The sequence below is a fragment of the Scyliorhinus torazame genome, chromosome 7 (assembly GCF_047496885.1).
Source record: "Scyliorhinus torazame isolate Kashiwa2021f chromosome 7, sScyTor2.1, whole genome shotgun sequence".
NCBI classification, from domain to species: domain Eukaryota; kingdom Metazoa; phylum Chordata; class Chondrichthyes; order Carcharhiniformes; family Scyliorhinidae; genus Scyliorhinus; species Scyliorhinus torazame.
Window position 1 is genome coordinate 93,339,308 of NC_092713.1, and position 288,358 is coordinate 93,627,665.

General features: G+C 47.9%; 2 protein-coding genes and 1 long non-coding RNA gene across 8 annotated transcripts; 2 read left to right on the forward strand and 1 right to left on the reverse strand.

The window, feature by feature from the left end:
- Nucleotides 1–45,648: 45,648 nt before the first annotated feature.
- wls (Wnt ligand secretion mediator) lies at nt 45,649–132,610 on the forward strand. Of its 2 annotated transcripts, none has more exons than XM_072511069.1 (12): nt 45,649–45,924; nt 64,379–64,651; nt 81,880–82,004; nt 83,360–83,521; nt 88,371–88,507; nt 89,433–89,601; nt 93,787–93,884; nt 94,774–94,837; nt 99,595–99,738; nt 114,076–114,159; nt 124,190–124,346; nt 129,107–129,443. In XM_072511069.1, exons 1-12 carry the CDS (start codon nt 45,819–45,821, stop codon nt 129,139–129,141), a joined length of 1,554 nt encoding a protein of 517 aa, XP_072367170.1. In that variant the 5' UTR covers nt 45,649–45,818; the 3' UTR covers nt 129,142–129,443. The 2 variants fall into 2 exon arrangements, with proteins under 2 accessions (XP_072367170.1, XP_072367169.1); XM_072511068.1 differs by lacking the exon at nt 129,107–129,443 and adding an exon at nt 130,532–132,610 and having other exon boundaries at nt 45,650–45,924.
- A 4,601-nt stretch (nt 132,611–137,211) lies between these two features.
- On the reverse strand, nt 137,212–142,462 carry LOC140427306 (uncharacterized). The gene is made up of 3 exons (XR_011948456.1): nt 142,113–142,462; nt 138,340–138,416; nt 137,212–137,301 (listed from the first exon to the last, which is right to left on the reverse strand). It is a non-coding gene; the product is annotated as an uncharacterized lncRNA (long non-coding RNA).
- Nucleotides 142,463–235,227: 92,765 nt separating this feature from the next.
- Nucleotides 235,228–240,372, forward strand: LOC140426382 (GTP-binding protein Di-Ras2-like). 5 transcript variants are annotated; one of them, XM_072511070.1, is made up of 2 exons: nt 235,228–235,657; nt 239,347–240,372. In XM_072511070.1, the coding sequence occupies exon 2, from the start codon at nt 239,455–239,457 to the stop codon at nt 240,049–240,051; it is 597 nt and encodes a 198-aa protein (XP_072367171.1). In that variant the 5' UTR covers nt 235,228–235,657; nt 239,347–239,454; the 3' UTR covers nt 240,052–240,372. The 5 variants fall into 5 exon arrangements, with proteins under 5 accessions (XP_072367171.1, XP_072367174.1, XP_072367172.1 ...); XM_072511073.1 differs by lacking the exon at nt 235,228–235,657 and adding an exon at nt 235,753–235,869; XM_072511071.1 differs by lacking the exon at nt 235,228–235,657 and adding an exon at nt 236,484–236,626.
- Nucleotides 240,373–288,358: the final 47,986 nt, after the last annotated feature.

Genomic DNA, 288,358 nt, shown 5'->3' on the forward strand with positions numbered 1-288,358 from the left:
CCCTGAAGAATGGATCTGCTCCAATAATCGGAATCCGAGTAAGTTCTCGTGGACAGCTATCCAGAGAGAAGGAATGTGGCTGCTTCTCTTCTTCTTCATTAAAAAAACGGGCCGACAACATTTGGAAAAAGGAATTTGAGAATAAAAATGATGCGTATGATTTACTTTTCATCTGAAATATTTTTAATCTAAAAAAGAAAGACAAAGTGATATTTGAATTTTCAACAGACCATCACTCACAGAAAACTTATCTCAATGGTTACTGCTCTGCAGTCAAACCCCACCCGCAGTTCACAATACCATTTATAAAATGACACTCAGCACAGATCAAACATTAAATATAGAACTTTCCTGGTATGCATTGCCTAATACTGCCAATTAGAAGCATCACAGGAGTGTTATGCCAAACATATTGAAGTGCTGGCTCTTTCAGTTAATGACCACAACTCACAGTGCAAGGGACCCGGGCCTCTGTCTGTGTGGAGTTTGCACATTCTTCCCGTGTCAGCATGGGATTCCTCGGGTGCTCCCCTTTCCTTCACAGTCCAAAGATGTGCTGGTTATGATGCTAAATTGCCCCTTAGTGTCCAACGGTTAAGTGGGCCAGGGTAGGCTGCTCTTTCTGAGGGTTGGTGCAGACTCGATGGGCTGAATGGCCTCCTTCGGCACTGTAGAGATTCTATGATTCTTTGTAACTACTGCATAATTGGAGATTCAGTTAAAAGGGTCGCAACAAATACTTACTTTAATTAAAACAAACACTGGAAAGTACTCTGTTTCTTCATGGCGAGGACTGCCATATGATAACAGTGAACAGCACAATTATAAAATCAGCATATGTTTTTCATGATGTTAATTCAGTACTGAATTTAAATGAAAATTCTGATCCACAGCATCATTGGGTATATCTTGGTTTGGCAGCTTTCCCGGTGTAGTTAATTTAACTTGAGGCACAATATAGTTCTGAAATCAGATAAAACTGAATCTTTTGATGGAGCTGGACTTTGGCAGGTGCCAAACTGCCAACCACTCAGCCTAAGTACAAATCAAGCTGCCTCCAGTGAAATTTAAAAATTGATAATGTATTTAATTTTAGATGAGCCCACATCACAAACCTTTTTACACTGTATTTAAGATGGAGGAAGCTGTGGATTAAAGACTTTTGAAAGGCATGCCGTAATTAGAAAGATAATGAAGGCATTGAGAACATCTCTGAAGCTGTGAGATGGATTTTTTTTGCATTTTTTAAGAAGGCTATATATATTGCCAACCGGCCTGAACAGAATGGAGATAACAGGGTAATTTGACAGTAATCACTCCTGGAAGCCTCACTGCTGTAAATAACTTGAATTGATTTTACTCACATATTTTGTGGGTGGTTATTATTTTCGTACTGCATTTTGCTGGAGAAATAATCCTGTTGTACCCAGGAGACTCTGTTTGCTATAATTGTAGTCATGATAAAAGCCTACAAATCCCACCCCACCTTCAACTCATCAGACGATACAGCAGCAACAATATTCACTCATTTACAAAAAATTCCTATTTTCTCCTGTCTTGTATTGTTGCTCTGTTTGACTTGGCTCTGAATATGGCGGTCAATATGGTCGCCTTCCTTAATTCGATTTACGTTTGCTTTAAAGTTGGCAGGTATCTTTCGGTACCTCCACAAGGTTCAAACCCGAATACTGATCAAAGAGCCGATACACCAGTTAGTTAGTTCAAAGTCAATACTATTTATTTACACACACAGCAATATCTACTCATGCACGAAATACTACAGACTAAACTATCACTACTGCTAAAGCCTATACTTAGCTTTGGGTGCCCACTCAGTCAGAGGAACAATGGCCATTGTTCGGTTCTGAGGCTGCTGGGGTTGAAGTGGTGAAGGGGAAGAGCTAAGGTCGTCCGTCTGGTAGCGAGCGTTGACCTTGGACTTACTTGCTTCTGGTGTAGCTGGTGGAAGGGTTTCTCCGCTTTGAGAGCCGATTCCAAGAGAGCGGTTCTCTCTTGGGGCCTTCTTCTTATCCCCGAAGGGGCTTCGCGCGCTTTTGGGCGGGCCTTGAACTTGGCCCCAATCAATTGGGCCGTATCTTGATCACTCGTATTGATCTTGACCAATAAAGGGGTGGGTGCCCTGATGGCTGGGCGTGTCCTCGGTGGCCGTTGGCCTGTCTTTGTTTGTGCTTTCAGTTATCTCCCTTTGTTCCCAGAGATGGGCCATCAATATGCTAATGGTCCTACAGTTTCAGTCACATCAAGGAGCTGCGGTTCCAATACACGTACAGGCTCTGTGCCTGCCTGCTTTCTTAGCATTGGCCATAGCTCCCTGCAATCTTTGCAAACATCCATTTTGTATTCTGGAAGTGGCCATCCCAGATGGCTACGCTCCCTCCTTGTGATCCTCAATGCGAAGCGTGAAGGTGACATTACTGCGTCGTCTTCGTTCTCCTCCCAAGTCGGGCACCCATAAGCACTAACAGGCTCTACACTGCTCTGTCCTATGAATTGCAACTTTGACTTAAATTATTTTATGTGCATACATCATTATAAAATTCTACGGGGCGCTATGACATTCAGGCATGCATTACAAAATAAAAAAACTGGAACCTCTAACTGTCCTTAACTAAACTATCCTCAATCAATCAAAATAATTTACAACATTTTAAACTGTACTGCCACCATTGTGGCCAGAATTTTAGCAGATGAGATACTTCCCCGATGGGGAATGCCAGTACAAATTGATTCGGACCAAGGAACACATTTCACAGGTAAGGTCATGAAAACCATTTGCCAATTATTAGATATAAAACAGAAATTCCACATACCATACCACCCTCAAAGCTCAGGGATGGTAAAGCGAATGAATCGAACTTTAAAAGTTGCCCTAGCTAAAGCTATACAAACATCGGGAAGAGGGTGGACAGAGGTCCTGCCGGCAATTTTAATGAGACTTAGGGCAACCACAAACCGGACCACGGGTTTAACCCCGTACGAGTTAATGACCGGGCGAGCCATGCAACTGCCCGAAAATATCATCACAGGTGGGACCGATGTGGATCCAATAAAAGACAAAATTTGGCGATACATCCAGGATCTTAGCACCCAACTGAAAGGGGTGCGCCGATCCACAATTACTAATCAGACACAAGCCGACGCACAGAGGGACCTAGAAATATTCCCTGAGGTCCCAGAAGCTGGAGACCGCGTCTTTGTAAAAATGCTGCCCGCAAAACCGGGATTTGCCCTAAAGTGGTGTGGACCATATGAAATTATTATTAGTGGAGACACCTGTGCATGTGTAGATATCAGAGGACAAGGGATTTGGAAACACTGGACCCAATTGAAACCATGTACAGATAACCAAATCTAAATACTGATTTTTCTCTTTTTGGACTTCAGGACAAACTCAATTCATCAAAAGATCGACCAGCAAGACAACACCCTATTTAATATTGGTTATATTTCTGTACTGTATATAACTGTATTGAGGCCCACAACATGGGACTAGACAAATCCATTCTTAGAACTATATATATTTTCCAATATCTATGTCCTACCAATGTAAAAATGTCACTTATAGGGGAGAACTTGTTTTATAAAACCCACACTCAGATACATGGGAACAGGACTGCCTGCTATCCTAAAGCACGGTCAGTAGAATCCCTATTCATAGCCACACCAGGGTGGCTACCACACGAATTATATACCATAGACACCTATGGGAAACCCTATAACGAGCAAATTGGACATTTCAAACGGGGAATACAGGGGAGGTGTGTGGAGCTCACTGAGCTCGGGATATCGGGAGGATCAGAGCCCCAACGGGCAGAGGGATATGGGGATTATCCCCAATGCTTCAAAGGACAGGGCTGGGGATGCGTGTATGCCCTAGTCCCTAGAAGCAATTTGTGCGTCCAGACACAGTGTACCCAGCAGAAATGCCAGATTCGAGAGGGACACTTCACCTGTGTTTGCATGCAGCAGGAATGCGTCGCGATTACAAAGGGAAGGCAGCTTATGTGTGGTATGTGCAACAGTACACACGTAAGCTCAGCCTTATGGACATACCCATTTGATTTCTACCAGGGGGTAGAATCAACTGGGGAGTCGAGGGAAAGGGAGGGTTCCTCCACATGGAACCACAGGGTTAAGCGACCCAGGAGCACAGGGTGCTACCGGGCAAAGGAGGGATATGTGTTCTTGTTTAAAAATGTTTACGCAACAGTCACAGTGCGACCCCCGAGGTTCTTCACAGTAGGGACTATTAAACCCCTTACTGTTCCATGCCCAAGCGAAGGACACTTCAAAACGAATAGTTTCTCGATCTGCCAGTGCAGAATACTGCGCTGACTGGCAGACACCTACTACATTGGGGTCATCATTAGGATATGGGTTCCTAGGGACTGTATCCCTAGGGGGAGCGGCCGGGGTTGTTAGTGCAAAAAACAGGAATTTCATCATCTGTGGTTTAACCATTCTCGGGAATCACACTTTGCAGGCATTAGGGGCTATTAATCAGGAACTCGCGGAACTTAGGTTGTACACACAACAAACTCGCTATGCAGTAGACTATCAGCTGGCCCGACAAGGAGGCACTATTATTCAGGACAAATGCGTAACATATGTACACGATGAGACCCTCAATATCACAGCAGTAATGGCTGCAATACGCAAACAGCTGAATGGGTTCAGACAGGGGTCCCAGGGAAATGGTGATTGGCTTGGCTGGTTACTGGGTAAGGCTTGGGGAACATATTTGAAGAATGGGGTGATTCTGCTGCTATCCACACTGTTTGTACTCTGCCTAGGCCTGGGTTGTGTAAAAATGTGTTGCAAATTAATAGTGTCCAAAGCCATTCCAACCGCAAGTCTAATGACAGAAGAGCCCCGCGACTGCACTCCCCCAGAAGATCTTCAACTACCAACGAGATATCTATGAACAAATGTCGGCCTGAGGGAGGTCGGCCATGAATGGGACCCCCTGGCCGAGAGGGGGGAGTTGTAAGGGGAAAATTCGGGACAACGGATCAAGACCATAAATCATGGCTGACACTGTACCAGAAACAGGCAGGCAAAGGGTTAAATCAGATGGGTAGCACAGAAAGACCACACTGAAAAAGCACAGACACAGATCCTATCAGGACAATAAAGTATTCCTAATCAATACAAAGCCTGCATTTAACACCTCGTTATGAAACCCGGAACATATCTCAACCGCCACCCAAAAGCCATCACCATTTAATCTAGTTAAAGGGAGTTCTATTGTGAACCTAAATAAAACCTGTAAATATGCATGTACCCAAAAGCCTGCCAAAACTTGTAAGAAATCTGTACTATATAAGATAAAGTCTTTCTGTATGTATTTTGAGTTCAGTGTGGACCGTGCTGTCTTTTAAACGCCGGCCCGCTGTTCTTCCTGGAGCTTCAGACAATAAACCCTGTCTTGCGATTCAAACTTCTGACTCAGGCTGACTTTTTCCCTGCAACATATAGGAATAGCATAGCTTACTGCCCTACTACAAACTCGGTGGCGTGTACTGTTTTATCAAAGCAAACTTTGCCTTGCTTCTTTCGGGTTCCAAGCCTGACGCCTTCACATTTTCAATAACTGCTTTCTCATGCATGAGGGCGGTGACTGTGGGGCTGGCCAAATCCAGTCCTAATAAATATTCTGTCCCTTTCATGGGGAGTCCGGTCATGAGGGTGTGGGGGATGCATCCTGTGGATGTGGATACTGTGTTTCGAATGAACATTAATGCAAATGGGTGATCTGTGTCCCAGGTGCTGTTGTGTTGTTGCACCATTTTTCTGAGAGTTCTGTTCATTCTTTTACTACGCCGCTTGATTGGGGGTGGTATGCAATATGGAACTTTTGCTTTATTCCGAAAATTGTGAGGACGGTTTTCATCACTCGTCCTGTAAAATGGGAGCCTTGATCGGACTCTATACTGTGTGGGAGTCCCCATCTTGTAAAGATATGCTGTGTTAGGATTTTAGCTGTCGTTTTGGCAGTGTTTGTTCTTGGATGGAAATGCTTCCACCCATTTTGTGAAGGTGTCAATGACCACCAACACATACTTGAAACCATTCCTGCAGGGGGGGTAGGGGTCCTATATAATCTATTTGCAAATTTGTCCAGGGGCCATTAACGGGGCGGGTGTGACTTAGCTGAGCTTTTCTTGCATACCTGTCTGGATTGTTCTGGGCACAGATTAAGCAATTCTCAATGTAATGTGTAACATTGGCTTTTAAATCAGGCCACCAGAGAGAGGTCTGAGGTGGGTTAGGGTGGGTTCAATGCCCTGGTGTTCATGGTTGTCATGGAACTGACAAATAATTTGGTTCCTGTCCTGGCTGGCGACTACATAAATGCCGTCTTTTAAAATCACACCGTCATGTGTGGTTACCGCGTTTTTAAACTGATCATAAGGGGCTGGGAAGTTACCTTTTAATACTTCCCTGAGCTTCTCATCTTCCTTTTGAGCCTTTGCCAAATCTTGAATGTTGGTCTGTGAGAGCTGAACCGCGTGTACTGGGGCGCTTGCGGGGGGGTTCCAAAAGTGACCATGTCTGGAACCTGCTTTTGCTAGGGCATCTGCTTAACGTTCCGGGGGGCAAGAACAATGATGACTTTGAACTTTGATAATGCCATATTTACGGTCTTTAGCTGTTTTTAGGATATGCTGGAGTAATGGGGCTGAGGGTAGGGGCTTTCCGTCTGCAGAAACGAATGCTCTAGTTTCCCACAGAGGTAGGAATTTGGTTAAACTGTTGCAGACATATAAACTGTCCGAATATATGTCGGCTAGGGTCAGAAACGAGTCGGGGTGATCTACAAAATACCCTATGGCTGCCACTTCTGCTGCCTGCGAACCTAAATGTCCTGGCAATTTTAACAAAATCTCTTCTAGGGCGCGTCACTGTGCGTCCTCTATATAAATACCGCATCCGGTAATTCGTTTTCCGTTTAAAACTATGGAGGAGCCATCCACATAGATTCTCAGGGGTGCGCATGTGTCTGTGGGCTGGGGTCTCTGGGATGTAGTGACTGGTTTCGGGGTAGCTGACTTCGGTACAAAGGGTCCTGTATTGTGTCTGGTGGATATTATTTCACACTCGTGTGGGGTGCCTGCATATTGTAAATTATTGGCTAGGAAAGTGTGGGTCTTGGTTCTCTTAACTGTGATGTCCTGTCCCTGTAAGAGAAGGGTCCAATGGGCTGTGTGGATTTGGCTGACTGTGCCATCCTTAAGTCGACCAGTAGCTGTGTTGGGGTGTGTTCAGTGAGAATGGTGATGGGTTGAGTCCTGTAATGTAGGCAAAGTATTGTACTGCCCAAAAGACTGCGAGCAGGTGCCTTTTGCAGGCAGAAAATCCTTGCTCGACAGGATCTAATACGCATGAGGCGAATGCCACGGAGCCTAATCGGTCATGTCGTTCCTGGAGGAGCACGGCCGAAAGGGTTTGGTCGGTAGTTGCACCTCAATTGTGTACGGGGAAAGTGGGTCTGGGACCTGTAATGCGGGGGCTGTTCTGAGGGCTCGTTTTAAAGCATCCACGGCATCCGTGTGCTGTGGAAGCCATTCCCAAGGTGCTTGTTTCTTGAGAAGTTCGGATAGGGGCGCTGCTTTTGTGGCAAAACTGTCGATATGGTTTCGGCAGTAGCCAACCAGTCCTAGAAACGACCGGAGGGCTGAAACATTAGGGGCAGTGGTAATTTGACGATCGAGTCGATTCTTTTCTGATCGATCTCGCGTTTGCCATGCGTGATTACTGTACCTAGGTAAATCACTTTTTCTTTAAAATCTGAGCCTTCTTGGGGTTTACTTTACAGCCAATTTGTTGTAGGAGTCCTAGAAGTTAGCGAGAAGTGAAATGTGCTCTCCCTTTGTGTCCGTCCGTAGTAGCAGACCATCTACATTCTGGTCCAGACAATCAGGTCGGGAAAAGTTTGCTAATCAATTTGCCAGCTGTCGGTGGAAAATGGAGGGGGAGTTGTGGAAGCCTTGTGGAAGGCACGTCCATGTATATTGCTGCCCCTGGAATGTGAATGCAAATTTATATTGGCACGCTTTATCCAATGGAATGGACCAAAAGCCGTTGCTAATATCCAAAACCAAAAACAATTTTGACTGTAGTTCCTGTTTGAGCATTGTCTCGGGACTCGTGGCTATGGTGGGGGCTGCTACCGGGGTTACTTTGTTCAGTTCCCGGTAATCAATGGTCAGTCGCCATGATCCATCAGGTTTCCTGACGGGCCAAATTGGTGCATTATTTGTGGAGGCTACTGATCTGACTACGCCTTGATCAAGCAGACTCTGTATCACTTTTGAGATTTCTCCCTCTGCTTCTTGGGGAAAACCGTACTGCTTTTGAGGTCTGGGGTTGGGACATGTAATATTCACCAAGCCAGCAATCTTGCCACAGTTGTGCTTGTGCTGTCAAAATGCTGCTTTGTGTTGCTGCAGGACTTCCCTACCTTGTTTGCCCTGACTAATGGCTCGAGGGTCGAACCAGAAGTCTCCTACTGCGCTGATCCGAGTTTCATACTCTCCAACTGTGAGCGTGGCGGGGGCTCGTGCTGCCTTTGCCATTCTCCACACACAATTATTTACCGGGTCAAATGAGAGAATGTGGGAGCTCATGAAGTCAATTCCTAAGATGTGTTCGGCTGTCTGGGGTAGATCGACCAGAACTAAGGGGTGTTTAATTTTAATGTTCCCTATCTCGATTGCTACAGGGGCTGTGATGTGTCCCTGCTGTAAATGTCCAGTAAAACTGCTGGGTGTAATGGCGTCTGTCATGGGCCACATGTCTCGCTGAAACAGCGTGGTGGAATTGAGCGTGGTGCGGGACCCTCCTGTGTCCCAAAGGAATTCTACGGGGTGTCCCCGGACTGTGCCTGCCACTACCGGTCTACCAGACTTGGCCCAAAGGGTGTCGCAGACCCAAGTTGGGGAGCCCGAACACCATCAGTCGGTGCCGTTCATATCTCTGTTCTCAGAATAGGCGCTAACACTGTGGATTGGCTTTGCCCTATTCTTATTTAGGCGCCTGTCTGTTGGTTTCTCTGCTGCTTCTGGGGCGCATTGCACTCTTGTGCAAAGTGTCCTAATTGTCCACAATTATAACACTCCTGGGATTTGGGTTGCTGTGGGCTGTTCCTGCCCTCATTTACCCAAGTGGGGTTCTGGTGCGTCCTAACTGGATGCATGTCTGCCTGTTCTTCCTCTGTTTTAACAATTGCAGTTTTGCCTTGGATGGACTGTTTCCAAGTGTGGGACAATCTTTTCAAAACCCATTTCTCGTTGTGGGCCTCGTCTGAGGGGTCGTAATTTGCGCAAGCTCTCTGTCCTGCCTCTGTCGCATGAGAGACTAGGATGTAAGTCCATTTGGCCATATTATCTGGGGACAAATGGACGCGAGCTAACTCTCCGAATACTGCCGTGAAATCTATCCACAAGCGTCCAGCAAATGCTGTGGGATGCTCTGTCTTCTTTTGCCTACACTTGTTTAGGCCTTCTACGGGGTCTCCTTTGTTATAGCCGATCGCACCTAGGATCGCTGTGTGCATTTCTTGTAGGGTGCCTCCTCCTACATTCTGTGGGTCTGGAAGGGCTGCCACGACTGAAGGGTCGAGGCTTAAAACTGTGAGCTTCACTTGCTCCTTTTCATCCAGGCCGTACATGGTCGCCTGCTGTTTTACTCTAGCAAAGAACTGGTGGGGGTCCGATGTGGGTAGGAACGGTGCAATTTTATTACACGCATCCCGTAATTGAGTGACGGTTAACGGGGTAGTGTATAGGAAATCTGAGTCTCCTTCTGCTACGGCTCTGCGATGTGTGGTTACATGGTTCATAGGGGTGTGTTCTGCTTGTGCAGTCGAGGGTTGGGGTGCTTTCCGTTTCTGGGGTTTTTCCTGTGTACATGTCCCATGTACATATCTGTGGGCAGTCTCATTTAACTCCTGCCAATCAAGGCCATTTTCCTGGTCTAACTGGGGTTCAAACGTGCTCTGAAACCCATTCTGAACAGAAAGCAGAGATTGCAATTCCGCAATTTGCTTCCGGCACTTTGCGTGATCTACCGAACTCTGCCTTTGCTCCGTCATGGAAGTGTGGAGTGCTCGTAGGGCTGCTTTTAAATTGCTGCACTGTTTCTGTAACTGCTCAACTTGTTGTTCGGTTTCCTGTCTTCCCAACACCGCGCGTTGCGTGTCTTGGTAGGCTTTGTCATATTGGGACTGAAAGCTGCTCAAATGGACGAGACAAGACTGGTGTGCCCGCTTGGCATCAGCCACCTCCTTGTCCCTCGCCGCTAACTGCTCTCTCAGTTCCTTGTTCTCTCTCTCATATCCACTCACATCTCCTTGACTACTCTTGTCTCTCCTCAATCTCTCTACGGAGCGTCCTCACGACCTCCTCTGTGCCTCGCAATTGTGCCAAGCAGGACACGATTGCCATCGGCTTGCGAGCTTTCCCTAAGCTCTTCTTATGGATCTCTGTCAGGTTCTCCCACCAAGTATGCCCTATACTTCCGGGACCTGTTTCATCATTGACGCAGAATTCACTCAAAGGGGCCATCCTTTCCCTTTGAGATATTTCCTTATCTCCTCTTCCCATACGGGACACTGACCTACTCTTCTGGTCGCTGCGACCTCGTATTCTTGGGGGTTCATAAGGCATTCCATTGCCTTCATTGCCATTTTTCTCTATCTCTGTGGTCTCTACCGAATTTGGAACAGGGGGTGATAAAGTGGTGATGCAAACACGGATATGGCTTACGCTAATTTCCGGCCTACAAAACTCCCGACTGTTTTACGCAACAAAATCTCTCAGGTTTACCTTATATCCCTGTTAGTACGCATGCATTAACACTTCCGAATCTTGGAAGTTTGATCAGTATTGTTCTTACACTTGTGATTTTTTTGTTTCCAATTGGATTCCAATTCAAATTTGGGTTCTCTCGGAGTGACTAGGCTACTTCTAGGTCGAGTCCTGTCAGAGGTCGCCAGTAAATGTTGCTCTGCTTATTTGGTTCTAAATATGGCGGTCAATATGGTCGCCTTCCTTAATTCTATTTACGTTTGCTTTAGAGTCACCAGGTATCTTTCGCTACCGTCACAAGGTTCAAACCCGAATACTGATCAAAGAGCCGATACACCAGTTAGTTAGTTCAAAGTCAATACTATTTATTTACACACACAGCAACATCTACTCATGCACAAAATGCTACAGACTAAACTATCACTACTGTAAAGCCTATACTTAGCTTCGGGCACCCACTCAGTCAGAGGAACAATGGCCGTTGTTCGGATCTGAGGCTGCTGGGGTCGAAGTGGTGAAGGGGAAACAGCTAAGGTCATCCGTCTGGTAGCGAGCGTTGACCTTGGACTTACTTGCTTCTAGTGTAGCTGGTGGAAGGGTTTCTCCGCTTTGAGAGCCGATTCCATGAAAGCGATTCACTCTTGGGGCCTTCTTCTTATCCCCGAAGGGCCTTCGCGCGCTTTTGGGTGGGCCTTGAACTTGGCCCCAATCAATTGGGCCATTTCTTGATCATTCGCATTGATCCTGACCAATAAAGGGGTGGGTGCCCTGATGGCTGGGCGTGTCCTTGGTGGCCGTTGGCCTGGTTTTGTTTGTGCTTTCAGTTTGGGAAACTGGCGCCGTGAGGTCTGGAGCCAGATCAGTTACTTGAGTATCTCCCTTTGTTCCCGGAGATGGGCCATCAATATGCTAATGGACCTATAGTTTCAGTCTCGTCTGGGAGCTGCGGTTCCAATGCACGTACAGGCTCTGTGCCTGCCTGCTTTCTTAGCATTGGCCATAGCTCCCTGCAATCTTTGCAAACATCCATTTTGTATTCTGGAAGTGGCCATCCCAGATGGCTACAGTATCTCCTGATATTTGTTGCAATACAGACACATGGCCCTCCAATAATTTGTCATAACACTCATTGTTTGTGCTTGAAATAAGGAGGGCAACAGATTACTTGATTGTGTAGGGCAGGCTTGGGCAAGCAATGGCCTGCGGATCACATCCAGCCAGCAGAAGCTTTAAATCAGTCCTGTGGCTGCACTGGGAAGGCACACAAGGTGCATTGCTGGACAAAGTGTGAGCGAAGTGCGCATGTGTAACTGCTCCTGGTTGTGTAAAAAGTCAAGTCAACTCTTAAATGATTTTGTTTCCCTCACTGCAGGTGCTGATTCTTGCAGAGTTCTGGTTCCTTGGCTGCTGGCAGGATTTGAATGGGACCTTCAGGTCTGCATTGACAGGCAGCACGGTGGCGCAGTGGTTAGCACTGGAACTACGGCATTGAGGACCCGGGTTCGAATCCCTGGGTCACTGTCCGTGTGGAGTTTGCACATTCTCTCCGTATCTGCATGGGTTTCACCCCCACAACCCCAAAAAATGTGCTGGTTAGGTGAATTGGCCACACTAAATTGCCCCTTAATTGGAAAAAATAATAATTGGGTTCTCTAAATTTATTTTTAAAAAGGTCTGCATTGACATAGCAATACACTGATGAATGCCTTCCACCATCGGAATAGTCTATTAAAAAATCTTGCATATTTTGTATGTGAAAATCCCTTAGTCTCCACACTCCAGCGCCTGTTCTGGTACACTGAGGGAGAACTCAGAATGTCCAATTCACCTAATAGCACATTTTTCAGACTTGTGAGAGGAAACCGGAGAACTGAAGGAAACCCATGCAGACACGGGGAGAATGTGCAGACTCCACACAGCCAAGCCGGGAATCAAACCCGGGTCCCAGGCGCTGTGAAGCAACAGCGTTAACTGAATGTGGCTGAATTTTACTATTTCTTCCCAAGAATGCCACAGTAGCAATGAGGATGGTGAAAGATAGGAAACATTGCTTTCGGTGATATGAAACCTTTGGAAGATATTTGTCAACTTTCTGCAGAGAGCATCTTAAGTTGGACACAGTGTACACATACATACCCACTCATCCTGCCAAAATAACCACACAATCAAAAAATAATAATCATTACAGAGAAATTTTATTTGCAAGGTACGTGATCCTAGATCCTTGATTATTCACTATTACTGCACAGCTGATGAATATGGCATTGTCTCTGCCCAATCTACCACTTTTTGATGTATGTTCAGAGCCATCACCCACGTTCGCACATTGCCAAAAGTAGCTGCCAAAATTCAAAGGCACGATGGCAGGTTTTGCAATCACAGATGGCAAAACAATAAACTTACTTCTTCACTAAAGAGTTGATGCATTGGAAGATAGTTTTGAGACCTTATGCCTGAGCAAAATAACTACAGCATAAAATGCACTGACAGCATATATCATGATGTGGAGATGCCAGCGTTGGACTGGGGTGAGCACAGTAAAAAGTCTTACAACACCAGGTTAAAGTCCAACAGCTTTGTTTCGAATCACTAGCTTTCAGAGCACTGCTCCTTCCTCAGGTGAATGAAGAGGTTGGTTCCAGAAACATATATATCGACAAAGTCAAAGATGCAAGATGATACTTTGAATGCGAGTCTTTGCAGGTAATTAAGTCTTCACAGGTCCAGACGGAGCAACTCGAGAGAGAGGGATAATCACAGTTTAAAGAGGTGTGAATTGTCTCAAGCTGGGTCAGTTGGTAGGATTTCAAAAGCCCAGGGCAGATGGTGTGGTGTGACTGTAATGCGACATGAATCCCAGGTCCCAGTTGAGGCCATACTCATGTGTGTGGAACTTGGCTGTAAGCTTCTGCTCGGCGATTCTGCGTTGTCGCGCGTCCTGAAGGCTGCCTTGGAGAACGCTTACCCAAAGATCGGGGGCTGTTCACAGTGGCCCCCCCGGCGATTCTCCGGGTCCCGATCGGCCGAATGGCCAACAAGTTTGGCCGAGTCCCGGCGGCGTGGGTTAATCAGGTCCCACATGACAAGACCTGGAAGGTGAGTCTGCAGCGGCCGTCCTGGAGGGGGAGGCAGGGGGAGATCCGACCCCAGGGGGGCTCCCAGGGGGGCTCCCACGGTGGCCTGGCCCGCGATCAGGGCCTACCGATCGGCAGGCGGGCTGGTTCCTACAGGGGCCTATTTTACTCCGCCCGGGCCCCTGTAGGGCTCCGCCATGTTGCCCGGGGGCCGGCGCGGAGAAGGGAACCCCCGCACATGCGCGGAAATCGCCGGCCGTAGCGTGCATGCGTAGAAATACGCCGGCCGTTCTGCGCATGAGCGAACTCGTGCTGGCCGTTCTGCTCCGGCTGGAGCTGCGGGGACCACTAGGAAGGGGAGAATTCCTCACTTTCAGGAACCGTTGATGCTGGAGTGGTTGGCGCCGAATTTCATGTCGGCATGGGGACATAGTCCCATTATTAGAGAATCCCTCCCTATATGTCTATTATACAAACCAAAGAGTAAAGATTTGACTTCCTTGAGAAGATGATAATGAATGGGAGACCAGAAGTGTTACCGATTTATCGGTGGAAGGGGAGGACGAGAAAGATCATGAAGTGGGTGAGAGATGTCAAAACCTTCTTTATCCCGATTAAGGGGCAATTTAACATGACCAATTCGCTTACCCTGCACATCTTTGGGTTGTGGGGATGAAACCCATGCAGTCACGGGAAGAATGTGCAAACTCAACATGGACAATGACCTGGGGCCAAAGTCGAATCCGGGTCCTCAGCACCATGAAGCAGCAGTGCTAACCATTGGGCCACCATGCTTCCCTAGAAATGTCAAAACTAAGAGAGGAATTTTCCCTGAATTGCAGTGCGGGAGGAGCATGGAAATCGGTGCTGATCTGATTGGCTGCAATGGTGGGCATCGCACTGTTTCACCTAGGTTCCGCCTCATTATTTGTGCATTCCCGTGGAACCCGCTAGACCCTTGGTGGGTGGCCTCCGGTTCGCCGGTCCTGCCATGACCTTACCACTTCCTCAGTGTGGGTGGCATATCTAAAAGGGCACAGTGCGCACACCTCTTGGTGCTTGCAGTGCAGGAGTGCTCCAGTGAAGAGATGGCTCCAAAGGCAAAGAAGAGTGCTGCATCCAAATTTAGTGATGCCTCACATGAGCACCTTCTGGATGCCATGGAGGCCTGCTGCAATGCCCTTTACCCTCACTCTGGCTGCAGGAAGGGCAGCAATTTAAGGGTGGCATGGTGGCACAGTGGCTAGCACTGCTGCCTCACACTGCCAGGGACCTGAGTTCGATTCTGACCTTGGGTGATATTCGCCTCTTGTCTGCGGGGTCTTCCTCCGGGTGCTCCAGTTCCCTCCCACAGTCCAAAAATGTGCGGGTTAGGTGGATTGGTCATGCTAAACTATCTCTTAGTGTCCAAAGGTTAGGTGGGGTTGCGGGTGAGGGGGGCCTAGGTGGGATACTCTTTCAGAGAGTCGGTGTAGACTCGATGGGACAAATGGCCTCTTTCTGCACTGTAGGGACTCTATGGTTCTATGGTTCAACAACATTTTTCATATATCCCATTATTATTCATCACACTGCAGATGAATACACTCATTTCAGTGAGAGCCTAAGCTCTCATTGACATGTTCTGCACATTTCACCATGTGAGCACAGTGGCAGTAAATTCACATTTGACGGAATGATTCAATACTTGTAATCCAGATTGCAAGAAAACCTTTCAAGTTTGTTTTGTATTTCTTGACTACCTGGTCTGTATAGAAAAGAATGACCGCCTCTGTGCTGTAGCTCAGATTGATTCATTATTGGAGAATTGGAGAAGGGAAAGAGGGAGGGGCAGAGGCGAGGGGGGTTCCCATTCACTTGCTGCTGCCTAAACTCTCTCCTCCCTCTCCAGACACTGACACAGCACTGACTCACCTCAATCAAGATAACTCTGTGTCACCCGAAGCAAAGTCCCAGCTCCCTGGCTCATGCTGTGGATATGGATGACAGCTGGGTCCAGTCCAAGATTTACTTTCTTGTCTTATTCACAGAGTTATCTGTTGAGCTTAACAGATGATGGACAGACTTTGGGGAGTCAGGAGATGGGTTACTTGCGGCAGGATTTGTAGCCTTTGACCTGCTCTTGTAACCACAGTATTGATATGGCTAGTCAGTTCAGTTTCTGGTCAATTATTACCACCCCCCCCCCCCCCCCCCCCCCCCCGCCCCCAACCTCACTACTCTAGATTCAAAACCTCAAGGATGAGTCTCTCTGCTACTCCTGCATGGTGGCTTCAAACATCAGAAAACACCCTTGCTTTCTAATAGCCCACTGCCATTATTTCGAACTGCAACAAGCTAATTATTTCCAGAACTCCAGCTACAACAAAGTTATCTGCCTTTTTGTTGAGAGGATTACTGGAGATTTCTTCCTTCCAGCGAAACAAATCTCCCAGTTGTTTTTCTCTTTGTCAACTTTAGTCTTCCACTAAATATCAGCTCCCGATCACAGGTTCTGTCATAGACAATGGCTTTAGTTCTCAACTTGCAAGAACCTACAAGCTACATAAGGCCAAAGCTGACACAGCTTTGCCCTTTGCTACTTTTTCAAATATCTACCAGTCTTGCCTGCTCTCTATGCACTAACTGAACATGCAAAAATAACTCAAAACAAACAACTCATTAAGCTCCACCTCACCCCACAGCCATGGGACACAAGGCAGAAATAACCTGTTCACGGGTAGAAATGCAAATTGGCAACTTTTTAATTTTAAAACTTTCCTTAATTCTGGGAGACCACATGAATAACTTACATCTCTTCCTGAGCTAACCGCAGACATCATGGGCTGGATTCTCCGCTGTCGTGATTCTCAGTTGCGCTGGCAGCGCACCCACGCCCGGGGATTTCTTGACGGCGTGGGGCTGCCCACAATAGGAAACTCGCCCAGTGCCCCCAGTTCTCCAATCTCATCGACAGTACCTTGGGCAGTAGCTTGGCATAAACGTTCAAAAGGGAAATGGGCCTATATGATCAACATTCTGTTGGGTCTTTATCCTTTATCAAATTGAGGGAGATGACAGCCTGCAATTGTGTATCGTACACCAAATTCAACTGAACCTCATCCTTTCCTTTCCAGCTGCTTACTAAGATAGTTAATTTCAATGAAGGTGTGAAACATTGCTTTTAGCTGTATGCTAAAAATCCACTTGGTTATAACTTGAAAGGTTTACATTTATCACCTAGCTCAACTGAAACTCTCATCCATACTTTTCCAAATGCTTACTAAGAGTTGCTTTCAATGAAGGTGTGAACCATTGTTTTTAGCTTCATTCAAAAATCCTGTGTATTTGCTAAGCCTGCTTGGGAGAAAGAATCTGCATTTTATAATCCTGCTCTTTGCAGCTGCTAACCCTTTGTGGGATCTTGCCTGTATTCTCTCATGTTTCTCTCAGACCAGATATTGCCAGACTTCCATGTTTCAAATGACACATCTTTCCATATTATCAATTACAACGTCAACAAAAGCAATATGCTTGTGAAGGTGATGAACCTCTATGCAAGCTCACTGCAAAGGATGGTCAGTGGTTTTGGGGCACAGAACAAGAAACAGTTTTCACTCACATCAAACAACTAGTGACGACAATGCCAGTGCTGAGGCATTGTAATGTCAATGACCAAGTCAGCCTGCAATGTGGTGTCAGTGAAACAGAACTTGGAGCAACCCGCATGGAGCAAGGACAACCAGTTGCATTTGCGTCCAGAGCATTAATGCAAATGGAATGATGCTTCACACAGTTTGACACAGTTTGGCTATTATCTTTGCTTGTGAGCATTTTAACCAATACCTGTTCAGGAGAGACAAAGTGAAGATGTGAAGGTGGAATCTGACCACAAGTCACTTATTCTTGGAAGCATCTTTCTCAAAGCGCTTTTATCTGCTCCAAAACATCTGTGAAGGATGTTACTTCGGTTCCACGTACCATTTGGAAGTGAAGTATAAGCAAGGGAAGCAGATGTACATTACTGACATGCTGTCAAGAGTCCCTTTGAAGGGAATTGATGACACGAGTACAGAGTGTTAAATCTTCCAGATTCAATGAGAAGTAACAGTATGGCATGCTATAGAAGTCATCAACCCAGCAGAGACATTACCGGGGATATTCGGGCCCATCCTGCCAGTGGGATATTTCAGATCCACCAACATCAAAGGACGTTTGAATGATTGCTGCATCCGCAAGGGGAACCCATCACAGTGGGGCCATAAAATCCTGGTCATTGAATCTAACAGACAAGTGTCTTGCTCAGATCAAGCAAACTATGCAACCAGGTGCAACACTCCAAATGTTACCGGAACTGATGAAACCATTAAGGACACGCCTATTGTTATAAGAGAGTATTGTGCATACCAGAGTTAAAGTGATTGCCCAGGTTGGCAACTTACAGGAAAGAATTAGAGATGAGAAAATAAATGCTGCAATGCAGGCCGTGCAAGCCATCAAGGAATTGAGTCCAATCTGATGAAGACAAGAGTTCTAATGGCCAAAGGTGAGTAATGAGATTCAGGATCACATTGGCCAGTGCAGTACCTGAAATGAACATTAAGCTTATGTCATCTCAGACAGATCATGGATGCAGCTTGGAGTACACTTCTTCATTCTCTTTGGAAATGATTATCTCATCACTATCTACTACTATTCAGACTACTGGGAGTTAGACTAGCAAACATCAACAAGTGCCAGTGAGGTCATAGAATGCCTGAAAGCACACTTCAGTCATTATGGCATTCATGATGTTCTGCTTTGATGATGAGTGACACTGGCTCTCAGTTCATGAGTAAAGAATTCAGACACTTCATGGATGATTGGGAAATTCAGCATTACACATCAATTCCACACTATCCCTGGTCAAATAGAAGGGCTGAGGCAGTGATGAAAATTGCCAAAGAGATAATCAACAAATTAAGTAGATCCACAGTAAGTGTACTGTATTGCTCCAAAGTCACGATTGCAACTTTTATTTTCCAGTTATGTGTCAGCTGTCAGCTCCTATGTGTTAGGAAGATCAATGGCAGCCATGATAGTTGTACATATCCACCATTGCTGATGGTTACACCCATTCTCCATCAGTAATGATTGTACATATTCACCATCAGTAACGCTTAAAAAGAAAAAAAAAGAAACCATTTGTGTGGAGAATGTGAACAGCATCCGAAGTCAGATCGGCCTTCTTGAAAATGAACCCTCGGAAAGTGACGGTCCCGACGGGATCCTGGTGATGAATTCAGATCCTGCGTAGACCAACTGGCGGAAGTGTTCACAGACACCTTCAACCACTCCTTACTCCGTTTTGAGGTTTCCTCCTGCTTCAAAAAGACCACCATGTGCCAAAGAAGAACTAGGCAACGTGCCTCAATGACTACCAGGCAACGTGCCTTGACATCGATCATTATGAAATGCTTCGAGAGGTTGGTCATGAGACACATCGACTCCATACTCACAGAATAACTTGATCCACTGCAATTTGCACAACGCAACATCTGGTCTATAGTGGATGCCATCTCCCTGCCCCTACACTCACCTCGACAACAAGAACTCCAACGTCATTGACTAAAGCTCCGCCTTCAACACCATAATCCGAGCCAAGCTCTTATCAAAGCTCCAAAACCTATGACTTGGCTCCTCCCTCTGCAACTGGATCCTCGACTTCCTGACCCATGGACCACAATCAGTAAGGATAAACAACAACACCTCCTCCACAATAGTCCTCAATATTAGGGCCCCACACGGCTGCATACTTAGCCCCGTATTTTACTTCCTTTACACATATGAATGTGCGGCAAAGTTTGGCTCCAACTCCATCTACATGTCTGAGAACATGCACTAACAGGTTCAAAAACAGCTTCTTCCCCGCTGTTACCAGACTCCTGAATGTCTGTCTTATGGGCTGAACTGATCTCTTCACACATCTTCTCTACTGAGTAGTTGCACTCCACATGCTCACCAGTTACCTGTACCTATGTATTTACATTGTGTATTTATGTATATCCTATGGTTTTGTTTTCCAAGTATGGAACGATCCGTCTGGACTGTACGCAGAACAATACTTTTCACTGTACCTCGGTACACATGACAATAAAACAGAACCAAATTCAAGCAGCAATATTATGGTCACCTGACAGCAACCAGTTTGTGATTAAAAAAACATTTATAAACACACATCTTACGAGCAGTCTCTGGTCAGTTAGTCTGGCAGACAAGGAGGATGCAGGAAGAAGAACCTTGCCTCGAGTCCCCTAAGAGGCAGAGAGGTTGAACTAGCTTTTTACCTGCAAGTTTGCACAACCAAACCAGATTTTGGCTGCAGTGGCTTGACTTCGACTGCAGCAAAGCCAGAAATGCACTGTTGCCAGAAGGATGGTACTGTGAAACTTCCAAACTCCATTTTCTTCAGTGAACTCAAAGGAAATCATCAGGCCTGCAAACTTTCCAGATTCCATTTAAAAGACAAGGGCAATAATGACTTTTGGACTTTTTAAAAAACCTCAGTGCATGCTTCCTCTTTTGTGATAACATTTTCCTGTCTGTGTATATGTCTTGTGTGCGTGGGTGCATACTTTATTTTTATTACCCTTGCGAGAAATCGGGCTTGTGTTTGAAGTTGAGAACCACTTCTTTAAAACAAATCTTGTTGCTGTTAGCCAAGAAGTGGAAAGGGAGGAACCATGCTGGGAAACAATGTATCTGTGTCAGAAGTCTCTTTGTAGTCATAGTTATTTATTTATGATGTCATAGACTGAGTGTAGCCCAGTCACAGTAAGTGTCAAGGATCAGCCTGAACTTTGTTTCCCCAATTCCCTTACATCCACCCAAGGGTTTCTGAATAGAAATGAAGAAGGTATCCCCACTTGGATTGACTCCTTCTGAGCTCAAGTATACTGATGCGAATTGTACAATACTATTCTCTGCCTAAGATGAACCACCTCAACTACAGTAATGAGTGAATCTTGAATTATTTTGGTGTATATATGGCTCAGTACTTTACTCTTACAATTTACTCACTGAGCAGTGGTGAGAATTATAGGTCTGCATTTTCAAAATGGGTGTCATCACATAGTAAATAAAAATCTTTACAAAGTATTAAAAAAATTTTTTTTTTCCAATGAAGGGACAATTTAGCGTATCCAATCCACCTAAGCCTGCACATCTTTGGGTTGTGGGGGTGAAACCCACGCAAACACGGTGAGAATGTGCTAACTCCACACGGACAGTGACCCAGAGCCGTGATGGGACCCACTGCGCCACCGTGCTGCCCTTTACAAAGTAATTAAGGTATAAGCAGCTATCTGGGTTCAGTGGCAGGACTCTCACTTCAAAATCATAGGTTGAACCTCCATTGTCAGGATTTGAGCACAGTTTTGTTGCTAACTTTTGGTTGGTTCAATTGGCTCTGTTTTCTAACCTTTGCTCTAGAGTCGCCAGGTATCTTTATGATACCGCCACGAGGTTCAAGTTCAAGTAATGATCAATAACTCAATGCACCAATTAGTAAGATTCAAATCAAAGCACATTTATTATACACAGTAAATCGCTACTCATGCATAAACTCTACTTTCTAAGCGATTTCTATTACTAATAGGCCAATACTTAGCTTCGGACTGGCTCACCAGGTCAGGGGAGCAAATGGCCTTTCGTTCGGGTTCTGAGTCTGCGGGATTCAAAACTGGTATGGACTGGTAGCTAGGAGCGCCTATCTCGTAGCGAGCGTTGACTTGAAACTTACGTTCTTGGAGGCCGCCAGACAGGTCACTGTCAAGGGTTGCTTCACGTTGCTGAGTGACCCTGTTAAGAAGGACGATTTGAACTTGGGGGCTTTACTTTATAGTCCCCAGGGGCTTCCCGCCTTTCGGGGGGACCCCGTACCTGGTTTCAAGTGATTGGACTTCGTTCCAATCGCTTGGTTCGATTTCTCCAATACTGGAGCTGTTCCCTGATCGTTGGGCGGTCTTTAAGTGTCCGTTATCCTCTTTTGTGTTGGCTCCTGCTGGTGCCGAGGAGTCTGGCTTGGCTTTGTTTACCTCAAAATGTTTCGATTGTTCCCGGGGATCGCTTATTACTATGTCGATGGCTGCTACATTACTATGCAGATGGCTGCTTGTATCGATGCTGTCTGGGTTTTTGCAGAGTCTAATACACAGTAAACTTACACCTGCTAGTTTTTGCCTGTGTTGGCTGAATTTCCCTTCAGCCTTTGCTGTTCTCCATTTTAAGTCGGGAAGTGGCCATCTCAGGTGGCTACACACCCTCCTTGTGATCCTAACGCGAAACGTGAAGGATCACATAACTGCGTTGTCTTCATTCCCTGACCCGGTGAGCACTCTTCTATGGCCTCTACACTGACCATAACTATGCAAGAAAATTTTAACTGACAATTCTAAGTGGCGCCATGTCAAAACAGGGACATGCATTACAAAATAAAAAAACGGTATTTCTAACTGTCCTTAATAAACTATACTCACTCAAACATTCAATCATACTAACTTCTTAAACAATACACACAAAATCATGGCAGCATTATTCACATTTTTCCTGGCTTGGCAGTCAAGCTCAGGATTGTACAATCGCTCATGAAACACATTTCTTTATTCACAAAAAAACGCAAACGAATGTTCTTTATTATCGATCGCGGGGGTCGGGGGTCTGGTCATAACCGAAAATAGGGGATTTTATCCTATATACCGGGGTGTGAGTGCGGTAGACTCTCCTCCATTTTTTCAGACGAATAGTCTGCACGATGCAGCAGAGTATCTCCAATACTAGTAGGGATTCTATTATGTAGGACAGGGAGTACCAGGTTATAAACCTGTCACACCAAGATGGTGTGGTGTTGCTTGTGACTGGGCTCTGGGTACTATGGGGAAGTGAATCATTAACGGCTGGGGGGGGGGGGGGGGGGGGGGGGGTTGGGGTCAGGGGGTTCGTGTTCACGCGCAACCAAATGTTCATTAGGGTGATGAGCAACACGGAGGATGTCCTCATGGTTCTTCTTCTTTCTCTTCTCTTCTCTTCTCTTCTCTTCTGTTCCTGGAGCTTCTGTGGGATCAAGCATAGTGTCTGTCACTACCTTGTTTTAATATCTCGTATGATAGCATGTCTGTCCTTTAGTGCCAATTACTCCCTTTATAATTGGTCACTCTGTGTGACTCCCTCATTTTTTCCCCCAAAAACCGTATTTCAGGACAAGACACACTTACAAATACTGAACCAGTGCGAGCCATCTCGCAGGCTGTGCGATTTACCATCCAAATGTTTGAGGATGTAAATAGCATAGGGTTGGCAACCTAAGGGTCGCCTGAAACAAAACAGAACTTTTTGAATGAAAATTGCCGAAATGAGGTGCGTATGGGCCGCGACGGGAAAGATTTGGATGGAATCCCCGGATAGGACGGCGACCAATGCCGTGTGTTCTTTACCCGAGCATAGCTGACCAGAGGCGGGGTTCCCAGGCAGGGTGGGTCCCAATGCCGTTTCTCCACTGCCTGAGCAACCGACAAGAACGGGCAAGAAATGTAGTCATCGTGGGGGGTTGCCGTATTGGTTCATCCTTCGAACCAGAAGGGCAGTTACGAACGGGGGTCTGTGTTTCTGTCGACAGACGAGTTCCTCTGAACTGGCGTCTGGGACATTAACAAGTCTCTGTGGACAAACTAGTTTCTCTGACTGCCAGTGGGCGTCAGAAGGGTGGTGGCATGGGGCCGTGGAAAAAAAAATTCCGATCTTACAAACAACATTAAACAATACCACGACAAACAACATAAAACATGCTGCAGGTTCCATCAGAAAGGACACTGTTTTCTCCCAAGCCGTTCCTTTTTAAAACATCATCTGGACACCTCAGTTATCAGTCGCGAACAGGGTCGCAAAGGAGTTATCGCTTTGGGAGTCAGACTCAAAGTCGTCATCTTCTCCCGGATGCCAAACTCTCGAATGTATCAGGGCAGATAGGGCTGCATGGTGTGATTTGGGATCACTCTCGTCATTCCGGACGAGTCTGAATGAGTTATCTCGGTGCCAATAGGTGGTGTCTCGTTGTGTGGGGACGGAATCGGGGTCGTCATTGTGGGTCGGTGGTCGGTGATGGGGTTTGTTCAGGGAAGTGATCATGAAGGGATCACTCGAATCGTGGTCAGATTCGCTGGGTGTGGGTCCTGTTGCATGGGGATAGTAGGGAGGCGTGCTGTGGCTATCGTCCGAGTCACAGTCGCTGTCTCTGCTGCTGCAGTCTGTGGGCGTTCCGGGGCAGAGTGTATATTTCGAGGGTAGAGTCGAGGTTGAGCCCGTGGCTGGGCTGGACGTGCTGGGGGATGGTAGGGTTACGTTGGCTGTGGGCGGGGCATGGTCTGCTGCGTCGAGCATGATGTGGTGTGCGTGGTTAGACTGTGTTCCATATGCCTTAAGCTGGTTGACATGGAACCACGCAGTCTTTCCGTTGGGATACTTTATCTTGTAGACGGAAGGGCTTACTTTGCCCGCAATGGAGTACGGACCCGATGACTTTGGTGACAGGAATGTGCTGGGGTTGTATACGGAGAGCATGACTTGCTGTCTTACACTGTACTGAGTTGCATGCACTGTCTTGTCGAAACAAGCCTTACTCTGTTTCTTTCTTGTGCCCAATTTCACTGCGGCTGCTAGCTGAGCCGTTTTAACATTCTCCAATAATTGCTCTACTGCTTTCTCGTGTCTGAGGGCCGTCACTTCGGGGCTGGTCAAGTCTAAACCTAATAAAAATTCTGTGCCTTTCATGGGGCGTCCGGTCATGAGGGTGTGTGGGGTGTAACCTGTAGAAGTTGAAACTGTATTGCGCAAAAACATCAGCGCAAAAGGGAGGACTGAATCCCAAGTGGTGTTGTTTTGCTGGACCATTTTTCAGAGGGTAGCTTTTAGGGTCCGATTCATGCGCTCCACGATACCACTCAACTGGGGGTGGTACGCAATGTGGAATTTTTGGGTAATGCCAAATATCGTGAGGACGTTCTTCATGACACGTCCCGTAAAATGGGAGCCTTGGTCGGATTCAATGCTACGGGGGAGTCCCCATCTCGTAAAGATGTGGTAGGTTAAAATCTTTGCTGTGGTCTTTGCAGTGTTCGTTCTCGATGGGAATGCTTCCACCCATTTTGTAAACGTGTCTATCACCACGAGTACATACTTATAACCATTCCTGCAAGGGGGCAATGGTCCAATATAATCGATCTGGAGGTTAGTCCAGGGGCCGTTAACGGGTCGGGTGTGACTAAGCTGAGCCTTTTTGGCATATCTGTCCGGATTGTTCTGGTCACAGATAAGGCAATTCTCAACGTAGTGAGTTACATCTTCTTTCAAACTCGGCCACCAACAGAGCTGCCTGAGGTGGGCTGTAGTGGGATCAATTCCCTGATGTCCATGACTGTCATGGAATAAACAAATCAGTTGATTCCTGTCCTGTTCAGGAACCACATAAAGCGTGTCTTTTAACACCACACCGTCATGTGTGGTCAGTGTATTTCTAAACCTATCATAGGGTGCCGTAAATTTTCCTTTCAAAATCTCCCTGAGATTGCTATCCTGCCTCTGGGCCTGCACTAAATTCTCGATATTAGTCTGCGAGACCTGAACTGCATTCACTGGTGCGCTTTCGGGGGGTGTCCAAAAATATCCGTGCCTGGAACCTGCTTTTGCCAGTGCGCCGGCCTTTACATTTCCAGGGGGGGAGGAACGATGGTGACTACGAACTTTGATGATTCCAAAGGTCCTGTTCTGTGCTCTTTCTAAAATGTGACGGAGCAATGGGGCTGAGGCGAGGGGTTTTCCGTCTGCGGAAACAAATCCTCTTGCTTTCCACAGGGGTAGGAATTACGTAAGGCTGTTGCAGACATAGACGCTGTCCGAATAAATGTCTGCTGGGCTGGGGAAGGAATCTGGGTGTTCCACTATGTATGCGATGGCCGCAAGCTCTGCTGCTTGCGCGCCTAAATGTCCTGGAAGTTTTATTGCTATTTCTTCTAGGGCGCGTTCCTGCGCGTCCTCGACATAAATGCCGCATCCTGTTATGCGCTTCCCTTCTGATATTGTGGAAGATCCATCCACATATATTCTTATGGGTTCGCACGTGTCTGTATGCTTGGGGCTCTGGGTTGGATTACCTATCTTTCTTGGGGGGGGGGGGTTGCAATAAAGGGGCCTGTGTTGTGGTGTGCCTGGGTACTGTAGGTTATCTGCTAAGAAAGTGTGGGTCTTGATCCTTTTAACAGTGTTGTCCCGTCCCTGCAAAAGAAGGGTCCATCTAGCTGCTCTTATTTGACTGACGGTACCGTCCTTAAGTCGTCCGTCCAGTAAAATTTGTGTGTGTGTGTGTTCCGTCAGGATTGTGATGGGGTTTCGTCCGGTTATGTATGAATAATATTGTACTGCCCAGAAAACTGCGAGCAGGTGCTTTCCTCAGGCTGAAAATCCCTGCTCCACAGCATCTAAAACTCTGGAGGCGTGAGCCACGGGCCTTAACTGTTCGTGCCGTCCCTGGAGGAGCACGGCTGAAAGGGTGCGGTCTGTGCTTGCTACCTCTATCGCGTAAGGGGAAAGCGGGTCTGGAACCTGTAGTGCAGGGGCTGCTATGAGTGCTCTTTTCAACAGGTCCACAGCATCCGTATGCTGTGGAAGCCATTCCCAGGGGGCTCCTTTCTTTAGGAGGTCTGAGAGGGGTGCTGCCTTGCTGGCAAAACCGTCAATGTGGTTTCAGCAGTAGCCAACCAGTCCTAAATACGACCGGAGGGCTGAAACGTTATGGGGAAAGGGCAATTTGGCAATCGAGTCAATCCTTTTATGCTCGATCTCGCGTTTACCATGTGTGATAATATTACCCAAATATATCGCCTTGTTTTCCAAAATCTGGGCCTTTTTGGGGTTTACTTTACAACCAATTTTCTGTAGGAGTTCCAGGAGTTCGGACAGAAGCTTGATGTGCTCTTCCTTGGTGTCTGTCTGCAGTAATAGGTCGTCCACATACTGGACCAGACATTCGGGGTGAGAAAATTTTGATAATCCATTTGCCAGCTGTCGGTGGAAAATAGAAAATACAGCACAGAACAGGCCCTTCGGCCCACGATGGTGTGCCGAACTTTTGTCCTAGATTAAGAACAAATCAATCTACACCCCAGCATTCTACCGTAATCCATGTACCTGTCCAACAGCCGCTTGAAGGTCCCTAATGTTTCCGACTCAACTACTTCCACAGGCAGTGCATTCCATGCCCCCACCACTCTCTGGGTAAAGAACCTACCTCTGACATCCCCCCTAAATCTTCCACCATTCACCTTAAATTTATGCCCCCTTGTAATGGTTTGTTCCATCCGAGGAAAACATCTCTGACTGTCTACTCTATCTATTCCCCTGATCATCTTATAAGATGATAGAGAGAATGCCAGAACAAAATCCTAGCAGATAGAAAGATCTATTTGATCCAGGATGGCATGTGTGGGTTGCAGCCACTGGATCCAAGATTAGATATGATGCAGGTGTTCTTTTTGAAAGGTAGACATATGGAATTCATATTGCACTCAGGATAATATCAAAGATGGGCACTAGCCATATAATTCTAATTCAGACAAAGGACTCCTGGGGTCTCAATCAGGTAACCAGAACTTGCAGAAGATTCCAAGATTAAAAATGCAGCAGCTTTGTGTAGCCATACAAGCTCCTCATGAAAATGTATTTGATTACACTCAATTATTTCTCACCTGATGGCTAAAAATGAATAGAACTGAATACTGATAAGGTGAGGGGAGAGGAAAAAAGGAGGGGGAAAAATAAACTGGAATCTAGCACAAAGTGCTCAGTAGATACTATATAAAAAAGACATACAAGATCACAAAGCCAGAGTGAAAATTTCTAAAATGTTTGGAGGAACAAATATGTGGGGGTGAAAGATAAAAGTTGTTTTATTTATGAACTACTTTTCACAGCCTCAGAATGTTCCAAATTGCTTTACAGCCAGCTAAGTAAATTCCGACGTGCATTCACTGATGTCTCAAGCAATGACAAATATTATTGAAATATTAGATTTTAAAATGATTTTGATACATTGTAGATCATCCTTTTCCTGAATTGATCCTCTAGATCCCATGGACAGATTTTCACCAGACTTTTAAGCTAAAAAGAAACAATTAATCACTAATTTTACAGAGTTGGACCAGATAGTAATTAAGAAAATGCACTTCAGAACCAGGAGCAGGATTCTTCCGCTCCACCTGCCCAGCGACCGGAGGATGCCGCCAGAGGTCAATGGACTTTTCCATTGTCCGTATCTTGTCCGTGGCGAATTTGCAGCAGGTGGGCAGAAGAATCCAGCCCCAGGTGTCAGCAGGGAAGTTTCAAATAAAGTTGTTTTCATTTAACAGCTGTAACTCAATTGTCAATAGCATTCCTTAAGATTGTAATAGATATATTTCATATATATAGTATGAAATTGTAAAATCAATACCAAATCAACAAATTGAATCTAATTTTAGTTTCTGTAACTTGACAGCGGGGGCGGAGAATCCAACAGGAGTCTAAGGGCAGCACGGTAGCACAAGTGGATAGCACTATGGAGGGGGAGTTGTGGAATCCTTGTGGAAGGCATGTCCACTTGTACTGCTGATTTTTAAACGTGAAGGCAAATTTGTATTGGCACGCTTTTGCCAATGGAATGGACCAGAATCCGTTACTGACGTCGAAAACCGTAAAGTATCGTGAGTTGAGTCCCTGTTTGAGCATGGTCTCGGGACTTGTGGCTACCGTGGGGGCTGCTGCGGGGGTGACTTTGTTGAGTTCCCGGTAATCGATGGTCAGTCGCCATGATCCATCGGGCTTTCTCATTGGCCACATCGGGGCATTATTAGTGGAGGCTACGGATCTAAGTACCCCCTGCTCTAATAAGCTGTCGATAACTTTTGCGATTTCTCCCTCTGCCTCTTGGGGAAATCCATATTGCTTTTGGGGTCTAGGGTCAGGTCCTGTGATTTGTACTGAACCAGTCATCCGGCCACAGTCGTGTTTGTGGGTCGCGAATGCTGTCCTGTTCTTTTGTAAAACTGCCCTAACCTGCTTGTCCGTGCTAATCGTGGTCGAGTCAAACCAAAATTCGCCTACTGCGCTAATCTTGTTTGCATATTCTCCTTTGGTGAGCGTTGTGGGGGCATTTGCGGATTTTGCCGTTTTCCAGACACATTGATTGACTGGATCAAAGGATAGGTTGTGGGAATTCATAAAATCTATGCCTAAAATGTGTTCTGCTGTGTGGGGTAGATCGACTAAAACTATGGGGTGCTTGGTGGTGATGTTGCCGATTTGAATGGGTACAGGGGCTATGGTGTGTCCCTGCTGTGAGTGGCCTGTAAAGCCGCTGAGGGTGATGTAGTGGGCCACGTGTCTTTCTGGAATATGGTGGAGGAATTGATTGTGGTGCGGGACCCTCCTGTGTCCCAGAGAAACTCAATGGGCTGCCCCCATATCTTTGCTGCAACTACTGGTCGGCTGACCTATCCCAAAGGGTGTCGCAGACCCAACTGGGGGAGCCCGAACACCGTCAATCCGTGCCGTTCAGGTCCGTCTGATCTGAACGGGTGCTAACGCAATGTATGGGCTCTGTCCTATTTTTATTCAGAGTGCCTGCCTGCTGGGCTCTCTGTGGCTTTCATGGGGCATTGTATTCTCTTGCAAAGTGTCCTAAATGGCCACAGTTGTAACACTCCTGTGGTTTCTGTGGGGGGCTGTTCCTGCCTTCATTTACCCATGTGGAGTTCTGGTGTGTTTTCACTGCTTGTATGTCTGCTTCTGCCTGCTGTTCTTCGGGATTTTTATTCGGGGGTTTGTTTTGAACAGATTGCTCCCAGGTGCGGGACAATCTTTTTACAACCCATTTCTCATTATGAGCCTCCTCTGAGGGGTCATAATTCGCACAAGCTTTTTGTCCTGTTTCTGTGGCATGGGAGTTAAAGGTGCAGTTGCATTTGGCCATGTTGTCTGGGGACAAATGGGCGCGGTCTAAGTCTCCAAAAACTGCTGTGAAATGGATCCACTTGCGTCCAGCAAACGCTGTGGGGTGCTCGGTTTTCTTTTGCCTGCACCTATTGAGGCCATCTACGGGGTCACCCCTGTTATACCCAATCGCGTCCAGGATCGCGGTATGCATTTCTGCAAGGGTGCCTCCTCCTGCATTCTGTGGGTTGGGAAGGGCTGCTATGACCGAAGGGTCTAGACTCCAAATTGTGAGCTTTACTTGCTCTCGCTCATCCAGGCCGTACATGGTCGCCTGCTGCTTTACTCTGGCAAAGAAGTGGTGGGGGTTTGAGGTGGGGAGGAACGGTTTGATTTTATTGCACGCGTCCCGTAATTGAGTCACTGTTAAGGGGGTGGTGTACAGAAATTCTGTGTCGTCCGATGTGGCTGTGCGGTGGGTGGTGACTGGGTTCATTGGAGCCTGAACTATCTGCTCTGTGGGGGTTTGGGGTGCTTTTCTCTTCTGGGGCTTTCCCTGCGCAAATGTTCCCTGAACATATCTCTGCGCTGTCTCACTCAATTCTTCCCAATCAGGGCCGTCTTCCTCATCTAACTTTGATCCAAAGGTTTCCTGGAATCCTTTTTGAACTGAAAGCAGAGATTGCAGTTCTGCAATCTGCTCCCGGCACTTAGCGTGGTCTAATGAGCTTTGTCTTTGCTCCGTGGTGGCAGCATGGAGTGCTCTTAACGCTGCCTTCAGGTCACTACACTGCCTCTGCAATGCCTCTACCTGCTTCTCGGTTTCCTCTCGTACCAGGACTGCACGTTGCGTGTCCTGATAGGCCTTTTCGTACTGGGATTGGAAGCTGCTTAAGTGCGCCAGACAAGACTGGTGTGGCCGCTTGGCATCATCCACCTCTCCATCCTTTGCTGCTAACTTCCTCCTTAGCTCTACGTTCTCTTTCGCTACCTCACTGACATCGACCTTACTCATTCGATGTATGCCTTCTATCTCTTTTCAGAGTGTCCTAATGACCTCCTCTGTGCCTCGCAATTGTGCCAAACAGGACACGATTGCCATCGGCTTGCAAGCTTTTCCGAAGCTCTTCTTGTGAATCTCGCTCAGGTTCTCCCACCAAGTATGTCCTATGCTCCCGGGACCTGTTTCCTCATTTTCACAGAATTCGCTCCAAAGGGGCCATCCTTTCCCTTTGAGGTACTTTCTGATTTCCTCTTCCCAAACAGGGCACTGTCCTACTCTACTGCTGCTGGTCGCTGCGACCACAAATTCTTCTGGGTTCATGAGGCATTGCATTGCCTGCATTGCCATCTTTCCTATCTGAATGCTTTCTTAAATTTGGAACGAGCGGTACTAAGGCGGTGCTGTAATTACGGGTACGGCTTTCGCTATTTTCCGAAATACAAACTCCAGACAGATTTGTCGCAACAAAAAATGTATCAGTTTTACCTTATCGCCCTGTTAGTTACGCATGCATTAACACACTTCAGGATTATGAGGATTGATCAGAACTGCTTGAACACTTGTGGTTGTTCTGTTCCCATTTGGATTTCTAATTCAAATTTTGGGTTCTCCCGGAGTGGTTAAGCCACTTCTAGATCGGGTCCCTTCAGGATGTCGCCAGTAATATGTTGCTAACATTTGGTTGGTTCAATTGGCTCTGTTTTATAACCTTTGCTCTAGAGTCGCCAGGTATCTTTATGATACCGCCACGAGGTTCAAGTTCAAGTAAAGATCAATAACTCAATGCACCAATTAGTAAGATTCAAATCAAAGCACATTTATTATACACAGTAAATCGCTACTCATGCATAAACTCTACTTTCTAAGCTATTTCTATCACTAACAGGCCAATACTTAGCTTCGGACTGGCCCACCAGGTCAGGGGAACAAATGGCCTTTCGTTCGGGTTTTGAGTTTGCGGGAATCAAAACTGGTATGGACTGGTAGCTAGGAGCGCCTATCTCGTAGCGAGCGTTGACTTGAAACTTACGTTCTTGGAGGCCGCCGGACAGGTCACTCTCAAGGGTTGCTTCACGTTGCTGAGTGATCCTGTCAAGAAGGACGATTTGAACTTCGGGGCTTTACTTTTGTTGCTCTTATTAGGCTTAGTTTTATTAGCTCTAATTATGTCACCTTTGCTCACGAGTCGCCAGGTATCTTTCTGATACCACCACGTGGTTCAAGCTCGAGTTATGATTAATAAGTCAACACACCGCTTAGTAAGATTGAAATCAACGGTCATTTATTATGTACTTACACAATAATCCTACTATCTATATCAAAACCTACCACTACTGGCCAATACTTAACTTTAGGAGATGGCCCACCAGGTCAGGGAAACAAATGGTTTATCGAATTGGATCTGGCCTGCGGGATTCAAAAGGCTGATACGGGTCGATGGCTAGGAATCTCTATCGGGTAGCGATCGCTGGAGTCAGACTTACTGTTTCTGGTCGATGTTCTTGCAAAGGTTGCGAGCAGGTGAAGAAGGGAGAGAGAGAGAGAGATCTGAACTTGGCCCCTCACTTTATAGGGCCCAGGGGCTTCCCGCCTCTCGGGGCGGCCCTTGACCCTGAGTCCCAAGTGATTGGACTTGTTCCCACTCACTGGGTTCGATATGCTCCAATAATGGGGCGATTCCTCGATCGGGGGGTGGTCGTTCACCTGTCTTTGTTTCGGCCACTGCAGGCGCCGACAGGTCTGGCCCGGCATTCAATTGCTAATATGTTGCAATTGTTCCCGGGGATAGCCGATTAAACTGCAGATGTTTGGGTTGATGTGCTGCTAATAGTCTTGAGTATCGATCTGGGCAGACTTCCCCAGAGCCGAATACGCTATTCTGTCTGCAGCTGTCCGTTTGTGTCCTGTTAGCTGCTTTTCCCATCAGCCTTTTCGGTTAGCCGATTTAAATCGGGTTTTGGCCAAATTAATAGGGGAATCAGCCATTTTAGGCGGCTACAGTCCCTCCTTGTGATCCTAATGCGAAGCGTGAAGGATCACATAAATTTTGTCCTTTCCGTTCCCTGACCGGGGGGGGACACCTCCTACATGGCCACTACTCTGACCCTAGCTGTGCACAAAAATTTACCTAAACAATTCTTGAGGGCGCTATGTCAGGCAGGGGCATGCAATTAAAAAATAAAACTTGGAACCTCTAATATTACTTAAATACACTCATCAAGCATTGCATCATCCTATCTCTCTAAAATATACAACAACAATCATAATGTTCCATATATTCTTTCCTGGCTTGGCAGTCAAGCTCAGGATCATACATTTTTTGTTACTGGCAGTTTTGTACATCTTTTATTTACAGAAAAACGCAAGTGCTTGTTCTTTATTTTTTTGTTTTATAGGTCGCGGGGGTCTGGGGTCTGGTCATAACCGAATATAGGGGATCGGATCCGATATACCGGCGTTCGAGCGCGGTACGCTCTCCTTCTCCATTTGCGGAGGCGCATAGTCTGCACTGCACAGCAGAGTATTGCCAACGCTAATAGTGCTTCAATTACGTACGACAGGGAGTACCAGGTTATGAACTTGGCACACCAGGATAATGCAGCGTGGCTGGTGACTGGGCCCTCGGTACTGCGGGGCAGTGAAACATTAACGGCAGGGGGGTTTGGAGTAATGGGGTCCGCGTTCCCGCGCAACCAAATGTCCAAATAAAAGATGTTGAGCACGATGAAAGAAGTCCTCATGGCTGTCCTCCTTCTTTTTCTTTCTTTGTGTTCTGTTTTCTCCGGTCCTGGAGCTTCTGGAGTTCTGTAAAACAAGCATAGTATCTGTAACTACCTTGGTATAATATCCGGTATGTTAGTGTGTCTGTCCTTCGGGGCCAATTATTTCCTTATAATTGGTCACTCTATGTGACTCCCTCATTTTTTTTTTCAAAACAAATGTTAGGACACGGCACGGTTCCCAATGGTGGACCAGTGCTAAGTTTATCATCCAAATGTTCCTGGATGTAAATAGCATTTGGCAGCAACCCAAAGGTTGCCTAAATAAATAAAACTGTTTTTGAAAGGAAAAGGTCGAATGAGGTGCGTATGGGCCGCGACGGGTAAGATTTGGATGGAGTCCCCGGGTAGGACGGCTACCAATACCGTATCTCCCCTACCCGAGCGTTTTTGACCAACGGGGGGGTCCCCAGGCAGGGCGGGTCGCACGCCGTTTCTCCACTGCCTGAGCAACCGACAAGAACGGGCAAAAATGTAGTCATCATGGTAGGGTTGCTGCTGTGATTCTCCCGTCAAATCAGATCGGGCATCCGGTCTGCTGACCAGGTATCTGCAGATAAGCTAGTTCCGCTGAACAAGCGTCTGGCCGCGGTGGGGGTGTTGGAAAGAGCTAAAAAGTTTCAGGTGAATGGGTGTGTGATGGTGAGAAAAAATTCTCCTGTCGGACGAACAACACTCAAACAAACGTACAAACAACGTAAAACAACCTGCAGGTTCCATCAGGAAGGACAACACTTTTCACCAAGTGTTTCCTTTAAATCATCATGTGGACACCTCAGTTCTCTGTTGCGAACAGGGTCGCAAAGTGGTTGGCGGATTGGGGGTCTGACTCGAGGTCGTCCCCTTCTCCCGGGTGCCAGACTCTGGAGTGAAGTAGGGTGGAAAGGGCGGCTTGGTGTGAGTTGGGGTCGCTCTCGTCGTTGCGGACGAGTCTGTAGGAGTTGTCGCGGTGCCAATGGCGTTCGTCAAGTTGTGTGGGGACAAAGCCGGGGTCGTCCGTGTGGTTCGGTGGTCGGTGATGTGGTTTATTTAAGTAAGTGATGAGGAAGGGATCACTGGAGTCGAACTCGGAGTCACTGGGTGTGGGACCAGGATAGTCGGGAGGCGTGCTGTGGCTGTCGTCAGAGTCACAGTCGCTGTCTCTGCTGCTGCAGTCTGTGGGCGTTCTGGGGCGGAGTGTAAATCTTGAGGGTGGGGTCGGGGGTGAGTCCGTATCTGGGCTGGACGTGGTGGGGGTTGGTCTGGCTACGTGGGCTGTGGGTGGGGTGTGGTCTGCTGCGTCAAGCATGACGTGGTGGGCGTGGTTTGACTGAGCTCCATAAACCTTCAACTGGTTAATATGAAACCAGGCGGTCTTACCATTTGGGTATTTGATTTTATATACCGATGGGCTTACTTTATCCGGAATGGAGTACGGACCCGAGTATTTTGGAGACAGAAATGTGCTGGGGTTATACACAGACAACATCACTTGTTGTCCTATATTATATTCCGTAGGATGTACTGCTTTATCAAAACAGGCCTTGCTCTGTTTTCTTTTAGTGCCCAGTTTAACAGCGGCTGCTAACTGAGCCGTTTTTACATTCGCAAATAATTGCTCGACGGCTTTCTCATGGGTGAGGGCCGTAACTTCAGGGCTGGTCAGGTCTAAACCCAACAAGTACTCTGTCCCTTTCATGGGGCGTCCGGTCATGAGGGTGTGTGGGGTGTAACCTGTGGAGGTGGAAACAGTGTTACGCAAAACCATCAGCGCAAAGGGGAGGACAGAATCCCAAGTGGTGTTGTTCTGCTGGACCATTTTTCTAAGGGTGATTTTTAGGGTCCGATCCATGCGCTCCACTATACCACTCGATTGTGGGTGGTACGCAATGTGAAATTTTTGGGTTATGCCAAATATCGTGAGGACGTTCTGCATGACCCGTCCCGTAAAGTGAGAACCTTGGTCTGACTCAATACTGCGGGGGAGTCCCCATCTTGTAAAGATGTGGTGGTTAGGATTTTGGCTGTGGTTTTCGCGGTGTTGGTGCGGGCTGGAAATGCTTCCACCCACTTTGTAAAAGTGTCTATGACCACCAGAACATATTTATAGCCATTCCTGCAAGGGGGCAATGGACCTATAAAATCGATCTGGAGGTTAGTCCAGGGGCCGTTAACGGGTCGGGTGTGGCTGAGATGTGCCTTTTTGGCATACCTATCTGGGTTGTTCTGAGCGCAGATGAGGCAATTCTCAATGTAATGGAATACATCCTCTTTGAGATTTGGCCACCAACAAAGCTGTTTGAGGTTTGCTGCGGTGGGTTTGATTCCCTGGTGTCCATGGCCATCATGGAATAAACAGATTATTTGGTTCCTATCCTGCTTCGGAACTACATAAAGGGTGTCCTTTAGCACCACACCGTCATGTGTGGTTATTGCATTTCTGTACCTCTCGTATGAGGCTGGAAACTTCCCTTTCACGGTTCAGTGAGAGCGCTATCCTGCTTCTGGGCCTCTACTAGATCTTCAATCCTAGTCTGCACGACCTGAACTGCACTCACTGGCGCACTCACTGGGGCACTCACTGGGGCGCTCACTGGGGCGCTCACTGGGGCGCTCACTGGGGCGCTCACTGGGGCGCTTTCGGGGGGGGCTTCCAAAAGTACCCATGCCTGGATCCTGCCTTAGCCAGTGCATCGGCTTTTACATTTCCAGGGGGGCAGGAACGATGGTGGCTGCAGACTTTTATAATGGCAAAGGTCCGGTTCTTGGCTTTTTGCAAAATATGGCGGAGTAATGGGGCTGAGGGGAGGGGTTTCCCATCCGTGGAAACAAATCCTCTTGTTTCCCAGAGGGGCAGAAATTCGGTGAGGCTGTTGCAGACGTATAGACTGTCTGAATATATGTCTGCTGGGCTGGGGAAGGAATCTGGGTGCTCTACAATGTAAGCGATGGCCGCAAGCTCTGCTGCCTGCGCGCCTAAGTGTCCGGGTAATTTTAATGCGATTTCCTCGAGGGCGCGTCCCTGCGCGTTCTCCACATAAATCCCTCAACCTGTTATGCGTTGCCCATCCAGGACTGTGGAAGATCCATCCACATAGATCCTAATGGGATCACACATGTCCGGGTGAGGGGGGCTTTGAGATGGAGTGGCTAGTTTCCTGGGGGGTGTTTTCGCGATAAAGGGGCCTGTATTATGGTGGGGCGAGATGATTTCACACTCATGGGGGGTTCCGGGTTACTGTAGATTGTCCGCTAAGTATGTGTGTGTCTTGGTCCGTTTGACTGTGATGTCCCGTCCTTGTAAGAGAAGAGTCCATCTAGCAGCGCGGATTTGGCTGATGGTACCGTCTTTAAGTCGTCCGTCTAGTAAAAGTTGGGTGGGGGTGTGCTCGGTCAGAATGGTGATGGGGTTCAGTCCGGTAATGTATGAGAAGTACTGGACTGCCCAGAAAACTGCGAGCAGGTGCCTCTCACAGGCTGAGAATCCCTGCTCCACAGCATCTAATATTCGGGAGGCACAAGCCACGGGTCTTAGCTGGTCGTGCCGTTCCTGCAGGAGCACGGCTGAAAGGGTGCGGTCGGTGGTCGCTACCTCTACTGCGTAAGGGGAAAGCGGGTCGGGAACTTGTAGTGCGGGGGCGGCTATGAGCGCCTGTTTTAAAGAGTCCACAGCATCCGTATGCTGCGGACGCCATTCACAGGGGGCTCCTTTCTTTAGGAGGTCTGAGAGGGTTTCGCCTTGCTGGCGAAACCGTCAATGTGGTTTCGGCAGTAGCCAACCAGTCCTAAAAACGACCGGAGGGCTGAAACGTGTTGGGGCAGGGGCAATTTAGCGATCGAGGCAATTCTTTTGTGCTCGAACACGCGTTTGCCGTGTGTGATAATAGTACCTAAATATACCACTTTCTCTTCCAATATCTGGGCCTTTTTGGGGTTTACTTTACAGCCAATGGAATGTAGTAATTCCAGGAGTTCGGACAGAAGCTCAATGTGCTCTTCCTTTGTGTCTGTCTGCAGTAGTAGATCGTCTACATACTGTACCAGACATTCGGGACGAGAAAATTTCGCTAGTCCATTTGCCAGCTGTCGGTGCAAAATGGAGGGGGAGTTGTGGAAGCCTTGTGGCAGGCATGTCCACGTGTATTGCTGTGCTCGGAAAGTGAAGGCAAATTTATACTGGCACGCCTTTGCCAATGGAATGGACCAGAACCCATTACTGACGTCCAAAACCGTGAAATATCGGGCATGGAGTTCCTGTTTGAGCATGGTCTCGGGACATGTTGCAATGGTGGGGGCTGCTACGGGGGTGACTTTATTGAGTTCCCGATAATCTATGGTCAAGCGCCATGATCCGTCGGGCTTCCTTACTGGCCAAATCGGGGCATTATTAGTTGAGGCTACCGATCTTAGGACGCCCTGCTCTAATAAACTTTCTATAACCTTTAGGATTGCTCCCTCTGCTTCTAGGGTATCCGTACTGCTTTTGGGGTCTAGGGTCCGGTCCTGTTATTTGTACGGAGCCAGTCATCCATCCACAGTCGTGTTTGTGGGTCGCAAATGCTGCCCTGTTCTTTTGCAGGACTGCCCTAACCTGTCGGTCCGTGCTGAGTGTGGTGGGGTTGAACCAAAACTCGCCCACTGTGCTAATTTTGTTCATGTAGTCCCCTATGGTGAGCGTAGCGGGGGCTCTAGCGGACTTCGCCATCTTCCAGACACACTGGTTGACTGGGTCGAAAGATAGGTGGTGAGAATTCATGAAGTCGATCCCCAAAATGTGCTCTGCTGTTGGGGGCAGGTCAACTAACGCTACGGGGTGTTTTGTATTAATGGTTCCGATTTGGATGGGTACAGGGGTTGTGATGTGTCCCTGCTGTGAGTGGCCTGTGAAGCCGCTGAGGGTGATAGTGGTTGTAGTGGGCCACGTGTCCTTAGGTGGAGGTGGAGGAATTTAAGGTGATGCGGGACCCTCCTGTGTCCCAGAGAAGCTCGATCGGCTGTCCCCTAACTTTCGCTGCGACTATGGGTCGTCCTGACCTATCCCACAGGGTATCGCAGACCCAGCTGGGGGAGCCTGTACACAGTCAGTCCGTTCCGGTCAAGTCTGTCTGATCGGACTGGGCGCTAATGCTATGTATGGGCTCTGCCTTTTTCTTATTGAGAGTGCCTGTCTGTTGGGCTCTCTGTGGCTTTTTAGGGCCATTACATTCTTTGGCAAAATGTCCCAACTGTCCGCAATTGTAGCATTCTTGCGTTTTTTGCTGGGGGGGCTGCTCTTTCCCTCGTTTACCCAGGCGGGGTTGTGAAGAGTGGTTCTTACTGCCTGAAAGTCGGCGGAGGCTTGTTTTTCCTCGTGGGTTCTAGCGGCGGGTTTATTGTGAGCCGACTGTTCCCAAACGCGGGACAATCTTTTGACCACCCACTTCTCATTATGAGCCTCCTCCGAGGGGTCATAATTACTACAGGCATTCTGTCCTGCTTCCGTGGCATGGGAGATAAGGGTGAGGGTCCATTTGGCCATATTGTCTGCGGACAAATGGGCACGGTCTACGTTTCCGAAAACGGCTTCAAAGTGAATCCACAAGCGTCCTGCGAACGCTGTGGGGTGTTCAGACTTTTTCTGTCTGCACTTATTTAGGCCATCTACGGGGTTGCCCCAGTTATACCCGATCGCATCCAGGATCGCGGTATGCATTTCTGCAAGGGTGCCTCCTCCTACATTCTGTGGGTCGGGAAGGGCTGCTGCGACCGATGGGTCTAAGCTGAGGACCGTGAGCTTTACCTGCTCTTTCTCATCCAGGCCGTACAAGGTCGCCTGGTGTTTGACGGTGGCAAAGAAATGGTGGGGATCTGAAACGGGGAGGAACAGTGTGATTTTAGTACACGCGTCCCGTAATTGGGTCACTGTGAGGGGGGTGGAATATAGGACTTCCCCCTCGTCTGCTGTGGCTGTGCGGTGGGTTGTTACAGGGTTCATGGGAGCCTGTACTACCTGCTGTGTGGGGGGTGGGGGTGCTTTCCTCCTTTGGGGCTTTCCTTGCGCACATGTCCCCTGAACATATCTCTGCGCTGTCTCCTGCAATTCTACCCAATCAGGGCCGTCTTCCTGTTCTAAACTTTCCCCAAAGGTTTCTTGGGATCCCTTTTGGACAGAAAGCATTGATTGCAGGTCTGCAATTTGCTTTCGGCACTTCGCGTGGCCTAAGGTACTCTGCCTTTCTTCCGTGGTTGCAGCGTGGAGCGCTCTCATGGCTGCCTTGAGATCACTACATTGCTTTTGTAGCGTCTCCACCCGCTTCTCTGTCTCTTTCTTAACCAGGACCGCACGTTGCGTGTCCTGATAAGCCTTCTCATACTGGGATTGAAAACTGCTTAAATGCGCCAGACAAGACTGGTGACCCCGTTCGGCGTCAGCCACCTCTTCATCCTTGGCTTCTAACTGCCTTTTCAGTTCCAGGTTCTCTTTTTCCATCTCGCATACATCGATTTTACTCATACGATGTATGCCTTCTATTTCTTTTCGGAGCGTCCTGACGACCTCCTCTGTGCCTCGCAATTGTGCCATACAGGACACGATTGCCATCGGCTTGCGCGCTTTTGCTAAGCTTTTCTTATGAATTTCACTCATGTTCTCCCACCAAGTATGCCCTATACTTCCGGGACCTGAGTCGTCATTATTACAGAAACCGCTCCACACGGGCCATCCTTTGCCCTGTAGAAATTTCCGAATTTCCACTTCCCAAATGGGACACTGTCCCACTTTAATGCTGCTGATCGGTGCGACCGCAAATTCTTTTGAGTTCATGAGGCGTTGCATTGCCTGCATGGCCATCTCTCTTATCTGCTCACTACGTTCAAATTTGGAACAGGGGGCTAAGGTGGTGTCATAGATGCGGGTACGGCTTGCGCTAATTTCCGAAAATAAAGACTTCCGACAGTTTTGACGCAACAAAATCTATCAGTTTTACCTTATAACCCTGTTAGTTACGTATGCATACACACACTTCCGAATTGTGAATTATTAACCAGAACCACTTGAACACTTGTGGGTTTTTTTTTGTTTTTGCTTCCAATTGGATTCTATTCAAATTGTTGGGGTTCTCCCGGAGTGGTTTTCCACTTCTATGTCGGGTCCTGGCGGAGTCGCCAATTATGTTGCTCTTTTTAGCCTTAGTTTTATTAGCTCTAATTATGTCGCCTTTGCTCATGAGTCACCAGGTATCTTTCTGATACCGCCACGTGGTTCAAGCTCGAGTTATGATTAATAAGTCAACACACCGCTTAGTAAGATTGAAATCACCGGTCATTTATTATGTACAGCAATCAATACTTACACAATAATCCTACTATCTATATCAAAACCTACCACTACTGGCCAATACTTAACTTTAGGAGATGGCCCACCAGGTCAGGGAAACGAATGGTTTATCGAATTGGATCTGGCCTGCGGGATTCAAAAGGCTGATACGGGTCGATGGCTAGGAGTCTCTATCGGGTAGCGATCGCTGGAGTCAGACTTACTGTTTCTGGTCGATGTTCTTGCAAAGGTTGCGAGCAGGTGAAGAAGGGAGAGAGAGAGAGATCTGAACTTGGCCCCTCACTTTATAGGGCCCAGGGGCTTCCCGCCTCTCGGGGCGGCCCTTGACCCTGAGTCCCAAGTGATTGGACTTGTTCCCACTCACTGGGTTCGATATGCTCCAATAATGGGGCGATTCCTCGATCGGGGGGTGGTCGTTCACCTGTCTTTGTTTCGGCCACTGCAGGCGCCGACAGGTCTGGCCTGGCATTCAATTGCTAATATGTTGCAATTGTTCCCGGGGATAGCCGATTAAACTGCAGATGTCTGGGTTGATGTGCTGCTAATAGTCTTGAGTATCGATCTGGGCCGACTTCCCCAGAGCCGAATATGCCAATCTGTCTGCAGCTGTCCGTTTGTGTCCTGTTGGCTGCTTTTCCCATCAGCCTTTTCGGTTAGCCGTTTTAAATCGGGTTTTGGCCAAATTAATAGGGAATCAGCCATTTTAGGTGGCTACACTTTATAGTCCCCAGGGGCTTCCCGCCTTTCGGGGCGGACCCTGTACCTGGTTTCAAGTGATTGGACTTCGTTCCAATCGCTTCATTCAATTTCTCCAATACTGGAGCTGTTCCCTGATCGTTGGGCAGTCTTTAAGTTTCCATTAACCTCTTTTGTGTTGGCTCCTGCTGGCGCCGAGGAGTCTGGCTTGGCTTTGTTTACCTCAAAATGTTTTGATTGTTCCCGGGGATCGCTTATTACTATGTAGATGGCTGCTACATTACTATGCAGATGGCTGCTTGTATCGATGCTGTCTGGGTTTTTGCAGAGTCTAATACACAGTAAACTTACACCTGCTAGTTTTTCCCTGTGTTGACTGAATTTCCCTTCAGCCTTTGCTGTTCTCCATTTTAAGTCGGGAAGTGGCCAACTCAGGTGGCTACAGTTTGTAGACTGACATTTCAGTGAGGCAGTGCTGCCCGGCTAGAGGTGCTATCCATTGGTTGAGACATTGAGACACAAACCTTGTCTGCTGCTTGGCTAAGATCCCATGGCACTATTTTAACAAAGAGCAGTGGAGGTATGTCCGGTGTCCTTTTTAAAAAATAAATTTAGAGTACCCAATTCATTTTTTCTAATTAAGGGGCAATTTAGCGTGGCCAATCCACCTACCCTACACATCTTTGGTTTGTGGGGGTGAGATCCACGCAAACACGGGGAGAATGTGCAAACTCCACACGGACAGTGACCCGGAGCCGGAAGCGAACCTGGGACCTCGGCGCCGTGAAATAGCAGCACTAACCACTGCGCCGCCGTGCTGCCCTGTATCTCCGGTGTTCTGGCCAATATTCATCCCTCAATCAACCTCACAAAATACAGGGCAGCACGGTGGCACAGTGGTTAGCATTGCTGCCTCACGGCGCCAAGGTCCTTGGTTCGATCCCAGCTCTGGGTCACTGTCCGTGTGGAGTTTGCACATTCTCCCCGTGTTTGCATGAGTTTCGCCCCCACAACCAAAAAAATGGGCAAGGTAGGTGGATTGGCCACGCTAAATTGCCCCTCAATTGGAAAAAATGAATTGAGTACTCTAAAAAAAATTTTTAACTCCCAAGATAGGGATTAACTGGTCATTATCATATTGCTGTTTGTGCGGATATGCTGAGTGAAAATTGGCTGCTGCATTTCCTTCATTACAACAATGACTCCATTTCAAATAACTTCATGAGCTGTAACGGCTACTTCACTGTGCGGTGGTTGTGAAAAGCATTATATAAAATGCATTTTTTAAATGCAAGTCTTTTCTTTTTGATATCCTGCTCATAATTATTGTTCAACAAACGAAAGAAAATCTGGTCATTTTCCCGTTGCTGTTTGTAGGACCTTGCTGTGTGCATATTGCCAGCTGCATTTCCTACAAAGGTGACTATGGCCGCGATTTAACTAAAGCAGAACAGAGTCCGTTCTGCGCAGGAATTGAGGGGTCATTCCAGGCGCTTGTAGTGCCGGGGACAACCCTGCTATCTATTGGAACTCTGGTTTTCTTTTGGTCACCAGCGCGCCCAGCCGAGGCCGCACTTAGCCCCATATCCTGCACTGAGGAGCTCCTCAAATTGACGCCCTGATATCTCGACTCCCCAACTCGTCTGTTGGGGGAGGGTCCTCAAGTGTCTGCAACTTGCCACACACCGATAGGGCACCCCCGGGCCTGAGCTGTGGCATGGGCAAAATGCCAGCTTGGCACTGCCAGCCTGGCAGTGCTCCTGCCAGTGACACCTCGGTGGCACTGTCAGGGTGCCCAGGTGGCATTGCCAGGATGCCAGGCTGGCAGTATCAAGATGCCTGAGTGGCACCAGTAGTGCCAGGTTACCATGGCCAGAGGCCAACCACCTGGGGGTCTCCGATCGCCTGGGAGACCCCCTAAGTGCCGTTTCACCTAGTCCCTGTTTGTGGGGACCAATTCTAAATGGCGCCTGGCTTGGGTCTCCTTGGTGAGCTTGATAGATGTCGGGTGGCCGTTAGATCTAGCAGCAGCAACCTAAGTGAGCTTTTAAGCTCTTTTAGCTATACGGGTCTGGGTCCTGTTCATTGTGGGCGGGATCCATATCATGACATCTTGAGATTTTGCAAGGCGTAACGACCATTTGGAGTCTCGGGAGAGGCCTCGCTCAGGATCTACCGGCCGCTTCCCATTCCGATTCCGGTGGGACATGGGCAGCAAATCACGCCCAGAATTTCAAAAGTACTTTGGTTATAAGATGCTTTGGGATGTCTTAAGGTTGTGAAAGGTAAGTTTTGCCTTTCCTTTATCTGGCCAAAATATTCTGGTGGCAAGAATTGGACATGTTAAAATACCTTTTTTTCCCATCCACACATGGCTTGTGGCCATCTCTGGCTCAGTCAGCATTTGTTGCCCATCCCTCATTGCACCATGAGAAGATGGTGGTGAGCTATCTTCTTGAACTGCTGCAGTCCATGAGGGGTAGGTACACCCACAGTGTTATTAGGCAGGGAATTCTAGAATTTTGAGAAGCGCCAGTAAAGGAATGCAAGTCAGGATAATGTGTGCCCTGGAGGGGAACTTGGAGATGGTGGTGTGCCCGTGTTTGCTGCCACTGTCAGGTGTGAGAGGTTGTGGGTTTGGATGGTGCTGTTGACGGAGTCTTGGTGAGCTGCTGCAGTGCATCTTAAATATAGTACATAGTGCTGCCCGTGTGCATTGGTGATGGAGAGATTGAATGTTGAAGGTGGTGGATGGGGTGCCAATCTAGCAGGCTGCTTTGTTCAAGATAGCATCTAGCTTCATAAGAGTTGTTGAAGCTGTATTCAACCAAGCAAATAGAGAGTATTCTATCACAATGCTGACCTATGCCCTGTAGATGGTGGACAGGCTTTGGAGAGTCTAAAGGTGATTTACTCTCCTCATAATTCCCAGCCTCTGACCTTTTCTTGTAGCCACGGTATTTATATGTCTGGTCCAGTTTAGTTTCTGGTCAATACTAACCCCCCAGGATGTTGATAGTGGGGGATTCAATGATGATAATGACATTGAATGTCAACAGAAGTTGGCTAGGTTCTCGTTTGTTGGAGACAACATTGCCTGGCATTTGTATTGTGTGTCACTTGTCCAAGCCTTGCTTCATTTGGGCATGGACAGCTTCAGTATATGTAGAGCCATGGATAGTGTTGAACATTGTGCAAACATCCGTCAACTTTGTCATTTCTGAGCTTATGATGGAGGGAAGGTCCTTGATGAAGCAGCTGAAGATGGTTGGGCCAAGGACACTGCCCTGAGGAACTCCTACAGTAATGTCCCAGGTTTGAGATGTTTGACCTTCTACTAACAGTCACAGGTACTGCTAAAAAGCTGGGGAAACAATAAGTTAAAAAAAACTATGCTTTCACTATTAATTTCTCTCCTCGTCTGAAAGTACTGCCTTCATTCCAAATGTTTGCAGTTTTTCTCTGGGTAAGTGCCCTTTCCTCAAAGGACAATTTGGTGCATGATGGCAGGTTACTCAAATGTGAAGATTGGTGACCTGCTCCTCCACACTCAATCAGTGCCTTTAAATGTGCATTTGACAGCAGAAATATTAGGAGCAGGATGCACTCCAATTCAGAGCATAAGACATAGGAGCAGAATTAGGCTGCTCGGCCCATCGAGTCTGCTCCGCCATTCAATCATGGCTGATATTTTTCTCATCCCACTCTCCTGCCTTCTCCCCATAACCCCTGATTCAGAGCATTAGCAGTTAAAATGCCTGGCATGCAGCACCTTTCCCCAGTCTGTGTGGCACATTTGACGACATTCTTAACTTTGCAAGGTGGTGGCCCTTTAAATTGGCAATAAACTGCATGTTATCAATCGCCACATTAGTGTGTAGTTGTTAAGATACTGTAGATGTCGGCTCAACAGGATCTGGGAATCTGGCAAGTCATGTGATTGATTTTTTTGTATGTGTGTGTGTTGTCGGTTTCCCACAGCGCCCCTTTAAAAAAAAAGCTTGGGGAGAGAGAGAGAGAGAGAGAGTGAGTGAGTGAGGGAGCTCGTTTGCAGAATCACAGCTTCCGACACTAGAGCTGCGACAAGATCCTTGCTTTGATTAAATTGACTCTAATTCAATTAGTTACTGTTACGGGCCGAAGAGAGTGGAAACAAGATAATAAAAGATGGCAGGCGCAATTATAGAAAATATGAGCACGAAGAAGCTCTGCATTGTTGGAGGGATTTTGCTGGTATTCCAAGTAATTTCCTTTCTGGTGGGAGGTTTGATCGGTAAGTGGCTTGTTACTTGCGTTTTCTTTTGTTAGCTATTTATTACAGTATCGGTAGCAACGTAGTATGATCTAATTAGTCCTGCCATTGTACTTGGGGAGAGAAGAACTGCATGGGCTCTTTGTAGCGGTTCAGTCTAGTGCGTAAAGTGGAAGAAAACTTTTGGCCTACTTTCAGTAACAACTTATGTCTTTTTCAAAAAAAGGGAAAGTGAAGCATGGCGACAGGACCTCGGCAAAGGGAATTGTATTACTTTCATACACTTGTCTTTAGACGCGCATCTTTTAAAAAGAAAAACTGCAGAATAAAACAATAGGGTGTTTTTTTGTGTGTGGGCTGCTTGCTGTGTGGTGCCGCTCCAGATGAGGCTGTTTTTAAGGTTACGCCTGTACGGCGAAATGGGGCACCAGTGGTGGTGCTGATTTATTTAAAAAAATAAAAGATCTGTGCAAGTCTATAACACACATGGTCAGTGAATGGATTCAAACGACTCTCTGCGACCTTTTTTAAGTCTTGTGAAAAAGGTTTTACTTTCAAATATTATTTAACTTTTAAACGCCCCTATCGTTTTAAAACTTTTTTTTTCTTTTGTTCTCGCCCCTGTCGAGTTTCTGAACTTTCTGGCTCCACCTCTACGCTCTGAGCTGCGATCGAGGCGAGATTGTGAACTTTTTATGATCGAACAACAGAGACGAGGGTGTTTGTGTGGCGTTTTTTCTTTTTCTTTAAAAAAAAATAAGGGGGGATTTGAGGATGTGGGTGGGGGAGATTCTCGATAAACATGGGACAGACCTCGTCTCCCGTGGGATTGGCAGGAGGTGGTGTGGGGGGTTGTTTCCTAAACTCTCCACTTGTTCGGTTAACGGCGGCAGCCCCGGGGTTAATTCCTCAGTGACACTCTTCCCCCCCGGGACAGCAGCAGATTTCTGTCCCCCGAGATTTAATGTGGAGCATTCCTGCCGCAGGTGACTGCCTGACTGCACCATTCCTCCAGCACCAAGTGATGGGGATCAGGCTGAAGGGACTGAACAGCACAAAAGGGGCACCGGTTACAGGAGGATCCGCCTACCTTCGACATTGCACAACGGGCGGATTCACGGTGCAGGCAATACTTTTCCCGCACCCACACACATGGCCAACGATCCGATCATCAAATCCCTGAGGATTTTTACTTTAAATATTCCGGAAAGCCCCATGTTCAATAATATTCTTCTTTCTCCTTGTTTCCAGCCGAAAATGAGTGGCGCCTGTGAGAGAATCCTAGAGTAGTATTTTTACAGGGCAGAAGGAGGGTATTCGGGCCATCGAGTCTGCACCGACCCTCTGAAAGAGCATCCTACTTAGGCCTACGCCCTTACACTATCCCCGTAATCTCCACCTAACCTTTTGGACACTTTTTTTAAAGGGGCAATTTAGCATAGCCAATCCACCTAACCTGCACATCTTTGGACGATGGGAGGGAAACCCACACGAAAGGGGGAAAAGTGCAAACTCCACACAATCGGTACAGTGGTGCAGTGATTAGCACTGCTGCCTGATGGCGTCAAGATCCCGGGTTCGCTCCAAGCCCACGTCACTGTGTGGAGTTTGCACATTCTCCCTGTGTCGCCAACCCAAAGATATGCAGAGGAGGTGGATTGACCATGCTAAATTGCCCCTTAATGGAAAAAAAACTCCACACAGTCACCCAAGGCCAGAATCAAACCTGGGTCTCTGGTACTGTGAGGCAGCTGTGCACGGGGAAAATGTGTGTTAACCCATTTTGTCTTCACATTTTGACAATGGTACAGGGAAGTCTGGAAGGACTTCGCAAAATCACTTTTTTTTGACCTGGAGTGATGTCTTGAACTACAAATCTTAAAAAATTTTTTTTTTAGAGTATCCAATCCCCCCCCCCCCCCCCCAGTTAATGGCCAGTCCACCTACCCAGCACATCTTTTTGGGTTGTAGGGGTGGGACCCACACAGACACTGGGAGAATGTGCAAACTCCACACAGACAGTGATCTGGGGTCGGGATCGAACCCGGATCCTCAGCGTTGTGAGGCAGCAGTGCTTTTTTTAATTAAAATTTTTAGAGTACCCAATTATTTTTCCCAATTAAGGGGCAATAACCTGCACATCTTTGAGTTGTGGGGGTGAAACCTACGCAGACATGGGGAGAATGTGCAAACTCCACACGGACAGTGAGCCGGGGCTGGGATCTAACCCGGATCCTCAGCGCTGTAAGGCAGCAGTGCAAACCCCATGCTACCCTGCCGTCCTCTTGAAATACAAATCTAAAGGTGCTTGTGAACTCCTGTCTTCCCGTAAGTGATCATTATTCATTTATGGGCAGCACGGAGGCACTGTGTTTAGCACCTTCGCCTCACAGTGCCAGGGACCATGTTTAATTCCGGCCTTGGGTGACTGCGTGTGTTTCCTCCGGGTGCTCTGGTTTCCTCCCACAGTCCAAAGATGTGCAGGTTAGATGGATTGGCCATGCTAAATTGCCCCTTAGTGTTCAGGGATGTGTAGGTTCGGTAAAGGGATTATTGGGATAGGGTGAGGAAGTGGGCTTTGGTGGAGTGCTCTTTCAGAGGGTCGGTGCAGACTCGATGGGCCAAATGGCCTACAGTGATTCTGTGATTAACCTATTAACCACCCTGAGGGTCAAACAGATCTGAAACGTCGCTCAGATCCATCCCAAGTTGAGTATTTTTCTTCCAAAGAGTATGTTACAAAACCTTTTAACTTCACCAAAATTAACAATTTTCTTTACTACAGCATGTTCTTTGCCTCAATACATTGGATTTAATTTATTGTCAAGCGTACCGAGGTGTTCTGTGTACAGTCCAGACAGTTGTTCCATACATGAAAAACATAGGACATACACAATGTAAATACATAGGCATTGGGTGAAGCATATGGAGTGTATAACTATGCAGTAGAGAAGATGTGTAAAGATAGCAGTTCAGTCCATAAGAGGATCATTCAGGAGTCTGGTAACAATGGGGAAGAAGCTGTTTTTGAACCCAATAGTGCGTGTTTTCAGATTTGTATTTCCTGGCAGAAGAGGTTCGAATAGAGAATAACCCAGTTGGGAGAGTCTTTGATTACGCTGCCTACTTTCCCAAGTCAGTGGGAGGTGTCGAGTCAATGGATGGGAGGCGGTTTCATGTGATGGACTGGGCTGTGTTCATGACTCTCTGTAGTCTCTTTATGGTCTTGGGCCGAGCAGTTGCCATACCAGGCTATGATGCAGCCAGATAGGATGCTTTCTATGGTGCATCTGTTTCTTTGGTGCATCTCTAAAAACGTACGAGTCAACGTGGACATGCTGAAGTTCCTTGCTTTCCTGAGGACATATAGGCACTGTTGGCTTTTTTTGTCATAGCGTTGAAGTGGGTGGACCAGGACAGATTGTTGGTGATGTGCACATCTAGGAATTTGAAGCTGTCAACCATCTCCACCTCTGCATCATTGATGCAGACAGAGGTGTGTACGTATTTCGCTTCCTGAAGTCAGTGATCAGCTCCTTAGTTTTGCTGACGTTAAGGAGAGAGATTGTTGTTGTTACACCATGCCACTAGGTTCTCTATCTCCCTCCTGCAGTCTGACTCACCGTTGTTTGAGATCCGACGCACTATGGTCGTGTCATCAGCAAACCCGTAGTTGGAATTGGAGGCAAATTTTGCCACTCAGTCATGTGTGTGTAGGGAGTATAGTAGGGGGCTAACTACACAGCTTCGTGGGGCCCCGGTATTGAGGATTATCGTGGAGGAGGTGTTGTCGTTTATCCTTACTGATTGTGGTCTATGGGTCAGAAAGTCGAGGCTCCTCCCTCTGCAACTGGATCCAAGTCCTAGATTTGGAGTTTTGATATGAGCTTGGCTGGGATTATGGTATTGAAGACGGAGCTGTAGTCAATGAATAAGGAGTCTGACTTGGGAGTCCTTGTTGTCGATATGCTCCAGGGATGAATGTAGGGCCAGGGCGATGGCGTCTGCTGTGGACCAGTTGTGGCGGTATGCAAATTGCAGTGTATCAAGGCATTCTGTGAGTATGGAGTTGATGTGTTTCATGACCAACCTCTCAAAACACTTCATAATTATCAAGGTCAGCGGACGGTAGTTATTGAGACACGTTGCCTGGCAATTTGTTGGCATGATGGTGGTCTTCTTGAAGCAGGTGGGAAACTCTGGACGGAGTAGGGAGAGGTTGACGATGTCTGCGAACACACCCGTTGGTCTCGCAGGATCTGAGGGCACTACCACGGACTCGGTCAGGATCCGTTGCTTTCTGAGAGTTCACTTTCAAAAATTGTAAAGCTATTGATATTTTGATGGGGAGGCAATGGTTTTGTGCTATAGACCTAGGTGAATGCTCCGAGGACCGGGGTTCATATTTGAATTTGCTAACAATAAATCTGGAATTAAGTTTAATGATAACTATGAAATCATTGTCCTAAAAACTCCTAGTTCACTGAAGCCCTTTCGGGAAGGAAATCTGCCATCCTAACCTGGTCTGGCCTACATATGATCCCAGACCCAAGCAGTGTGGTTGACTCTTAAATGCCCTCGAGGACAATTAGGGATGGGTAATAATGCTGTCTCGCCCATGCCTTCCATGTCAGGCATACAGCTTGAGAGCAATATTTTAAATTAAAAATTACAGAAAGTGTAATAGAATTCAACTTTTTTTCTACACATTGTGTTCCACTCTGAGACACCTCAATACAAATTGATACTGGTGCTCTTCATTGAGGTTAATTGATTAATTGACACTGTTGCTCTTCATTTGAGGTTAATTATCATTGAAATGAATTATGAAGGGCAGGAAACAAATCAGGCCTCTGCTGAAATGCAGTATTTATTTTCTTAAGCCACTACAAACACTTCAAACTTTTTGTACCTTGACACTTTGTGATCTAGGAATTTCACACCTGCTGAAACTGCTTTGATACCATTCCTGTTTTCATTTGGTATCTGTGGGGCTGATCTCTTGGTTTTAATATTGCTAAATTAAGCAGACTTGTGGACCCCAAAGAAAACTGGGCAATTAAGCCTGCTAATGGAATAAGTGAGTGGATTTAGTATTGTAAACCGAGGGAGCTGACTCTGACACTGTGGTCATCTGAGCTCCAGTGTAAAAGCATCACAAGGCTGAAGAGATTGCTCTGCATGAAAATACTAAGCCCCAAAGAATTAGTTCCCAGTCTGGGGGCAATAATGCTGTTTGTGAGGAGAGAAATGTGTTTAAACTAGTCAATAGCTTTCCTTATGAGTTTTGCCCTATTGGGGTTAGCTCCTCTGGATAGGCAGCAGCTGCTGAAATTGTGTCCATTGATTGGGACCACTGTCCAATGGCTGGAGCCACTGTCTAGTGGAGCAGTGTTGTCCATGTTGTGGTTGGGAGAATGTTGGCAATCCAGGGAACTTTGCTGTTCGTGCACCATTTGAGAGGAGCTCCTGATACTTACTTTGTGTCCAGTGAGGATTAAACTTTATAGATTGTTTGTAATACCTGGTGAGCTGTCCCCCCTTGGAGGTGAGAAACAGGAAGTAAGTGGGGTTCATTTTGGTCTTCGGCCATTGTAAGGTCTCAGACTAAGTGATGGAAGTTCAAAAACAAGTTGACCTTTTGCAGTCCGTCTCAGAATTCGGCAGTTTGTAGTGCTTCAGGGTATTGCTGTAACTTGTCTTGGTGAATCAAAACACAGCAATGGACTGCTAAAGAAAACAGGAGTTTTTTTCCACTTGGCTCCAGATTATTCTGCTAATCAATGTTACAATAGTTCAGCTGGTCCTCTATGCATTAGTAATATGTTTACCAATGCCCTGTATTGGTAGACTTGAGATTCATGGAATGCCTACAGTGCGGAAGAAGGCCATTCGGCCCATCAAGTCTGCACCGACCCTCTAAAAGAGCACCTTACCAAGGCCACCCCCCTTCCCCCTAACCCCACCTAACCTGCACATCTTTGGATTGTGGGAGGAAACTCGAGCACCTGGAGGAAACCCAAGCAGACACTGGGAGAACGTGCAAACTCCAGACAGTCATGCAAGGCTGGAATCAAACCCCGGTCCCTGGTGCTCTGAGGACACAGTACTAACCTCAGTGCCAGCGTGTTGATCGTAGCTGGTAAAACTACAACTGAAACTCTTTGCATGCTTGTATTCCTCTGCTGCACCACACCGCCTCCTTTTTCTTTTACATTTCTTGGTTAAAAGGGGTGTATCTGTACTGTGGTATACATTTGTCAAATTGGTCACTTCCTTTAGAGTTTGGTTTGGACATTCTTAACATGAATATTTTCCACATATGTTGGACATCTGACTGACCAGAAGTTAAACCATTTCCAAGTTGAAGAATTGGACTCTTTTGTTCCTGTACTGCTACGGCTGACTACAACCACAACATCTTTTTATTATTATAAGACCACAAGTTGAGAAATCAATGTTTTTAAAGTATTCCAAAATATGTTCAGCATGTGCAAAATTATTTTAAATTGGGGCTTATTTCAATCTGATCCATTGAGAGGATTCCCTTGTGCCTTGTGTATACATTTCTTTTTGTCCTGGAGTTGCATTTGATTGATTGTAGCTTCAATTTTCAAATAGTTCATTATGTTGGAATAATTCTGAAGAAAAATACATGTTATATTTCAGGAGATAAGGTTCCAATTCTTCTCTCTCCAAACAATTGTGTGTCTTTCTCATTGATTGTAGCTGACAAGGCAGACAAAGAGGCTGCTCCCCTATTGTCAACTCCCCTAAAGTGTGGACATCTATAAATAAGCTTGTTCAGTACTTTAGTGCTTTTCTCATTTTTCTGTTTGGAGATTTAGAACTTTGTTCCATTGAGGAATGGAACAATGTTTCACTGCACTAGTGTCCGATTGGTGTATCATCCAATTTCCCATGTGTACGAATCAGCTTTGACTGTATTCTTTCCACCATGAATCTCTTAATTGCAGCACGGTAGCATTGTGGATAGCACAATTGCTTCACAGCTCCAGGGTCCCAGGTTCGATTCCGGCTTGGGTCACTGTCTGTGCGGAGTCTGCACATCCTCCCTGCGTGTGCGTGGGTTTCCTCCGGGTGCTCCGGTTTCCTCCCACAGCCCAAAGATGGCAGGTTAGGTGGATTGGCCATGATAAAATTGCCCTTAGTGTTGGGTGGGTTTACTGGGTTATGGGGATAGGGTGGAAGTGTTGACCTTGGGTAGGGTGCTCTTTCCAAGAGCCAGTGCAGACTCGATGGGCTGAATGGCCTCCTTCTGCACTGTAAATTCTATGAAAAATTAATCTTCATCATGTACAGTTTCCTGCAGGTGTCATTGGAGTGACTTTTTTGTTTTGCAACACTTCTGAGCTGAGGACCATTGCAGAGCCCTGCATAAGATCTGCAACTTGAACACTGGAGATTAAAGCTGGGAGCTTCATGGTCTGTGGTTCATTTTCAAGCTCAGCAATGCAATAAGCATTTCAACCATTGGGGAAATCAAAATTTCAAAACCCTAAACCAGTAATTGACTTATTACGGACAAATGATTAGAAGCTAAAGGCATACGTGTGAATGTCTATCACACTTGTTCTAGTTTTACATACTTTCTCATTCATCATTTGTGTCTGATATGGATAGGATTTTGATTTGGGTGTAATGCTCTCTTGAAATTCAGTAGTTCGATCATTTGAACAAGTGTCAAAAAATGGGGGCGTGCACTGGCACCCCCTGACTACATCAAGGCTTTAGTACAAAATAACTTGTGTTCCAGTGCGCTTCTAGCCAAGCTTTTCCAGTACAGCTACAGCATTGGCATCAACGCACCAACAATGTCCTAACCAACTTTTTTTTAAAAAAGGACAAATCAATCCACTCAATTACCACCCCACCAGCCAGTCAACTCTCAATCATCAACAAAGTCCTGGATATGTCATTAATATTGCCATTATGTCGCTCTCACCAATGCTCAGCCAGGGCTCCATCAGGAACATTTGGTTCCAGATCTCACTTACAATTTAAAAAATATAAATTTAGAGAACCCAATTCATTTTTTCTAATTAAGGGGCAATTTAGTGTGGCCAATCCACCTACCCTGCACATCTTTGAAGTTGTGGGGACAAAACCCACGCAAACACGGAGAACGTGCAAACTCCACACGGACAATGACCCAGAGCCAGGATCGAACCTGGGACCTGAGCGCCATGAGACAGTTGTGCTAACCTCTGCACCACCGTGCTACCTTCCTTACTTACAATTTTTGGTCTAAGTATGGGCAGAAAGCACTGAATTCTAGAGTGAAGTAAATGACTGCCTTTGACACCAAGGACGTATTTGACCACGTGTGGCATTAAAGCATCCAGGAAAATGATCAATAAGAATCAGCAGAAGGACCTGTATTGGTTGGAGTCATACCCAGCACAAAGGAAGATGGTTGTGGTTATTGGAATCAATCATCTTGGAGCTCAGGACATCACTGCAGGAGATCGTCAGGGTAGTAGCCCGGGTTCAATTATCTGCAGTTGCTTTATCAATGTCCTTCTCTCCGTTATTAAGGTCAAAATGTTCATGGAATCTTCACTAATGATTACAAAGTATTCTGTTTTATTCACAAACCCTCAGTTTGTGACGCTGTCCATGTTTGCATGCAACAAGACTTGAACACCTTTTTTAGGCATGGACTGAAAAGTGGCAAATGCCCAGCAATGACCATCACCAGGAATCTAACCAACTCCCCAGGACAGTCAACAGCAATACCATAACCAGTGATCAGAAACTTAACTGGACTAAGGGCGGCACGTGGTATAGTTGTTAGCACTGGGACTACGGTGCTGAGGACCCGGATTTGAATCCCGGCCCTGGGTCACTGTCCGTGTGGAATTTGCACATTCTCCCCGTGTCTGCGTGTGTTTCGCCCCCACAACCCAAAAATGTGCAGGTTAGGTGGATTGACCACGCTAAATTGCCCCTAATTTGAAAAAATGAATTGGGTACTCTGAATTTATTTTAAAAACAGAAACTTAACTGAACTAGCCGCAGCACGGTAGCACAGTGGGTAGCACTGTTTCTTCACGGCTCCAGGGTCCCAGGTTCGATTCCCGGCTTGGGTCATTGTCAGTGTGGAGTCTGCATGTTCTCCCTGTGTCTGCTTGAGTTTCTCCCAGGTGTTCCGGTTTCCTCCCACAAGTCCCAAAAGACATGCTGTTAGGTAATTTGGACATTCTGAATTCTCCCTCCGAGTACCCGAACAGGCGCCGGAATGTGGCGACTAGAGGTTTTTCACACAAACTTCATTGCAATGTTAATATAAGCCTACTTGTGACAATAATGATTATTATTGAGGCAGGAAATTCTGAGTGAGTAACTCGACCTCCTGAATCTGAAAAGTTTATTCACCATCTACAAGACACAAGATGATAGAATACTATCCACTTGACGAGATTGCAATCCAACAACACTAGAAGTTGACACCATCTAAGACAAAGCAACCTTCTTGATTGACAGTCGATCTACCACCTTAAACATTTGACTCGCTCCACCACTGCATAATAGCTTTTTCGACAGAACTATCCATACTCACGATGTATTGCCTAGAAGGACAAGGAGAGCAGGCACATGGGACCACCACCAACTTCAATTTCCCCTTTCAAGTTACATATCATCCTAACATGAATATATATTGTTATTCTAATTGCCGGGCCAAAATCTTGGTACTCCCTCACTAAGCACTGGGAGTACCAGTATTGTCAATGATGCCCATGAATGTTTAAGTTCAAATCTTCAGGGGAGAATAGCAGCTGGACCCCAGAGAAGCTAATAAACTTTTGCATTGTTCAGATCTTGAGTGCAGAGCTTTATAAAACCGATATTGTCAACGGACTCCTTTCTTGGCTGCTTGGTCATTTGCTGAGTTTATTTTACGTACGATCAGCTCAGCAAATGACAGTGTGGAATGTATTTTATGCACTGCGCATTCTTTCAGACCAATTTCCCAACTATATGGTGAAGCTCTCTCCGTCCTGTAACTAAATCCTTTGATCAGTTAAAAGTTACTTTTTGGTATGTGTTAGATACACTTTTTTAAAAAAAATATGTTTTATTGAAATTTTTTCCCCAAACAACAATTTTTTCCCTCTTACAAAGCAAACGCAACAATAACAATACAGACATTTTTAACAATACACAAGTAACAAAACGCCATGATCTTTGACCTAAACTAAACTAAACCCCCCCCCCTTCCCCCTGGGTTGCTGCTGCTGGTCATCTGTCTTCCCTCTAACGTTCCCCTTGGTAGTCGAGAAATGGCTGCCACCGCCTGGTGAACCCTTGAGCCGATCCTCTCAGGGCAAACTTTATCTGCTCCAGTTTAATGAACCCCGCCATATCATTTACCCAGGCCTCCAGTCCGGGGGGGTTTCGCCTCCTTCCACATGAGTAGGATCCTGCGCCGGGCTACTAGGGACGCAAAGGCCACAACGTCGGCCTCTTTCGCCTCCTGCACTCCCGGCTCTTCCGCAACTCCAAATAGAGCTAGCCCCCAGCCTGGTTTGACCCGGGCCATCACCACCTGCGAAATCACTCCCGTCACTCCCTTCCAATACCCTTCCAGTGCCGGGCACGCCCAAAATATATGTGCGTGGTTTGCCGGGCTCCCGCCACACCTCCCACATTTGTCCTCCACTCCAAAGAACCTGCTCAATCTTGCTCCCGTTATGTGTGCTCTATGTAGCACCTTAAATTGAATCAGGCTAAGCCTGGCGCATGAGGAAGAGGAATTTACCCTGCTTAGGGCATCAGCCCACATACCCTCCTCTATCTCCTCCCCTAGTTCTTCTTCCCACTTTCCTTTTTAGTTCGCCGACCGACTCCTCCCCCTCTTCCCTCCTCTCTCAGTAAATCTCTGACACCTTGCCCTCTCCGACCCACACCCCTGAAAGCAGCCTGTCCTGTATCCCCTGTGTCGGGAGCAACGGAAATTCCCTCACTGTGTTAGATACACTTGTGTGCATTGTTTAATGTCCTTCTCGTCTTTTGTCATGTTGATTTTTGTTAATGAAGTTTTTAATTCTTGCTCCTTTGTTAAAGATTATTGCCGTAGACCTCCCTCCCAATGGCTCAACATATTTACCCAGTGAACTGTACACATCAGGAATCCAGGGTTAATGTCTATTTTGTGCTCCATTAGCTGATCTCATGCTACAGTAGTTGAATTGCTTAGATTGGCTTTAGCACCATTGACTTAGATAGTGGAAAACTGCTTATGCCGCTGAATGTTATTTATGAATGCGTGCCAGAGGTGTGTGTGTGTGTAGACATAAAAAGGCCAAAATTGGTTTGGACTGTGATGACTGAATGGGCTGCTGGCTGGCATCCATCCATATTTTAAATAAAAGATCAGGCAAACAGTTTGGTGTGGCATAAACCACAGAATTTGTGGAGAATTCTTTCTGCAGTTCCAGTTAACTTTCAGAGTGGTTTGAAGTATTGTGTTCATCCTCCTACCAACCTACAATCCTACTTTGAAGCATTTTAACATTTGATACCTCTTGTAGCTCCTTATGCCAATCTGTGCCACCTCTCTCTGCATTTTCTCAATCTGAGTGGGTGCAATTTTCCCACCGTGTTGTGCCCGGTGCCAGTCTGGGCATGCCGGGTGCCAATCTGGGTGCATTGCGGGACAGGCTCAAATCAGGCTCCGTGCCAGGTGCAAAGTTATGCGCGTATCTCCCACCCAACGCCATTAAGCTCATTCAAATATCACGGCCTGTTTGAGGCCGCATTCGCCCAGCACCTGGGAGTCACTGGCCGCACCAGCGAGGCCTCAACTGGGCGACGATTAGTACGGTCTCCACAAGCCGAGACCAGGCTTGATGGCCACCCTAGGGGTCTTGGAGGCCATTGGAGCTCCCACAGTGGTTGGGGGCAGGGCCATGACACCCGGGAACTCTGGCAGGGTGCTAAGCTTACTGCCTGGGTGCCAGGTTGGCACTGCCAAGGGTCAGGGCCTGAGGGGGTGGGGGCCTGCCCATGAACGGGGGGGTTATAAAGGGGCTTTACAAAGGTTGGGGGCCTTCAACGTGGGCTGCCCTCAGCGACCCCACAGTGGGGCCTGCTCACTTGGGTCTGCTGTGTCTGCAGAGGTGGCATTGTCTGTGGGTGTGGGGGCCTGAAGCTTACTTCAGAGATCGGGGAGGGGGATGTTGGAGGTAAGCAATCTTGGTCGCCATTACCATCCAGGGTACCAGTCACAGAGGGGCAGGAAGAGGACACAGTGGGAGTGGCGGGGGGGGGGGTTCAGTGTCGGCATCTCAATGGGGTGGGGCCACTCACAGGCCTTAGTGTTACTGAGCTTCTTGGTGTAAGGGGTGTGGCGGCTTGTATGCAGGCAGCGCTTCCAGTGGCCTCCTTGCTGGGCTTGTGACGGTATGACTGCTGTAGGATTGCTCTTCCAGAGTTGCAGGTGGGTAGGAGCGGGTGAATCCATAGGGGCAGCACTTGGGGCAACTGTGAGGTTCTTGGGTGGGGTTCCCTGAGAGGCCAGGCTGCATGGACAGAGTGGGGACATGAGAAGGGGTGTTTTGAGGCCGGCGGTGGTGGGGTTGGGGAGGATGACTGCAGTGAGAATGAACCCACACACACAGCCAGCCATGTGATGAGGACATGAGATAGATGGAAGTTAAGGAAACTGGTATGGAGGCCAGGCTGTCGAGGATTAATGTATGGAGGGCTGGCTGCTCCAGTTGGAAAGCTTGTTTAATCCCTAGCCCATGTGAGCTGGGGAATGAGCCCTCTCAGGATGACGTTGACCTGTTAATTGCAGTATTCACATGAATCAGGTAAACCTTGCTTGTCACGAGGAAACCAGTTGCCCAATCAACTCCCTGCTCCCCCCTCCCCTTTGAGTTACTACTTTTAGGCTGCGCTGCTGGTGATGTGTCGCTCACCGGGAGGGGGTGTCGGATGAGCTGGATACCCAAAGAGTCTGCTGGGAAGAAGGATCCTCTTCATTTTTGCTGCTCCTGGGCTCCTCCATGGGATAGAGAGGCAGCTGGAGTGAGATTCAGAAGCTCCACTGTCCCCTGGTGCTGACACTCTGGATTCCCACAATTGCCTGCCCCATACAGTTGAAGTTGTGCACCATGGATCTCATGCCCTCAGTCATGAACTGAACCATGGAGTGAACATCTCCCACCATGGAGTGCATGTCCTGAACCAAGGTCTCCAATGTGGATGCCACTCACTGTTTGCCTTGTTGGAGTGACTGCACCATCTCCTTGGATAGAAGGCGATGGGACTCCTCCAGTTGGCCTTGCAGTCCGAGGAGGGATGCTGTCATCCCTTCCTGATGCTCAGGACTCTGCCTTTGTTGTTCCAGCAGCTCTGGGTCAACCAAACCCAGGAACACAGCTGTGCCTTGGCCTCTAGTATCCCTCTGAGTGCCGGTTCGTTGGGACGTTCCTTCCTCTGCCTGTTGTGGATCCTCAGCTTAGAGGTGTTCACCAGTCAGCATTCTAGCCTTCCTACTAGTTAATCTCTCTGAGGTGTAAATACTGGTGGGGGTGACAGGTGACAGCTTGGCACCTCCGCGATGACCATCTCCGAGATGTACCTTGGAGCTGCTCAGATCTGTGGTGTCCAGAGGGCACGAGGATCATCCTGGTTGGTTGACTAATTAACTTGCGAGATGGCATTAGTGCATCATGGGTGATAAATGATGGTAGAAAGTTGACTCCTGTGAGGCTTGCTCCATGGCTGCCAGTCTTTTCACTTGTCTGCTGCCTCCATGTCGCCGCCTGCACAGGTGCGGTCCTGCTCATTGTCTGCCAGCTCAAGGGCTTGCTCTCCTCGAAAGGGCATTAGGTCTCTCAGCTCGGGTATGACTCTGGCAGGTTTTGCTTGCTCACACCGTTTGTCCTGCAATAAGACAGGTGAGGTAGCCCTGCCAGATCAGATGGTGATGTCTGGCATGAATGGGATGAGGGCGGTATGGTGACGCAGTGGTTAGCATTTCTGCCTCACGGCGCCGAGGACACAGGCTCGAACCCGGTTTCTGGTCACTGTGTGGAGTTTTCACATTCTCCCTGTGCCTGCCTGGGTCTTGCCCCCCACAACCCAAAAATGTGCCGAGGAGATGGATTGGCCACGCTCAATTGCCCCCTAATAGAAAAATAATTCATGGGAATTGAGTGGGGGTTGGGGGTGGTGGGGTGCCCAGGATGGCGCCATGAGAAGTGTTGGGAATCTGTGGTGCTGGGAGAGATCACTGTAGAGGTGTGATGGGTTTGTGAAGGGGTGCAGTGGTGTACATTAGGAGGCAGACGTAGCCTGACTGCACAAAGAAGGTCATTCATCTTCGGGCACTGTTATGAGCTGGCACTCACTATACAGCCAATTTCTCCCAGGCGGGAGCACTCACTATACAGCCAATGTCTCCCAGGCGGGAGAGGTGACCTTGGTTGATGGATGTCAGCGGGAAGAGAATGTCACGCCTCTGCTCCACCCCGTCCAGGAGTTTGGTAAGGGCTCTCCAAGAATCCTGGTGCTGGCTTCCTGGCGCCTATCTTCTGACTGGACTTGGGGCAACTGCAGAGGAGGCGTTTGAAAGGAGTACCCCACTGATTGCAGAAATTTAAGTTTTTTTCAGGATCAGCGTAGTCCAAGCAAGCCACCATGAGCACAATATTCATTTGAGTCTTCCTGCCGTTGGTGTGATTCTCACTGTACAGACACTTTGAAATTCCACCAACTCTGTTTAAAACCTACTCTGTCTTTGGTGACTTGCCTTAATTAATATAACCTTTTATGCACCTTGAGTCAGTTAATGGCGCTACAGTTGTATTTTTAACAGATTGCGGACCCATAAACAAATTAGAATGAAAATACAAATGATTGTACGCCTGTTACGGTCGCACAAGTGGATAGCGCTGTGGCTTCACACCGCCAGGGTCCCAGGTTCGATTCCCTGCTGGGTCTCTGTCTGTGTGGAGTCTGCACGTTCTCCCCGTGTCTGCGTGGGTTCCCTCCGGATGCTCCGGTTTCCTCCCACAGTCCAAAGATGTGCATGTTAGGTGGATTGGCCATGCTAAATTGCCCTTACTGACCAAAAAATGGTTAGGAGGGGTTATTGGGTTACGGGGATAGGGTGGAGGTGAGGGCTTAAGTGGGTCGGTGCAGACTCAATGGGCCGAATGGCCTTCTGCACTGTATGTTTATGTTCTATGTTAATGGCGATGAGCAGTGACTATAAATTAGGAATCTTGCAAGAAGCTTATCTCACCGTACTAAAATTTATGGGATTGTATTTTTAAAATATTTTGTATTAAAAAAAGTAACAATTTTCCTTCCCTTTTTTTATATCTTTTTTTTTGCTGCTGAGCGGGAGGATGCACACAGCCTGTTTCTCATCTGCTGCAAATGCCCTCAACTCCCCATTACCAACTTGCAAGCGTCAATAAGTGCAAATCCTTGCTTCTTTCCTTTTTGACAGTTAACTCCTGGGAGACCGTCCGCCATTTGGGACATGCTGTTTTTAGTTCAGCTCAGACTGGGAGCTGAACAGGGCAGGGATCTCGCCTATCTTCATCCGCACTTGCAAGGTGTGGCATTACACATCTCCTCTAATGGTCATTTTTGCTGCCCCTTCCTTTCCTGAAGTTGCTGATATGATTTCATGTCCGAAAAGAAGAACTTATACTTCTCTCATCTTCAGTATGTCCTAATGCACTTTGGAGCTAATGAATTTCTTTTTTCAAAAGTGCAGTCATAAAACGGCTGCATGAATACTGTTCCGAGTTGCCGCTCTTATCTAGTGCTGATGACCAGAAGCTTTGTCAGAGAGAGGTTTTTAAGGAGAAAAAGGGGTGGAAAGGTTTAGGGTGGGAATTCCAGAGTTCAGGCTCTCAGCAGAGGATGGTACTCCTTCCTTTTTTGCCATTTAAAAAGGTGCTACATAAATGGTGATATTTCTTGCTTACCCAGTAATCCTCTTTGTCTGCTTCTGCCTGCAGTGCAGTTAGTCATAGTATATGTTTCCATATCACTATTGCTAAGTGTGTGAAAGGCTGAGGATGTTTCTAGCCTTGCTATTAAACCTATTTGCACATGAGCTGATTGCCTCAGGGCAACCTTTGTCTATTCAGGAAATGTCCTCTTCATTCATTGCAAGAGGAAATGAAGAGTATCAATCCTGTGTGAGACTATATTCAATAGCCTGTACAGGGCAGACGGCTATATTCACATGTTAATTCAGTAAAGTTTGCATCAGGTTGAATACCTCCTCGGCCAGTTTCAGAGATATTTCTCCTGTTTCTTTTTGGATGATATAAACTATGAAATTATTTCCCGGTGTAAGCTTTTGTATTTCATCATTGATTTTACCCCCATCTGATAAGAACAGTATAAAGGCAGCTTAACATAGAAATTGCAGCACAGATGGATGCCATATGGTCCATTGTCTGTGTCCGTGCTAGCTCTTAACTGGAACCATCTTCTTTAATCCCATTTCCTTGCTATTTCCTTGTCTCTTTGTGTTCCTTTCCTTTCAAATATTTAAGAGGGTAATTGCAAATACAAGAACTCTGAATTACAAATGGGGCACGTTCAAAATACCCTGCAGACAGCTTCTGAGTTTGCAGAGGGACATTTGGAGGATTTTATTCCTGGTTATTGACACCCTGCATGTGGTTATGGAGGCAAGGTTCAATAATTTGAAGGGTGGGAAAGAATGAAAGGGAGTATGTTCAACACTGCAATTGCTGACGTACAGTGGCAGCTAGTCAGGTAAAACCCTGATGTTAAAATTCTCATCTTTGTTTTCAGAACCCTCTATGGTTTTATGCCTCCTTTTCTCTGTAATCTCCTCCAGCCTGGTAACCTTTTGAGATTTTTGTGCTCCTCTTAACTCTGGACTCTTGAGCCAGACAAAACAACTTTTTGTTTTCGATCGCTCTGCCCGTGGTGGCCATGTCTAATCTCTCCTCTCGTTTTTTCCTTTATTAAAATACACCTTTTATAGTAGATTAAAATACTCCTTTAAAATCAAGATGTTGGTCACCTTTTAATATCTCCTTTTGTGGCTTGATGCCAAATGTTGCTTTCAAATGCTTTTGAAGCACCTCCAGGGCATTTTTTTGTTATTGCTAAGATGTGGCACCTTTCATCAGCTTTTTGTTTAATCTATCTCCACAATCACTTGCAGTGATGATTTCCATATTCCAATAACCTTTTTGTATGTGAGGGAGGGAGGGGGGGGGGCAGGAGAGAAATATCACAGTCCATTCTCCTTGTGCTTCATCCTTTTGGCACTGATCCATCAACTAGTGCAAATTCGGTGGTGTGTTATGGGTTTGTTTGATGTTACAATTGTGATATTTTGAGACGTGTATGCTTAAACTTGAACTGTTTATTGTTAATCTTTTAACTATGTACATCGGGTGTTGAGCTGCTTCTCGTATGTAGGCTGCTTCTAGCATGTTCTAGATATCAATTACCGTGTGAATCTTGGGCGGTGCTAGTCTCCAGTCCCACATTAACCCTTCCTTTGCCTGCTTTTTCCATTGCAGGCACATACCACAACAGGTGGTTTCAGGAATTGTCCCTGTTCCTATGATGAAATAATTTTATGTAATACATACAATATTACCGTAAAATTTTGATATTGATATTTATTGTCACCTGCACCGAAGTACAGTGAAAAGTATTTTTCTACGGCCAAGGGAATGTACACAGTACATACATAGCAGACAAAAGAATTTTACAGGAGTGTGTTAAAAAGGTTTTGCATTTAAGCCCTATATTTCAAGTTAGGACAGAATATGGACAATATTTTTTTTCTTTAAACTACCCAATTTTTTTTTTCCCAATTAAGGGGTAATTTAGCATGGCCAATCCATCTACCTGCACATCTTTGGGTTGTGGGGGGTGAGACCCACGCAGAGACTCGGAGAATATGCAAATTCCACACGGTCAGTGTCCCGGGGCCGAGATCAAACCCGGATCCTCGACGCCGTGAGGCAGCAGTTAACCACTGTGCCGCCCAGAATATGGCCAATATAAATACTGTCTTTTTTAAAAAGTTGCCTGCTTGTGGTTATAGATCAGGCAATTTTGATCTGTACCCAGTTAGCTGTTATTTGGAGTAAGTATTATTAAGATGCTATTATTGGTCTCAGCAACCTCTTGTTTTGTTGGGAGAGGTGAGTGATGTGGCTAAACTAAGCAAGGGTACCCTTTGTTGCTACCCAGTGATTTTCATTTCAATTTGGCTGAGAATTGCATAATTCATGGTAGCCATCTCAAACAGCCAACAGCTAAGTTTCTACGTGAAGAGTGGCTACATGGCTGAGGCAGCAGAGGTTACCTGAGTTTGTGCCGTCATCTGCTAGGAAGAATCCATCTGTTAAGGATAATTTGACAAGGAAGGGAATAAGCCGATCAAAAATTGAAACGTTTCTTCCTGTTCCATATTTTTCAGCTCCAAGTCCAACTACTGGAGTTCCATACCTTGCAACGAAATGTGTGGATATAAGAAAACATCAGAAATCAAAGTGGTTCATGCCATGGGGTCCCAACCAGTGCGAAAAGAAGATCCAGGAATTTTCTGAAGCTATGCAGCAGCAGATTGAAGCCAATGACATTGTTTTTGCAGTCCATGTTCCCCACCAAAGCTGGGAGATGAGTTCCTGGTTTCAGTTTCTATTGGTTGTTCTGCAGTTTGAGATTGAATTTCAGATTGACAATGAGATAAGTAAGTGATGGTATGAGGAAGAAGCAACACCTATTGTTTGCACATTAGAAAAATTAGTTCATTTCATACCTTATTTTACGTACTTTCTATCGCAGGTTTAGGTTTGAAAGACGTCCTGAGGTGCTTCACCGAAGGATTGTAAAAGAAAATTGCACCAAGTCACATGGGAAACTAGAGCAGAATCAATCAGAAATATAATTTTAAGATACAAGTGTCTTGAAAAAGAAAAGCATGGCCACTATTGGCAGAGCAATTAAAATCTGGGATACTCAAGTGGCCAGAATTAGATGAGCATAGAGATCTCACTGGTTTGTAGAGCCAGAGGAGATTTCAGAAATAGGAGGGAAACCACGGAGGGATTTGATTGAGGATCAGAATTTTAAATCGAGGCATTGTTTAAGAGTGGAAGCCAGCCCAGCTCAGAAATCACAGGGGTGATGAGTGAGCAGCATTTAGTGCAAGTTGGGACACTGGCAGCAGAGCATTCGATGACCTCCGGTTTATGGATGATAGAATATAGAAGGCTATTAGCATAGTCAAATCTGTAAGGATCAAAGGCATTCATGAGGGTTTCAGCAGCTAGAAAACCTGAAGTAGCAAAGGGTCTGGGTGAAGTTCCAGATGTAGTTACAGTGCGGTTACAAGTTTGTGTTGGGGTCAAAGCATGACACTTGGGTTGCAAAGTCTTGTTCAGTCTCCTGTAACCGTAACAGCCTCCCCGAACAGGCGCCGGAATGTGGCGACTAGGGACTTTTCACAGTAACTTCATTTGAAGGCTACTTGTGACAATAAGCGATTTTCATTTCATTTCATCTGTGGTTTGACCCAGGGTGAGATTCCCTGTAAATTTGGGAGGTCAATTAAGCAGAGAAAACACCAGACAAGCCCTGTATGCTTTTGACTGAAGACTTGCATTACTTGTCTGAAGGTAAAGAATAAAATCTTTGCAAGAAAGTCAAAATATGAATCCGAACAGAAAATGCTGGGAATACTCCATAGAATCCCTGTACAGTTTAAAAAAAATTAAAAAAATTTTTTTTTTTTTTAAAAGAGTACCCAATTATTATTTTTTCCCAATTAAGGGGCAATTTAAGATGTTATTTGCGGGATCTTCCAGTGACCAGGTGGCGGAGGGGAGCACGCATCTGCACCACCACCTCCTGCTGGCCCGGAACCCCGGGAGGAGCCCGAGGAAATCCCACCTATCGATGATCCCGGTGGCGGGATCAAGGCAGGCCTTGGGTTGATTGGTGGGCCCGTGTCGTCCACCACACAAGTGTGGTGGAGGCTTCAGGCCCAGAGTGCAACTGTCCGAAGGTTGCCAGCTGCCCAGTGTCAGGAGCAGAGAGTGCTCATGAGGCTCTCTGCAATGGGGTGCAGGGCTCGCTCATGCCTGACACTGTGCCGTTCCTCACCCGCTCTGGGGGATTCCCGGAATCTGGCACATCTTAATTGAAGGTTCTTTTGTTTTTCTGCCTCTATAGATGTTTCAGGCAGTGTCCTATTGCACCCCTCCCTTCCTCCATCAACACCCCAGCTCCCTCCCTCCCCACAACCCTCCTTTCCCCCTCTCTCCCCACCAACACCACTTCCTTTCCCTTCTGTTGGTATCTGGTCTCTCCGGTGCAAAGTTTAGTGCGTGTACCATTTGTTTTTTAGTACAACTGTGTTGTGAACTGTTTTAATAATCAAGAGTATCCTACCCCCCCTCCCCCTACGTTGGTACTGAGGGGAGGGTACCCTGTTTCTCCAACACAAAATTAGTGTTTGTACCATTTGGCCTTGTATATATTTTTTACTGTTTTAATAAAAAGATATGGCCAATCCACCTAACCTGCACATCTTTGGGTTGTGGGGTGAAACCCATGCAGACATGGGGAGAATGTGCAAACTCCACACGGACAGTGACCCAGGGCCGGGATTCGAACCCGGGTCCTTAGCGCCACAGTCCCAGTGCTAAACACTGCACCACATGCCACCCTGAATCCCTGTACAGTTAATATAAAAACAGCTCAAGACTAGGTTTCAAACCTAGGATCTTGCCGGACTGCATCGCTCACCATTTGGAAAAAGGGAAATAGAGATTCATTCTTGTATTTATTTGTGCACAAACTTAAAGCTCTTTCCTGTCCCAATAATTATTTTCCTCTAACCAGGGATAACCCAGAATAATCTCAAATCTTAATGCTTTTCATTTGAATTTTAAAAAATCTGGTCCTGGTGATTTTTATGTACTGCCCAATTAAGGTAATAAGTCATAGCTGTTTTAACCTGACTTCCCTCTGCCTATTTTCTCTTTCATGTTGACTCTAAATTTCACAGTGTCCTAGTATTAGGTCCTGGAGCTCTCTTTTGTGGGACCTCAAAGTCTTCAATTAATAAGAGCAATCTCCAAGTGTCATAACTGAGAACTGTATATAGTGACTGTATAGGTCCCAATCTGTTGGTTTATTTATTGTGTTCACTGCAACTGTCCAGTATGAAATGGAGCCAAGCAGACCAGGAAACCGATTTTGTGGGGGCGGGGGGGGGGAACAAGGTTCCTGTTCTATTTTCTATCCAATGACTCAGGCTGGAGTGCTGTGCAGTTAAGACATCACCTGAGAAAATTATGAATACTTTACAATCAAATAGCCAGCCAACACCAGCTCTGAAAGCCCTGCCTAAATAATGGTCATTTGCAATTTGCAGGGGAGTTAGGTATAACGGTGTGAGGAAGAGTAAGTAAATCTTGTATTTGACTTAAGTTATACTGAAAGGCTTTGTGAAATATCTGGGAGAAGGCAGATTAATCTAGAGTCTAGTCTTGTGTGCCGTGATTGAGCTGGAAGGTAATTGATAAGAGTTAGTAAAAACTACCAATAGTAATCATATCTACTGTGGGTGAAATGAAGCTTATTCTCACAATCGGGATGAAATAAATACTCTACTTCAACAACATTTGGCAGCTTTCCAGCAATAACACAGCTGTTGAAGTGGATTAGTCGTCAGGGGTGATAGACATGGTGGAGTGACAGAATGTTAGATTGGCACGCACTCCAGGCCTTGAGGAGAACTCTCACTAATCTGGCGCTTGACGACAAAAAGTTTTCTGTTCTCTTCTTGTATGAAGAAAAAGTTCACAAAAAAGACTTTATGTTTCTAGCGCTGGAGTGTTTCTGAACTATTATGGAATTTCTGTTGTGCATTGGACTTTCTAAGCTGCTTCATTTTTTTGAGTAGGGTGGAGGAGACCGCAGGAAATAAACTGGGCTGAAAATCCACATAGTGCAACTTTTTGGGGGGAGGGGGAGAGGGGTGGTTGGGGAAGGAGAGGGTGTAGGCAAATATGTTTTTTATGTTCTGGGATCAAGAAATATTAGTCAACGGTTTCTGTGACCTGCCGCCCATGATGCACATTCCAACAGATGTAACTCGGTAGCAATCTAGAGAACAAGTCCTGATTGTGTTTTATTACACTTGAATCTCATTTAATTTATTTGCTCCCTTCCATGACTAAGTGAATTTGGCTAAATCGGCACAAGCTGAGAATTAAATCTGGGTAGATCCAGGTCTGTGTGGGCTGCTGCAAAAGTAGGCACTGCTTTTATCCTGTAAACTATTTGAGGAATCAATTGGCGGCGTTTTAAAAAATTTGTTCATGGGACATGGGCGTCACTGGCTGGGTCAGCATTTATTGCCCATAGTCCAGTGTCAATACCAGTATACCATCGCCTCCCTATACACAGCTGCATCACAGCATCAGGAAACCAGGTTCAATTCCAGCCTTGGATGACTGTGCAAACTCCACACAGACATTCTCCCCGTGCCTGCGTGGGTTTCCTCCCACAGTCCAAATATGTGCAGGTTAGGTGGATTGGCCATGCTAAGTTGCCCCTTAGTGTCCAGGGATGTGTAAATTAGGTGGGGATAGGGTCTGGGAGTGGGCCTAAGTAGGGTGCTCTTTCAGTGGGTCAGTGCAACCTAGATGGGCTGAATGGCCTCCTGCAGTGTAGGAATTCTTTGGTATTGTATACTGCCCCCCCCCCCCCCCTTCTCTCCTCCCTCCACTGCCACAAAATGTCCATTGTTCCCTCTTTGCTAAAGTCCCAGCTGCTTATGGCTATATAGCCAATATCAACATAATGTTATACTGGGCGGGATTTTCCGGTCACACCCGCTCTGAGACTGGAAATTCCTGCCTGCGGTCAATGGACCTCTAAATGGTCTGTCAAATTGCTATCCTGCCCGCCACAATTCCTACAGCAGGCGAGAGGGAAAATTCACCCCACTGATTTAATTTAAAAAAAAAAAAAAAAAAAAATTTTTTTTAAAATCTTGTTTCATATTTATATTGCACTCTAAGAATTTAAATGTTAAAGGCATGTATTTTGGCTTAGTAGATGTCTGTGGTGTTGCAGAAATTGGACAGTGGGTCCAGGTAATCCCCTCCACAGTCTGTGGCTGTTCACTGGCCCCTCTAATTGCATGTGAAAGTTATGAGAGAAGGTCAGGAGAGGAACAAAAGATGTTTTTAAAAACACAATACCATTGTTTGAAAATAGTGTATGCTACTGATAAAGGTCTATAAATGGATAGCAAAGATTAAACAATCTAAAAGCGGATCATGACTGGTGTGGTTCACTGGTAGATCGTTGTAATGCGATCTGTATCGTTGTAGTATGTGGACAACATTAACTGACCTTGTGTCACTGACTTCCCTCTTGCATATCTCCTCTGATATTCTTGTGCAGAACAGTTTATTTGCCCGCCTATCATGATATATCATATAATTTCAGTAAGATCGAGTTTTCTTTTTGATTTTCAAATGATTCTGACTTTGGGATTAATTATGTGTGCACTTGCGAAGAGCCAGTACAGACTTATTGGACCAAAGAATGTCTACCTGTGTTGTACGTTGCTGTGACTTTTGCAGTCATCGAATGGTTGCAGAACACAATGAAATCATTCCGCCCTCTGTGACTGTGCCATTTCTCTAGTTGCACTCCTAGACTTTTCCCCCAAAGCCTTGCAATTTAAAAAAAATCTTTGGATAATTATCCAATTCTGTTTTGAAAGCAATGATCCTTTCAAGCCACTGACAGTCTTTAATATGGCTTCACAGGTGGTGGCAGCATCCCAGGAATTCCTTCAGTTGAGTGTTTCAAGTGTGAGTTTAGACATTCAGTGTTGGCAGACTGACTGACTGTCTTCACACATATCCAGGAAGGTTGCTTGATGACAGTGGAGAGCTGGAACTGAAGAAAGTAAATCATTTCATAGTTTGGCTTTCCTTTACTGGGACCACAAAATATTCCAGTTTGGACACGTCTCTGGATGTTGTCAGTGCCTTTATGGGCAATATACTTGATTCGTTCTTCAACATTTTACAATGTTATTTCCTCTTTTAGCAATCTCTCATTTGTTTTGAAAGTGTGGTGCAAGGAAAATAAATGAATACAATATTTATTTGAATTGTTCCTTCCAAAGTGACCTTTTGTAAAAAATATACTTTCCCTTTTTTGAAGTTAGTGAAACAAAGGGCATGATGCACTGAAGAGGGTGCCTGTAATACCAGTAACTCTTTTTTTGATGTATAGACTTTGAAATGGAAATAGCTAATGCTTCTATGCCAACAACACTTTCCCTGTTTAAAAAAAATTTAACAGGTCAGCAGGAATTAAATTGTGAAATTCTGCTGCTTTGACATTGTGCTCCAATAAGAGCCATTTATGATTATAGCAGTTCCATATTTTTGCTGAATTTTTGTTGTTTAAATGACTGGGCACGTTTGGAATGAATGACGTGCAGGATTTGTACATGCACATTTCAAAATATTCTGTTTAGGACTTTATCATTCTGGTAAGGGACCTTCCCAGTAACAGAGGAAGAACCACTCTGGTCAGATACAGCTGGTAATGGTGGGCCTGTTTTAAAATTAATTCCTGTCTAAGTATAATTGATATTATCATAGAGTCATAGAATTTACAGTGCAGAAGGGAGGCCATTCGGTCCATTGAGTCTGCATGGGCCCTTGGAAAGAGCACTACACTTAAGCCCACGCCTCCACTCTATCCCAGCAACCCCACCTAACCTTTTGGACACCAAGGGGCAATTTGGCATGGCCAATCCACCTAACCTGCACATCTTTGGACTGTGGGAGGAAACCGGAGCACCCGGAGAAAACCCACACAGACACTGGGAGGAAGCGCAAACTCCGCACAGACAGTCACCCCAAGCTGGAATTGAACCCTGGAGCTGTGCTAACTACTGGCACCATGCTGCCCCATGACCATATGGGTGCATATGGTCAAAAGGATGCTGGACACATTTAAAAAAATCTGGACTGCCCTGCATTTTCTCGTTGATGCCTACCGTCGATCCCTCGGAATCTTTTTCCAACCAGTAATGTAATCTCAATATTTAGCATGATTGTTGCAAGCGTGGTTAAAATAATCTCTCATGGGCATCTTTTATTCTCTATTAATTACTGTGCCCAACGCTCAAAAGCTTTTGACTTATGGGTCAAGATTATTGTAATAGCAGCTCAAAATATATTAGAATACGCTGAGCAATACAAAGGTCCCAACATTTGTGAACTTGCAACAAACATCTGACCATTTTCTCATTTTGATGTCAGGTTTTCAGCATTGGCAGTCCATCCTCAAATCCCCTCTAAACCTCCCACCCCTCACCTTGAACTTGTGTGTCCCCTTGTAACCGACCCTTCAACTAAGGGGAAGAGCTGTTCCCCATCCACCCTGTCCATGCCCCTCATAGTCTAGTACACTTCGATCACGTCACCCCTCAGTCTTCTCTGCTCCAGCGAAAACAACCCAAGCCAATGTAACCTTTTTTCATAACTTAAATGTTTCATCCCAGGCAACATCCTGGTGAAATGCCTCTGCATTCACTCCAGTGTAATCACATCCTTCATATAATGTGGCGACCAGAACTGCACACAGTACTCCAGCTGTGATCTCACCATATGACTTCCTAGCTTTTGTAATCTATGCCACGATTGATAAAGGCAAGTGTACCATATGCCTTTCTCACCACCCTATTAACCTGCCCTTTTGCCTTCAGAGATCTATTTACACATATGCCAAGGTCTCTTTGTTCCTCAGGACTTCCCATTGTGTTGCTATTCATTGAATATTTCCGTGTCAAATTGCTCCTTCCAAAGTGTAACACCTCACACGTTTTTCAGGATTAAATTCGATCTACCACTTTTCTGCCCATTTGACCATCCCGTCTATATCTTCCTGTAACCCAAGACACTCAGCCTCACTGTTTTTAAAAATAATTTTAGAGTACCCAATTCATTTTTTCTAATTGAGGGCCAATTTAGCGTGGCCAATCCACCTACCAATCTTTGTGTTGTGGGGGTGAACCCCATGCAAACACTGGGAGAATGTGCAAACTCCACACAGTGACCCAGGGCTGGGATTGAACCTGGGACCTCTGCGCCATGAGGCAGCAGTGCTAACCAGTACACCACTGTGCTGCCCAGCCTCACTGTTAACTACCCGGCCTATCTTTTTTTTTCTTTTTAAAATAAATTTAGAGTACCCAATTCATTTTTTTCCAATTAAGGGGCAATTTAGCGTGTTCAATCCACCTATCCTGCACATCTTTGGGTTGTGGGGGCGAAACCCAGACAAACGCGGGGAGAATGTACAAACTCCAAACGAACAGTGACCCAGAGCCGGTATCGAACCTGGGACCTCGGCGCCGTGAGGCAGCACGGCTAACCCACTGCGCCACCGTGCTGCCCTATACCTGGCCTATCTTTGTGTCATCCGCAAAGTTACTGATCCCACCCCTCAGATAGTCGTCTTTGTCATTTATATAAATAACGAATAACAGGGGACCCAGCACAGATCCCTGTGGTAAGCCAGTGGACACTGGCTTCAAGTCACGAAAGCAGCTGTCTGTCATCACCCTCTGTTTCCTACAGCTCAGCCAGCTTTGAATCCATCTTATCAAGACTCCCTGTATCCCATATGCATTTACCTTCTTTCTAAGGCTCCCATATGGGATCTTGTCAAATGCTTTGCTGAAATCGGTGTGAAATGCATCAACTGCACTATCCACAACACACTTGGTCAAGTGCTCAAAAAATTCAATCAAATTTGTAACCCTAACCCTAACCCCTCAGACAAAGCCATACTGACTATTCCTGATCAAAACTTGCCTCTCCAAGTGGAGATCGATTCTCTCCTTCAGAATTTTCTCCATTAGTTTCCCCACCACTGATGTGAGACTCATTGGCCTGTAGTTCCCTGGCTTATCCCCACAGCCTTTCTTAAATAGTGGGGCCACATTCACGGTTCTCTAGTCCTCTGGCACTTCTCCCATGACTAGAGAAGAATTAAAAATTTGCAGTCTCCTCCCTCTCCTCCCACAGCAGCCTGGGACACAATTAATCCAGACCAGGAGATTTGTCCACTTTTAAGCATGCCAACACCTCCAATACCTTGCCCTATCGATGACAACTAGCTCAATAACCTCACAGTCTCTCTCTCTCCGAGTTCCATATCTGTCTCCTCATTCTCTTGAGTGAAGACGGATGTGAAATATTCATTTAACACCCTACCAATGTCCTGGCTCGAGCCACAGATTCCCCCCCTTGGTCCTTAATGGGCCCTACGGTTTCCCTAGTTAACCTCTTCCCATTGCTATACTTATAGAATATCTTGGGATTTTCCCTACTTCTACCAGCTAGAGATTTCTCATATCACCGCTTTACATTCCTAATTGCTTTCTTAAGCTCCATCCTGCACTTTCTGTACCCCACTAATGTCTCTGTTGATTTGTTTCCTTTGTAGTTGTGAAAAGCCTCTCACTTTCTTCTCATTGTATCCTGAATATATCTGGTCAACCATGTTTCTGTGGGCTTGTTACTCCTTCCTATTACCCTAGAGGGAACATGTTGGACCTTTACCCTTCCCATTTCTTTTTTGGACATTTCTCTTCCCCACCCCCCCCCTACACACACACATACTGCTCTTCTGTAGATCTCCCCACCAGTAACTTGTTCCAATCTACCTTGGCCAGATCCTGCCTTATTTTACTAAAGTCTGCTCTCCCCCAATCCGAGATCCTTTTTCTGCACTTTGTCTTTTTCCTTGTCCATAAGAAACGTAAATTGCACCAGTTGTGGTCGCTATCACTAACCTGCTCCCCTGCCATCACATGAACCATCTGTCTGGCTTCATTCCCCAGAATTAGGATGTGCACTGCTCCATCCCTTGTTGGATCCTTCACATGTTGAGCTAAATAGTTCTCTTGCGTACATTTACAAACTCTGCTCCAGCTAAGCCCTTAACACAATGACTATCCCAGTTAATGTTGGGGAAAGTTGAACGCACCCACTATAATTACCCTATTATTATTTTTCCACACTTCTGCAAATTGCGCACACATTTGCTCCTCAATTTCCCGTTGACTATCTCAGGGTCTGTAATAAACACCTAGCTCCTGTAGGGTTATGGCATCTTCCATTTAAAAAGATTTAAACCGAGACTTCCGGTGGCAGCCATGGAGTGAGTGGTTGCACACAGGATGGCTCATGCCTGGAGGCGTTGGTTTTGGTCCCTTTTACCGGACATTTGGCGGATAAGGTTGTATGGAGAGTGGAGGGGATCAGTTCATCACTGGATGGGCATGTCAATGGGGTATTAAACTCGACCGAAGACAGTGCGACCCTGGCTAAAACGTTGGAGGAGACACGTTGTGCAGCATCAATTGGAAAAAAGGCGAGGGGCAGGATCGTCATTGACTGGAAAGCTGCTAATGGAGCAGTTGATGAGCTTCATTTAAGGATGAATTTTGGCAGCAGCGGAAAGAAATGCAGGGTGACTGTTGGAAAGCGATTTGAGGGGGGCAGTGGCACCTCGCCGTGGGACCTTGGGTGGAGAAGTGTCTAGTGGTCCAGGGACGATGATCCAAGAGGTGGAGAATATGAGGCGGGATTCTCCAATCCCACGGCAGAGTGTCCGCGCCGTCGTAAACGCCTTCGCGTTTTACGACGGCATGAACAGGCCGCTCGCAGGACTAATTCTGGCCCCAAAAGGGAGCCAGCACGGCGCTGGAGCAGTTCACGCCGATCCCGGTGTGAACTGTGCGCCGCGGGATCCGTGCATGCGCAGTTGCGCAGGCGCCAACGCACGCGTGCGCAGTGGCCTCCTTCAACGTACCGGCCCCGACGCAACATGATGCAGGACTACAGGGGCTGGCGCATAGGAAAGTAGGCCCCCAGCCACCGAGGCCGGCCCGCCGATCAGTGGGCCCCGTTTGCGGGCCAGGCCACATCGGAGGCCCCCCGGGGTCGGACCCCCCTCTCCTCCCACAGGCTGCCACCCGACCCTTCAACGCCGAGGTCCTGCCGGCTCAGAGCAGGTTAGAATGGCGCCGGCGGGACTCAGTTCTTTTCTTACGGCCGCTCGGCCCATCCGGGCTGGAGAATCGGCGGGCCGGCCATGTAGAGCGGCCCACGATAGGTGCCGCGCCAACCACGCCGGCGCCAATGGCGCCGATTCTCCGCTCTGCGGAGAATCGTGTGCGGGCGGCGTGGCCCGTTCACGGGGATTTCCCGGCCCAGGGCTGGGAGAATCTCGCCCAGGGTGTCTGACCAAAGTGACCGGATTGTGTTTCTGGGTGCGGAAATGGCGATCCGAGGGGACATGTGTGAGATGCTGTCAGCAAAGGTGGAGGACCAGGCGAACAGGTCCAGGCAGCAAAATCTTCGGATTATAGGCCTGGAGGGAATGAGTACCATGGGCTATGTCGTGAGGTTGGTGGACTGGAAGGTGCTGCACGACGCCCCGGAGGTAGATCAGTCCCATAGGTCCATGAGGCAGAAGCCAAGAGCAGGGGAGCCGCCACGGATGGCGGGTATCTATGCATGCACAATTTCCAGGACAAGGAAAAGATCCTGAGATGAGCCAGAGTGCAGCAGGATTGAGATTGGAAGGAAACTGAATCTGGATTGGTGCCGAGTTGGCTAAGAGACGGGCAGGGTTCAACAAGGCCAAGGCAGTGTTGTACCAGTGCCAGATTCGATTTGGGGTGTTGTACCCGGCCAAACTTTGGGTCACTTTCCAGGGCCAGGAATATTACTTTGGGACACTGGCGGAAGTGAATGACTTTTATTAAGGAACATAAGCTAGGAGAGGACTGAAAGAGGAATGTGGGTGGAAGTTCTGCGTCTGTTTGTTGTCACATGTTTTTGTTTCCGATGGGGACTGGTTCTTTTTATTATATTTTTGTATTGAAGTTAAATTGTTGCTATTTTGGAGGGTGGCCCTTCGGCATGTTTAATTGTGCGGTTTGTTATGCTCGGTACAGCACATGAGGGGTTGTGGAGTGGTGGGGCGGGTTAAGAATGTTCTGTATGGGGGCCTTTTTGGGATGATGCTGCTTGCATTGGGTCAGGGGATGGGCTGGGGAGGAGGGCTGGAGAGAAGTAACAGTGGGGTGCTGCTTGGAGGGGGAAGTGAAGGTAGGAGTTGCCACACTAGCAAGAAATGCAAGTGACCGGAAGTGAAATTGGGGGTGGGGAGGTGTGCGGTGCTGCAGTGCTTAGCCTGGCTGGGGGGAGGCAATGCAGCGTTTGGGCGTGGATGGGGCGCGGGACCATCTTGGGTGGGTCCGATTCAGAAAGGGAATGGGGGACTCGAGGCATAAGCCCCCGGTGAGAGTCATGACCTGTACTGTTTGCGGGCCAAATGGGCAGGTTAAGCAGCCCTGGGCGTTCGGGCACTTGAAAGCAGAGGTGATGTTCTTGCAGGAGACGCATCTCCGGGTGAGAGATCAGATGAGGCCGAGGAAGGGGTAGGTGGGGCAAGTGTCCCACTCTGGGTATCACTTGAAGTCGAGGGGGGGGGGGGGTTGTCATTCTGCTGAATAAGAAAACGGGGTTTACGGGGGCTTGGGAGGTGTGGGACCCCGGGGGGGAAGAGAGAGTGGTTTGTGATAGTGAGTGGGGTGCTGGTGGGAACTTCCAGTGTATAGGTGAATGTATTTGCGCCAAATTGGGATGATGCCGGGTCTGTGAAGAAGCTGTTGGTAGCGATTCTGGACCTGGACTTCCGCAGCTTATTGGAATGGTAGTGGGTCAGCTGGGCGGGGATGGGGGTTGCAGTGTGAGTATGGAGAGATGCTGGATGGGTTGGTTGGATTTCCTGGAGTTGGAGAATAGGAAAAGATGGGTGCTGGAGCAACCATTAGGGCTGAAGGAAGTGATGGGAGTGCATTGGCATGATGCCGGGGCCAGACCGCTGTCTGACGGAAATTTATAAGCAGTTCACGATGCAGTTGGCCTCCCGAAACAACGGAGAACTGCTGGGTATGCTGGTGCAAGTGTCAATTTTGCTGATTCCAAAAAAGGAAAGAACCCCCTGATGTGTGGGTCCTAAAGGCCCATCTCGCTGTTGAACAGTGACGTGAAAGTCCTGGTAATGGGGGTGTGGGGTGTGTGTATAGATTGGGTCAGGCTAGAGGAGGACTTGTGCGAGAGGACGAGCCTGAGGGTCCTTGTGACGGACCTGCTGCTGTTTGTCCCAAGCAAGTACATAAGTAGCCCTGTGGTGGAGTCATCCATAAAAGTTTGTAACCGCTGATGAGGCACTTTAAACTAGGTCACATGTCGGTGATAGGTTTGCGCCAGGGGAGGATGGATGGGATGTACAGGAGATGGCGGGAGGAAGGGCTAGTGCGGGCCAGGGACAGGGACATGTTTATGGAGGGAAGGTTTGCTGGGCTAGGGGAGCTGCAGGAGAAGTTTGAGCTTCCACAGGGGAGTGATGTCACATACTGGCAGGTGAGGGACTGCAAGGAGCTGCCCTCATTCCCTCAGGTACCGGAATATACTTTATTGGAGAAAATGTTGCTCATGGATGAAGGGAGGAATGGTAGGATTGGGGACATATATGGATGTTGGGAGAGCAGGGCACCACCTTAATGAAAGGGGGAGTTGGGGAGGGAGATAGGGTTGGGACTTTGGTGTGAAGTGATGCGCTGAGTGAACTCTACCTTCTCCTGTGTCTTATATACAGTTTAAGGTGGTGTATAGGGTCCACATGACTCGCAGCCCAGATGAGTGTGTTTTTCCCGGAAGTAGTGGACGGATGTGAGAGGGGTTGATGAGCCATGCCCATATGTTCTGGGGGTGCGTGGAGTTTTGCCAATTTTTGGGAGATGGTGTTGAGGAACCTCCTTGAGGATTGTAGGGTTTGAGATGAAGCCAGACCCTATGGTGACGATCTTTGTGGTGTCGGAAGTGCCAGAGCTGCTGGAGGGGAAGGGGGCCGATATCGTAGCCTTCGCTCCCTGATTGCCCAATGAATTGGAGGTTGGCCATGCCACCAGGGGTCATGGCATGGTTGGGACACTCGGGTTGTAAAAACATGAAGGAGGGCTTTGAGGTACGGTGGAGGCCATTCATGGCTATATTTGAGCTGTTTGTTGCCGGGGTTGGGGGAGGGGAGGGAAGGAAATGTACAAACTGCATACTCTGGATGTTAAAGTTATTTTGTTGAACATGTTTGAAATAAAATACCTATTTAAAAGAAAAAGATTTAAACAGCAGTTTGTAAATTTGTAGAATGTTTGCCATTGAATATCCTGGAGACTGAAAGCTGCATTAATCATTCTGTATTGGTTTGCCTTCATGAAAAAAATATTATCCCCTGGTTCCGCCAGCCTCAGTTGATATCTCGGAATTCCTTTCCAACCAGTAAACTAATCTCGACGTTTAGAATAACTGTTGCAAACCCTATTAGCTCAGTTGGCAGAGCAGGCCAGCAGCGTGGGTTCAATCCCCGTACCGGCTGAGGTTATTTATGAAGATCCCGCTGTCTCAACCGTGCCCCATCTCTCTCGCCTGAGGTGTAGTCATCCTCTGGTTAAATCACCACCAGTCACCTGGGACTGTGGTGACTACTACTTTTACCAGGCACCTGGAACCATCCAATACTCTGATTTAAATTGGCAACTTCAGATGGTTGCGACTCTCTCTAAGCAGGATAGTTGCTCAGGAAACATTTGCAGAATTCAAACTACTTCCAACTCCTGGGTATATATTACTGACCCCACCCTCCCTACCCCTTCACCCACTTACCTAACATGCTTCTCAAAGTGTCTGGAACCTTTAAACTTACCTTTTTAAAAAAAAAAAAAATCTTTATTGTCACAAGTAGGCTTACATTAACACTGCAATTAAGTTACTGTGAAAAGCCCCTAGGCGCCACATTGGGTACACAGAAGGAGAATTCAGAATGTCCAAATGATCTAATAGCACGTCTTTCGGGACTTGTGGGAGGAAACCGGAGCACCCGGAGGAAACCCACGCAGACACGGGAGAACGTACAGACTCCGCACACCCAAGCCGGGAATCGAACCTGGGATCCTGGCGCTGTGAAGCCATGGTGTTAACCACTATGCTACCATGCTGCCCTGGTAGATGACAGTTAATGCCATTAAAAGGGGATAGATGTAATTTCATTGTCCCACCCAACGCTGCTGGCCTGCACTTATCGGAACTGATGCGCTACACATTTCCCACCAGGTCTGGGATGGAAGTCCAGGCAAGAAATGTTCAGTTCCAATCTATTGTTGATTGGCATACCATTCCAAGGAAGTTCTGGCCCAGGAGAAGTACAGTTTAGTCATGGAAAACGATCAGTGAAATTTCATTGTTAGCCTCTGGCTGAACAAAAGAACTGCTGCTCTCTGCCATTTAGGAACAGTATGCTCAAAGCTGAGGTGAAGATACCCCTGGCAAAACATTCAGATATGTCTCTAAAGTCTCAGGCAAGCGACCACTCGGAAGCGATGTCTATCGAAAAGTTTGATTTTATTCTGGCTACTACAATCCTCCTATGCCCGAAGGGCCTCCCGTTCCCGGCTCACACCCGGGCCGGGGTATTTTTATCCCAGCAGTTCTAGGAAAAGGAGGGTTAACCCCGCCCCTTATCTGGGTAAATCGTATTCAGGTGAGGCCACAGGATGTTGCAGATCCCTGGGCCTCCTGTAGGGTATAACACCCCCCCCCCACCCGCCCTCCAAAAGTCCAATAACGTCATCCGTTTTGATGGAACGGGGAAATCAGCCAAGGGCTGATTATCCGGCGCCCGCTGCACTGTGCCCGGAGAGGTGTAACGGACCGGGGAGTCTCGCTTCCTAGTTGAACATCTGGGTGGTTCCACCGCCTTTTGTTCAGCGGTCACCACTGGATCTGCGTCGGTTTCTATGGGCAAAAACTCTCCGACTCCTGGTCGGACTGGTCGATCTTCTGCATATTGGAGTCGGAAGGTCCGGTTGCCTTGCTGGATACCACTGGCACTGGAATCTCTGGAGGGAGGGGCACCACCGAGCTCAGGATCAGAGGTCGGTCCTTTGGTAACTGTTCCACCCTGCTCCGGTGATGGTCCACGTGCCTATTGGAGTCCTTCCCTTGCACCCGCACCGTGTACGAGACCAGCCCGGACTCCATAATGCCCTGTAAGTAAAAGTCCGGACGTAAACTGAGTCACAGACCGAGCTCATTTCGCTCTGGTCTGTTCCTGCTGGTCACGGATCCTATCCGCGATGTCTGGTGAACGAGGCTCAATCACGTGCGCCACCCTGGTGGTAGCGTGTGGCCCTGGTCCTATAGTAGAACAGGAAATGAGCATGGCAAGTTTCTGGTGAGCCTGAGGTCTGTTTTCTCATCCCAAGTTTCAATGTCTGTGCAGCATGTATTGCCAACCCATTTGAGGATGGATGACGAGGCTGGGCACGGACATGATGGAGCCCTTTTTCATAAAATTCGCAAACTCCAAACTAGTAATTGCGGTGCCATTGTCCGACCCGAGTACCTCCGGGAGGCCGTGAACACTAAAAGGCTGCCTGAGCCGCTCGGTGGCATGCAATGTAATCGTTGTCATCCGGTGTACATTCCATCCTCGTTGCCAGTGTAAAGTCTCAGGCAAGCGACCACTCGGACCCGACGTCTGTCGAAAAGTTTGGTTTTATTCCAGTTACTATACATTCCTACTCCCCGATGGGCCTCCCGCGCCCAGCCCACACCCGGGCCGGGGTATTTGTATCCCAGCAGTCCTAGGAAAAAGGGGGCTCGCCCTGCCCCCTCATCTGAGCAGATCGTATTCAGGTGAGGCCACCGTGATTCTGATGTTGCAAATCCCTGGGTCTCCTGTAGGCTTTTAACAGTCTTCAGGTGAGTCTTGCAACCTCTTCAGTCAGTGATGTTGCTTATTTGTTTCACACTGACCCTCCAGCATTTCCACCATTCAATATGATCCGGACTGATCTACCACCACTCCATTCAAGCATGCACCTGAAAATCATCAAAATTGTGATCAATCCACAGTGCTGTGGAATGGAGAATTCCAAAACTTCACAACAACCCCCATAAGTGCAGGATTTTCTGCTCATTTCAGTTAAAAAAAAAAAATTTAGAGTACCCAATTAATTTTTTTCCAATTAAGGGGCAATTTAGTGTGGCCAATCCACCTACCCTGCACATCTTTGGGTTGTGGGGGTGAAACCCTCGCAAACACAGGGAGAATGTGCAAACTCCACACGGACAGTGACCCAGGATCGAACTTGGGACCTTGGCGCCGTGAGGCAGCAATGCTAACCACTGCACCACCGTGCTGCCCCACATTTCAGTTTTAAACATTTATCCTGAGACTAACTCCCTTTAGTTCTAGACTATACAACCATGAGAAACAGCCCCTCCACATCTGCAATATAAATCCATTCCACTCACAGCTGTTGACAGCAGTGATGTAAAGGAAAAGGAGGAATCGTTGTCAGATTTTATCCCAAGGTTTTATGGTAAAATGTTCTTAAAGTGTGTGTTTTTGCAGCAGTTGTAGCATCAAATGGAAGATGATTACACCACAGAACGGTGCTAGTCCCGTTTTTCCCTTTGGTTAAGTCTGGAACGCAACTAGAGGTTCCTTCTCTTGCTCCCCTCCAGAAAGGTGCAAGTGACCTTCAACCAAACTAGCGGCCTTGAGACCAGAAAAGCTAATTCGAGATTCTGTGCAAGGCATCTCGGATGGCATTATACACTGTGCTATTTAATTGGGAAGCACTTGGACAAAATCTCTTGTGAGATTCATTCATTGTCAGAGTTGTCTCATTGTACATAAGAGAAGAATTTGTTTCCAAAAATAATTGGCTAAGATTGAATTTTGATTTTGATTTTTGTTTTCTTCCCCCCCCCCCCCCTTCAGGTGAGGGAGCTGTGGTGACATTGGATGTCTCACTCGGTTATCGTGATGACCGCTTTAGTGAATGGACAGAAATGGCCCATTCAATTGAGAACCGGAAGCTAAATTGCAACTTTTCATCACCAAAAGTAAGTCCTAGCTTATTTCTACAGCATCTCATTACAAGTGTGAATAGAAGATCCAGTTTAAAAGTTCTGAGCAATACGATGCAGATTAAATAATGAACAAACTTGCATGCCAAGTATATATTGTATTCCATGAACGCCACTGATGAATCATTTCAGAAATGCCCCATTGGAGTTTTTACACCTCAGATTAGTGGGTTCCAGGTTTATTTCCTGGTCTGTGTTAAGTTAGCTGGTTTTGGTCAGAATGGTAGGCAGCACAACTAGTCACAATGCAGAGTGCTAAATATAGGCAAAAGCCAGCCAAAGTTACTATTCCTGCTCTTATCCAGTTACAAACCCTGCAACATACACTTGTATAGATATTGACTTGAGGACAGGGCTGTGATACCTCTTATGGTTAAACGGTCTACCGATGCTTCTTCTAAATCCTTCGACTTGCTGCGTCCAACTTCACAAATACTATTCCCTCACTTTGTCAAGTACCCATTCATCATATTTGATCCTAAAAGGTAGCCCCCCCCCCCCCCCCCCCCCCCCCCCCCCGGGGCAAAATCAGACACCACTGCACTTGGGTGATATCAGTTAACTCCACATGGACCTGCGACTGAACTTTAGAGCATCTCAATATGGTCCAGTACCACACTGGGTAGTGCATTTGGCAATGAAACTTTTTTTTAAATGCTTGTCACATTTTAAAAGAAATTTGGAAGCAAGAACCATGGCTAATTTCTACTAACTGCTGTACTTGTGTGGATTTGGATTGGGTCAGCATTATTCTTGACTGTGGTGCCCTCCAGTTACAAAAAGGCTGCTGATGGTTGGGTTGGGGTTCACATATAAAGAATCATAGAATTTACAATGCATAAGGAGGCCATTCGGCCCATCGCGTCTGCACCGGCTCTTGGAAAGAGCACCCTACTCAAGCCCACACCTCCACCCTATCCCCATAACCCAGTAACCCCACTCAATACTAAGGGCAATTTTGGACACTAAGGGCAATTTAGCATGGCCAATCCACCTCACCTGCACATCTTTGGACTGTGGGAGGAAACCGGAGCACCCGGAGGAAACCCGCGCACACACAGGGAGAACATGCAGACTCCGCACAGACAGTGACCCAAGCCAGGAATCGAACCTGGGACCCTGGAGCTGTGAAGCAATTGTGCTAATCACTATGGTACCGTGCTGCCCATTAGTGTCCATGAAATTACATTACAGCATGAATACCTTGGAGAGAGGAGGGGAAAAATTCTACTTGTGTAATAAACTGTCCAGTTCCTTCATTGTGTGGAAGGTAATTAATTCTAATTTTGTTGTGGAGGGTAATTAATTCTAATTTTGTATATTTTTTTCAGCATTATGATAGTCAGGGCCAACTGTACAATTGTGATCTACTTCCCTTCATGGAATTGGGGAGTGTGGCACACAAGTATTACTTAATTAACATTCGACTTCCTGTCAATGAGAAGAAGAATATTAACATGAAGATTGGAAAACTCAAGGATCTCCGGATGGCGGTAATGTCATCGATATAATTGCTGCTCTGTTCTGATGTTAAATCATCATGTTTGACTTTTCACACTAGTCATTGATCAAATATTAATGAATTTGCTTGTGTTCCTTCCACTGCAGAAGACACTAATTAAGGAAAGATTCTGGCAGTCCCAGCAATCCTGCACTGCCTTGCCAGACCTAAAGATTGACTGTCTTATCTATTATTGACCATAGAGGAATTCTAGCCAAATATCATCCTGTCTTCCACAGATGACTGCGCACAAACGCAGTTACTAAGGGAGCTCCAGAGAGTCCTGGTGGGAACACTGGGGGCGGGTTTCTCCACTCCCACGCCGAAGTGGCCGTGCCGTCGTGAACGCCGTCGAGGTTCACGACGGCGCGGAACGGCCCCGGTCATGACCAATTCAGGCCCTGACAATGGGCCAGTATCGGGGCCGCGTCATCTACACGCGCCAGGCCTTGTCGCCCGCGTGAAAGCGGCGCCGCATAGATGACGCGGCCGGCGCCACATAACGGACGTCATCCGCGCATGCGCGGGTTGGCCGTCCTCTCTAAGTCTGCCCCGCAAGAAGATGGGGGACGGATCTTGCGGGGCCACGGAAGGAAGGAGGTCCTCCTTCAGAGAGGACGGCCCGACGATCGGTGGGCACCGATCGCGGGCCACCTCACATTCCAGGTGAAGCCTGGATCCCCCCCTCACACCCCCAAGGCTGGTGCAGGATCCCCCCCTCACACCCCCAAGGCCGCCCCCCCCAGCGTTCACGCACCGCCCACGACTGCAGGGACAGGGGGCGAAATTCTCCTACCCGCCCCGCCACATTTCTGCGTCGACTGGCCGGCGGGAGTCTCTGTAACACCGGCCGGTCAATGGGGTTTCCCATTGTGGGGCAGCCCCACGCCATCGGGAAACCCCCCGGTGCCGGCAGAACGGAGACTCCCGCCGGCGGAGAATGACGCCCCAGGTGTGGACGGCGCCGGGGGGAACCCGCCGTTTTGGCCTGGCCGCTCGGCCCATCCGGGCCTCAGAATAGCGGGGGTGCCGGAGAATCACCATTTTGGGTGTCTCCGGCGATTCTCCGGCCTGCGGCCCGCGAAACTCGACCGGGCCGTTCCCGCCGCTTGGGAGAATCGCGGGAGGGCGTCGGACCGGCGTCCCCGGAAATTTTGGCGGCCCAGGCGATTCTCCCAACCGGCGTCGGAGTGGAGAATCGCGCCCAGGCTGTTCAGAACTCTCTCAATATGTTGAGACACACATTAACCTGGCTGGGTCATATGCTGGGTAGAGACCAGGGAGAAAGTTCATTCCTTTCATCAAGTTTTATTGAACTTGTTCTCCTTTTTAGGAGTGTTAATAGCATTTATTGACATTTAAGAATATTATGAAAACTGAGCGAGCCTTCTGCCAAATAGGTAAATGGAAGGAAATGACTTGTCTAGAACAGAATAGACTCCAAATACCAATATTGACTAATTAGTGCCAATAATTCCTGGAATGATACCTCACAAGCCATTTGGCCAATATTGCCTATGCCAGCTCTTTGAAAATTATCCAATTAGTATCCTGCAAATCGTTCCACTTCAAGTATTCATCCAACTCCCTGTTGAAAGTTTTATTATTAAATCTGCTTCTACCACTCGGGCAGTGCAGTGCATTTCAGATCATTGTAAGTAGTTGTATTATTTTAAAAAAATACATTATCTCATGTCACCTCTTGGTTCTTTTGCCAATTGCCTTAAATTAAAATTCTCTACCACAGTATCTCCTTATTTATTCTTTCAAAACCCTTCATGATTTTGATACCTAAAAATTTTCCCCATTTTACTTTAAAGATAACAATTCAAGTTTCTGCAATCTTTCTGCGTAATTAATAGTTTTCATCCTTGATATCATTCCAGTAAATCTCTGCACCCCTTCCATGAACTTGACATCCTTCCTAAAGTGTGGTGTCTAGATTTTGGCACAATCCTCCAGATGGGGCCTAACCAGTGAGTTATAAAGAGTTTGCATAATGTCCTTGCTTTTGTACTGGATTTTCACCCTTGAAATAGGTAGCAGGACTCTGGAAAACTCCTAGCAGTACGGCTGCAGTTGGGTTACTGAAGGGGAAACATTCGGAGACCGCCACGGGGGTTGCCAAATGCAAAAGCGGGCTTTTTATTTATTTTAAATTTTTTTAAATTTTAAATTTAGAGTACCCAATTAATTTTTCCAATTAAGGGGCAATGGCCAATCCACCTAGCCTGCACATCTTTGGGTTGTGGGGGCGAAACTCATGCAAACACGGGGAGAACGTGCAAACTCCACACGGACAGCGACCCAGAGCAGGGATCGAACCTGGAACCTCGGCACCGTGAGGCAACAGGGCTAACCCACTGTGTTGGTGGGCTCTTTCTAACAAGCCCCCCTTGAAGCTGTAGGACTTTGTTCAGTTGAAGCCAATGACACCTTACTACAGATCTATTTGCCCTGGATCACAGTAGTGTCCAGGGGCTCCCACAGTTTGCAGTCACAACACACCACCTGCCCTGCCAAACCCTGTTACTCCCAATGAACACCACTATTGCTAGTAAACAATACTAATAAAAACTTACAATTACTCATAAATTAATCAAGTTTTGAAACATAATGAGCAATATATTTGCTAACCATATCACTTCCTGCTTCCCTCACTGCATTGAATTCCCTATTCACCAAATTTCCCACGTTCACAATTTGTGCCTATCTGTACTGAAATGATGTGTGGCTATCTTTGCATTTGCTTACTTCCTAATCATTCATACATCTTGATTTTCTAAGCCAACATTAATTTACTGATCTCATCCTTTTAATAAGAAAGCTATACCATCTCCTTTTCTTTCTGAAATGTCAAATACCCTTGACATTTATTTGCAAGCCTCAGTCACTTTGCAAACTTATATGTGCATTGGCAGTCATTTCATATTCCTTAATTTCTATTTGTGTTATTAATTTGCCCATCTTGTAAGGAAATCTACGTGCATTCAAATAAAGAGCCAATAATTCTGTCATGTTACTATTTTTATCTACTCTGACCTTGGCCGGACTTCTCCGGCCATTCATGTGCAGTGAGATTCCCTGATCCCGCTGGCATCGCACCCTCGCCCACAGGTTTTCTGGTGGTGTGGGGTGGCTTCGATCGGAATTCACATTGACAGAGGCAGGAACAGAATCCCGCCACCAGCAAACAGTGTGCTGCTGAGAAACACGCAGCTGGGAGGGCTGGAGAATCCCACCCCTTCATGTGTTGGTCTATGCTTATGTTTTTATGCTGGGTCCCTACCTGTCACACTCTGGGTATCATTAGCCTGCAGTGTTGCCATTTCTTTTCTTTAGTAACTAATTATTAAAGTCCTCCCTACAGCTCTAGTTATGAGTAGTCTAGTTATAGATTTGTGTAGTTTAAATGAAGACCATCCCATTGGTACAGCTCTCTCTCTTTCACTAGTATCCATAAAATTCCCACAGTGCAGAAGGAGACCACTTGGCCCATTGAGTCTACACCGACCCTCCAAAAAGGCACTCTACCTAGGCCCACTTACATGTCCCATCCCTGTAACCCAGCTAACCTGCACATCCCTGGAAACCAAGGGGTAATTTTCCATGGCCAATCCACCTAACCAGCACTTCTTTGGACTGTGGGAGGAAACTGGAGCACCCAAAGGAACCCCACGCAGACACTGGGAGAACGTGCAAGTTTCACACAGATAGTCCCCCAAGTCTAGAATCGAACCCGGGTTCCAGGTGCTGTGAGGCAGCAGTGCTAACTACTGTGCCACAATGCAGGTACCAGTGTCCCATAAATCAAAGAATGTTTCTCCAACACCAATCGATGAGCCATGCATTCAACTCTCTGACCTTTATTTCCATTACCGGCAGCAGGCGTTATTGACCTTCAAGCTAAATTTACCAGGAAAGGAAGAAGATTGAGAGAAGGAAAATAACCTCTTATGCCCTCACTGTTTAAAGTGTGTTAATCAGGACCTTGTTTGCCTTTAGAAGGGTTAGAGGTCAGGACTCTTAGCTACATAGGCTGAAGCATTTGGATCAATATGAATAATGTTTTAAAATTTAGAGTACCCAATTCTTTTTTTCCCAATTAAGGGGCAATTTAGCATGGCCAATCCATCTGCCCTGCACCTTTGGGTTGTAGGGGCGAGACCCATGCAAACACCGGGAGAATCTGCAAACGCCACATGGACAGTGACCTGAATCGAACCTGGATCCTGAGCGCTGAGAGGCAGCAGTGCTAACCACCATGCAGCCATAATATGCGTGGTCTTCACTCTAGCTCAAGTACGCACCATTGAAATTTCGCTAGGAATCACCTCATTGAAAAAGGCTTTGGCTGGTGGCGCAATGGTTAGCACTGCTGCCTTTGGCACAGTGGACCCAGGTTCGATCCCGTCTCTGGGTCACTGTTCGTCTGGAGTTTGCACATTCTCCCCATGTCTGCGTGTGGCTCACCCCCACAACCCAAAGATGTGCAGGGTAGGTGGATTGGCCAAGCTAAATTGCCCCTTAATTGGAAAAGATGAATTGGATACTCGAAATTTTTTTTAAAAAGAGGACGCTTGTGTGGAGCATAAAAACTGGCAATGTACCAGGTGGGTGGAAGGACCTGTTTCTATGCAGTACATTTAATTTAACATTGTCCAGCTATTGGAACTAGGATGTTGTTAGCCTGAGTGGTAGCACACTAACCTTGCTGTCGTATGTGGTGCTAGGGAAGTTGTTGTCTGAAAGGCTTCATTAAAATGTCACGTTCTATATCACTTTTAATTTTAAAAAGGTTTTAGTTACACTACTAAGTAACTATTTGATTCTCTTCACAGGCAATCCATCAGAATGGAGGATTCACAAGGGTCTGGTTTGCGATGAAAACCTTCCTGACTCCCAGTATTCTTATCATTATGATCTGGTATTGGAGGCGTATTACTATGATGACTCGCCCCCCTGTCCTCTTGGAGAAGTAAGCCCAAAACCAAGGGGGTCTGATGGTTGGCTAATCTGTAGTCTTTGATTTTCTGCTGTTCATGCTTACTCCTGGTTCTATATAGGTATTGATTTGCTATTATTGCCCATCGTGGCTCACCTCCCCTTCACCTATGACCCTTAATAGACCTGCTATGTATCTTGTCGGGTTGTGTCAGAGCCGGGATTTGTTCACATAACAACTGAAAATGGTTCTTGCTCAAATGGCAATTAAAAAAATGAAAAGGTGTTTGAAAATAGTTAATCCAGTAGCTCAGGTGGATGGCATGTGGCGCAGTGGTTAGCACTGTTGCCTCACGGCACCGAGGTCCCAGGTTCGATCCTGGCCCCGGGTCAGTGTAGAGTTTGCACATTCTCCCCGTGTTTGCGTGGGTTTCGCCCCCACAACCTGAAGATGTGCAGGCTACGTGGATTGGCCACACTAAATTGCCCCTTAATTGGAAAAAAAATAATTGGACGCTCTAAATTTATAAAATAAATCTAGTAGCTCAGGTAATGTGTGTGTGTTTCTGAGAACATTTGATGTGAGTCAAATAGTATGCTAATATATGAAAAATAACCAGTTGAGTAAGGTGTCTATAGAATACTATCGCAGCATAACAGCAAGGTGTGTGGGGGGGTTAAACCAAGAGTTAAATCTGAAGATAAACTGTTTACTGTAAAGTTGCGATAAATAATTGAAGGAAAATTTTCTAGAAATTAGTTGTATCCTATAAGCATCAAGATTTTGAGTGAAATTCTGTAGATTTGAAAGTGCCTGGGATTGAAGCAGTTCTTGGGTTCGTTGTGCATGCAGGCACTCATTCCTGCTCTATGATCAGCTATGCAAGCTTTGCTATAAACTTAATAAACTGCTTCTGCTGTCTGTAGAATTTCAAAAGTTATTAATATTTTATTTGCAGAGTAATTTTTGCACTTGGAATCTCTATGACCTTTATAAATACCCCAGTGGAATGGTTTTCCATTGGATTTGACTGGACGTGGATGCTGCTGTTTGGAGACATTCGACAGGGGATCTTCTATGCCATGTTGCTGTCATTTTGGATTATCTTCTGTGGGGAGCATCTCATGGTTAGTTTATTATGAAGCATGCTTAACTCTCTGAAGACTGTCTTGTTTAGAGACTTTGACTATTTAATTTCCAAGGGATAGAATGTTCTATGTTCTTTTAAAAATTACCTTTTTACATATTCATTTCACTGTCAAAGGAATTGCCAAAGCATGAGAGATTTTATGGGATATTATTACTTAACATATCCAGGATGAGTAATTTGTCTCGAGACAGGTGTCATGACAAGGTCAGTCACCTATTCATTTGGGGGAAAATCAAGAGGTGATTCTGGAGACACCTCTGGGGCATGGGGTGGGGGTCTGCTTTGGGAGTTGTTCTAATTGGCAGCTGTACTAGCCAATCCCTGGCTGAGGAAGTGAATCTGAGATCAGCAGTTAATTCCCAGTCTTTAGTGGAAGTAGAATAACACCAGACTGGCATTTCGTAGTCTATTGCTGAAAAGGGCAAGTTATTTTAAAGCAATGACAACCAAGCCTGTTTAAGTCTCTTGGTGTGCTTCAATGCTAAGACAAACGATAAGAAAGTGTGGGTAAACCACTATCCCCCAGAATGGGAAGCATGATTTGTTGTTTTTCTTGATCGCTGGGTGTTTGAAGTTAAGTGAAGCTAATGCATTCTAACTGTTGCTCTATGTTTACGTGCTGCCTCTAAAGTAACAATGATTTTACTACAAGCATTTTGCAATCTAGTGAAAGGTTGGAGAAGTGCGTATGAGATTGTGTGAATGAGTTACACTGTATTGTAGGATTAGATATTGGGTAGCACGTGTGCTCTTTATACTCAATGTAAGACACGGGGACCATTTGCAGGAGTGACCAATGCATCTGAACCTAAAATTAAATTGAAGTCAGACCCATAATTTGTAGTCAAGCCCATGACTTCCTTTCAGTTCTCTACATTGGTCCCTGTAGGATTGCTTGGGTGTTACTTACTTTCTTCTCCGTTCTTAGATTTGGCTCTTGCTGCTGGATTTGTAAAGTGTAATTTTCAGACCCTTCCCCGCCCCCTCTCCTGAGAATTTGGTAAAGTAGATGTCTTGTAATATTAACTCAAAGCAATGGCAGGAGCCTTTGAAGGTAGCAAGTGTACGTTTAAGTGGAATGGAACCTGTGTAGGTTTTGCTAATTGGTTGTATTACTTACTATCTGTTCAATGGATTCTTTTTTTTTCTTTCCATAAATTTAAAGTACCCAATTCATTTTTTTCCCCAGTTAAGGGGCAATTTAGTGTGGCCAATCCACCCACCCTGCACATCTTTTGGGTTGTGGGGGTGAGACTCACGCAGACAATGTGCAAACTCCACACAGACAGTGACTCAGGGCCGGGATCGAACCCGGATCCTCAGCGCCAGGAGGCAGCAATGTTAACCACTGTGCCACCGTGCTGCCCCTGTTCAACGGATTATTAAATACAATTTGTCTTTTTGGTGAATCAATGTGTCTATACAATATATTACTACTATTAGTGTGGAAGGAGAATGAAAAATTGTCAAATACACAGCTTCCTCCTTCTCCACTCAATGTTCTTTTCTGTTTTTTCTTTTTGTCCCTTTTCTCAGAATTGGCTCAGAATTGGCTAAGTGAATGTCACTGCTGGGCAGGATTCAAAGACTCAAGTTGTGTTGCTGCATCAGGATGTTTTAGATTTATATTTCACAGTTTTACTCTGCAAAACCGTCCTCAATTTGGCACTTAAATTGGCAATATTGAAGAGCACAGATACTTGAATTGGGACTAATGAGGTTGAGCCTGAAGTACATTGTTGCTCCAGAGAGAGAACTTCATTTAACTATGCTACTTCTGATCTTGAACTGATTGTTGCACATGCAGCATGACAGCGTATCTGTAATGTTCCATTCCCAGCATTAACAAACAGCCCTTGAGTAGGTGGATTGCCTCTTAATTGAAAAAATTAAAACAAAAGCTTTTTAAAAAAAAAAAAACATTTGGGGCAGCACGGTAGCATAGTGGTTAGCACAGTTGCTTTGCAGCTCCAGGGTCCCAGGTTCGATTCCCGGCTTGGGTGACTGTCTGTGTGGAATCTGCACTTTCTCCCCGTGTCTGCGTGGGGTTCCTCCGGGTGCTCCAGTTTCCTCCCACAGTCCAAAGATGTGCAGGTTAGGTGGATTGGCCATGATCAATTGCCCCTTTGTGTCCAACGGTTAGGTGGGGTTACTGGGTTATGGGGAGAGGGTGGAGGCATGGACTTAAGTGGGGTACTCTTTCGAAAAGCCAGTGCAGACTCGATGGGCTGAATGGCCTCCTTCTGCACTGTAAATTCTATGATTCTATGATCCTTCTCTTGAGCATAAATTAGAGAGTTTTAAATAGCCCAAGGTAAAGCAAATAAATTGTGTATCAAACTGTGTCACTGCTGCAAGATTCATACTTCAATAGGGCGGCACAATAGCACAGTACTTAGCACTGTTGCTTCACAGAGCCAGGGACCCAGGTTCAATTCCTGGTTTGGGTCACAAGTCTGCACGTTCTCCCCATGTTTGCATAGGTTCCTCTGGGTGCTCCGGTTTCCTTACAAAAGATGTGCTTGTTAAGTGAATTGGACATTCTGAATTCTCCCTTTCTGTGTACCCGAACAGGCGCCGGTGTGTGGCGACTAGGGGATTTTCACAGTAACTTAATGTGAGCCTACTTGTGACACTAATAAAGACTATTATAATAGATCTTGCTGACATAGTGAGCCAGAATCAAATGGTTTAGCCTTGCATTTCAAAGGATGATTATTTGTTCCAGTGCAAATTTTGTATTGTAACAAAACTCTTGAGAATATTCTATTCTGTTCTGATTTTTACAAGTTGTTGTATTTATAGGAGCAATTCCTTAGTTTTCATCTTATGCCTAATATCCAGTGACCCAGGATGGAACTAGACAAAATAAGGCAAAGTAATTTATGTTGTGTTAGCTAAATCCAGATGTGATGACAACAGGGAATGCTTAAGGGTCTACAAAGGAGTCCTTTGTAGACTGCAATTTCCACATGATATTACTGTGAATTATTGAAGGTGTTGCTCTGAAAACTTGAGACAAGAAATAGACAAATGAAGAATCCTTTTGAATCAGGGTGCATGTTGGATGTGGAACTACACTTTCTTTGGAGATGCTGCCTGACCTGTTGTGTAGTTCCAGAATTTTCATCTTGTTTCAGATTACAAAGGAGTAGTGAATTTTCTACCCCTTTTAAAGGACTCTTGTTACCATTCTGACGATTCCGCAGGCATCAACCTTCTGATACTTCACCCAAGTGGTTATCTTCACGGCTGAGACTTAACCGCAAACATTAGCAACTATTTGTCAATGGAAACACTATGCAAATATGTTGCAAGCAGGATCTTGGGAATGGAGTGATCAGAATTTCTGACTAACTTTCTCAACCTCTCTAACCCTAAACTTCCTGAGATTAATTTAAACAACAGTTGTTGTTGTCCCAGTAGAGTTTTGTAAGGTGGCGCAAAATGGTAATTAAACCCGGGCCTGGATATTGTGTACGTTGGTGCAAGCACGATCGACAGGCCTGGAAATGGTCACATTCACAATTGAATGCAATTCCATCAGCCAACGAAGGGCGTGAAATGTAGTCTGGCGCTGTAGAGTGCATTCGCCAGAAATCCTCCCAGGAGAGTCAGGAAAAAAAGAGCCCTCAAAAAAAAAAAGCTTCCAATGCAAACATTTTCGCAGAAACCACAGGAAAAGGGAGGAATTATCAACAATAAAGCAGCAGGAAACTCGGGGGGGGGGGGGGGGGGGGGGGTGATCACCTGAAATCCTAACAACTCACACTGCCAATGCTGCAGTCCCCTTTTATCTCACCCTTGAATGAGTAAAGTGGAAAAAATGGAATGGCGACTGAAGCCTTACTTGCCTCAAGTGGCTGATGGCGGGCGAGCTTTGGACTCCCGCATGCACCAGCTGACCATAATATTGCACGAGTGCATGATGGTATTGTGACGCGCACCCGACGTCTTATTGTGAGATTTTACGTTATTTCAGGTTGGGTGAGTGCCTGCTACTACCACGTAAGATTCTGGCTCTGGGATCCGTTAGTCTATGTGACTGTGCTACACTGGGCCATAGCTTTATTGTTCGAAAGCCTCCGGGTTTCTCTTTATCACTAGTTATATTAATCTCGTGTTCCTGAGTAATATAATTGCAGCATGTTCCTCTCTCTAGGACCAGAATGAGCGGAATCGACTGTCCGTTTACCTGAAGCAGATCGTGCCGATTGGTTTTGGTTCCTTTTGCCTCTTCATTTTTGACCTTTGTGAGAGGTAAATGCTTGCTATATATATTTCAGAGCGGTTCAGGTTAACCCAGCCACCAATTCTGTAACCTCTCTCCTGCAGAAGGTTCACTTGGAACTTGTACTTGTTTTGCTTCAACAGAATTGATAGAATGAATTGTTTTGTGCTGATCTTGTGTAGTCCATTACTCCATAATGTGAAAGCTTTCCTAAATTAGATTATATAAGCAGTTGTTAATGAGTTGGTTCTTCTTGCACTCCACATTACAAGAGACTGTGTGACCTGTTTCACATTCCAGTACATTTAGAACACATTAGCAACTGGGGAACTGTTGGAAATGCACAAGATTACATGTAGCACTTATTTGAAAAGTCACAATTGTTTTCTGTACATCAACCGTCCCCAGTTTGGGGGAAAGTCTGTACAGCCCAGCAGTGTGAAAATAGCCCAAAAACCTGATGGAAAAGAACATTCGAATAGCATGGAAATCTACCTCAGCTGTTGGTTTCCTTATACTGAGAGCAGTGTGTGCACTGCTTGCAGCACGGGGAAATCTACAGCTGAGCTGCGTTGCTGTGTAAATGGAGACTTAGCCTTTCTTTATACCTTGCCACCAGAATCTGGGTTGTCTGCTGTGTTTTTACTGCGGTGTAAATACAATGACTGTGATTTCCTGAAGAGCAACACTAGCATAGGCTGGGATTTAAATTTCTCTCCCGCCAGGGAATGGTGGAGCAAAAACATCTAAAAGGAGAAATAATATTTCATCCAAACTGCATATTAAAACCATATACTGTGAAGGATACCTATAGAGTGGTATCTTTTTTCAAGAATTAGTGTTTGTGTCATGTTTTAAGTGTAATATTTTATTTTCTTCCTTACAAACTTGTCCTGAATATTTTAAATCCTCTTACAGGGGTGTACAACTGACCAACCCTTTCTACAGTATTTGGGCCACTGATGTGGGCACGGAATTGGCTGTATCCTTTGTTTTGGATTTTCTAAACCATTTATCTCCTCCAACAATGGCAAAAAATAATTGAAGTAATGGTGTGCATTGAAGAATAGGCCAGACTACTGCCTCAGCAGATGAGCACATTTCCCAGAAAGGTACCAAGTTTAACTCTCCTGTCGGCATTAAATAGCTGAGTTCACACGGGGTAATAGTTGTGCTGGTGCAAATTATTGGGAATAAAATAGTCCATTGCTGAAGATTGGATCTGTGATCAATTTGGAAGGTTTGTACAGGCCAGTAATGGAACCTTTTGCATTTCTGGCCTGTGAAGTGTGGTCGGTCATTGCATCTAAAACTAGTGATGGTCTCTGCCAGCAATGGCATTGTTTATGATCCAGCTTCCCCTGGAGGTGAAGTGCAAAACACTTCAGGTCGATCTCAAAATAGTCTCAGAAAATAGCAGGGACACTTGTTTATTTCACAATGCTGAGTTAAGTGCACAATTAGAGTTCACCTCCTCGCTTCTAAAGCTGAGCTGGAGTGTGAGATGTGCGCATTTGCTATTAAAACATTTGGAAGCGAATGCTTTTTCTGCCTCTTGTGTGCAGCAGAGATAAGCTGCTGTGATTAATTTCAGTTCCTTTGAACAGAGGTAATATTCTCAGTGAATCATGCTGAGAGATTTTGAAAGAAAGAGTCTACTTCAGCTCAGCCCCCAAAGCAATTAATTGCAATATTCCATTTCCTGGGCACTTTCACCAGTGCACTTGAATGTTAGAAGAAAATTGAGCTTTTCTCCCTTCTGATTTTCTCTCCTTCTCTGCAGAAGCAGCTGACTTAACACTGGATTATGGTTCCACAGTTGTCCACTACCTTAACCCCCCCCAGGGTCAGCTGTGGCTAAATCGGTAGCTTTCCCGCCTCCTGAGTCAAAAGGTTGCAAATTCAAGTCCCACTCTAGGACGTGAGCACAAAAGTAAAGGTGGACACTCCCACACAGTATTGGGGGAGTGCTGCACTGTTGGAGGTGCTGACTCTCAGATGAACTGCGAAAGCAAGGGCTGGTCTAGCCCTCAGGTGGGCATAAAGATCCCATAACACTATTTTGAAGAAGAGTGTGAAAGTTAGCCTTGGTGTCCTGTCTAGTATTTATCCCTCAATAAACATTACTAAGTGCATTATCTGGTTATTATCACCAATTGGTTGCCACTTTTTCTACCTTACAGTGACTGTGCTTCGAAAAAAAGAACTTCATTGGTTATGATGCCTTTTAGGATGTCCTGGTCCTTAAAGGCACTATATAAATGCAAGTCTTTGTTTTCTCCTTCTATCATGGGTGTATTGGAGTTGAGCTGATAGCGCCATGTGCAAGTGCATTTTCCACCAGGAATCCTGGGGGAGACTGATCAGGAGCAGAGCCTGATCAATTTTCTCCTCCTCACCAATGGGATACCGTTTATAAAAAATAATATACATTTCTGCCAAGTTAGATCTTTGCATATAGATTTATTTTGTACAATGTTTTTTTTTCTATTAAATTCAGAGTACCCAATTATTTTTTTTCCCCCAATTAAGGGGCTAAACCACCTACCCTGCAGATCTTTGGGTTGTGGGGGTGAAACCCACGCAAACACTGGGAGAAAGTGCAAACTCCACACGGACAGTGACCCAGAGCTGCGATTCGAACCCGGGTCCTCAGCTCCGCAGTCCAAGTGCTAACCACTGCGCCACATACCGCCCCCTTGTACAATGTTTTTAATGCAATTATAGGGATGTTTTTTAAAAAAAAGTAGAATTCAACATGGAACCAGATTAGATGATAAGAGGGCAGGTGACCTAAAAGCTTTGGTGAAGATGTAGGTTTTAAGCAGCATTTAAAGGAGGAAGGGATGAAGTCGGGGAGTAACTTGAGAAATTAGGAAGGAGAGTTTTAAAGTAAGATGTCACTTGACCACAGGAGTCAGTGTATGTCGGTGAGCACAGGGGCGATGAGTGAACAGGACCTGGCACAAGAACGTGGACAGCAGAGTTTTTGGATGACTTTGTATGGAGAGTGGATTGTTGGAGGCTGGCCAGGAATGTGTTGAAATAATGAAGTATAGAAATTTTAAGAAGGCATGGATGGGGGTTTTGACAGTAGATGGATTTAATAGAGGGGTAAATTTGGAAGATGTGATGGAGATGGAAATAGGTGGTCTTTTAGTGATGGTCTGGATATGTGCCGGAAATTTCTTTTGGGGACAAATATGACCATCAAGGTTGTGAACAGCCTGATTCCTCCTTGGAAAATTCCCAGGGCAAGTGTCAGTAACTAGCGAATGGAGCTTGTAGCACGTTTGTGCTAAATCAGCTGCAGCTTATCACAAATTCAACTTAAATGGGAAAGATCAGGTGGATTCCAGCAACTACGACTCCTGTTGGGACATGTGGACGTATGTGTGTTTCAGTTAGGACAGCCTTAGGCTTACCAATAACACTCCCATTTCACAAAAATCACATTTCTCAGACACTCATGAGGAATAGTTGCTGATGGTTCTAGAGGCACTCCTTCTGAAACTAAACCTCGGCAGCCGGCAACTTCACAAGAGAAAGCATTGGGGGAGGGCAGGTCAAGGCATGTAGCACACTGCAAAATGTTTAACAATGTTTTAACACAGTGAAGAAAAATAATCAGCGGTACACCCTATGGGGTTAACGTGTCTCAACTACTGAAATCTAATTCCAAATGCTTAGTAAATATTTCTATTGGGCGTTACACTGTAATTTGTCTTTGGCCTGTGCAAACTCCAGTGCCGTCACTTCCTTATTGATTAATCTGCAGTGACTAGTGTACAAAAAAGTGATTTTTTAGATCAAATTGCTTTCTAAATTTTTTTATTTTTTACTGCACTCTGGAAAACTACACTCATAATTTCTGCACTAGAATCAGACAATATCATCCTTTGGTAAATCTCTGACAAATTTTGTTCCTAATTTTGTGAAGAGCCTGCTGGTTTGGACAAGTGCCAGTATTAGGAGCTGCCTCTATACATTCCTCCTCCTCCTCCCTCTTGCAAGTCTGACCCTACATCCTTTACAGCACAGAGTAGGAACAAAAACAATGGGCTTGTTAACATTATTTAAAAAAAAATTTAGAGTACCCAATTATTTTTTCCAATTAAGGAGCAATTTAGCATGGCCGATCCACCTATCCTGCACATCTTTGGATTGTGGGGGTGAAGCCCATGCAGACACGGGGAGAATGTGCAAACTCCACACAGACAGTGACCCAGGGCCGGGATTCGGCTTGTTAGCGTAACTGTCACTGTATAAAATAGAGGGTCCACTGAACCGATCCAATAAAATAGAACATTAAAGGTGGATGGGTAGATTTCTGGCCTTCAACTCCCTGATGACCTTACTTGGTCAAAGCAGTATGTAGCTGAACTGTCTGGATCAGAAGATTTTGGGTTTGATCCCTGGTCTGTACGGTATTTGCAAACCTAAGCTAGCAGAGTGAACCCTATGCTCCTGGGCTAGGAATGACAAAATCCAGCTATAGTTCCTGCTCTTAATTGGTAATGTAACCTCATTTCAAAAAGTAGGCCATTCTAGACATCAGATGAAAATTGGACCATTCTTTTTTATGGTGATCTTCACAGTTGAACCATCTATTTCTGATTGATAAGCACTTGAGTAAAATGCTAGAGGGGACCATGGCGCCATACCTCACGAAGGGAGCAGAAAGATTAGCAGAAAATGTTTTTCCACACGTTATTAATTGAAAACAAAGGTTTTCTGTATTTTAAAACTTAATTTTCCAATATTCTGCACAATGGGTTTTGTTTAATTTTCTTTTCTAATCCTATCATTCGAGTAGTTTATGGTTTAATTACTTTTAAGTGTAGTACATGACCTGGAATAGACCATGCAGAACAGGAAGTTAGTCCTTGGCCTGTGTTCAATAACTAAATCTGAACCAGGACAGAATTTGAAGTTAGGAATCATACAATTTGCCTCTGTACCCTCAGGCTAGGAAGGAAGCACTTGTCCCTCATCCACACACACTGACTAGAATTTGAATCCAACACAAATGCAGTGGACTTCAGTGCAAAGGAGCAAGTCCGTTGCCTTATTTCTGTGACCCATGTCTAATGAGCGTGCTCGTTTATTCTTTATGGAGCTGCTGTGTATTTGTAGCATTTATTATGCATTTGGAATCCAGCATTTGCAGTTTTGCATATCCATTAATGCATTACTAATAGATGCTGTGTAACACTGGCAATTATTTTATTGAAGTACAATGTAAAATATTCTTGCAAAGTTGGCACAAATGGCACTAGGTGCTCAACAGGTTTAGTTACTAAGTCACTGCCTAGTGTGGCCTGACCGCTACGGACAAGAAGATAAAACAATACTATGTTAATTGATCTCTGTTAAGGTGGGAAGGGTAGGATGGGGTGGGTCTAGGAGTAATGCACTTGTTCTCAGCTCCAGGGTAAATTGATTAGTCATGGTTCCCATTTTGAATCATTATTCCGTGAAGAGATGGCATGGCTGAAGACTATAAGCGGTGCTAATGCTGACACATCTGGAGAGCTGCCAGTACTTGAGATTATATCCCAGTGTAAATCACTTTTTTGGCAGGTTTTTATATCCTTTCTAATGTTTAATATGTGCCCACGATATTCCTTTATTTGCAGACCATCTGCCAAATGTTGTTTTCTGTTGGCGAAAACAATCTCTTCAAGAACAATTTAAACCACTCAATTCAATCAGTATTTGCCTTGACAGCACATCTAGATGGCCTTCATCATTGTCGCAGGTATCTGTGCCTGTCTGTATTTCTTTTTTTTGTGCTTCATGGTGTTCCAGGTCTTCCGAAATATAAGCGGCAAACGATGTTCACTTCCGGCCATGTCCAAAGCAAGGAGACTACACTATGAGGTACAAATGTGAGGGCAGCTAAATGCAATGTTGTATTTTACAGCAGAGAGAGAATGAGATTGGTTCATTATATTTGCAAGAACTCTCTGAAAAAGCTATCCATTCATCTCACTCCCTTTTTAAATGTTTCTTTTCCAAATATTTATCCTTGCCTTTAAAAATCTGCTGCAAATCCAGTATCTACTCGTGCATTGTATATCTTAACAGTTCTGTGGGTTTTTAATGAAAAACAGAAACATTCTTAATTGCTCTCTGTTTATGATCTTAACCTTGTGTCCTCCAGTAACTGACTGACTAATGAAAATAGTTTTTCAAAGAATTTATTTATCAAAGCCTTTCATACTCCTGAACATTTGCCTCAGACTCCTCTATTTAAGTGAAAATGAGTCATTTTCTATTCACTGCTCATAAGTGTCTCACCATTGGTACCTTAATTAATCTGTTTTGCATCCCAACGCTAGACCTAATATATTTCCTAAAGTAGAATGTGCAAAACCAGGGAGCATATTCTAACTATAGGCAAACTAATGATTTTGTTTTGCTTGGTTTTACTACTTGTTTTATTCTAGCCTCACCTCCAATCCAATATGCATTGTTAATCCGCCTAATATATTGTTTTCTTTTGATTCCAAAGCTTAAAGCGTCTTCACTGTTGTACTCCTTTCAGTTTTAGCATGTAATGTTTATTCCTTTTTCTTCCTCCTAAAATGTATGGGGTCAGTTTACATTAAATTTTGTTTGCCATCCACCCACCCACTTTACAAATCTCTCTAGATCCTCCTGAAATCATGTATAGTTTTCTTTACAATTAGCTGCAAACGTTGATATTGTACCCATATACTTCTGTCCAGTTCTTTTAGCAGTGGTTCTAACACTGGTCGCTAGGATTATCACTGGTTTCTAGTCTGAAAATATGCTTTTTTTTTGTCACTTTAGCCATCATCCCATCTATGTCCTTTTTAATTATTCATGAGGTGTGAGTTTTACAGCTAAGGCCATCTCGAATTGCTCTTGAGAAAGGCACCTTCCCTTGTAACGCCTGACTATTAATTTTATTAAGTTCATACGTGCCAACTTTACCAAACATTTTTTGTTGTAAATCCTGATTCACTGCATTTCTTTTCTCCATACTCTCCTCAAAGAGCACTGCATTAAATTTGTCAGACCTTTTTATAAATCTATAAAGATTTCCTTTTTAGATATTTTTAATTTAATCCTTTAGTATGGTCTCTGGAAACTAGCCCATGATTGATGTTAGGCTGACCAGTCCACAGCTATGTATTTACTACTTTATCCCCGCTCCAACAAATGTGTCATATTGCCAGCCCTCTTATCCTTGTCAATATTTATTTGCAGTGCATTTTGTATCTTTTTCTCCAAGCTCCTGGATTAAATCCAACGTAAATAAATTGAGTAGGAATCGTTTGGACCCTTTTAGCCTCATCGTTTCTTTTTGAAAAACTTTTATTCGTTGTTTAACATTTTTTACATAAAACAAAGCAAAAGGAATAAAAGAAGAACCTCCCCACTCTACCAACCAAAACAAACATGACTCTAAGAATAACAGTACGAAGTCTTACAACACCAGGTTAAAGTCCAACAGGTTTGTTTCGATGTCACTAGCTTTCGGAGCGCTGCTCCTTCCTCAGGTGAATGAAGAGGCCTCTTCATTCACCTGAGGAAGGAGCAGCGCTCCGAAAGCTAGTTGTTGTAAGACTTCGTACTGTGCTCACCCCAGTCCAATGCCGGCATCTCCACATCTAAGAATAACACCTGTGGCCCCGCCCCTTAGTAGCTGATGGTGACCAACTCTTTAAAGTGAAGGATAAACAGACCCCATCTCTTATGGAACACCTCAACCACCCCCTTAACCGCCTGAAGATACAGAAACTCTCCGGACCCCCAGCCACATTGAGGTACTGGGCGGAGAGGCTGACCTCCACCCCAACAGGACCCACCTGCGAACAATCAGTGAGGTGAAGGCTAAAACATCCAATCCCTTCTGCAGCTACAGCAGATCCAACATCCCAAATATGGCCCCCAGGGAACTGGGGTCCCAAGTGCAAATGGCCAACATGGTGCTGAAAAAAGAAGCCCAAAATTTCTCCAACTTCGGACAGGACCAAAATATATGGACATGGTTGGCCAGATCTCTTGTCGGGTGCACCCTATGCATCACCTTTAATTGTATTCATCCCAGTCTCGCGCACACAGTTGAGGCATTTACCCTCCGCAACACCTCTCACCACAACCCCTCCTCCAGTGCCTCACCCAGCTCCTCCTCCCACTTAACCCCCTCCAACGATGCTGTATCCTCCTCCAGAGTCCTCCCATAAATCACCGATAGGACCCCCCCAATCCCATCACCGGCAACACCTCCTCCAGCAACGAGGCCCCACACCACAAACTTGGGCCCAATCCCAAACCGCTCCAACATTGCAAACCGATCACTCCACTCTACTCGATCAAATGCCCTCTCCGCAGCCAGCGCCACCACCACCACCTCCTGCTCCCCCCCCCCGCCCGATGGGGAGAGCACCATCTTTAGCAAGTGCCACACATTCGAGAGACAACTGCCTACCCTTTGCAAACTCCGTCTGACACTCCCCTAACCACCTGCTCAAGCCACTCCTCCAGCCTAAGCAACAACACTTTAGCAAGAATCTCGGCATCAACGTTTAACAGGGACATTGGCCGATACGTCCCACACTCCACTGGGTCCTATTCCTTTTACAACAAAAGCAAAATAAATGCCTGTCCCATTGTCTGCGGAAGCGCCCCCTAGCTACTGCACCCTCCAACATCTCTACCAACAGCAGCACCAGCCTGTCCAAAAAAGTTCCACTGGGAACCCACCCGGACCCGCTGCTCTACCGTTTACGTTTTCCCTATCGCTGTCCGAACTTCCTCAATCCCCACTGGCTCCTCCACCCTGCCCTAGCTTCCTTCTTCCACTGTGGGACACTGCAGCCCTCCAAATGCTTCCTCATGTCCGACTCGTCCCTTGGGGGCTCCAACCGATACAACTTCTTAGAAAACTCCTCAAATACCCTATTCACTTGTTCCGGCGCAGTCACCCGCCGTCTCTCCCCATTCGGACCTGAACAATCTACCAGGAGGCTGCCTTCCCTGTGGACAAAAGGTCAAACTCGCCTGCAGTGCCTTTCTACTGACCAAAAGTTCCGAGTGGGATCTTCCGCAAACTTCCCATCAACTTCCAAAATTTAATCTACCAGCCGCTCCTCTCTTGCCTCCCTAGCCACCTGTGCCTTATACTAGATGATCTCGCCCCTGACCACCGCCTTCAGTACCTCCCTAACCAGTTAGTGAGACCTCCCCATTTTTATTAAACCCCACATAATCATCAATCACCTTTGCCATGCTCACACAAAAATACGGATGCTCAAACAGCCTCCCGTCTACCCTCCACGCCAGCCTCTGTGCAGACCCCTTCTCCGAGATCACATCCACCAAGTGTGGAGCTTGATCTGAAATGACGGGAAACGGCCGAGTATTCCACTTTCCTCACCTCTGCCAACTACTACCTCCCCATAATAAAGAAATCAATCATCGAATATACATTATGCACTAGCATAAAAAATGGAATACTCTCTACCCCCTGGATGTCAGGATGACCAGGGTTTCAGCCCCCCCCCCCCCCCCCGCCCCCCCATCTCCTTCAGAAAACACTGACAACACCCTTGTTTCCACCCCCGAAGGGGTCAACGAGCGACTTAGATCGATCCATCTTCGCACGCATGCAACACTGTGCAAATCTGCACCTAAAATTAACTGATGCGTGTCCAGGCTCAGGATGGCTACCAACATCCTCTTCATAAAATCCTACATCATCCTAATTCAGGACATACACTCCCACCAACACCACCAACCTCCCCTACAACGCACCCATTACTATAACGTATCTGCCTCCACCATCTCCATCTGAAACCTAACTCTCATACCACTAGTACCGCTACTCCCGGACCCTGCTATCAAACCCCGAATGAAACGCTTGGCTCAGCCAACCCTTCTGAAGCCTAACCTGGTCCTTCACCGTCTGACGGGTCTCCAGCACCACAGCAGCCCTCAAGCTCTTTAAATGTGAAAAGACTCTCACCCGCTTCACCAGTCCACCCAACCCCCACATATTCAATGTTACCAATCAAACTGCCCTCCTATCAGCCATGACCACCCACGGGACATACCTGTCCCCCGCCAACATCATAGGTCTAATGTCCACCCAAAATGGCCCTCGGTGCCGCCTCACGAATGGTATCAAGCCCTGCCCTAGACACCGTCAACCAACTACCCCTCCCCCAAACACTTCCTCTCTGCACTTATCCCCCCACCCACCCACCCACCCACCTACCCACCACCACCACCATTCGCATCACCTAAGCCAGATGAAATCTGTCCTCTGGTTTAGCTGACCAGAGCCCCCCCCCCCACCCCCCATCCCCACTCCCATTCATCAGTCAACTTATGTTTAGTAGCGAGGTGGCCCCTGCCAGAGCCCAATGTTGCTGCTAACTTTAGCCTTAGTTTAATTGCTCCGTTCTATCACCTTTGCTCTTGAGTCACCAGGTATCTTTCTGATACCGCCACGTGGTTCAAGTCTGAGTAATGATCAATAATCCAACACACCGCTTAGTAAGAGTTAAATCAACGCACATTTATTATATACAGTAATCAATACTCATGCATAAATTCTACGTCTAAGCAACTTCCTACAACTAACAGGCCAATACTTAACTTGGAAATGGCCCACCAGGTCAGGGAAACGAATGGCCTTTCGTTTGGCTTCTGGTTCGATATTCTCCAATGCTGGAGCGATTCCTTGATCGATGGGCGGTCTTGGGGTGATCGTTCACCTCCCTTTGTGTAGGCTCCTGTTGGCGCCGAAAAGTCTGGGTTGGCTTTGTTTGTCTAAATTGTTGCACATTGTTCCCGGGGATTGCTCATTAGTATTCAGATGGCTGGTGTTTTGTTGTGCTGATGGCTGCAGGTATTGATCTTGTCTGGCCTTCCCAGCGGTGAATACACAGTTTACCTGCAGCTGTTTGTTTTAGTCCTGTTGGCTGATTTTTCCCATCAGCTTTTTCCGTTCGCCATTTTAAATCGGGGTTAGCCATTCTAAATCTTGAGTTAGCCATTTTAACTGGCTACATATACTTCCCCATATACCTTACACAAAAGCCAACAGCGAACACCTCCCACCCATCCTTTCATAGAATTTACAGTGCAGAAGGAGGCCATTCGGCCCATCGAGTCTGCACCGGTCTTGGAAAGAGCATCCTACCCAAGGTCAACACCTCCACCCTATCCCCATAAGCCAGTAACCCCACCCAACACTAAGGGCAATTTTGGACACTAAGGGCAATTTATCATGGCCAATCCACCTAACCTGCACTTCTTTGGACTGTGGGAGGAAACCGGAGCACCCGGAGGAAACCCACGCACACATGGGGAGGATGTGCAGACTCCGCACAGACAGTGACCCAAGCCGGAATCGAACCTGAGACCCTGGAGCTGTGAAGCAATTGTGCTATCCACAATGCTACCGTGCTGCCCCTAATGCCTCCTTCTATGCAACTAAAAATGTTAAACATCAAACAAAGAGGAAAACCCCCAATACATTATTCCATTGTCCCCAAACTATCCTTTCCCAACCACAACATAAGAAATCAAAGTCCAAACTCAGTTCAGATCCAGTCCTTCAGCCCTCACTAACACCTCCGCCGTCTCAAAGAAACGGTCCGTGGAGTTATATGTAACTCTCAGCTTCACCGGGTAGAACACCCCTAACTTCACATCTTGCCTTTGCCCTGTTAAAGGCTGCCCGCATTCGAGCCAGCTCCACCGTGATGTCCTGGTGTCTACGAATACCATTGCCTTCCCACCTCGCCTCCCGATTCTGCTTGGCCCATCTCAAGACCTTCTCCTTCATCTGATAGCTGAAAACAGACTATCACAGCTCTTGGTGGATCATTCGCCTTTTGGCTTCAGCTGAAGCGGCCGATAAGCACGATTCAAGTTCAAAGAGGGAGGTGTTCTCCTCCCCTAACAATTTGGCAAGCATCCGTAAAACATATTCCATCGGCTTTGGACCCTCGAGCCCCACAATCTGAAGATTCTGCCGCAATGTCCTCTTCTCCAGATCCTTCACTTTGACTCTCAAATTCAGTACTCGCCTCCACCTTCCACAGCTCCTCTCCTCCTATCGAGGTGAGCTGGTCGCTGCGCTGTGACAATGCCTCCTCCACCCCTTCAAAACCTCCCCATACTCCCGCACCACCTCCCAACGTCTTTCCAAGAGCCTCTTTTATCGGGACCAGCGTATTCTCCACCAACTGTTTGAGCGTCCCCATCATCACCTTCCCATCCTGCTCAAACTCCACCGCTATCACCCCAGTCAGCGTGTCCGCCGTAATGGGTGCAGCCCCACCCAGCGAGCTTGTTCCCGCCATCTTTCTTCCCACAAACCTCCTCACCGAACTCGGGTCCCATAGGCGGGCGAGCCCTCGTTCCTTTTCATGCTGTATTCTTTCGCTGGGATTTCAACATCCTATAATTCCTACTACTTTATTGAAGACAGCTCACATAAACGTTCCCCCCCAAACTGGGTGAAAACAGCCAAAATACAAGAACTTTGGTTGGAGGCACCCAACATGCGACCTCCACCTACATGTCCCCACCGGAGGTCCTTTTAGCCGCACCTTCAGGAAAGAATTTGAATGATTACCATTGAACTGTGGATACTTGGTTGGGTCACTGTACTAGAACTGCATCCGATATTGATTTTAATAAAGTTACTCTGGATTGTGAGAGAATGTGTAGCCGCCATCAACTGCTTACATCAGCAACAGTAGGTAGAGACATGGGGAGCCTGGTTGAGAAGGATGGCAGCTCAAAATGAAGTGCGTCAGCAAAGACCATGGGCCAGGGTGACACAAATACCAGATTTGAGTGGTCTGGACAGAGTAGATGGGAGTAAATCCTTCTGTAGATGGAGGAATTAAAAACCTGAGGACACTGATTAAAAATGATTGGTACAAACAGCATTGGTGACAGGAGGAAATGCTTTTATGCAGTGGGTGGTTAGGATCTGGAATGCACCGTCTGTCTGAGAGGGCGATGGAGCCCTTCAAATGTGAATTGGATATTTATTTGGAGAGGATATTTGTAGGGCTACAGGCAACCAGCCTGGCATTGAGACAAGGTGAGTTGCTCTTGTCAGAGAGCTGGCAGGAACATGATGGGCCGAATGTCTTACTTCCATGTTTAACCATTCTTTGGTTGGAGTTTAATGGTGGCGATGGCATCTCACCCGCCAACTAAGAAACCTGTGGGAGCCTCCGTTGGGGAAGGCACACTGGAATTAAGTGATATCAGGCACTTGACTGTCCAGCTGGCCTTTTCCAAATTTTCTGACCCCAGGGGGGGAAAATCCTGGGCGGGATTCTCTAGTCACGCAGCAGAATGTCCATGCGGTTGTAAACGCTGTCGTGTTTTAAGACGGCGTGAACAGGCTGACCCGTCGACTAATTCTGGCCCGCAAAAGAGGCCAGCACAGCACTGGAGCGGTTCACGCCGCTCCAGCTGCTGACCCCATGCGCGGTGGCACTGGCACCAACGCGCACATGCTCAGTACCTTCCTTCAACGCGCCGGCCCTGACGCAACATGCCGCAGGACTACAGGGGCCGGTGCGTAAGAAACGAGGCCCCCAGCCAGAGAGGCCGGCCCGCCGATCGGTGGGCCCCGATTGCAGGCCAGGCCACAGCGGAGGCCCCCCCTCCCCACCCAACAGGCCGCCCCCCCCAACCCTTCCACGCCGAGTTCCCGCCAGCTGAAAACATGTGGACGGCGCCGGCGGGACTCGGCGTTTTCACGATGGCTGCTCAGCCCATCCCGGGCTGGGAATCGGCGGGCCGGCCGCGTAGAGCGGCCCCCGACCGGCGCTGCGCCAACCACGCCGGCGCCAATGGCACCGATTCTCTGCTCTGCAGAGAATCGTGCCAGCGTCGGGGCGGCGTGGCGCGATTCGCACCGATCACGGGGATTCTCCGGCCCGGCTCCAGGCTGAGAGAATCCTGCCCCCTGTCCCCCAAGAGCCGGTATTAATTCTGAGGCGAGCAACTCTCGGCCTATCGGTGCCACCGTGAATGGTAGCTGCTGCTCATAATGCATCCACCAGAGGTCTAGCATTAATGAACAGCCCAGATCACAGCCGAATGAGGGTGAGATGAATATTGTGGGGAAGGGGTTCGGAAGAATGGGCAGGGGGGTTGCTGTCACTAGGGTCTTTCCCAATGATGGGTTCCTCAAGCAGGCACTGTGTCTTTGAGTGAGAGAGGATCTCTCTCTCTTTCCTTCCCCCCCCCCCCCCCCCCCAACCACCACCACCACCACCACCACGCCCGAAGTTAACTCAATCGGGTTTTGTTTTTCGAGCTCCTGCATGGTGATTTTCTCTAGCCTGCTGGCAGCAGGATGATGGCCTTAATCGGGCATTAAATGCCTCTTAAGTATTCAGGTGGGAAGGCCATCCATAAGCTTGCCCGCGGGCAGTAGTGAGAAGGCGGTGGGGTTCCACACCTCGAACCCTCCCACACTTTCTGTCGTGTGGACCATTTTATTCCGTCCTAAGGTACCTTGATTGAACTGGGGAATTGAAAAGAGAAGAGCTTGGAAGGCGATCGGATGAAGAACGCTGGGGGATTCTGTGAATTGGGAGGGGGAGGAGGAGGAGGAAATGTATATTAACTCAAAATCTAGAAATTGTAAATTCTAAAACAGAAATAGCAGAAAGCAACATTTTGAACTAAAGTGGGAAATTTTCCAGCAGATAAGAACTTTAAACGCATCACTGTTGGTAGATTAATGGTGAATGAGGGCACCATTCATCAATTTATGTGTACAGTTATAAGTTTGCCAGTTTTATCCCGAAACACAATCAGCGCTCCTGAACGAGGTCACTTTACATTTATAAGCAAAGCAAAAACATTCTGAAAATCTTGATGGCCTGAACTGACCCCGTCAACTGTTGAGAGCAGAATTAAATGGGAGGGAGATGATAATTTGGGGGGGGGAGGGGGGGGGGGGGAGAAGAAGTGCAGCAAGAGCAATCAATGGGTGAAGCTGGGCCAGAGGTCGTGTTGCTATGAGTGAGTTTTTTTTTACATGGCCCATGGGTGGCACTATGGAAGACAGCGCCACCTAGCTTGCAGATGAGGACGGATTTCAGCAGCATCACATTGGCTGCCCTTTACACCCTGTCTAAACAGGTACACAATCCAAGGGTTGGCGTGGCAGACCCACGCGCGGTTGGCGACCCCCATGGCGGCCCGCCCCAATACAGAGGCAGTAAGCTCAGTGCCCCTGGGCTCTTTGCCTGTGAGTAAAGATGGCTACTCGCCTCCTTGGGTCCCAGCAGCAGCCCTTCCACCAGGTTTAAGTTTTTAAAAAGGACTAATCGATGCCCACGTGACAACTTGCTGGGGAGGCGGTTGGATCATGGGAGGCTGTTGGATATGGGTCGCTCCCGTTAATTGTATGATAATCGGGCCTAAGTGCGATTATTGGTTTGGCGTCTATGGAAGCCGGTTGCATCACGAACGGTTTGGCGCCTGGCATGGTTCTTGTTTTTGGCTTCCCCCGTTATTTACAGGCTTTCTCTTGCTCAAGCGCAATGAGGCCACTGAATCGTGCCCACCATGTAGACCAGGCAAAAGTGGCAGATTTCCTTCCCTAAAGGACATTAGTGATCCAGGTGGATTTTTACGATGATCCACAATGGTTTCACAGGCACTATTACCAAGGGCAGCTTTTAATTCCAGATATTTTTGTTAATTTTATTCAATTTCCACCAGTTGCCATGGTGGGATTTGAACTGATGGGTGTAATTCTCCACCTCTAAGTTCGGGAATCCTGATCGGGTGGAGAAGCCAGTGTTGGCTCGAAAATGTGATTGCCGCTGAGGAGTAGACTCATCTCCGGTCCTGCCCCACCAACCGCAGTGAGCTTCTCGCCCACACCAACGCAAACATGCAAACAGCTCATATGCATTCATTTGAATGTGATTAGTCCGTTGGAAAGGCCAAATCCCCAACCTTTCTTCTTCCCCCCCCCCAACCCCCCCACCCCCCCCACCCCCGCAAGCTGGTACTCCACCGACAGCTTTGAAGCAAGAATTGACAAGCGCAGTCTTGGCGCGGTGGACTCCGAGGGCCAGCCCATTGCTCATGTGAACCTCCGTTGCTGCCAGGCTGCAGAGGGAGGATACCCCAAGTGTCCTGGGGATTGGGTGGGCTCTGGCTGTGGGTAAGGGGTTGACCCCGGGGCCCTCCCCGGGATTGAGGGTCCTGTGTCTGGACTGTCCTTCCAGCCCTGAGCAGTATGAAAATCAGTCTTGGCATGGTGATCTCAGGTAGCCCTCTGTTCAAGATCTTCACCCTGGTCTGACCTGTTTAAACTATGAAGTGGCCGTCTTACTCTGAACTGCTCTGCCTGACTGCTAATGATCAGACCAGACAGTTCAGTGAAGAATCAAGCCAGCAACACTTGGCCCTTCCTCACATCTGCACCCTAAGCCCTATGCATTTAAAACTGCTGCTTTTTGAAGTGTCTGAGCCTTCTTAGAAACAACACTTGAAAAGCCTTAAAATCCCCTCTGATCCTTTGAAATGCTTAGCGTTCATTAAGTTTCGCGGCAGTACCTTTAACTAGCCTTTGATTGACAGCTTACAAACAGCAGAATGGAGGTTTGTTTATTTATCTTTCCTTCACATTTGAATGTATCTGAAGTACTCTCCATTAAACCTAACCTCAATGTTTATAAACAAGCTTGTTCTGATTGGCAGCTGCTGGCCACTTCAAAAACTCTTACGTGCTTTTACTTCCTCTTTTCTCTGCAAAATGCACTTGGACAATGTGTGTGTGTGTGTGGGGGGGGGGGGGTTTGAGATGGATATCCCACCTTGATGAGGGGTTGGGGGTTTCCCCCTTGTCTGTGGACAGACAATAATTGCGTTTGGGGGGTAGTAGGAGGGACCTGTCTCTGACGGTTGATATCGGTGCGCTCGTTGAAAACGGCAGTGCAACACCAGTAAGTGCGTGTTTACGTTGTAAAGGTATGAGAATGCCACCTCAGTGAAGCACCTAGTGCCAGTGGGATACAGTCCCGATTCTCCACTAGTGAGAGCACTTAGTTTGGGGCAGGATTCTCCAGTCCCCCGGCTGCGAAATTCCCGGCAGCGTGCCATTGAAGCCTCCCCACACCCCAGGAAGCCTATGGGTGGGATTCACTGCCAGCAGAAACAGAGAATCCCAACAGCTGGAGAATTCCAGCCTGTGATTGCAGAGCTTTAGCCTGGATGTCTGGATTATTAAGGAGTTAATTCCAGACCATGGACCCTCAGCAGCTGAAGGATACCAATGGTGGTATGAAAGAGGGGGGTAATGACTAGAATCTGATAACTGGGAGATGGGTGTTTCACAGCTGCAGGAGGGTAAATGTAGGCAAAGCTGTGAATTGGCCACAAGTGTGATGGGAAAGCTGCTTTGGGGCTGGATAGAATACAGACAGGAGAGTGTCATAAGAGATGACATTTGAGAAGTTTAGAGGATGGGATAAAGGCTTCAGTTGAATCTTGAGGTGACAAAAGCATGGATAAGGCTTTAGTGACTGATGAACTGAGGTGGGCATCACAGAATGTAAGTTGTCTTTGAGGAGGATGTGGGTTTGTCAGTCAGGTGACTGTTTCAATGACTAATTGACCAGGAAAAGGGGAATGAACTGATGGTTGGAGTATGGGCTTTGTGATGGGGATGAAAACTATAGCTATGGTTTTCCCATTGTTTAATAGGAAGAATGGAATTGAATAAGTAGTGAAAGAGTTGAGAGGGGTGGTAGAGAAATAGACGTATCAAGAGAATGCTTATGGAGTTGCTTCCATGTGTGTGGATGTTGCTAAGACAAAGGTGGATCCAGGATGGATCCTTGCATGATTGGAGATAACTGTGTAGTGGTGGGACAAGAATCTATTTCTGGAGATGCTTTGGATTTCCTGCTGTGAGGCTCATATCAGGCTCTGATTGGAGCTCTCAGATCCCCCCCCCCCCCCACCCACAAATGCATTGGTCAGTGCCCCGTGCTTAGGTACGGTGTGTTTCATTGCCTCTGATGAGAGCCACACTGAGCTGGATAAAGGAGGAGAGGCATTGGGGGAGGGTGGTTAACTGAAGGTTGAAGAAAGGACGAGGAAGAAAATGCACAATGGTCACAGTCACAATTAACTCATCTGTAACTTTGGGTGCGATTCTCTGACCTTGTTGCGCCCTCGCTCGAGCAAAACGAGGCTGGAGAATAGCAGGACAGGCAGAAAATGAGAACTGTGCCAGGCGCCAAACAGTTTGCGATGCAACCAGCCCGCTCCTGTAGGCGAAATCAGGATCTTGCCGTAGCAAGGCGGGAAACCAATTATCACCACTTGAGCCCGATTTCCATACAGTTAACGGGAGCCACCCCATATTCAGCGGCCTCCCCAGCAAGTGGTCGCGCTGGCGCCAATTAGTACTCCCCTTTTGAACAATGCAAACCTGGTAGAAGGGCTTCTACGGGGAGCCAAGGAGGTGAATAGCCATGTTTGCTCACAGGCAAAGAGCATGGGAGCACTGTGCTTGCCACCCCAGTGCTCAGCGGGTGGTGGTGGCACTTCGGCTGGGGGACCCTCCCCTGGGGTGTGCTATCGTGGGTGGGAGGAGTTGGGGAGGGGGGGGGGGTGGTGTTGTGAATCACGTGTGGTGCCACCCCCTGGATCGTGTACCCATTCTGGGGGCAACTCCTGTCCCTGCCCATCTGGCCCATTGAATACTGAGACCTCTGGCTATGTGGCTGAAGGCTACTGCTAATAGGGAATTGGCAATCGTGGTTAAAAGAGCACGTCACACAACCCAATTGGATTCCCATGGTTGGGCGGGCCATATGGGAGTCATGCCTAGCATCCCAAACACACCATGATGCATGAACACTAAAGGAGGCAACACAACATAAGCAGTAGCCAACATCCGAACACCCAGGGAATGGGACATAGCTGAGGGGACATGTCCACGGCTGGAGGGTGGATGAATGCCACCGGGAGAGGGGGATGCCTGGAGAGATGGACCAAGGATTCGGAGGACGGCGCACATTGCAGAAGAAAATGACAGCAGCATCATACTAGTTGTGCACAAGGGTGTTTATTGTGTTTTACGATTCCCCACCTTCTCGATGGTGCCGCCCACTACCCCGGTGTCCTCCGTTATCCTCGATGTGCTTGGCCCTCCAATTCTACGCTACGTCTAGGTGTGTCCCTAGGATGCACATCTGAGGTGGAGGCCAGTCCTCCTGGTCGCACTCACAGCTGCCACCACCTCGTCCCAGACAGCACAAGCTGCCTGGCAGACCTCCCGGGACCTTATAGGGAACAGGACATCTCTCCTGGCCTCCACAGCATCTAGGAACCTTCCCAGGTCTGCATCCCCGAATCTTGGGGCTAATCTCCTGGGCGCCATTGTTGCGAGCTGGCTGGGGTTGGCTGAGCAAGTGCAGCTGAAGTGCTGCTCAAGCTGGCGAGAACGGTGCTGGTGAATCAGCTGGCGAGCTTTCATTTGCAGCGAGAAGCCCGTGGGGCCTCGTTAAGTGGATCAATTATCATTGAAGAGTGGTGACGGCTGCAGTAGGTCGACTGCCGGATGCTCGCGACCGTTCCCGCTCGCTATCACACCTCCGGAGAATCACGCCCTTTGATAGGATGGTTTTCGTGCTGTGAGAGGGGAAAGTGGGAACATGATTGGAGAGTTCAAACAGGAAGTTGCAAAAGTAATTGGCATGGATTTGAGAAATAATATACAAACCGGAGGATTTCCTCCCCCACCCCAACATTGTGCCCGGCGCACTTCCCGCTATTCCCAGAGAATAGTGGGAGAGCCCCTAAACGGGGTTTATGGCAGGCGCCAAACAGACCGCAATATTCGTGGCACCAGACGCAACCTGGTTCATGGGCGTGAGCCAGATATGCATATTCAAAGTCTGTAAACTCATTTCAATATGTGCCCGGGATTCTCCGCCCCTGCCGGTACATCCGGACGGAGGCTGGCAGGAGTCACTGCTGGTCTACATTAAAGGTTGGAAGCCGGCTGTGGATGGGTTTTCTAGTGGGTAAGGGGTGGTAACTGCAGCTTTGAAACCGATGAAGAAAACTACTGAAGAAGAGAGAACGCGCTACAATATCAGCTGGCATATTATCAGTTCATGATGACTGGAGATTTTGCTGATTGTAATCACTTTTTTTTTTCAGGGGCTGATCTTTCGGTTCAAGTTCCTGATGCTTGTCACACTGACCTGTGCTGCCATGACTATTGTATTCTTCATTATAAGTCAGGTAAACAATAACCCATTTAATGGGTCTTTCAGATACTGTGGAATTCTAACAATGTTCTAATGTTGAGCACGAGGGTATTTCGACCAACTGGAAGAAAGCAGATGGGGCAATTTTTAGAGGAATGGGAGACTCCCTCCTTGCATGCCATATCTGATTGACTACAATGCTAAATCTCGGACAGCCATGGCGACCCACCCCAAGTGATGTGGTCCTTGTATGGCCAAGACCCCCCCCCCCCATCCTTTAAGATGCAGACTGGGCTCTGATTATCTTAGCAGGGCCTGATCTTCAATTTTAACCCGAGGCCCAATTGGCTTTCCCACCAGGCCAAAGCTGCCTGAAGCCAGATCGATGGTCAGAAGGGGCCCAGGCAGGCGAGCTTAAAATATGGGTGGGGTTTTCCGCACCCCTCACAATTTGTTTTGCGACAAGGATTCTCCATTGGCTGACAGCAGGGTCTTCTAGTCCCACTGCTGTCGAAGGGGTTTCCAGTTGTTAGCACCCTCTACTTCTGGGGAACCTGTGATGTTGGGGAGGGAAAGGGCCGCCGTTGGCACGACTGGATGACCCCTCTGGTGGGAACGACGGAAAATCCCATTTCGTTTTGTTTTTTAAGTGAAATTCTACATGGAGCAGCAGTGTCCCACGTGAGCCCATCAGTAAACCTTGGGCCTCCTTTTGCCATTTTCCCACTTCCCCCGATTTGTACCTGGAGGCCTTGAGTTTTTACCTTTTTGGGGGCCTGTTCATCAATCAGCTTTTCCAAGTTTCAAGGTTAGTCCGTGTATGATGACCACAGTGTAGGCTATATTGGATGAATTATGTTTGGAAACTGGAAACAATACTGTAACTTGGTCTCTCGGCTCCACAGGGTTTTACCAGGGATTGAGAATTGTAATTACAGCAAGAAATCTGATAATATTTGGAATTATTTCCAGTGGAGTAGCAAAGTTTTAAGAGTAGATTAATAAGAGATTTTTAAAAATTTGAAGAGGGATTAAAAAACTTTTGAGCAGGGCAAAACTATTTCCTCTAGTCAGGGATTTGGTGATAAAAGCTCACCAATTAAATGTTGTCATGGAGAGTGAAGAATTATGGAGAAATATCTTTATCTGTGTTGGAACGTAGAATTTTCTTGCTGCTGAGACCAGTGCATCTGTTGAGGAATTAAGGGAAATATAAACATTCCAAGTGGAGGATCTTGCAGGCAGGATAGTGCGATTAGTTTTTTACTGATGGGGTTAAAAAGCTGGCATAAACAGGTTGGGCCTAATGACCTCCTTCTGTGGTTTAAGCTCCCATGTTGTTATCAATTTTAGCCAAACTACCAGATGCTGTGCTCTGATAATTATATTCATTAACTCTTTTTTGGTGTTTTCTGTAGCAGTCACTCGTTACTATACAGCTTGAGATACTTTCTCACAAAAGATGTTTACAACACCTGCCTGCCACAGATGCATCTGTCTATGACCGTATCGGTAGAAGTGACCACAGCATGGTCCTTGTGGAGACAGAGCCCTGTCTTCACATTGAGGAAACCTTCCATCATGTGGTGTGGCACTACCACTGCTGAATGAGTTTAGATCTGATTTCTTACAGATTGAGCTGCTCAAGACTGGGCATTCATGAGGCACTGTGGACATCAGCAGAATTTTACTCCACTGTAATCTGTAACCTCCTGGCCCAGCATAACCCCACTCTACCATTACCACCAAGCCAGGGGATGAACCCTGGCTCAATGACGCGTGCAGAAGGGCATGCCAGGTGCTGCACAGACAGGCATAAAAATGAGGTGTCGACCTGGTGAAGCTACAACACGGGGCTATTGCGTGCCAAACAGCATAAGCAGCAAGAAATAGACCGAGCCAAGTGATTCCACAGCTAACTGATCAGATCTAAACTCTGTAGTCCTGTCACTTCCATTCGTAAATGGTGGTGGACAATTAAACAACTAACTGGAAGCGGAGGCTCCACAAATATCCCCATCCTCTATGATGGAGGAGCCCGGCACATCAGTGCAAAAGATAAAGCATTTGCAACAATCTTCAGCAGAAGTGCTGAGTGGATGATCCATCTTGGTATCCTCTGGAAGTCCCCAACATCACTGATGGCCACTTGTCAAGGGATAATAGTGGTGTAATGGTAATATCACTGGACTAGTAATCCAGAGGCCCAGAATGCTCTGGGACCATGGGTTCAAAGCCCACAATGCCGGCTGTGGAATTTGAAATCCGTTAGTAAATCTGGAATTAAAAGCTAGTTTTAGTATTGATGACCATGAAACTATCATAACCTGTCTCTTCATTGATGTCGTTTTGGGAAGGAAAGTAGCTGCCCTTATTTGTCTGGCCAACATTTGACTCCAGACCCACAGCAATGTGGTTGACTCTTAAAATGTCCTCTGAAATGACCTAGCAAGATGGGTCAACATCCCCAAACTCCCTTCCTAACAGCATTGTGGGTGTACCTACGCCACATGGACTGCAGCGGTTCAAGAAGGCAGCTCACCACCACCATCTCTTGGGCAATTCAGGATGGACAATAAATGCTGACCTAGCCAGGGATGCCACATCCCTTAAATTAATTTAAAAACCATGGCCGGGATTCTCCGAACCCCGCCGGGTTGAGAATCCCTAGGGGGAGGCGCGAACCAGCCCCGACGCCGGCTGCCCTATTCTCCTGTGCCGTTTTTCTGGCGGTGGTGGGATTCCCGCCACACCGGTCGGGGGCCGCTGACTGCGGCCCCCCCAGCTATTCTCCGGGCCCCGATGGGCCGAACGGCTGTCCAATGTTGGCCAGTCCCGCCGGCATGAATTACTCCCCATCTCACACGGCGGAACCTGGCAGGTGAGTGTGCGGGGGCGGTCCTCCCGGGGAGGAGGGCGCGCGGGGGGGATCCGACCTGGGGTGGGGGGTGCGGGGGATCCAACCCGGGGTGGGGTGGGGCCACGGTGGCCTGGCCCCACCGATCTGCGGGCGGCTTGTTCCGTGGGGGGGGGGGACCTCTTTCCTCCACGCCGGACCCCTGTAGGGCTCCGCCATATTGCCCGGGGGCAGGCGCGGAGAAGAGAACCCCCCCCCGCATGCATGGAAAAAAGCAAACCGGTCCGTGCATGCACGAACTCACGCCGGCCCTTTGGCACCAGCTGGAGCGGCGCCAACCCCTCCGCCGTCCACCTAGCCCCCGAAAGTTTGGAGAATTCCTCACTTTCGGGGGGCTGTTGACGCCGGTTTTTCCCGCCAGCATCGGAACTTAGTCCCCAGAAGGGAGAATCCTGCCCAATGTTACACCGAGGTACTAGATTGTTACTGTCTCTATCTGAACAGTTTATGTAAACTGGCATAATATGAATGACAGGCAGATAAATAACATCACATTTGACATGTTTAAGCCACATGATTATTAATGTACTAGTACTCTTTAAAGACCCAAGTGACAACTACTGTATATTGTGTGAAAACCAAATAATCAAACATAATTTAGGACAATCTTAGGGCGCGATTCTCGCAGCCCAGCGCCGGGCCAGAGAATCGCCGCAACCGTGCCACGCCACCCCAACGCCGGTGCGCGATTCTCCGAGGTGCGGAGAATCGGCGCCATTTGCGCCGGCGCGTTTGGCGCGGCGCTGGTCGCGGGCCGCTGTCCACGGCTGGGCCACCGATTCTCCGGCCCGGATGGGCCAAGCGGCCGCGCGGAAACTGCAGAGTCCTGCCGGCGCCATTCACCCCTGGTCGCTGCCGGCGGGAACTCCGCGCGAAGGATCGGGGGGCGGCCTGTGGGGTGGAGAAAAGCTCTCCTTCTTCACCGGGGGGAGTCCATCGATGGGGTCTGGCCCGTGATCGGGGCCCACCAATCGGCGGTCCGGCCTCTTTCCCCCCCCCCCTACTTTGGTCTACTTTGGGCCTACATTGTTGCGCGTCCGGCCCCAGAACCCCGCGCCATGTTGCGTCGGGGCCGGAGCGTTCCTTGAGTCTACCGCGCATGCGTCGGTTGGCGCTTCGCCACTGCGCATGTGCGGGTTGGCGCCGCCCCCAGTCCACGCCAGGACGTAAGGCTGGAGTGGCGTGAACCCTGTGGGGGCCAGAATCCCTACTGCCTGCGCCAGTTTTGCGCCATTGTGAAACGCGACGGCGTTCACGACGGCGCGGCCACTTAGTCCCGCGATCGGTGAATCGCGCCCTTAATTCTCCAGTTCTAAAAGAAATTAGGTACCATCTAAATAAAACCATAACCAATTACTATTTTTTGTTTAGTAAATTGCAACCTGGCAAGTTGCAGCTTCTTATTGCACAAAGAGACTGGTACAGACCAAAGATTGAATTTCAACCCATAGTTTGTGTGTCTTGGTTCCACACTAAGCTTTCTGTTTATCAAGTGGCCCATTAAGGTGAACTGACAGTCACTGACTACTCAGCTGCACTTTGCATTCACTTATGTTTGACCCCAAGCTCCAAAATCGGCTTGTCTGCCTTGTTTAAATAGGTAATAAACATTCAATTAGGCATATTACCAACCTAATTCACCATAATAATACACTTCCACACCATAAAACATTTGGCATGGGCAATTGGGCAACACTTTTTTTTAATAAATTCAATATAGGGCACAAAACGCGTTTTGTGGCATGTTTTTCAGGGAGTTTTCAATGACACTATTGGGGGCTGGATTCTTCCGCCCCACCCGCCGCAAGGTCGGCACAGGCGAGGCACGTACAATGAAAAAGTCCATTGAACTTGGGCAGGATTCTTCGGTTGCTGGCCAGGCACAGCAGGAGAATCCCACCCTTAGTCAATTTTTTGACCCTGGGGAGTTTCTCACCGGTTTAGCCCACACTTATAACTTTATTTAGAACTGGGGAGCTGAACCCCCAAGATGGAGCCGCCATTTTGAAAGCATGCCCAATCTCTTCCCCCACCCATGGCCAATGTCAACTGCACGTATGGGCAGTACCCCACATCCCCCAAGTGAGGACACCCTGCGATGGGGTACCTGGACCCTACCTGTCACAACGCCTCAACCTCCTGGAGGCCCCTACTCACCTGCCCTGCACACCCCACCCTTCAACTCTACCCTCCTTTCATGGTCATGGCCCCCCCTTGGATCCTGACCCTTGGTAGTGGTACCCTGGCATCCAGGCAGTGCTCCAGCCACCTAAACAGTGCCAAGGTGCCAGCTGGGCAGTGCCACAGTGCCAGTGATCCAGGGGGCCACCTTGCACTGACCCTGACCAACCAGGGGTCTCCGATTGCCCAGGAGACCCCCTTGTGGACCAGCACTGATCGGCGTCTGGTTGCAGCCTCCCTGGGGAGACCAAAGAATCAAGAGAGACCGGTGTATCCTGAGCGAGTAGGTCTCAAGTAGGTTTACGACCTACTCTTCCGGGACCACCATTTGGTCCCGTCCCTTTTGGGCAGAGGTCCGACTCTGACACCTCGTGGGACTTGGGTGAATCTTGTGAGCACGGAGGCTGCTGGGAGGTCCGCAAGAGGTCTCTCCCAGGATTGTCCGGCCGCGTTGTGCTCTCGCTCGAGCACAATGCGTCCAAAGAATCGCACCATACTCTTTTTGTGAGGGACAGGGCGTTTGGGGTTTTTGTTCGGAACTGCCCATTGCAAATTGAGAATGACCCCCTCTAAGATAGAGCCCCCGCTGTCTTTCCAGCCGTCCATAGCCTTAAACTCCCCACCCCCAGACTTGCCTGTCTCTGGGATCCATGGGCTGTCTTCATCCTCCTCTTGCTTTCCTGGCAGCGGCCACTAATGTGCTCTTGGCACTGCTGACCAATTAAAATGAGGTGAGGGTGGAAAACAAGTTGTTCCAAAAATAAGCTGTCCCACTTACCCATCGAAAGGGAATCACACCTTTTGTGGTTTTAAAAAAAAAGGAAATTCAGGGCAGCACGGTGGCGCAGTGGTTAGCTCTGCTGCCTCACGGCGCCGAGGTCCCAGGTTCGATCCCGGCTCTGGGTCACTGTCCGTGTAGAGTTTGTACATTCTCTCATGGATTGCGTGGGTTTCGCCCCCACAACCCAAAGATGTGCAGGGTAGGTGGATTGGCCATGCTAAATTGTCCCTTAATTGGAAAAAATGAATTGGGTACTCTAAATTTTTTTTAAAAAGGAAATTCTAAAGGTTCAAACTTTGAATACTTGTGGATAATCTCAAGTCCAGAAAGAAGAACTTCAATCGTATCACCGTGTGATTCGAAAACTCGGAAATTACATTACTTCTCTCAGTGGGGAGGGCAGCTGAAGGAACAAGCAAGCGGATACAACTTCTACTGGGAAAAAATGGTTGATAAGTGATCCTTGTGTCTGTGGAGTTGATTTTGCCACTTGGAATAGGATTTTTTTCCCCATGAATTTAGAATACCCTGCACATCTTTGGGTTGTGGGGGTGAGACCCACGCAGACACTGGGAGAATGTGCAAACTCCGCGCAGACCCGTGTCCTCAGCACTGTGAGGCAGCAGTGCTAAACACTGCGCCACCGTGCCGCCCCTTGGAATCGGATCTTTGCACCGCTAGAACTCTCCAATTGTATAAATGAAAGGCTCCTGCCACTTCACCAACAGCTCAGCCCCGATCAATATGTCACAATCATCAGTGTTTATCCCCCGACCCTTGACTCCCCATCAATCTTCTAGGGATCTTTAAAGCCAGAATAGGAAATGACTCCGATGTTGTTTGGAGTGGAACAAAAACAAAGTGGGGAAAAGCCAATACAAATGGCATCCGCTGTTGGCAGGAACTCCGCATAGCCTGATTATAACAAACACCTGCCAGAAGGACAAACCCACAACCACATTGTGACATCCTACAACAAAGCGTTGACATGAATTTGAAGTAGACCATAAGGCCCATCATGCTTGCTCTGCAATTCCGTATGATCATAGCTAATCTTGGGCTTCTATTACACTTTCCTCCTGGAAAATGTTACTGTTTGGGATGCCTCAGTCCTGAGACATTCTGGCTGAAGTGAAGAGAGGCTCCCAAATACAGCTCCTGAAAACCCATCCAAATCCATTCCAGAACAACGGCATCAAATCAAATCATCTATACTAAAGTCATGTGCCCAGACCATTGGGATGGAACATCATCATCAGGACTGTTTTGATGAAAACAATGCTGAAATCTGTGAACCCCCGGAACAAAAATGAGCAGCCTTCATTGCCTCACAGAACAACGAAAGATTGCAAGTTAAGAAAACCACATTCCAACAGCTCAAAGCTGATGTACACAGACAATTCCAGAGGGAAAGGACATCTAGTAGGAAGCGAGCGACAGTATCCAATAATATGCTGATCATGATGGACAAAGTTTTTGTGAAGCAACGGGTCAAAGATAGACCAATGTCAAATGGACAACATCTCCTTCATTTGCAGGATGGTGTTTCGTTACTTAAAGATGACGATGCCATTCATCACCGCTGGACGATTTTTAGTGAATCCACAACTGCAATCTATATTCTCCAGGCTATCCTCCAGTGACCTGTGGTAGAATCCATGGGGGAGCTGCAACAAGCAATCGAATGGATGGAAAACAACAATGCCTGCACCCCTGATGATATGCAAAGGTCTTCAGAGCTGGTGGACGTTTTGCTTACGTGTAGCTATCCTGTGGGATTGAGAGGAATAGGGAATCTACTTTTCCCTCGGCTTCAGGAATAAAAAAATAATAATCGCTTATTGTCACAAGTAGGCTTCAATGAAGTTACTGTGAAAAGCCCCTAGTCGCCACATTTCGGCGCCTGTTTGGGGAGGCCGGTACGGGAATTGAACTCGCGCTGCTGACATTGTTCTGCATTGCAAGCCAGCTGTTTAGCCCACTGTGCCAAACCAGCCCCAGACTCTGAAAAGCCCCTAGTCGCCATATTCCGGTGCCTGTTCGGGGAGGCCAGTACGGGAATTTAATCTGCGCTGCTGGCCTTGTTCTGCATTACAAGCCAGCTGTTTAGCCTACTGCGCTAAACCAGCCATGACGATTGTATAACTATCAAGGTATTCCCTCTCTTCCATGGCAGTGAAAATTGACACTCGCCTATATCCTGTGGCTGCGGAAATTTTCCCAGAGGTAGTGTGGCTGAAGAACTCCTGACATGGTCTTTGTCACCAGACTAATTCCAGAAAAATGTCAAGAGCAAGAACTATTTGTGCTCCGTTTTAGACAGCTCAGAAAAACACCAGCTCCGTTGGTTCTGCATCGAAGTTGATGGTCGGTTTAGTTCAGTTGACTGGACAGCTGGTTTGTGATGCAGAACGAGGCCAACATCGCGGGTTTAGTTCCCGTACTGGTTGAGGTTATTCATGAAGGCCCTGCCTTCTCAACTTGTCCCTCACCTGAGGTGTGGTGATCCTTTGGTTAAATCACCACCAGTCAGCTCTCCCCCTCCAGTGGAAAGCAGTCTATGGTCATCTTGGACTATGGCGACTTTAAATCTACGTTGGCTGGCTAGATAAAGCTAAGTAGGAGCTGTTGGGAGGATACAAAGAGGCTGTGAAAGGACATATGCTGGTTAGGTGATTGGCAACAATATTTGGTGACACGTGAAATTATTCACTTTAGAGAATGATTAGAAAGCAAAATATTTTAACCAGGTTAGCAAATGTTGGTACTCAGCAGGAATTGGGAGTTGAGGGCCCTTGTGTAGAATCACAAAGTTAACATGCAGGCACATCAGGCAATTGAGAAGGTAACTGGTATATTAGACTTTTTATTATAAAGGTGTTTGAGTATAAGAAGTATTGGTGGGACCAGCACCTGGAGTACTATGTACACTTTGGTCGTCTCAGAATATACTTGCCTTTCAAAAGGTGCAACAAAGGTTCATTAATTTGATTCCTGGAATGAGATGGCTGTCCAAAGAGGGGAGATTGAGAAAGAGGAGAGTAGAATTTTAGGAGAATGAGAAGTGATCTCATTGAAACATTTAGGATACTTGACTGGCTAGATGCTGAGAGATTGTCTGGCTGTAGAGTCTAAAATTGGGGGTCATTGTGTCAGGATAAGGTGTTGACAATTTTCGGATTGCAGAGAAGAAGCCTCTTCACTCAATGGATAGTGAATGTTTGGAATTCTCTACCCCAGAAGATTGTGGATGCTCAGTTAATGAGAGATTTCTGGGCATTAACAATATCAAGAACTGGGAATTCCTTGATACAATATCAGGGGTGGGAAGCTAATGTTCAAGGTAAGCCATGATTTTTATCAAAAAGCGGACAAAGTGCAATGGACCTATTCCTGCTGCTATTTCTTCTGTATTACATACTTATTTAAGAACTGTCATCAAGTTAGAATTGCTTTAGACAACTGTACGGTCATATAAAGAGTGCATAATGCTAATGTTCTTTTTAGCTCCTGAATTATTCTATACGTCAGGGGAAAGTTTTTTAATTGGGTGGGTGAAAACAACTAGCTGCATGTGTCTCCGCCATTCTGTGAGTTTCTCTCCTGCATTGGTTGCTGTCTAAGGGCTACGTGACAAAGGTGTTGATACACAAGGTCATGTAGATTTGAGAAGCCGTTAGATATCTCCAGGTAGGAGTTAAATTATTCTTTGTAATGCTTAACTTCAACCCTGGAGACATCTAACTGATTTTCAAATCTACATGACTTTGCGTCGCACAAGTCTGTATTTCTGCTCCTGTTACCAGTGCATGAACAACAGCAAAAGCATCACATTGCATGGAAATTAAAACTGGGAAGGAGGAGACTTCAGCCCAACTTAGTCCTGATGCTTTCATCCTCCTTTTAGCTTATCTAACTTCTCCAATATGTTCCCGTGATTTACAGCAATACTATTCTAGTACAAATATGTACCGTCAGGAAAAATGGGTAACTACTGTGTGATTTTATTAGTTTTTAAAAATCTGAAATAAAATCTAAAATGCTGGAAATACAACATCTGGACAGAAAGAAAGAGGTTTCAGATGCATTTGACCGTTCAATTCTGGTTTTAACATTTCTAGCATTTATGCCCATTTTTTTCAAGCTCTTACAAATATCATATCAAATTCCAATGTTTCCGCTCAGGTAAATGAGGGACCATGGAAGTGGGGAGAATACATTGTGCAGGTGAACAGTGCATTCTTCACTGGCATCTACGGCATGTGGAACCTTTACGTCTTCGCTATCATGTTTCTGTATGCTCCATCCCACAAGTGTTACAGTGAAGCTGATCAGTCAAACGGTGGGTAATCCCTTTCTACTAAATCAATAGCCGAATGTCTGAGAGCTTTGTTTCTCTCCAGCATCATTGCTGAAAGGGAATCTTTAGTTTGTCCTTTTGTTTTTGCAACCGTATGCTTCCCAAATGGCTGGCTTGTATGTTTATTATGATCTCGTACAGGCTTGACAGGAAAATATCACCTTTCTGTGCCCAGTTAAAGCAAAGATTTTAGGGATTGCCTTGCATCACAGCACTTTTGTTTTAATTCAACGGATCAAAAGAAATATTAGACCTGTAAGGAACACTGGCCAGTTAACACCCATCCTCAGCTAGGAACACTGGCCAGTTAACACCCGTCCTCAGCTAGGAACACTGGCCAGTTAGCACCCGTCCTCAGCTAGGAACACTGACCAGTTAACACCCGTCCTCAGCTAGGAACACTGGCCAGTTAACACCTGTTCTCAGCTAGGAACACTGGCCAGTTAGCACCCGTCCTCAGCTAGGAACACTGACCAGTCAACACCCGTCCTCAGCTAGGAACACTGGCCAGTTAACACCCGTCCTCTGGGAACACTGGCCAGTTAACACACATCCTCAGCTAGGAACACTGGCCAGTCAACTCCCGTCCTCAGCTAGGAACACTGGCCAGTTAACACCTGTTCTCAGCAAGGAACACTGGCCAGTTAACACCCATCCTCAGCTAGGAACACTGGCCAGTTAACACCTGTCCTCAGCTAGGAACACTGGCCAGTTAACACCCATCCTCAGCTAGGAACACTGGCCAGTTAACACTGTCCTCAGCTAGGAACACTGACCAGTTAACACCCGTCCTCAGCTAGGAACACTGGCCAGTTAACACTGTCCTCAGCTAGGAACACTGGCCAGTTAACACCCATCCTCAGCTAGGAACACTGGCCAGTTAACACCCGTCCTCAGCTAGGAACACTGGCCAGTTAACACCCATCCTCAGCTAGGAACACTGGCCAGTTAACACTGTCCTCAGCTAGGAACACTGACCAGTTAACACCCGTCCTCAGCTAGGAACACTGGCCAGTTAACACCCGTCCTCTGGGAACACTGGCCAGTTAACACACATCCTCAGCTAGGAACACTGGCCAGTCAACTCCCGTCCTCAGCTAGGAACACTGGCCAGTTAACACCTGTTCTCAGCAAGGAACACTGGCCAGTTAACACCCATCCTCAGCTAGGAACACTGGCCAGTTAACACCTGTCCTCAGCTAGGAACACTGGCCAGTTAACACCCATCCTCAGCTAGGAACACTGACCAGTTAACACCCGTCCTCAGCTAGGAACACTGGCCAGTTAACACCCGTCCTCAGCTAGGAACACTGGCCAGTTAACACCCATCCTCTGGGAACACTGGCCAGTTAACACACATCCTCAGCTAGGAACACTGGCCAGTCAACACCCGTCCTCAGCTAGGAACACTGGCCAGTTAACACCTGTTCTCAGCAAGGAACACTGGCCAGTTAACACCCGTCCTCAGCTAGGAACACTGGCCAGTTAACACCTGTCCTCAGCTAGGAACACTGGCCAGTTAACACCCATCCTCAGCTAGGAACACTGGCCAGTTAACACCTGTCCTCAGCTAGGAACACTGGCCAGTTAACACCCATCCTCTGGGAACACTGGCCAGTTAACCCACATCCTCAGCCAGGAACACTGGCCAGTTAACACCCGTCCTCAGCTAGGAACACTGGCCAGTTAACACCCGTCCTCTGGGAACACTGGCCAGTTAACACACATCCTCAGCTAGGAACACTGGCCAGTCAACTCCCGTCCTCAGCTAGGAACACTGGCCAGTTAACACCCGTCCTCAGCTAGGAACACTGGCCAGTTAACACCTGTCCTCAGCTAGGAACACTGGCCAGTTAACACCCGTCCTCAGCTAGGAACACTGGCCAGTTAACACCCGTCCTCTGGGAACACTGGCCAGTTAACACACATCCTCAGCTAGGAACACTGGCCAGTCAACTCCCGTCCTCAGCTAGGAACACTGGCCAGTTAACACCTGTTCTCAGCAAGGAACACTGGCCAGTTAACACCCATCCTCAGCTAGGAACACTGGCCAGTTAACACCTGTCCTCAGCTAGGAACACTGGCCAGTTAACACCCATCCTCAGCTAGGAACACTGACCAGTTAACACCCGTCCTCAGCTAGGAACACTGGCCAGTTAACACCCGTCCTCAGCTAGGAACACTGGCCAGTTAACACCCATTCTCTGGGAACACTGGCCAGTTAACACACATCCTCAGCTAGGAACACTGGCCAGTTAACACCCGTCCTCAGCTAGGAACACAGGCCAGTTAACACCCGTCCTCAGCTAGGAACACAGGCCAGTTAACACCTGTTCTCAGCAAGGAACACTGGCCAGTTAACACCCGTCCTCAGCTAGGAACACTGGCCAGTTAACACCTGTCCTCAGCTAGGAACACTGGCCAGTTAACACACATCCTCAGCCAGGACCACTGGCCAGTTAACACCCGTCCACAGCTAGTAGCACTGGCCAGTTAACACCCATCCTCAGCTAGGAACACTGGCCAGTCAACACCCGTCCTCAGCGAGGAACACTGGCCAGTTAACACCCATCCTCAGCTAGGAACACTGACCAGTCAACATCCGTCCTCAGCGAGGAACACTGGCCAGTTAACACCCGTCCTCAGCTAGGAACACTGACCAGTTAACACCCGTCCTCAGCTAGGAACACTGGCCAGTTAACACCCATCCTCTGGGAACACTGGCCAGTTAACACCCGTCCTCAGCTAGGAACACTGGCCAGTTAACACCCGTCCTCAGCTAGGAACACTGGCCAGTCAACACCCGTCCTCAGCTAGGAACACTGGCCAGTTAACACCCATCCTCTGGGAACACTGGCCAGTTAACACCCGTCCTCAGCTAGGAACACTGGCCAGTTAACACCCGTCCTCAGCTAGGAACACTGGCCAGTTAACACCCGTCCTCAGCGAGGAACACTGGCCAGTTAACACCCGTCCTCAGCTAGGAACACTGACCAGTTAACACCCGTCCTCAGCGAGGAACACTGGCCAGTCAACACCCGTCCTCAGCTAGGAACACTGGCCAGTTAACACCCGTCCTCAGCTAGGAACACTGGCCAGTTAACACCCGTCCTCAGCTAGAAACACTGGCCAGTCAACACCCGTCCTCAGCTAGGAACACTGGCCAGTTAACACCCGTCCTCAGCTAGGAACACTGGCCAGTTAACACCCGTCCTCAGCGAGGAACACTGGCCAGTTAACACCCGTCCTCAGCTAGGAACACTGGCTAGTTAACACCCGTCCTCAGCTAGGAACACTGGCCAGTTAACACCCGTCCTCAGCTAGGAACACTGGCCAGTCAACACCCGTCCTCAGCTAGGAACACTGGCCAGTTAACATCCATCCTCAGCTAGGAACACTGGCCAGTTAACACCCGACCTCAGCTAGGAACACTGGCCAGTTAACACCCATCCTCTGGGAACACTGGCCAGTTAACACCCGTCCTCAGCTAGGAACACTGGCCAGTTAACACCCGTCCTCAGCTAGGAACACTGGCCAGTCAACACCCGTCCTCTAGGAACACTGGCCAGTTAATGCCCATCCTCAGCTAGGAAAACTGGCCAGTCAACACCCGTCCTCAGCTAGGAACACTGGCCAGTCAACACCCGTCCTCTAGGAACACTGGCCAGTTAACACCCATCCTCAGCTAGGAACACTGGCCAGTCAACACCCGTCCTCTAGGAACACTGGCCAGTCAACACCCGTCCTCTAGGAACACTGGCCAGTTAACACCCGTCCTCAGCTAGGAACACTGGCCAGTTAACACCCGTCCTCAGCTAGGAACACTGGCCAGTTAACACCCGTCCTCAGCAAGGAACACTGACCAGTTAACACCTGTCCTCAGCTAGGAACACTGGCCAGTTAACACCCGTCCTCAGCTAGGAACACTGGCCAGTTAACACCCATCCTCTAGGAACACTGGCCAGTTGACACCCGTCCTCAGCTGGGAACACTGGCCAGTTAACACCTGTCCTCAGCTAGGAACACTGGCCAGTTGACACCCGTCCTCAGCTAGGAACACTGGCCAGTTAACACCCGTCCTCAGCTAGGAACACTGGCCAGTTAACACCCGTCCTCAGCTAGGAACACTGGCCAGTTAACACCCATCCTCAGCTAGGTACACTGGCCAGTCAATACCCGTCCTCAGCTAGGAACACTGGCCAGTTAACACCTGTCCTCAGCTAGGAACACTGGCCAGTTAACACCCGTCCTCAGCTCGGAACACTGGCCAGTTAACACCCATCCTCAGCTAGGTACACTGGCCAGTTAACACCTGTCCTCAGCTAGGAACACTGGCCAGTTAACACCCGTCCTCAGCAAGGAACATTGGCCAGTTAACACCTGTCCTCAGCTAGGAACACTGGCCAGTTAACACCTGTCCTCATTTTAAATGTACCATATGTATTTGCCTTAGGCAGCTCCAGTTGGATGATTATTGAATGTATCATTCTTTTTGAATAAAGAAGATACTTCCTAATATATTAGTCAGGCATCTAGCATATGACTGTCAAATGTGAAAGTATAAATTTGTCACAGATGCAAACTACCATGTTTGAAACCTGCTCAAATGTCTTCATAAAATTGATTAAAGACCCAATTGGTTCATTTTTAATGAAGTAATCCGACCCACTCTAAATTTGCTGACACTGGCACTGAAGTGGTCTAATATGCCACTAATTTTATCTCATTGCTATATACCACAGCAGTTAAAGAGGAATGCATGCCGCCATCTTCTTGACGAAGCTATCAGAAAACTAAGGATGGACAATAAAAAGCTGGCCTTTCCAGAAATGCCCACATCCCAAGGATAATTTTGTGACTTTCTGCTTTTAAAAAAAAGTAATTACCGGGAATCTACCAATGCCCAAGTACCAAAGAGGTACAGAAACTAGCATTCAAGAATCATCGACAAACTTCAACCATCATCTGGTAACCCTCAGCACCTCACGCAAAACCCAAGATTTAAAAATGAGGATCACGTCATAAAACATATAATTACATCTGCTCATTAATCCATTAAACATTTCAATACAGCTGTCATTTCTTTGTTTGCAATTTTCGAACAATATATTTTACTGCAGCCCTGCCCCTCGTCCAAACTCTTGGGGATTCTCAACATCATCACCATTTAGCTATCAAATATATTGAATGAAGGTGCTCACAAGTACATTTTTGGAATATTATTAAGGGCACATCCCTTCCTTATGAGTCAAATGAACACCACAATTCTACAGTATGAGATACCATAAAGTTCACCTCAACCTGGCAGCAGTGAAAATTTGTGCACAGATCACACTGTCTCACGGGAAAAGTGAAAATAAAGGAGGTAAACAGAGGGCATGATCCACTGTGCTCTCGCTTGAGCGGGATGCAGCCGGTGAATGTCGGAGAGGCCTCTCGCGGGCTTCCCGGCAGCCTTCACGCCTTGCGTGATTCACCCAAGACCTGCAAGGCGTCCAAGTCAGAAACACGCCCACAAGGGGTGTGACCAAACGGCGAGTGTGAAGCCAGTTTAAAACATACCTCCGTGAACTTACGCAGGATCCACCGGTTTCGCGGGATCCGTCAGCCTCCCCTGTGAGGCCGCAACAGGCCACACAAATGTGGACCAGGTGGAACGGCATCCAGGGGGTCACCCTGGCCATTGGAGACCTCTGGGTGGTCAGGGTCAGTGCAGGGTGGCTACCTGACCTCTCCCTGGAACGTGGGCACCTTGGCACTGCCAAAGTGCATGGGTGGCACAGCCAAGCTGACTGGAGCACTGTCAGGGTGGCAGTCAAGAGTGCCCAGGTGCCAGGATGGCACTGCCAAAGGTCCAGACTTGAGGTTGAGGGGAGGTGGCATGCCCATGAAAGAAGGGGGGGGTGATGGGTGGTGGTCCTGGAAGATATGGTGCCTGTACGTTGACATGGGAGGGCCTGAATAGGGGGGCCTCTCGGTGAGAAACTCCCCAATGCCTAAAAAAGTGACTAAGTGTCATGGAATAGCAGTGGGGAACTCGCCAGCAGAGCCGGCAGGTGCTCCCTGAAAACCCGTCACAAATGAACTTTAGAAATTGTTTGAGAGAATCGTGCCCAGAAATCTTTCTGTGGTGACCTAATAATGTTCTGGTTTCGTTCATTGCCTAGGTGATCTTGGAATAAACGGCGGTGAGGAACTGCAGTTGACCACCACAATCACCCATGCTGACGGACCAACTGAAATTTACAGGTTGGCTGGCAAGGAAGCACAAGAGTAAAGTTGGAAAGGAATTGGGAGAAACCATACCAGCAGCACAAGTCAAATGAGAATTTCCCTGTGTAATTGGGAAAACTATAAATCTGCTCAATTGTATATGGACTGACATGTGATGGGGACTTGTGCCTGTTGGAATTTCTGTTGCTGGTGAGATGGGACTCCTGCTTCCAATAATTTTACCACAACTTGTAATGCCTGTGGAAGATTCCAGAACTGCCTTTTGTGAAATGGGATTATTTCCATTTTCGAAAGAATTCAAGTGCACATTTATTTGTCAAAACAAATTACCATCACCGTAGTTTATATCTCACTGAACATTACTTTCTGTAAGTATATGAAGTATTGTAGCGTTGCAACTTTTTGTAGACAGCCACCTCCAGTGCTCAAGGGATTGGTCGTAAGTGAATGCGCAAGAGGGAAAAGAAAGAACTTGCATTTAACGGCACCTTGTGAAGTCCGCTGCCCCAAAGTGCTTTATATCCAGTAAATTACATGGAGGTAATGGATTTAGACTCAAATATTGTAAAGAAAGACATTAGTGCAGATGGAATTCCTGATGGACATGAGCATTACTGTCAGTACACTTTTAAAAAAAAATCTGCATACACATTTGTTTTGAGTGGTTCTATATATACTCTTTTTTTTTTTTTTTGAAAGAGGAAGCAAAACCTAAAGGAGGTTGTATGTGTTGCTTAATGTTTTTAGATTCTTGGCAACAATATATGCAGATGATGGGTCATGCTGTACACAGACAGACTGCTGACTTTTATGTAAACCAGTAATGCTCATATTGCAGCCTGAACCTCTATGTGGTACTCTTCACCTATAGGCCAACTGGTGCTGGTGTTGTGCCTGACTTCCATTCACAGCTATGAGATGTAATCAGAGTGTTGACATTCTGTGCAATTCTCTTGACGTTCTGTGCAATTCTCCTGCTGTCTGGTGAGGGGAATTAAAGGAATGCAAGTAAAAAGGCTCTGTTAAACCATTTAATGATCAGTCCAGAAATTACTTTCCTGTTTTAATTTTGAGAATACCGGGTCTTCATTCCAGTCAAGAGCACAGGCTGTAAGGATTTGGAGGTGCAGCTCGAGTGACCCTTCAGCAAGGCACTTGCTGGGGATATGATCCTTTTTATCAAAAAGGGTGCCTTGTTCTTTTTCTCTCCTGAAGATGTCCATTACCTCTCGGGGTCAGCAATCTCCAGAATTTCACTTGCGTAACTATTCTGGATCTGAGTGTTGGTTGACAATTTAGCATAGAACAAAGACATAACAACTGGACCTGATCATATCGATAAACATCTGCCTTCCCGCAAAAGTCACTGGATACTGATCAGGGACACATCGGTGATCATGGCTGATTTTTTTTCTTTTAAGTTTTCCTCCTTCTTGGACCAGGCCACCCTTCGTGTGTGACATGGAAGCTGCTGCTATAGCTGAGATAGACTTGTGGGGAAATAAAACCGAGATCAAACTGGTCTGTATGGCTCAGAACCACACCATATAGTTATTCATCTAAGGGATCAGGAGAATTGTGCCTAGTGTTTTGAAGGCGTCTCTCATTTAGTTGATCAAAAAAAAATCAATGAATAGATGTGAAGTAGGACTTGACATCAGCAAATATGAGTGAAGGCATTAGTCAAATACTCAAAACATAAACCTGTTACTTAATGTAAACATCTATATCTTGCCATAGGGATGTACTGCACAACCCACTTTCTCGTGATAAAAGTTGAAAAAAATTATTACAATGGCCACTTTTTATTTAAAACAAAAGGGATATGGCTTGTCCTTTCTTTGACTCGAACATTTGAGGTAAGAACTATACTCCTTTTGGAGGTGTAGATATTTAATGATATAACAATGTAGAATTAATATTTCAGGTGTCAAAGGTGGTTAGGTTTTTTTTTAAACTTGGAAGTAGGTTTGCTTGTATGCTAATTTTAAATAAAGTTTGTATTACTGTGATTTGTGTACAGCCTCCGTGATTGATCAGACTGTGTTTTAAACGACTAGGATATTGGTCTCTACTCTTCCACTTGCCACAATCGGAACACCATGACTCCTGAAAGTATTGTGGTAGATATTCAACTTGGATTCTGGAAGGATGTTTCCCCTTGTGGGAGCGACTAGGGGATCCATCTACCTGGTGAGCGTCTTGGAAGGGGGGATCTGAAGCAATCTCGTAAGACGTTGCGATGTAAATCCTGCCCATTGTGGGCGGGGGGGCAGGGGCCCTCCCATAGTGCTTTGGGTGGGGCATAGCGTTGGGGACCTCCGAGATTGGGACACCATTTAAAAATGGCAACCCGATCTTTTGCTACACTGAGTAGGTCCGGCAAGCAGAGCTCTTCGATGTAGAAAACAGGGCCATGTATGGCCTCGGCTGCGCGTTCCCCGCTGAAGCCCCTTAATTAGAGTGGTGTTGTATAGCCATGTGTTTCTCAGTGCTGCAAGCACCAGGAAATGCAGTTAAATGCGCTCGCAATGGGACTTGGGGCGCGATTCAACGAAATGGGAAGTAAGTGTCGTTAGATAGAGGTGGGAAACTCCCAGCAAAACTCGCCATAAATGACACTTAGAAACTTTTCCGTTAAACGCGCCCTACAGCGAGAGGGCACAGTTAACAAATATGTGGGCCGGGATTCTCCGAGCCCGCGCTAGGTCGGAGAGTCGCTGGTGACGCCAGAAATTCCCGTCACGGCCGCTCCGATGCTGGGACGCGATTCTCCAATGACCGCAGAATCGGCACCAGTCGACGTGGTGCCGGTCGGGGGCTGTTGAAAACGGCCCCCGAGGCGATTCACCACGATCAACTAGCCGAGTTCCGCTGGTTGGGGGGGGGGGCGCCTCCATGACAGCCAAGCCCGCGATCAGGGGCTACTGATCGGCGGGTGCGCGCGATCCAGGGGGGGCCTATCTTCTTCTGCGCCGGGCCGCTGTGTCGCTACGCCATGTTGCGCAATGCCGGCGTGGAAACTGCCACCATGCGCACGTGCCGGCATGGAAACGGCCGCCACACGCATGCGCCGGCACAGAAACGGCCGCCATGCACATGCGCGGACCTGCGCCAGCAGTGCAGGGCCGGGTACCGGCGCCGGAGATGGGTGCAGCACTTCAGCGCCATGCTGGCCCCCTGTGGGCCACTGAATCGCTGGGCCAAGGGGTCTGTTGACGCCAGCGTGAAACACTCCGGTGTTTACGCCGGCGTCAACACTTTGTAGGGATTTTAGAGAATCCCGGCCGTGGTTTCCCATATTTAAATCTGAGCTGAGATGACTCTGGAGCCTGAATATTTTTAAGGCTCAATTAGATAGATTATTTATTGACAAGGGAGTCAAAATGGGTATCTCACCAACTCTTGCAGGCACATTTTCAGGAATGCTGACCAACAAGTGATTCTCCAGTGCTTCATTTTTCATATTTAGTCCTAGGCTTTTAAAGATTCAATTTTAAATGAATGCATGGGATTCAGGTGGGCGGGGAAAAGTTGGGAACCAAACCCCCCTCAAAATTAAAGAAATGTGTGTTTGGAGCTCTTGTCCTGGATTCTGTTCTCATTGCTTGAGCCAGATAGGAAAGCTACAAGGATTTCTCTACTCCGACCAGTTGGTACCTGATGACATAATTGCATCCTGATCTGCATACTTAAAGATGGACCCTGACAGCTTTACATAACTATCCTTTTCAAATGAGCAGCTTGCAACGTGACTTTTTAAACGACAATCCACTGTTTCTGCTGGTTGAGTAAATTTACAAATCACCCCTTGGGCATTGACAGATTATTGTTGTATGTGTCATCATTAGCCAGTCATCCGTGAGCATTTACCAACAGGAGTCACTGGAAAATTGATTGGGGAACACTAAGTGGTGATTATTTCCTTTTCCTCCCCAGACCTTCCCACCCCACCTCTAGCCCAAGCAAGCTGGATGCTGAATCCAAGTGCGCTCGTCTTTTCGGACCTCGCACCTCCCTATCTTTGTAATTTCCTGTAACCCCTTCACCTTCAGATAGCTGTCGTTCTACCTCAGAAAGTCAGGTGGGAAAGGATAGAAATGGAACTGAACCGTTGCACACTTTTTTTCCTCCATTAAGGGGCAATTTAGCATAGCCAATCCACCTAGCCTGCACATCTTTGGGTTGTGGGGTGAGACCCATGCACACACTGGGAGATTGGCCAAACTCCAATGGACAGAGTTTTGCACACTTTCTAAGCTTTTATTTATTGAGATGCATGTTACAAAAATACATCTTACAAACTGTGCCTCCATACCCAACAACAGTTTCAGTCTATGCACAGCATGTATAAATATATATTTATATAAAAGCTGCAAAAATGAATCCCTAGTTAATGTAAATTACATAATAATAATTAAACTTTTAGTTAATATGCAATTAACATGTGTTTTTCTCATTCTGACTACATGCATCTCCTTTAATTGCTCTACTATTGGTGGCAATGTCTTCAACTGCCAAGGCCCTAAACTTTGGAAGTACCTTCCTCAATCTCTCCACCTCTATTTCCCTTTTTAAGGTGCTCCTTAAAATCTTCCTCTTTGATCAAGCTTTGGCCACTTGCCTTGATATCTTGTCACTGGTTTGGTGTCAAATTTTGCTCAGTGCTTTTGTGAAGTGCCTTAGGATATTTTATTAAAGGTGCCAGTTGTTGCCCAAAGGCAGGGCAGCTAGCACTGGGTGCCGGCATAAGCATTAATGTTGTTGCCTTGGCTCTGCTATTACTGGTGTAGTTACAGTGGTGAATACATTTATTTACAATTCTGATGGTTTTGGTGCACCTCATTCATTGATTGGGACGTTTATTCTGTGTCTCTGTAAAGTAAATGCAATGTTAAAGGAGCATTAGCAGCAGCATTGATTATTAAACTCTGGAGTGATTGAGTGGTGACTCCCAGGCTTGATTCGCCTAATCTCGGCCATTTTGCTGTGAAGCGCCCAACACTCCCACCATACTAAAGGAGGAAAAATACTGACTGTTGTTCTGGAAGCGCCACACAATAGCTCCAGGCAGGCAGATAAACAGGTAGAGGTCTGGGATTTGCTGGTTTGACTATTTGCTTATGACATGTTTCTGCTTTAAGATGATGTTTTATTGGGGTTATCAGTCAGCAACTGCTGAGCAGGATGTAGATTTTTGAACTTTACTATTTCAACTTGTTAGGGCGACACGGTGCCGAGGACCTGGGTTCGATCCTGACCTGGGTCATTGTCCGTGTGGAGTTTGTACATTCTCCCCGTGTTTGTGTGGGTCTCACCCCCACAACCCAAAGATGTGCAGGGTAGGTGAATTGCCCACATTAAATTGCCCCTTAATTGGAAAAGAAAAGAATTGTGTACTCTAAATTAACATTAAATGAAAAAAACTATTTCAACTTGTTATTGTTTAAATTCTCAGTGGGACAGGAGTTTGGGTGGGAGGATATAATTTCCTTCCCTGTGGATGAGTGGGCAGCAGTTATGGTGTGCCAGGAGTGGGGCACTGCTGGTATAAGATATAACCTTGGACAGACAATAAACTAGACTCATTGAAACTCAACTGAGACATATCAGCACTTTCATTATCTGAGGCACTTCTTCAAGGAACAAATAGTGCTGGAACAGCTCAGACTGCTTTTACACAATAATTTTTATTCCCACTAATTTAATCCTGTGCCTGCTGTTTCCTGGCATAATCTCAGCTTCACTCCAGTGACAAAGGGTCACAAACTTGAAAACATCTGGCATACAATTGGGCTAAACTTCCACTGAAAACTTTGTCTCAACAATGTCTAGCATTACCCCACTATATCTTCCACTCCTTAGCCAAATTTGTTTCTAGTTCAGGAATACATGGGAGGACTTGAACAACAAAACTTTCTTTTCCTAAGTTTAATTGCTACTTTATATCCATCCTTACTCTTTCTCCCTCAAGTAAGAGGAGTTCATGGATGTATTTATCTACAAGTAAGCAGGAATCCAGTTCCTGGGTTGATTTCTAGCAGGATACTTGAGTCCAAAGTGGCGTTCTCAACACCATTTGGTAATGGTCAAGCACACCGTCCTTCTTCATCACCTCTTTGTTCTTGTATTCTATGGGACTGTCTGTGTGCCACCTTCACTTCTATCTATCCTAATGCATCTCCAACAACAGCTTCTATAATATTTTGTACACAGCCATGTTCAAGGATTCAGCCATGACCCCCTTCTCCTCATCAAACATGCTCAACTTAATGACATCACCTTCAAGGAACGGATCAGATTCAACCTCTGCTGATCACACCTAGCTCCACTTCTCTGCGAATCCTCAACTCCACAACTGCCTCTGCTATTACACTACCTGATCAACATTAAGTCTTCGGTGAATCAAAATTTCCACCAAATGAAAATCGGGAAGACTATTGCTTTCAACCGTTGCTCCCTCATCACTGATTCTATCTCTTCCCTGACCATATATTTAGGCTGAACCAGACCATGTGAATCCTTGCTTTCCTGTTGAAACCAGAGCTCGACTTCAATCCTATCATCTTATCCAACAATTCCACCCTCCTGCTTTACCTTTTTAAATGTTTACCTCAGTCCCACCTTAGATGATCTTCTCCAAATTTGTGTCATCTTGGGATTCAATTTTTCCAATTCTGAGCAACAGATGACATCTGTTACGCTGCGGAAAAGTAGCATTTTTACTATTGAAAACAGGAAAACAGAAGTGAAGCTTGATAGAATGGAGGACTTAGAAGACTAGACAACCAGTGAAATCCGTGTGAACTTGATTGTAATTGTTGACAAAATAAATGGCAAATTTTGAATATGCTTAGACCTCATGGAAATATACAGGGGCAATTATTTATTTTAAAGGTTGAAAGTTATGAGTTATTAACTTGGGTATGAACATTTTGAAAAGTTCACTTAACATGGTAAATTTTGTGTGCGGCATGTGGTGCAGTGGTTAGCACTGGGACTACGGCACTGAGGACCCGGGTTCAATTCCTGTCCCCTGTTACTGTCCGTGTTGCATTTGCACATTTTCCCTGTGTCTGTGTGGGTTTCACCCCCACAACCCAAAGATGTGCAGGTTAGGTGGATTGGCCACACTAAATTGCTCCTTAATTGGAAAAAAAAAATAATTGGGTACTCTAAATTTATTTTTTTTAAAACATGATAAATTTTGTTTCCATGTTATTGCATTTAAACCATTAGTTGGTTTTAAACTGGAATGAGTTAGATCACTAACCGGAACCACTAAGCTGGTGTACATTTTGTTTTGTAAAACCAACAATTAGTTCCATGTTATCAATCACAAAGTGGGTCTTGTGGCGCAGTGGGTAGTGCCCTGTCTATGAGCTGGAAGCTCCAGTTTTGATTCCCGCTCCAGGTTTGATTCCCACTCCGGACTTGCAGGCCAAGTATGGTGCATTCATAATGGAGCCAAAACAGGTTGAGAATCAACCTACAAAACTCTTCCAACACGTTAATGGCAGACGGTAAGAGTGGGAGAGACTCCTGGTCAGTGCCCCTCAAGTTAGAAGCCTCTGGCAACCTGCTCCAGGAATAGTTAACTATGGAAAAAGATGAAAGCCTGCCTTAATGCTGGAGGAGAATTGGGAATCAGTCACACAAAGAAACTGACTCTAAATTAAAGCAATATCAAATAATTCATAGAGCGATTGTCAAAACTAAATTAATAAGGCAGTTAACTTACCATTTGCTCTGCATATTAATTTTCTCTCAACTATAAGAAATCTTTGTTTTTCCCTTTTTCATTCAATGTCTGGAGTACTGGGGATATTAATAATATAAGGTTAATGTAGGATCAGTCTGCTTAGAGACAACATTTTGCATGAGTGATATAGAACCTGTCAGAAATCCAGCAGTCAGCACTGAGCTATGTGTCAAACTTGTGCAATCTGGGACTTTGTTTTTGGCAAAGTAAATAGCCTATTATATTTGACAACCTTTTTGGAGGCTGAAAAATATTCCACTGAACCCAAATTTATTTTATTTTTTTTCCAAATACTCCCACTGCTCCATCTGTTTTGCTCATGCTGTAAAGACAGTATTGAATCAGTATTTAACCTGATTTCTAAACTTAACACTTTCAAGTTTGCAAGCGGATACATTGTTCCAACTCTCATTTTCCCCTGGGTGACTCCAACATTGGTACAATTCCACTGGCACCCACATTCCTTCCAGTACCTCACTCAGTGGTCATTTTGCACATATAATACCAGAAATTGAGTCTCAACAAAGTACTCATAGATCATAGCATTTACAGTGCAGAAGGAGGCCATTCTGCACCGGCCCTTACAAAGAGCACCCTACTCCAGCCCGCGTCTCTACCCTATCCCCGTAACCCAGTAACCCCCACTTAACCTTTTTGGACAAAATGGGCAATTTAACATGACCAATCCACCGAACCCGCACATCTTTGGACTGTGGGAGGAAACCGGAGCACCCGGAGGAAAGCCACGCAGACGCAGGCTTGTTTGGGGGCATATCTTGGCATAGGGGACATGAGCTATAGGGGATGGGTGGGAAGCATGCTTTGGCATGGAGAGTATGAGGGGAGACAGGGGATGGGTGGAAGTCATTCCTTGGAATAATGGATATGAAGTAAACTGTTCTGACCCCCTACATGGATGAAAGCCAGGGAGAACGTGCCGACTCCCCACAGACAGTGATCCAAGCCGGGAATTGAACCTGGGACCCTGGAGCTGTGAAGCAACTGTGCTAACCACTATGCTCCCATGCTTCAACCAAGGGAAGCATCACAGCAGTTGACCGATATCTAATTTATCTACATTTCAGCAGAGGCCTATTGAGGAATGTAATCCCTTCCAACTCCCTGCCTCCTTTTGCATAACCCTGAAATTCAGTAACCATTTTATTTATTCTTTCACAGGATGTGGGCATTGTTGGCAAGGCAAGTATTTATTACCAATCCCTAATTGCCCTTGAGAAAGTGGAGGTGAGATGTGTTCTTGAACTGTTGCAAACCAGGTGGTGTAGTGTTATGGGTCAGGGTTTAGAGAACATCTATGTATATCATGGAGTTCACCTGACCTACAGCTTTTAATAGATTTTGGTTATGAGGAGCACAAGGGCCCACTTTCCAGGTGTTATGCAACAGAGATCCTAAGTATTTTCAAACAAAAAATGTTTAATCTATGAATCCAGTTAACATTTCATTAACACACAATAAACATCTTATCAACTGCCAACACAAATACAGTACTCTATAGGTAACCCTTAATAACTTACCTAACAACATCCAAAAGCTAAACACCCTTTTTTCCTACAGAACAGTAGGTTTGTATTCCTTACAGAAAACAGGTATTACTTTGAAGTTATCAAGTGGTCTGGAGACATTCTTTAGCATGCAGAGAGAGAGACCAAAAATACACCTTCTTTGTTTGAATGCAGCTCTCAACTGAAAAGGAAACCAAAAAACTCAGAGCCACGCTAAAAAAGCCGAGTCCCACCGGCACCGTCCATACCACCTCTTCCCGGCGGGACCTCGGCATGGATGCATCTGGGGGCAGCCTGGTGGGGGGGGGGAAGGGGGTCCGACCCCAGGGGGGGCCTCCGTTGTGGCCTGGCCCGCGATCGGGGCCTACCGATCGGCGGGCCGGCCTCTCGGGCTGGGGGCCTCTTCTGTTCCGCGCCAGCCCTTGTAGCCCTACACCATGTTGCGTCGGGGCCGGCACGGGGAAGGGAGCCACTGCACATGTGCGCATTGGCGCTGGTCCCACTGCACAAGCGCGCATTGGTGAGGGTCCCACTGTGCATGTGCAGACCTGCGGCACCCATCTGATGCCGGGGACCGGCAGCTGGAGCGGCGTGGGTCGCTCCAGTGCCGTGCTGGCCCCCTGAAGGGGTCAGAATTGCTGCTCCTGAGGCCATGTTGAAATGCAACGCCATTTATGACGGCGTCAACACTTAGCCTCAGCATCAGAGAATACCGCCCAAGGTCCCTCGTCAGGATGGTGTGTGGCTTGGAGGGTAACTTGCAGGTGGTGGTGTTACCATATATCTACTCCAATGGGAGAATGAGGTGCACAGGGCTTGTTTGGGGGCATATCTTGGCATAGGGGACATGAGCTTTTGGGGATGGGTGGGAAGCATGCTTTGGCATGGAGAGTATGAGGGGAGACGGGGGATGGGTGGAAGTCATTCCTTGGAATAATGGACAGGAAGTAAACTGTTCTGACCCCCTACATAGATGGAACTTGAATAGCATCCGATTCCTCTCCTGCACCTCAGAGTATCGGCTACTCAGGTGACTAGGGGCGGAACTTCCTCCCAATTGGAGGAGTTCCCACAGAATATAAACCCCGCCCTGGAAGCAATTCGTGGAAAGAAACCCTGTGGGGAGTGGAGAGGAGTGATTATTGTGACTAAAATGAGTTGTACCCTGTCAGCCTGTCCTCTCGTGGAGTCTTTGCCTAGGTCTACAACATTGGCGATGAGGATCAAGTGGAGCTGCTGTAAGTGGCAAGTGCTGCAAACTCAGACCATTTTTTACCTACCTCGGGGGGCCACTCTCCAACCGGCAAGCATGGTATACATAGTTAAACTCGAGCCAGGGCAGCACGTGCAGTGGTTAGCACTGCTGCCTCATGGCGCCGAGGACCCGGGTTCGATTCCGGCCCCGAGTCGCTGTCCATGTGGAGCTTGCACATTTTCCCCCTGTCTGTGGGTCTCACCCCCACAACCCAAAAAGATGTGCAGGGTAGGTGGATTGGCCACGCTAAATTGCCGCTTAATTGGAAAAAAAATAATTGGGTACTCTAAATTTAAAAAAAAGTAATCTCGAGTCTTTTGATGTGCATAGGGGACATAAGCTATAGGGAATGGGTGGGAAGCATGCATTGGCATGGGGAGTATATGGGGAGATAGGGGATGGGTGGGAAGCATGCTTTGGCATGGGGAGTATGAGGGGAGATAGGGGATGGGTGGGAAGCATGCTTTGGCATGGGGAGTATGAGGGGAGATAGGGGATGGGTGGAGGTCATTCCTTGGAATAAAGGACATGAAGTAAACTGTTACTTCCTGCTACACGGTCAGAGCTTGAATCGCATAGCATTGGGCCCAATATGTTGAAAGACTTCAACTTTCTTTCTGCACAAACAGCATCACCAGTGACTAGCGACAGACCATCACCTTACTGCCCGCCGTTGGCGGACCGACTTATGCACTAACCAGGAACTTCACTTAGCCTGACAGGCCGGACGGGTTGGCATTCGCTACGCTGATCCACCGGGTGGGTCGTCACCTAAATCCACAGCCCCCGTTTATGGTCCGATGGTACGATTTCCATACCGCTTCACAGACGCCGGCGGGGTCCACTGGGGAATATTTGGTGCGCTTACAGGGATTTGTTCCCCCCTGCACGTTCACAGCTGCCCTGGTTGAATCGCAACGGGACCGGGAGACACAGCGGAAGCTACTAATGGAGACCCCCCTGACCCTTACCTGGCTGTAGTCATAGCGCTCGCCCAGGAAAGCGACGATCGCATGCTCCAGGAACTCCAGGGCCTGGCGGTCCTGAACATTGGGCGTCGCCAAGACTGTCGACCGACAACTACCGAAAGATGCTGCTAAACGGACACCCCACCGAGACGGAACTGGACAGGGGAGCGGCAGTTTCAGTCATCAGTCTTTGCACGTTTATCGCCATCCGGACAGGTCTTCAGCCACTATAGCTTCACGGCACAGGGGCCCCATTGGCCACATATACCAGAGAGCCCTTAGAAATCGAGGGCACTGCCCACGTGGCATTCAGAGACCAGTCCGCATACCTCCCATTAGTGGTAGTCCACAGCAACGGGCCAAGCCTATTGGGGTGTGATTGGCTGCGTCAACTACATTTGGATTGGCAATGTGTGTGCCAGATGTACCCTCGTGGACTGGTTGGAGTGTTGTCCAAGTTCCCTTCAGTTTTCACCGAAGGCCTCGGGACCATTAAAGGAGCAATGGCCACGATCAATGTGGAAGAAAACGCACAGCCCCGATATTTCCACGCCCACCCTCTGCCGTACACACTTTGCGCCAAGGTATACCGGGAATTGGACCCTTTGGTGCACCTGGGCATTATTCGCCCTCTCCACTATGCCAATTGGGCTGCACCTGTTGAAGCTGGATGGGTGGGTGCGGTTCTATGGGGAGTATAAAATGACTGTAAACTGGGTATCTCACCTTGACCGTTACCGGTCCCTCGGATCGAGGATCTCTATGCCTGGCTCAGTGGAGGAAAAGTGTTCACTAAGCTGGACATGAGCCATGTGTACTTGCAGCTGGTGCTTGAGCCAAGTTCCTGGAAATATGTGACGATCAATACCCATTGGAGATTGTACAAGTATACGCGATTGCCGTTCGGAGTCCCCTCGGCTTATTTGATATTCCAGAGGGTTATAGAGAATATCTTGCGAGGGTTGCCAAGGGTGACCGTCTACCTGGACAATGTTCTCATCACTGTGACCTTGCATCAGGAACACGTGGAGAACCTAACCGAGGTCCTCGAGCGGTTTGATCAAGTCGGGGTCCACCTCCGCAGGGTGAAGTGCGTTTTCCATGCACTTGAGGTCATGTATCTCGGCTACCGGGTAGACAGCTGACCCTCCATCCAGTGGAGGAAAAGGTGCGGGTGATTCACCAGGCCCCATCCCTCCTGACCAAATAGAGCTCTGCTCTTTCCTTGGCCTAGTGAACTACCCAGGATGGCCATGCTGCTCAGTCCACTCCGAAGGGGGGACAGGAATGGGACTGAGGCACCAGAAGGCATTTCACAAGATAAAGCAGCGCCTCTCGTCAGAGGAATTGCTGACCACTTTGACCTGGACAAGCTCCTGCTCCTCACGTGCGACGCCTTGCCATATGGTGTCAGGGCGGTTCTGGCACACCACATGGGCAGCACGGTGGCACAGTGGTTAGCACTGCTGCCTCACACCTCCAGGGTCCCAGGTTCAATTCCAGCTTTGGGTGACTGTGTTAGAATTGCTGCTCCTGAGGCCATGTTGAAATGCGACCCCCCCCCCAACAAGGTGCTCCCTCCCTGCTGGGAGGTGCGCTGCAGCCCCCCTTGCTATCATACTTCCTGCGCTAGCTATCCCCGCTACTGTGGTGGCCCCCCTTCCCGGGCTGGTCTTATCCTGTCTGCTCCCTCTGCCTACGCCTCACCCTTACCTGCGGGCCGCTGCCCTCACCCTTCCCTGTGATCAGGTCTTTCTGATCAAAGTGAGTACAGTCCCACTCAAACATAGTGTGTGCCCATCATTGTTCTTTCTTTCTCTCTTTCCTCCTCTGCTTTGACTTCAGCGTTGTCTTGCCTGCCCCTTGTCCAGACTATTCGTCCAAACAAACTCGTCCGCCTCCGCTGGGGTGTTGAAGTAGTGTTCCTAATTTAGGAATGTGACCCAGAGCCTGGCTGGGAACAGCATTCCAAATTTTACTCCGTTCCTGTACAGGACCGATTTGCCTGGTTAAATTCGGCCCTGCGTTTTGTCAAGTCAGCCCCAATGTCTTGATAGACCATGATTCTGTGTCCTCCCCAGTTACTCGTCTTCGTCTGTCTCGCCCACCTCAGGATCCTCGCACGATCCTGATGCCGATATAGTTTCGCGATTATCGCCCTTGGTTGTTCCCCCGCCTTCGGCTTTGGCCGGAGCGACCCCTGTGCTCTGTCGATCTCCGGGGGGGTTGGTGAAGCTGTTCCTCCCGACTAGGTTGCCCAACATTTGGGCCACATTGCTCGTCGGGTCCCTGTCATTCGATCCCCTCTGGCAAGCCCACAATCCGAATGTTTTGGCATGAGGACCTATTCTCCTTGTCCTGAACTTTCCCCTTCAAGCTCCTCTGGGTCAGCACCAATCTTTTGATTTCGGCCTCCAGAGCAACAATCCTGACGCATTCTACAGCTCGAGGAACGTTTTTTCCTGCGCCTCCACCTTCTTCCCCAGTCCATCGATTGCCGTTTGCATGGCGACCAACGCCTCTGTTACTGCCACGTAAACCGCCACCTGGATTTCCACCTTTATTGCCTCTCTCATCGTGGCCACCTCCTTCATAAGGAATGTCTTCCATCCATCTCCAGGCGGGGGTTGGGGGGGAGGGGCGCGGGGCTGCTGGGAGGCTGATGCTCGAGTCATCAGTCTCCCTCTCTCTCTGGGGTAGTCGGGACCCCCTCTCCTCCTGGGTCCACCGGCACACCCGCCTGTTGTTCGTGTCCTTTTCCTCCGCTCCTGTCATCTCTATGGCCTCTCGAGCTCCCCTATGCTGGCATGCTGGCTCTCTTCCTTCCCATTCTTAATTAAGGGTGTGATGTTATCAAATTTCCAGGCTAATTTCGCCCAAAAGTGCCTATTTGGCTATGTTCTGGAGAAGAGCCACCTGATGTGCATCTGCTCAGCACATTGATGCACTATCAATTACGACGAGACGAGATTAGAGAGTAATCGAGGCTTTATTAAGCAGAGATGTGTTGCCTCCTACAGCTGCTGCCGAAATGGCTGCAGCTTGGTGAGCATACACATTTATACTCCGCCTACTGGGCGGAGCCAGCAGGCAGGGATCTACCCCCGTACCTGTAGTACAGGAACCTTACCATATTACTTCTCATCTACGTCATATATACAAACAGTGTTGACTACCACATTCACCCCCTGTTAAAAAAGAGTCCAGCGGGGGTGGTGGAAAAACTATTTACATGTATGTGAGCATTTTTAAAGTGTACAGTTTGGAGAAAGTTCACAAATTTAACCGGTCGGGTGCCTTGATCCTCCGTTGTGAGCGCCGCAGTCCCGGTGGTGATGCAGGCGCCGGCTTGGTCGCCGGTGACTCTGGGAGCATGTAGTCCTCATCTTCATCCCTGGGTGGAACCAATGGGAGGACGGATCGTCCTGGAGCGGGGGCTGTGGTGAGGTGTGCTGGGGGGAGGATGGGTGGCGCCGGGGCAGTTGAGGGGGGGGGGGGGACCCAGCTGGTGCCAGGTCCCTGAGGGAGACTGTGTCTTGGCGGCTGTTGGGGTACGCCACGTAGGCGTACTGCGGGTTTGCATGGAGTAGCTGTACCGTCTCGACCAACACGTCCGCCTTGTGGAGCCGCACGTGCTTGCGGAGGAGAACAGGTCCTGGAGCTGCCAGCCACGTTGGGAGCGAAAACCCGGACTTCCTAGGGAAGGCAAGGAGGCGTTCATGGGGGGTTGCATTAGTCACAGTGCAAAGTAGCGATCGGATGGAATGGAGGGCGTCGGGGAGGACCTCCTGCCAGTGGGAGATCGAGAGATTTTTAGACCGTAGGGCCAGCTGGACAGCCTTCCAGACCGTCCCATTCTCCCTCTCCACCTGCCCGTTTCCCCGGGGGTTGTAGCTGGTCGTCCTGCTTGAGGCAATGCCCTTGCTGAGCAGGAATTGACGCAGCTCATCACTCATAAAGGAGGATCCCCGGCCGCTGTGGACGTAAGCGGGGAAACCGAACAGAGTCAAGATGCTATTGAGGGCTTTGATGACAGTGGCAGACGTCATATCGGGGCATGGAATGGCGAAGGGGATCTGGAGTATTCGTCGACCACGTTAAGGATGTACGTGTTTCGGTCGGAGGAGGGGAGGGGCCCTTTGAAATCCATGCTGAGGCGTTCAAAGGGACGGGAGGCCTTCACCAGGTGCGCTCGGTCTGGCTGGTAGAAGTGCGGTTTGCACTCCGCGCAGACCTGGCAGTCTTTGGTGATCGCCCTGACTTCCGCAATGGAGTAGGGTAGGTTGCGGGCCTTTATGAAGTGAAAGAACCGGGTGACCCCCTGGGTGACAGAGACCATCGTGTAGGGCCCTTGAGTCGGTCCACTTGTGCGCTGGCACATGTACCTCGGGATAGGGCATTGGGGGGCTCGTTGAGCTTACCGGGGCGATAAAATATCTCGTAATTGTAGGTGGAGAGCTCGATCCTCCATCTCAAGATTTTTTATCATTCTTGATCTTGCCCTGCTGTGTATTATTGAACATGAAGGCAACCGACCATTGGTCAGTGAGGAGAGTGAATCTCCTACTGGCCAGGTAATGCCTCCAATGCCGCACAGCTTCAACGATGGCATCCTCCTTTTCGATGGAGGATGTCCGAATTTCGGAGGCATGGAGGGTGCGGGAAAAGAATGCGGGTCTGCCTGCCTGGTTGAGGGTGGCGTCCAGAGCGACGTCTGATGCATCGCTCTCAACTTGAAAGGGGAGGGTCTCGTCGACCGCATGCATCGCGGCCTTGGCAATGTCGGCCTTGATACGGTTGAAGACCTGGTGAGCTTCGGCCGTCAGGGGGAAAACTGTGGAGTGAATGAGTGGGCGGGCCTCGTCCGCATAGTTAGGGACCCACTGGGCATAGTATGAGAAGAACCCCAGGCATCGTTTGAGGGCCTTGGGGCAGAGGGGGAGGGGGAGTTCCATGAGGGGGCGCATTCGGTCGGGGTCGGGCCCTAGAACTCCGTTTTGCACCACATAGCCAAGGATGGCTAAGCAGCTGGTGCTGATCACGCACTTCTCCTTGTTATACGTTAGGTTCAGGAGTTTGGCGGTGTGGAAAAATTTGAAAAGGTTAGCATTGTGGTGCTGCTGGTTGTGGCCGCAGATGGTGACGTTATCAAGGTACGGGAAGGTGGCCCGCAGTCCGTACCGGTCAACCATTCGGTCCATCTCCCGTTGGAAGACCGAGACCCCATTAGTGACGCTGAAGGGAACCCTAAGGAAGTGGTAAAGGCGGCCGTCTGCTTCGAACACAGTGTATTGGCGATCCGCCTTGCAGATGGGGAGCTGGTGGTAGGCAGATTTCAGGTCCACTGTAGAGAAGACCCGGTACTGTGCAATCTGATTGACCATATCAGATATGCGTGGGAGGGGGTAGGCGTCGAGCTGCGTGTACCAATTGATGGTCTGACTGTAGTCAATGACCATCCTGTCTTTCTCCCCAGTCTTTACAACTACCATTTGGGCTCTCCAGGGGCTGTTGCTGGCCTCGACGATGCCTTCCTGCAGTAGCTGCTGGACCTCCGACCTGATGAAGGTCCTGTCCTGGGCACTGTACCGTCTGCTGCTGGTGGCGACGGGTTTGCAATCCGGGGTGTGGTTTGCAAACAGGGAAGGTGGGTCGACCTTAAGGGTCGTGAGGCCGCATACAGTAAGGGGTGGTAGGGGCCCGTCGAATTTCAGAGTTAGACTTTGGAGGTTGCACTGGAAGTCCAGGTGGAGTAGCAAGGCAGCGCAGAGGTTGGGGAGGACGTAGAGCCGGAAGTTGCTGAACTCTGCGCCCTGGACAGTGAGGGTGGCGGTGCAGTACACCCGGATCTCCACGGAGTGGGATCCAGAGGCCAGGGAGATTCATTGGGTGATGGGGTGTACTGCGAGGGAGCAGCGCCTTACCGTATCGGGGTGGATGAAGCTCTCCGTACTCCCGGAGTCGAGAAGGCAAGGTGTCTTGTGGCCATCGACTTTCACCATCGTTGTCGTTGTTGCGAGATTGTGTGGCCGGGACTGGTCGAGCGTGATGGAGGCGAGCTGCGGCTGGCGTTGGTGGGCCCCAGGCTGGTCGGCGGCGGTTGCAGGCGATGAGCGGCCCGATGAGGTGCCCAACGGGTAGGAGTCCTGAGGTGCCGTCCAAAATGGTGCCGAAGATAGTGGCGCCCATGGGGCGCATGTGGCGGGCGGCGTTAAAGGTGGTGGCGCCCACAGGCCGCACGTGGGTTGCGGGGAAGAAAATGGCGGCGCCAACGGGTCGCACGTGGGGGGTGCAGGAACAATGGGCCTGGTTACAGCGGTGATCGACCGGGCCTGGCATACCGCAGCGAAATGTCCTTTCTTCCCGCAGGCCTTGCAGATTGCGCTCTGAGCCGGGCAGCGCTGCCGGGGGTGCTTTGTCTGCCCGCAGAAATAGCACTTGGGGCCCCCCGGGGTTGGCTGGCTGCCGCACGGCGCAGGCTTGGCTGGGGGTGGTCGTTGGTGGGGTCCACGATGTCCAGGAGGGGGGTGCCGTGCGGTTGGGGGCGTACGCTTGTACATTACGGGAGGCTACTGTTAGTGAGGTCGCGAGTTTCTTGATCGCCGCGAGGTCGAGTGTACCCCTTCTAAGAGGCGCTGTCGGATGTACGCCGACCGTATGCCCATAACGAAAGCGTCCCTGATTAGGAGTTCGGAATGTTCAACGGCCGAAACTGCCTGGCAATCGCAGTTCCTCGCCAAGGCGTGCAGGGCACGCCCAAAATCTTGCAAGGACTCACCGGCGAGTTGTTGCCGCGTGGACAGGAGGTGCCTGGCGTAAAGTTTGTTGATCGGCCGGATGTAGGTCTCTTTCAGAAGCGCCATGGCCTCAGTGTAGATGGGCGCATCCTGGATAAGGGGAAAAATATCAGAGCTCAACCGTGTGTACAGGATCTGGAGTTTCTATGCTTCTGAGGGTTGTTCTGTCATTGATCCAATGTAGGCCTCAAAGCAAGCTAGCCAGTGGTCGCAGGCCGACGTGGCGTTGTCTGTTTGAGGGTGCAGCTGCAGGCGATCTGGCTTGATGCGTAGATCCATCGCTGTAAGATCTCTGCTTAATAAATTGATGCACTATCAATTACGACGAGACAAGAGTAGAGAGTAATCGAGGCTTTATTAGACAGAGATGTGTTGCCTCCTACAGCTGCTGCCGAAATGGCTGCAGCTTGGTGAGCACACACATTTATACTCCGCCTACTGGGCGGAGCCAGCAGGCAGGGATCTACCCCCGTACCTGTAGTACAGGAGCCTTACCGTATTACTTCTCATATACATCATATATACAAACAGTGGTGACTACCGCACACATCACCGTCACCGGAAGTCATAACAACATTTCTTAAAACTATCAAGGCTATAGTTAATTTAACTTCTATTATGCTGAGCTAGCCTTTTCTCCCCCAATAGGATTCCATTGCATTTTCTCACTAACAGTAAGCTAAAGGGAACGGATTGAATCCCAGCTCTTTTGACATCGATACCCAGGGGCTTGTTAATGCTCACCCGAGGGGGGCAGGAGGCAAAACAGAACATTTGCTGAGAGCCACAGTGAAGTGGGAGTAGACCTCAAATCCCTGAAGTGGACTGTGTTTGGTAAACTCATGTAGAGTAACCCCTTGGGCTAAATACCAAAGGGGATCAAGTGCCCCCAGAAACATGATTAAATGGTGGAATTATAAACAGCAAAGATTGGTACTGAAAGACTGGTGTAGCTCCACTCTCTGAAACCCAGCTTAAGGATATAAGGATTAAGAGCAGGGGCTGGTTTAGCATAGTGGGCTAAACAGCTGGCTTGTAGTGTAGAACAAGGCAGCAGCGTGGGTTCAATTCCCGTACCGGCCTCCCAGAACAGGTTTAGCGCAGTGGGCTAAACAGCTGGCTTGTAATGCAGAACAAGTCCAGTAGCACCGGTTCAATTCCCGTACTGGCCTCCCCGAACAGGCGCTGGAATGTGGCGACTAGAGACTTTTCACAGTAACTTCATTGAAGCCTACTTGTGACAATAAGCGATTATTATTATTATTATTATTAACAGCTTTTTATGGGTTATTCTTCAGTACACTTCTTTCTTTTAGTGGAATCTTTTGAATTCCTGCAAATTCACCGTACTGGACTGCACAAATGCCTAGGCCTGCAGATAATTATGAAAAGACTGATATTTCTCAGATTACAGTATAGTTTCAGTATATGCTCGTGATTGGGATTGTGTAACCAGCGATATCACTGTGCAGGATTCTCCGATGCTGAGTTATAAAACCACGTTTTGGTTTCGGCGATTAAAAGCGAATTATAAAAATGCCATGAGTTTTGCACCTGGACTGTCTCAGAGTGCAGGTTATAATTTTACAGGATTTGCATAAAGGAATCTTTCTCCTTGCTGTGTTGTGTAAATAAAGCAATGTCTTCAGAACACTAACCCCTTTGTGCTTTTGTTGCACCTTTGCACCAAAGTTTTATTAGGAAAGGAGCAAATTACATGGTTATTGATTGAATCGTCCCAAAAGGTAGCTGACCATTTGCCAAAATACACTTCCATGGGTGCCAGCAGCCTCCAGTACAAGCCTTGAATTGTCAGTGTCTCTTATTTAACCAAAGGTTATTTGAGGAGGAGGGAAACATCACAGCTAATCCCAGTCCGGTCTTCATCAATGACTCCTTTCCAGCTGGATACCAGTCAGAAAGATGATGCGGCCCTCACTAATTGTAGTCTGGGAGAAAGCATGACACACATAGCAACCACTGAACAAGCCAGCAGTAAAGGTCATGTCTGTCATGAATTATCTGCCCTATTCTTACTTTTACGAAAAGCTGATGAAGTTTATCGAGCAGAACTCCTGCCAGTAACAGAGAAAACATGTTTTCAAAAACTATTTGGCTGACGAAAGCAACAGACCTCGTTATCAGGTCTGTGTTAAGCTGGGTGACCTTTTTTTTTGCTAATGTTGCTATGGCATTGTTGTTATGCAATATATACATTTATCAAATGTCTAATTTTACACTCTGAAGAAAGAAACAGCCGTATTGTTGGAAATAGTCAACTGAGTAAAGTGTTCTGTCAGTAAGAGGAACTCAGATACTAAATCTTGCAGTAGAATGCAGTTACTCGTAAATCAAAATCCCAGCTGGTATCAAAGCAGCTCCCCTATACCAAACTGTTATTTTCCAAGATCATTTAACCAATTCAGACTGAAAAATAGAGACCTGGAAAGTCCCAGGTTCAATGCAAGGGCTGTGCTGAACTATACGTTCTTAGCTGGGACAAGATGCTCGGCCAGCTTTAGTGAACTAGGAAGGAGAAAAATCGGTCAGGGTTTTAACTCAGTCCTCAACTGGAAACTTTATGCAAATAACCAGTCAACAATCATTGCCTGAGGCCACATATGGCGAACAATCTCTTGTGCCAGGTGCCAGAAGGCTCCCTGTATCCCTGAAACTAAATCTGAGAATGAGCTAACAGCTTCAAGAGATTAAGGGGAAAACAATTGTAATTTCCTCCTACTTTTTCCACATAAAAACAGGAAAATGTATGAGATCTGAAATGGCTGGGAAGGGTTCTGGTGGGCAAAACACCGAACCTTAACTGGAAACACTAAAAAAATCAAATGTGATCTTATTTCAAAGTCTGTCATTTTTGTCTTTTAAAAGGGATTTGGGGCTGAATAATTGGAGGGATAAAAGTGTTTCAAGCTCTGGAAGCGATTCAGAATTTGTTTAGAACACTGATCTGGTCCCACTTGGAAAACTGTATACATTTCTGCTCACTGTGCTTTAAGAAAAATATCCAAGCATTGGAGAGAGTATGGAACATGATAGTTACATTGCTAAACAGGATTATGGCACCAAGTTATGAGGAGAGGCTATTGAAGCAAGGAGTGTTTACAACAGGGAAGAAAAGGCTTGAATGATCTTATTAAAGAATTCAAGATCCCAAAGTGCATATAAATCAATATGATTAACAAAGTCACAGATTCTACAAGAAGATATAGCCTAAAATTCACTATCCCGTAAAATAGGGATTTAAGTTTATAGTAGTGAATATATGTAATGGACAGCTCGGTCAGGCAATGGGGACTGCTGATATCAGTACATTTAAAAGATAAATACTGCAATAAAAAATGAATAGAAGGGTGTGAGGGATAATGTAGGATAAGATATTTCCTAGAAATTTGGGGTCAGATATGTGAATTGCAACGGTCTTTTCCATACCTCTATTCCTATGTGATGTAAGAAGTTTGATATTTCAAATTGTTTCCTCTGTGATGAAGATGCTGACTCAAGCTGGAGTACCTTTCCACAGTCTTCAATTCCTCTCCGTTATTGTAGAAGTGACTGTCATGTGTAAGTCACAACAGTCAATATTATGGGCCCTGAGAAACATCTCAGCCTCACTTAATTCTCTCCACATATATCAGGGGCCACTGGAAGACAGGGACCCATCATGGATTTGCACCACACATTAGCCATTTTATGTGCACAGATGGCATATGAAAGGGAGGCCATACAGCACTGTCAGTAAAACTGGTAATAATACCAAGCAGGTTACAAGTGTGCAGCAACCATTCATAACCTGTGTCAGAATCCTCCTCATTTCACAGTTTAAAAAAATAAATTTATTCAGGCATTTTCATAAAAACCGAAGCAGAAGCAGAATTATACACCATTATAAATAACCAATACCCACTACACCCCGCCCCGCTCCCCATCCTCGCCCCCCTTCTCCCATCCTTCCCCATTTTAACCCTCTTACCTCCCCTACCCTCCCCTTTTGCTGACCCCTCAATCCTCCTTAAAGAAGTCAATGAAGGGCTTCCACCTCCGAGCGAACCCATCAACCGACCCCCTCAGGACAAACCTGACCTTCTCCAGCCTCAGGAATTCTTCCAGGTCACACACCCATACCCCCATGTTCGGCAACTCCGAGTCCCTCCATCCAAGTAAGATCCATTTCCCGGCCATCAGGGAGTCAAAGGCCAAGACATTGGCATTCCTTGCCCCTGGACTCCCAGGTGTTCCGAAAACCCGAATATCACTACCTCCGGACTCGTGGCCACCTTCACCCCCAGTACCGCGGACATTACATCAGTAAACCCCTGCTCGAACCCCTTTAGCTTCGGACATGCCCAAATCATGTGGATGTGATTCGCAGGCCTCCCCGTACATCGCCCACATCCAATCATCTACCCCCACAAAAAATCTACTCATCCACGCTACCATCATATGTGCCCTGGGAAGTACTTTAAACTCGCACACGACAAGGATGCATTCACCCTCTGCAGGGCCTCAGCCCACGTCCCGGACTCCACCTCCCCATCTAGCTCCTCCTCACGCTTCTGCTTTATATCCCCCACTGGGGCCCCCACCAAATCCATCAGCTCCTTATAGACCTTGGACACCTTCCCCTCTCCTATCTCCTCCTTTGACAGTTCCGAATCCTGCAACCCCAAGGGCAGTAACCCAGGAAAAGACGGCATCTTTCTCCTCACAAAATCCCGAAACTGCAAGTACCTGAAACCGTTCTCCCTGGACAGCTCATACTCTTCCTCCAGGTCCTCCAATTTCACGAAACTGTCCCCTATGAACAGGTTGCCGAATCGTTCAATCCCTGCCTGCCTCCACCCCTGAAACTCGCACCCAGCACCCCCCGGTGTAAACCTATGATTGCCACAGATTGGTTCCCACACCAAAGCATCCGCCAGTCCCAAATGCTGCCTCCACTGCCCCCCTCATACTCAAGGCCGACACCACCACTGGGTGCATGGTGTGCCTGGCCAGCGAGAACAGCAGAGGCGCCGTTAACAATGCCCTTAAGCTTGTTCCCCTGCAAGAAACCATCATCATCGGCCCCCATGCTGACCCCTCCCCCACTACCCATTTCCTAACCATGGTGATGTTTGCCGCCCAGTAGTCGTTTATATTCGGCAATGCCACCCACCCTCCCCCACCCCAGCTCCAAAAAAGTCCTCTTGATCCGTGGGGCCCTCCCCGCCCACACAAACCCAGATATCAGTGTGTTAAACTTTTTAAAGAACGACTTTGGGACAGAGATTGGGAGGTTTTGAAATACAAACAGGAACCTTGGCAGCATTGTCATCTTTACTATCTGCACCCATCCCGCCAGTGACAGCGGCAGCACATCCCACCTCTTGAAGTCCCCCTTCATCTGCTCCACCAGCCGAATCAAATTCAACTTGTGTAGCTGCGCCCAACCCCGTGTCACCGGAATGCCCAGTTATCTAAAACGAGCCCCAATACTTTAAACAGCAGCTCAACTAACCTCCTCTCCTGCCCTCTAGTCTCAATCGGGAATACCTCACTCTTTCCCATGTTCAACTTGTACCGGGATAACCGGCCAAAATTCTCCAAAATCCCCATGATTCCCCCAATGACACCCAATGGGTCTGAAATGTATAACAACAGGTCACCGCATACAACAAAACCATGTGCTTGACGACCCCCCGCACTATCCGCACAATCCCTCAACGGTCTAAGCGCCATTGCCAGTGGCTCTATTGCCAAGGAAAAAAGCAACGGGGCTGGCGGGCACCCCTGCCTCATCCCCCGATGCAGCCCTTAATATCCCGAACTCACCCGGTTTGTCCACACAGTTGCAACCGGTGCCTTGTATAGCAGCCGACCCAGTCCACAAACCCCTGCCCGAACCCAAACCGCCCAGCACCTCCCACAGATATCACCAGGCCACTGCCACCTCCACCCCCTGCACCTCTGGAGGCATCATAATTACATTGAGCAGCCTTCTCACATTCGCCAACAGCTGTCTCCCTTTCGTGAACCTTTTATGGTCCTTGCCTATCACCCCCTGTGACACAGTCCTTAATTCGCGAAGCCAACACCTTGGCAGCAGCTTGGCGTCTACATTCAATAGCGATGTTGGGCGATACGATACACACTGCTCCGGATCCTTGTCCTTTTTCAACATCAAAGGGATGGATGCCTGCGATAGAGTGTACGGGAGAGTTTCCCCCTCTCCCTTTCCTCATTATATGCTCTCACAACAGTGGCCCCAGTTCCCCCCAAACGCTTTATTAAACTCCACCAGGAACCCATCCGGGCCCGGGGCCTTCCTTGCAACCACCCTTCCCATCTCATCCTTTGTTCTGCCAATCTACCTCGCTGCCTCTTGCTTTCTCAGCTGGTGGGCCAGCCCTTCTCACCATATTCATATACTGCCCCTCTGGCCCTCCGTAGCTGCCCACCGCCTTCCCATGGACACTAATCCAAACTCCATCAGGAGCCTCTACCCCTCCCTCCTTCAACAGACCCGCCTCCGGCAGCTCCGAATACCTCCTGTCTACCCTCAGGATCTCCTCCACCAGTCTTGCCAACTCTGCCCGTTCCACCTTCTCCCTATGTGCCGGAACCGAAATGATCTCCCCCCCGAACCACTGCCATGAGTGCCTCCCACAGGGGCAGCACGGTGGCACAGTGGAAAGCACTGCAGCCTCACGGCACCAAGGTCCCAGGTTCGATCCCAGCTCTGGTTCACTGTCCGTGTGGAGTCTGCACATTCTCCCTGTGTCTGCGTGGGTTTCGCCCCCACAGCCCAAAGATGTGCAGGGTAGGTGGATTGGACATGCTAAATTGCCCCTTAATTGGAAAGAATTAATTGGCTACTCTAAATTTAATAAATAAATAAATCCCTGCAATGATAGAATTATTAAACTGGTCATGAATGGTATGATCTCCACTGAAAGGGAGATTTTCCAAAACTGTTTGAAAGAGAAATGTTTATCTTTGAAAATTCTCACAACGGCCCAGCAGGTAAATGCAGATGAGAAGATCACAGATTGATTCCCAGTATTAATCGGGTGATTTCAGCCAGATCAGTCGTTGGAATGCGACCACTGGCCTCACTACGTCTGGGCCAAGGGAGAGAAAATAATCACTTTGGGTTTCCACTCCTATTATTTGAAGAAGGTTGCATGTGTGTGAATGTATGTGTCAGATGAGGACTGTCAGAAACTCCTGCGATGGTCCCATGATCAAGTTGGCCTTTTATACTCGCTGGCTAGAAGTGTAAATAATGTCCAATTTGGAAAAGTACAAGAGCACTGTTGGTGTCTGGCCGTCTGTATTCCAGCAACAATGGGCACATTTTGACCAGGGTGGCATTAAAGTGTAAAAAACCCAAAACATAGATTTTGACTAGGAAATCAAGAAGTATTTCCTAGCATTTGATCCTGAAATCAGATAGTTTTGAGAAAATAGCACTCTTAAAGGAGTCCATGGTGGAATTTCATGTTCACCCATATTTCTGCTGTAGCAGGGGATCAAATTATTGTTGAACAAACATGTATAGTGTACGATTATAAAAAATGTAGCATTGGATAGAAAAATGTGACTTTGGGTCTGTGGTTCCCAATGTTTTTTTTTCCCATGTTATTTCTGGGTCTATTATGCACTAATTGATAGAGATTGATTGCAACAACAATTGTATCAACTACCAGGATTCTGGAAAGCGAACTAGATGGACCTTGGTCCATTTTCATTTAGAAATTCCTGATTCTGTGATTATTCAGAATGCTTGAACCCTAATCGTTGCTGTCAAATTGTGCCATCCTCTGGTGAAAAGATGTATTACTGACACAAATGGACACACTGAAATTATGGGAATCTTAGGGGAATTTGGCCGGTTTTTGGGGTACAAGCTTAATATGGGGAAGAGCAAGTTGTTTGTGGTTCAGGCGAGAGGTCAGGAGAGGAGACTGGGAGAACTGCCATTTAGAGTGGTAGGGGACAGTTTTAGGTACTTGGGTATTCAGGTGGCAAGGGATTGGGACAGGCTACACAAATTGAACCTGGCCCGGTTGGTGGACCAGATGAAGGAGGATTCCCGGAGATGGGATGCGCTCCCGTTGTCTCTGGCGGGTAGGGTGCAATCGGTAAAAATGATGGTCCTCCCGAGGTTCCTTTTCATTTTCCAGTGCCTCCCCATCTTCATCCTTTTTTAAGCGGATCAGTAAGATTATCGTGGGCTTTGTGTGTGGGGGGTAAGCCCCCGCGGGTGAAGAGGGCAATGCTCGAGCGGAGTCGGGGAGATGGTGGTCTGGCGTTGCCGAATTTCAGTAATTACTACTGGGCGGCTAACATAGCCATGATTGCTGGCTGGTGGCTTTTGGGGGGGGGGGGGGGGGAGGGGTGCCGGCATGGGTGCACATGGAGGCGGCTTTGTGTAAGGGCACAAGTTTAGGGGCACTGGTGATGGCGCCCCTGCCGTTCCCGCCGGCGCAGTACTCCACCAGTCCAGTGGTGGTGGCGGCCCTGAGAGTCTGGGGGCAGTGGAGGAGACATGTGGGAGCAGAGGGGGCATTGTTGTGGTCCCCAATCTGCGATAACCATCGGTTTGCCCCGGGGAGGATGGACAGGGGGTTCCGAATTTGGCGGAGAGCAGGGATTGAAAGGATGGGGGACTTGTTCTTGGAAGGTAGCTTCCCGAGTATGAAGGCGCTGGAAGAGAAGTTTGCATTGGCTGGGGGAAATGAATTCCGATATTTACAAGTACGGGACTTTTTGCGGAAGCAGGTATCAACCTTCCCACTCCTGCCGTTAAGGGGGATTCAGGACAGGGTGGTCTCTAGAGGATGGATAGGGGAGGGGAGCGTCTCGGACATATATAGAGAGCTTATGGGTTTGGGGGAGACGCAAACCGAGGAGCTGAAGCGAAAGTGGGAGGAGGAGCTGGGGGGAAGGAGATAGAGGAGGGCCTTTGGGCAGACATGTTAGGAAGGGTCAATGCTACCGCAACATGTGCCAGGCTCAGCCTGATCCAATTTAAGGTTGTTCACCGGGCTCACATGACAGTGGCCCGTATGAGCAGGTTCTTTGGGGTGGAGGATAGGTGTGCAAAGTGTGCGGGGGGGGGGGGGGGGGGGGGGAGCGAACCATGTCCACATGTTCTGGGCTTGTCCAAAACTGAGGGGATTTTGGCAGGGGTTTGCTGACACCATGTCCATGGTATTGAATATGAGGGTGGTAATGAGTCCGGAGATGGCGATTCTTGGGGTATCGCAGGACCAGGGAATCCAGGGGGAAAGAGAGATGGACGTTCTGGCCTTTGCTTCCCTGGTAGCCCGGAGGCGTATATTGCTGGCATGGAGGGACTCAAAGCCCCCGAAATCGGAGTCCTGGCTTTCAGACATGGCAGGCTTCCTCTGCCTGGAGAAAATTAAGTTCGCCATGAGAGGGTCTCTGCTGGGGTTCACCCAGAGATGGCAACCATTCGTTGACTTCCTCGCAGAGAACTAATCGTCAGCAGAAAGGGGGGAGGAGGGGGGGAGGGGATTAGGTTAGCGTAGATTAGGGGGGTAAGTAATGGCAAGACCTGCGGGAGAGGGTGGTGGAATTTGCACTATGTATATATTTCTCTTGTTATTTATATTGTTGATTTTGTTGCTGTTAAAATGCCAAAGAAATACCTCAATAAAACGTTTATTTTTTTAAAAAATGGACACACTGGATACCAAATTCTCCATGTGTTTTTTTACTTTAAAACTATTTTGCAATACATCACCAGAGTGGTAAAACTCTCTCATTTGTATTATATCCAATAGTTTGTTATATAGGTTTAACTACTGTCAGACACTGCATTTATTACCAACATCTTCAGTGTCAATCATTGTACACTCTCCCATGTTAGAGGAAACTCCCAAGCTTGGTTGTGAAGAAGACACTGAGAATAGGATGCATTGGTAAAGACTTCATTGCTCACCATGGAGTTTACTTCTCTGCTCTAATATAGGGCGTCATCTAACCAAAAAAAAAAGTCCGTTCTGGAAGGGATGAGAGGGGTCAGTCCTGGCACTTGTAGCACTGGGAACGACCCCACTATCTAACAGCACTCTTTTTGTTTTGGGCCTCGATGCGGAATGCCACACCGAGGCCTCACGTAGCCGCATTTCCCTCACTGTGGAGCTCTGACGAGCGGAGCTCCTTAGTGCAGGAAGAGAAATGGCGCCCCAACCCCGCAACTCCCCCTACGTGACCCAGGATCCCCCCCCCCCCCCCCCCCCCTCCCTCAGCAAGGCTGGTAGATCCCAGGAGCCGGTTCAATTTGCTGAGGGCAGAGTTAAGTAAATTTTCAAAAGCTGAGGACCCGAGTTCGATCCTGGCCCCGGGTCACTGTCTGTGTAGAGTTTGCACATTCTCCCCGTGTCTACGTGGGTCTCACCCCCACAACCCAAAGATGTGCAGGGTAGGTGGATTGGCCACACTAAATTGCCCCTTAATTGTAAAAAATAATTATTGGGTACTTTAAATTTATTTTTAAATACTCTGTGAGTCTGGGTCCCACCCATTGTGGGTGAGATCTCGCGAGGCGTAGCGACTGACAGGAATCCCAAGAGAGGCCTCTCCCAGGATCTCCAGCCATGTCCAATTCTGATTCCAGCTGGATCCGGCCCATAATCTCCCCACTGCTGGCTAACTCTTCTTTACTTTTTTTATAAATGTTTTTTCTGGGTTTTTGAACAAAGTATATTTACCGTTATGTACACAGAATGAGATATATATATATATATAGAGAGAGAGAGAGAGAGAAGAGAAGAGCACACACAGACATACCACAAAAAGAACAAACATAAAATAAAATAACTGGTAAGGTATTATTCACCAGCTCAAAAGCAGCAACTCTGTACAATTGGCAATATTATTTATAACACATAAGTAGGCATCTGTTTGTGGGGGTGGGGGTGGGGGGCGGGGACTGGGAGGTAGATATACATTTGGGTGCCAGAGAAACAATACAGAGGGCAATACGCGAGTGGGTCTGGTGCTGGTGTCATCACTTGCTTCTCCCGGATGGATTTCGCTGCCGTTGCCGTCTCGCGTTCGCCTCCGCTTCAGCCATTCATCCCGTCTTTCGCCCGGGTTTTCCTTGTTCTCTGTCCCGTAGGTGCCAAGTTTTTTTAAAAAATGTATTTATTCAAAGTTTTTCAATAATTTTACAAAACACTCCAAAAAGGAAAATAATACAAAGAAAGAAGGGCAACATGCCAAAAAAACAAAACAACTTAACCCTCTAAACGATGAACAGTTTAACAAACTAACACCCAACTCAAAACGAACTGGGGCATGCGCCCCTTACAAAAAGGAAAATAAATCCTTACAAAAAGGAAAATAAATAGACCTTGGACATAGCCTTTGCAAAGCCCTTCCAAAACTCCGCAAGCGCCAGGCACGCCCAGAACATATGGGTGTGGTTTGCTGGGCTCCTAGAACACCTCACACACTTGTCCTCCACCCCAAAAAACATACTCATCCTCGCCCATGTCATATGCGCCCTGTGTACCACTTTCCACTGGATCAGGCTGAGCCTGGCGCAAGATGAGGAGGAATTGACCCTGCCCAGGGCGTCAGCCCACAGGCCCTCATCCAGCTCCTCACCCAGCTCCTTCTCCCACTTGCCCTCCAGCTCCTCCACCGAGGCCTCCTCTGCCTCCTGCAGCTCCTGGTATATCTCCAAGGCCTTACCCTCTCCGACCCACACGCCCGAAATCACCCTGTCCTGTAACTTCCGGGCAGGCAGCAGTGGGAATTCCCCTACCTGCCTCCTCACGAACACCCGAACCTGCATATACCTAAAGGCATTTCCCGGGGGTAACCCAAATTTCTCCTCCAGCGCCCTCAGACTGGCAAAAGTCCCATCGATGAATAAATCCCCCATCCTTCTAATTTCCGCCCGGTGCCAGCTTAGGAACCCACCATCTATCCTGCCCGGAGCAAACCTATGGTTGTTCCGTATCGGGGACCAGACTGAGGCCCCCATCTCTCCCCTGTGCCGTCTCCACTGCCCCCAAATCCTCAGTGTCGCCACCACCACCGGGCTCGTGGTGTACCGCATCGGCGGAAGCGGCAACGGTGTCGTCACCAGTGCCCCCAGGCTAGTACCTACACAGGACGCCACCTCTAGTCTTTTCCACACCGCCCCCTCTCCCTCCATTACCCATTTCCGAATCATCGACACGTTTGCTGCCCAGTAGTAGCTTGATACACAATCAATACTCTCGAGACCACGAGGAGTCATATCGATTCAGCTTTAATCAGATAGAACTGTACCCAGCAGCGATGTTACAGAAGTGAAGACTGCTGGGACGGCATCGGTTCTTATACCCAGCCTCGCAGGGCGGGGCTATATACATTACCCAATGGTAGACCCCGCGGTCTAGCCAATGGTCATTTACCTCTCAGGTACTGCAATACCTGGTATTACCACATAGCTGCACAGGTTCGGCAGCGACAGCCGCCCCCCCCCCCCCCCCCCCCCCGCCCCACGACTGCGCTCCAAGAACAGTCTCTTAACCCTCGGGGTCTTATTTGCCCACTGTAGCGCACAAAGACTCCGAGAGACGAATAGAGTGAAGTCGATGAGGCTTTATTAAGCGTGTCTGTTCCCCCGCAGCTCAGTAGTAGACTGGCCTGCGGGGGAGGACTCCGGCTTCTTATACTCGCCTTCAGGGCGGAGCTACAGGTCAACGGCCAACCAGGACCCGGGATCTGTCAGCCAATGACATTAGGGCTTCCAGTCCCACATGACCCCTAATACATACTACCACATTCACCCCTTGTCAAAAATGAACCCGGCGGGGTGATGCTTCGCACGGTGGTAAGGGTTTACAGGGCTGGTCCTGGGAGGAAAACATTCATATGGCAATACAGTATGTACAATTTTGTCCTGTTTCAACTATTTACAGAAGGTATCGGGAGAAAAAGCTAAATGTTCTTGTGAAAAGTCCATATATTGATTTAGATCGACGCCACGAGTCGGTCGGGCGGTCTGGTCGTCCGTGTCGATCGCCTCGGCCCCGGTGGTGGTGGTGGTGTTTGTTCCGGTGTTGCCGTCTCCGGGAGCCTTACGGTTTCAGCTTGGACTTTATTCTTGGTCGGGCCTGGGGGGCGGGGGACCGATCCTCCTGGGAAGGGGGCGGTCGCGGGGTGCGGCGGTGGCAGGAAGGGGGGGGGTTGGGTGAATGGTGTCGGGGGGTGTGTGTGTTGCCGGCGGGCGCCAGATCTCGCAGAGAGACCGTGTCCTGTCGGCCGTCGGGGTACTCCACGTAAGCGTACTGCGGGTTCGCGTGGAGGAGGTGAACCCTTTCGACCAACGGGTCCGCCTTGTGTGCCCGCACATGCTTTCGGAGCAAGATGGGTCCTGGGGCCGCCAGCCAGGTCGGCAGCGACGTTCCAGAGGAGGACTTCCTAGGGAAGACAAGGAGACGCTCATGAGGCGTTTGATTAGTGCTCGTACACAATAGCGACCGGATGGAGTGGAGAGCGTCCGGGAGGACCTCCTGCCACCGTGAAACTGGGAGGTCCCTGGACCGTAGGGCCAGTAGGACGGTCTTCCAGACCGTGCCGTTCTCCCTCTCTACTTGCCCGTTCCCCCGGGGGTTGTAGCTGGTCGTCCTGCTTGAGGCTAAGCCCTTGCTGAGCAGGAACTGGCGCAGCTCGTCACTCATGAAAGAGGACCCCCTGTCGCTGTGGACGTATGCGGGGCAACCGAACAGTGTGAAGATGGTGTTCAGGGCTTTAATGACTGTGGCCGCGGTCATGTCCGAGCAGGGGATGGCGAATGGGAAGCGAGAGTACTCGTCCACCACATTAAGGAAGTATGTGTTGCGGTCGGTGGAGGGGAGGGGCCCTTTGAAATCCAGACTAAGGCGTTCAAGGGGCGGGAAGCCTTAATCAGGTGCGCACCATCCGGCCTGAAAAAATGCGGTTTGCATTCTGCGCAGATGTGGCAGTCCTTGTGACTGTACGGACCTCCTCTAAAGAGTATGGGAGGTTGCGGGACTTGATGAAATGGTAAAACCGAGTGACCCCGGGGTGGCAGAGGTCCTCGTGGAGGGTTTGGAGGCGGTTAATTTGTGCGTTGGCACATGTGCCGCGGGATAGGGCATCGGACAGCTCGTTCAGCTTTCCGGGACGATACAAGATCTCGTAGTTGAAGGTGGAGAGTTCGATCCTCCACCTTAGGATCTTGTCGTTCTTGATTTTGCCCCGCTGTGCATTATCGAACATGAAAGCTACCGACCGTTGGTTGGTGAGGAGAGTGAATCTCCTGCCGGCCAGGTAATGCCTCCAATGTCGCACAGCTTCCACTATGGCTTGGGCCTCCTTTTCCACTGAGGAGTGGCGGATTTCTGAAGCGTGGAGGGTTCGGGAGAAAAAGGCCACAGGTCTGCCCGCTTGGTTAAGGGTGGCCGCTAGAGCTACGTCGGAGGCGTCGCTCTCGACCTGGAAGGGGAGGGACTCGTCGATGGCGCGCATCGTGGCCTTTGCGATATCCGCTTTGATGCGGCTGAAGGCCTGGCAAGCCTCTGTCGACAGAGGGAAGGTCGTGGTCTGTATTAGGGGGCGGCCTTGTCTGCGTACTGGGGGACCCACTGGGCGTAGTATGAAAAGAACCCCAGGCAGCGTTTTAGGGCTTTTGAGCAGTGCGGGAGGGGAAATTCCATGAGGGCGCGCATACGTTCGGGGTCGGAGCCTATTATCCCATTGCGCACTACGTAGCCCAGGATGGCTAGCTGGTTGATGCTAAAAACACACATGTCCTCGTTGTACGTGAGGTTCAAGCTCTAGCGGTCTGAGGAATTTTTGGAGGTTGGCGTCGTGGTCCTGCTGATCGTGGCCGCAGATGGTTACATTGTCGAGATACTGGACGTGGCCCGCAACCCGTGTTGATCAACCATTCGGTCCATCTCTCTTTGGAAGACCGAGACCCCGTTTGTGACGCCAAATGGGACCCTTAGGAAATGGTATAATCGCCCATCTACCTCGAAGCCTGTGTACTTGCGGTCACTTGGGCGGATGGGGAGCTGATGGTAGGCGGACTTGAGGTCCACGGTGGAGAAGACCTTATACTGGGCAATCCGATTGACCATGTCGGATATGCGGGGGAGAGGGTACGCATCTAGTTGTGTGTACCTGTTGATGGTCTGGCTATAGTCTATGACCATCCTTTGCTTCTCCCCTGTCTTTACTACCACCACCTGCGCTCTCCAGGGACTATTGCTGGCCTGGATTATGCCTTCCTTTAGCAACCGCTGGACTTCGGACCGAATGAAGGTCCGGTCCTGGGCGCTGTACCGTCTGCTCTAGTGGCGACGGGTTTGCAATCCGGGGTGAGGTTTGCAAACAAGGACGGGGGTTGCACCTTGAGGGTTGCGAGGCCGCATATAGTGAGTGGGGGTATTGGGCCGCCGAATTTGAAGGTTAGGCTCTGTAGGTTGCATTGGAAATCTAATCCCAGTAATGTGGGGGCGCAGAGTTGGGGAAGGACGTAGAGCCTATAGTTTTGGAACTCCCTACCTTGCACCGTTAGGGTAACTATGCAGAATCCCTTGATCTGTACGGAGTGGGATCCTGCAGCTAGGGAAATCTTTTGTGCGCTGGGACGGATGGTCAAAGAACAGCGTCTTACCGTGTCGGGGTGGATAAAACTCTCCGTGCTCTCGGAGTCGACTAGGCATGGTGTTTCGTGGCCGTTTATTAGCACAGTTGTCGTCGTCGTCTGGAGTGTCCGGGGCCGAGCTTGGTCCAGCGTCATAGAGGTGACACGTGGTTGTAGTAGTTGATCGTCTGCCTCGAACCCCGTGGAGCCGTCGATACTGGGGTCCGTTGTTGCCGTCCAAGATGGCGTCGGGGGTGAACAGGATGGCCGCCCCCGTGCATCGCACATGGCTGGGGGGTCACAATATGGCGGCGGGAGTGGACAAAATGGCCGCCCCCATGCGTCATACAGGTCTGGGGCGGTCCAAGATGGCGGCGCCCCTCCTCCCCTCGTGGTGGCCGGGCCCCAAAATGGCGGCGTCTGCGGATCGCACATGGGGCGCTGGGGTTGGGGAGCGTCAGGAACGCGTGGGGTTCCCTCTTCTTTGGGGACAGCGGTGGTCGGGACCCAGAGTGGCTGCACCTGCGGGTCGTACATGGGGCGCTGGGGGGGTTGGGGAGCGTAAACGGCGTGCAGGGCTCCCTGTTCTGCCGGGACAGCGGCGACCTCCCGGGACCGGCACACAACCGCGAAATGGCCCTTTTCCCCGCAGCTCTTACAGGCCGCTGCGCGGGGCCGGGCAGCGCTGCCGGGGGTGTTTCGCCTGGCCGCAGAAATAGCAGCGGGCCCCCCCGGTGCGACTCGGCGTTTGGACCGCACAAGCCTGTGGGGTGTCCGGGGGGGGGGGGGGGGGGGGGGGGGGGGGGGGAGGGGGTTTGTCGCGACAGGTGCGTACGGAGCCCAATGGGCTGCCGCGCGGTCGGGGCGTAGGCACGGGCGTTTTCACGCGGCCACGTCCAGGGAGGCTGCTAGGCCCGTGCCTCTGAGAGTCCTAGCGACTCTTTTTCTAGAAGTCTTTGGCGAATTTGGGAGGAGTGCATACCTGCCACAAAAGCATCGCGCATTCACATGTCCGTGTGTTCGTTTGCGTTCACCGACGGGCAGCTGCAGGCTCATCTCAAAATCAGCAGCGCGGCGTAGAATTCGTCAATCGATTCTCCGGACTTTGCCGTCTCGTCGCGAGCTGGGAGCGAGCGTAGATTTGGTTAACTGGGCGGACATAGAGACTTTTCAGTGCTGCGAACGCCGTCTGGAAATCCTCCGCGTCTTCGATGAGGGAGAAAATCTCCGTGCTTAACCTCGAGTGCAGGACCTGTAGTTTCTGGTCGTCTGTGACCCGGCCGGTGGCCGTTCTGAGGTAGGCCTCGAAACAAGTCTGCCAGTGCTTGAAGGCTGCTGCCGCGTTCACTGCGTGGGGGCTGATCCTCAGGCATTCCGGGATGATCCTGAGCTGCATAGTCCTTTTTAGGCACTACCACACCCACACAAATCCCATAATACTCTTGCTCACCCGCTTGAAAAAGGCCTTAGGGATGAGAATAGGCAGGCACTGAAACATGAACAAGAACCTAGGAGGACTGTCATCTTAATGGACTGCACCCTGCCCGCCAGGGAGACTGGCAGCATGTCCCACCTCCTGATGTCCTCCTCCATCTGGTCCACCAGCTGTGCCAGATTGAGCTTATGCAAAACCCCAACTCTTGGCCACCTGGATACCTAAATACCGAAAACTCCTCTCCACCATCCTAAGCGGCAGCTCCTCCAACCTCTTTTCCTGGTCTCTCGCATGCACCACAAAGAGCTCGCTCGTCCCAACATTGAGCTTGTATCACAAGAAGTCTCCAAACTCCCTAAGGGTCTGCATGACCTCCCCCATCCCCTCCACCAGATCCGCGATGTCACGTATAGTGAGACCCGGTGGTCCTCCCCCCCGCCCCCGAACCAACCCCCTCCAGTTTCTGGACTCCCTCAGCACCATGGCCAGCGGCTCAATTGCCAGGGCAAACAGCAGGGGGGACAGGGGGCACCCCTGCCTCGTTCCACGGTACAGTCTAAAGTACTCTGATCTCAGCCGGTTCGTCGATACACTCGCCACCGGAGCCTGGTACAACAATTTAACCCACCCTAAAACCCCTCCCCGAACCCAAACCTGCCCAGCACCTCCCACAGGTACTCCCACTCCACCCGATCAAAGGCCTTCTCCACATCCATTGCCGCCACCACTTCCGCTCATCCACCCCCCCACTCCCCCCGCCCCCCACCCCCCCCCCTCCCCCTCCGAGGGCATCATAATCACATTCAGGAGCCTCCGCACATTTGCATTCAGCTGCCTGCCCTTCACAAACCCTGTCTGATCCTCATGTATCACTCCCGGGACACAATCCTCAATCCTAGTGGCCAGGACCTTCGCCAACAACTTGGCATCCACATTGAGGAGCGAAATCAGCCGACATGAGCCACACTGCAGCGGGTCCTTGTCCCGCTTGAGGATAAGCGAGATCAGAGCCTGCGACATCGTCGGGGAAGAATTCCTTTCTCTTTCGCATCGTTAAAGGTTCTCAATGGCAACGGGCCCAACTGTTCTGAGAAACTCTTGTAGAACTCAACTGGGAACCCATCTGGTCCCGGGGCCTTGCCCGCCTGCATGCTCCCCAACCCCTTAACCAGCTCCTCCATCCCGACCGGGGCCCCCAAAACCTCTACCTGGCCCTCGTCCACCCTCGGAAACCTCAATTGGTCCAGGAACTGCCGCATCCCCTCCCTCCTCTCCGGGGGTTCTGACTTGTACAAGTTCCCATAGAAGTCCCTAAAGACTTCATTTATTTTGGCTGGACTCCGCACCGTGTTCCCCCCCCTGTCCCTGATTCCCCCAATTTCCCTAGCCGCCTCCTTCCTTCGCAGCAGATGCGCCAGCATCCGACTCACCTTCTCCCCAAACTCATACGCTGCACCCTGTACCTTCCTCAACAGGGCCTCAGCTTTCCCGTAGTCAGCAAGTCAAACTCCGTTTGGAGGCTCCGGCACTCCTACAGCAGCCCCTCCTCAGGGGATTCCACGTATCTCCTACCCACCCTCCGTATCTCCCCCACCAATCTCTCCCTCTCCGTCCTCTCCCTTTTTTCTCTGTGAGCCCTGATTGAAATTAGCTCCCCTTTGACCACCGCCTTCAGCGCCTCCCAGACCACATTCACCGGCACCTCCCCGTTCTCATTGGCCTCCATATACCTTCGAATGCACCCCCGGACCCACCCACAGAACTCCTCATCCGCCAACAAACCCACGTCCATGCGCCACAGAGGCCGCTGGCCCCTCTCGTCCCTCAACTCCAGCTCCACCCAGTGCGGGGTGTGATCTGAAATCTCAATGGCCGAATACGCCGTCCCCTCCACTCTTGGGATCAGCGCCCTGCTCCCCACGAAAAAGTCTATCCGTGAGTAGGCCTTGTGCACGTGGGAGAAGAAGAACTCCCTCGCTCTTGGCCTAGCAAAACCTCCACGGATCCACTCCCCCCATCTGATCCATAAACCCCCTCAGGACCTTGGCCACAGCCGGCCTCTTACCCGACCTCGACCTAGACCGATCCAGTGCCGGGTTAGGGTTAGTCCCCTAACCCATTATCAGATTCCCTGCCTCCAGATCCAGGATCCGGATTAACATTCGCTTCATGAACCCTGCATCGTCCCAATTTGGGGCATATACATTCACCAACACCACCCGGGCCCCCTGCAGCCTACCACTCACCATCACAAATCGGCCCCCCTTATCCGCCACAATACCCGCCGCCTCAAAAGTCACCCGTTTGCTCACCAAGATTGCGACCCCTCTGTTCTTCACATCCAGCCCAGAATGAAAGACCTGCCCCACCCATCCCTTCCTCAGCCTGGTCTGATCCGCAACCTTCAGGTGCATCTCCTGTAACATGGCTACGTCTGCCTTTAGTCCCTTTAAGTGCGCAAACACCCGGGCCCTCTTGACCGGCCCATTCAAGCCTCTCACATCCCATGTGATCAGCCGGATCGGGGGACTACCCACCCCCCCTGCCAACTAGCCATCTCCTCTTTTAGGCCAGACACGTGCCCACGCCTCCCGCACTCTCCCGCCCCCCCAGGCGGAGGCTCCCCGCCCCGACTCTCCCTCTTACCTCCAGCTCCCCCTCAGTCAGTACAGTAGCAACCCAGTCCCCCCCCCCAACCCCCCCTCCCCCAGCCAAGCAATTGCTTAAGCCCCCTGCATTCCCGTAACTCAGCTGACTCCTGCTGACCCCAGCCACTCCCGCCTCTACCACCGATCCTCCTGTTGTATTCCCCCTCAAAGTCCCCCACCCTCCCCCCACCATAGTGGGATGGCCCAAGTCCCCCCCTCCACTCCCCCTACAAACCAATGTGTACTCCAATCCAGTACCGCACCCCCCCCCCCTTTCCGTGGGAAAAAGCCCGCGTTCCCTGCCTGGGCCGGCCCCGCCCCATATGGCGCAGCTCCTTTCTCCTGCAATCTCGCCCCATTCCCCAAAGGCCTGGGGCCTCCGGCCCAGACTCACCCCATCGAACGCGGGGAACAACCCCTTCCAAACCAGCACCTACAGAGAAAACACAAATATCGCCCCCTCCCACTCCCCAACATCCCCCATAGCATGCTACAAACCTCTAATTTGAGTCCAGCTTCTCGTTTTTGATAAAGGTCCACGCCTCGTCCAGCGTATCAAAGTGGTGGTGTCGGTCCTGATACGTGACCCACAGCCACGCTGGCTGCAACAGCCCGAACCTCACCCTCTTTCCGTGGAGAACCGCCTTGGCCCGGTTGAATCCCACCCTCTTCTTGGCCAGCTCTGCACTCCAGTCCTGGTAAATGCGGATTTCAGCATTCTCCCACCTGCTGCTCCGCTCGTTCTTCGCCCATCTCAAGACACACTCCCTGTCAGTGAAACGGTGAAACCTCACCACCACAGCCCTCGGCGGCTCACTCACCCTCGGCCTCCTCACCAGGACTCTGCGCCCCATCCAGCTCCAGAGGCCTCGGGAAGGCTCCCGCGCCCATCAGCGTACCCAGCATCGTGGCCACATACGCCCCAGCATCCGACCCCTCCACACCTTCAGGGAGACACAGAATCCGCAGATTCTTCCTCCTCGACCTGTTCTCCAGATCCTCGAATTTCTCCTGCCATTTTTTATGCAGCGCCTCGTGCGCCTCCACCTTCACCGCCAGGCCCAGGATCTCGTCCTCGTTATCAGAGGCCTTCTGCTGCACCTCCTTGATCGCTGTCCCCTGTATCCTCTGGGTCTCCACCAGCCTTTCAATTGACACCTTCATAGGGGCCAACATCTCCGCCTTCAATTCCGCAAAGCAGCTTCTCAAAAACTCCTGCTGCTCCCGCGACCACTGAGCCCACGCTGCCTGGTCTCCGCACGCCGCCATCTTGCTTTTTCACGCCCTTTCTCCTCTCTTCTCTCATGCCACTTTTTTGACCGCTCCGCTCCTGGTCCACTCCATACAGTGCTGGGGGAACCTCACTGCTGCCTTCCCACACCGGGAATCGTCGTCCAAGTGCCACTGGGGCTCCTTAGAAGGGCCCAAAAGTCCGTTCATGGCAGGAGCTGCCGAATGTGCGACCTACCCAGGCATAGCCGCACCACCGTAGATGCCAAGTTTATTATTGTTACCCGTGCCCTCTTTCCGGCTATCATTCCCCTGCCTCCCCCCCCACCTCTCTGGTTCCCCTCTATTGTTCCCTGTCACCTCACTCTTTCCCCCCCTCCCCCCTTCCCCCTCCCCCCCTCCACTCTCTACCCCCTCCCCCTACCCCACTCTCCCTCTCCCTCCCTCACCTCCCCTCCCCTCCCCCACCTCCCCTCCCCTCCCTCACCTCCCCTCCCCTCCCACCCCCCCTTCACGTTTCGCGTTAGGATCACAAGGAGGGTGTGTAGCCACCGAAATTGGCCAGCTCCCGATTTAAAATGGCGAACGGCAAAGGCTGATGGGAAAGTCAGCCAACACAGACAGAAACCAGCAGGTGCAGGTTTGCTGTGTATTTAACTCTGCAAAAGGCCAGACAACATCGATACCAGCGACCATCAGCATAACAATGCAGCAGCCATCTACATACTGATGAGCAATCCCCGGGAACAATAAGTAACATTTGGGACACACAAAGCAAAGCCAGACTCCTCGTCGTCAGCAGGAGCCAACACAAAGGTGGTCAACGAGCACCTCAAGACCGCCCATTGATCAGGGAACCGCTCCAGTATTGGAGAAATCGAACCAAGCGATTGGGACAAAGTCCAATCATTTGGGACCAGGTACAGGGTCCGCCCCGAAAGGCGGGAAGCCCCTGGGGACTATAAGAGTTAAGCCCCAAGTTCAAATCGCGCTCTTCAGCTCTCTCTTCATCCTGCCCGGGTCACCCAGCAACACAAACCAACATTGACCGTGACCAGTGTAGTGACCGCCGACGGAAGTAAGTCTTAATTCAACGCTCGCTACGAGATAGGCGCTCCTAGCTACCAATCCGTACCAACTTCGAATCCCGCAGACTCAGAACCCGAAACAAAGGCCATTTGTTCCCCTGACCTGGTGGGCCAGTCCGAAGTTAAGTATAGGCCTGTTAGTTGTAGAAGTAGCTTAGACGTAGAATTTGTGCATGAGTAGCGATTACTGTGTATAATAAATGTGCTTTGATTTGAATCTTACTAATCGGTGTATTGAGTTATTGATCATTACTTGGACTTGAACCTCGTGGCGGTATCATAAAGATACCTGGCGACTCGAGAGCAAAGGTAATAAAACAGAGCAACTGAACCAACCAGAAAGTTAGCAACATTATTTGGCGACTCTGGTGGGACCCGATCTAGAAGTGGCATAACCACTCCGGGGGAACCCAAGAATTTGAATTAGAAATCCAATTGGGAACAGAAAACCACAAGCGTTCAAGCAGTTCTGATCAATACTCATAATTCGGATGTGTGTGTATGCATGCGTAACTAACAGGGCGATAAGGTAAAACTGATAGATTTTTTGTTGCGATAAAACTGTCGGGAGTTTGTATATCAGAAAGTAGTGAAAGCCGTACCCGTATTTACAGCACTGCCTTAATACCCCTGTCCCAAATTTGAAGAGCAGCATTCGGATAGGAAAGATGGCAATGCAGGCAATGCAACGCCTCATGAACCCTGAGGAATTTGCGGTCGCAGCGACCAGCAGCAGTAGAGTGGGATAATGTCCCATTTGGGAGGAAGAAATCAGGAAATATCTCAAAGGGAAAGGATGGCCCCTTTGGAGTGAATTCTGTGACAACGAGGAATCAGGCCCCGGGGGTATAGGACATACTTGGTGGGAGAACCTGAGCGAGATCCATAAAAAGAGCTTAGGGAAAGCTCGCAAGCCGATGGCAATCGTGTCCTGCTTGGCACAATTGCGAGGCACAGAGGAGGTCGTTAGGACGCTCCGGAAAGAAGTAGAAGGCATACATCGAATGAGTAAGGTCGATGGAAGTGAGGTAGAAAGAGAGAACTTAGAATTGAGAAGGAAGTTGGCAGCAAAAGACGGAGAGGTGGAGGATGCCAAAAGGGTACACCAGTCTTGTCTGGCGCACTTAAGCAGCTTCCAGTCCCAATATGAAAGGCCTATCAGGACACGCAACGTGCAGTCCTGGTGCGTGAAGAAACAGAGAAGCAGGTAGAAGCATTGCAGAGACAGTGTGGTGACCTGAAGGCAGCGTTAAGAGCACTCCATGCTGCCACCACAGAGCAAAGACAAAGCTCACTAGACCACGCAAAGTGCCGGAAGCAGATTGCAGAGCTGCAATCTCTGCTTTCAGTTCAAAAAGGATTCCAGGAAACCTTTGGAGCAAAATTAGACGAGGAAGATGGCCCTGATTGGGAAGAGTTGAATGAGACAGCGCAGAGATATGTTCAGGGAATTAATAGAAAGCAAAGAGTGGGGATTAATGGGTGTTTCTCTGGTTGGCAATCAGTAGCTAGTGGTGTCCCTCAGGGATCAGTGTTGGGCCCACAACTGTTCACAATTTACATAGATGATTTGGAGTTGGGGACCAAGGGCAATGTGTCCAAGTTTGCAGACGACACTAAGATAAGTGGTAAAGCAAAAAGTGCAGAGGATACTGGAAGCCTGCAGAGGGCTTTGGATAGGCTAAGTGAACGGGCTAGGGTCTGGCAGATGGAATACAATGTTGACAAATGTGAGGTTATCCATTTTGGTAGGAATAACAGCAAAAGGGATTATTATTTAAATGATAAAATATTAAAACATGCTGCTGTGCAGAGAGACCTGGGTGTGCTGGTGCATGAGTCGCAAAAAGTTGGTTTACAGGTGCAACAGGTGATTAAGAAGGCAAATGGAATTTTGTCCTTCATTGCTAGAGGAATGGAGTTTAAGGCTAGGGAGGTTCTGCTGCAATTGTATAAGGTGTTAGCGAGGCCACACCTGGAGTATTGTGTTCAGTTTTGGTCTCCTTACTTGAGGAAGGACGTACTGGCACTGGAGGGTGTGCAGAGGAGATTAACTAGGTTAATCCCAGAGCTGAAGGGGTTGGATTACGAGGAGAGGTTGAGTAGACTGGGACTGTACTCGTTGGAATTTAGAAGGATGAGGGGGGATCTTATAGAAACATATAAGATTATGAAGGGAATAGATAGGATAGATGCGGGCAGGTTGTTTCCACTGGTGGGTGAAAGCAGAACTAGTGGGCATAGCCTCAAAATAAGGGGAAGTAGATTTAGGACTGAGTTTAGGAGGAACTTCTTCACCCAAAGGGTTGTGAATCTATGGAATTCCTTGCCCAGTGAAACAGTAGAGGCTCCTTCATTAAATGTTTTTAAGATAAAGATAGATAGTTTTTTGAAGAATAAAGGGATTAAGGGTTATGGTGTTCGGGCCAGAAAGTGGAGCTGAGTCTACAAAAGATCAGCCATGATCTCATTGAATGGTGGAGCAGGCTCGAGGGGCCAGATGGCCTACTCCTGCTCCTAGTTCTTATGTTCTTCTGTTCTTATGTGCGCAGGGAAAGCCACAGTAGAGGAAAGTGCCCCAACCCCCCACAGAGCAGATAGTTCAGGCTCCAATGAACCCAGTCACCACCCACCGCACAGCCACATCGGACGATGCGGAATTTCTATACTCCACCCCCTTAACAGTGACCCAATTACGGGACGCGTGCAATAAGATCACACTGTTCCTCCCCACCTCAGACCCCCACCATTTCTTTGCCAGAGTAAAGCAGCAGGTGACCATGTACGGCCTGGATGAGCGAGAGCATGGAAAGCTCACAGTTTTAAGTTTAGATCCTTCAGTAGCAGCAGCCCTTCCCGACCCACAGAATGTAGGAGGAGGCACCCTTGCAGAAATGCAAACCACGATCCTAGACGCGATCGGGTATAACCGGGGTGACCCCGTAGACGGCCTCAACAAATGCAGGCAAAAGAAAGCCGAGCACCCCACAACATTTGCTGGACGCCTGTGGATCCACTTTGCAGCAGTCTTTGGAAACATAGACCGTGCCCATTTGTCCCCAGACAACATGGCCAAATGGACCCACACCCTTATCTCCCATGCCACGGAAACAGGACAGAAAGCGTGTGCAAATTATGATCCCTCAGAGGAGGCTCATTACGAGAAGCGGGTAGTAAAAAGATTGTCCCGCGCCTGGGAGCAATCTGTACAAAGCAAACCCGCAGATAAAATTCCCGAGGAAAAGCAGGCCGACGCAGATATACAGGCAGTTACAACACACCAGAACCCCGCATGGGTGAATGAAGGAAAGAACAGCCCCCCACCCAGGTCACAGGAGTGTTACAACTGTGGACAGTTGGGACACTTCGCAAGAGAGAGCAATGCCCCTAGAAAGCCACAGAGAGCCCTGCAGATGGGCACTCTGAGTAAGAAAAAGACAGAACCCATTCATAGTGTTAGCGCCCGTTCAGATCAGACAGACCTGACCGGAACGGACTGACGATGTACGGGCTTCCCCAGTTGGGTCTGCGACACCCTTTGCGATAGATCTGGACGACCGGTAGTTGCAGCGAAAATTCGGGGACAGCCCATCGAATTTCTATGGGACACAGGAGGGTCCCGCACCACAATAAATTCCTCCACCCTGTTTCAAAAAGACACGTGGCCCACTACAGCCACCATCACCCTCAGCGGCTTTACAGGCCACTCACAGCAGGGACACATCACAGCCCCTGTACCCATTCAAATCGGCAACATCACCATCAAGCACCCCGTAGTCTTAGTCGATCTGCCCTACACAGCAGAACACATATGGGAATAGACATCATGAATTCCCACAATCTTTCATTTGGTCCAGTCAACCAGTGTGTCTGGAAAATGGCAAAGTCTGCGAGAGCCCCGCAACGCTCAACATAGGAGAATACGCCAACAAAATTAGCGCAGTAGGCGAATTTTGGTTCAACCCGACCACGCTTTGTATGGACAAGCAAGTTAGGGCAGTTCTGCAAAAGAACAGGGCAGCATTCACGACCCACAAACACGACTGTGGCCGGATGACTGGCTCCGTACAGATCACAGGACCTGACCCTAGACCCCAAAAACAATATGGATTTCCCCAAGAGGCAGAGGGCGAAATCGCAAAAGTAATAGAAAGCTTATTAGATCAGTAGCCTCCACTAATAATGCCCCGATTTGGCCAGTGCGAAAGCCCGATGGATCATGGCGACTGACCATCGATTACCGGGAACTCAACAAAATTACCCCCGCAGCAGCCCCCACGGTAGCCACAAGTCCCGAGAGCAAAGGCGTGCCAGTACAAATTTGCCTTCACTTTTAAAAATCAGCAGTACACGTGGACATGCCTGCCACAAGGATTCCACAACTCCCCCTCCATTTTCCACCGACAGCTGGCAAATGGTTTAGCCAAATTTTCTCGCCCCGAATGTCTGGTCCAGTACGTAGACAACCTACTACTGCAGACAGACACCAAGGAAGAGCACATTGAGCTTCTGTCCGAACTCCTGGAACTCTTTCACTCAATTGGTTGTAAAGTTAACACCAAAAAGGCCCAGATTTTGGAAGATAAGGTGATATATTTGGGAACAATTATCACACATGGTAAACGCGAGATCGAGCATAAAAGGATTGACTCGATTGTGAAATTGCCCCTTCCCCAGAACGTTCCAGCCCTCCGGTCGTTTTTAGGACTGGTTGGCTACTGCCGAAACCACATTGACGGTTTCGCCAGCAAGGCAGCACCCCTCTCAGTCCTCCTAAAGAAAGGAGCCCCCTGGGAATGGCTTCCGCAGCATACGGATGCTGTAGACTCTTTAAAACAGGCACTCATAGCAGCCCCCGCACTACAAGTTCCAGACCCGCTTTCCCCTTATGCTATAGAGGTAGCAACCACAGACCGCACCCTTTCGGCCGTGCTCCTCCAGGAACGGCACGAACAGTTAAGGCCCATAGCTTACGCCTCCAGAATTTTAGATGCTGTGGAGCAGGGATTTTCAGCCTGTGAGAGGCACCTGCTCGCAGTATTTTGGGCAGTTCAGTATTTTTCGTACATTACCAGACTGAACCCCATCACAATCCTCACAGAACACACCCCAACCCAACTTTTACTAGACGGACGACTCAAGGACGGTACAGTCAGTCAAATAAGAGCAGCCACATGGACCCTTCTCTTGCAGGGACGGGACATCACTGTGAAACGAACAAAGACCCACACTTTTTTAGCCGACAACCTACAGTACCCCGGAACCCCCCATGAATGTGAAATTATCTCTCCACACCACAACACAGGCCCCTTTATTGCTAAAACACCCCCCAGAAAGATAGGTAGTTCAATCCAGAGCCCCAAGCACACAGACACGTGCGAGTCCATAAAGATATATGTGGATGGATCTTCCACAATATTGGATGGGAAGCGCATAACAGGTTGCGGTATTTATGTCGAGGACGCGCAGGGACGCGCCCTAGAAGAAATAGCAATAAAACTTCCAGGTCACTTAGGCGCGCAAGCAGCAGAACTTGCGGCCATCGCATATATAGTGGAACACCCAGATTCCTTCCCCAGCCCAACCGACATATACTCGGACAGCCTCTATGTCTGCAACAGCCTTACGGAATTCCTACCCCTGTGGAAAGCAAGAGGATTTGTTTCCGCAGACGGAAAACCCCTCCCCTCAAACCCATTGCTCCGTCACATTTTAGAGAGAGCACAGAACAGGACTTTTGGGATAGTCAAAGTTCGAAGTCACCATCGTTCCTCCCCCCCTGGAAATGTAAAAGCCGACGCACTGGCAAAAGCAGGTTCCAGGCATGGATATTTTTGGACACCCCCCGAAAGCGCACCAGTGAATGCAGTTCAGGTCTCACAGTCTAGGATCGAGGATCTAGTGGAGGCCCAGAAGCAGGACAGCAATCTCAGGGGGATCTTAAAAGGAAACTATCCAGCACCCTACGAGAGATTTAAAAATGCTCTGACCACACATGACGGTGTGGTGTTAAAAGACACCCTTTATGTGGTTCCTGAACAGGACAGGAATCAACTGATTTGTTTGTTCCATGACGGTCATGGACACCAGGGAATCGATCCCACTACAGCCCACCTCAAGCAGCTTTGTTGGTGGCCGAGTTTAAAGGACAATGTTAATCACTACATCGAGAATTGTCTTATCTGCGCCCAGAATAATCCAGACAGATATGCCAAAAAGGCTGAGCTTAGTCACACCAGACCCGTTAATGGCCCCTGGACTAACCTCCAGATCGATTATATTGGACCATTGCCCCCTTGCAGGAATGGTTATAAATATGTACTCGTGGTGATAGACACGTTTCGTTTACAAAATGGAAAATGGGTGGAAGCATTCCCATCCAGAACAAACACGGCAAAGACCACAGCCAAGATTTTGACACACCATATCTTTACAAGACGGGAAGTCCCCCGCAGCATTGAATCCGACCAAGGTTCCCATTTTACGGGACGTGTCATGAAGAACGTCCTCACGATATTTGGCATCAACCAAAAATTCCACATTGCATACCACCCACAGTCGAGTGGTATCGTGGAGCGCATGAATCGGACCCTAAAATCCAACCTCAGAAAAATGGTCCAGCAAAACAACACCACTTGGGACTCCGTCCTCCCTTTTGCGCTGATGTTTTTGTGCAATACAGTTTCAACTTCTCCAGGTTACACCCCACACACCCTCATGACCGGACGACCCATGAAAGGCACAGAATTTTTATTAGGTTTAGACTTGACCAGCCCCGAGGTGACGGCCCTCACACACGAGAAAGCAGTAGAGCAGTTATTGGATAATGTTAATACGGCTCAGCTAGCAGCCGCAGTGAAATTGGGCACAAGAAAGAAACAGAGCAAGGCTTGTTTCGACAAGACAGTGCATGCGACTGAGTACAGTGTAGGACAGCAAGTCATGCTCTCCGTACACAACCCCAGCACATTCCTGTCACCAAAGTACTCGGGTCCGTACTCCATTGCGGACAAAGTAAGCCCTTCCGTCTACAAGATAAAGTATCCCAACGGAAAGATTGCGTGGTTCCATATCAACCAGCTTAAGGCATATGGAACACAGTCTAACCACGCACACCACGTCATGCTCGACGCAGCAGACCACGCCCCGCACACAGCCAACGTAACCCTACCATCCCCCACCACGTCCAGCCCAGCCACGGACTCAACCTCGACTCCACCCCCGAAATATGCACTCCACCCCGGAACGCCCACAGACTGCAGCAGCAGAGACAGCGACTGTGACTCGGACGATAGCCACAGCACGCCTCCCTACTATCCCCATGCAACAGGACCCACACCCAGTGAATCTGACCACGATTCGAGTGATCCCTTCATGATCACTTTCCTGAACAAACCCCACCACCGACCACCGACCCACAATGACGACCCCGATTCCGTCCCCACACAACTAGACACCACCTAGTGGCACAGAGATAATTCGTACAGACTCATCCGGAATGACGAGAGCGATCCAAAATCATACCAAGCAGCCCTATCAGCCCTGATACATTCAAGAGTTTGGCATCCGGGAGAAGATGACGACTTTGAGTCTGACTCCCAAAACTAAAACCCCTTTGCGACCCTGTTCGCAACCGATAACTGAGGTGTCCAGATGATGTTTTAAAAGGAACCGCTTGGGAGAAAACAATGTCCTTTCTGATGGAACCTGCAGCATGTTTTATGTTGTGTGTAATTTTGTTAAATGTTGTATGTCAGACCGGAATTTTTTTTTTCCACCGCCCCACGCCCTTTCGGCCGAAACCTCTGAGGACTTGCCCACAGAGACTTGTTAAGGTCCCAGACGCCAGTTCAGCGGAACTCGTCTGTCGGCAGACGCCCGTTCATAACTGCCCTTCTGGTTAGAAGGAAGAACCACTACGGCAACCCCCCACGATGACCACATTTCTTGCCCGTTCTTGTCGGTTGCTCAGGCAGTAGAGAAACGGCTTGGGACCCGCCCTGCCTGGGAACTCCCCCTCTGGTCAACTACGCTCGGGTAGGGGAGACACGGCATTGGTCGCCGTCCTACCCGGGGACTCCATCCAACTCTTGGAGAAGAGAAGAGAAGAGAAGAGAAATGAAAGAAGAAGAACCATGAGGACATCCTCCGGATTGTTCATCGTGATAATGGACATTTGGTTGCGCGCGAACGCGAATCCCATGACCTCAAGCCCCCCAGCCGTTAATGATTCACTTCCCCACAGTACCCAGAGCCCAGTCACCAGCAACACCACACCATCTTGGTGTGACAGGTTTATAACCTGATATTACCTGTCCTACGTGATGGAATCCTTATTGGTATTGGCGATACTCTGCTGCATCGTGCAGACAATGCGTCTGAGAAAATGGAGAAGGAGAGCCTACCGCGCTCGCACCCCGGTATATAGGATCAGATCCCCTATTTTCGGATACGACCAGACCCCCGACCCCCGCGATCTATAATAAAGAGCATTCGTTTGCGTTTTTGTTGTAAATAAAGAAATGTTCATGAGCAATTGTTCGATCCTGAGCTTGACTGCCAAGCCAGGAAAAATGTGTATAAACTGCTATGATTTTGTTTGTATGGTTGAGGAAGTTAGAGTGATGAAATGTTTAAGTGAGAGTAGTGTATTAAGGATAGTTAGAGGTTCCCATTTTCTTGTTTTGTGATGCATGTCCCTGTTTGACATAGCTCCCCTTAGAATTGTCAGGTAAACATTTTTTTGCATAGTTTTCTACATGGTCAGTGTGGAGGCCATGAAAGAACTGCTCACCGGGTCAGGGAATGAAAGCAACGTAGTTATGTGATCCTTCACGTTTCGCGTTAGGATCACAAGGAGGGTGTGTAGCCACCGAAATTGGCCAGCTCCCGATTTAAAATGGCGAACGGCAAAGGCTGATAGGAAAGTCAGCCAACACAGACAGAAACCAGCAGGTGCAGGTTTGCTGTGTATTTAACTCTGCAAAAGGCCAGACAACATCGATACCAGCGACCATCAGCATAACAATGCAGCAGCCATCTACATACTGATGAGCAATCCCCGGGAACAATAAGTAACATTTGGGACACACAAAGCAAAGCCAGACTCCTCGTCGTCAGCAGGAGCCAACACAAAGGAGGTGAACGAGCACCTCAAGACCGCCCATCGATCAGGGAACCGCTCCAGTATTGGAGAAATCGAACCAAGCGATTGGGACAAAGTCCAATCACTTGGGACCAGGTACAGGGTCCGCCCCGAAAGGCGGGAAGCCCCTGGGGACTATAAGAGTTAAGCCCCAAGTTCAAATCGCGCTCTTCAGCTCTCTCTTCGTCCTGCCCGGGTCACCCAGCAACACAAACCCACATTGACCGTGACCAGTGCAGTGACCGCCGACAGAAGTAAGTCTTAATTCAACGCTCGCTACGAGATAGGCGCTCCTAGCTACCAATCCGTACCAACTTCGAATCCCGCAGACTCAGAATCCGAACGAAAGGCCATTTGTTCCCCTGACCTGGTGGGCCAGTCCGAAGTTAAGTATAGGCCTGTTAGTTGTAGAAGTAGCTTAGACGCAGAATTTGTGCATGAGTAGCGATTACTGTGTATAATAAATGTGCTTTGATTTGAATCTTACTAATCGGTGTATTGAGTTATTGATCATTACTTGGACTTGAACCTCGTGGCGGTATCATAAAGATACCTGGCGACTCAAGAGCAAAGGTAATAAAACAGAGCAATGGAACCAACCGAAAAGTTAGCAACACTATACCCCGAACCCTACCGTACTTCCACAGCAAAGTATAAGTACTGCTGTTCTTTTTAATGAAAATGTTTCACCATTATGAAATGCAAAATAATGTTCTTGGACATACTTCCAGTGTTGGTGGTGATGGAGGAGTAGACCAGGGTGTCCCGGAGGGAACAGTCCTTGCAAAATGCTGGTGGGGGAGTGAGGGGAAGATGTGTTTGGTGGTGGAATCGTGTTGGAGTTAGTGGAACTACTGGAGGATGGTTCTTTGATTACGGAGGCTGGTGGGGTGAAAATGAGGACAAGGGGGATCCTATCCTGGTTATGGGAGGGAGTGGAGGGGGTGAGAGCAGAGATGCGGGATGAACTCGGTTGAGAGCCCTGTTGATCACAGTAGGTTGGAAACCATGAATAAGGAAGAATGAAGACATGTCAGCAGCAGAGTTTTGGGAAGTGGCATCGTCAGAATAGATGCGACGGAGTCAAAGGAACTGGGAGAATGGGCTGGAATCGTTACAGGATGTGGGGTGTGAAGAGCTGTAGTCAAAGTAGCTGTGGGAGTCAGTGGGTTTATAATAGATATTCATGGACAGTCTATCCCCAGGAATTGAAATAGAAAGGTCAAGAAAGGGAAGGGAGGTGTGGGAGATGGACCATTTGAAGGTGATAAAGGGGTGGAAATTGGAAGTGAAATTAATACATTTTCCAGGTCCAGGCGGGAACACGAAGAGGCACCGAAACAGTCGTCAATGTACCGATAAAAGAGTTGAGGGATGGGACAAGGAATGTTCCACATACCCCATAAAGAGACAGGCAAAACTGGGAGTCATGTGGGTCCCATAGCCACATCTTTGGTTTGGAGCAATGAGACATGTTAAAGGAGAAATTGTTCAGTGAGAGAGGCAAGTTCAGTCAGGTGGAGGAGAGTAGTGGTGGATGGGGATTGTTCAGGCCTCTCACTTCCATTCACTTGTCGGGAGCTGCCGTGTACCCAATTACAATGTAAGTTGTGAGTGTGTGTGGCAGGCATGTGTCCCAAATGAAATCACGTGGTGGGCGCAGGCAGTCAGTGTCTGCCTCCACCATCAGCTGCAAGATTATCAGACCACTAACCAGAAAAGCAATTTCTAAAATCAATTTTGACAAAGAATCATCCAGACTCGAGACGTTAGCTCCCTTCTCTCTGCTTGTCAGACCTGCTGAGATTGTCCAATAGTTTCTGTTTTTGTTTCAGACTCCAGCATCCGCAGTAATTTGCTTTTATATTAAAATCTAACTTTATTATTAGACACTAACATCTAACTTTATTAGGAGCTTGTTCTGGTGGTAAAGTAGAGTTGGAAAACTTAGAAATAGGTTACAGTATAGCAATCATACAAAGTTAATGCGACCATGGAAAAGTTATGAGAAATTTTAAACAGCTTAATACATCAAAAGCTGAGGCCTTGAAGGCTGTGTGATAGACTGATTACGTAAGAATGGAATATAGAAGTCGCTTACTCTGTAATAAGAGAGCAGAGGATGTAAAAGCTTGAAATACAGTGATAAATACAAAGGACGTTATGTAAATATATATGGTTAGCAACAGCCTTATGAACTATTTTTGGATGGTCCAAGAAAGCATGGTCATGAGGCTGAAGATGATTGGAGAGACAGGTTAATTGAATAAGAGCCAGGATAAAAGAAACCCTGACTGTGGGCGCGATTTACCGGCCGCATCCCACTGGAATCAGGACAGGATATGGCCGGTAGATCCCGCGAGAGGTCTCTTCCGGGATTCCTGAGGGTCGTTAGCGCCATGAGATCTAATGAGATCTCATGAGGCGCTGCGATCTGGATCCCGCCCACCTTAGACGGGATTCAGACTGCTCACTTAACTCTGCCAACGCACCCGAGATCTACCAGCCTCGCCAAGGAGACACCAGCTAGGCACTGCTGATGCCACCTGGGCATTGTCGCACTGCCAGCCTGGCTCCTGACAGTGTCACCTGGGCACCATGGCAGTACCACCGGTGTGCCAGCCTGGCACTACCAAGCTGGCAGGGGCACTATCAGGGAGCCAGCTTGGCAGTGCCTAGGTGCCCGGGTGGCATTTTGCCCATGTTGGGTATCGGGCCACGGGTGCCCTGCCTGCATGAGTGGGGTGCGGAGGGAGGTCTCAAGGACCCTCCAACAGATGAGTTGGGGTGTTGGAAGAGTCTGGGGGTTCAGAAATTGGGTGGGAAATGACGCCCTGATCTCTTCCCGCACTGGCGAGCGGAGCTCTTCAATACAGGAAATGCGACTGAGACCCAGAGCACCAGGAACGATCCTGTTAAACCTGCCCAAAACAGGACTTTTTTGGTGTTGTTAAATCGTGCCCTTTGTCGCTGTTTAGTGGCGAAACCTGGAAAGCAAAACAAGAGACAAGGGAGAGAGGGAGAGAAACCGAAAGAGCCCAAAGACTAAAAGCTGCAAGAAGAGATATCATTGTTCACTCCCCATCCAGTCCTAATACAGGAAGCATAGACTTTGTGTTAGACTACTGTAGCAATAAAACTCGGGCAGTGATTCATAGTTTACCTGAAAACCTAATAAACCTGTTCTGACTCAATCTCATTAAATTCGTTTCATGACTGAAACTTTTGCCATTATATTCCCATAACAATGAGGAACCCCCAGAAAGTAACATCAGCACTACAGAATGGGACTGACTAGACCATGAATACATTCTGGGGGAAGGTCAAAGTCTTGAGCAAATGCATATGGCCAGCATACACCTCGGGAGGGGAAACATTTGAGAAATGTGGAGACCTTGCAGATTCACCAATGGTCAAATGCTCTTACACAAGAATGGATCATTTTATGTCGTCCACAGATGTTAAACAGGTCTTTGAGCAGAAACTAGAGTTCATCCAACATAGACTAAGCGCAGGGCGGCATGGAGGCACAGTGGTTAGCGCTGCTGCTTCACAGCGCCAGGGACCCAAGTTCAATTCCGGCACTGGTTCACTGTGAGGATTTTGTACATTTTCCGCATGTCTGTGTGGGTCTCCTCTGGGTGCTCCAGTTTCCCCCCACAGTCTAGCAGTCTAGATGTGCAGGTTAGGTAGATTGGCCATGCTAAATTGTCCCTTAGTGTCCAGGGCTGTGCAGCTTAGGTTATGAGGTGACAGGAATAGGGCTGGGTGAATGGGTGAGTGGACATGGGTAGAGTGCTCTTTTGAAGAGTCGGTGCAGACTCGATGGGCTGAATGACCTCCTGAACTGTAGAGATTTTATGAATTCCAGCCTTGGGTAACTGTCATTGTGGAGTGTGCACTTTCTCTCTGTGTCTGTGTGGGTTTCCTCCTGGTGCTCCAGTTTCCTCTCACAGCCCAAAGATGTGCAGGTTAGGTGGGAGGTTAGTCCTCCGTTATTTCCGCTGTCTTTTATTTTTGTCGTTACATTTTTGATCCATGGATGATTATTGGACATGTTTTTTTAAGGCAAGGTGCCTGTATTTTTAATTCAAGCAGGAAGGATCCAGAAGGCTGTGCTGGTTGAAATTAGAAGCTGCAGACTAGCCGGCATCAGTGACGGAGAGATGGGTTGGGACTTGGTTTGATTGATTTGGCTGGTGGCCAATGGATTGGCCCAAAAGGTTGTGCTCTGCCCAATAACAGGTGGTGATTGGGTCTGATCTCACTGATATGCTTTTCAGAGTCTCAGGTTTTGAATTTGGTTTCAGTTTTGGTTCTGGCAGTTCAGTGAAGGGATTCAGCTAACTTTCTCCAAAGAAAGATCCAGCTAACTCTCTCCAGAAGGCTACTGTGAGGCTGACTTGCACTTCAGAAAGCCTGTCGGGGCTGAGTTCCTGAGACTACAGAGGCCTGAAGACAAATCACAAACTGAAAGCAAAGTTTGATGTGAAGCAATGGGCCTCTCCAGAAATAGCTGTGAGTAATGTATGATTAAACTACAGAGTACCTGAATGAATCAATCAAAAAGAAGTTAATTACAGCTGCAAACCAAAGATCTTTAATCTGCAAGCTTGCTGTGAAGAAATGTGTGCTAGGACCATCAGCTGAAACAAAGACTCTTTCTTCCCTTTACTGATTATTTTTTCACCCCTTTCCCCCTCTATGTTTGTCTGTCTTGTGTGGGTGGGGTGGGGGGGGGGGGCACAGTAAGAAGTCTTACAACACCAGGTTAAAGTCCAACAGGTTTGTTTCAAATCACTAGCTTTCGGAGCACTGCTCCTTCCTCAGGTGAATGAAGAGGTAGGTTCCAGAAACATATATATAGACAAAGTCAAAGATGCAAGATGATACTTTGAATGTGAGCATTTGCAGGTAACTATGTTTTTCCGGATCCAGAGAGAGGGGTAATCCCTGGTTAAAGAGAGGTGAATTGTCTCAAGCCAGGACAGTTGGCAGGATTTCGCAAGCCCAGGCCAGATGGTGGGGGGTGAATGCAATGCAACGTGAATCCAAGGTCTCGGTTGAGGCCGTACTCATGTGTGCGGAACTTGACTATATGTTTCTGCTCGGCAATTCTGCGTTGTCGCGCGTCCTGAAGGCTGCCTTGGAGAACGCTTACCCGAAGATTAGAGGCTGAATGCCCTTGTCTGTTGTCCCTGACTGGGAGGGAACATTCCTGCCTGGTGATTGTCGCGTGATGTCCGTTCATCCATTGTTGCAGCGTCTGCATGGCCTCACCAATGTACCACGCTTCGGGACATCCTTTCATGCAGCATATGAGGTAGACAACGTTGGCCGAGTCGCACGAGTATGTACCGCGTACCTGGTGGGTGGTGTTCTCACGTCTAATGGTGGTACCCATGTCGATGATCTGGCCCGTCTTGCAGAGATTGCCATGGCAGGGTTGTGTGGTGTCATGGTCGTTGTTCTGAAGGCTGGGTAGTTTGCTGCAAACAATGGTTTGTTTGAAGTTGCGCGGTTGTTTGAACGCAAGTAGTGGGGGTGTGAGGATGACCTTGGCAAGATGTTCATCTTCATCGATGATGTGTTGAAGGCTGCGAAGAAGATGTCGTAGTTTCTTCGCTCCGGGGAAGTACTGGACTTCTTACTGTGCTCACCCCAGTCCAAAGCCGGCATCTCCACAATCAGCGCAGCACGGTAGCATAGTGGTTAGCCCAATTGCTTCACAGCTCCAGGGTCCCAGGTTCGATTCCCGGCTTGGGTCACTGTCTGTGCGGAGTCTGCACGGTCTCCCCGTGTGTGCGTGGTTTTCCTCCGGGTGCTCCGGTTTCCTCCCACAGTCCAAAGATGTGAAGGTTAGGTGGATGGCCATGCTAAATTGCCCTTAGTGTCCAAAATTGCCCTTAGTGTTGGATGGGGTTGCTGGGTTGTAGGGATGGGGTGGGGGGGTGGTCTTTGGTAGGGTGCTCTTTCAAAGAGCCGGTGCAGACTCGACGGGTCGAGTGGCCTCCTTCTGCACTGTAAATTCTATGAATATGGGTGGGGGGGGAGCAGTTAAAGTGGGAGTCAGCAGTTAAGTGATAGTTAACCAGTTGTATTTACTGCATATCTTACAGTTCTTGTTATAAATAAACAGTAATTAAGCAAGATATTCCCGGTGAATGAGCTGGGACAGCGGGCTAATTTAGGGGGATGTCATTTCCGGCAGCGAGGGATAGGTTTAGGTATTTGGGGATTCAGGTAGCGAGGGAATGGACGGGGCTCCATAAGTGGAACTTAATGAAGCTGGGGGAGGAGGCCAGGGAGGATCGTAAGAGGTGGGGTACACTGCACGTAACGTTGGTGGGGAAGGTCGAAGTGGTGAAAATGAATATTCTGCCGAGGTTCTTGTTTATTTTTCAGGCTCTCCAGATCTTTATACCAAAGGCCTTTTTTTCGGAAGGTGGACATGATCATTTCAGACTTTGTATGGGCGGGGAAGGTGCCGAGGGTGGGGAGGACCCTGATACAGAGGCAGAGGCAGCAGGGGGGGTTGGCGTTGCCGAACTTGCTACATTATTATTGGGCGGCGAATGTGGACAAGGTGCGGCGGTGGTGGGAAGGAGAAAGGGTAGAGTGGGTTAGGATGGAGGAGGAAACTTGTCTAGTTTGAGGGCTATAGTGACGGAAGCATTGCCAATGGCTCCGAGTAGGTATTCAGGGAGCCCGGTGGTACAGTCCACGGTGAGGATATGGAATCAGTTGAGGACGCATTTTAGGGTGGAAGGGATGTCGGTGTTAACGCTGCTGTGCGCGAATCATGGGTTGGGGGGGGGATGGATAGTGTATACAGGAGGTGGAGGGAGGTGGGGCTGGTCAAGGTGAGGGATCTGTATTTGGAGGAAGGGTTCGCCAGTCTGGAGGAGCTAAGGGAGAGGGTAGAGCTGCCAAGGGGGAGTGAGTTCAGGTATCTGAAGGTTAGGGACTTTGCACAAAAGGTCTGGAGGGGGTTCCCTAGGTTGCCGGGATAGACCCTGTTGGAGTGACTGCTGCTTCCGGATGTGGAAGGGGAGGGAAGAATTGGGGATATGTACATGTGGCTGAGGGAGTAGGGAGGTGAGCGGGTGATGAAGATCAAGGAAATATAGGAAGGGGAGTTGGGAGAGGAGATCAATTGGGGAGCATGGAGTGAGCACTAAACAGGGTAAACGGGACCTCCTCTTGTGCAAGGCTGAGCCTGATACAGTTTACGGTGGCGCACAGGGTGCATATATTCAGGCGAGAATGAGTGAGTTCTTTCAGGGGGTAGCAGATGAGTGTAAGAGGTGTGGGCGGGGGCCAGCGAATCACACGCTCATGTTTTGGGCTTGCGAAAAATTGGGAAGATTCTGGGTGGGAGTGTTCGCAGTCTTAGCCAGGATAGTGGAGGACCCTTTGGTGGTGATATTTGGGGTTTCAGAGAAGCCGGAACTCATGAAAAGGAGGAAGACCGATGTCATGGCCTTCGCCTCTCTGATTGCATGGCGGCGCATTTTACTGGAGTGGCGGTCGGCAACGCCACCGGGAGTAGCTACTTGCTTGGCTGACCTGTACGACTTCCTGCGGTTGGAGAAGATAAAGTAAGAGTTAAGGGCTCAGCAGGGGAGTTTGAGAAAAGGTGGTGGATGTTTGTGGCCGTTTTGAGGGGGGGGTGGTGGTGAAGAAGGGAAAAAATCTGTACAGGCTGTATAGTTGATTGCTGGGAAGTATGTTTCCTGGGGTGTTTATTTGCTGTAACCTGTTTTGATACATGTTTGTAATAAAATATATATATTTTTAAATAAACAGTAATTGTGTTTAAACTTACAAACCTGGTGGCTGCAATTATTGGACAGCCAAGGGCCAAAGATGTCTGGTATTTTTATGAGAATTACTGGTTAATTCACTTGTGTTGCGACTCTGGGGCATGTGGGGCTGGAATTGACCGCTTACTAGCCCAGGGTATTGGAACAATTGGCATGATATAATTGCCCCTTAGTGTCCAGGGATGTACAGGTTGGGTGAGGTTAGGGGATGGGACAAGGGAATGAGCCTAGCTAGGGTAATCTCTCAGTGCAGGCCCGATGGTCCAAATGGTCTCTTTCTGCACTGTAGAGATTCTATGGCTCTAAGCCAGAAGTTAAAAAGTGGGAGTGTGCTTACAGTGCACACTTAAGCACTCAAAGAGATTATGAAATTGTTAACTGGAAAGATCAGGAAATTGAGCAACTGAATCTGTCAGTTTGAGATTTGGAGCTGTACAAAAAATGTACGGCCGTTTTGTTATTGCAGCAACATGTCTTTAACCTGAACATTGGTGCAAACCCGAATCAGGCCAAATAAGCTAGAAACTAGTTGAAACATCAGAAGGAGGAAAATGAATATTTAAAAAAAAAATGATTTAGTGATTCAAAACAAGCTGTTGAGAGGACAGGTCAAAAGGCTTTTCAAAACACACTTAGCGAGTTGAAATTATCACTTCGGCTGATAGCAAATGCGGCCAGCTTCTGTGCAAAGCAAAATTTATGACTGTGCAGGAGGCAAAATGGTTAGGAGGAAAAGAAATATGTTAAAAAGTCCACAACGTTAGTTAAAACTGCTGTGAGAAAGGAATAAGTGTAATTTCTGTTTTAAGGAAATGATGACTGGATGTTGGTTTCATTGTTTGTGTGTATGTGAATATCGGAAGCTTCCAGTATTGGCCTTCTTAAAATCTTTACAGCCAACATCCATTGCATTCCCTTCATCAACCTTCCCTATTCCTTCATCTGTAGGTTAGTCAAGCATGAACTGCCTTTTGAAAATCTGTGCTAGCTTTCTTTAATGAGCTAAAACCTCTCCAAGTACCTGTTAATTTTTTCCCTGATTATTTTTTCTAAAATCTTGTACACTATCGATATTGAACTGACCAGCTTGTGGTGACTATGAATTTCATTGCTCCCTTTCTTGAATAAGGATGTCACATTTTCCAGTCTCCAATCTTCTGGCATTGCCCCCATTTGGAGGGAAAATTGGAAGAATCCGTTATCTTCATTTTCACTTCTTTTAGCAACCTGGGATACAAGCCATCTGCTCAGTTGACTTAAGCACTCTAAGCATAATCTTTGCAGTGCATTGTAATAACCTATTTCTCTTCCTCAAGTAATTGCTTGCTAACTGCATAGCAAAATACTCACTTAACTTCCACTGTCGAAAGGGACATGTGAACCCCAACATTCAGCAACATATTCTAGCTTCTCTTCATTTTTTTCTGACTCTAGTTATGGCCAAAATAAAAGCAAAGAAAGCATGAGAGGGACAGGGCCATCTACCAGAAAGGCCAATGATGGAAATATCCAGGAAATATCTAAAATTTCAGAGAGCTTCATAGAATCATAGAATCCCTACAGTGCAGAAGGAGGTCATTCGGCCCATTTGAGTCTGCACTGACCCTTGGAAAGAGCACCCTGCCTAGGCCCTTCCCGTAACCCTGTAACCCCACCCAACCTTTTGGACAATAAGGGGCAATTTAGCATGGCCAATCCACCTAACGTGCACATGTTTGACTGTGGGAGAAAACCAGAGCAGCCGGAGGAAACCCACACAGACAGGGGAAGAACATCAGCCAGTCACCTGAGGCCAGAATTGAACCCTGGTCCCTGGCGCTGTGAGGCAGCAGTGCTAACCACTGTGCCACTGTGCTACCATGCCGCCTTCAGTAATAAGGGAGAACCCTGGGGGTGAGGAAACACGGAGTGGTTGCCTTCTCAGAGGGATATTATGGATCATTTTGATTATGTTCTCTTTTTAAAAGTCTGAGATGCTGAGCTTTACTGACTGTAACTGAGTTGAGAGTCATGACAGTAACAAATCCATTTACCTAATTCAGAGTGTAAATAACATAATTACATTATGCACCATGATATTTAACTCATTTTCCACTTCAGTACTGATTCACAAATGTCATTTTGAGGTTGAGTCAATGTCTGAAGGAGCCACAGAACAGTTGGAATATTGATGTTTCATCTGACAGCTAGATACAAATTATGATCATAGAGCACTCTATGGGCTATTTCTTACAGCCCACGATTATAGATATAGAGCAGCTGGCAGCATTCCAGCTGTTTTAATAAATTGGTGTCTGGTTCTCTTCTGAGATCTTTCACTGCATTGTGATATGGTTGGATGGACATTTAAAGGAAACGCTTAAACTGAGCTTCCTTTGATGGCTTGATGGTTAAGTGAAATATGGGTTTTATTTGGTTACTGTTCCAGTTGGTGATTCAACTGCACAGGCAGATCCCAGAACGGAACCCTTGGCTCAAAAAACTGTAACTTTTACTTTTTAAAAAATAAAATCTGAGCGAACAGAGCCACAGGACCGCTAATTAGTTTCTGCACCAGGAGAAGAAACATTTGCTAAACATGAAAAAATTGGATTATGATACAATTCGCCTTTACTCCCCCTTAGTTTAACAATTACACAAAGATTTTAAGCTTAGCGTGGATTACAAGGTATATCTTAAACTACAATGGTCTCATTAACACGCAAAGCCCTTTTTAAGCACACAAGGTGACTTTGGTAAGGGACACTCCTCTCTGAACCCAAGTGAATGTCTGTGGAATTCTCCTCAAAATCCCCCCCCCCCCCCAGACCATTCTTGTACCGCGAGCCACCTTGTCTCACTGAACTCCGGCTTCCATCTGAGTGATTTCAAATTCCACTCTCAAATGTCATACTTTCAAATCTTCTTTTAAATTATCCTTTCCCTCCATTGCTTCCATCAAGGTTTCGCTTTCAGGTTTTACACCTCTCCCTTCAGGTTTCCTTTGTCTTAAAGGCTTTTACACCAATTTCCACAATTTTTTCAAACACTGACTCCTAGACTGTAGTAATTTCTCACAAATCTTAACACTGCTGCAGATATTATTCTGGCTTCTCACGATGGAATGTCTTTTTAGCTTTCTGTGACTTTACTGAAGAGTAACCTGTTCTGGTTCCCACTTTCCTCTGTTCTGTTACACACAGACTTCTTGGAAACTTCTCTTAAGGTCTCTAATTTACTTAACTAGCTGGACTTTAGATCTAATGCATCTGTTTTCTAACCATTACTCCATAGTGCGGCTTTCTTCTAGCAAGGCTGAGAAAAGTATTCTATCTAAAGCCTTCTGAAACCAACTGTTTCTAGTACAGCTGTGAGAGTTGCCTTGTCTCTTACTACCGATCTCCAACTACCAACAAATTCAGCTAAAGCTAAAACTAAAAGCTTTTTAAAAATCCTTACAAGGGCCTTCAGTTGCTAAGCATCCCCTGCTAGTTCTATTTATTCTTCATGCCCTAACCCTCTCTAAAGCACAATATAATCACAGTGGGGATTGAAACCAACCCCCTCACACATAAACACCTTTGTCAAGCATGAATCTAGCTATAAGTTAAAAACCCTTTCAGGCACAGAAACATTAAATTAAACCCATTTAAAATGATGCCTTTTTTCTGATGTTTACCAATACAAATATAAATCTCGTAAAACTACTTTTGCTTTCCTAACAATTAGGGCTACAGAACAAAAGCAGGTAGAGGAGGTAAGATATTGATCAGCCATGATTTAATTAAATGTTTCTAGGATGTGTTACGAAATCACCAGCCCAGAAACATTTGCTTTGATTCTTGCTCTGTGCTCAGTTAGTTGATCTCAGATAATTGCCAGCAATTAGATACAACAGCCAGTTTCATCATCCATGAGGGAAAATTATTATTTAGGACTCCTGCAGATACCTGTGCAGTAGCTGTGAGAGTGGACAGGATTGGACTCAGATCATATCCATTGCACAAAATCTCCCCACAGCCAATCTCTGGGCGCACAGGTGAACTGGCCACTTGGAGAAGCTATTGAAAAATGACCAGAGTTTGAAGAATTGTACCCCAGGTGTTCTTCATTTTAATGTTGTTCAGGTATCCTGGGAAATGCACAGGTGTCATTAGCCAGGTGTAGTTTACTTTTTCTGATGCACCAAGAGATTTAACATTCTGGGTGAAAATTTCAATTCACGAGGACTGCCTTAAATTGAAGAAACTGTTTTCAGGAAAGCAAGCATGGATGGTGGAAATCTCCAACTTTGGGGAATCCTGGCATTGTATAAACTGCTTAAAATACGGCCACCATGGAGAAATTAATGAAATGGTTTGCTCTTGCAAATAATTTATCTGAAACTAGTCTTGTGCAGCTGTGCACAGCCGAGAGGCCCATGTTACTGATGTTGCCAGTGGAACAACTTTGATTCTTACAGCTACAATTCCATAGGTTCAAGATTAGTTTGCAACTTGTAGTGTGATGCATTGATGATTTGCTTTCTGAAGCACAATCTCTTAAAAATGTGCTTCTCTGTAGGCTAGAGATATAAGAGCCTTGATCTGTATCTTCTGCAATGAGGGTGTCAACAGTTTCATGCCTTCCCGTACCAGCCTCCCCGAACAGGCACCGGAATGTGGCGACTAGGGGCTTTTCACAGTAACTTCATTGAAGCCTACTTGTGACAATAAGCGATTATTATTATTATACTCCTGATTATCCTGGTCTCCCTCACTACTTAATAATTTTCCTAAAACAAACACATGTGCAGGGATATTGCCAATTAGAAACCCACTGTAGATATTTTTAATGTTAGTTGGGCAAAAATGGAAACATCATAGCAGAAAAATCCAAAGGGGATGATGAAATAGTTTTCAACTCCACAAAAAGCAAGAGAAACAAGCTTTTATGAATTATTTCATGAAGGCAGCTTGGCCTCTTTAAATGCACTCTGCCTTTACATTGTTGCCTAGCAACATTTTATATTGTCGCGTAGCCTTTTTTATGAGTATGATTGATATCTAGCTTGAATGAGGCAGCGTTGATCAAAAATAGGACATGTGGCGTCATCCTCTCACATTGTATCGTGGACTGAAGTTGTTGTGTTATGCTACTTCGGATAACACAGGCTGCTACTTGATGCAATCTTAAATAAAGAATGCTCCAGACTCTGAAATGAGTTCAATGTGTTTGTTGAACTATTAACACAGTTCTCAGATGAGTTCAACTCTCTGCTAATCTAACTGTAGTAACTCAGTCTAACTGTACCAGCTTGCTCTAAGCCACGTACTGGGGTGTGATGCTGCTGATCAACCCTGTCTAACTCTCTAGATGTCTGTCTGTGGAAAGAGGCAGGGTGTGAGTGCCTCATCCCTTTTATAGTGTTTATGTCATGCCCCCTTGTGGTGATGCCACCTCTGAGTGTCCTGACTGCCCATTGGTTGTGTCCTATTCTGAGTGTTCATTGGTTGCATGTTTGCATATCATGACATCTCCCCTTTTTTTTCAGATGTATATACATGTGAATGTGTCTGTCTAATGTGACTGACTGAGGAATACAGAACAGAACAAACAAAACAAATGCTCATAAGTCCAGTCTCTGAGGCTTGCGCCTGATCCTCGCCGACCGCCGGAGAGGTGGTGGAGGGGATGACGGTGTCTTGACAGGCAAGTGGAAGACACGACTGGTGGCCTCGTGGTTCGAGGTGTCTGGAGGTGGCAATTCGACATGTGGAAGTGGCGGGGAAAGTGGTTGTGGGCAAGCAACCTTTTGCAGTGCCCTTCGATTCCTTCGCACAATGGAGCCATCAGCCATACGTATGACATAGGATCTGGGCGCGGCCTGTCGAACAATGAAAGCCGGAGCTTACCACCCACCATCCGGTATCTTGATCCTGACCGTGTCTGCCGGGGATAGCATGTCCAGATCGGTGGCATGTGTGTCATAGCCCTGCTTCTGGCTGTTGCGAAGCTGCTGCATCTTCTACAGCAGCGGGAGGTGATCAAGATTGGGCAGGTGTATGGCTGGAAGGTCCGCAGGTCCCTGTTCATCAGCAGTTGAGCTGGCGACATGCCAGTGGACAAGGGAGTCGCCCCGTACGCAAGCAGCGCGAGGTGTATGTCGAAAGCGGAGTCCGAGGCCTTGCGGATGAGCTGCTTAACGATGTGCACCCCTTTTTCGACTTTGCCATTGGACTGCGGATAGTGCGGACTGGAGGTGACCTGCCTGAAATTGTAGCTCTTGGTAAAACTCTTGGACCATTCTCGACTGTGGAAGCACGGGCCATTGTCGTTCATGACGGTGTTCGGGATGCCAAGCCGTGAGAATGTCCCTTTACACACTTTGATGACGCCCCGTGAGGTGAGGTCTGGCAGCTTCAGCACCTCAGGATAGTTCAAAAAGTAATCGATGATTAAGATATAGTCGTGACCATTCGCGTGGGATAGGTTAATGCCAACCTTGGACCACGGAGAGGTCTCTAGTTCATGTTGTTGGAGCGTCTCCTTGCTCTGTGCTGGTTGGAACCTCTGACAGGTTTTGCAGTTCAGGACCATGTCCGTGATGTCCTGGTTGATGCCGGGCCAGTAGACAGCTTGCCGGGCCCTGTGTCGGCATTTTTCTACGCCCAGGTGTCCCTCATGAATCTGCCGCAGCACCATGCTCTGGAGACGTAACGGGATGACTATCCTACCCAGGTTGAGCAGGATGCCATCGATCAGCGTCAGGTCGTCCTTGACGTTGTAGAATTGAGGGCATTGCCCTTTCTGCCAGCCATTGCTGAGGTTGTGGATGACTCGCTGCAACAGGGGGTCTTTGGCCATCTCTTCTCGGATGATCTTCTCATCTGTTGCCAGGAGAGTGCTTGCACACAGTTGTACCTGCAATTCAATGTGCTGGATGATCTCCAGTGGTTCACTGGGTGAGTTGACGGAGCGGGACAATGCATCGGCAATGATGAGTTCCTTGCCAGGTGTGTACACCAAATTGAAATCATACCTGGTGCAGAGTTTGAGCAGAATTCTCTGCAAACAAGGCGTCATATCATTCAGGTCCTTTTGGATGATGTGGACCAGAGGCCTATGATCCGTCTCAACAGTAAATGTTGGCAAGCCGTCGACATAATCATGAAATTTGAGGATGCCGGTGAGAAGACCTAAATACTCCTTCTCAATCTGCGCATATCTGGTCTCAATGAGTGTCATTGCCCGTGACGCGTATGCTACTGGTACCCAGGATGACGTGTCATCTCTTTGAAGCCACACCGCCCCAATGCCATCCTGACTCGCATCTGTGGATATCTTGGTCTCTCGGTCTGGGTCAAAGAATGCAAGGACGGGTGCAGTGGTGAGCTTGGCTTTCAGCTCCAGCCACTCTGTTCGGTGCTCCGCCTTCCACTCAAAGGTGGTTGATTTTTTTCACCAGGTTGCGTAGGGCCGTGGTGTGTGTGGCCAAATTTGGGATGAACTTGCCAAGGAAATTGACCATTCCCAGGAAGCGCAATACTGCCTTCTTGTCCTCGGGGACTTTCATTGCCTCGATGGCTTTAATTTTGTCTGTGTCCGGGCGCACACCGTGTTGCAAAATCTGATCGCCCAGGAACTTCAGCGTAGATGTCCCAAAACAGCACTTGGACCTGTTTAGCTTGAGGCCATGTTCATGTATGCGTCAGAATACTTTCTTGAGTCGCGACACATATTCCTCTGGGGTTGTGGACCAGATTGTGATATCGTCAACGTAGACACGAACCCCTTCTATTCCCTCCACCATCTGTTCCATGATGCGATGGAAAATCTCTGATGCTGAGATGATGCCACATGGCATTCGGTTATAGCAGAATGTGCCAAAAGGTGTGTTGAAGGTGCAGAGCCTTCTGCGGGATTCTTCAAGTTGGATTTGCCAAAATCCTTGGGATGCGTCCAATTTTGTGAAGAAGCCCGCGTGTGCCATCTCACTCGTGATTTCCTCCCTCTTCGGGATGGGGTAATGTTCCCGCATAATGTTTTTGTTTAGATCCTTGGGGTCAATGCAGATGCGTAGGTCACCCGAAGGCTTCTTTATGCACACCATCAAGCTGACCCAGTCGGTTAGTTCAGTGGCCTTGGAGATGATGCGTTTTTGTTGTAGACTCGTGAGCTCTGTCTTCAGGCGCTCTCTCAGTGGAGCAGGGACACGGCGTGGTGCATGGACCACTGGCTTGGCATCAGGCCGCAGTAGAATCTTGTACTCGTACGGCAGCGTGCCCATCCCGCTAAATACATCTGGGTACTGGGTTAGGATGTCGTTGATGTTGGCCTGAAGATCCGAATGGGGCGGCGTCGTGGTGTAGACCCTTTGAATGAGGTTCAGTTGCTTGCAGGCGTGCACACCTAGCAGGGACGCCCTGTCTGGTTGAACAATCTCGAAGCGTAAGCTTGCTTGTGTGTGTCAGCTGGACACCTGCAGATGGCAGGACCCCAGTGCCTTGATTGTGTTTCCATTGTAGTCCAGGAGTTTGCAGGCAGCTGGAAGCATTGTTGGGGGGAGGGGAGCTTCTTGATTCTCTTGAAGTCCACCTGCGAAATCAGGTTGACGGAGGCATCTGTGACCAGTTTGAACTGGATGGGGCAGTGGTTGACCTTCATCACTGCATGCCGTTCATCCTCGGAATACACGGCCAGGATTGATTGGACTCGCAATGTGTCCCGTGTGGCGTATTTGCACTTCGTAATAATGCCCATTCGGTAAGTGTTCCAGGTATTCTTCATCTGGATCCGTCGCACTGCCTGGATCAGAGTCATGCATTCGGTTGCACACTTCTGATGCGCCACTGTCGGAATTGGGAGCGCTGGCTCCTAACTGGTGCTGCACATCTGCACAGGGCTGCATAGTGGTTTGGTTTCCCAGTTGAAACAGCATTTGCCTCTTGCAGGGCAGTTTTTTAAAAAATGGGTGGTGCCGCAGTTCGCACACGTCCTGACACTCAGTGCGTCGTTGCGCATGCGCGGTACGGTTCTCGGCCGTCTGCACCTGCGCAGTGCGGTTTTTGGCCGCTTTGTGTTCCCAATCGCATGCGTCGGGCCCCAGGAAGAGCGCACAAAATGTCCGCTTTCGTCAATGTGGAGGCGCTGCATCCGGGAAATGGCCTGAACACGCTCCGCCTCACTCCGGCTTGCTTTTTTCACTTTCTGCCATTTTGTACTGTGAATAGCGATTTTTAGAGTGCTCATGCACAGTACACGTTTCAACCGCGACTGGCAGGGTCATGTGCTTGATTTTCAACAATTGCTCTCACAGAGGATCAGAGTGAAATGATTTGGTCTCTGATCATGGAGTCAGTGATATCACCGAAGTTGCAGGATTGCGCTAGCAGTCTAAGGTTAGTTAGATAGGAATTGAAGGATTCGTCTTTACCTTGCATCCTCTGCTTGAAGATGTAGTGCTCGAAGATTTTGTTGGTGTCCACCTCGCAGTGGCTGTCGAATTTGTCCAGGATGGTTTGGTACTTTGTTTTGTCCTGCCCTTCGGAAAAGTGAAAGGAGTTGAAGATCTCTATCGCATGGCCACCCGCAGTGGTGAGTAGAAGAGCTATCTTCCGAGCTTCGGTCGCGCCATTGAGGTCGGATGCTTCCACGTATAGTTGAAATTTCTGCTTGAATGATCGCCAGTTGGCACTAAGATTGGCGGTGGTCCTGAGCTGATGAGGAGCCTGAATCTTGTCCATTGTGCCCGTATTCAGTAGCTGGTTGTCACGGATCTTGCTGAGTTGAACTAAACAGATTGAACAGTCACTCCTGGTATCATGTTGTGTTATGCTGCTTCAGATAACACAGGCTGCTACTTGATGCAGTCTTAAATAAAGGATGCTCCAGATGCTGAAATGAGTTCAACGTGTTTGTTGAACTATTAACACAGTTCTCAAATGAGTTTGACTCTCTGCTAATCTAACTGTAGTAACTCAGTCTAACTGTACCAGCCTGCTCTAAGCCACGTGCTGGGGTGTGATGCTGCTGATCAACCCTGTCTAACTCTCTAGATGTCTGTCTATGGAAAGGGGCAAGGTGTGAGTGCCTCATCTCTTTTATAATGTTTATGTCATGCCCCCTTGTGGTGATGCCACCTTTCGTTGAGTGTTCTGACTGCCCATTGGTTGTGTCTTATTCTGAGTGTTCATTGGTTGCATATTTGCATATCATGACAGAAGTGACCTTGCAAAATTGGACAGACCAAGATTGGGCAGCAGGAAGAGGAAAATCCAAGCTAAAAACTTCATTAGAGAAAGAAAGGAAATCAAAGGAAACAGAATAGAAGTAAACAAAGGGCCTTTGCAAAGATTCTGTGTCATATTTTTACTGGGCATATGAACCACTTTTGGCATTCCAAACTTACGCTGCTTGTCCTCTTCCATTTATATTTATCTCACGTCTGTAATTCGCAAATTACTAAAAACTTCAATTGCCCAAGTCCCACAGTGCTTCGGAAAGTCAATGCTTCAGTGACTGCGACAGATGCAAATATACAAGTTACAGGAATAAACACTGTGTGCTCAAGTGATGATGAAGCTGAGAAGTTACAGTTCTAATTGCTGAACAGAAAATCATACAGTGCAAGCACCATGTGGCAAAAGGTTTTTCACGCAAAAGAGCTGCATGGTTTACCAAGTGAGAACTCCTTTGGCCCTTCTGTTCAAATTCACTCAGACAACTAGGAAAAGCATTATCGTCTTACCAAGGCCTAGGGAGAGCACATTATTCAATCTAGAACATTCCGATCTGCAAAAATAACATAAACTGGTGTGGGTGGGTTGAAAACAATCAGAAGATTATTATACTGATAAATGATGATATTTAACACATTGAAGGGCCTGAAATGTTGAATGTATTATGAACCGTAGACAGTGAAAGATTTCCCAGAAACTTTCAGGGAAAGTACAATGATCCAGGAGACCCGAGGAAGAAGGTTCACCTACCTTCATTATAAATTTAAAGGTTAAGGCCGCTATTGCGGCATACAATAGGGTCTCAATCAGGGACTCACGAGAGTGCCGGTCCCGGTTTCGGACGGTATTTAAAGGGCTAAGTAACAAGCTCCAGCGGGTGGACCTCTACCTACTAGCAGGGTTGCTCGTATTCTCTGAGTCCCACGGGGAAATCTATCAGTGTATCTCCTTGGACTTGTGAAGGTTATCACAAAGAGAATTTTGTTTTTTTATTTAACTTTGGATGACTCTTGTCCCCAATAGCTCATTAGGTAACTGCACTGTGTGATTTGGTGGCAAACTCTACACAACTCTGATTGGTTTCTTGGATTTTCCAGTATAGCTGAAATGAGAGTCATCAGCTAAATTATGATTCGGAAAGGGGTACATTAGCCAGGGAAATGGAATGGGAGTCCCTGGTACTGGACTTCTACTTAACCTTGGCAGGACCTACACATGCTACCATCCTGAGAGAGCAGTATAATGCATGCACGATCTTGTCATGGCAGTAGAATCTCTTCCTGCAGAGCACTAGACCTGATGGCACCAGTACTATCAGTACAGCCCTATAAGATACTTGTTTGTGGCCTAGCTGGAAGACCAATTTCTCCTACCTGTCACCCCAGAGACGAAATACAAACTATTGTTAGGATCCCTGCTTCAGATGCTGTTAGGAATGCAACTGTGGTGAACGTATTATGGCAACCATTCACCACTGTATTGCATTGTACTATGTTGTTGCCCTTGTGGGTTCCACCTATGGACCATTGTATTGTATTACACCACTTGTATCATGTTGGTGCCCTTGTGGGCTCTGCCCCTAGCCCCGCCCCCATGAGGGGAGGTATATAGAGCAGCTGTCCTGTAGGCGGCTCTCAGTGCAGAGCAGTCGCAGTCAGGCACTGTTCTAGTTGATTAAAGCCACTGTTCACTTCAACTCTCTGTCTCGTGTGAATTGATGGTCGCATCAATTTAATCAACTACAACATCGCGATGGAAGCAGCCCTCAAACCTGACCGACTGGAACTCGACCCACAGGCCGCGGAAGCCAAAGGGATTTTTTCGCACTGGCTCCGATGTTTCGAGGCCTACCTCGCCGCCTCCTCCTCGCCCTCCATCACCGACGAACAGAAGCTGAGCCTCCTCCACGCCCGGGTGAGCCATCGAATCTCCGTGCAAATCGAGGAAGTGACCACATACGCAGACGCGCTTGCGATCCTGAAGCGGCAATAGGTGAGGCCGGTGAACGAAGTGTTCGCGCGGCATCTCCTCACCACTCGCCGCCAACGCCCCGGGAAATCGCTGGAGGAGTACCTACACAACCTGAAAGTCCTCGCGCGAAGCTGCAACTACAAGGCCGTCACGGCATCGCAACACATGGAACTGGCCATCCGGCACGCCTACGTGGCCTGAGTCCGGTCCAACTACGTCAGACAGCGCCTGCTCGAGAAGGGCGCCCTCAACCTAAAAGAGACGGTAAAACTAGCCACCTCCCTAGAAGTAGCGTTTCAGAGCCTCAACACTTTCCCCTCCGACCACGCGACCCCCTCACGGACACCCGACCAGAGAGTACCCCAGGCCTGTGCCGCACGGCTGCCCGCCCAACCCGGGGGGCTGCCCTGCTACTTTTGCGGCCAGAACCAGCACCCCAGGCAGCGTTGCCCGGCTTGGAACGCGAACTGTGGCGACTGCGGCAAGATAAGACACTTTGCCAAAGCGTGCCTGGCCAGGCCCAAGTCCTCCAAATCACAGGCCCGACTCTCAGACTCACAGGCCCGCAGACCCCACAGCGTGGCTGCGTGCCTGCCAGCTCCGCCCCCTTTGGACGCGCCACCTGCCTCGTGTTGTCCGTGGGGGCAACCATCTTCGACTCTACACAACACGTGCGACTCACGGGGGCTGCCATCTTGGCCGCCGTCTCCCATGCGGCCCGCCATGTGCGACCGACGGGGGCCGCCATCTTCAACGCCATCTTCAACGCCGCCTAACACGTGCGACCGACGGGGTCAGCCATCTTGGGACCACTCCACTACCTCTGACCACGCCGTCTACCCGCAACTCGGCACGGTCACCCTCGACCAGTCACGCCCAAAGCACCTCAGGAACTCCATGATGACCGTCCGGGTCAATGGGCACGAAACGCCCTGCCTGTTTGACTCCGGGAGCACGGAGAGCTTCGTACACCCAGACACGGTAAGCCGCTGTTCGCTCCAAATCTCCCCCGCTTTTCAAACAATCTCCCACGCTTCTGGATCGCACTCAGTGCAGATCCGGGGGTACACTGTCACGAACCTCGCGATACAGGGCATCGAATACGCAAACTTTAAACTATATGTACTCCCCGATCTCTGCGCTCTTCTTCTGTTGGGACTGGACTTCCACTGGAGCCTGACCCTAAAGTTCGGCGGGCCCCTAACCCCCTTCACTGTTTGTAGCCTCGCGACCCTGAAGGTCGACCCTCCCCCGCTATTCGCGAGTCTCACCGCCGACTGTAAACCCGCCGCCACCAGGAGCAGGCGGTACAGTGCCCAGGACAGGACTTTTATCAAGTCCGAGGTCCAGCGGCTCATGAGGGAGGGGATCATCGAGGCCAGTAATAGCCCCTGGAGAGCCCAAGTGGTGGTCGTCAGGGCCGGGGAAAAGAACCAGATGGTTGTAGATTACAGCCAAACCATAAACCGCTATACGCAACTCGATGCGTACCCGCTTCCCTGGATAGCGGACATGGTGAATCAGATTGCAGACTACCAGGTGTTCTCCACGGTAGATCTGAAGTCCGCATACCACCAGCTCCCAATCCGCCCGGAGGACCGCCACTACACGGCCTTTGAGGCAGACGGCCGCCTCTTCCACTTCCTCCGGGAGTTCCCCTTCGGCGTCACCAACGGGGTCTCGGTCTTCCAAAGAACGATGGACCGAATTGTGGACCAGTACGGGCTGCAGGCCACATTTCCGTACTTGGACAACGTCACCATCTGCGGCCATGATCAGCAGGATCACAACGCCAACATTCAGAAGTTTCTGCAAACCGCCCAAGCCCTCAACCTCACTTATAACAAGAAGAAATGCGTTTTCCGCACAACCAGACTCGCCATCCTCAGCTATGTCGTAGAAAACGGAGTCCTAGGGCCCAACCCCGACCGTATGCACCCCTCCTGCAACTCCCCCTTCCCCACTGCCCCAAGGCCCTGAAAAGATGCCTCGGGTTCTTTTCCTATTCTGCCCAGTGGGTCCCCAACTATGCGGCAAAGCCCGCCCACTGATCAAAGCTACCATCTTCCCATTGGCGGCTGAGGCCCACCAGGCCTTCAGCCGCATCAAGGCAGATATTACCAAAGCCACGATGCATGTGCTGGACGAGTCCGTCTCCTTCCAGGTGGATAGCGACACGTCAGAGGTCGCCCTCGCCGCCACCCTTAACCAGGCAGGCAGGCCCGTAGCATTTTTCTCCCGTACCCTCAATGCCTCCGAGATTCGACACTCCTCAGTCGAAAAAGAAGCTCAAGCCAGTACTATCAGTACAGCCCTATAAGATACTGGAAGCTGTATGGCACTGGAAGCACTACCTCGCTGGTAGGAGGTTTACCCTCGTCACCGACCAACGGTCGGTAGCCTTCATGTTCGACAATACACAGCGGGGCAAGATCAAGAACGATAAGATCTTGAGGTGGAGGATCGAACTCTCCACCTATAATTACGATATAGTGTATCGTGCTGGGAAGCTCAATGAGCCCCCAGATGCCCTGCCCCACGGCACATGCGCCAGCGCGCAAGAGGACCGACTCCGGGCCATCCACAATGACCTCTGCCAGCCAGGGGTCACCCGGCTTATCCACTACATCAAGGCCCGCAACCTGCCCTACTGGTCAGGGCCATGACCAGGGACTGCCAAGTCTGCGCGGAGTGTAAGCCGCACTTCTATCGACCGGATAAGGCCCACCTGGTGAAGGCATCCTGGCCCTTCAAGCGCCTCAGCATCGATTTCAAAGGGCCCCCCCCCCTCCACTGACAGCAACGCGTATTTTCTCAATGTCATTGACGAGTACTCCCGTTTCCTGTTTGCCATACCTTGCCCCGACATGACCGCAGCCACCGTCATTAAGGCCCTACATAGTATCTTCACCTTGTTCGGTTTCCCCACTCACGGCCACAGTGACCGGGGCTCCTCGTTTATGAGCGACGAACTGCGTCAGTACCTGCTCGGTAAGGGCATTGCCTCGAGCAGAACTACCAGTTACAACCCCTGGGGAAACGGACAGGTGGAAAGGGAGAACGCGACGGTCTGGAAGGCCGTCCTCCTGGCCCTGCGGTCTAGGAATCCCCCAGTTTCCCACTGGCAGGAGGTCCTCCCCGACGAGCTCCACTTCATTTGGTCACTTCTTTGCACAGCCACGAACGAGACCCCTCATGACCGCCTATTTGTTTTCCCTAGGACATCCACCTCCGGGGTCTCGCTTCAGGCCTGGCTGAAGACACCGGGGCCTGTACTCCTCCGGAAACACGCGAGGAGACATACGTCCGACCCCCTGGTCGAGAGGGTCCAGCTCCTTCACGCCAACCCCCAGTATGCATACGTGGCGCACCCCGACGGCCGACAAGATACGGTCTCCCTCCGCGACCTGGCACCCGCAAGATCCCCTACGACCATCCCCTACTCCCCGCCCCCAAGCTACACCGAACAGCGTCCCTGCCCCTACATGGCCTCCACACCCCCTCCTATACCCCCTCTCCCCATCGCCGGCCTATAGGGATGAATCTCCAGAAGACACGCTCCTGGAGTCCACACCCGTGACCGCATCGATGAGTTCAACACCCATGCCCGCACTGACGAGTTTGACACCCGTGCCCGCTGCGAAACCAGAGCTCAGGCGATCGCAGCGCACGATCAGGGCACCGGACAGACTCAACCTGTGAGCCCTTCACCCCCGCTGGACTTCAATTTTTTAACAGGGAGTGAATGTGATGAATGTATTTTGGCAACCATTCACCACTGTATTGCATTGTACTATGTTGTTGCCCTTGTGGGCTCCACCTATGGACCATTGTATTGTAATACACCGATTCTATCATGTTGGTGCCCTTGTGGGCTCCGCCCCTGGCTCTGCCCCCTTGAGGGGAGGTATATAGAGCAGCTGCCCTGTAGGCGGCTCTCAGTGCAGAGCAGTCGCAGGCAGGAACTGTTCTAGTTGATTAAAGCCACTGTTCACTTCAAATCCCCTTTGGATTTCGGCGGCAGCGGTGCGCAGGGGCCTTCTGGGAGGTGAGTAGTGAATTTAAAAAGCCTTGCCTGGTCCCGTGTCTGTTCTTTTCTGTTTTATTTGTTTTTATATAAGGCGGGAACCGGAAGTTCGACCTCTGGCAAGTCCCCCCCGCCCAACCAATAAATTCTGGTGGAGAGGAAACCCGAGACACTGCACGTGTAGTGTCTCCCACCCGCCCTCCTCCTCTAACCTAATAATAAGACCCATTGGTGTAAGGTAAGTGCCATATTATATTATTATATTATTAGCATTGTGCAGGTCAAGGATCGGAGGTGGAGGAGCAGTCTCTGTCAGCGAGAGAACCTGAGAACATCTCAGACACTCAGAAGGTAAGTAAGTGATTTTTACTTTTATACCTTTTTTCAAATTGTGTGTGTCGGGGGGAAACTGAAGTGACATCACAGAAAAGCTGTGACCTGAGTGGCTGGTTGGGATTCTAACCTAAATTTTAAAAAAAATTTGAGTATTTGGGAACTAATTAAACATAATAACTTAATTATAATTTAGAGGATATCTAAGCCAGAGATCGGAGAGTATTATAGTTAGCTATTGCATTTCTATTAGAAATCTAGTGCTAGGAAACAGATAGTTGACAGTAACTTTGCAATTTAAAAAAAAAGTATTTAAAAAAAAAAAAGACAAATTTTAATTTTAATTAATTGATGCAATGTCAGTTAGAGGGGTGCTGTGCTCTGACTGTGAGATGTGGCAGGTCCGGGAGGCTTCCAGCGTCCCGGGTGGCTTCATCTGCAGAAAGTGCACCCAACTGCAGCTCCTCACAGACCGCATGGTTCGGTTGGAGCAGCAATTGGATGCACTTAGGAGCATGCAGGTGGCGGAAAGCGTCATAGATCGCAGTTATGTAAATGTGGTCACACCCAAGGTGCAGGCAGAGAAATGGGTGACCACCAGAAAGGGCAGGCAGTCAGTGCAGGAATTCCCTGTGGTTGTCTCCCTCTCGAACAGATATACCCCTTTGGATACTGTCGGGGGGATAGCCTATCAGGGGAAAACAGCAGCAGCCAGAGCAGTGGCACCACGGCTGGCTCTGATGTTCAGAAGGGAGGGTCAAAGCGCAGAAGAGTAATAGTAATAGGGGACTCTATAGTCAGGGGCACAGATAGGCGCTTCTGTGGACGTGAAAGAGACTCCAGGATGGTATGTTGCCTCCCTGGTGCCAGGGTCCAGGATGTCTCCGAACGGGTAGAGGGAATCCTGAAGGGGGAGGGCAAACAGGCAGAGGTCGTTGTACATATTGGTACTAACGACATAGGCAGGAAGGGGCATGAGGTCCTGCAGCAGGAGTTCAGGGAGCTAGGCAGAAAGTTAAAAGACAGGACCTCGAGGGTTGTAATCTCGGGATTACTCCCTGTGCCACGTGCCAGTGAGGCTAGAAATAGGAAGATAGAGCAGACAAACACGTGGCTAAACAGCTGGTGTAGGAGGGAGGGTTTCCGTTATCTGGACCACTGGGAGCTCTTCCGGGGCAGGTGTGACCTGTATAAGATGGACGGGTTGCATCTAAACTGGAGAGGCATAAATATCCTGGCCGCGAGGTTTGCTAGTGTCACACGGGAGGGTTTAAACTAGTATGGCAGGGGGGTGGGCACGGGAGCAATAGGTCAGAAGGTGAGAGCATTGAGGGAGAACTAGGGAATAGGGACAGTGTGGCTCTGAGACAGAGCAGACGGGGAGAAGTTGCTGAACACAGCGGGTCTGGTGGCCTGAAGTGCATATGTTTTAATGCAAGGAGCATTACGGGTAAGGCAGATGAACTTAGAGCTTGGATTACTACTTGGAACTATGATGTTGTTGCCATTACAGAGACCTGGTTGAGGGAAGGGCAGGATTGGCAGCTAAACGTTCCAGGATTTAGATGTTTCAGGCGGGATAGAGGGGGATGTAAAAGGGGAGGCGGAGTTGCGCTACTTGTTCGGGAGAATATCACAGCTATACTGCGAGAGGACACCTCAGAGGGCAGTGAGGCTATATGGGTAGAGATCAGGAATAAGAAGGGTGCAGTCACAATGTTGGGGGTATACTACAGGCCTCCCAACAGCCAGCGGGAGATAGAGGAGCAGATAGGTAGACAGATTTTGGAAAAGAGTAAAAACAACAGGGTTGTGGTGATGGGAGACTTCAACTTCCCCAATATTGACTGGGACTCACTTAGTGCCAGGGGCTTAGACGGGGCGGAGTTTGTAAGGAGCATCCAGGAGGGCTTCTTAAAACAATATGTAAACAGTCCAACTAGGGAAGGGGCGGTACTGGACCTGGTATTGGGGAATGAGCCCGGCCAGGTGGTAGATGTTTCAGTAGGGGAGCATTTCGGTAACAGTGACCACAATTCAGTAAGTTTTAAAGTACTGGTGGACAAGGATAAGAGTGGTCCGAGGATGAATGTGCTAAATTGGGGGAAGGCTAATTATAACAATATTAGGCGGGAACTGAAGAACATAGATTGGGGGCGGATGTTTGAGGGCAAATCAACATCTGACATGTGGGAGGCTTTCAAGTGTCAGTTGAAAGGAATACAGGACAGGCATGTTCCTGTGAGGAAGAAAGATAAATACGGCAATTTTCGGGAACCTTGGATGACGAGTGATATTGTAGGCCTCGTCAAAAAGAAAAAGGAGGCATTTGTCAGGGCTAAAAGGCTGGGAACAGACGAAGCCTGTGTGGCATATAAGGAAAGTAGGAAGGAACTTAAGCAAGGAGTCAGGAGGGCTAGAAGGGGTCATGAAAAGTCATTGGCAAATAGGGTTAAGGAAAATCCCAAGGCTTTTTACACGTACATAAAAAGCAAGAGGGTAGCCAGGGAAAGGGTTGGCCCACTGAAGGATAGGCAAGGGAATCTATGTGTGGAGCCAGAGGAAATGGGCGAGGTACTAAATGAATACTTTGCATCAGTATTCACCAAAGAGAAGGAATTGGTAGATGTTGAGTCTGGAGAAGGGGGTGTAGATAGCCTGGGTCACATTGTGATCCAAAAAGACGAGGTGTTGGGTGTCTTAAAAAATATTAAGGTAGATAAGTCCCCAGGGCCTGATGGGATCTACCCCAGAATACTGAAGGAGGCTGGAGAGGAAATTGCCGAGGCCCTGACAGAAATCTTTGGATCCTCGCTGTCTTCAGGGGATGTCCCGGAGGACTGGAGAATAGCCAATGTTGTTCCTTTGTTTAAGAAGGGTAGCAAGGATAATCCCGGGAACTACAGGCCGGTGAGCCTTACTTCAGTGGTAGGGAAATTACTGGAGAGAATTCTTCGAGACAGGATCTACTCCCATTTGGAAGCAAATGGACGTATTAGTGAGAGGCAGCACGGTTTTGTGAAGGAGAGGTCGTGTCTCACTAACTTGATAGAGTTTTTCGAGGAGGTCACTAAGATGATTGATGCAGGTAGGGCAGTAGATGTTGTCTATATGGACTTCAGTAAGGCCTTTGACAAGGTCCCTCATGGTAGACTAGTACAAAAGGTGAAATCACACGGGATCAGGGGTGAACTGGCAAGGTGGATACAGAACTGGCTAGGCCATAGAAGGCAGAGGGTAGCAATGGAGGGATGCTTTTCTAATTGGAGGGCTGTGACCAGTGGTGTTCCACAGGGATCAGTGCTGGGACCTTTGCTCTTTGTAGTATATATAAATGATTTGGAGGAAAATGTAACTGGTCTGATTAGTAAGTTTGCAGACGACACAAAGGTTGGTGGAATTGCGGATAGCGATGAGGACTGTCTGAGGATACAGCAGGATTTAGATTGTCTGGAGACTTGGGCGGAGAGATGGCAGATGGAGTTTAATCCGGACAAATGTGAGGTAATGCATTTTGGAAGGGCTAATGCAGGTAGGGAATATCCAGTGAATGGTAGAACCCTCAAGAGTATTGAAAGTCAAAGAGATCTAGGAGTACAGGTCCACAGGTCATTGAAAGGGGCAACACAGGTGGAGAAGGTAGTCAAGAAGGCATACGGCATGCTTGCCTTCATTGGCCGGGGCATTGAGTATAAGAATTGGCAAGTCATGTTGCAGCTGTATAGAACCTTAGTTAGGCCACACTTGGAGTATAGTGTTCAATTCTGGTCGCCATACTACCAGAAGGATGTGGAGGCTTTAGAGAGGGTGCAGAAGAGATTTACCAGAATGTTGCCTGGTATGGAGGGCATAAGCTATGAGGAGCGATTGAATAAACTCGGTTTGTTCTCACTGGAACGAAGGAGGTTGAGGGGCGACCTGATAGAGGTATACAAAATTATGAGGGGCATAGACAGAGTGGATAGTCAGAGGCTTTTCCCCAGGGTAGAGGGGTCAATTACTAGGGGGCATATGTTTAAGGTGAGAGGAGCAAAGTTTAGAGTAGATGTACGAGGCAAGTTTTTTACGCAGAGGGTAGTGGGTGCCTGGAACTCACTACCGGAGGAGGTAGTGGAAGCAGGGACGATAGGGACATTTAAGGGGCATCTTGACAAATATATGAATAGGATGGGAATAGAAGGATACGGACCCAGGAAGTGTAGAAGATTGTAGTTTAGTCGGGCAGTATGGTCGGCACGGGCTTGGAGGGCCGAAGGGCCTGTTCCTGTGCTGTACATTTCTTTGTTCTTTGTTTTGTTCTAACTCTCTGTCTCGTGTGAATTGGTGGTCGCATCAGCTACGTGCTTCACAATGAGCTGCGGTGGTTGGAGTGAGACTCCTCAATCCAACCCACCATCTTCAACACTCTGTCTGATACGTGCTGTGCCGCCTGCACCTAAGCTTGATCTTCTGTGGGTATTTTTCTTTGGGTCCCCAGATTGTTGTATCTTCCCACCTGCAGGTCAGAATCCGTATCCTCCTCACCTTCGACTCCCAGTTACTCCTGCTCACTCATATTCTTCATTTCACCTAATGCATTCCCTTTACGTTCACCCTGTAATTCCACTGCAAGGATGGCAGATAGTGTCAGCATACAGAGACACAAAATAGGAAGAGAAGCAGGTCATTCAGCCCTTTGAGCTTGCTCTGCCATTCAATAAGATCATGGTTGATCTGTTGCTGTTTTGAATTCCGACATTCCTATGTACCACTGATAATCTTTGATTTCCTTGCCTAACAAGAATCTATCTACTCCGCCTTAAAATATTCAATAAAGAAGTTTCCTCAATTTTATCATTACCCAATCTGAGGTGTGGCAATTTCACTCCACTACTCAGATTGCCATTAAGCAGATCCAGCTCCAGATAAACATTGCGCACAACTTGAGCTGTCTCTTTTTATTCTGCATGAACATATTTCCTGTACGGTCTACTCCTGTATAAACTCCGCTTTCTCATGCTTGTCTTTTATCCATCCACACTCAAGAATTCCAACTTGCCATTCGGCAGATGGAGGCCGCGAATGAATGGTTTTCTATGGCAGGATCCTTCTCTACACCTTTGGGGATCTGGGAAGGAGGGTGTTTGTGTTTGCCAACCCTCCAGGATTGGTCTGGATTCTCCAGCAACGGAAGATCAATCTCCAGGGCAATGCTGTGTGCAATACTGGAGAAACATCATAACAGTACGAAAACGTTTTTTAGTCATTTCCTTTGAACATTTCTCTTTGCCAGATATAAAAATATAAAAAATAGGGGAAAATAAAAGCTGTTTGGCTGACAGGCAAGCATCTTCCAATTGAGTAATGAGTCTTTTTGCTTTCAGATTTGCATAGGAATGCAGTATGTCACAAGTTGGATGTGTTGGCTGAGAATGGCTGGAGCATGGAGACTCCACGTTTTTTTTAAATTTAAAGTACCCAATTCATTTTATCCAATTAAGGGACAATTTAGCGTGTTCAATCCACCTACCTTGCACATCTTTGGGTTGTGGTGGCGAAACCCACGCAAACACGGGGAGAATGTGCAAACTCCACAAGGACAGTGACCCAGAGCCGGGATCGTACCTGGGACCTCGGCGCTGTGAGGCAGCAGTGCTAACCCACAGCGCCACCGTGCTGCCCTCTCTCAGACTACACTTAATAGCAGTTGGCAACCTAAGGTGTTGCATGGAGCAATGGCAGTGAATGTGGTGCAAAGCCACATCACAGAACATCTTCAGCCTGGAGGAAACCATATACCATATGATGAATATGAGGAGCAGCTCCAGCTTTGTCTATCGAATGGGACTGCTCCTCAACTTTTCCTAAATCTTCAGCTGGATGCTTCTGATCATTGAGCTCTGGATACAGGGACAGTGGCAGACTGGACAAGAGCGGTGCAGGCAAGCCATTGGACCGCCTCATGGGTCTGCTCTTGGGCCTGGCAAAACCAGCTACTCACATGTACATGACAAAAGCTGCCCCTGGGGGCAGGAACTGCTCTGACCACCTGCCTCTCTTTCACAGTCTTTCACATCTTGGAGGAGGGCTCTGAAGAAGGTATACATGATGTTGATCAGAACACTCTAGACCTTCTACAACTGGTAAATACCACAGGACGAATTAAAAGGATTTGCCTTTATATAATGCCTTCATGACCTCAAGATATTCCTCAGTACTTTACATCCAATTAAATAATTTTGAAGTGTAGTCACTGTTGTAATGTAGGTAACACAGCAATCAATGTACACATGGTAATATACCGTAACAGCCAATGAAAAGATGACAGATAATCTGTTTTAGTGATGTTGGTTGAGTGGTAAGTATTGGCACTGGGAGGACTCTTAGTTATTCTACAAATAGTGCAAAGGGATCTTTCACTTCCAACTGAGAGAGAATATCAGGCCTCAGTTCAACATCTCATTCACCGACCGTTAAGGAGCTAGCCGGACCAGTGCCGTGTGGAAACAATCAATTCCAATGACAAATCGGTGCCGGATTTGCCGGTTTCGCAATTGACACTCAGGAGGGTGACAAGCTGCAGCCTCATATACACACTTCACACCCCACACACACCATCCCAATCAACAAGCTGGCAGTGAGGAGAGCGGCCCCACGTTTCGCAGACGCAGAGCTTGAGACCCTCCTGGATGCCATGGAGGAGAGGAGGATGACCCTGTACTGCAGCCCGGGATGGAGGTTGTGAGCCACCACCGTTTATCGTGCCTGGGTGCAGGCGGCAGAGGCGGTCAGTGCTGTGCGCAACGTAGTCCCGACCGACCAGCAGTGCCGGACAAAAACTGCACAACCTCCTCAGGACAGTCAGGATCAGTAGGCAGCACTGTGCCCCTGGCACTAGTCCCCGTCCCACACACCCGTAAGCCTACACCCACCCCACCCCCACCCAGAGGGCAGCTGAACCTTCACCCTGCATCACATGCTGACACCCATACCGGGTGCCCTCGCCACTGAGGCCACCAGCAACCCACTCCCTGGGCTGCATGCATCGGACTGTCTAACACTGTTGTTTTCTCTTTACCCCCCCCCCCCCCCCCCGCCACTCCAGGAGAAGGCCGTGCATAACCGCTATGAGCGAGAGAAGACAGAAGGGGGAATCGCTGGACCTGTGGCCCTTCACTGTGGCAGAGCAGAGGGCACTGGACGTGGTCGGTGGACCAGAGGAAAGGGAGGTTGCCGAGATGGAATTCGGCCATGGGCAGGGAAGTGAGATCCCACTTAATTGTGGTTCCCCATGCCACATGTGTTAACCACCCTCACCCCTACCCTCACCCCCACACCAGCCTCACCATATGGATCAGCATGTCCAAAGCCTCGGGCATTCTGTGCAGGCACTAGGCGAGGCCCAGGACAGGTGCGCTCCTGAGTGTGGCCCAGTCACAGCAGGCCATGGCCGAAAATGTCGGCGTCATTGCCCAGGTGCTGGCCAACGTGGCGCAGACACACAGGAAGGTGGCCAAGTCCCAGAGGGAGATGGCGCAGTCACTGGTTGATGTGAGACAAACCCAGAAGGTGGTGGTGTAGATCTCCAAATTTCTTTCTCTGTCAGTCTGGCCTCAATAAAAGTTGAGACGGATTCGCACGTAAACAGAAGTTATTTATTTAGCTTGCAAGCTTGAATCATCTTACAGAAACGTAAGAGACATCCAGCCTCTTACATCCCAGAAAAACGACTGAACTAAAAGACAAAGGGATCTCTGCAAAATCAATTCAAATGGTATCAAGTTTCACATACTCGACGGACATAGGTCAGCCTATGTCCCTCCTGACCTGTTCGATCTATTCTGATTGGCTCACTTCCAATCCCTTTCTCTGGCCCCTATCAATGCAGCATCACTCTCATAGACACACCTCTTCCTGCTTTTTCCATGCGGTCTCAAATTCCTTTGTCCCTAACTGCAAGAATCAAAGTGGCTTATTTCTACATTACATTAACTAGTATCTCTAAAGTAACTATTTTATATCACATTCGTCATTCCCTCCTTTTATCATTCCATGATAACCAAACTATCCAATCTATAGCTACGGTTCCTCATCTAAAAAGATCCGTCGCTGCATTTCTAATTCCTGTCTTAGCCCCCCTTCATCTGCCTCACCCTCATGGATTTTAACAGTTAAATTTTTTTTTCTCGGTGATTGGGGCGGTGATCTGATCTAGTGCACCCCGCATTCTACCCATCACACATTTAAGGATGGCCAGGCCCACAAAGATGCAGCCGATAGCTACCACTAGATACTTGGCCATATTTATCAACCAGTCCTTCCATCCTCCAAATCCCCAGTTACCCCAAGAGTCAGGATCCTGCATCCCGTCCAAGTGATCCCGTATGCGATCCATAAATTTAGTAATGTTAGCGGTCAAGTCCTGAACACCCATGATACACTTGCCCTGTACTATGGCGCATACCCCACCCTCACGGGCCAGAAGATAGTCAAGAGCATACCGGTTCTGCATTGCAAACAACCGTAGCTGAGACAACTCCTTAGTTATTGCCCCGAGGGCTCCCAAGGTTTCATTTCCCAAGATGGTAAGGCCGCAAATAAAATAATTCCGATCACTAACAGCCAAGGAACCCCCCACACCTCCCAGTGTCAATACGCTCAGAATGCCCCACCCGGCTGAGTGGCCCCGGTTGGGTGCAAGAACCTGAGGTTTTTTCCAGTTCTCGCAAAATTCAGCAGAGACTGCCCGGCGTGCTAACTGATTATGCAGGTTCCACGCCTAAGGGCAGGGGACTGTGGTAGGGACTAGAGTCCCTATAGCAATTCGGCGGGGAAATGGGGGTGACAAAACGTTGGTCGCCGTACCATTAAATAAAAAGTAGTATCATTGTTCCGTGTGGAGACTAGCATCACAATCAGCATATCGGTTGCGTAAGGACCTCCCAGTAGCCCAGTTTATCCAATTTTGAAATGCCCATTCGGGCCGCCCAGCAATGCGGAAAGCCCTATTCCCAACAGTGATATGAGAGACATTCGCCCAGCCACAAAGGAGCTGGAGGCCAGCGTTCAATGGAACGCAAGTGGTGTTATAACAAACGCATTGGCCAGACGCCTGGGTGATATGGCACCTCCTGTCCGTACAGGTGGGAAACAGACATGTTATATTTGTGTCCACCTCTACCAGCAAACAGCCATATCCTTCACTGCTGAAGCAATTCTCGTACGACCGGGTTTGGGGAGTGCCCCAAAGCGGTGAAACAGAAAATAACCTAGACACCGCTGCGGGGTTTGGGTAGCAGACAACCCGTCCCTGGCCATACAGACGGTGGTAAATCTGGTAGAAGAGATTCATTCTACCTGGGTTTTCCTCAGTTTGGCCTTTAATTAACTTAAGTGCATCTCCCGGTAACCTACGTTCTAGCTGTACTTCCCTTCTCACACGCCCCGTCCTCTCTCTAGTCCCTTTCTCTTTCTCATGGTCTCTTCCTACACTCTTCTGACAGCCTGATGTTACCTTTATTGTACCACTTTTAACACATCCAAAATCAAATTTACATGTATTCCAAAAACAAGGCAATGTCCATATAATGTTCCCTTCCCATCGCCGGGACCGGTGCAGCTGCTTCATGACTCCCACATTCTCCTTAACTTTGATGACCTTCCATGAGTCGATACCATGTCCTCGTATATGGGGGCAGTGAAGAACATCACCTTTGCATAGGTGATGTATCCTTGTAGATTGGTTGGGGCTACACAGATACATAATATTCCCCTTTTCCATGTCCATCGCCAATAACACGCCAAGCGAAGTGAGGCCAAATATCAGACAGACGATGCGTAGCCACTCCATCATGCTCCACACCTGGAAAATAGCACTGGAGGCAGGTTAGTATCCGACCTTTTACAGTAGTGGAGATGGACTCAATTTACAGTGATGTAGGTGGACCCAAGCACTTCGCCCCTCCACTTTAACTGCTGTGGGGGTGGTAAGGAGAACTTGGAAGGGCCCATCCCATCGCGGCTCCTACCCCTTCCTAGTCCAATTTTTGACGATGACATAACTACCGGGCTGGACTGAAAGTGAGCTAGGTACTGGGGCAATGGCTGGTGAGCCGCACGGACTGGGCCATGGAGTTCCTTGAGCACTTGCGTAAGGGCTAGAACATAGGTGGTCATTTCTTCAGTCATCTGATGAAACTGAACCCGTCTGGGAACCTGCAGACTCCAAGGAGTTCTAAGAGGCCTGCCATAAAGAATCTCGGCGGGAGAGAGCCGGGCTGGTCCCGCAGGTGTAACCCGCAGCTGGAAGAGGGCAACGGGGAGCAACTTAAGCCATGTCAGTCCCGTGTCTGCTCTTAATTTAGCCAATTTAGTTTTGAGGGTCTGATTGTGTCTCTCAACCACCCCGGCTGCCTGCGGTCTGTAAGCACAGTGTAACTGCTGGCGTATGCCCAACTGGGAGCAAAACTCCTTGTTAATTTGTTCAATAAAATGAGGCCCATTATCAGAACTTAACTGAGCTGGTATACCGTACCGGGGAATGATTTCCCTCATCAAGACTTTAACCACAGTAGCAGCTTTATTATCGATAGTCGGATACGCCTCGACCCATCTGCTGAACACATCCACAATGACCAAAACATATTTGTAACATTGACACCTTTCCAACTCAATGTAATCCATTTGGAGCGTCTCAAAGGGACCACTGGGCAACGGGGTTTGCCCCTTCCCACAAGGGATACCTTTTCCGGTGTTATATTGCTGACAAATCAAACACCGATTACTGATACTTTGGGCCAACCCCTGCATTTTAGGGTGCCACCAAGTGTCCAGCAACAAATCACTAGTCCCTCGAGCCCCACAATGAGTTGCAAAGTGTACACATTCGATGACCCATAAAGCCAGTACATCAGACATACAAGTCTGATGTGCAGGCGTGGTCCATAAAGAGGAAACAGAATCATATGTACAACCTAACCGTTTCCACATTTGTTTATCACTCTCAGGAGCGTCCTCCTGTAACCTTATGACGTCTTGGATGGTTGGCATTGGCTTGTCAGAAGCAGACACATTCATAGTAGATCGTTTAGTCTGACTTAACATTTTAGGCACCATCACTTGCTGAATTTGTGCGGCTGTGCGCGCTGCACAATCTGCTCGTTCATTACCAACGTCAACTGGGGTTGTACCATTCATGTGGGCAGCGCATTTAATAACGGAAATCTGCGCTGGCAGAAGGAGGGCCTGCAGTAGGTCATTAACTAAACCCCGGTGGGATATTTGACCACACATAATCATGTCAGGTTGTTCTGACGAAATGTCACTCAAATCGCCCCTTATTGTGGTAGTTTCCTGAATCAAGGCTAAACAGTCGTGGCCAGGTGCGTCTTCAGGGACAGGGGGACCACTAAGAAAACAGGCTGGATTGATAGTGGTACAGTATTTAAATGTCAGACGTGGATTGTTCAAAAGGTATATCTCATACCTATTCTGACGAGCTGCGGTAAGATGCTGACCATTCGCCCCATATCCCTGGCATGGTACTGGTCATGGACCTGACGTGTAATATGAGGGCTTACCGAAGCTGACTGTGGCCATAAATGTGGTGATATTGTAACAAAATCGGCTGTACCTTCTTTTCCCGTGACTGTGGCTGTAACCTTGACTGGCCATTCGGTCTCAAGTAATGGCCGGTATTTGTCCTCCAACTCCCTGTTTCGTCCAGTTCTGTCATAGGCCAGGGTAACGTGATGCAGTGACTGTTCAATGTCTAACGTCCACCACTGGGGGGTGATAGAAATATAGCACTGTTGCCTCATCCTCCTCTTCGCTGATCCACCCACCCAAAGTCACTATATTGGAGCTCCTGCTGGTAAACTACCATTTCTGCCGCTTGTTGGGGTCGCAGATCATCCTTTTTCATTACATACTCAGTCTTAACCTTTGTAACTGAGCCTCCTTCTTGGCCTACACCCTCCTTCCAGTAAAATCTGACTGCCCTTGCCATCTGGGAAGGGTCGTTCTCCGTCCAATTCATGTTATTACATTTCACAGCAGTAACCACAGAAGGTGGTAGGCAATGCATTAACATAGCACAGTATTGAGGGGAATTCTGACCATTTTGATACAGCAAATCGCCTGACTGCCCCCGGTAGATTTCATTAAAACGCCCCAGAAATTCCTATGGCTCGTCAATCTTCCTAGGTTTTAGGTCTAAGGTAACAGAAAGATTTATGGGCCTTTGAAATGTGCTATTCAACGCATTCAAGATCTGTGTCCTTCTTTTCTCTATTTGCTCTCTTTTTTTTTAAAACTTAAAAATGTTTGAAAATTCAAATTGAATTACTGCAACTTGCAAGCTTAGCTCTGATCTCAACTCAGAACTAAATTTACAATTTGCTTAACACAAACTTGTATAACATTTACAACTTAATTATTTCTTTATCTTAACAATTTTTTCTTTTAACAAGTTTTTTTTTCTTTTACATACACATAAGTATTAGCAAAATCAACTATCATCTCCAGATTGACACTTTTTAAAATGGTGTCCATGATCTTCTTTAAGTTTCTATTAATCTCCAGATAAAATGAGATAAACCTTATTTCAAGTAAGTAAAACTTAAGATTCTGGAAATTTCAATCAATTGCTTTCGAAAATAATAACTTTTATCAAAGAGGTGGAGAAACCCACTGGTTTCCTTTAATTAATTCAAAACGTAACTTTGCTGGTGTTCACTGACTCAAAGGAAAGGTATCCGATTACACTACGGCTGCTGCTGTTATCTCAAAGCCTGAGTGAGAAGCACTGTCTGTTTTCAACTCCGCCTGCTGCTGTTAACCCTTTGAGAGACTTCTGCTTCAACCAATATGCAGCATTCCTCACAATCTCAACTAGACCTCGGAACTTTACAGTCCAAGGAGACAATTTTAGCTTAATCAACTATATATTTAAAACACTCACACATAGAGTTGAACCATCTTCAGATTTAAAAACAGTTATACTGGACTGAACCTTCATTAATGAAGTCACATCAGCCTCTGAACCCATATAATAGACTGAACCTTCATTAATTAAGTCACATCAGCCTCTGAACCCTTATAATAGACTGAACCTTCATTAATTAAGTCACATCAGCCTCTGAACCCTTATAATAGACTGAACCTTCATTAATTAAGTCCCATCAGCCTCTAAACCCTTATAATAGACTGAACCTTCATTAATTAAGTCCCATCAGCCTCTAAACCCTTATAATAGACTGAACCTTCATTAATTAAGTCCCATCAGCCTCTGAACCCATATAATAGACTGAACCTTCATTATTAAAGTCCCATCAGCCCAAAACCCTAACCCAAGCCGAAACAACAATATGAAATCCCATCAATTAAAGTGCTAATCCCCAGACTGACCTGTGATTTCGTCGAGGCGGTCTTTCTGTGCCAACCGCGAGTGACCAGACTAATCAGACGATAAGAAGAGGGGAACAATCAATGCGCGGTCGTTTTCCGGTTCTACATTGAGGGCCCTTTGTTCCCCATCCTCCTGTTCATAATCAGTCTAATTCTGATTTCGCAGTTGGATCAGGATCGCCCAGAGAAATCCCGGGTTTCGGCACCAAATGTAGATCTCCAAATTTCTTTCTCTGTCAGTCTGGCCTCAATAAAAGTTGAGACGGATTCGCACGTAAACAGAAGTTATTTATTTAGCTTGCAAGCTTGAATCATCTTACAGAAACGTAAGAGACATCCAGCCTCTTACATCCCAGAAAAACGACTGAACTAAAAGACAAAGGGATCTCTGCAAAATCAATTCAAATGGTATCAAGTTTCACATACTCGACGGACATAGGTCAGCCTATGTCCCTCCTGACCTGTTCGATCTATTCTGATTGGCTCACTTCCAATCCCTTTCTCTGGCCCCTATCAATGCAGCATCACTCTCATAGACACACCTCTTCCTGCTTTTTCCATGCGGTCTCAAATTCCTTTGTCCCTAACTGCAAGAATCAAAGTGGCTTATTTCTACATTACATTAACTAGTATCTCTAAAGTAACTATTTTATATCACATTCGTCAGTGGCACAGTCAATGAGTGATGTGGTACAGTCCCAGACAGAGTAGGCCTCCAGGACTGGCAACACCAGGTGGTGAGGGAGCCTCAGGGGTTACCTCTGCTCACACCCCTATCCTATGGAGTAGCCAGGTGCCATCGGGGCACCCTCAAGAGGCTCATGCCAGTGACTCCTTCAGGGGAGGTGCTGAAATACCGCAGCACTTCGGACTCCCCCCTGGGATGCTAGAGCAGCAGCCGGGCCCATCCAGGCCCAGCTGCCAACGTGGACCCAGGTCGCAGGGCAAGAATCACAGCCGGCTGACTCCACTCCAACTGTACCATCTGGGGAATCACCTAAGCATAATGTTAGGGCCTGAAAGGCCAGAAAGTTAGACACTAGTTAAGTTGGCACGGGTGCAGGGCACAGTTTAGTTATAGGGGCTGGGGCACAACTCTGTTAATATTCGTTCCCTTAAACACCTGTTACCACTGTTACAACCTGCCTCGGTGCTGATTGGTTGCACAATTTCGGCGTTAGCCAATGGACAATCCCACCCATTATCTGGGTACTGGGAGGTGTCACCCGACCAGATTCAATCAAAAATAGGAATGGATTCGAAAATGGGGAGACGTTTCCCGCTTTATTTTAAAGTGGTTACATTTCTATTAATTTGGAAGAAAGTGGCTTTAATTGCATTGGTTGCTCTGTTTCATCCGCCATTCATTTTGTCTGAAGGTAACAACGGAACTGGTGTAGTTAACAGAAAAACTACAGTCGGGGGGTAAAAAATGCTGTTTTGGTATCGAGTCCTCTCAAGGAGTTTGTGACTCTTATTTTGAAAGGGATTTCCATGTTTGTGGTGATTGAATCTGGAGTGAACATACTGATGATTCAACAGCCCACATAACATCCCACCACCCCCGCCCCCACTCTGAGCGTGAAGGCGCCACGCTGTTTATATATAAAAGAGCAATCCATGTACCTCTCCAGCAATCTCCAACCTTCCCAGGGACGCACATATGACACGATTATTTCTCACAATCCTGGTAAATTGCAGAATAAGTGCTTGAGCCACTGGTGATAGGACAGCGGGGAATCGAGTGTCAGTCTTATCACATTATGATACTATTTATTTAAATCAGTGTGAGACTGACATCTGCCTTTCGACATTATGACACTTGGCATTGCATCTAAGCAATCAGGTCCGGATATTTTGTCCCAGGGAGATGGGAGCTGATTTAGAATTTGTTAAGGAAAATACCAAAACATTTTCAAGAGAGTGGAGTTCTTCAGCGGGTATTTAAAAAATGTTCTTTTAGAAATTCCTCCCTGCCACTTTATTGATCTTCAAACATGCGACTACATCCTGGTGTGTTGTCATTTCCTGAAATGTATCATTCCAAGTCACATTCTAAACTCCGACCAATTTCCCGTCTCTATCCCTCCTCCTATTTGAAGTTGTGTTTCTCACCTGAAACTTCTCAGGATTGATTTCTGAAACGTCATTATTTAACCCTATTTGCTATATTACAGATATATTGACGGATAGGATCCCACTTATTCTCTGTCATACTCTTTTATCTTGGAGGACTATTTTTTTAATGAACGTTGAGCGTCGATTCGAGTTGAGCTGATAAGTGTGCGTCTCGGATGAGTTAGTTGCCATCTGCCTTTTTTCATTGGAACTCAGTGGGCCGTTTCCAGTCCAGCTTTGATCTTGCCGCATTTCTTATTGTAAATGAGTACCTAAATCGCATAATCTTTTACAATTGACGAAAGCATTTAATACACGGAGGAGACTATTTTGTTTTTGCTGTGACATATTCCCTCTCTTTAAATGAGGGAAGCAATCACGTTTATTAAGAAATCAACCCCAACCTGAAAGTTATCCATTCTTTTTACACTGGGACAATGCAACGCGTCACTGAATCCAAGTAACACTGATGAATGTATTTATACATATGGGGTATAATCCATGAAACGCTACACGGCAAAACACGCCGTGAAGCTAAACGTAATAGTTTTTTTCCAATATGTATTCAATTAGCTAATATTATGTATCATTCTTGCTTTTTCAACCTTGTACGCACTTCACTATCTCAAATATTTCATTGTGCTCAGCTTTTATCTTCTCGACCGGTTTATAATGTTTGTCCTTCGCTTTTTCCGATGACTAAATTTATTTACTCACTTGTCAAATTAGTCAGCAATGCCAGGAAATTTGTCATTCATGGTGTTTTCTCATTCACACAAAGATTAATAATATTTCTGTGTACTATATCTTGCTTACATATTTACATAAAACCTCTTAATGATCCCACACAACTAAACATGAGTTCACTTTGCTCATTTCCTTTTCCATTCAGCAGTCCAGTACAATATATTGAATTATTTGTAGATTAGAGGGGGTGGGATATTCATTTTCCAGTGCTTGTGGATCAGGGATAAGTTAGTGAATGTGCATTTCCCTTCATGTTCCTGCATTTTGCCCATTTTCTTCCAAGAACACTTACTCACATTGGACTTGAGTTGAACTGATCCAACTGAACATTCTTCACATCTGAGGCTAGGCAGATACAGTTGGCCAGCTGTTGAACACTAAGGGATCATCACAAATAGATATAGATGACAGGACACAACCCATCTTCACTCATCCCATTGCTCTACTGATTCTAAAGGTTCTCCCTCCCCTATCAAGAAGGTCATTTAAGTGTTGGTCACTTTCTGCATTGTGTTTTTCCCCAATATCTGTCCAAACAATTTATCACACTTGCAATAACCTACATCCCCTTTTTCTATCATCCTTGTATATCTTGAATTACTGTTCATCTTTTTTATGGCTTGTATACTTCTTTAAGGTCCCCTCTCAGTCTTCTCCTGTCAAGGCTAAAGAATCCTAGTATATTCAACCTTTCTTGTAAGTTGATCATTTGATATAAGAATCAGCTTCCTGGCTTCCTGCTACACCACCTCCATTGAAACTACCCATGGTATGAAGAAGAAAAAAATTAAAATCACTTATTGTCACAAGTAGGCTTCAAATGAAGTTACTGTGAAAAGCCCCTAGTCGCCACATTCTGGCGCCTGTTCAGGGAGGCTGGTACGGGAATTGAACCCGGGCTGCTGGCCTGCCTCGGTCTGCTTAAAAGCCAGCTATGAAGCAGAATTCACCAAGCGTTGGATTGTTCACCCACTAATAGTCCACAAAGATCATCCATGATCTCATTGAATGGCGGTGCAGGCTCGAGGGCCAGATGGCCTACTCCTGTTCCTAGTTCTTATTTCTCCTGTTGACTTTGCTGTTACCTGCATTGAATTTCATCTGCCACTGACTTGCCCAGTTCCATACTTTTCTACAACTAATTTTGTAGCTCATAAAAAGGTTAAAAATTCTGTTAATTCTGAATTTGGCCAATCTTCAATTCATGCTAATATTACAGAGAATCCCATGAGTCCTAATTTTGTGCAATAATCTTTTGCATGACATCTTAATCTGAAAATCCAAATACATTACTTCCACGGACTCCCCTTATCCACCCATTAAACTCTAATAAATTTGTCAAACATGATTTCCCTTTCCTAAACCCATGTTGACTCTGCCAAAGCTAATTATGTTTTTTCAAGTGTCCTGTTACGTCACCAATTATAGATTCTAGCATTTTCCATATTATTTATGTTAGGTTAACTGGTCTGTATGTTCCCTGTTTTCTCTCCTTTCTTGGTTAGTGCTACCTTCCAATCAACTAGTCTGTTCCAGTATCCAGGAAATTCTGGAACATCATGAACAGTGCATCCACTATTTCTCGAGCAAACTTTGAAAAAAAAAAACCTATGAAGCAGTCCATCGGGTTCAGGGGATTTATTGACTTTTAGTACCATTAATTTCTCCAGTAATATTTCTTTACTTATAATCATATTCCTAAATTCCCTGTTTCCACTAAACCCTCAGTGCGCCACTATTTCTGGAATGTTTTTTTCTACTGTGAAGATGTGTACACAGTATTTGTTTTAAGTTTCTGCCATTTCCTCATTTCCCCATTTCTCTAGGTTGTCTTGGTAGCTTACTGATATATTTTGACTTGGCAAGTTTGTACTGGGTTTCTGTATGAAACCAGTAATGTACATTAGGAACAATATGGGTTCCAGCCCCAAACCCCCTGGAACTCCTTTTTGAGCTTGTGCCTACCCCTTGCCACTCCCTCTACCCAACTCCACACTCTGGCAGGTATCAGTCATTTTCTTTCACTCAGTTAGTGTCTTCCACTCACTGTGGACAGGAGATTAAATGAAATACTGAGGGTGTGACATTAGAGTCATAGAATCATACAGCACAGAAAAGGCTCTTCGGCCCATCACACCTGTGCCTGTCAAAAACAAACACCTAACCACTTCCTTCAGCAAACACTGGAAGTTTGTCCAAGAACATTATTTTGCATTTCATAGATTTCATAGAATTTACAGTGCAGAAGGAGGCCATTCGGCCCATCGAGTCTGCACCGGCTCTTGGAAAGAGCACCCTACCCAAGGTCAACACCACCACCCTAGCCCCATAACCTAGTAACCCCACCCAACACTAAGGGCAAATTTGGACACTAAGGGCAATTTATCATGGCCAATCCACCTAACCTGCACATCTTTGGACTGTGGGAGGAAACCGGAGCACCCGGAGGAAACCCACGCACACACGGGGAGTATGTGCAGACTCCGCACAGACAGTGACCCAAGCCGGAATCGAACCTGGGACCCTGGAGCTGTGAAGCAATTGTGCTATCCACAAGGCTACCGTGCTGCCCCAATGGTGCCAATTTCTTAATGGTGAAACATTTTCATTAAAAAGAACAGCAGTACTTATACTTTGCTGTGGAAGTATGGAAGGAATTGGGGGTATAGGTTCACAGGGCGGCACAGTGGTTAGCAGTTTTTCGAGGAGGTCACTAAGATGATTGATGCAGGTAGGGCAGTAGATGTTGTCTATATGGACTTCAGTAAGGCCTTTGACAAGGTCCCTCATGGTAGACTAGTACAAAAGGTGAAGTCACACGGGATCAGGGGTGAACTGGCAAGGTGGATACAGAACTGGCTAGGCCATAGAAGGCAGAGGGTAGCAATGGAGGGATGCTTTTCTAATTGGAGGGCTGTGACCAGTGGTGTTCCACAGGGATCAGTGCTGGGACCTTTGCTCTTTGTAGTATATATAAATGATTTGGAGGAAAATGTAACTGGTCTGATTAGTAAGTTTGCAGACGACACAAAGGTTGGTGGAATTGCGGATAGCGATGAGGACTGTCAGAGGATACAGCAGGATTTAGATTGTCTGGAGACTTGGGCGGAGAGATGGCAGATGGAGTTTAATCCGGACAAATGTGAGGTAATGCATTTTGGAAGGGCTAATGCAGGAAGGGAATATACAGTGAATGGTAGAACCCTCAAGAGTATTGAAAGTCAAAGAGATCTAGGAGTACAGGTCCACAGGTCATTGAAAGGGGCAACACTGGTGGAGAAGGTAGTCAAGAAGGCATACGGCATGCTTGCCTTCATTGGCCGGGGCATTGAGTATAAGAATTGGCAAGTCATGTTGCAGCTGTATAGAACCTTAGTTAGGCCACACTTGGAGTATAGTGTTCAATTCTGGTCGCCACACTACCAGAAGGATGTGGAGGCTTTAGAGAGGGTGCAGAAGAGATTTACCAGAATGTTGCCTGGTATGGAGGGCATAAGCTATGAGGAGCGATTGAATAAACTCGGTTTGTTCTCACTGGAACGAAGGAGGTTGAGGGGCGACCTGATAGAGGTATACAAAATTATGAGGGGCATAGACAGAGTGGATAGTCAGGGGCTTTTCCCCAGGGTAGAGGGGTCAATTACTAGGGGGCATAGGTTTAAGGTGAGAGGGGCAAGGTTTAGAGTAGATGTACGAGGCAAGTTTTTTACGCAGAGGGTAGTGGGTGCCTGGAACTCACTACCGGAGGAGGTAGTGGAAGCAGGGACGATAGGGACATTTAAGGGGCATCTTGACAAATATATGAATAGGATGGGAATAGAAGGATACGGACCCAGGAAGTGTAGAAGATTGTAGTTTAGTCGGGCAGTATGGTCGGCACGGGCTTGGAGGGCCGAAGGGCCTGTTCCTGTGCTGTACATTTCTTTGTTCTTTGTTCTTAGCACTGCTGCCTCACAGCTCCAGGGACCCGGGCTCAATTCTGGCCTCGGGTGACTGGCTGTGTGGAGTTTACACTTTTCCCTTGTGTCTGCGTGGATTTTAATAATAATAATCCTTATTAGTGTCACAGGTAGCTTACATTAACACTGCAATGAGGTTAGTGTGAAAATCCCCTAATCACCACACATCGACATCTGTTCAGGTACCACAGAGGGAGAATTCAGAATGTCCAATTCACCTAACATGCACGTCTTTCGGGAATTGTGGGATGAAACCGGAGCACTTGGAGGAAACCCATGCAGACACAGGGAGAACGTGCAGATTCTGCACAGACAGTGACCCAAGACGAGAATCGAACCCGGGTCCCTAGCACTGAGAAGCAACAGTGCTAACCACTGCTACTGTGAGTTTCCTCTGGGTGCTCCGGTTTCCTTCCTCCCACAGTCCAAAGATGTGCAGGTTGGGTGGATTGGCCATGCCAAATTGCCCTTAGTGTCCAAAAGGTTAGGTGGAGTTACTGGTTTACGGGGATAGGGTGGAGACATAGGCTGAAGTAGGGTGCTCTTTCCAAGAGCTGGTGCAGAGTTGATGGGCTGAATGGCCTCCTCCTGCACTGTAAGGATCCTATCACACTAAAGGTTGGTAAGACAGTTTTTTTTTCTAACAATATATTTGTTGAAGGCTTTTATTGTTTTACATTTAGTACAAGACACAATAAACCCCAGGATTTAGCGCAGTACAGAATGATCATAATTCCATATATACATGCAGAGAAGACTCGCAAAAACTTTTGCAACTAATTTAAATTGTCAAACATCACAAACCTCATCATTGTAGTCAGCGCCTTCTTTCACATGGATATAGAAAGGATAACAAAAGAGTGGGAGGATTCAGGATAACACCCATATTCCTCACACTCCCACAACACTCGAGGCGCCAATTACAATGAGAGGGATAGCAGTCCTCCCCAGGATGCACAGTCTGTCTGTACCATCATAGGATAATCACTAGATTCTTTAACTCTAAAATAACAAAAATACAAAGCAAAAATCACAACACCGCTAGTTTTAATGGGGTTTTCCGTCATCCATAGTGAGGACTTAAGGCTCCACCAAATACCACTACGTTAAACTATCAACCCATCACCCCACTGTGGTGCAATTCATTTTCCTGTACGAATGCGGGGAGAAGGCGAATCGAATTTTAGCGCATCAGCTTGGAGGCAGACCGCATCAAGGGAAATATTGAAGATACGGACTGAGGCAGGGGAGATGGTGTCGGAGCCGGGGAAGATAAATGAGGCATTTAAGGATTATTATAAGGAGCTATACATGGCGGACCCCGGGAGGTGGGGGCGAAGAGGGGGGACACTGGACAGTTTTTAGACAAACTAGAGTTTCCGCAGTTGGAGGAAGAGAAGAGACACGCGCTAGAGGAGCCCTTGGGGCTGAGGGAGGTATTGGACAGTACAACGTGTATGAAGTCAGGGAAGACCCCAGGGCCTGATGGTTACTCGCCGGAATTCTTATTTTTTTAATAAACATTTTATTGAGGTATTTCTTTGGCATTGTAACAGCAACAAAATCAACAATGTACATAACAAGGAAAATATTAACATAGTGCAAATACCGCCTCCCTCTCCCACAGATCCCACCATTACTTACCCCCCCTAATCTACGCTAGCCTAACCCTCCTTCCCCACCCCCCACTACCACCCCCCCCCCCTTCTGCTGACGATTAATTCTCTGCGAAGAAGTCGACGAATGGTTGCCACCTCCGGGCGAACCCTAACAGAGACCCTCTCATGACGAACTTAATTTTCTCCGGGCAGAGGAAGCCAGCCATGTCCAATAGCCAGGTCTCCGACTTCGGGGGCTTTTGAGTCCCTTCATGCTAGTAATATCCGCCTCCGGGCTACCAGGGAAGCAAAGGCCAGAACATCTGCCTCTTTCTCCTCCTGGAATCCCGGATCCTGCGACACCCCGAAAATCGCCACCTCTGGACTCGTTGTCACCCTCGTATTTAATACCATGGACATGGCGTCGGCAAACCCCTGCCAAAATCCCCTCAGTTTTGGGCATGCCCAGAACATGTGGACATGGTTCGCTGCTCTCTCTCACCCCCCCCCCCCCCCCCCCCGCACACCTGTCCTCCACCCCAAAGAATCTGCTCATCCGGGCCACTGTCATGTGAGCCCGGTGAACGACCTTAAATTGGATCAGGCTGAGCCTGGCACATGTTGCTGTTGCATTGACCCTTCCCAACGCAACCGCCCAAAGGCACTCCTCTATCTCTCCCCCCAGCTCCTCCTCCCACTTTTGCTTCAGCTCCTCGGTCTGTATCTCCTCTGATCCCATAAGCTCTCTATATATGTCCGAGATGCTCCCCTCTCCTATCCATCCTCTAGAAACCACCCTGTCCTGGACCCCCCTTAGCGGCAGGAGTGGGAAAGTTGGTACCTGCCTCCGCAGAAAGTCCCGTACCTGCAGATATCTAAATTAATTCCCCCCCCCCCCCCCCCCCCCCCCGCGAATGCAAACTTCTCCTCCAGCACCCTCACACTCGGGAAGCTTCCTTCTATAAACAAGTCCCCCATCCTTTAAATCCCCACTCTCCGCCAAATTTGGAACCCCCCGTCCATCCTCCCCGGGGCAAACCGGTGATTATCGCAGATTGGGGACCATACCGATGCTCCCACTTCTCCCACATGTCTCCTCCACTGACCCCAGACCCTCAGGGCCGCCACCACCACTGGACTGGTGGAGTATCGCGCCGGCAGGAACGACAGAGGCGCCGTTACCAACGCCCCCAGACTTATGCCCTTACAAGAAGCCGCCTCCATGCGCACCCACGCTGACTCTCCCCACCCCCCACCAGCCACCTCTTCACCATGGCTATATTAGCCGCCCAGTAATAATTGCTGAAACTCGGCAGCGCCAGCCCACCATCCCCCGACTCCACTCGAGCATTGCCCTCTTCACTCGCGGGGGCTTGCCCCCCCACACAAAGCCCACAATAATTTTGTTGATCTGCTTAAAAAAGGACCGCGGGATGAAGATGGGGAGGCACTGGAAAACGAATAGGAATCTCGGGAGGACCGTCATTTTTACCGATTGAACTCTGCCTGCCAGAGACAACGGGAGCGCATCCCATCTCCGGAAATCCTCCTTCATCTGCTCCACCAGCCGGGCCAAGTTCAATTTATGTAGCCTGTCCCAATCCCTCGCCACTTGGATACCCAGCTGAAACTGTCCCCTACCACTCTGAACGGCAGTTCCCCCAGTCGCCTCTCCTGACCTCTCGCCTGGACCACAAACATCTCGCTCTTCCCCATATTGAGCTTCTACCCCAAAAACCGGCCGAATTCCCCTAAAATTCCCGTAATCTCTTCCATATGCTCCATTGGGTCTGAGACATACAAAAGCAGGTCATCCTGCATAAAGCGAGACTCTGTGCTCCACCCCTCCCCGGCCCAGCCCCTTGAGGCCCTCAGAGCAATTGCCAGCGGCTCTATCGCCAGCGCAAACAGCAGTGGAGAGAGGGAGCATCCCTGTCCCGTCCCCCGGTGCAGTCTGAAATAGTCCAAAGTCATCCTGTTTGTCCGTAAACTTGCAACCGGAGCCCGGTACAGCAACATAACCCAGTCAACAAAGCCCCTCCCGAAACCGAACCGCTCCAGCACCTCCCATAAATAATCCCACTCAACCCGGTCAAAGGCTTTCTCCTCATCCATCTCGACCACTACCTCAACCTCCCTACCATCCGGGGGCATCATGATCACGTTTAACAGCCTTCTTACATTGACCACCAGCAGCCTACCCTTAACGAACCCTGTCTGATCCTCCACAATAACGTCCGGTACACAGTCCTCGATCCTGGAGGACAAAATTTTGGCCAGAAGTTTGGTATCTACGTTCAACAAGGAAATCGGCCTGTAAGACCCACATAGCTCCGGGTCCTTGTCCCGTTTCAAGATGAGTGAGATCATGGGCTGTGACATTGTCTGGGGCAGAACCCCTCTTTCCTTGGCCTCATTAAAGACATTCATCAGCACCAGCCCCAATATTCCGGAGAACCTTTTATAGAACTCGACTGGGTACCCGTCCGGTCCTGGGGCCTTACCCGACTGCAAGGCCTTCAAACCCTCCACTATCTCCTCCAGCCTGACCGGGGCCCCCAGCCCTTCTGCCAGCTCCCCATCCACCTTCGGGAAAGTCAGCCCCTCCAAGAAGTGCCTCATCCCCTCCGGCCCCGCAGGGGGTTCCGACCTATACAACCTGCTATAAAAGTCCCGAAAGGCCTTGCTCACCCCTGCCGAGTCCCCAACTAAGTTCCCATCCCCGTTAATAACTTTCCCTATTTCTCTAGCTGCATCCCTCTTTCTGAGCTGCTGTGCAAGCATCCTGCTGGCTTTCTCACTGTGCTCGTAAATCGCCCCCTTCGCCTTTCTGAGCTGTTCCACTGCCCTCCCTGTGGTTAACAAACCAAATTCCACCTGTAGCCTCCGGCATTCCTTTAAAAGCCCTGCCTCTGGAGCCTCCGCATACCTCCTATCAACTCGTAGAATCTCTTTTACCAGTCGGTCCGTTTCTGCCCTATCCGTCCTGTCCCTGTGGGTCCGGATCGAGATCAGTTCTCCTCTCACCACTGCCTTCAGTGCTTCCCAGACCACCGCTGCTGAGACCTCCCCCGTATCATTTACCTGCAGGTAATTCAGCATGCATTTCCTTAGCCTCTCGCACACCGCTTTGTCCGCCAACAGCCCTACATCCAACCTCCATTGTGGGCTGCTTGCTATCCATACTCACCTGCAGGTCCACCCAGTGCGGAGCATGGTCGGAGATCATGATTGTCGAGTACCCCGTGTCCACCACCCCAGCCAGTAGGGCCCTACCCAGGACAAAGAAATCGATCCGGGAGTACACCTTATGTACGTGGGAATAAAAAGAAAATTCCTTCGCCCTCTGATGCCTAAATCTCCATGGATCCACCTCCCCCATCTGCTCCAAGAACCCTTTCAGCTCCTTTGCCATTGCTGGCACCTTGCCCGTTCTCGAGCATGACCGGTCCAGGCCGGGATCAATAACTGTATTAAAATCCCCTCCCATGATCAGCTTGTGCGAGTCCAGGTCCGGAATCTTCCCTAGCACCCTCTTTATAAAATCCCCGTCATCCCAATTTTGCGCATATACATTAACCAGCACTACCTTCATCCCCTGCAGCTTGCCGCTAACCATGATATATCGACCTCCCACATCCGGGACTATTCTTCCCACCTCAAATGTCACCCGTTTGTTAACCAAGATCGCAACCCCTCTAGTCTTTGTATCCAGCCCCAAGTGGAAAACCTGACTAATTCAGCCTTTCCTCAACCTGACCTGGTCCACTACTCTAAGGTGCGTCTCCTGCAGCATTACCATGTCCGCCTTCAGTCCCCTCAGGTGCGCAAACACATGTGCCCTCTTTACTGGCCCATTTAGCCCCCGAACATTATGGTGATCAGCCTAGTTGGGGGGGGCAAAGCGCCCCCCCCCCCCGCCCCCCCCGCCGATTAGCCATTCCCTTGCTTGGGCCCGCCTCCAGTCCCTGCGCCGCACCTCCTCCGGCCCACCCCACGGCTGCCCCCACCCCCGACCTCCTCAGTATCCCTCCACCGAAGTCCCTCCCTCATCAGCAGAACCCATCCCCCCCTCCCCCCCCCCCAGCATCACTACTCTAAAACCTAACCCATCTAGTAAACTAAACGTATACACACCCACCACTGTGATTCCGTGAGCTAGCTCACCCAGCTAACTTGGTGGCTCCCGCCCTGGCGCCAAGAAGTCTCCCACCTATTGTTCCCTCACTCCCCTCCCCCCGCTCATACAAACAAACTCCCTCATCTAACAATCCCCAAACAAACACCCAACAGCAAGAAAACACAAAAACAAAAGCACCACCCACCGAAACTCAAACAGGCACGTCTCCATCCCACAAAGGTGCACATCAATAAAAACAAAAGGGACATTGCCAACGTCTACCGAGAAAAAGAACCCAAAAATGAAAAATCGACTCCCCCCCCACCCCCTTTTTCTTAAACAGAGCCCCCGAAACAGACACAAAACAATAAGAGAAAGCATAACCAATTTAAAAAATGGAAAACAGAACCCAAAAAACCAAGGGGAAACCCCCCCCAGAAAAAAGGGGCCCAATATAGGCCAACAAGTTGTCTCAAAGTCCGAGAGTTCTCAGACCCCCACCAATCCTTTTCTTTTAGCAAAGTCCAGCACCTCATCGGGCGACTCAAAATAGTGATGTCGGTCCTCATGCGTGACCCAAAGACGGGTCGGATACAGCAGACTGAACTTCACCTGCTTCTTGAAGAAAATAGACTTGACTTGGTTAAAGCCTGCCCTCTTCCTCGCCACCTCCACACTCAGGTCCTGGTACACCCGCAGGATGCTGTTGTCTCACTTACAACTCCGTGTTCGTTTGGCCCACCGTAGAATGCAGTCCTTGTCCAGGAACCTATGGAATCTCACCACCATTGCCCTCGGAGGGTACACTGCCCGCGGCTTCCTAGCAAGTGCTCGGTACGCCCTGTCCACCTTCAACGGTCGGGGGAACACCCCCTCCCCCAGTGGCTTTTCGAACATACCCACTATGTATGCCCCAGCGTCTGCTCCCTCAGCACCCTCCGGGAGCCCGACAATTCTTAAGTTCTGCCGGCGGGCCCGGTTCTCAAGGTCCTCCACCTTCTCCAGGAGCCTTTTCTGCTGCTCTCGAAGCATCTCCATCTCCAGCTCCACCGCTGTTTGATGCTCCTCCTGTTCAGCCAGCGCCTTCTCAACCTTCTGAATCGCCCGATCCTGGGCATCCAATCTGCTCTCTAGCCGATCGATCGATTCTTTAATCGGGTCCAAACATTCCCGCTTCTGCCTGGCAAAACCATCCTGGATGGCCTGCATCACCGGGTCCGTTGGTCGCTGCGCTGCCACCCCAGGGGTCCGGTCCTCGGCCATACTGTCTCCCACTGCAGCTTCAACACAGCTCGTGGCTAACTTCTTGTTTCTGTCTTTTTGTGCACTTCTGGTCCCTTTTCTCCATACACCGATACGTGGAAACGGTGCCCAATTGCCTCAGCCTTTGAATTTGCCGTTTAAAACCGGAAAAATGTCCAGGGGAAGGTCCATAAGTCCAACCAGAGCGGGAGCCACCAAATGTGCGACTTACTCCTTCAAAGCCACCACAGGAAGTCACTCGCTGGAATTCTATAAGGAGTTTGCGATGGACCTAGCTCCGCATCTCTTGGGGGCGTTTAATGAGGCACTGGAGAAGGGGGAGCTGCCGGAGACAATGATGCAGGTAACGATCATATTGATATCAATGAAAGGAAAGGACCCGTTGGAATGTGGGCCATATGTTAGTTATGGATGTGAAAGTGTTGGCTAAGTTGGTGGCGGGATAGGAATTTGTGTCCCGGGGGTGTTTGCGGAGGACCAAACAGGCTTCGTAAAGGGCAAGCAGCTTTCTAGTAATATAAGGTGTTAAATGTGATCATGGTCCCATCGGGAGTCCAGGTACCGGAGGTAGTGATGTCCATGGATGCGGAGACGGCATTTAACTGGATGGAGTGGTGGTACCTGTTTGAGGTCCAGGGAAGGTTAGGGTTTGGGCTGAAGTTTGTGGCATGGGTATGCCTGTTATACATGGCACTGATGGCAAGTGTACGGATCAATGATATGGAGTTCACAGAACTTTGAATTGCACAGGGGAACAAGACAGGGGGGGCTGCCCGCTGTCGCCGCTGTTGTTTGCACTAGCTATAGAGCCTCCGGTAATGGCTCTTAGGAGGTCGACAGAGTGGCAAGGGATTACGAGGGGACGTAGGGACTATCAGGTGTCATTATATGTGGACGACCTACTATTGTATGTATTGGACCTGCTGGAGAGCATGGAGAGGATTATGGGCCTATTGGGGAAGTTCGGGTGTTCTCGGGATATAACCTAAATGTAGAGTAAAGTGAAGTGTTCCCAGTGAAAGAGTTGAGTCGGCGAGCCAATCTAGGAGGGCTGCCATTCAAGTTGGCCAGAGACAGGTTTAGATACCTGGGGATTCAGGTAGCGAGGGAATGGGTGATGCTACACAAATGGAATCTAACAACGCTAAGAGATTTTTTTGTTCTTTCATAAATTTAGTTGACCCAATTATTTTTTTCCAATTAAAAGGCAATTTAGCGTGGCCAATCCACCTCGCCTGCACATCTTTGGGTTGTGGGGTGAAACCCACGCAAACGCGGGGAGAATGTGCAAACTCCGCACGAACAGTGACCCAGAGCCAGGATCGAACCTGCGACCTCAGCACCGTGAGGTTGCAGGGCTAACCCACAGCGCCACCGTGCTGCCGGAATCTAACAAAGCTGATGGAGGAGGTCAGGGAGGATCTGAAGAGGTGGGACACATTGCACTTGACTCTGGCAGGGAGGGTCCAAGTGGTGATGATGAACATTCTGCCGAGGTTTCTGATCATATTCCAGACACTTCCGATCTTTGTACCGAAGGCCTTCGTTTGAAAACTGGATATGACTATTTCAGACTTTGTATGGGAAGGGAAGGTGCCAAGGGTTAAGAGGACCCTGTTACAGAGACAGAGGCAGAAAGGAGGGTTGGCGTTGCTACATTAATATTGGGTGCCAAATGTGGAGAAGGTGAGGCAGTGGTGGGAAGGAGAGGAGGCATAATGGGTTAGGATGGAGGAAGAATCTTGTAGGGTCCAGCCTGAGGGTGATGGTGACGGCACCTTTGTCAATGGTGCCAAGGAAATATTTGAAGAGCCCAGTGATACAATCCACAAACAATTGTGAGAAGTGTGGGTGGGGACCAGCAAATTACGCACATATGTTCTGGGGCTGTGAAAAGTTGGAGAGATTCTGGGCAGGAGTGTTCGCAGCACTAACAAGGATAGAGGGGGAGGAGGTTGAGCCGGACCCTTTGGTGGTGATATTTGGGATATTGGAGAGGCCGGGGCTGATGGAGGGGAGGAAGGCTGTCGTTGAGGCCTTCGCCTCTCTGATTGCCCATTGAAGAATTCTACTGGAGTGGTGGTGGCCTGGTTGGAGGACGTATGTGTCTTTCTTCAGCTGGAAAAGATCAAATATGAATTAAGGGGCTCAGTGGAGGGCTTTGAGACAGGGTGGGGGATGTTCACATCCGTGTTTTAGAAGCTGTTCGTTGCGGGGGGGTGAAAAAGGGGAAAGAAATTTGTACAAACTGCATAGCTGTGTGCTGGGAGAGTTTGCTCTCCAAATTGTTTTTGCTTTGTAACCTTTTATATAAGTTTGGAATAAATACATTTAAAAAAAAAATTGCATGACCCTCAAGACGTGCAACCTAATTGGCATGTTCCCCAATATAGGGATGAGATCTCCAGCCACAAACCCTCCACTGCCGGAGCACAGTGGTGGAATAACACCAGCAAGGATACAAAGAGTGATCCTGATTTTTGCAGGATAACAGGATATCAGGCAAAAAAAAATTACTTCTGTGCTCATCATAACCCTTATCAGGATAAAAGACAACATGATATAATCAGGAGTAAAATCACAAGGGAATAAAGTTCAGGATTAACAATACAGGATAATCCACAGAGCTAGAAAAGACCAAACCCATGACCGGATGGTCGAGGAACATCCAAGATCGATCCAGAACTTCATCAAAGTCTTGTCATCTCCGCCATGTTGGCGTCCTGAAGTCCAGGTGATCGGGAACACAGGCCCCAGCAGCTGGTGAAGACCCATTTCTCCCGTCCGCCTTCAACCCCCTTCAACGACCACTGTGGTCAAGACAATGTAAGACCAGCAGTCGGGCCACCTACTTGTGACACTAATAAAGATTATTATTATTAGATAGAAGATGAAATGTAAGAGATTGGAACAGGGGGCAGGAGAAACTTCTTTGCACAGAAAGAGTTGTGAGGTGGTGGGATCATTTATCAGGGAGGTTGGGAACGTCTCAGGGTAAAAACCAGTTGGCAGGTAGAGTCTGGGAGGGAAAGGGGCAACCCAGGGATGGGGGTTCTTCATCCATGCTGGAGGGAAACTGAGTATTCTGGTGGAGCCCATAAGAAGCAGTCATGGAGCTTGATCTGGAGCCACTAAAATGCAAGCTGAAAATTTTCTTTGATGGGGTCCCAGCCTCTCTCTCCTCAGGATTTCTGATCGGGCTGCTCAATCCATAGAACCATAGAATTCCGACAGTGCAGAAGGGGGCCATTCGGCCCATCGAGTCGACACCGAACCTCTGAAAGAGCATCTTCCCGTCCTACCCCCCACCGAACCTGCACATCGTTGGAATCCAGCCGGTACAGTCCAGGGTCCGTGACTGGACTCCAATTTCGCTTTCAGGCTGTTACAAGCAGTGCAGCATCCTGATTTCAGATTGTTTGATGTTTGTCCTGAACCTGTGAAAGACGCCGGGGCCAATAGATCGTCTGCAACAGTCCAGTGTTATTTGGACGCAGCAGAATTGAGAGGTTCTTCACCATTGGACCCCCCCCCCCCCCCCCCGTGTTAACGTCCAGGAAAAGCTGAAGCGGCTGAAAGGGTGCAAGGTGTGTGGGGACAGTGTGGAATGGTTGGGCTGAGCAGCCTTGTGTCTTGTTGCAACTTCTATATCTTTCTACGCAACCATCATTGAACATTCTTCTTTTTCTCAGTTTCATGAATGGACTATTCCACACGGACAAAAAACTGAATGAGACGCGGGGTTGTTATTTTCGAAAACCGATCTGAATCCCCTGCCTTTCCCTGTCACACTTCGCGGAAAGATTCCGAATGCAGAGAGCGGGAAATGGATGAAAGTTCCGATAGACTCGCCTTAATTTCCCTGAAATGAAAGAACGAGTGGCACTTTCCCCTTTATTCCAAATGCATTCGCTTCTCCCCTGTAAGGAATGGACTTGCCCTGAACCTGCTTTCGAAATAGTGTACGCAGAAATTTCTATTTACATTAAAATCTCCATGAGGCACGCGTGAGGAGGTATGTACAATCGGAAAGGAAATAGATGTCTTACCCTGGTTTTTTTTGGGGTTGTCATGAAGGGATGTGTGGATGTTTTGTTCGATTTGTCTTAATTACCAAATGATTGTAAGTTGTCCTTAATTCTACCGCCTCACTTCGTGTACATCATTCGCCAAATGACAATCATTGCCAGCTCGCCTGGCTCTGTGAGTGCCTGTCTTGCTCTGGAGGTAGGTGAACAGAGCTAGTGAGTGAGCGACCTTCTCTTTTTTATTGTTAAATGTAAAAGTAGTTATTTCTGACTCTTAATTGTGCCCGCCCGCCCGATTACAGGGGTTGCTTCAGCCACTGTTTTGGGGGGTGGGAGGCAGGCTGCTGTCGGCTGATGCACAGCGTGTATTTATTCGGAACCTCGCAATAGATATTTGAGCAGTTTCACCGGGGCACTCCCGGGTTTCAATTTGGGAAGAAAAAAAAAGCCCCCTGTAAAAGACAGGGTAACCTATTTTTAAAATAATTGCACCGAGGAGAATTGTTTGCCTCAATTGCTATGTGTGCAGAATGCAATTGTTAGCTGTCCATCTGAAAAGATAAAAATAACCCGAGGGGGACAAAAAGAAAATAACTGTGGGTGGGGAGGGGGGGGGGGGGGAGTTGGAGGGAAATAAGGTTGTGGGAGGCGAGAGACAAGAGGTGGCGGTGATGTGGAGGCTAATGTGTGTTTTGTGTGGAGATGATCTGCTGAGATGTGCATCATCAGGTGGGAGGAGGGAGGGAATCGACCCCAGAACAGGATTCTGCCACTGACGTCAGACAGATCTCTCCCAGTCATTTTCCTCCCCCGCACAGTGTAATTCCTTTAGTCATTTCCAGGGATATCCTTCCCCGAGTGAGCTTCTATGCCCCGATTTGAGGAAAACAAGGACTGACTGGGATTGCCAGTCTCGAAGTTCGAGAAGTATTCGGTGTTGCCGCCTTTCTGGAAGGGTGGGTATTCCTGCTGTGACTCCGGTCTCACCAGGCAGACCGGTAACCTCGCCATTCCTCCTGTTCACCATACGTGAATCAATGGGAAATATCAGCAGACAGACCTCTGGTAACAGCAACACTTGATGTTGTATTCACCCGACTCCGGATATGCATGTCTGCCAGCCAAGGATCACAGGATTGCTGTAAGAGACAATTTTTGATCCATTGCAAATTAGGGAGCTCGGAGGCCGATTGTAACATCCCAACTGTTGCACGATTGGCATAGGGGAACCCGGCAGACCAGGAATGGTTGCGAGAAACCATGCCCTCTGTATGTGGAATGAATTTTAAACTGCCCCAGCCTCCTAAATGTAGATTGACACTTCAATTTGTCGTGTCGAAATGATCTCAGTGCAGTCTGAAGGAAGTTGCTGTTTTCCTTTCTCTTGCAGACGTGGTGGTTGGAATATATTAGAATCGAGAACTACAGTGGTTTGCAGTGATTGGAAATGGGAAATTACATTTCCTTTGCACGGGATTCTGATATTGTTTCAGCCAGCATTTTGGAAACTGCGATTTTATCAGCTGAACTTCGAGTTACTGGTCCATGGTGACCACGATGACTATCCTATTCATAGGATTATCTGGGAGATGTACTAATGTTTTGGGGATCTGTTCTGTGATTTGGTCAATTTTTCCTGGAAACCTGCAAAACAATTGAACTTGATTGCAACTATTTATTTTCTTGGTCCACTTGCATTTGTTATCTGAAAGTCTCTGATTGAATTTTCATATTCACATATATATTTAATGATGCTGTCATACACTTACAGTCAGGTGAGGTTGAGTCAAATGCCCCACCCCTCTCTTTTCCCTTTCCTGCTTTGACCAGGATATACTGGGTGGTATACTTGCCAATTTTGTGAGTGTTTAACTGTTTACTTGCTGTGACTATTAAAGACACAGACAGATGGGTTTTCGTGAGTTGTTTTTAAAGAAGAAGAGATAAATTTTATGGTATCTAACCCAGTCTAAGTAAATAATAAAAATGCTTTCAACATTTGCACACAAACACACACAAATAGATTGCAGAATGGGTAGGATGGATTAAGTAATTTAGACTCCAGTAAAATGGATGGGGTATATGGTTCTTGAAGAATGATGATTCGGCTGGCTTCAGGCTGAACTTGGTGGTCTGCTGCTTCTACTCGATGGTCCTGTTGCTTTCTGTGTTGAGCTGGTTTAAAGATGTAGGTGAGTAAATTATCTGTACTTTTGGAGACAGTGGTGCTGGGTTGAGTTCTTTTTAAAACCTCTGTAGGACAGGGTTCAAACTTTGCAAGGTGGGTGGAGAGAGAGAGAAAGAACCCACTCAGAGTCTTGTTCCTACAGTGTCTCAGTTGCTTGTCCTGTTCATTGAGTCATAGAGTTTTACAGCACAAAAACAGGCTCTTTGGCCAATTGTGTCTGCACCAGCCATCAAGCACCTATCCTAATCCCATTTTCCTGCAGAACAGGTGCTTAAATGCACAAAGGTTGTCGTGTCACATGACCTTCCATCTCCAACTGCTTTGTGGCCCAAATATGGTCAAGGCTGGTGTATTCCAGTTATCATGGCTGGGAATTCCTCTGTCAGCCAAGGTTCCATTGTCTAAGTGATTATAATAGCCTAATGGTTTGCCTCCACCCAGTTGAATATCCAGGTGATTGGATGCTTTGCTAATGGGATAGAAGATGGCCACCATTCATCCCCTTCAATAATAATAATAATCTTTTATTGTCACAAGTATGAAGGTACTGTGAAAAGTCCCTAGTCGCCACATTCCGGCGCCTGTTCGGGTAAGCTGGTACCCGTGCTGCTGGCCTTGTTCTGCATTACAAATCAGCTGTCTAGCCCATTGAGTTAAACCAGTTTTTCAAGTCAGTTGTTCCTGGTGATTTACAGTCAGGTTGTCTCAATTTCACTAGTTTTGGAATGCAGAAGGTACAGTGATGCAAATGTACAGCCATGATTGACTGGAATGTGGGTTTAGCTTTTTACAGAAAATCAATTAGGGATTTCCAGTCAGTGAATTCAAAAATCATTTTTTGATACAAAGCATGGTTTCACAACAGTATGTTGTTTGATTACATGGTATGTACCAGAAAATGCACTGATTCAGTCAAATCTCTTGGTGTGATTATTGTTTACTGATTTGAGGCAATTTGTTCATGTTTTCTAGAAACCAGTTGGGTAGGGAATGGGGGCACCTTGTCATGGGACTAGGATTGTGCCCTTCTGTCAATGGATTCATTATTGTGCTAGAAAGGATTAAGTTCAAGTCTTGCCTCTTGTACATCCCCGACTTTCTTCACCCCACCAAATGTGGCCATGCAACAGTCCTACACAATTAAAAAAAACTTTTGTCTGACCTCTTCATGTCTCCCCCTCTCCTGCGTAAGGTGCTGCTTACCAATTGTTTAGTTTGCTGTCCTAATTTCCCTTTTGGCCCAATGTCAATTTATGCCTGATTACACCCAGCAGAGTTTTGAATGAATTCAAGTTCATAGAAAGTAAAAGATGGGAGGATGCTGAGGAGAGCTTTGGAACATCTGGAATTAGCAAAGGTGTTAAGGAGGGTTTCAGCAGCAGATGTGCTAAGGTAGGGTTGAAGACATGCAGTTTTACGGAGGTGAAAATAAGTGGTCTCTGATGGAGAGGAAATGAGACTAATTACATGTTTGTTCATTTTTTACAGCTCCGTGACATCTTTGGGAATGTAAGGGGCTAGAATCACACTCTACTAGAACAATTCTCGGCTGCAAAGGATTTTGTTTATTCACGTATCTGCACAAAATCTTCAGAAATGCCGGAGCAAAGCAATGATTATAGGGTTGTTGTATTTGGAGCTGCAGGAGTTGGAAAAAGTTCATTAGTGCTGCGTTTTGTGAGAGGGACTTTCAGAGAAACATACATTCCAACAATCGAAGATACATACAGGCAAGTAATCAGCTGTGATAAAAATATATGTACACTTCAAATCACGGACACCACAGGGAGTCATCAGTTTCCTGCAATGCAGAGGCTGTCCATTTCCAAAGGGCATGCCTTCATTCTGGTATACTCTGTGACCAGCAAACAATCCGTGGAGGAACTTCAGCCCATCTATGAGCAGATCTGTCAAATCAAAGGGAACATTCAGAATATCCCCATCATGTTAGTGGGAAATAAGAGGGATGAGACTCAGAGGGAAGTGGAGGCCACTGAAGGAGAAGCTCTGGCCACAAAGTGGATGTGTTCTTTTATGGAGACCTCTGCCAAACTCAACTACAATGTGCAGGAACTTTTCCAAGAGTTGCTTAATTTGGAAAAGAGGAGACCAGTCAGCCTCCAAGTGGATGGAAAGAAATCCAAACAGCAAAAGAGAAAAGACAAACTGAAAGGAAAATGTTCCCTCATGTGAAATGCAACCTATTTAAATCATATCTACTGCATGGTGCAACCAGGCTTGGATTTCATAGACTTCCTGTGCAAAGGGGGCCATTTTTACACAATGACTCATTTCCTACCAACCCATAAATCAGGCAAAACAAATCTTAAATCAGTTGTACACTTAATGAATAAAAATCAAAACATAAAGTCCCACCACTGGATGGATTGTATTATCAGCTTACGTTGTTGTTGGAAAAGACATGCTTCTTGCATTTTCATATTTAAATCATAATTTCCATGTGTACACGGTTAATTAAACAAAAATATATTAAAACTGTATCTGCATGAATAATGGCTGGAGAATTCTTACTTAATTATAACACAAATATTTTACATTCAAGTAAATCAATGGAAATACACTTGATTGTTGACAAATTAGAAGTGTTTAATGACAATTATTTCTCTTTCCAATATTCTTCCTTCATGATAGTGACTTGCCCTGGGGTACAATGCCACAGCTTTGATGCCCTCTTGTGCCTGGATCAACTGACCATTCTTCATGCATCAATTAGACAATGAATATTGGCATGGTATTTGAAAGTATCACATTCTGCACCTCTCCTTCCAGTTGCCTTAGATCTGCATATTTCTTAAGGGGAAACTGGGTAGTGACCAGACCTGAGAACTTGGCTGACCGTTCACTACTGTAGTCCAGAGGTGGAGGTCAATTGTCGCATACCAACTGCTTGGCCCATTTGATTTTTATGCTCTCAGCCTCCCCACTCACCCACTTGAACTTCTCTCATGATGTCCATACACAAGGGGCAAAAATATTGGACGGACCATTAATTCCAGGTTTCTATTCTGAACTGGTCAGCAGTGGCCTTGAAATAACTCTTTCCCTTATTTTTAATTAAAAAATTAACACTACAATGAAGTTACTGTGAACAGCCCCTAGTCACCACATTCCGGCACCTGTTCGGGTACACAGAGGGAGAATTCAGAATGTCCAATTCATCTAACAGCACTTCTTTCAGGACTTCTGGGAGGAAATTGGAACATGCGGAGGACGTGCAGACTCCGCACAGACAGTGACCCAGCTGTGAATTGAACCTGGAACCCTGGTTCTGTGAAGCCACTGTGCTACCCATCCCTGTGAAGAGACCCAGCTTCAGTTCAGCACTCCCCACAGCTGAAATTGGAGAATGCCCTACCATGTGTATTGTGTTGATGCTCCACAAATAAATATATTTTCCAAAAACCCAGAGTATGTACAAAAAAATGAAATAACAACATATACAGCAGCCCTCCAGTATCTCGCCCCAGTATTTATGAGTTTTTAGTGTCATCAAAGTATTTGACAATGTCGATTTTACCTTCAAGCTCATCCTTCTTACCTTTTTTTCAATTTAGAGTACCCAATTAATTTTTTTCCAATTAAGGGGCAATTTAGCATGGCCAATCCACCTAACCTGCACATCTTTGGGTTGTGGGGGCAAAACCCACGCAGACACGGGGAGAATGTGCAAACTCCACAGGGACAATGACACAGGGCCAGCATTCAAACCCGGGTCCTCAGCACTGTAGACCCAGTGTTAACCACTGCGCCGCCATGCTGCCCTCGTCCTTCTTACCTAATACCCATGTACATATTTGGACTCACTAGATGGAATGATTCGGTGCAAAAAAATGTTCCTGTGTTTTCCCTCCCTTACTCAAGGAAACTGAATCCAATTGTAGTACCTGTACTGCCACCCTGACCAAGATCCACCATCTTCAGCACAAACCTTTTGAAAGATTTACACTTAAAGGTCTTTGACTCAGCAGTGCATACCAACTGATCAATATAGAAGGTCTGTGTTTTTCCATTGATAAGTTCTTCCTGTTCTTGAACCACATGTAAGATCACTCCTACTGGTCACATCCATGCACTTATAGTAGGGATTTATAGATAGTGATCAGGAACAGAAACTCTAGGTGTTTTTTCTTCTTTCTATACCTGGCAGACGTGAGTTCAGTTGTAGCACTGCACTAGCTGCAATCAGCACAAACTGGGCTTTGAACTTGTGGTCTTCACGATATATATATCTACAACAGCCTTAACCATCTGAGTCACTGAAGCAACCTTTGTAATTTCTTTCTCTAACTTTACATTTATTTGCTATTGAGCACATAAGTGTCACTTCAGCACAGCTTGAAGGACTACTGCATCATCAGAAGTGACAACTTTCAGATGAGATTTAAACCAGGTCCCACTTGCCTGTCTGTAAGTTCAGGTAGACATTAAAGATCCCGGGCATCCTTTTTTTAAAAAAAGCAGGAAGTGTTCTGGCATCTTAGCCAAAATGTATCCTTGAACCAGCAGCAAAAACATTTTAATTGGTCATTTATCTCATTGCTGTTACCTTGTATTCAAATTGGCTGCTGTTTTTGCCTACAAGAAAGAATACATTTCAAAAGTAACTATTTGGCTTTGATGTGGAACTATGGGAACATCCTGAATTTATTCCTTTTATTATTTGCTTCCTGTTTTCTTTATAAATTTAGAGTACCCAATTCATTATTTCTAATTAAGGGGCAATTTAGTGTGGCCAATCCACCTACCTTGCACATCTTTGGGTTGTGGGGGCGAAACCTACGCAAACACGGGGAGAATGTGCAAACTCCACACGGACAGTGACCCAGAGCCGGGATTGAGCCTGGGACCTTGGAGCCACGAGGCAGGAGTGCTAAGCTCAGCGCCATTGTGCTGCCCTTGCTTCCTGTTTTCTGAGCCCCTTAAATATGACAATCTCCAGTTAAGGAAAGCAAATATTTGAACTAAATGCAAAATAGTGCAGATGATGAAAATCACTAACAAAATAAGAAAATGCTTCATCTGATGAGAAAATGTGAGCCAGCTGACTCTTCAAATATGAAACCATTTGTCAGAATTTAGAAAAACAATTATTTGACTTTGTTCTATTCAGAAATCTATGACACGGACTCAGTAGACTGAATTACTCCTCTCTGTGCTATAATGCCTCTATGATTCATTTGGCTTTTACATAACTTTCCTCTATGTTCTTCCATTTGGCTGTTCTCAGTGATGTTCAACACTACCAGTTCAGGCTCAAATTCATTCAAATTTGGCCACTCTCAAGATACCACCTCTCATGCCAAGCATAATGAATTGCTTCTGCAGGCTATTATACTATTGTAAACAAAAACTTGCATGTGGTGTAATTTGGAAACCAGCTCGCCCGTGGGTGAAGTTAAATACCTTTTAGCCTGCAGCACAAACACGGGACCAAACAAATCTAGGTTCTGACAAAGTGTTCTGCCGGCAAAGATGTGGAATTCCTCCAGTCATGGGCACATCGTCATGTCCAAAGTCACTTGCACTTACAGATGCAACAGTGGCCCTCATCTAACCCTCAAAAATCATATTCACTGGGAGGACAATTTGAGGTAGCACCCAGATTCCCACAGAATTGTAACTACAAATTCTGTTATTGAGTGAAAGGCATAGATACATAAAAGATAGGAGCAGGAGGAGGCCTTTTGGCCCTTCGAGCCAGCTCTGCCATTCAGCACGATCATGGCTGATCATCCAACTCAATAGCCTAATCCTGCTTTCTCCCCATAGCCTTTGATTCCGTTCTCCTCAAGTGCTATATCCAGCCGCCTCTTGAATATATTCAAGGTTTTAGCATCAACTACTTCCTGTGGTAATGAATTCCACAGGCTCATCACTCTTTGTGTGAAGAAATGTCTCCTTATCTCTGTCCGAAATTGTTTACCCTGAATCCTCAGAATGTGACCACTGGTTCTGGACACACTCATCATTGGTAACATCTTCTCGCATCTACCCTGTCTAGTCCTGTTAGAATTTTATAAGTTTCTATGAGATCCACCCTCATTCTTCGGAACTCCAGTGAGAACAATCCCAACCTAGTCAATCTCTCCTCATATGACAGTCCCGCCATCCCTGGAAGCAGTCTGGTAAACCTTCGCTGCACTTGAGAGAGAGCAAGAACATCCTTCCTCAGAGAAGGAGACCAAAACTGCACACAATACTCCAGGTGTGGCCTCACCAAAGCCCTGTAAAATTGCAGCAACACATCCCTGCTTCTATACTCGAAACCTCTCGCAATGAATGCCAACATACGATTAGCCTTCTTTACCGCCTGCTGTACCTGCATGCTTACCTTCAGCAAATCGTGCACAAGAAAGCCCAGGTCCCCCTGCGCACTCCCCTCTCCCAATTTACAACCATTCAGGTAGTAATCTGCATTCCTGTTTCTGCTTCCAACGTGAATAACCTCACACTTATCCAAATTATACTGCATCTGTCATTGATTTGCCCACTCGCCCAGCCTGTCCAGATCATGCTGTAGGATCCCTGCTTCCTCGTCACAGTTCACCCTCCCACCCAACTTGGTATCATCTGCAAACTTTGAGATGTTTAATTTTGTTCCCTCATCCAAATCATTAATATCTATTGTGAAAAGCTGGGGTCCCAGCACCGATCCCTGTGGTACCCCACTAGTTACTGCCTGCCAATTTGAAAAGGACCCATTAATCCCTACTCTTTGTTTCCTCTCTGCCAACCAGTTTTCTATCCACCTCAATACATTTTCCCCAATCCCATGCGCTTTAATTTTGCACAATAATCTCTTTTGCGGGACTTTGTCAAACGCCTTCTGAAAGTCCAAATATACCACATCAACTGTACTGGTTACATCTTCAAAGAATTCCAAACAGATTTGTCAAGCATGATTTTCCCTTCATAAATCCATGCTGATTCTGACTGATTCTGCCACTGCTTTCTAAATGTTCCGCTATAAAGTCCTTGATAATGGATTCAAGTATTTTCCACAATACCCATGTTAGGCTTACTGGTCTATAATTCCCTGCTTTCTCTCTACCTCCATTTTTGAATATCAGAGTGACGTGAGCTACCCTCCAATCTGCAGGGACAGTTCCAGAGTATATAGAATCCCGGAAGAAGACCACCAATGCATCCACTATTTCCCGAGCCACCTCCTTAAGCACTCTGGGATGCCGATTCTCAGGCCCTGGGAGTTTATCCGCCTTCAATCCCATCAATTCTCCCAGCACCATTTCTCTACTAACGTCGATCTCCCTCAGTTCTTTCCTCTCACTAAACCTTTCATTCTCCAACATTTTTGGTATCTGATTTGTGTCCGCATAGCCATTTCTTTGTCCCTTATTATGCTTTCCCCTGTTTCTGTCTGTAAGGGGCCTAGATTTCTTTTTACCAATCTCTTTCTCTTCAAATATCGATAGAAACTCTTAGTGTCAGTCTTTAGGCTCCCTGCAAGGTTCCTTTCGTACTGTACTTTCCCCTTCTTTGCTGAATTCTAAACTGATCCAAATCCTCAAACCTATTATTTTTCTTGGCCAGTCTGTATGCTTCTTCCTTGTATCAGATACTATTTCTAATTTCCTTTGTAAGCAATGGATTGGCCCTCTGACCCCCCTTTGCTTTTGTGCCAGTCAGGAATGAACAGTTGCTGTAGCTCCCCATGTGTTCCCGCTCATGGTGGTCTTTTTGTGCCCTTTATGCCGGTTTGTTGCAGGAATTTTGTAGAGGAAAGGTGCAGAACTGAGAGCAGAAAAGAGTGATCCCTAGTTTATGCAGCTGCGGGTCAGAAGTACTCGGGAAAGAATGAACCATGTGGCAGTGGCGAGTGAGGAGCGGACAATGCACGTGGAGATGGCGGACGGGCAGGGTCTGGCTCTCCCGGCACAGTGATCGATGGACTAGTTGGTGAGCTTCTTAAATGAGAAGTTCACCCAACAGCGGAAGGAAAGTGCGGAGGACCTGACCCGGGCGGTGGACTCTATCAAGGCGGTGAATGACCGTGTGGAGCCAAGACTGGTGGCCCAGGGTCAGGCGATCTAGAGGTTAGGGGAGCAGGGGGGGAGCAGGAGAAACAGTCCACCTCGACGGCAGCAGAATTGGGCCGATGCGTGACCAGCAGAAGAGACTGCTGGAGAAAGTGGAGGACCTGGAGAACTGTTCTTGGAGACATAACATCCGGATTATGGATCTGCCGGAGGGAGTCGAAGGATTGGATGCGGGTGCGTATGTTGAGAAGATGCTGGAGAAGCTGCTTGGGGAAGTTGCATTTGACCGGCAGTTAGAGGTGGATCGGACCCACAGGGCACTGATGCGCAAACCCCAGGGGGGTGAGCCGCCGAGGGCGATGGTGGTACGATTGCATCGGTTCCTGGATAAGGAACGCATCATGAGGTGGGCCAGGCAGACGAGGCTATGCACTTGGGAAGATGTCGAGATTCGGGTGTACCAAGACATGGGAGCAGAGCTCACAAAGAGGAGGGTGAGCTTTAATAAGGTCAAGTCGGCCCTGTATAAGAAGGTCGTAAAGTTTGGACTACTGTACCCGGCTCGCCTATGGGTGACCTATGGGGGCCAGGAGTTGTACTTTGGCTCGGAGGAGGCAGTGGACTTAATGAAGGAGACTGGACTGGCAGGGGAAGGAGGACCTTGTACTTGGATTGAGGAGAACTGAACTATGTTGTGAAAACTTTGGGTCTATGTTGTTCGGATTTCTTTTGTTTTTTCCGTTTTCGATTCTGGTTGGGGTTAGGTCAGTGCTTTGTTAAGGGTTGAGAGGTGGGTCTCTGTGTTCGGACCTTGGGTGGGATTGTTTGTTTGTTTTTGCTTCTTGCCTTTGTTTCGATTGTTTGCACTAAGAGCAGGGGGGAGGGAAATCAGTGGGGGGTAGGGTGGTAGGCGCCATGGGCGGGGGCTGCCAGGCTAGCTGGGCGGGCTAGTTCATAGAAGCAAAGTGGGAGGTGAGCTGAAGATCGTATGGGGGTGGGGGCGGATGGGAGGGAGAGTGGAAGTTGGGGGGTTGGGCGGGGTGGAGGGGGGGGGGTAGATTTGACTGCTGAGGGGGAGGGTACTTTCAAATTGGAGGAGGAGGAGGGTTGATGACAGTAGTTGCCCAGGGGCGGGCCAGGGGAGATGCGGGACATGGGCCGCAGACTGGCCGAGGAGAGGTTATGGTTGATCGAAGGGCAGGGTGCCCCCTGACCAGGCTGATCACGTGGAACGTTTGGGGCCTGAATGGGCCAGTTAAAAGGGCCAATGTGTTCGCACACTTAAGGCAACTGACGGCAGACATGGCCATGTTGCAGGAGACACATCTGAAGGTGGGGGACCAGATTAGATTAAGGAAGGGATGGGTTGGGCAAGTGTTCCATTCGGGATGAGACTTTAAAACAAGGGGGGTGGTGATCTTGGTTAATAAGCGGGTGGCATTCAATGTGGGGAATATAGAGGCGGACCCGGGGGGTAGATATGTTATGGTTAGTGAGAAGTTGGAGGGGAGGCCATGGAATTTGGTAAATATATATGCCTGAACTGGGATGACGTTGAGTTTGTTAGACGGGTGCAGGGGATGATCCCGGACCTAGATTCACATCGACTGATTATGGGGGAGATTTCAACACGGTCCTGGATCCAAGACTGGACCGATCGAGTTCAAGGTCTGGGAAGGTATCAGCTATGGTAAAGGAGCTGCGGGGGTTTATGGAGTGCAGGGGGGGGGGTTTGATCCGTGGAGATTTGGGAGGCCAAGGAGTAAGGAGTTTTCATTCTACTCCCATGTGCACAAGGTGTATTCCCGGATAGACTTCTTTGTGATGGACAAAATGCTGCTGGCTGAGGTGGTAGATGCTGAATATTCAAAATAGTGTGTCAGACCACACCCCGCACTGGGTAGACTTGCAAGTGAGTAAAGGAAAGGCCCAGCGCCCGCAATGGAGGTTGGATGTGGGGCTGTTAGCGGAGGAGGTGGCGTGTGAGCGGGTGAGGGAGGCCATTCGGGGATATATAAAGATCAATGACACGGGTGAGGTTTCGGCCGGGGTGGTTTGGGAGGTACTGAAGGCGGTTATTAGGGGGGTATTCATCTCAATTCGGCCCCATAAAGAGAAGGATGAGCAGGCGGAGTTGGACAGACTGGTAGGCAAAATTTTACAGGTGGACAGAAGGTTTGTGGAGTCTCCGGATGATGGGCTTCTGAAGGAGCGTCAGAGACTACAACTGGAATTTGGGTTCCTGTCCACAGGTAAGGCAGAGGGACAGCTGAGGAGGGTCAAGGGGCGGTGTATGAATATGGGGAAAAAGCCAGCAGGATCCTGGCGCATCAGCTGAGGAAACAGGAGGCGGCGAGAGAGATTGGGAAAGTGAGGGATTCAGGGGGGGTGAATGATGTGTTTCGTGAGTTTTATAGTAGATTTTATAAATCGGAACCCACAGCCGGGGAGGAGGGGATGAACCGATTTCTGGGGGTGCTGGTGTTTCCGAGGATAGATGAGGAGTTGGTGGAGGATTTGGGAGCCCCATTTGGGCTTGGGCAGGTTATAGCCGGGCTGGGGGCGATGCAATCGGGTAAAGCCCCATGACCCTGTTGAGTTCTATAAAAAGTTTTCCGGGCTGTTGGGGCCGCTCCTGGTAAAGGCTTTTAATGAGTTGAAGGAGTTGGGAGTGCTCCCCCTACATTATCGCAGGCATCGATCTCCCTTATTTAAAGCGGGTTAAGGATCCGGAGAGCTGTGGTTCGTACAGGCCAATCTCACTGCTAAATGTGAATGCAAAATTGCTGGCAAAGATCTTGGCCACACATATAGAGAATTGTGTTCCGGGGTTAATAGGGGAGGACCAGACGGGATTTGTTAAGGGTTGGCACCTGACGTCCAACATTAGGCGGCTCCTAAATGTAATAATGATGCCTGCGAAGGGCGCGAGGTTGAGGTGGTGGTGGCCATGGATGCAGAAAAGGCCTTTGATCGGCTGGAGTTGAAGTGTATGTGGGATGTCCTGGGAAAGTTTGGGTTCGGGCAGGGATTTGTGGATTGGGTCCGGTTGCTATATTAGGCATCGGTGGCAAATGTAAGGACAAACCGGGTTCGATCAGAGTATTTTAGTTTGTGTCGGGGGACGAGACAGGGATGGCCACTCTCCCACTACTGTTTGCCCTGACCATAGAGCCTTTGGCAATGGCACTGAGAGCATGAAACATTTGGCGGGGGATAGTGAGAGAGGGGGTGGAACATAGGGTCTCGCTCTACGCGGATGATTTGTTCCTTTATATAACAGACCCGCTGGAGGGAATTGCAGGAATTATTGGGATATTGGTGGAATTTGGTCGGTTCTCAGATTACAAACTGAATATGGGCAAGGGTGACGTCTTTGCGATCCAGGCAAGGGGGCAGGAGAGGAGATTGAGGGAGATGCCGTTCAAAGTGATGGGAGTGAGTTTTAGGTATCTGGGGATTCAGGTGGCAAGGGACTGGGATCAGCTTCATAACCAAAATTTGGGCAGGTTGATTGAGCAAATGAAAGGGGACTTCCGCAGGTGGGACATGCTCCCGCTGTCATTGGCGGGGACGGTACAGACTGTGAAAATTACAGTCCTCCCGAGATTGCTTTTTGTGTTTCCGTGTCTTCCAATCTTCAACCCCAAGGCATTTTTTAGCAATATTAATACGGCAATCTCGGGTTTTATATGGGCCGGGAAAGCCCCCGAGCGGGGGGCACAGGGAGGGGGGCTTGGCCCTTCTGAAGTTTATTAATTGCTACTGGGCGGGCAATATATCGATGGTTAGGAAATGGGGAGTGGGGGAGGGTTTTGTGTGGGAGCGAGTGGAGGCGGCATCTTGCAAGGGCACAAGTCTGAATGCTTTGTTAATAGCACCTCTGCCATTCTCGCCAACTCGGTCCTCCACAAGACAAGTGATAGTGGCAGCCCTGAGAGTGTGGGGGCAATGGAGGCAGCACTTGTGACTGGAGGGGGTGTCGGTGTGGTCACCGATCTGTGACAATCACCGGTTTGCTCTGGGGGAGCTGGACGGGAGCTTCAGGAGGTGGCAGTGGGCAGGGATTGAGAGATTTGGGGATCTCTTCATTGAGGAGGATTTCCTGAGCCTGGAGGAGTTATAGGCGAAGTTTGAGTTGCCAGTTGGGAATGGGTTCCGGTACCTGCGGTACAGGATTTTGTCCGGAGGCAGGTCCCGAGCTTCCCTCGCCTCCCACTAAGGGGACTACAGGATAAGGTGATGTCTAAAACAGGGGTTGGGGAGGGGAGGGGCTGGGAAATATATAAGGAACTGATGGAGTGCGAAAGGGTCCCAATTGGGGAGGTGAAGAGGAGGTCCAGCAGAGGGCAGCAGAGTGGAACCGCTGGTTGGCTGTTGTGGGGAAAATGTGCATCAGTGCATTGCGGTCACTATATCCAGAAGGTGTACCTGAGCAAGACACCCTCCGTGTTCAACTGAAGGCAAGCATTCAGCAGAGCAGAGCCGCTGATTGGCTGTTGCAGGGAAAATTTGCATCAGTGCATTGCGGTCACTGTATCCAGAAGGTGGTTTGTGGAGGAGCTGTTGTCAAGGGACAGTTAAACCCCAAACGCTTCTTCAGTGTTTCCCTCCCTACCTCCTCTCTAACCAAAAATAAACAATCACTGTAAGGATCCCAGCCGAGTAAAGATCAAGAGGGAGACCCGAGGGCAGGTAGAAGTAGAAAGAAGTTGAACCATGATGTCACAGCCAGCAGGTAAGTGATTGGCTGGTGACTGGTAAGTAGTTTTTCTTTTCCCTGAGGTGTGTTGATAAGGTAGGGTTTTTCTATTTCTATTTTTTTTTATCATGTGATTGGTAACAATTTTTCTTTTTTTTTCACTTTTTCATTTATCTATTATTTGATATTATAGTTGGACTAAGTTAAGCTTAAGATTAAAAATGGCAGGAAATCTCAGACCCGTGTTATGCTCCTCTTGCTGAATGGGGGAGCTCAGGCACATGGCTGATATCCCTGGCTCCTTCACGTGCGGGAAGTGTGTCCGGCTGCAGCTCTTGTTAGGCCGCATGACGGCTCTGGAGCTGCGGATGGACTCACTTTGGAGCATCTGCGATGCTGAGGAGGTCGTGGATAACACGTTTAGCGAATTGGTCACACCACAGATTAGGATTGCTGAGGGAGACAGGGAATGGGTGACCAAAAGGCAGAGAAAAGCAGGAAGGCAGTGCAGGTATCCCCTGCGGTCATCTCCCTCCAATACAGGTATACCGTTTTGGATATTGTTGGGGGAGATGGCTCACCAGGGAAAGGCAGCAGTAGCCAGGTTCATGACACCGTGGCTGGTTCTGCTGCACAGAAGGGCGGGAAAAAGAGTGGAAGGGCTATAGTCGTAGGGGATTCAATTATAAAGGGAGTAGATGTGCGGTTCTGTGGTCGAAAACGAGACTCCCGAATGGTATGTTGCCTCCCAGGTGCATGGGTCAGGGATGTCTCAGATCGGCTGCAGAACATTCTGAAGGGGGAGGGTGAACATCCAGTTGTCGTGGTGCACATAGGCATCAATGATATTGGTAAAAACCGGGATGAGGTCCTACAAGCAGAATTTAGGGAGTTAGGAGCCATGTTAAAAAGTTGGACCTCAGGTAGTAATCTCAGGATTGCTACCAGTGCCACATAGTAGTCAGAGTAGAAATGAAAGAATAGGCAGGATGAATGCGTGGCTTGAGAGATGGTGCAGGAGGGAGGGGTTCAGAATTTTGGGACATTGGAGGTGGGACTACTATAAATTGGACAGTCTACACCTGGGCCAGACTGGAACCAATGTCCTTGGGGGTGCTTTTGCTAACGCTGTTGGGGAGGGTTGAAACTAATGTGGCAGGGGGATGGGAACCAGATTAGGAAGTTAGAGGTCAGTAAAGAGGCAGCAACTAAAGCCAGTAAGGTACTAGATAATAAACTCAATGTGACTAAGGGGAAGAGTAGGCAGGGAGCAGATGATAAACGCAAAGGGACTGGTGGTCTGAGGTGCATTTGTTTTAATGCAAGAAGTGTAGTAGGTAAGTTAGGATTAGTACCTGGGAGTATGATGTTATTGCTATTACTGAGACTTGGTTGAGGGAAGGACGTGATTGGCAACTAAATATCCCAGGATATCGATGCTTCAGGAGGGATAGAGAGGGAGGTAAAAGTGGTGGAGGAGTTGCATTACTGGTCAGAGAGGATATCACAGCTGTGCTGAAGGAGGGCACTATGGAGGACTCGAGCATTGAGGTGATATGGGCAGAGCTCAGAAATAGGAAGGGTGCGGTAACATTGTTGGGGCTGTACTACAGACCTCCCAACAGCGAGCGTGAGATAGAGGTACAAATATGTAAACAGATTATGGAAAGATGTAGGAGCAACAGGGTGGTGGTGATGATAGATTTTAATTTTCACAACATTGACTGGGATACACTTAGTGTCAGAGGTCTAGATGGAGCAGAATTTGTAAGGAGCATCCAGGAGGGTCTTCTTGAGCAGTATGTAAATAGTCCAACTCGGGACGGGGCCATACTGGACCTGATGTTGCGGAATGAACCTGGCCAGGTTGTTGAAGTTTCAGTCGGGGATTACTTTGGGAATAGTGATCACAATTCCGTAAGTTTTAGAATACTCATGGACAAAGAGCAGAGTGGTCCTAAAGGAAGAGTGCTAAATTGGGGGAAGGCCAACTATACCAAAATTCGTCAGGAGCTGGGGAATGTGGAATGGGAGCAGCTGTTTGAAGGTAAATCCACATTTGATATATGGGAGGCTTTTAAAGAGAGGTTGTTTAGTGTGCAGGACAGACATGTCCCTGTGAAAATGAGGGATAGAAATGGCAAGATTAAGGAACCATGGTTGACAGGTGAAATTGTGAGACTCGCTTAGAGGAAAAATGAAGCATACATAAGGTCTAGGCGACTAAAGACAGACGAAGCTTTGGAAGAATATCGGGAATGTAGGACCAATCTGAAACGAGGAATCAAGAGGGCTAAAAGGGGGTCATGAAATATCTTTAGCAAACAGGGTTAAGGAAAATCCCAAAGCCTTTTATTCATATATAAGGAGCAAGAGGGTAACTAGAGAAAGGGTTGGCCCACTCAAGGACAAAGGAGGAAAGTTATGCGTGGAGTCAGAGAAAATGGGTGAGATTCTTAACGAGTACTTTGCATTGGTATTCACCGAGGAGAGGGACATGACGGATGTTGAGATTAAGGATGGATGTTTGATTACTCTAGGTCAAGTCGACATAAGGAGGGAGGATGTGTTGGGTATTCTAAAAGACATTAAGGTGGAAAAGTCCCCAGGTCTGGATGGGATCTAGCCCAGGTTACTGAGGGAAGTGAGAGAGGAAATAGCTGAGGCCTTAACAGATATCTTTGCAGCATCCTTGAACACGGGTGAGATACTGGAGGACTGGAGAATTGCTAATGTTGTCCCCTTGTTCAAGAAGGGTAGCAGGGATAATCCAGATAATTATAGACCGGTGAGCCTGACGTCAGTGGTAGTGAAGCTGCTGGAGAAGATACTGAGGGATAGGATCTATTCCCATTTGGGAGGAAATGGGCTTATCAGTGATAGGCAACATGGTTTTGTGCAGGGAAGGTCATGTCTTACCAACTTAATAGAATTCTTTGAGGAAATGACAAAGTTGATTGATGAGGGAAGGGCTATAGATGTCATATACATGGACTTCAGTAAGGCATTTGATAATGTTCCCCATGGTAGGCTGATGGAGAAAGTGAAGTCTCATGGGATCCTTGGTGTACTGGCTGGGCAACAGGAGACAGAGAGTAGTAGTGGAAGGGAGTTTCTCAAAATGAAGAACTGTGACCAGTGGTGTTCCACAGGGATCCGTGCTGGGACCACTGTTGTTTGTGATATACATAAATGATCTGGAGGAAGGTATAGGTGGTGTGATTAGCAGGTTTGCAGATGACACTAAGATTGGTGGAGTAGCAGATAGTGAAGGGGACTGTCAGAGAATACAGCAGAATATAGATAGATTGGAGAGTTGGGCGGAGAAATGGCAGATGGAGTTCAATCCGGGCAAATGCGAGGTGATGCATTTTGGAAGATCCACTTCAAGAGCGAACTGTACGGTAAATGAAAAAGCCCTGAGGAAAATTGATGTACAGAGAGGTCTGGGTGTTTAGGTCCATTGTACCCTGAAGATGGCTGCACAGGTCGATAGAGTGATCAAGAAGGCATACGGCATGCGTTCCTTCATCGGAAGGGGTATTGAGTACAAGAGTTGGCAGGTCATGTCACAGTTGTATAAGACTTTGATTCGGCCACATTTGGAATACTGCGTACAGTTCTGGTCGCCACATTGCCAAAAGGATGTGGATGCTTTGGAGAAGGTGCAGAGGAGGTTCACCAGGATGTTGCCTGGTATGGAGGGCACTAGCTATGAAGAGAGGTTGAGTAGATTAGGATTATTTTCATTAGAAAGACGGAGTTTGAGGGGGGACCTCATTGAGGTCTACAAAATCATGAGAGCTATAGACAGGGTGTATAGCAAGAAGCTTCTTCCCAGAGTGGGGGACTCAATTACTAGGGGTCACGAGTTCAAGGTGAGTGGGGAAAAGTTTAAGGGAGATATGCATGGAAAGTTCTTTATGCAGAGGGTGGTGGGTGCCTGGAACGCATTGCCGGCGGAGGTAGTAGAGGCAGGCACGATAGCATCATTTAAGATGTATCTAGACAGATACATGAATGGGCAGGGAGCAGAGGGATACAGATCCTTAGAAAATAGGCGATAGTTTTAGATAGAGGATCTGGATCCGCGCAGTCTTGGAGGGCCGAAGGGCTTGTTCCTGTGCTGTAATTTTTCTTTGATCTTTGTTCTTTGTTCTTGGGAGGAAGAGCTGGGAGGAGAGTTGGAAGTCGGGTTATGGGAGAAGGCCCTGAGGAGAGTCAATGCATCCTCATCGTGTGCCAGGCTTAGTCTGATCCAGTTCAAGGTGGTCCACAGGGATCTTATGGCTGTGGCCTGGATGAGTAGGTATTTTGAGGAGGTAGAGGACAGTTGTGGGCAGTGTGGGGGAAGTCCTGCTAAGCATGTACATATGTTTTGGGCATGTCCGAGGCTGAGGAGATTCTGGCATGGATTTTTAGATGTCATGTCAGAGGTCTTGGAAGGAAGGGTGACCCTGAGTCCAGAGATGGCAATATTTGGAATGTCAGAAGATCCGGGAGCCCAGGGGGGGAGAGACGATGTTTTAGCCTTTGCCTACCTGGTGGCCTGGAGACGGATTTTGAGGGCTGGAGGGACTCAGAGCTCCAATGTCGGGGGTTTGAGTCAGTGAAGTGAAAATTGCTTATTGTCGCAAGTAGGCTTCGAATGCAGTTACTGTGAAAAGCCCCTAGTCGCCACATTCCGGCGCCTGTCCGGGGAAGCTGGTATGGGAATTGAACTGCGCTGCTGGCCTGCCTTGGTCTGTTTTAAAAGCCAGCTATTTAGCCCTGTGCTAAACCAGCCATGCCATGGCAGTGTTTGTTAGGCTAGAGAAGATCAAGTTCTCCTTAAGGGGTTCGTTACAGGGGTTCCCTTGAGGTGGCAGCCGTTCATCAACTTCTTCAAGGAAAATTGACTGTCAGCAGGAGGGTGGGGGGTGGGGAAAGAGGAGGCATGGAATTAAAGAATAAGGGCAGGGAATCTAATGTATGGGTAGTTAGGATTTAGGGCTGGGGGAAGTTGGGTATGTTATTGTGGGTATTTTGCGTGATGGATCTCTGTTGATTAAAATGTGAAAATGTTAAAATTATAAATGCCTCAATAAAATATTTTATAAATATAAATCTTGAACTTCATTATGACAGGCGCATCTCTTGTACCTCCACAATTGTGAACCACTTGCCCAGAGTACTAAATGTCTCCTTTCTCTACAATTGGAATAGGGTCAACATGTGGGGCTTTAATCTGTTACAAGGGTCTGTGCAACTTTACACCCAAAAACAAAATAGTGCAGAGAATGAAAACCCCTAACAAAATTGGGAAATGGTGGAGATCCTCAGGAAGTCAGACAGGACCTGATGAAAACATTCATCTGCATTATATGGCTATGGACTGTTGGTGTAAGGTTCCACAGATCCTTGATAAATTACCTAAATTGGTCCTGCTTCAGTGACACAAAATTCAGCTGTTAAAGTGAGGTTTCGACACAGAGTATTCCTGCTAATTACTGTTGCACAATAGTCGGACAGAGCAGAAATCCATTAACAAATTTACATTACAAGGGTCCTTCCTGTTGATTCTCTTATTTCCCATTTGTTTTACTTTGGTGTTATAATTTTTGATTCATGGATATTTAATGGACATACACCTTTAAGTCGAGCTCATGAAGCGAGGAACTCAAAAGTTACAAAATCCTATTAATATTTAGATTCTGAACAGAAGAGCTCAGACTTTATGGCACCCGAAAGATCAGAGAGATTTGGTTCGATTGGTTGGCTGGTTGCCAATGGATTGGCCAAAGACCATATCCTGTCCAGCAACAGACAGTGATTGGATTCAGCCAGTGGGGGGGGGGAGGGTTCAGAGAACCCAGGAGAAATGTCCCGTACACTGAGAGAAAAAGCTGTGAGTTGCTCTCTCTCTTTCTCTAATGTGTTCTTGGCTTAATGGCGAATGTCAGGAAGCCCGGGAAACCTTGTATGCAACATTAAAGTTAAAACTATGTTGACATATTGCTCCAACTGAGTGTTATTTAAGCCAGAGATGCCACATGTCCCTTCTTCTGTTCACGCTGGCTATTGAACTCTTGACCATTGTGCTGAGGTGCTTGGACGTTTAGAAGGAAATAGTGGGGGGGGGGGGGGGGGGGGGGGGGTGGAGCATAGGATGTGTTGCTAACTTTTCGGTTGGTTCCATTGCTCTGTTTTATTACCTTTGCTCTCGAGTCGCCAGGTATCTTTATGATACCGCCACGAGGTTCAAGTCCAAGTAATGATCAATAACTCAATACACTGATTAGTAAGATTCAAATCAAAGCACATTTATTATACACAGTAATCGCTACGCATGCACAAATTCTACGTCTAAGCTACTTCAACAACTAACAGGCCTATACTTAACTTCGGACTGACCCACCAGGTCGGGGGAACAAATGGCCTTTCGTTCGGGTTCTGAGTCTGCGGGATTCGAAGTTGGTACGGATTGGTAGCTAGGAGCGCCTATCTCGTAGCGAGCATTGAATTAAGACTTACGGTCTTTCAGCGGTCACTGCACCGATCACGGTCAAGGTTGGTTCGCGTTGCTGGGTGACCCGGGCAGGAAGAAGAGAGCGAGTTGAACTTGGGGGCTTAACTTTATAGTTCCCAGGGGCTTCCCGCCTTTCGGGGCGGACCCTGTACCTGGTTCTAGGTGACTGGACTTCGTTCCAATCGCTTGGTTCGATTTCTCCAATACTGGAGCGGTTCCCTGATCGATGGGCGGTTTTGAGGTGTTCGTTAACCTCTTTTGTGTTGGCTCCTGCTGGCGCCGGGGAGCCTGGCTTAGTTTTGTGTGTCCCAAATGTTGCTATTGTTCCCGGGGATTGCTCATTAGTATGTAGATGGCTGCTACATTATCATGCTGATGGTCACTGGTATCGATGCTGTCTGGGCTTTTGCAGAGTTAAATACACAGCAAACCTGCACCTGCTGGTTTCTGCCTGTGTTGGCTGAATTTCCCTTCAGCCTTTGCCGTTCGCCATTTTAAATCGGGAGCTGGCCAATTTAGGTGGCTATACATCCCTCCTTGTGATCCTAACGCGAAGCGTGAAGGATCACATAACTATGTTGTTTTTCATTCCCTGACCCGGCAAGCACTTATTCTATGGCCTCTACACTGACCATAACTATGAATTTTTTTTTTATAACTGACAATTCTAAGGGGAGCTATGTCAAACAGGGACATGCATTACAAAACAAGAAAATGGGAACCTCTTACTATCCTTAATACACTACTCTCACTTAAACATTTCATCACTCTAACTTCCTCAACCATACAAACAAAATCATAGCAGTTTATACACATTTTTCCTGGCTTGGCAGTCAAGCTCAGGATTGTACAATTGCTCATGAACATTTCTTTATTTACAACAAAAACGCAAACGAATGCTCTTTATTATAGTTCGCGGGGGTCGGGGGTCTGGTCGTATCCGAAAATAGGGGATCTGATCCTATATACCGGGGTGCGAGCGCGGTAGGCTCTCCTTCTCTGTTTTCTCAGATGCTTAGAACATAGAACATAGAAAAATACAGCACAGAACAGGCCCTTCGGCCCACGATGTTGTGCCAAACCTTTGTCCTAGATTAATCATAGATTATCATAGAATTTACAGTGCAGAAGGAGGCCACTCGGCCCATCGACTCTGCACCGGCTCTTGGAAAGAGCATTCTACCCAAGGTCAACACCTCCACCCTATCCCCACAACCCAGCAACCCCACCCAACACTAAGGGCAATTTTGGATACTAAGGGCAATTTATCACGGCCAATCCACCTAACCTGCACATCTTTGGACTGTGGGAGGAAACCGGAGCACCCGGAGGAAACCCACGCACACAAGGGGAGGACGTGCAGACTCCGCACAGACAGTGACCCAAGCCAGAATCGAACCTGGGACCCTGGAGCTGTGAAGCAATTGTGCTATCCACAATGCTACCGTGCTGCCCTTAAGAACAAATTAATTTACACTATATCACTCTACGGTAATCCATGTACCTATCCAATAGCTGCTTGAAGGTCCCTAATGTTTCTGACTCAACTACTTCCACAGGCAGCGCATTCCATGCACCCACTACTCTCTGGGTAAAGAACCTACCTCTGACATCCCCCCGATATCTTCCACCATTCACCTTAAATTTATGTCCCCTTGTAATGGTTTGTTCCACCCGGGGAAAAAGTCTCTGACTGCCTACTCTATCTATTCCCCTGATCATCTTATAAACCTCTATCAAGTCGCCCCTCATCCTCCTCTGTTCTAATGAGAAAAGGCCTAGCACCCTTAACCTTTCCTCGTAAGACCTACTCTCCATTCCAGGCAACATCCTGGTAAATCTCCTTTGCACCTTTTCCAAAGCTTCCACATCCTTCCTAAAATGAGGCGACCAGAACTGTACTCCAAATGTGGCCTTACCAAAGTTTTGTACAGCTGCATCATCACCTGACGGCTCTTAAATTCAATCTCTCTGTTAATGAACGCTAGCACACTATAGGCCTTCTTCAGAGCTCTATCCACTTGAGTGGCAACTTTCAAAGATATATGAACATAGACCCCAAGATCTCTCTGCTCCTCCACATTGCCAAGAACTCTACCGTTAACCCTCTATTCCGCATTCATATTTGTCCTTCCAAAATGGACAACCTCACACTTTTCAGGGTTAAACTCCATCTGCCACTTCTCAGCCCAGCTCTGCATCCTATTTATGTCTCTTTGCAGCCGACAACAGCCCTCCTCACTATCCACAACTCCACCAATCTTCGTGTCGTCTGCAAATTTACTGACCCACCCTTCAACTCCCTCATCCAAATCATTAATGAAAATCACAAACAGCAGAGGACCCAGAACTGATCCCTGCGGTACGCCACTGGTAACTGGGATCCAGGCGGAATATTTGCTATCCACCACCACTCTCTGACTTCTATCGGCTAGCCAGTTCGTTATCCAACTGGCCAAATTCCCCACTCTCCCATACCTCCTTACTTTCTGCATAAGCCTACCATGGGGAACCTTATCAAATGCCTTACTAAAATCCATGTACACTACATCCACTGCTTTACCTTCATCCACATGCTTGGTCACCTCCTCAAAGAATTCAATAAGAATTGTAAGGCAAGACCTACCCCTCACAAATCCGTGCTGACTATCCCTAATCAAGCAGTGTCTTTCCAGATGCTCAGAAATCCTATCCTTCAGTACCCTTTCCATTACTTTGCCTACCACCGATGTAAGACTAACTGGCCTGTAATTCCCAGGGTTATCCCTAGTCCCTTTTTTGAACAGGGGCACGACGTTCGCCACTCTCCAATCCCCTGGTACCACCCCTGTTGACAGTGAGGACGAAAAGATCATTGCCAACGGTTCTGCAATTTCATCTCTTGATTCCCATAGAATCCTTGGATATATCCCGTCAGGCCCGGGGGACTTGTCTATCCTCAAGTTTTTCAAAATGCCCAATACATCTTCCTTCCTAACAAGTATTTCCTCGAGCTTACCAGTCTGTTTCACACTGTCCTCTCCAACAATTTGGCCCCTCTCATTTGTAAATACTGAAGAAAAGTACTCGTTCAAGACCTCTCCTATCTCTTCAGACTCAATACACAATCTCCCGCTACTGTCCTTGATCGGACCTACCCTCGCTCTAGTCATTCTCATATTTCTCACATATGTGTAAAAGGCCTTGGGGTTTTCCTTGATCCTACCCGCCAAAGATTGTTCATGCCCTCTCTTAGCTCTCCTAATCCCTTTCTTCAGTTCCCTCCTGGCTATCTTATATCCTTCCAGCCCCCTGGCTGAACCTTGTGTCCTCAGCCTTACATAAGTCTCCTTCTTCTTCTTAACAAGACATTCAACCTCTCTTGTCAACCATGGTTCCCTCACTCGACCATCTCTTCCCTGCCTGACAGGGACATACATAACAAGGACACGTAGTACCTGTTCCTTGAACAAGTTCCACATTTCACTTGTGTCCTTCCCTGACAGCCTATGTTCCCAACTTATGCACTTCAATTCTTGTATGACAACATCGTATTTATCCTTCCCCCAATTGTAAACCTTGCCCTGTTGCACGCACCTATTCCTCTCCATTACTAAAGTGAAAGTCACAGAATTGTGGTCACTATCTCCAAAATGCTCCTCCACTAACGAATCTATCACTTGCCCTGGTTCATTACCAAGTACCAAATCCAATATGGCCTCTCCTCTGGTCGGACAATCTACATACTGTGTTAGAAAAGCTTCCTGGAAACACTGCACAAACACCACCCCATCCAAACTATTTGATCTAAAGAGTTTCCACTCAATGTTTGGGAAGTTGAAGTCACCCATGACGACTACCCTGTGACTTCTGCACCTTTCCAAAATCTGTTTCCCAATCTGTTTCTCCACATCTCTACTACTATTGGGGGGCCTATAGAAAACTCCTAACAAGGTGACTGCTCCTTTCCTATTTCTGCACTCCCATAGTCTGCACGTTGCAGCAGAGTACCGCCAATACCAATAGGGATTCTATCAAGTAGGACAGGGAGTACCAGGTTATAAACCTGGCACACCAAGCTGGTGTGGTGTCGCTGGTGACTGGGCTCTGGGTACTGTGGGGAAGTGAATCATTAATGGCTGGGGGGCTTGAGGTCATGGGGTTCGTGTTCACACGCAACCAAATGTCCATTATCACGATGAACCATGCGGAGGATGTCCTCATGGTTCTTCTTCTTTCACTTCTCTTCTCTTCTCTTCTCCTGTCCAGGGCTTCTGGAGTTCTGTGGAAACAGGCATAGTGTCTGTTACTATCTTGGTTTAACATCTCGTATGATAGCCTGTCTGTCCTTTAGTGCCAATTACTTCCTTTATAATTGGTCACTATGTGTGACTCCCTCATTTTTTTCTCTCCAAAAACCGAATTTCAGGACAAGACACACTTACAAATAATGAACCAGTGCGAGCCGAATGTTTGAGGGTGTAAATAGCATATGGTTGGCAACCTAAGGGGTACCTGAAACAAAACAAAACTTTTTGAATTAAAACTTTCCAAAATGAGGTGCGTATGGGCCGCGACGGGTAAGAGTTGGATGGAGTCCCCGGGTAGGACGGCGACCAATGCCGTGTGTCCCCTACCCGAGCGTAGCTGATCAGAGGGGGGTTCCCAGGCAGGGCGGGTCCCAAGCCATTTCTCCACTGCCTGAGCAACCGACAGGAACAGGCAAGAAATGTAGTCATCGTGGGGGGCTGCCGTATTGGTTCTACCTTCGAACTAGAAGAGCAGTTATGAACGGGCATCTGTCGACAGACGTGTTCCTCTGAACTGGCGTCTGGGACAGTAGCAAGTCTCTGTGGGCAAGTCCTCAGAGGTTTCTGCTGAAAGGTTATTAATGGAGGCTACTGATCTAAGTACGCCCTGCTCTAATAAGCTTTCAGTTACTTTTGCGATTTCTCCCTCTGCCTCTTGGGGAAATCCATATTGTTTTTGGGGTCTAGGGTCAGGTCCTGTGATTTGTACGGAGCCAGTCATCCGGCCACAGTCGTGTTTGTGGGTCGCGAATGCTGTCCTGTTCTTTTGCAGAACTGCCCTAACTTGCTTGTCCGTACTAAGCGTGGTCAGGTTGAACCAAAATTCGCCTACTGCGCTAATTTTGTTGGCATACTCTCCTATGTTGAGCGTTGCGGGACTCTCGCAGACTTTGCCATCTTCCAGACACACTGGTTGACTGGACCAAATGATAAATTGTGGGAATTCATGACGTCTATTCCTAGAATGTGTTCTGCTGTGTGGGGCAGGTCAACTAAAACTATGGGGTGCTTGGTGGTGATGTTGCCGATTTGAATGAGTACAGGGGCTGTGATGTGTCCCTGCTGTGAGTGGCCTGTAAAGCCGCTGAGGGTGATGGTGGCTGTAGTCGGCCACGTGTCCTTTTGAAACATGGTGGAGGAATTTATTGTGGTGCGGGACCCTCCTGTGTCCCATAGAAATTCGATGGGCTGTCCCCGAATTTTCGCTGCAACTACCGGTCGTCCGGATCTATCCCAAAGGGTGTCGCAGACCCAACTGGGGGAGCCCGTACATCGTCAGTCCATTCCGGTCAGGTCTGTCTGATCTGAACGGGCGCTAACACTATGAATGGGCTCTGTCTTCTTCTTACTCAGAGTGCCTGTCTGCTGGGCTCTCTGTGGCTTTCGTGGGGTTTCATGGGGCTGTCCACGGTTGTAACACTCCTGTGACTTGGGTGGGGGGCTGTTCTTTCCTCCATTCACCCATGCGGGGTTCTGGTGTGTTGTAACTGCCTGTATATCTGCGTCGGCCTGCTTTTCTTCGGGATTTTTGACTGCGGGTTTGCTTTGTACAGACTGCTCCCAGGTGTGGGATAATCTTTTTACTACCCATTTTTCATTATGAGCCTCCTCTGAGGGATCATAATTTGCGCACGCTTTCTGTCCTGTTTCTGGGGCATGGGAGATAAGGGTGCGGGTCCATTTGGCCATGTCGTCTGGGGACAAATGGGCGCAGTCTAAGTCTCCAAAGACTGCTGCAAAATGGATCCACAGGCGTCCAGCAAAAGCTGTGGGGTGCTCGGTTTTCTTTTGCCTGCATTTGTTGAAGCCATCTACGGGGTCACAGCGGTTATTCCCGATCACATTCAGGATCACGGTATGCATTTCTGCAAGGGTGCCTCCTCCTGCATTCTGTGGGTTGGGAAGGGCTGCTATGACCGAAGGGTCTAAACTTGAAACTGTGAGCTTTACATGCTCTCGCTCATCCAGGCCGTACATGGTCACCTGCTGCTTTACTCTGGCAAAGAAATGGTGGGGGTCTGAGGTGGGGAGGAACGGTGTGATTTCCTCGCACGCGTCCCATAATTGGGTCACTATTAAGGGGGTGGTGTATAGAAATTCCGCGTCGTCCGATATGGCTGTGCGGTGGGTGGTTACTGGGTTCCTTGGAGCCTGAACTATCTGCTCTGTGGGGGGTTGGGGCGCTTTCCTCTTCTGTGGCTTTCCCTGCGCACATGTTCCCTGAACATATCTCTGCACTGTTTCATTTAATTCTTCCCAATCAGGGCCTTATCTAATTTTGCTCCAAAGGTTTCCTGGAATCCTTTTTGGACTGAAAGCAGCGATTGCAGCTCTGCAATCTGCTTCCGGCACTTTGCGTGGTCTAGTGAGCTTTGTCTTTGCTCTGTGGTGGCAGCATGGAGTGCTCTTAACACTGCCTTCAGGTCACCACACTGCCTCTGCAATGTTTCTACCTGCTTCTCGGTTTCTTCACGTACCAGGACTGCACGTTGCGTGTCCTGATAGGCCTTTTAATTCTGGGACTGGAAGCTGCTTAAGTGCACCAGACAAGACTGGTATGCTCTCTTGGCATCCTCCACCTCTACGTCTTTTGCTGCCTACTTCCTCCTTAACTCTAAGTTCTCTCTTTCTACCTTGCTTACATCGACCTTACTCATTCGATGTATGCCTTCTACCTCTTTCCGGAGCGTCCTAACGACCTCCTCTGTGCCTCGCAACTGTGCCAAGCAGGACACGATTGCCATCGGCTTGCGAGCTTTTCCTAAGCTCTTCTTGTGGATCTCGCTCAGGTTCTCCCACCAAGTATGTCCTATACTCCCGGGACCTGTTTCCTCGTTGCTACAGAATTCACTCCAAAGGGGCCATCCCTTCCCTTTGAGATATTTCCTGATCTCCTCTTCCCAAATGGGATATTGTCCCACTCTACTGCTGCTGGTCGCTGCGACCGCAAATTCCTCGGGGTTCATAAGGCGTTGCATTGCCTGCATTGCCATCTTTCCTATCCAAATGCTGCTCTTCAAATTTGGGACAGGGTTATTAAGGCGGTGCTGTAAATACGGGTATGGCTTTCGCTACTTTCCGAAATACAAACTCCCGACAGTTTTGTCGCAACAAAAATCTATCAGTTTTACCTTATCGCCCTGTTAGTTACGCATGCATACACCCACTTCCGAATTATGAGGATTGATCAGAACTGCTTGAACGCTTGTGGTTTTCTGTTCCCAATTGGATCTCTAATTCAAATTCTGGGTTCTGCCGGAGTGGTTATGCCACTTCTAGATCGGGTCCCGGCGGAGTCGCCAAATAATGTTGCTAACTTTTCGGTTGCTTCAATTGCTGTTTTATTACCTTTGCTCTCGAGTCGCCAGGTATCTTTATGATACCGCCACGAGGTTCAAGTCCAAGTAATGATCAATAACTCAATACACCGATTAGTAAGATTCAAATCAAAGCACATTTATTATACACAGTAATCGCTACTCATGCACAAATTCTAAACTAACAGGGCTATACTTAACTTCGGACTGGCCCACCAGTTCAGGGGAACAAATGGCCTTTCGTTCGGGTACTGAGTCTGCGGGATTCGAAGTCGGTACGGATTGGTAGCTAGGCGCCTATCTCGTAGCGAACATTGAATTAAGACTTACAGTCTTTCAACGGCCACTGCACCGGTCACGGTCAAGGTTGGTTCGCGTTGCTGGGTGACCCGGGCAGGAAGAAGAGAGCGAGTTGAACTTGGGGGCTTAACTTTATAGTTCCATGGGGCTTCCCGCCTTTCGGGGCGGACCCTGTACCTGGTCCCAAGTGATTGGACTTCGTTCCAATCGCTTGGTTCGATTTCTCCAATACTGGAGCGGTTCCCTGATCGATGGATGGTCTTGAGGTGTTCGTTCACCTCTTTTGTGTTGGCTCCTGCTGGCGCCGTGGAGTCTGGCTTAGTTTTGTGTGTCCCAAATGTTGCGATTGTTCCCGGGGATTGCTCATTAGTATGTAGATGGCTGCTACATTATCATGCTGATGGACGCTGGTATCGATGCTGTCTGGGCTTTTGCAGAGTTAAATACACAGCAAACCTGCACCTGCTGGTTTCTGCCTGTGTTGGCTGAATTTCCCTTCAGCCTTTGCCGTTCGCCATTTTAAATCGGGAATTGGCCAATTTAGGTGGCTACAGATGTCTCTGTATGCAGACGATCTGCTCCTGTACATCTCAGACCCGAGCTCGTCGGTGAGGGTGATAATGGGGTTGCTCAGGAAACTTGGGAGATTTTCGGGGTATAAGTTAAATTTAGGGAAGAGCGAATATTTTGTGGTGTCTTCTCCAAGTGCAGGGCCAGGAAGCGATAACTCATTTTAGGTATTTGGGGGTGCAGATGGTGCGGGACTGGGCGTGACTTCGTAAACTTAATTTCATGATCCTAGTGGGGAGGGTGAAGGAGGACTTGTTGCAATGGGACAGTCTCCCCTTGTCACTGGCAGGCCGGGTGCAGGCAATAAAAATGAGCATTCTGCCAAGGTTCTTATTTCTGTTCCAGTGTCTGCCAGCCTTTTTGCCAAAGTCAAAGGGGTGGACAGGCTGGTCTCATCGTTTGTATGGGCGGGGAAGGTAGCTAGGATAAAGAAGGCGGTGCTCCAAAGGGGGTGGCAGTCAGGGGGCTTGGTCCTTCCGAATTTGTTACACTATTACTGGGCGGCGAATGCGGCTAAGATGTGGTGCTGGAGTAGAGAGTTGGATGCTTTGTGGATTCATGTAAAGGGTCGGGGCTGCAGGCGCTGGCAATGGTGCCGCTACCATTTGCTGTGGGGAAGTACTCAGGTAGTCCTGTGGTGGTGGCCATGATAAAGATTTGGGAGCAATTCCGACAGCACTTCAAGTTCAGGACAGTTCGAGGGTGATGCTGATAAGAGGGAATCATGGGTTTGAGCCAGGGAGGATGGATGCAAGGTTCCGAGGATGGGAAGAGAAAGGATTGAAAGAAATGAAGAATTAGTTTTTGGAGGGGTGGTTTGCAAGCTTGGAGGAGTTGGGGCTGTAGTAAGGGCTCCAGCGTGAGGAGAACTTCAGGTATATGCAGGTGTGGAATTTCGCAAGAAAGGTCTTCTCAAAATTTCCAGTGGCACAGTCTTCATTGTTGGAGAAGGTGCTGTCAGTAGGGGGGCTGGAGACTGGGGTCGTTTTGGAGATCTACGGTAGGATCATGGAGGAGGACAAGGAGTCTATGGAAAGGATTAAGGCCAAGTGGGAGGAAGAGTTGTGGATGGTGTATGAGGAAGGATTACGGTGCGAAATGCTGCAAGGGGTCAATGCCTCGACCTTGTGTGCGAGGCTAGGCTTGATTTAGTTAAACGTGGTGAACAGGGTGCACCTAACGAAGACAAGGATGAGCCGGTTGTTTGAGGGGGTGGAGGATAGCTGTGAGCGGTGCAGGAGGGGCCCAGCTAATCATGTCCATATGTTCTGGTCCTGCCCGAAGTTGGACAAATTTTAGAGATCATTTTTCAGCCCCATATCTGAGGTTCTACACGTGGAATTGGAGCTGGCCCCCTGGGGGCCATATTCGGGGTGTCAGACTTGCCAGAGTTGCAGCTGTGTGCGGGGCAGATATTTTAGCCTTCACTTCATTGATCACTCACAGGCGGGTCCTGTTGGGGTGGAGGTCAGTTACTCTACCCTGTGCCTCGGCGTGGCTGGCGGATCTAATGTGTTCCTTTATCGATCACACCCACAACCCAGCTGTTCACAGACAAACCCTATGGTTCAATTTTTGGAAAGGACATATTTTGTCTCCAATTTCTCTGTCATCATTTCCCAATTTCTGTGCCCTCATTTCCTTGTTTTCTTTTCCAAGAATATTAACTCGGGCGGTGGTGCAGTGGTTAGCAGTGGTTATCCCTCAATCAACATCACAAAAACAGATGACTGAATCATTTTCACAATGGTGTTTGTGGGAACTTGCAGTGCATAAATTGGCTGCTGTGATTCCGACATTGCAACAATACTACATTCAAAGGGCAGCACGGTGGTGCAGTGGTAGCACTGCAGTCTCACGGCACCAAGGTCCCAGGTTTGATCCTGGCTCTGGGTCACTGTCATGTGGAGTTTGCACATCCTCCCCGTGTTTGCGTGGGTTTCGGCCCCACAACACAAAAATGTGCAGGGTAGGTGGATTGAACACGCTAAATTGCCCCTTAATTGGAAAAAATGAATTGGGTACTCTAAATTTATTTTTTAAAATACTACATTCAAAAGTAATTAATTGGATGTGAAGTGCATTGGACCATCCTATGGTCATGAAAAATGTTAAATAAATACACATTTTTTGGACAAAACGTTTGGTCACCTGTCCAAATATTTTTCTCTTTAGCGGCACTGAGGACCCGGGTTCGATCCCAGTCCTGGGTCAGTGTCCGTGTGGAGTTTGCACATTCACCCCATGTCTACGTGGGTCTTGTGTTATGTATTCTGGGATAACACAGGCTGCAACTCGATGCAGCTTTGACCAAAAGATAAGTTCAATGTGATTTATTGAACCATTAGCACAGTTCCCTATGAGTTTGACTCTCCTGCTAATCTTGCTATAGTAACTCAGTCTAACTAACCAGTCTGCTCTAAGCCACGTGGTGGGTGTGATGGTTCTAATCTGCCCCTGTCCTACTCTCTAAGTGTCGCCTGTGGAAAGAGACAGAGCATGTGTGCCCTGTCCTTATATATGGGTTGCATAATGCCCCCTTGTGGTAGTGTCACCTCTGGGTGTCTTGACTGCCCATTGGTCATGTCCTATTCTATGTGTTCATTAGCTGTATGTCTGCATGTCATGATGTCTCTGGTGCTCCCTCTAGTGTTTACTTAGTTCGTAGTGTATTTACATTAATCCCTTGTGTATTTACAGCGGCTAAGATGTGGTGCTGGAGTAGAGAGTTGGAAGCTTTGTGATGCATATCACCACATCCTCCCTTTCTTCGTGTTACATATTTTCTGTACAGTGTTAAAGAAAAATTGAACAAAAACAGATAAATAAGTGATGACATGTACAAGTTATGATGACTGTGATGACGATACAAGATCAAAAAATAGTTATGATGACATTGAGGATTATACAATACCAAATAATAGTTATGAGTCCAAAGTTCATGAATTTACACAGTTGAGTGGCTTTCTTATGCTGGTATGGAAGTGTCGATGTTGATGTTGTCATTCCCTTGTGAATGCCGTCAGTGGCCTGGTGTTTACGTAACCAAGCAGTCATCATGAGGTGTTCAAATGGTCAAATCACTTCATTGTCTGAGGTGGACTCTTTTCTTTTTATGCTTGTGGTAGCAATTCTTGATGACATCTTTCCTGAAAGCTGGTTTGCTTGCCCGTAGTGCAGCAAATGTGAATTGGTAAGATGCGTTGACATGCCATGGTATGTTTGCACTCTCGCCATTGTCCTGAGCTGAGCAGTAACATTGTCCTTCATGGGCAGTTGTACCATGTCGTACCAGTTGTTGTTCTATTGTTGTTGTCATTATTGTTATTGATGTGCTTGTTGTTATGTTTGTTGCCTCTGGTACGCTTCTTGTTGTTGTCTTTGTTGTTGTTTTTGTAGGTTTTGTTGTTGTGTTTGTTGCGCTCAATGACCACACCGAGTGGAGAATTTGAGTCCTTCACAAAGTTACTTGTGTCAGTGTCCTTTGTGGCATCTGCTGTTTCATTGAGCGTGCCGTCTCTGATTCCTCGGCGCTCCCTGTCTGGAGTCATGTCCGGTTCACTGGAATCATCTTTGGCTTGTCGATGCTCCCCGTCTGGAGCCCTTTCTGGTTCACCTGAATCATCTTTGGTTTTTTGATGCTCCCCGTCTGGAGTCATTTCAGGTTCTTGTGGAGAGGCTCGAGTAGATGAGGTTTGAATTAACGTGGTGTCACTGGAGTCACTAGTAGCCTCACTTTGATTGTCGAGTGCCTCTGTACATACTAGCTGAGATCTGTCAGTCTCGCTGAGATGTCACACATCTTGTATGGGAATTGTGAAGCCTTTGTCACTTGTCGCACATACAGTGGGTAGACCTTCAGTGTCTTCTTGTCGGTTAGATGAGCTGGGCAGACTGTCAGAGTCTTCTTCTGGTGGCTCAAATAAGCTGGGTAGACTGTCATTGTCTTTTTGTTGTTCACGTGAGCGTGGTAGACTGTCATTGTCGTCTTGCTGTGCACTTGAGCGTGGCAGAACTGCATCGTCTGCTGCTGGTTGCTTAGATAAGGTTGCTCGACCTTCATGGTCTTGTTCATTCAAGGACTGCGTTCTGGAGTCTTGCGTTGCTTCCATCGTGGAGTCTGTCAACGAGCTCGCTGTGGAGGCTTGTATTGCGCTCTCTGTGAAGTCTGGCATCGTTCCCTGTGTGGAGTCATGCAGTGGTCTCGCTGTGGAGTCGATCTGTGTTCTCTGTGTGGAGACGTGCAGTGGTCTTGCTGTGGAGTCCGTCATCGCTTTCTGTGCGGAGTCGGGGACTCTTCGTGATGCGTGGACCACTCCCTGTGTGGAGTCGGGGACTCTTTGTGGTGCGTGGACGACTCTCTTGGCGTCAGGCCGCTCTCTGTGGGCTTGTACCGCTCTCTGTCTCTTGGCGTCAGGCCGCAGCAGAACCCTGTACTCATGATGTCGTCTATGCTGGGCTGAGGATCCTCAAATCCGAAGAACTCATCCATGATTGAGTAGGATGCTTCAACGTACAAATCATCTCTTGCGGTTCAGATTTGGTACTGAGGTCGCCACGTCCAATGATGAAATCATCGTCTGAGTGATAGTCTGCAAGGACTAATTCATCTCTTTTTAAAAAAAATATATTTATTAAAGTTTTTTAACACAATTCCCCCCCCCCCCCCGTAACAAAACAAAAAGAGAAATCGCGCAGAGCAAGATATATACATGGTAAAATGATATATTTACACAGCTTTGTACACTGGCCTTCACCCGTACGTGCCAGTTTCCCCAACCACTAATTCATCTCTTAGGGCGGTGCTAACTACTTGTTGCAGGGTTCTGCGGAGGTTACTTTCAGCTACTGGTCAAAGTTCAAGCATTGTGCTGTCGTTCCAGGTGAAAGAATTGTGTTTTCTGGCTTTAAAATATTTTTTCACTATTTTCGGACATTTCCCTTTTAAGTGGGCGTGATCTGGGGCCTCTGACGTTACGACGCTTGTGACATAGAGCGTAGGAATGGATTGCGCATGCGCAGATCGCTTTTCCTACACTGTGCACTCTTTTCGTAACTGCGCATGCCGTGCATGCGCAAAACACTGTTTTGTCGGTTCGCATCTTCTCGGGAACTGCGCATGTGCGGCTCCTTGAGCAAGATGGCTGCCAATCAAAATTGCCGTTTGCTTCTGTTGCAAGCCTACCTTTGCCTCGTGGTGAGTATAGGCGCCTCGCAGTAGTTTTCAAACTTGTCCAAGACTGTCTGGAAGTCTCTCTTGTCCTGCCCTTTGGAGTACTTGAAGGAGTTGAAGATTTCTGTTGCGCTTTCACCTGCAATGTTGAGTAGAAGATCTATCTTCTCAGCATCAGCCACGCCATCGAGGTCGGATGCTACCATGTAAATCTCAAATCTCTGCTTGAATGCACGCCAGTTGGCATTGAGATTGCCATCGCACCTGAGCTGCTGAGGAACCAGAATCTCGATCATCTTGCCTGGGTGCTGTTGCTAGTAGTGACGGATCTTGCTGAGTTGAACTATATAGGTTCAACAGGCACTACTGGTACCATGTTGTGTTATGTCCTCTGGGATAACACAGGCTGCAACTCGATGCAGCTTTGACCAAAAGATACTCCAGACTTTGAAGTAAGTTCAATGTGATTTATTGAACCATTAGCACAGTTCTCTATGAGTTCGACTCTCCTGCTAATCTTGCTATAGTAACTCAGTCTAACTAACCAGTCTGCTCTAAGCCACGTGGTGTGTGTGATGCTTCTGATCTGCCCCTGTCCTACTCTCTAAGTGTCGCCTTTGGAAAGAGACAGAGCATGTGTGCCCTGTCCTTAGATATGGGTTGTGTAATGCCCCCTTGTGGTAGGGTCATCTAGGGGTGTCTTGACTGCCCATTGGTCGCGTCCTATTCTATGTGTTCATTAGCTGTATGTCTGCATATCATGACGTCTCTGGTGCTCCCTCTAGTGTTTACTTAGTCGTAGTGTATTTACATTAACTCCTTGTGTATTTACAGTGATGCATATCACCACAGGTCTCAGCCCCACAATCCAAAGATGTGCAGAGTAGGTGGATTGGTCAGGCTAAATTGCCCCTTACTTGGAAAAAAGAATTGGGTACTCTAAATTTATTTTTAAACAATATTTTCCTTTTTAGCTTGGTTCTCATTTTTTCTGATTCTATCTATGTGAATCACCTTACATCTATTTTCTATATTAAATGCATTACATATAAGAGGGGCAGCACAGTAGCATGGTGGTTAGCACAATGGCTTCACAGCTCCAGGGTCCCAGGTTTGATTCCCGGCTTGGGTCACTGTCTGTGCGGAGTCTGCACGTTCTCTCCGTGTGTGCGTGGGTTTCCTCCGGGTGCTCCGGTTTCCTCCCACAGTCCAAAGATGTGCAGGTTAGGTGGATTGGCCATGCTAAATTGCCCTTAGTGTCTAAAATTGCCCTTAATCTTGGGTGGGGTTACTGGGTTATGGGGATAGGGTGGAGGTGTGGGCTTGGGTAGAGTGCTCTTTCAAAGAGCCGGTGCAGTCTCGATGGGCTGAATGGCCTCCTTCTGCACTGTAAATTCTATGATTCTATGATTCTATATAAGCAAGTAGAAAGCAGGTTATTTTTAGAAGGCTGTGGGATGCCTCTGTCATCATCAGAGGTTTATCAACTGTTGGAACCTACCTTCAGCCTCTTTTCACCAGCCTTTTATGAAGTTCACAATAGCCTTTATATGCATCTAAATATTTATAGGTGGCCTCTGGTATCATTAGTCACATCAGTCTGTCAGAATGCACTGTTGGCTTAGACAGTCAAGGAACTTCTGAGTTCATTCAGATCTACTTCATCCTAGCAAAGCAGTGAGAGAGAAAGTTCAACTGTTCCATCAGCTTCCTGTCACTCATTTTCTTCTGGAAGTGATGTTGGGTGCATGATACATTCACCCAAAAGTAGAGAGGTTTATTCTCATCACAGATAAAGAAGACAGATCTATATTCCATAATTTTCATGCACAAATGCTGGCTACAAAGAACACTCATGTGTCCCTGAATTTCAGGATTGTCAAGGGTCCCTGTGAACTTCAATTTTAATAGGCTGGTTTTCACAATGTTATCAAAGAACAAGAAATCGCCTTATGGAAACAGGGAGGAATGACAAACTAAAAATTGATCATTTTCCTCAGATACAGCAGGCACTAAGGAGCATCTGCAGTAGCCAAAATGAGGCCCTGTGCTGAAACTACAGTATAGCCTGCAGTTAGTGTGGGTTGCCATTTTGGGAAAGGAATTGCAGCTTCCACTTAGCATAACTGTCCAGAGGATCTTTAAGCAGCTGCTGGAGATTTGCAGAGGACTTTTTTTTTAAAAATATATTTTATTCAAGATTTTTTGGCCAAACATAACAATACATAGTTTTTCTTTTAAACAGCAATAAAGCAATATAAATAACAGTGGCCAGTTTTAAACAAGTAAATAAATAATATATAAACAGAAACAAAAACAAAACTAAATGGCAACTGCCTTGTCAAAAATAGTTACTCTCCAAAGATACAATCCAACAGTCCCATATACATTACCTATAACAAATGTCTATACATATACAATGACATCCCTAAGAGCCCGCCCGGATCCTTCGCCGGGCTACTAGGGACGCAAAGGCCAAGACATCAGCCTCTTTCGCCTCCTGCACTCACGGCTCTTCTGCAACCCCGAATATAGCCAACCCCCAGCTTGGCTCGACCTGGACCCCCACCACCTTCGAAAGCGCCTTTGCCACCCCCACCCAGAACCCCTGTAGTGCCGGACATGACCAAAACATGTGGGTGTGGTTTGCTGGGCTTCTCGAGCATCTCCCACACCTATCCTCTACCCCGAAAAATTTACTGAGCCGTGCTCCGGTCATATGCGCCCTGTGTAAAACCTTGAATTGTATCAGGCTTAGCCTGGCGCACGAGGACGATCAGTTTACCCTACGTAGGGCATCAGCCCACAGCTCCTCCTCAATCTCTTCCCCCAGCTCTTCTTCCCATTTCCCCTTCAGCTCATCCACCATGATCTCCCCTTCGTCCCTCATTTCCCTGTATATATCTGACACCCTACCATCCCCCACCCATGTCCCTGAAATCACTCTATCCTGAACCTCCTGCGTCGGGAGCTGCGGGAATTCACTCACCTGTTGCCTCGCAAAAGCCCTCATTTGCATATACCGAAATGCATTCCCTTGGGGCAACCCATATTTTTCCGTCAGCGCTCCCAGACTCGCGAACGTCCCATCTACGAACAGATCTCTCAATTGTACTACCCCGGCTCTTTGCCATGCTCCAAATCCCCCATCCATTCTCCCCGGAACAAACCTATGGTTATTTCTTATCGGGGACCGCACCGAGGCTCCCGTCCTTCCCCCATGCCGTCTCCACTGCCCCCAAATTTTTAATGTTGCCACCACCACCGGGCTTGTAGTATATTTCTTCGGTGAGAACGGCAACGTTGCCGTCACCATTGCTTGTAGGCTAGTCCCCCTGCAGGACGCCCTCTCCAATCTCTTCCACGCCGCTCCCTCCCCTTCTCCCATCCACTTACAGACCATTGAAATATTGGCGGCCCAGTAATAATCATTTAGGCTCGGTAGTGCCAACCCCCCCCTATCCCTACTACGCTGCAAGAACCCCCTCCTCACTCTCGGGGTCTTCCAGGCCCATACAAAACTCATACCCCTAGCAACCTCCGTATGTTCGTGTTCAGCTGTCTCCCCTTCACAAACCCAGTTTGGTCCTCATGAACCACCCCCGGGACACAGTCCTCTATCCTCGTCGCCATTACCTTGGCCAGAATCTTAGCATCCACATTTAAAAGGGAAATGGGCCTATAGGACCCGCATTGCAGCGGGTCTTTTTCCTTTTTTAGGAGGAGCGATATCTTTGCCTCTGACATAGTCGGGGGCAACTGCCTCCTTTCCCTAGCCTCATTAAAGGTTCTCGTCAGAAGCGGGGCCAGCAAGTCCATAAACTTCCTATAAAATTCCACCGGGAATCCGTCTGGTCCCGGGGCCTTCCCCGCCTGCATGCTCCCAATCCCTTTCACTACCTCCTCCATCTCAATCTGTGCTCCCAGTCCCGCCCTCTCCTGCTCCTCCACCTTAGGGAATTCCAGCTGATCCAGAAAGCACATCATTCTCTCCTTCCCTTCCGGGGGCTGAGCTTTATATAATCTTTCGCAGAATACCTTAAACACCCCATCCACTCTCTCCGCTCCCCGCTCCATCTCTCCCTCCTCGTCTCTCACCCCCCCTATCTCCCTCGCTGCTCCCCTCTTCCTCAGTTGGTGTGCCAGCAACCAGCTCGCCTTCTCCCCATATTCATACTGTACACCTTGTGCCTTCCTCCATTGTGCCTCTGCATTACCCGTAGTCAACAAGTCAAATTCTACATGTAGCCTTTGCCTTTCCCTGTACAGTCCCTCCTCCGGTGCCTCCGCATATTGTCTGTCCACCCTCAAAAGTTCTTTCAGCAACCGCTCCGTTTCCCTACCCTCCTGCTTTCCTTTCTGTGCCCTAATAGATATCAGCTCCCCTCTAACCACTGCCTTCAACGCCTCCCAGACCACTCCCACCTGAACCTCCCCATTGTCATTAAGCTCCAAGTACCTTTCAATACACCCCCTCACCCTTAAACATACCCCCTCATCTGCCAATAGTCCCATGTCCATTCTCCATGGCGGGTGCTGTTCTTTTTCCTCCCCTATCTCCAGGTCCACCCAATGTGGAGCGTGGTCCGAGATAGCTATAGCCGTGTACTCCGTCCCTGTCACCTTCGGGATCAGCGCCCTTCCCAAAACAAAAAAGTCTATCCGTGAATATACTTTATGGACATAGGAGAAAAACGAGAACTCCTTACTCCTAGGCCTGCTAAATCTCCAGGGGTCTACTCCTCCCATCTGCTCCATAAAGTCCTTGAGCACCCTAGCTGCAGCCGGCCTCCTCCCGGTCCTGGACCTCGATCTGTCCAGCCCTGGGTCCAGCACCGTATTGAAGTCTCCCCCCATTGCCAACTTTCCCGCCTCTAGGTCCGGGATACGTCCCAACATACGCCTCATAAAATTGGCATCATCCCAGTTCGGGGCATATACGTTCACTAGAACCACCGCCTCCCCTTGCAATCTGCCACTCACCATCACATATCTACCCCCACTATCCGTCACTATGGTCTTTGCCTCAAACAGTACCCGTTTCCCCACTAATATAGCCACCCCCCTGTTCTCTGCGTCTAACCCCGAATGAAACACCTGCCCCACCCATCCTTTGCGTAGTCTGACCTGGTCTATCAGTTTCAAATGCGTCTCCTGCAACATAACCACATCTGCCTTTAATTTCTTTAGGTGTGCGAGTACCCGTGCCCTTTTAATCGGCCCGTTCAGCCCTCTCACATTCCACGTGATCAGCCGGGTTGGGGGGCTCTTTACCCCCCCCCCCCTTGTCGATTAGCCATCCCCTTTTTTAATCCAGCTCCTCACCCGGTTCCCACGTAGCCGTATCTCCCCCCGACGGCGCCCTCCCGCCTCGACCACCCCACCCCGTACCAGCTCCCCCTTCTCCCCAGCAGCAGCAACCCAGTTAACCCCCCCCCCGCTAGATCCTTTTCTAGCGTAATTGCACCCCCCCATGTTGCTCCCAGAAGTCAGCAAACTCTGGCTGACCTCGGCTTCCCCCCGTGACCTCGGCCCCTGCAGAGGACTTTTAAAATGCTTTGGGAGACTTTCAGAAGCAGAATACGGAGGATGCTGGAAATAAAAACAGAAAATGCTGATGTTTTGTCAAGAAACATCCCTTGGATCACTGTCTGTGTGGAGTCTGCACCTTCTTCCTGTGTCTGCGTGTGTTTCCTCCAGGTGCTCCGGTTTCCTCCTACAAGTCCCCAAAGACGTGCTTGTTAGGTGAATTGGACATTCTGAATTCTTCCTCAGTGTACCCGAACAAGCGCCAGAGTGTGGCAACTCGGGGTTCTTCAGAGTAACTTCATTGCAGTGTTAATGTAGGCCTACTTGTGACACTAATAAAGATTATTATTATCATCATCGATGTAGCAAATAATCTGAGGACTTCACCTAAAGAGAATGTGATGATCTGTTCCTTATATTGGATACCTTATAAGATATACCTTTTAAGGGCAGCACGGTAGCCTTGTGGATAGCACAATTGCTTCACAGCTCCAGGGTCCCAGTTTCGATTCCGGCTTGGGTCACTGTCTGTGCGGAGTCTGCACGTCCTCCCCGTGTGTGCGTGGGTTTCCTCCGGGTGCTCCGGTTTCCTCCCACAGTCCAAAGATGTGCAGGTTAGGTGGATTGGCCATGATAAATTGCCCTTAGTGTCCAAAATTGCCCTTAGTGTTGGGTGGGGTTACTGGGTTATGGGGATAGGGTGGAGGTGTTGACTTTGGGTAGGGTGCTCTTTCCAAGAGCCGGTGCAGACTCGATGGGCCGAATGGCCTCCTTCTGCACTGTAAATTCTATGAACCAGCAAGTGAAAGGGAATGCTTGGTCATCAACACCTTTCTCATGTCCTCCTTGCTCTGCAGAAGGAATGAGAAGACACAAGGCCAGGTAGTGCGATATCAGCTGCTGCAGGAGACAGAGAGAGAGGCAGGACGACCAGGTTGACTCCTTACCCAATATGGGTTCAGACCATCCCTCCTCCTCTGGACCTCTTCCACTAGGATCTCCAATGCCATTTCTGAGAATCGGTGTGTCTTTTCACTTAGTCTCTGAGCCATGCGGAGCTGGTGTGTGCCAACCTGTCGACTACACATCCTCATTGGAAGTGAGTGAGTAGAATTATGTGTAATCAGCCCTTGAGTATTATATCTACAATTGTCTGTTTTAACACCTCGAGGCAAATTAAGACTATTGTAATCAGCAACCAAAGAGAAAATGCTGGAAAATCTCAGCAGGTCTGGCAGCATTTGTCATAGCTTTGACAAAGGGTCATCTGGACTCAAAACGTTAGCTCTTTCTCTTCCTACAGATGCTGCCACACCTGCTGAGATTTTCCCGCATTTTCTCTGTGGTTTCAGATTCCAGCATCCGCAGTAATTTGCTTTTATTGTAATCAGCAGTTAGGATCAAAATTTGCTATGACTGGACCATTTAACAACTGTTTGTAGCACTTTCACTAAAATAACCACTTGTCCTAAAAGCCTGCAGCCGTTTTGTTTCTTGGTACCTGATGTTGCAGGAATGTTGAAAAAGTTGCCTGTGATTATCAGGCCCTCTTATAATGCAGTAAGACATCACAGTCATTCCACCTCCCATTTAAGGCGGGTGCTCCTGCAGCATCAGGTGGCCCTTGTGTCTATTTAAATATTTAATGGCAGCTGAACCAAGAAATAAACTGGAGCCAAGTGGGCAATCAAGCAGAAGACTAAAGATGCCCACCCCCATGATAGATCTGCCTTCGTTGAAGTAGATGGAGCAGTGTATTCATCAGTGGATATGTCGAGGAGCTCCAGCTGACAATAGATTTCAGAAATGTTTTTCTTCTGTCTTGGGATTCCTGTGAGTTGCAAGAATTTCCCTATGGATGAAAGCAGTGCAAAATCTCAGTGGTCAGAATGAGTCAGACTGCCACATTTATTTACATTCCGTTCCAGTTCAGACATTTTTATACAATGACAATGCTAGCAAAAGAAATTTCTAACATATGAGGCAAGCGATTCTTATTTTCATAAAGCCGAGTAAAATATTTTATGGAAACATCTCAGAAAATAGTTGTGGAGAGAAAATACTTCAATATGGTTTAGCCTTTAAACATTAATAATTCTGACAGTGTCTCTAGGTCGTGATAGCTGTGAGTTTGTGTGGGCGTCTGAAAGTAGGCCAGGGAGCACTTTAATTATATGCGTTGTTTTCCTCCATACTAATGCCTGCTTGCCACCCACATGGGATAAAGTGCCAGAATGCGCTATACATTCAATAAGTTTCCAAATTACAATAAACCCTGAAATTAACATCTATATGGAACAATGCATTTTTCTGTCTTTGATCAAATACTATTTAATAGTGACAGTTACAGCCACTTACGGTTGCATTAGATTTTATCAGTGCTAGAATTCAACGCATTTTGTGCATTTATTTTATTCAGTATTTTGGCAACAGTTTTTGCTTATCAGGGTGATTCATGTTAGATCTGGACAATGGAAATGGTCACATCTCAAACATCTAAGCCTACATTCTTTGATTGTTAACCTAACTTGAGGATAAAAAGTAAGTTTTATTAATTATAAAATGGGGCAGTGATCTTTAGATCTCCACCCAGATGATGCATCATGTGCATTTCTGGTGGGGGATTTGATTGGTGCAGGAAGTTTCTGCCTAATAGTGGCTAGAGTATAATTTGAATAATTTATTTAGAAGTCCAAACAATTTTATTGGATGTCCATACAATTTCCTGTCATTATTGTCTGCACCATGCAATGAATGTAGGACTTTCAGATATATTATATTCTACGTAATTGGTGCAGGAAGGGTTAAAAGCCTGGCTAGACTGCTGCAGTCATGTTTTTAAAAATCCTGGTTTGAAAGGCAGCTAGGCATTTTGGAGACAGTGGTGCAATTAAAGGTAAGATCATAATTCATTTTAACCAGGGATTGTTTGCTGAAGCAGGGCTAATGGACTTTTGTTTATATAAAGGTTGCCTGGGGAGTACTTAATTCAAGACATTGTGTTTAGTTTGGTAAGATGGTGTAATTGAATGGAGGATCAAGGGGCTGAGAATCCAGAGAAGCAGCTGATCTCAATACAGTGAGTTTAGATCTGTCTGCGAACAGACTAGCAATTTCTGGGACAGTTCAGTTAAAGATTTGACTGGGGCCAGACCAGACAAGCAGCTGTTATCAAGACAGTGGGTTAAAGGTTTTCCTGTGTACAGGACAGGAGTAGTGTCTCAGGCTGGCAGAATAAACAGTAGTTTGAGACAGGCAAGAATCTGCAGCAGGTTCCTGAAGGATCTTTCTTTCTCAAAGTGGTTTATCTAAGGCATCTCTTTACAGCAAGTATTCCTGAGTCTGTTAACTGTATTTAAAAATGGAGTTTGACCTGAAATAGGCTTTGAGTGGAGATAAAGATAGCAGATCTTTATCATTTAATTGTATTGTTAAGCATTCTTTAGCTGATATTTGAAAGCTAATTGTCTTTATGATGTTGAAGTTAGTAGTACTCTGTTAGTAATAAAATTTGTTTTAATGTACCATACCCCTATTTGTGCTTGGAATCACTCCTGGAGTAACATATCCTTTCCTCACATTCCTACAAATTAAATTAAATATTGAGGTTTCTATCATTATCCTAGCAACTGTTGGGGTCTGGTCTGGGATTGTAATACTGGGGCCTATTTGCTGAAGCCCTTGCTTCCTCTGCCTTCCACTTTTGCCTTCTACTTTTCTGTCTTTCATTTTTATATTTGATTCCCTCTCTTGCCTCTTCCTGTTCAGGTTCCCTTCCCTCTGCCACTCCAGTTTAAACCCTCCCCAACAGCATTAACAAACACCCCTGAGAGAACATTGGTCCCGGCCATGGCGGGATGCAACCCGTCCAGCTTGTTCAGGACCCATCTTCCCCATAGTCAGTCCCAATGCCTTAGAAATCCAAATCTCTCCCTCCTACACCATCTCTCCAGCCACTGGGAGAATTGCCACGTTATTTTACACTGGTGGGTTTGGGATTTTTTGGCTCTTGCCAAATTCTCCATATGTGCCGCCACCAAATCCACTGTGGGTGAGTTTGGAGAATTCCGCCTGATATGTGTTCTTGTTCCCTTCAGTAAGAAATAATCATACATTAAACATAAAATGCTGCAGCTTCATCGAGCGTATCTCTTGCTGCTCCCCATATAGCTGGTGGACTGATAAACGGATGCATTGTCACTCTACACATGACTGCTGTCTGGCAGTGAATATGGCACCCTGGGAATATATTAATATAACAATATAACCGAAGCAATAGTGGATGGCAGGTAGGTCCAAATGCTGCACCCGTCGCTCAGTAACACCTGCACCAGAATCGACAGCTAGAGGTGAACTTGGTTGGAATTCTCCGACTGTTGGGAATCTCTGTTCCCTCTGGCAGTGCACCCCTGCCCCCTGTAGCCAATCGGGAATGGCCACTTACGACAAGAAACATGGACGTTCGCAAAGCCTAAAGGGAAATATGGACAATGTAAGATTCAGACAGGCTCAGAGCCTGAATGTATATATGTGAGCAAAGAATCCAGACAGCATCAAAACCCCAACCGATTAGCATTTTGATGTCCCATCTCTGTAAGACAAAGGACTGATACTCGAGTAGCCGATACAATCCCAGACATTTCGGCGCCACTCCCTTTACTCAGGAAGCCTAAACAACAGGGTCAATGACCGCTTAGGACATGCCCAGCCATCAAGGCACCCGCCCCTTTATTGGCTCAGATCGAATACAGTGATCGAGAACTACCCAATTAATGGGGTCCAAACAGAAGGACCGCCCAAAAGAGCGCGAAACTCCCCAAGGACAAAGAGAGACGCTGCCATGTATTCGACCTCTCTTGGACCTGGCGCTCCGGCAATGTCCACCTCCAATTGCAGCACCACCAGGAGCAAGTTTAAGTTCAACGCCCGCTACCAGAGGGATAAGCCCAGCTGAGCAGCAGTTACTTCTCCAGGCCCAGTAGATCCAGATTCGAACAAAGGCCACTGTTCCTCTGACCTAAGCCGGGTGCCTGAAGTTAAGTACAGATTGTCATAGTTGTTAGGAGTAGTTTAACTAGTAGTGTTTATGTTGCATGTTAATTGTGTGTGTAAATAAAGTACCCTTGATCTTGAACTAACTAACTGGTGTTTGGCTTTTTGATCGATATCCGGTTGAACCTTGTCGTGGTATCATTTGATACCTGTGTCTCTGCGCAATATATCGAGATCTAAAGAAAGAATTGATTGCCATATTTATAGCCGGTAAAAAAGGCAACACCCCAGATATCCAGGCAGGATGGGATGGCTTCAATCGGAAATCCCATGGACAAGTGGTGGGAGTAGAGAATCCTGCTGCCAGCTAACGGTACATTGTCGAGAAAACGTGGCTGGGGGACAGAATCCAGCCCCTTGTCTCCAATTGTCAGATGAACAGCACCTATGCAGGCTTTAATTTATCAGGGATGGTGCAATTAAGGATTGTTTCATACTCTAAACTGTCCAGCCAAACTCTACTCTAGGCATGACACTGTCACTGCCCCGAATATCACAACTGCTTTCAACCGTTATAAAAATGTAAGACTATAATAGGAGACAGAGACTTCAAACATTCTTTGCTATTCAGCAAGACTATGGCTGATTTCCTACTTCAACTTCACCTTCCCGCACCATCACCATATTCCTTAATTTCCTGATCTATCTACCACAATTTTTTCAATGACTGATCATTCACAACTTTCGAGGGTAGAAATTTTCACAAAACCTTGAGTGAAAAAATGTCCCCTTATCTCAGTCCTAAATGGCCAACCCCTTATTCTAAAAATGTGTTCGATCTTCTAATTCCGCTGCCAGGAGAAACATTTTCTCAGCATCTGCCTTGCCAAGCTCCTTAAAATCTTTACATGTTTCAATTAGATTGCCTCTCATTCTTCTAAACTCCAGGAAATATAGACTTTGGGCGCAATTTACCGGGAGAGGACAAATTCGGGGGCCAAGCTTGCCGCCAATCAGTTTACAAAGAACAAAGAAAAGTACAGCACAGGAACAGGCCATTCGGCCCTCCAAGCCTGCGCAGACCATGCTGCCCGTCTAAACTAAAATCTTCTACACTTCCGGGGTCCATACCCCTCTATTCCCATCCTACGATCTAACTGGCTCCCTACCGTTGGTAAGATCATGATCTCGCCGCAGCTTGTCGAGAAATCAATAATCACCAATTAAGACCAATCTCCAGCCCATTAATGGGAAAGACCCCCTATTGTACGGCCTCCCATGATCTAACCGCCTCCCCAGCAATTGGTCACGTGGGTGCTGTTTAGTGCACTTATTCAAAAAGGGGAAGCTGGCGGAGTAGCTGCTGTGGGGATCCGAGGAGGGGAGAACCATCATGGAAATTGGGCAATTAGCCCGGGGGCACTGAAGCCGCTGCCCCTGTTTGCACGGGGTTTGGAGTCGAGCCTCTGGGATAGGAGCGGGCTCAGTCGTTGAGGGCCCGTGCCACCACAGCACGCGCGGGCCTGGCATGCCAACCCCCCCCCCCCCACACACCCCCGATCACGTATATCCGTAACAAGGGCAGCTCCAGCTGTTGCCTGTCCATCTCGCCACACACACTGGGACAGAGCCCTATCCGTGGTAATATGGTGCTGGTCACTTCAACCCTCATTGACCGTGGCGGCCTCTGGCTACACAGCTGAAGGCTATTGCTAACGGGGATGTGGCAATTCTAGTAATGGCTGCAGGACGTGTGTGCTCTGTGCTCCATGCTGTTGGCTGCAGAACTGCTTGTAGACCTAATGTTTTGTTTGTTGATGCCTTTTCTGATTCTGAAGCCTGGAATGAGGCAAAGGAAAGTGAACACATCTACTACCAGTCTGACGAAGGGGAAGAGGTGCTTTCTCACTCCTATACTATGCTTGGAGTTGGTGTGGCTTTCAGGTAATGACTGTTTCTGCTTTGGGAGTCTGCTGTTGGAATCTGCCGGGGGGGGGGGGGGGGTACCTGCCTGTTATTGCAATGCCTGGAGCTGTGTTTCTGCTTGCAGCTGTCCTTCTGCTTCTTTAGCCTGGGATGAGGCATGGGGAGGATTTTGGCTGGCCTACGCTGGAGGAGAGTTTGCTCTTGCAGTTTGTTGATATCTTCATTGGAATATTTTGTTTATTAACTTCTGACTGTTTATTGACTCATGTCGTGTTACTTGTTAATGCCCCCTGTGTTCCTGTGGTCTTGTCCTACGACTGGGTGGCGTAGGGTGACCAGACGCCGGTACTGCAGGAGAGGAAGGGCGGTGGCCTGATTCGACTGAGCAACTCGACGTTCGTGCCAGGATGCCTTTGTTAATTACTGGTGACTCTTTGTTTGTGGCTTGCTATCTGTTGCTTCCGGTTTGGGAGCCGTGCAGATTGCTGGTGATTTTTTTGTTTTCCTTTTGTATTGTTGTTGGTTTCTGCCTAACAGGTGGGGAATTCTCTGCATAATATTGTGTTATTGTTGTTTTTTGCTTCTTGCCTAGCGGCTGTGTGCTTGCCTGTTGTAGCCCCTGCTGCTTATGTGACCTGGGATAGAACATACAGTGCAGAAGGAGGCCGTTTGGCCCATCGAGTCTGCACCGACCCACTTAAACCCTCACCTCCACCCTATCCCCGTAATCCAGTAACCCCTCCTAACCATTTTGGTACTAAGGGCAATTTAGCATGGCCAATCCACCCAAACTGCACGTCTTTGGACTGTGGGAGGAAACCGGAGCACCCGGGGGAAACCCACGCAGACACGGGGAGAACATGCAGACTCTGCACAGACAGTGACCCAGCCGGGAATCGAACCTGGTGTGGTAAGCTTGCTCGTGCTGGTGAAGGGGAGACGTTTCTCTCTCCACCCTTGCTCTTTGCCACCATTGGGTGCTTTTCCACTGCTGTGGGGCTGCTGCTGGAGCCGGATGGGGGGTGAGGGTGGAGTTGGGTGGAGGGGGAGGTATAGCATGCACTGATTCGGGTGCTGGTGGCTTTCTTTTCTTATTGCTTTTGTTCATGGTGTGAAGTTAGTATTTTCATTGTACTGTTGCCTGTTTCGTAGTTTCTGTGTTATGTATTTTGCCTTGCATTTTGGATGATGAACCTGTTCCTGGACTGAACTATGGGTTCCTTGCCTTGGGAGAGGAGAGGTGTTTTCTCTCTCTCTTCCTCCATGCCCCGTGTCGGTGTGTCCTTTTTGGTGGACTGTGCTTTTCGTTTTCATACATGCACATCCTTACAGGCATGCACACTCTCACCGACGTGCATTCACTACTTTCTACACGCAGAAGGTTGCCCGGGCAGCCGACTAAACTTTAACCTGGACCAAGCACAACACGATGCCCGTGCAGCAGGATTCTCCGCTATTTACGGAATGCCCCAGGTTCAGGGGGTAATAGGTGGCACGCATGTCACCTTGCATGCACTGGCCGGTCTGGAAGCACCCTTTATTAACAGGGAAGGGTTTTACTCCCTCAACGTCCTGCTTGTGTGTGGCTACCACATGAAGCGGCGCCGGAATGTGGCGACTAGGAGCTTTTCACAGTAACTTCATTTGAAGCCTACTTGTGACAATAAGCGATTTTCATTTTATTTCAAGATCATGCACATGTGTGTACGCTTCCCAGGGACTGTGCATGACAGCTGCATCCTGGGGCTATTGGAGATCCCCGGTATCTTCGAGGGACACCCCAGGATGACCGGTTGGCTCTTGGGGGATAAGGGGTACCCAGTTAGGTCCTGGCTCATAACGCCAGTACGGAAGCCGGTGACCAATGCAGAGCCCCCTCTAACAAGGCCCATGTGGCCACCTGGGCTGTCATTGAGCGGTGCATCGGACTGCTTAAAATGAGGTTCTGATGCCTCGCCCACTCTGGTGGTGCCCTGCAGTACACCTCCTCCCCGAGGGTCACTTGACATGCTGGAGGTGGAGGAAGAGGAACATGCAGCCACCTCTGAGGAGGAGCTGGACCAGGAATGGTTGGACCAGGAAGGGCTGGAGGACCAGCCGGAGAATGGATGACAGGCATGGCGAGGGTCTGGCATGCCTGGAGGACCAGGGAGGCTCTCATCCTCGCGCACTTCACATGGCTTCACCGTCATTCTCCCCACACCGCCACCATCGCCCTGTTCCACCCTCCCTGGGTCTGTGTTACATCACTCCAGGGTGATGGGCCTGTTTTGGCACTGTCAGACGGTCAATATAAAAGGCAGGAGGGTGATAACCCGCCTTGAGCTGAGGGCTGGTGCTCCTCAATCTATGCCATAGTCTGACTCCTGTCTGTCTGCTGAGTGCTCGCTCACACCCATTCCCTGCACATGGTATGCCTCGGCGGGGGCAGTGGGGCAGGTTCCATAACGAGGAGCCCGGGGGTTGGGGCCAGGGTAGGGCGGAGGGCAAATGGAGAGGGGGGGGGGGGCACAGACTGGCTTGCAGTGTGTAATAACGTGACAGAGGCCTCACATGTCTCGGGTGCAACGTATGTTTAATGGTATATAAGTAGAATAGTGACCCCAAATGTCACTATCTACTGATGGTGCCGCTCCCCCCCCCCCCCCCCCCCCCCCCCCCAATCCACCCCAGTGCCATCTCAGTGATCCTTCATGTTCGAGCCTTCCGAGCTCTACCACTTTGTCTCGGTGATTCCGCAGGATGCACATCAGGAGGTGGAGACAGCCTACTGCCTATCGCATCCTGTGGCCTTTGATGACCCTAGTGGGCATCCTCTGGAAGGCTTGGAGCCTGAGGGCCCATTTCCGGGTTCAAATCCCACCATGGCAGATGATGAAATTTGAATTCAGTAAAAATCTGGAATTAAAAGTCTAATGATGACCATGAACAACCAAGCTGGTTCATTAATGTCCTTCAGGGAAGGAAATCTGCCAGCTTTACCCGGTCTGCCTCCACACAGTGAGGGGACTCTCATCTGTCCCCCACTGAAAGACCTCCATTCATGTACGGCACGGTAGCACAGTGGTTAGCACAGTTTCTTCATAGCTCCAGGTTCCCAGGTTCGAATCCTGACTTGGGTCCCTGTCTGTGCAGAATCTGCATGTTTTCTCTGTGTCTGCATGGGTTTCCTCCGGGTGCTCTGGTTTCCTTCCACAGTCCAAAGATATGCAGGTTAGGTGAATTGGCCAAGATAAATTGCCCCATTAGTGTCCAAAGGGTTAGGTGGGGTTACTGGGTTAAGGGAAAGTGTGGAGACGTGAGATTAAGTAGGGTGCTCTTTCCAAGGCCGGTGCAGACTAGATGGGCCGAATGGCCTCCTTCTGCACTGTAAATTCTGACTGTCTGTACGTCTGTCTTCTGTCTGTCTAACTGCTCGGCCCAAGACCGCAAGAAACGTCAGAGAGTTGTGAACACAGCCCAGTCCATCACACGAACCTGCCTCCCATCCATTGACTCCGTCTACACGTCCTGCTACCTGGAGAAAGCGGGCAGCATAATCAAAGACCCCTCCCACCCGGCTTACTCACTCCTCCAACTTCTTCCATTGGCAGGAGATACAAAAGCCTGAGAACACGCACAAACAGATTCCAAAAAGCTTCTCCCCCTGTTACCAGACTCCTAAACGACCCTCTTATGGACTGTCCTGATTAATACTACACTCCTGTAATATTCACCCAATGCCAGTGTCTATGTATACATTGTGTCCCTTGTGTTGCCTATTATGCATTTTTATTTTATTTTATTTTATTTTCATGTACTAAATGAGCTGTTTGAGCTGCTCGCAGAAAAATACTTTTCACTGTACCTCGGTACACGTGACAATAAACAAATCCAAATCCAAGAGAGATCACCAAAAGGTACTTAAAAGGCACAGCAAATAGGCCCAACCAAGATGGCCACCAAACCAAATCAAAACACTGAACAAAGAAAAATCTGCAGACACCATCAGCAAACTACCCCCACACCAACACCCTTGAATGCAACTAACCCAAATACAGATACCAATAGAGGCAAGACCCAGGTTCAATCCCGCTGTCCATGTGGAGTTTGCACATTCTCCCCGTGTTTGCGTGGGTCTCATCCCCATAACCCAAAGATGTGCAGGCTAGGTGGATTGGCCACGCTAAATTTGCCTCCTAATTGGAAATAAATTGGGTGCTCTAAATTTAAAGAAAAAGACAAAAAAAACAAATAGTTGCAAGACAAACACACACAATTAAAATCTACTTCTAACAAATGAAAACAAAACAAGAACTCTAATCCCATTTTCTAAAAAAAACTACTGTAGTGGGCTGCAGCCCACCCTTCAAAACGATTCCTGTTAGCAAACTCTTAATTTAGCAGGGAGGCTCCCAATTAGAGTTAAGAAAAATGGTTACAAACAACCAAATACTAAAATCCCATAAACCTTGAGCTCCGAAAGGCAGCTACATATTATCATGACAAACAGAACCCCACAAAGAACTAAACCCCAAATATAAACAAGAACTGTAAAAATTCAACCCCAACAAGAACAAGAAAATACAAGAACAAATATGAAACCCAATAACGCAACAATTCAACATGCCCGTCCCCAAAACCCCCAAAACTCAATTACACTGTGCCCAACTTATGTTTTGTAACAAAGGACACCGCCTCTCCTGGTGCGCCAAATAAATAGTCCTTTCCAGAAAAAGTTACTCTAAGCCGAGCCGGGTAGACTACACCAAACCGGATCCACTTTTAAACAGGGTGGCCTTGGCTCTATTGAACACAGCCCTCTTCTTCGCCACTTCCAGTCTCATGTCTTGGTAGAACCATTTAAAATCCCGATGTTGCTTTACCCATCTCACCACCTGCTCTTTCTCCTTGAAGCTATGGAAATTCACTATTACCACAGGTGGTGAATCCTCAGGACGAGAGCTCTGCCAGAGTGTACGGTGGGTGTGTTGTTCCTTGTGTCTTAATAACACTCGTAGTCTTGAAGTTGAAGTAGATGCTTTATTGTGAGTTTGTTTTCTCTTCAGTGCTTAACTTTAAATTACATCGGAGCTGCCTGTCTGTGTCTTGCTACCAGCTCCCGTTCCTGTGAAGTGTGTGCTAACTTCCTGTTCGCGTGATTTTATACCTCCCATGCTCCCTCTAGTGATTTCTC

Excerpts from the sequence above, each read along its gene's own strand:
- wls (XM_072511068.1), top strand. The coding sequence starts at position 45,819 with ATGGCAGGCGCAATTATAGAAAATATGAGCACGAAGAAGCTCTGCATT. Across the intron at positions 89,602-93,786 it reads TCTGTGGGGAGCATCTCATG|GACCAGAATGAGCGGAATCG; the intron begins GTTAGTTTATTA and ends TCCTCTCTCTAG. Across the intron at positions 93,885-94,773 it reads ATTTTTGACCTTTGTGAGAG|GGGTGTACAACTGACCAACC; the intron begins GTAAATGCTTGC and ends ATCCTCTTACAG.
- LOC140426382 (XM_072511070.1), top strand. The coding sequence starts at position 239,455 with ATGCCGGAGCAAAGCAATGATTATAGGGTTGTTGTATTTGGAGCTGCA.